Source organism: Argiope bruennichi, chromosome 6 (assembly GCF_947563725.1).
Source record: "Argiope bruennichi chromosome 6, qqArgBrue1.1, whole genome shotgun sequence".
Classification (NCBI taxonomy): Eukaryota; Metazoa; Arthropoda; class Arachnida; order Araneae; family Araneidae; genus Argiope; species Argiope bruennichi.
Genome location: NC_079156.1, coordinates 69,067,237 through 69,355,594, shown reverse-complemented (window position 1 = coordinate 69,355,594; position 288,358 = coordinate 69,067,237). Strand labels below are relative to the sequence as shown.

Below are 288,358 nucleotides of genomic sequence, written 5' to 3'. Positions count from 1 at the left end.
GCAACGGCACAGCTGGCTGTAAATGCCTTATCAGTACTGGGAAACGGGGAATGTTACACTATTGTCATTAAATGTGAGTTAAAAGTTAGATACCTTTTTATATAAATGGCTGGCTTTAAAAAAATTGAAAAACTAAATTAAGTAACGTGAAAAATAACTTTAAGGAGGTAAAGACACATTTAAATGCACCCAATAAATAAATATTTTTTTAATAATTTAGTTTTAAAGTCGATTTTAAATTTATAAGTAAAACTATACAAAACAATTAGCAAAGAAAAATAATTGAAATACATCATCAGCAATTAAAATTATATAATCAAATGTTTCAACACTACATTTTCAGCGCTTAAATAAAGTACATTTACACCCTTGTGAAATCTTTTAAATGGCAGGTTAAGAGAGTGAAATTGCCCCGTTCTAGGTATTGTTGAGGAAATCTCCAACTCTCCAATTTCATCATCAGGTTTAACAGAAATCGAGGCTTTATTCTACAAGAAGATACGGAGCAAGAATAGAAACCAGAAACTTATTCAACAAACAGCATTTGTACAGATTTAAAACACAAGCAGACAAAGCGCGGCTAAAGAATTTGCTCAATAATCAATACTCCATGGAGAGAACCCTTCTTGGGAACTAATTTTACTTTCTATTGACTCCCAACAATGTAAAAAAATTCTAGAAGGTTTCTGATCTAAGCTTCTAATAAAAATATCGCTATATTTTTTGAAATTTTCGTAATATTCAATTCTTCGCCAAAGTCTCTTAATTAGTTTGCCAAGTCGCCAAATGATCGCCAAGTTTGGCATCAAGGTTGTGGATCATTGACCTAGCATCCACTCTGTATTCATTATGAATATTGTAAAAAATAGCGCTATATTTTTTGAAATTTTTGGAATATTCAATTCTTTGCCAAAGTCGCTTAATCCGTCTGCCAAGTCGCCAAATGAGCGCCAAGTTTGGCATCAAGGTTGCGGATCATTGACCTAGCATCCACTCAGCATTTATTATGAATATTATAAATCTCTATCGCATTTCATTACGTTACAGTATTATTAAGGCTTCGTAAATACGTCATGATTTATATTCATTATTTTATTTTAAACTAACACAATCTTACCTAATAGAATGAATAATCCAATATCAAAAGCAGTTTAATTAATCATGTATTCCTCTTGCAGACCAACTGAAATTTTTCATCCTTCAACAAAATTATATTCCTAACTTAAATTTATAATGCTATATTCAGCAACTAAATGATGAATGTTGATTAGTGCAGCACAAAATATATTCTCTCATCTTTAAATGAATAAAAAAAAATTTATTATAAATAAATTTAATTTTTTTTAATGAACTATGTTACACTACGATTTGCTTTAATTCCGTGCGATACTAAACTGATACAATAAGATAAAGAACAAGTCAAATGAGGTTACTATGGCAACTAAAGGCTTACTACTTCATTATCAATCTCAGCTGAGTAAGCTGTGTCTCAAGACAGTTTATAGCAGTATTCTTGTTGTCTTGTAAGTGGTTTGCGAATGTCTTAAAAATGCATCTGCATTCGGTTTATGAGATTCGGTATCGAAGACAGATCTGAAAATCCCTTATACAGCACAAGTTATTTTGATAAGTTGTATCTGAGGTATAAATATGACAGTAAACAAAATATTCTCATTGGTTTGTTTCTATAACTTCATTCAATTTCATTATTCTTTCACAAACTGCTATGGTACAATTATGAAGGCAAATTGTTAAGATTAAAAGTATCTAAAATGGAAGAATTCTCTGAATAAATGTAATAGGAATAAAAGTTTCTTCCATAATAAAATAGGATAAAGATTTATTTCGCTTTCATTCCATTTTTAATAGATAAAAGTAAGATAGGAGTGAAGTCAAATATACACCGAGTTCGAAATATTTTTTTTTTATCTTTATAACTTTATCATTCGTAGTTGAATGAAATAACATTAAAATGCAACAGATACATTTTATATTTTAAACTAAATAAAATTATTTATTGCTGCAGACATCTGTTAACAGATGCTTGCTCAGAAAAAAAATTTAAATCGTGCTCTTTTGTTTGGCGATCCATCTGTTGCCTAAAAAATACTTTAAATCTACATAGAAATATACACAGTTTCATTCGAAAATGTTACTCTTTATTTAAGAAAATTAAAATCCATATCGTAAATCTAGAGTTTAAAAAAATTAAACTCTAGGCTTGAATTCCATATTTAAGTTGATGAAAGAATTCAAAGAGGAGAATTAAAGAATATAAATTAATTTCTGTATAAGTATTTTTAATGAAACTGCAGTAATTCGCAAAAATAAATTTCCAGCCAAATATATAATAAGTTTTCTGATCTAAAGCACGGTTAGTTCAACCACTGGAAATAATGTTTTTCGATCGGCTCTGATGGGTTTTGATCGGGTACCACTTCAGTGATCTCAGAACTTGGCGACAAACTTGACTATTTGGTGATTAATTTGGGAACAAAATAGATATTACTGGAAACTTCCAGAATTTTAGCAACTGGACCAATGGGAACTGAGATACTCCTGATTGGTCTAGAATCTTCTCTGCCCGCCTCCCGGGAACTATAAAAGCCGGCAGTCTCAAGCTGCAGTTAGTCGGAGTCGTAGACAAGTATCGAGTCGTCGAGAGGATAAAGAAGAACAAGCGTTGTGTGAAGCTCAAGCGATTGCTGAGCTGTGTGCCGAGTCCTGGCGTTTATTGTGGAATCAGCATCGTGAAAGCGCATAACTAAAGCGAGGAGACAGTGGAGAATTGCAGCCGTTTAGAGAGACCGTAAAGTGAAGCTACGAAGATTTCCTCTCCTGCTGAATTCTGTCTGACCGCTTTGTGTGCTGTGGCTGTTATTGCTACCAATTACTACTTGTTGCCTACTGTGTGTTTTAATGTGCTGTTGCCTTTGTTCCTCTCGCCTGTGCACATGTGTCGTCTCTGTGTTGTCCTTGTCTTCTTGTTTAATTAAAGTCGTCGTTGTTTGTTATTGAGGCCTGTTGATTGTTTTCACACCATACACCCACTATAAAGGAACCCAGTGAATTTACGACCTTAGTAGTAGTGGTATTGAAGTGAAGTAATCCGTAACAATATATTCTAAGACAATGATTATAAATGAAAAAGATATTTCAAGTAAGAAAGAATTTACTGAACTCTGCAAATTGAGACTTGTTCTGTTATCTTAGATTTATTGATTTATTATTAAATTATTACTTCTCCTTAATTACATTAATACCTAATCAGTCGTTTATGTATAAAATATTTAGTTTTTAATTAAATTAAGGCTTGGAAACAAAACATAAAGATACTGTTTGCTTTTTTTATGCGAAACTCGCAATTTTTTCTTCAGTTTCTCAAGCCAAAAATATATCTATAAAATATCTCTAACGTAAAGAGGAGCAACAGGATTCACTCCCTATCGTATTACGTATATCCCTTCAATCAGTTACGTGCAGAAAAAAAAATACCCAGAAGTACTTTGCCATATATCGCTAATTAGGCTCTGTAGCAACTTTTTCCTCCTCTTCATTTTTTCGCAAAAAATCACTCAATACTTTCATTTAGAAAGAAAAAATATATCCTCGCACTTTCTCTCGTTTTTCTGATGGCGATAACTCATTGTTTTTCCAATACATTAGATGATTTTCCCTGGGTCAAAGAAAATATATCTGGAAATGAAGGGTATGACTTTGTAAAGAATTTTATACTTTCTGCAATTTCAATATCTGAAATTCGTCTATTTAAGATACTTGTATCTTCAAAAGATATTTTTTTTTAATTCTAGAATAATCGAAATTGTAATTTTGATGGATTCCAAGTTTTTTGATAAAATTTCCGAGTTTTGATTTAATCCAATTAAAATGTTATAGACATTTCGAAATTAAATGACTAGGCCAATTTTTCAGCTCTTAACTACATTCATTTTGAAATTATTGATATATAATATACTTATAAGCATAAATATTCATCAATATGAGTAATGTTTGGGAATCTACGAATTTGAACCTCACCAATGAAACAGGATTTAAATCTTAATGATTATCCCTCGGTTATATACCTGTGGTGGTAACATTATAAGCCAGTTAACTTCCGGAGAAGAGTGTACACTTTTGTCTAGTGGCTATGTTACTCGGCTATGAACCCTAACGTTGCGAGTTCGAACCTCAACCCGCACATTGGTGACCCTGGTTCTGAACAACCGCATCCTTCATTCTGCTGTCGTGGCTCCATCTACCGGCAGCAACCACACACACTCACCGTCGCTCGCCATAACGCCTGGCGCGATAATCACGTTCGTCGCTCGCCATAACTGGCGCGATAAACTCTACCGACTCACTGGTGGGGGACTGTTGTGGTGGTAACATTATAAGCCAGTTAACAACTTCCGGAGAAGAGTGTACACTTTTGTCTAGTGGCTATGTTACTCGGTTATGAACCCTAACGTTGTGAGTTCGAACCTCAACACCCGCACATACCAACAAACTTTTCCACGCCCATATATTAGCTGTAACCGTCATTTGTATTTGTGCATATGTAAAAGACTACATTGACAATATCCTAGAGTATAATTTCTTAAATCGACATGAAATAAAAGTCTTTGTTTTAACTTTAAAGTGGCCCGCGCTATTCATCTTATCCACCACAAACACAATGATATAGTAATACATTATAACAGGTTACATTATAAATTCCAAAACAATCATAAGTAAAATAAGTCGAATTGGTCTCTGTAACAAAAAAAAAATTATCAGTTATAGTAAAAAGAACGTATGTGGAAAATGTTCCTAAAAATAGAATAAGTTTGCAGGAAATTGAGTTTCTTAAAATCTAAAATTATGCTTAAAAAACGATGTAAAATAAATTCTTGTAAATGAATATTTTTTTTTATTATTCAGTCCCTTAAATATCTTAAATATTAATGAAAAATAGTAAAAAGTATTTTTTTTTTTTAATATTCTTCAAAATAATAAATGTGGAATAAGCAGTCGACTCTTTAATTGAATATAATTATAACTAAGTAAAATAATTTCATTAAAAATTATTAAGTTACATAAGAAATTAATGGTTGTTAAGACAAGCGATTCAAATAACGCTAAGTCCATGAAAAATATTTCTACTTTTAGATGACAAACAGAAAACAATAATTTGCTTTGTTCTTACATTATACAATATTGCTTTTTTTTTATAATCCATCATCATTCCAAAAGCAAATTAACAGGATACATTTGACGCATATCACGTGAGTATGAATTGATTCTACTGCGCAATCATTTATTTCAAATAATATTTGCGGCCAAATGAACTCGAAAATTGTTTATTCTGCAACATTTTCCCCAATATTCGATACATTTCAAATGGTTAAGTTAGTAGTAACCCAATCGTATTCTGATGATTAGGTGTGTGCCAAAAGTGGCGTTACACCTGTAAAAGCTCATAAATAAAATAAAAAATAGAATTTAAATAGCTATCAAAGGATTGGCTATTCAAAAAAAATTTCATAATCTGGTGTATTAGAAGCTAAAAAAAAAATTTTAAAAAAGAGCAAGCATAAAAAGAAAAAGTGGAGAAGTCTAAATGACCCAAGCAGAAGAGCCTACATAATATTCCAACAGCATCATTTGAAACATAATTTGTAAATAATAAAATTTACCGATATATGTCTTACAATCTTCCCAATCCTATGTAATCCAAATCGTAAACCCAATCGTATGTCTTACAAATCTTCACCATCGAAACAAAAAGATTCCCGATACTTAAATACCGAATCCTTTACGGAATTACATTCCAACCCACCCTCCCATTGGCCGTCACGCATCTATCATTCATACGGTAAGAGTGCGAGTAGGCCATCATCGAATTCTCCTTCAACTTCTGAATACTCCAAGACTCGTGCAGGTGCAACGTGCCTCTGTTGCCATTTTCTATCCAAATATAAAGACGCCGAACTACGGAGTAATCCTCCTTCACATGCGCTTCCTCGTAACCGTGGGAGAATATCGGAATACGTGCAATGCAGAATATTCTTTTCCGTTATTTCGTGGGCTACCTTTCAGAAAACAAAATATCGAAGATATGAAAGTATTCGTATCCTAATAGTAGTAGTAGATATGAAAAGTTTCTCGAACTTGCTCTGTATTAAGTCGTTTCGCTTGAGTATTGACGAAATTTTGGGCCTTCTTTTAAGAATATATATTTTATAAATGAACGTTTTGAAAAGTTTTTTAAGTTTGTAAAAGTCAATGGAATGAAATCGGCAACTTATACATGGCCATGATAGCGGAGATTGACACACCAGAAGTAGATCTTTTATAGGATTTTGAATAAAATATTACCTTTTTGAAATTTGGTTATTTCAAAATGCCTTCAGAGTCTACACACAAATCATGAATCTGCATAATTTGCTCTCAATTTACTTTTTATCCATCTAAATACTCTATGGATACTTGCGTAAACTTATTTATTTATAGCAATAATTAAAAGAGAATGAAACGATGCTGTCAATTCTTTTCCGATTAATCACTGATTTTAAACTAAAAAATTGTCATTTTTTAAAAAAATAACTATGCATAGTGTCTCGAATTTGTAATATTGTTTTTCGGAGCATTATCTCTGAAAAGAGAAATTTACAGATATTCTTAATGAACACTTAGTCAATGACCCATGACTATGGAGACTTCGCGACGAGATGAAAATTTTGAAAAATATAAGCAGTATCGTGATATTTGCATTAGGAACCAAGACCAATAAATCTTTTTAGAGCATCACAAAACCTATTGGGAGACTACACAAGGACGATGCGCTCACACGAGGTCTAGTCGATTCTCTGTTTGAGTATAATCGTATTACAATTGAGTGTGCCGAGCACTATTGTGTTATTTCTCTTGTTTAATTAACGATTTATTATTGTATGTGCGTTACCGAATTCGGCAAATGCTGCCTTGTGTTTTCTTTAGCTGTATTTTGCTACCAATGTTTCATGGTGTCTCTTAGATTAAGGCGTCGTTATCCGTTATTATATTTTGCAATGTCTTCTTTCTGTCATCAACATTTTTCTACTTAAATATTTCATAATTCATTTTTTTTTATCGTTGTGTATTCTAAGGTTCATTTCTTACAACAAAATGATGTGAGAATAAATTTTATATTTATGATTTTTTCATCGTTATTACTGAAACAAAATTAATAGACAGTAGAAGATACTTGCATCACGACAGTTTTTTTTTAAAAGAATTATATCATATTATATATATATATGTATATATAATGAAATTGCACAGTTATTCAAATTCTATTATAGCTAATAGTTTTTAAAAAAATGCTTCAATTTTAAAATAGATTATACCCCATTTAAAAAGAGCATAATAATGTTTATCTCATCCTCCTGCAAAAATTCCAAGATGAAGCAATTTTACAAGTTCCTTTTAACTTTTGGGAGGGGAACAAAAAGTAAACTCGGAAATTTATTATTCGCGGACCTATGTCTCTTCGGACAATAAATTTCAAATAATGTATGAAATTTTCAAAAGCAAACAGCAAATGAATATTTATTATAAAAGAAGTATAACAAGATTTAAAAAAACTGACTATTTTTGTATTTAACTTTAACATTCGTTTCACCCGTTAAGAAGTAACTAACCGAAAAAGTATTGTAAAAATATTTGCTTAAAGTTTTGAATCGTGACTCGGAGTATATTTAACACATCTCAAATTCCAAAAGAATAAACATAACATCCTGAAATGTCCTAACATATGCCACACCACATCTTACAATGTTGGTGAAAAAGAATATCGTCCTATCATTATTTGCTGTCTCTCTTGCATAAATAAAGTTCTTATATAAAAAAAGGTCATAAGTTTTTGTTGTTGTTTTTTCTCGTGTATTGAAAAAATTTTGGACAACTATTTTCCCTCTTTCTATTTATTTGTATATGCTGGCCGAAGTCAAAAAAAAAAATGTAGGCTACCCCGAATAAAATACAATTTAAGGAAATGATTCTGATTATTACTTTCTCGCATATGTAGTATAGAGAAATATAGAAATCGTCGAAAAATTCGAACTCGTGATTTTGACGAATCTCCACGTTTTAGATCTTCCTGAATTCGGAAAAGACCTTTTTAGAAAATGTCTGTCTGATTATCTGTATTTTCGACAAAGAATTCATAAGCGCATTAAGCTAGTCAGTTGAAATTTCGTATAAGACCTTTACTCTAAATTTGCATATTTCTATCAGAATTTGAGTAAAATCTGTTCAGAGGAAATCCGTCTGCCCGGCTGTTCGAATATAAGTTAACACGATAATTAAAAAGAATATAAATTAACATAATTAAAAATTAGAAGAGAGTTAGATAAAATTTGGTACAAGATTTAATATCTATAGTATAGACACTTTACAAATTCCCATCCAAAACCAACTACGGGTTGACTGTCGGTCTGTATTTTCAGAAACATGTAACCGCCATCATTCAAAAACACGATGATTTAAAAATATTAAATTTTGTATGTGATTTTGTGACTGCAAGTGGAATTTTTTGTTTCAATCTATTGTGAAAAATATGTCTAAAACAAATTCGATTTTCAAATACCATTAACGCATGCCAGGGATTAACCGCCAAATAACTCCCCAAGAATAATATGATAGATTCAGTAAAATTGCTAAATACACACCAGAAGTTAATATTTCGTAACTATAGTACACCAGTGCCATGTAAGATATTCTCCGACATGGCAAGTTTATTAGTTTTGGGAAAAATACTCCAACTGGGTTTTTTTTAATGGTAAAAGAGAGGCGGGGCAAAAAAAAAGAACGCTCACAATGACGTTTTTATTATAAATTTTAAATATACAAATCAAATGAAGTAAAGTACGTTCAACTTCTGGAATTTCCTTATTATGAATTTTTACATTAGTATTGCCAATAAATTTCTCTTCCTAAAATTTTATTTGACTGCTTCTCGTCAGGCTATTAAATTTTTGTCCACGTGCATTTAATTACTTTTGCAATATGAAGTTATATTATTTATTTCATAGAAGTTATTTATTTATTTATTTTGAAATACTAATATTAGTGCTTTAGAAAACAGAATTATTTTTCTTTTGATATTTATTTCGACCTTAAGTTCAGAATTGATCTTGAAATTGCAATTCTAGGAAAGAAGATTTTGATCTTCAACAATATCAAAGATTCCTGTTCTTTTCTTATCTTTTTTATTCGAATATTCTCAATTAATTTATAAAATGTTTCTTTTGTCAAACTCTCAAAGGCACAAACCCCCCAAAACTTCATTTTCTTTTTGAGCAGCAGATGGAATCTTTTTTTCACCAAATTGCTCAATATTGTTAGAAAGTAACAATAACGGCTTAGGTTTAGTCTTACGAAACTAAACGAATAATATTGAAATTATTGTTTTTGAACATTCCACGTTAAAAATGAATACAAATTTCCACTAAATCTGCGTGATTCATATACAATTTTTTTTTCTTCTCTACAAGTAACATTTACTTTTAGAGGATTTTGTTGCATTCATTATTAGGTAATTAGACATTTTAATAGAGTAATAATAAAAAAATGGATAAATTTTAGTTATTTTTCGTATAAATGCAATAATTTGATTCTTAAAGTTTTAGAAGTTTAAAATAATGGGAATAATATTTTTTTTATCAATTCTGATATTTTTCTTCCTTCTTTATTATAGCATAAAATTTAAGGAAGTGAAATTTTTCCAGGCGTGTCCAGGTACCAAGATTTAAAAGATTCATTATTTTATATTTTTATTTTATTTGCAACAATTCATATTATTCCATTTTCCAATGGAAGATGGTGTTTTTGGAGGAAATTGTTTATAAATTGTTATATATTGTTATTATATTATAATTGTTATAAATTGTTATTATTATATAATTGTTATAAATTGTTTATTATATTATAATTGTTATAAATTGTTTATTATATTATAATTGTTATAAATTGTTTATTATATTATAATTGTTATAAATTGTTTATTATATTATAATTGTTATAAATTGTTTATTATATTATAATTGTTATAAATTGTTTATTATATTATAATTGTTATAAATTGTTTATTATATTATAATTGTTTATTATCGTTATTATAAATTTAATCAGACAAAAATTTGAATAATTCAAAAATAAACATTTTATTTCAAAAGCCTGAAAGCATTTCGCTACGCATGCAAATATTAAAAGATAAAAAGGTCTTCATCGAAATTATTCTTGATTTCTGATTTTGATTCTTTCCGTAGTAAGACAGAATCCACTGACTGCATGTGTTGGCCTTTAAATACTGAATTATAATTTATATCATTGAATTTAATAATTATAAAATTAAAAGAAGAAATTCATAGATATAAAATAGGTAATTGAAAAATATTATCCATTCATATTCCACATCCATATTCCATCATCATCTGTTCTTAAGTTTTACTATATTTTTAATTACATATTTAAAATTACAGTCTAAAGTAATAAATTACACTTTCGCTACACAACTTCAAATATAATGATTAGTAAAACTTAACATATTCTATAATAATTCTTTTCATTTGCCTATGCTCAAAATTGCAACAAAAATTCATATAGTACACCTATGAATTGATCTGTAATAACAGCGAATTTTTTTTAAAAATCATTTAACACTGAAACAGTTATTTCAAAGAAAAAAAAGCAAGCTAGTATTTTATCCAATAAAAAGAAAGAGGTGACATTTAAAGTATAGCTCTAGTCTTCTGACCTCTGTTCAAATGTACGTTTATGAAATAGCCTTAATATTATAAAATAGGACATTAATATAAATGAAATAAATTATTAAAAATCATTAAAAAAATTTATGCTTAGTTAATAGGTTTAATTAAATAATTTTATCAAAAAATTTTTAAGATTTGATCTTTGATTTCTCAATAAAATCAAAAAGGTAAAACAAGGAAGGAATCCGCTATAAAGAAGTTAATGACAAAAAATGTTATGTCATCTTTTATGTATTTGTTTTACTTCAACAATTCAATATTTAAGAAAATAATTACCCCAATACTTTCTGTTCAAATATTCCCTTGGTATTATATCGAATTGAGACTCAAAATTTCCGAAATTCAGATTCCAAAGAAATACAAAGTGTTCCCTAGAAATGTTTCTGACATAAACCACACACCGCGTCTCGCAATCCTAGAGAAGAGTACCATTCAAACCGCATTTCCCGTCTCACTTTCATGGATAAAGTTCTTTCGTAGAAAAAGTTCTCACGTACTGCGAAAACTTCAGACAGCTGTTCTCTCACTCTTTTTAATCCGTTTGAGCATGTTCAAAATTGAAAAGATGTTTTATATTAACGATTTAGATAGTGGAAACCGGTGGAGAAGGCTCGAAATTCTTAGCTCAGAGTAGATTTTGAAATGATGATCTCGAGGTAATAGAATTTGATCTACAACTTCCTTTTTGTTCGAATTTCCTCATGTGTAATGAGAAGCTTGCTTTATCTAGCCTTCAGAATTCTTTTTAGTAACGGAGTTGAGTTTGTGTTTTATGGCACAAAAGTCATCTTTGACTAAGCTGCGACCCACTCATGGAATTAAAATATTTGTATCAATTTAAAATAAAATCGGAACATGGAATGTCTACAAAATCCAAATGTCTAAAAGCGTAAAATGTGACCATGAAAAAGAGCAACAATCATGCAAGGTATGGTACTTTTAGTAATAGAGAAAAATTCTGTATTTGTCACAAGATTACTTAATACAGATAGAAAACGGGTTCGAATTTATAACTTATCCTAATTGCTATAGAAATTTATCTAAACTTATACTTTTAAACAGTCCACACGGTAGAATTTTCAACTTATGTAGTATGTAATTAAAATATATTCTTTCAAGGAAGTTTATTATACAGGCTTAATCGTATCTACTTTAATCTTATACAAGAAATTAATTTTTATTAGAGATGGAAATTTCTCTTATTTCCAGTTAGAAAGATTATTTAAAGTGTGTCCCAAAATTAATGCAAGATTTGAATTTGCCACCATTCGTGCATTAAAGTTTTGGCAACCGTATTTTAAAAATCCATTTGATTTGATAGTTTTGGATTTGTAAAAATTTGGCGTTGCACGACAGAACGTGTTTTCATTGTTCAACAATATTTCAAAAATAATGAAAGTTCGGAGGCCACAGTTCGAACAGTTGAAAATCGGCCCTTAGAACGTTGATTTAATACCATTGGATTTCTTTTTATGGAGTTATTTGAAGTCAAAGGTTTATGCCAAAAAGCCCACAAACACGCGTGCATTGTAGGAGGAAATTCAACGCTGCATCAACGAAACTCAGCCATATTTATGCAAAATGGTCATGGAAAATTTAGATAAAAGATTGATTATGTTCCAGCAAAGTCGTAGAAGCCATTTTTCTTATGTGTTATTCTATACATGACCTTTCTGTGTTCTTTACGATTCAAAAAATATAACAATTTAAAGGGAAAAATGTGTATTTCATTCAAATCTTGCGTTAACACTTTGTTTTATCACGTAACGCTCCATTTTTACTAACTTTAAACTATCAGCTGTCAAATGGTTTTTTTTTATTAGGGTCGCCAACACTTTACTGAATGGCGGCAAATTCAAATACTGCAATTATTTTGGGACACGCTTCACTTCCAAATTGGAAGACGTAACGAATTATATTTAACTCAAAGATGTGTCCGTCTAGACATTTTGTTATCATGTCAACTATATTTCAGACCTGATTAAATGTCATTTGCTTTTACTGGCCATCCATCGTGTGCTCTCTCTCCTGCTCACTTTTTTTCCTTTGTAGTTGGTATCTTTTATAATATATATATAATGATCATGAACATACAAATCAACAACTTACTACAAAAGTCGAGTTCAAACGAATAGTGATCTACAAACAGAAAAAGAGGCAATACCAAATACGAATAAAAACCAGTGGGCGTGGTCGCCCCAAAACTTTCTCGCATACACTCTAATAAAGGTGTTATCCCAGAGAACGCCTTGCATGGCATTGGTTTACAATAGTTACGAAACATTAACTTTTGCATTTTTACTGAATCAATCGTGTCATCCTTGGCAAGTTTATTGGCGAGTGATCCCAGGCATGCGGTTAATAATCGAAAATCGAATTTGTGATTTAAATGCGTTTTTCCCAACCGATTGAATCCAAGATTTGACAACAAAAAACTAAACTTGTAATTACAAAATCCCACACCAAATTTAATATATTAACTCATTCCATTTTTGAGTTATTGCGTTTATATGTTTCTACAAATACAGACCGACAGAGAGTCAACCCTCTTTGGATTTAGTCCAAAATTTAATGGGTTTTTACACTATGAATATTAAAGCGGTGTACCAAATCTTATCTACCTAGCTCACTTCGTTTTGTAGTTATCTTGTTAAATTAGGGACAGACAGGCTCCCTCTGAACGTATTTTGCTCAAAATTTGAAAGTCTCTAAATTAGGGGTAAAGATCGCATACCAAATTTCATCCTTCTAGCTTAAAGCTGTTTTGAGGTATTGTCACAGACAGGCAGACGGACGGCATTTTATAGAAATGTGTTTTTCGAACTCGGGGGGGGGGGATCCAAAACGTGGAGATTCGTCAAAATCTCGAGTTCGAATTTTTTTGTTGATTACTATATTTTTCTATACTACGTATGCAAGAAAATAAAATATGCTGATAGAAAATATTAATAACTTCTAACTGACCTTAAAGTGAGAATGAATCAATATAAAATCACAAACTTCGACTAAATGACCCGCGCTAAAATCTGCCATAAAAATACAAACAGAATGGGAATTTTATAATACAATAACTAACTTTTATCCGTGCTTAAATTTATTCGCTCATAGATAAATCAGTCAATTTTCACATTAAATAAACCTGACAGATTCTCTTATCAAGGAAGTTGGGATTTGCACTTTCGATTATGATGCAGATCATGTGGATAGGGGTATTTCTAGTCCAATGTTACAGACGGCGGTGGACAATTATGTATATTGAGTAGGTAAATGTATAGTTGAAATACATTAATGCCTTAATATAATGCATTAAATGCCTTAATCTAAATTTTTATATATTTCCTAACTTTGTTTATCATATTTTGAAAAATATTCTTAAATTAATTATTTGTCAGCGTTAACATTTTAGGGAGGGAGGGCAATCTTTCCGTTATCAAAACTTATCGAAATGAGCATTTTTGAATTTCATTACTTTTGACCTCTTCGATGGAACACTGAGATAAATAGTAGATTTTTCTTGAGGTGGCCATTAAAATGGCCTAAAATCGAATTAAATAGAGATATTCAAAGTTACATAACTCGACTTGTTTTAGTAGCAGAAGAGAACTTATTTTAAATTATTATTATTATATCAAAAATATTTTATAACAAATTTTTTTCATTTCATTCGAAGCATTTTTCTAAATGGAAATGTGCATATCTCTAATGAATTAATTATACAGGGTTTTCTAAAAAAGTCGAATAAGCTTTTATTTCCCCTAAACATTATATTTAAACGTGCGACTCCAATTCCAAAATTTCATTAAAAAATGTGAGCAATTATAACTAAGAAAACACTTGGCTCTTATTCTGTGGAGGCTATTAATAAAAAGTTTTAAAAAATTATACATCAGCCTTAATTTAAAAATATAGATTGATAACATGTTTCTCGTAAATTTATCAATGCGCACGCAAGATTTCTCATTCATATCTAGAAAATTTTCAGAGATATGCTTATCTTTAGAGAGATTAATCACAAATTTAGATGGAAATATTTATTTCAATACTATATTATACTATGTTCTAATAACCTTCAAGAAGATTAGACAGTATAGGCAGCTGTGTAGAGCAGTTAGTCTGAGAAGGGACAGTAAGCAAATCGAATAAAAAGCTTTTATTTACCTAGTTTGCCAAGTAAACTAGTTCGTAAAAAGTATGAATTCTATGAATGACAAAATATTAGAATAATATTAAAAGTTTATTAAGTATAAGTAGTTAGGTTATTACTTATTAATTATTTCATTTAATTATTAGAATATTTATAAAACCGAATGTTTACTTCAATAATATAATATCCAAGCGTGGATAGCGGTTGATCCAAAATTATAATGAATAAAAACAAATACAAATACTATAATAAATATATTAACTTAAAATAAATCAACATGTTATAAATATGCTCAAATGAGAAACTAAATTGACCATCTTATTAAAAGAATTCCCTCATAATGTACATTGTTCAATGCCGCAAAATACCACTGAAAATCCGTCACTGACTTCAATCACAGAAGAAAGAAAAACATTAGGAAAATCCATTTATTGATCAATGATTACTATTCTGAGTTTCCTCAGAATGGTAATAGAAGTAAAGCAAACATCAAGCTATCAAAATACATTTGAATGTCTGAAGTGCTGTTGATATAGTATTCATATTCCATATATTACTTGAAAGAACAGACTAATAAATCATATTTTGTTGCATTGAGCGAATCGATCTTCAGATACGATTCACCAAAGATTCTGCTTTACCAAAGTTGAATATCATTCATTTTCTTTTTCTTGTTTTCTCTTACAATAAGTACTTTAGTTGAAGAATAAACAAAAATTCCTATATCGAAATATTGATGATTTTGATCTTTGAAAGACGATAATTGGAAGCAGAGATAGAAAAAGAGAGTTTGGAATTATATCTCCATGTCCAGATGCACATGTAAAGAATAATTCAAAAAAATTTTTGACTAGACCAGACGAAATTTCTATAGGTGATCATTGCAGCAAACTTGCAGATCTACAATAAACTTGGAGAAATATCCAGTAACGAGAAAAATTAAATTTTTTCACTACACAATCAAATTTTAAAATTGTATAATAAATAAAATTTCGAATACATCGCATGCCATAATTATTGAATAAAAAGATTATAGACGTTTTTATTAATTAGCAGAATACCACTCTAATTTAAGAAAAATACTGTGTTATAACGCATTACTGCATATAACTGAGTTTCCATTTTGTAATAAATGCATATTAACGGGTGTTTACTTTAACAAATGTAATTTAAAACACTTATCTTTCAACGTGGAGAAAACAGAAAAAAAAAGAACACGATGGAGATAAAATTGGTATTGCTGAAATTTAGATGACATAAAATTCTTTTAATTTGACTCTATATTCCGGAATTAGGATAGGAAAACAAAATTGATCAATTAAAAAATATATTGGCCAACCATTGGTGAAAATAGAAATATTTTTTTATTTGTTTAGAAGTTTTTATTGATATTATTTGGCAGCATTTAATTGTTCAACACATATACAAAACCATGTTTGGGCTAAATGCTATATATAACACCCTATGTAGGAAAATACGAAATCCAGAATAAATGTCACGTTTTTAACTTGAAAATATTTAGAAACTGAAAACCGAATACTATTTGTAATTTGCATCAAGAAGAGTTTAAAACACTCCACAGAATATATTGTTGGACTCGGAGCAAGAAAATATTTCTTAGGTGCAAAGAAATTCGTCTTCAAAACGTTTGCTGGGAAAGAATTAAAAATGTTAATTAGAATTACGCACAAAAATTAATCAGTGTTATCCAATTAATTAATGTTTTTCCCGATAATTTCGGAGTATATCATAGAAGGAAATCCATATTTAAACCAATTTAAAAATCAAAAAATGTAGCTGTCACATGATATAGGACTGTTTCAGAGCAACTTTTCAGCTCATTTTAATAATTTATTAAATAATTCTGTAAAATTTTAATATTTTTCATTATTTTAATTACTATATTTATACATATGCAAGCAGCAAACGATGTTAATTGTGTGCGTGTATTAAAATCATCGTCAGTACATACTTAATACAGTGAATGTTCAAAAATAATCGAAAAACAATCGAATGAAACTCACAATATTGTCATGCTATTATACTTCAAAATGAACATTTGAATCCCCTTTAAATTTCTTTTATTATGATGCAGATAATAAACCTTTTTTCGCCATTTCCTGAATCTAAAAATACTTTTTTACACTCTATTCTTTTTTTTAGCTTAAAAAATTGTTGTTTACCTTGACCTTGATTTATTTAATCATTGTTAACCTTATTACCTTTTTTTATTTTTCTCTTGAAATACGAAGAGCAAATATTTCAAACATCGAAAAATTCCTCCAGAAGATTTCATTGCATCTTTACGTTTCAGACCTCTCGAACCCACCAAAAAAATTATTTGTGTATCTGTATATCTGGGAACATTGGAAATTTAAAATAAACGAACTTTGGGGATGGGATTTTCAATGTGGTCTTTGTCAAATTCTTTATTAAATTTTGGACGAATTCCAAGGGTAAATTCATGATTATTTAATTAGGTAGAATAGCCATAAAAGAGCTGGCTACCTGCCCCCTTCCAGAACTACAGTGGTATATCTATATATCTTTAAAATTTTATCATATAATGTCAAGAGCCTCTAAGACCATGGACACGAAATATTTTGTCACATATTTCATTAGAGTTATTAGTTCAGCAGTAATGATTTGAGATTTGTCTTAGAAATTCAGAGATAACTGAGTGCTACTGTTCCTAAGCTCCCTAGGTTCTAGTGCCCAGACTAGGTATTCCTTTACAGGCTTTTAATTCTAAACAACAACAATAAAAAAAATACTTGGAATCACATAGAAGTTGAGCTATTTATTGTAATCTTTAAATTTATCTAATTATGTTTACAATAAATATAAAAATAGCACTCACCTGACAAGCTTGAAATGAGTAGCATATCAAGTTGTAAATATCTACATTTCTTCCTTTTAAAAATCATCTCTGGACTCATCTACCGTAGCGGGACTAGTGACCTTTTCTTGAACATAAAAGCATGGAACACTCAGCAATGAAAACTGTTATGTCCGACTAATGATCTGATCGGCATTTGGAATGTGAAAATATCGAGTGTTGCCAGCACATGGTTAGAAGTTTACTTCAATTCATATTTTAAAAGTAATAAAGGACGGAATGCTCAGGTTTCTTCTGTACCCAGTTAAAACTCTTTAATATATTATTCCTTAATATATTACTTCCACCTTAGAGATATTCTTTTTTTTTTCTTCCTTTTTTTGATCTCTACATTCAAATTTATTTTTATAAATGTCTTCTTGCTGTTACTTTCCACTTGGACTACAATCAATTCGTCGTTGGCTCTTATCCAATTAAAATTCAACATTCTTAAATTTTCTATTCTTTGCTTAAAACAAGTCGCACAACAAATTCTACTTTTCCAGAATCTGGTAATGTGTTTGGTGTGACAAGATCTCATTAGCGCTCTTACTATTTGGATAAAACCGAATAAAATTTACGTGTCGGATTCTTTAATTAGTAAAAGTTTATTCAAGCGAACCAAACACAACAGATTTAGCCAGCTGTAACATCAAATAATAGCAGTGTAATTAAAGCAAGAGCTGAACTAGAAATCGGCGTTGTATCTCTGGAGAACATTCTTTCTCAAAGCCCATTCCATGTTGTTACAATCAGCAGTGCAGGTGAAAGGGTCTACATTAAACAGAATGGTAATGGTAACAGATGGAATATATCCCTTAAACTAACATTTATTCGCACGCGAAATTACTGCTACCTTTTTATAGCACCTGCCTCTGAAATCTAAGTGACGCTGTTATTGAACAAGAAGAATGAAATAATTATTGATAATATTAAGCATTTACTAACAGTATTATGAAAAGTAAAGAATAATACAATCTTAAATTTATAATTCTCAAATAAAGCACAAGATTTGAAAAGTTTTTCGACCTAAACTCAGAACTGAAATGAAATTGTTGTTGTATGTATTCGTATATAAAGTGATGGGTTTGGGGAAAAGGAATTAAATAGTAAAAAAGAAAAAATATAATGAAAAATAGATAGATAAAATGAACCATTTTTACCCTAAGGAGAAAAAATTGACCTGCTGTTTTCTAGAATTCCTCTTCTTTTTATTCTTTTACCAGTTCATATCCTATTCTTTACGAAACATATAATCTATTACATTAATATAATTATTATAATTATAATTACATATCTATTTTTTAACCCTTTGTACTCGGAAAAGTAATTTGATGCATAATAATTCACCTAATACAGGGATATTTATTACTCCGAAATATAAATATATAAAATTGTTAAAGTTGAATTTCGCCGAAAATTAAAGTGCATCTTCTTATCACTCTGTCGGTATTTTAAACGATCAATATTTTTAAAAAATAAATAAATAAAATGTCAAATTGATGCAACGTGTTGAATGGTGCCTGAAAGTAACTACCCGAGTGCAAAGAGTTAACTTATTTATATAATGAATTACTTTTAAATTGAAATCAATACTTCAGTTTTTATTTCTGATATTTCAAATTCAAAAATTAATCCTGTTTCGAAACTGAAGTTTCAAATTTTAAAAGAAAATGTCTAAAATTTCTGATGAAATAAACATTTTGTCATAAAATGAATTGATTTTTTTATTTAATTCTCTTTACATTTATACATAATTTTATATTACTCATAAAAGAAAGTAGTTTCATGGACTATCAAATATCAAATACATTTTTATTTAAAGAATACCACATTTCTGGAAGTTAGAGAACATAGTTAAACCAAATACTATTCGAATTTCACAATTCATTTGCTTCTTATTCGAATTTCCACTAATTCTTTTTTTTTTCCTCGTTTTGTTGAATTTCTTATTTACATAGTGCTACAAAATCATCCATAATTCGAATTTATTTTGTAAAATTCAAATTATGGATGATTTTGTAAAATTTTTATTTTGTAATAATTATTTCGTAATATTTTTATTTTGTAATAATTATTTTGTAATATTTTTATTTTGTAATATTTTTATTTTGTAATATTTTTATTTTGTAATAATTTTTATTTTGTAAAATTCGAAGTCAACTACTGAAGATAGTCTTTGTTTCTTAACTAACGTCGTTAGTTAAATACATAGATATTTTGTGGTTTCAGTGATCTAAATGAATTTTTCAATGCTCTTAATTTTCACCCGAGAACTGTGCAACAGATTCAATCAGAAATGTACTAAAAATTTCTCACTTGAAAAAAAATTGGACATGTTATACATGATCCATATAATTTTTGTTTTATTGTTCATTTGTTTTATTTAAGTCTTGTTCTAATATATTTATTTAAAATGCTTATTTATTTACTGAAATCTTGTATAACATTAACAAATTTTTAAATATAATTATTACTTTGTTGATTATTTATTATTATTATTAAAAAATATATTTATTAAAAAATATTAAAGTAATTATTAAAAATTACTTTACAATTATTATTATTACAATTATTTATTAAAAAATACTAAAGTAAAAAATAATTAAATCTGTACTTTGTCATTTTTCCCTTGTTGTACTCATTTTTTAAACATTAAAAATGTGGGATAAATCACATTTTTATTACGGTCATATCAGCTATCAATTGCAAATTTCACTGTACAGTTCTTTTTATAAATAGAAACGAAGCCATGCATTTTTTCATGTTAAGACTTCAGTTCTTTACTATCAAAAGAATTCCCAACATTTCAAGTGACCAAGTTTTTTTTATTATTATTATTTATTTATTTATTTTATTTTACTTTTTCTGAAAGCGACATTTTCAATCAGTCTCATAAGATTCGAAATAAACAGATAGATAACCGCTTTTACACCAACCACCGGATCTCTTTCAATCACAAGAAGAAAAAAAAGAAATTTCTAGTCCACAGACGCATGCATCTTACCCATCTGTCTTTTGATAAATATTAATGTTTCCCAAGAGACAGAAAACATTTCGTACAAGTTTTGTGTTTCTCCTTTTTTGAAAGACAAGCTGAGTATCGGTATGAAAATGTTATTGGATTCATATCAGCTGGGAGTTGGAGAGATATATTCGTCCGTGTAACTCTTTTTATTTTTTTATTCCGTGATTAATTTGTTACAAGAAACTCTTTATTAACCTAAAAACTTAGGAACCTACAGATACATGCAGGGACAACTGGTAATAAAAGGAATAAATTTTCAAATGCAGTTCATGGTCGTTCTTTTAATAATGTTTCTCTGTATGAAATATACGTGAAGGAAAATCATAAGAAAACTTTGCAAAACTTAGGCAATAATTTGTCAAAGCTTCGCACCTCATTATTGAATGAATCACATCTTATTGTTAAATAAAACTGTCAACAACAAAATTCTTTTAGCGGGTTAAATATTTTTAGCTGCTTCGGAAATAGTCAGGTGAATGCAGGATGCAAGGTTCAACACGCTGGATAATTGAAAATGATGCTTTATTTCACGAAAAGTACGAAGCACAGATAGCAAAAACACAACCGAAGCGTACTCAAAGAATAGTATTTTAAGAGATTCACAAAACAAGCGAGCTGCAAATTTCTAAATTGAAGCGATAACGCATTCAAATTGCACAGCTAAAGAGTTCGCTTCCCAATCAACACTCCAGAAAAACTTATTTTCGCCCGTGTAAGTATCTCTTATATAGTCACCCAATAGGATGTTGAATTTTCTCGAAGGATCTACAAATCTCGGTTCCTACTGAAAAGAGTGCAAAAATTTATTTCATTTTTGTCGCCAAATAAAACCGCACCGATAATATCAACCCAGCATTCATTCAATATTTGTTAAGAATATTTGTTAATCTCTGTCTTTCAGCGGTTGGGCTAATGGAAAACAATATTACAGATTCACAAGATAAATACTTTTAGGTTAGCATAGTATAAGTAAACTGTGCAATGGGAAAATCGGTAAGCATAGAATGCAACGCTCCATTGGACATAAGAGTTATCAAATTTGGCACATTGTGACATCTAGGGTGCTGACTAATAAAGTATTTTTAAAAAAAATCCAGATTCGAAAAAATTATTATTTAATATAATTTAAAGGTTGGTTTATAAAGGGTTATTCATTTAGCTCACGCTGAACGACTGACTCGATGGGGTTTCGTGTTTCAAAGTTCAACAGGAAAAAAATAAAGACGTTTGAATTTTTCCATCAAAATTGAGTAATAAGCCACGGTTATTTTATGCCATGCTATAATTTTTGTCCTAAATGTTCAATTTTGATGGAAATTATTTTAAATATAAATATCAACTATTTCTTAATAACCTTGTGGTGGTAATATTATAAGCCAGATAACAACTTCCGGAGAAGAGAGTACTCTTTTGTCTAGTGGTTATCTTACTCGGCTGTGAACCCTAACGTTGCGAGTTCGAACCTCAACCCGCACATTGGTGACCCTGGTTCTGAACAACCGCATCCTTCATTCTGCTGTCGTGGCTCCATCTACCGGCAGCAACCACTCACACACACTCGCCGTCGCCTGCCATAACACTTGGCGCGATATCAACGTTCGTAGCTCGCCATAACTGGCGCGATAAACTCTACCGACTCACTGGTGGGGGAATTGTTGTGGTGGTAATATTATAAGCCAGATAACAAGTTCCGGAGAAGAGAGTACTCTTTTGTCTAGTGGTTATGTTACTCGGCTATGAACCCTAACGTTGCGAGTTCGAACCTCAACCTGCACAACCTTAAAACAATTTTAAATACATGTAAACAAATATTTTCGCGATTTCTCTTGACTAATGATCATTTGTAACATCACGCTTCATTAAAATATTTGCTCCTTTTGATGTCTATCCTAAACCTTTGATCCATCACAAAAGTATCTTAAATATCCGATAATGGCAACTGGAAATAGCTATTAATGCTTAAATGAATAGGAATGATATGATTGGAAAAGCATGTCTAAAAGATGAAATATGAAAGGGGAATGTTGCCAAGTCTCAAATCAGTGCACTATTGAGATGCTTAACATGCTGCTTACTACATCAGTAAACACTTTGCATTTGTAAACTATTGGGACGTAGATCAACATTTAACTATGTAAGAATATAACATTAGCCAGAAGAAAAAAAAATCGGTAATCTCGTCATTTTGGTGTTCTAAAGTAAAATAAATGCACTATTATTTTGCATTTATTTTACATCTTCACTAGATATATAGAGGGATAAATTCACCTTCTTTCTTGATGTTACATCATAAGTAAAAGAAATGATAAGACCAGATGATAATTAAAGAATAAATTAGAGAGCCAGATTTGATGGAATTTATAAAGTTCCCTAGGCATTTCGGATAATCTGAAGGATGGTGGTCACCGAAGCTAATATCCGAGTCCTAAGGCCATTACTGACAATCAGACTTCAGAAGCAGAATGTACAATTCCAAATCATTATTATACCTCGCCAGGAGAAAAAGAATGTTTATTTACCAGCGAAATCATATCTTAGAGTAATTTGAATGACAGCTGTAATGACAACTAAGGTTTGTGTCCTAAAGACCCGACACACGAGGTACCTCTTGTCAGCGGAATATCTTCGAAATCATTACTGTCATCGAAATATCATCGTAAATATTGCCACCCTCAGCAGAAACAAAAACCTGCTTTGCTTACCCCACGATTTCTCGCTAATGTATTCATGGTATTCCCCTGATGAATTTCCTGGTAACCTAAGTAATCCCAGTAAAGTTTGAAGTTTAGAGTAGAAAGGTATGCAAATATTTCATTTTATTTTATTAGTATGCAATTCAAATTTTGAAAACAAAGCATATTTTGCGCGCGGGGGGGGGGGGGATTTAGTAACAACATTGTGAAGACACCATGATATTAGATCATATGAACAATGACGTTCGTAATGAACGTTCACTATTAGCAACGCTCTATTGTTCCTAATAGTGAATCATGTATAATGGATGCAAATTTTTTTCGCTATTTTTAACTTTCTATAATACATAAATAAAATAAAATGGTTTTTGTCATTAAAAACACACAAAAAAAACACCCAGAATAAGAATAAATGACTTTTTATAAATATATATATAAAAAAAAAGGTACAGATAAAAACAAGTGTAATCTTAACAGTTTCAGTTAAATGCCTTGCATTTCACCAAAGCAAGAAAAATTAAGTAAAAGAATACAATTTTAAAAAATAGTAACTGAGGTCTTCAATTTCAAAGAAAATAAACAGAATACATTCATTCAAAACACAGAACAACATAAAATACTCAAAAAAACATAACTCGTGAAGCAAAAACTTTTAAGGAATGTCGACATTGTTTTGAAGCTCATCTATAACAAAACCATACACACAAAACTAAATGGCACAATAAAGGTATGTGATACATAGAATGCAATGGTACAAGAATAATACTTAGATTCTTTCTATTAGTAAGATACCTGCATATACATATAACTCCTCTAATATAGAGTAAACAGTACAATGAAAAACACACATTGAGATTACATTTCCTATACGGAAGAATACTTTTGTACAAAGTATATCTTAAATAATAATACTTGAGATATAAAAATAGAAAAAAAAATTAAAGCAAAGCCAATTTTTAAACAGCAAAATCAAATTCACTAAGCCTCTATTCATATCAGAAAATGCATGGTATTCCATCAAAGCCCCATGAACTTAGCTGAATGATAATGATAACCTTCATTAAAGTTCAGAAAAATTGCAAAGGTGCATTTTCAAAAAAAAAAAAAAAAAAAAAATCCATAGCCACAGCCCTAAACATAATTTTTAATAGAATTGTATAAAAATCCTATTAAAAATTAGTAATCCTATGTTTACAATACCAGTTCATGCTCACATTACATTATCAAATATATAAAAATGAGAAATAAATAGATGAAAAGGCAAAAAGGTTTTTAAAAATTTAAATTATATCTGGATTTTCAAAGTATGCCTATAATTCTGGAATATTCAAGTCATTAGAATGAAAATGGTGGTCCATTTACATGGCCACCACAATTATAGGCTCAAATTCCTGTGAAATTTTAACACATACAAAATGACAAGAAATCGGCTGAAGTTATTGGTATATAGAAACTCAGTTTCAAGTATACAAATTTTCAAGTATTCACAAGTTTCAAGTATACAAGTCATAGCATCAGTAAACAAGTTGCTAACTTGTATACTGATTTCAAATTTGTGGACAATACTGCACTGAATACAAGAAACCATAACTATATATATGCTTTAATATGCAGAATAATCATGGCACTTTCCTATGCATATCCATAGTTCTTATTTTCAAAAAAGATAATTTTCCCTGTACTAGATGTGCTTTTTAATTTTATTTATTTATTTATTTGTATTTCCCAAAAAAAAATATATGTATTATAGGTAATATAATACATTTTTATTGATTCCAATCACTCTTTATCATTCTGCAGTTTTTTTACATGATAGAATACCCTGCATTAGCTATATGGCATTGATTTTACCAGTTTCTTCAGATAGATAATGTACTTACAATTTAAAGAATTACAAAAATTAACAACCACCTGAGAAAAATACTGGCTAAATAGAATATTATCAGTCTAATCTATTTCAGTCAGTCAGAAATAGGTTGATACTAAACTTTTTTTGATCAATTAAAACAATCACTAAAAAGTATAATCTTTTCATAGAGTATAAAACATTCTATAACCAGAAAGATAGGTCTTACCAAAACTTTCTCGCATATTCTCCAATAAAAATGTTATTGTCCTCCCTTTGCATAAAATTGTGAATTATGGGTAAAGTTGTGAATTTTTTGCATAACACTGATGAATAATATTGAACTCAGCGGCACAACAGCCCATGTGGACTACGGCCTACAATACCCATATCTGCTTTCTTGACAGAAGGCCCTGGGGTGCAAGACATATGTCCTGTTAGATGGTCAGTCTAACGCAGAATCTCCAATGTTTAGTTCTCAAGCATGTTTGGTCCTCAGTTTATAGACCCACTGAAGGGAAGAAAGGCTGAGTCAACTTTGAACGGGCCAAGGATCGAATATCGAACTTGTGCGTCTGATGAATAATAGTTAGGAAATATTGACCTTTGACATACATTTAGCATTTTTACTGAATCTATCATGCGGTCATTGGTGATTGATTCTTGGTATTTAACAATAGATATCTGAAAACCGAATTTGTGTTTTAAATTTAAAATTTGACACAGAACTACAACAGTAGACACAAAATCACAAATCAAATTTCATACAATTAAATCATTGTGAAAAAGAAACTAATAATATTATAGAATCTAAATAAGAGTGACATCAAGAATTGTTCTCACCACAAAGAGCAAAGAAAAGACCCTAAACCTGTTACAAACATACTTTCTTTCTCAACTCGTACAAAATAATTAATGCAGTATCAATGGATTAGATTTTTTACTACTTTTGTTGAAATACATTGCATTAATATTAATTGTTTATTGCAAAATTTAAGTTGGAAGAAAATTAGATCGAAGTTTATTAAAATATACCAACATTATCAATGATTTTAATACATATTATTACCATATCAACATCATTTAGTCTCAATTAATGCATTACTTACAGCAATGAACAAAATATCAGAGGTAGGATTATTTTTTTAACAGGTTATTTATATGTCCTTAGTTTAAATCTTAATTTTAAACTAATTTGCAGAAACAGATTCCAGTTTCACAATTTATTGGAACTGAGATACTAATGGCACATGGACTAAATGGTATCAAGATTTTTTTTTTCTAGTCCTTTTCGACTCTCTATACTATATGTGATGTGATTTAGAAAATTCTATGAAAAACGAAATCATTTTTTCAGAATAAAAAAGGACTGAATGTACAGAATTTTTATACCAGTTTATTGGTATGTATAACTGCATAAAAATAAACTTGAACAGAAATTATTTTCAGTCTACAAATTAATTAAATTCTCATAAAAATGTATAGCAAACTGAAGATTGGTTAAGGACCAATTCTGGATTCAAACACTGTCAGCAAACGAGTAATATTTGTTAAGCAACTACCCACTGCATTGCCAGCTTCATCAATATAATTTTTAATTGAATAATCAGAATAAACAAGCAGAATCTGATATGACATCCATATAGGCATAAGTGCAATCTTTTAAATTGTGCGTTTTGATCTGATAAAATTATTTCTAAAACAAAACATTTTCTTTTTTAACTTCTCATTAGCTAGGAAGCTAATGAGAAGCTAAACTCATATACATTTAATTAACATCCATAAATTTGCACACTTCAGTAATTACTTCCCTTTGATGCAATTGCATATCTACTAATTTCATATACCTAAAGATATATTTTAATTAAAACCTTTTATTTATGATTTATTGTAAATTATTATTAGTAGTATTAATATTATTATTATTAAAAGAACTTCATATCAGTATCAAAAATCAAAATTATCAATAATATGAAAAAGCAAAATTTAAAAAATTTTGTACAAAAAAAATGCCAATAAAAAATATACAATAATTAAAAATACTAAAAATTAAAAAAAGCAACCTAAAAAATAAAATTTCTTTTTAATACTATTATTTAAAACACCTCTACTTTACAGCAGATTTTGAAGAATAGAATTAAATTTTATTTGTCTACTACCAAATTTTGATAATGCATGATAATTTATCTTAACTGTGCTAAGAGCAAAAAAATAACAAATTTACTAAACTGAAGTAATTGCATAAAATTTTAGTTGCATTTTACTTATGTAAGCAATTAAATATATATTTAATTATATTTACTTCTAGTAAAATATATACTATGCTTGAGGTTTTAAAAAACATCACAAATAATAGTAAATTTCAGCATTAAGTTCACTGGGCCATCAACTATCATACCTATATATTCAGAAAATAATAGTAACAATCTGAACAAGTTTTAAAGACATTGTAAGGGGCTATTTGATGATATAAACTCGGATACAAAATGCATCACTATATGTATCAGAATAAAAATAATAAATTATAATGCAATATGATTCAGACATTATCACTAAACAAATAATAAACAATTTTAAATAATTTCATATGAAAAACACTAAACAAGTCAAAATTCATAACAGACAGTATATTTAAAAACTTAAATAGTTTTTTGAGAATTTCAAACATTAAGAAATGTAGAAAATATAAATATCCATTTATGAATATTCTGTAACATATTCATAAGAAAGCAACAAATACAAAACATTTTTGCAAAAAAAAAAAAAAAAAAAAAAAAAAGATATTTACATTAAACTAATTAGCTAGTAATTTTGCTAAAAAAGAGTGATTTTTTTAATGAATTGTCATCATTTTTCATCATTCAGGAAAGGAAAGTAAACAAAAAAAATTTAAAACAATTTCCAAAATTAATTTTAAAATACAAAATCTTATTTTTTAAATGCATTCGTTTTCTTCATTAAGGGCAATAAAATACCTTTTTACTTTACTTTAAAAAAAATTTATGTTTCAATTAAAATTTTAAAAAATAGTTAAAATTTTAATACAATGATAAATGATGATTTTAAAATAAAATTCTACACACATAAAATACATAAAGTAATATGTAAAGATGGATATTAATAAGAATAAAAATGGAAAATACAAAATAACAGGAGAGTGATTTCTCAAAGTGATGTACTTTCTTGTTATTTACTATTAAATATATATTTTTGCAAAAATATTAATATTCTATTAATAATAATTGGCAAATGAGCAGAAATACAGAAATCTTACCCAGCTGAAGTATATCAGATCTTAATTTCACTATATAAGGCTAGTGTATAAGAGAATTGTTGTGTTGCTTTTGTTGCTTAATTTGCTATTTCATACAAAAGAAATTATAAATAAAAATAATTTATCATAAAAATGTTTAGGGAAGATAATAATGTGCATAACAATTGAATTTTCATTGTATCTTAAGGCATCATAAGATGTTATTCTACTGCATTTAATAGCCAATAGCTTTAAAATGAGAAAAAATTAAAAGTATATATATATGTACTAGCATAAAGTTCATGATTAGAAATAGTTGAATAAATAGAATGATTTTTTAGTTTTCTCAAAGCCAATATAAAGGGGGAAAAGTAACATACTTTTAATAAAACAGTTTGATTCATAGGCATGATTGAAAAAATTTATCCACCACAAAAAATTTACTTACAAAAAATAATTTTTTGATAAAAATTTCCTATTTTAATATTTATACTAATATTAATAACCAATAAATTATAAAATTTATTTCATAAAAAGACTATCTCTTCCATTAAATATTGAATGTTCCACATTTTTATCAATTAATTCACAAATTAGGGATCATCATTCCTAGAAAGTGTAAAATATTAAGTAGATTCCATTTGCTTACAAGTACTGAATATTGGCTTATAATCAAGCATTAAATAAGAAAAAGTATGCAATCAAAAACTCAAAGAAATAGCGATTGAAAAACTAGAAAAATGTATCAGTTTTAAAAATAATATTCCATGCAATTCATTGCATATTTTCAGTAATTCTTGTAAAAAAATGCTTTATCTATATATGCATAATAAATTCAGTAGGCAGTATAGAACATTTAATATCTGTTTTCATATTACATTCTAAATGTAAAGAGTGATTTAAAAGTTCTTGACATATTTTAACATGAAATATAAAATCAATTAACTGACATAGAAGAGTACAATTGCTAATAAAATAACTTGGTTCCTTATTTTGCTCATAAATGCCTCTGTAACTCAAAAATAAAAGAGGAAAGGGGGGGGGGGAATAAGAAGAAAATATCATACATTATTCTCCTTATTTATAGGATATATTTACATATAATCTTTCAGAACTTTGAAATTAAAGACAAATTACATGAATTTTACTAATAATTCTACGTCTTCTACAAGCAATGATAACACACGAGTGTTTTTACATGCAGAAAACTAGATTAAATTGGAATCCTATTTTGATGTTGTCCAAATTACATAAGGTATGCACTTCAAAATATGGTGTTAAATCATACAAGATAAATGTTTAGTAACCTCTTGAAACAGATTAATTTCTTTGTAACTGGTCTTCTTCAGTTTTTATTTTATATTTTAGATATAAACCATCCACAAGAAAAATTCAGAAACATTTTTTTAAAAAGAAAATGGCTCCAAATGGTAAAAATTTTAATACAAATCACACTTTCCTATATTGTTTAATTGATTTTATATTTTATTTTAAAATGTGTCCAGGTAATTTGATGTAGCCCTACATATCATTAGCTAATACAATAGTAGGTTATTGAACAGAATTATTAAATGCATTAATAGATATACTTCTTTATATAAAATAGCTCCACTATGTATTTTAATAGTGAAATCAAATATTTATGCAACAATTTAAATCAAAAACAATAAAATAATTTTAAAATGCAGTTATTTTTATGAATGATATTATATTAGATTACTTGAACACATTCAAGGTACAACAAATCTAATTACGAGTATGGCTTAAGTAATGGCTTCTCAAAGCACCCCACTGCTCAAAATTTGCATTACAAATCCTGCACATGTTTGGCCTCTCTAAGATATGCTTCAAATAATGCTTCTTCAGTTCTTTTCTTATTGTAAAAGTCTCAAAACAAACTTTACACTGATGCACAATAACATCATGAGTTGCCCGATGAGCTTTGAAATCTGCCTTATCTTCAAATGTCTCATTGCATACGCTACAAATATAAGCAATTTCTCCTTCGTGGCTCACTTTATGCTCTTTCAGAGCTTCTTTCTGCATAAAAATCTGATCACAAATATTGCAGGGATAGGTGGGAACTGTATTGTGAATTTTTTTGTGCTCATCCAAGGCATCCTTTTCCCTGAAACCTTCATTGCAAACTTTACAAATGAATGGCTGTCGTCGGCTGTGAACTTTCTTGTGTTCCAAGAGTTCAGCTTTTGTTTTGAATCGCTGATTACAATTTTTACACAGATGCGGTCTTTTTTTCGAACAAGAAGCTATATGATCAGAAAGCTCCGAAGTGGAATAAAAATTTTCATTGCAAAATTTACATGGAAAAGTTTCCTGTTCAACCACCATTTCATGTTCTTGTTTATGTTCATTCAGCTTTACTTTTGATGAAAACTCATCACTACAAATCTTGCAGGAATAGGATTTTTTCTTACAAGGAGATTTATTATGAAGAGTAAGCTCAGATTTTAAACTGAAAATGTCACCACAAGTCTTGCAAGTATAGGCGGTTTTCTTTTGATTATTCTTTTGATTGTGAATTTGTTTGTGTTCCCGAAGATCACTTTTAAATTTGAAACCTTCATTACATATGTTACATTCGAAAGGAAAATCCTCAGCATGTTTGATTCGTGTATGTGCGGTTAAATCATCTTTGAACATAAAACTTTCAGAGCAAATTCGGCAGGTGTGCATTTTACCTTCATTGTGCATTAACAAGTGATCTTCATATTCATCTTGTGTAAGATTCTCATCACACACTTCACACATAATTGATTTCTTATTGTGGTTTTTCTTATGTACTTCATATTCTTGTTTGTCTCTGAAGGCATTACCACAGATATTACAAACAAAGAGCTTTTTCTTGGTAGGATTTTGTTTATCATCTGAGTCTAACTTGTGCTTACTTTTTTTATTAGTATCTTTAGAAGATAAAGGCATCTTTTTATTGCCATGGTGAACTAATGCTTTGTGTCTCTGTAAATCACTCTTTCTAGAAAAGGTTCTTTCACAGATTTTACATATAATGCCAAAATCATCTTCTTCATGACATAGTCTATGTTCTCGAAAGACACTTTCCATGGAAAAACTTTCATTGCAAACATCACACACATATGGTCTTTCTTCTGGATGACTCAAGTAATGCATCTTTAGGGCAGTTTTCTTAAAAAAGTCAGCACCACATATCTCACACACATACCGAGAATTTTGGCTTTTCTTTGATTTCAATTTATGCATAAGAACTTTGTGCGAGTTCAAATCAACCTTTGTAAAGAATTTTTCATCACATATCTTACAAGCTAAAGTTTCTTCACCTTTGTGAACCCGATAATGATTTTTTAAAGAAATCTTTCTGACAAACCCAGCATTACAGACAACACAAACAAACTGGCACACTTCTGGCTGCTGATCTTCACCATTATGAATTAACATGTGACGCTTAAGACTACTGGCAGCTGAAAAGCAATTACCACATACAGTACAACCATGTCTTTCTTTTTCATTTGAAGGCAAATTTATAGGAAAAGAATCAGGAGCAAGAGGTTGAGGTTCAAGATGTTCAACTACAATGCTATTGGGATCTAAATTTTGAACCATAACATTGCTAGTATCCATATTAGTAATAATTATATCATTGGAATCAAGATTTTGTATAACACTGTGGTCACCATTTTGTTCAGGAGCTTCAAGAGGAGGATATACTTCTAGTACTGGATCACAGTATGTACCATCCAAATTCAAGATCTGATTTTGATACTTTTTGGCAGGTGGAATATTAATATTTTGATTATTAAGAACACCATTGTTTTGATTACTTAAAACTCCATTGTTTATAGCATCAGGATTAGTAACTTGATTAGGATACTTTTTGGCTAAATATTTGGCTTTCTCTTCTTCAAATCTCTCTAAATTCTCGCCAAGCTCCTTAGTATGTTCTCGGTAATGTTTCAGAAGTGTATTTTTTCTCACAAATGCTTTGCTGCATATAAAACAGGAATGAGGAAGAACTTTTATCTTATTTTCTAACACAGGAAAAGATGGAGATTCAGTAAAAGACATTTTGATTCTTTTCAGTAAAAAAAAAAAAAAAAAAAAAATAGATTTGAACAGTTAATACCTGTAACAAAAGAAAAAATGAATGAAAAATAATGAAAAAAAAATTTAAGGTTAAATGGTTAAATTGAAAATCTAAATATGTATTATGAATATCTGATATCATTAAAACCTTATACTGATTTATACTACAAATCATAACTAAATTAGTTTTAGTTGTTCTTCATAAATAAAATAAAATTTTACTGCATTAAAACAAGCAACTGTTTTACAAAAGACTTTTTTAAATTCCACTCCATTTTATTAAATCATTTAGTACAAACAGAAATTTGCAAATTATTTAATAATTTACATACAAATGTAAATATTATTACAAATATTGTTAAATATTTTACATATTTAATGTACGTTTCAAATTTCTGTTCTCATTTAAAGGTTTTATTCTATCTAAATTTATTACCAGATAACGTTTACATTTAAACTATTTATTTATCAAAAAATAAATAAAGTAATCTCTCATATATCTCATTTTCAAACACGCTATTTTACTGCAAATTCTTTATGGAAAAGAACAGTCAGTAATAGTTTCTCAAACCTAGCCATTCTAACCAATTTCAAAAATTTTCATTTCACATGAAAACTCATGATCCTCTAAATGTACCATCCTTATTAGTCTCCTTATGACCATCTTAAATGCTTTTAGAGAAATCTCAAACAACTACTACGCTTCATATTGCTTATGAGGAAAAATTAATGCCCTAGTCCTCAAATCCAAATCATTATAGAGAATTTACCAATTTTTATTTCAATTGAAGTTTATGATATTTAGACAGAATAAAGGTTATCTGTCCACTTTCATTTTTTTAAAGTATACTAAAATAAAATTTTGATGCAGCATCAGGAACTGGGCCAATCTCATCACTTTGTATGGGAAATTTCTATATTTATTGTGCAAGTACAATTTAAAATACTTTTATTTGGCATAATAAGTCAAAGTTGGTTAGCATTACTTACTGAATACTAATAATATTGTGGTGAGTGACTACGCACTGAAAGGTGTGATTTTAATATTAAGAAAATAGTAGCTAAAACCAAATATGTAACTAACACTATACTTATAGGCTATAAAAAAAGATGCAATAAAAATCTTCATATCACAATTTCATTTAACTAGCGATTATAAAATAAAAGTTTGATACAAATCCAGAAGTAGATTACATACACAATTCAGAATTCACTTCACTAAACTGTTAGATTTTAGTTATATTAAAAATCAGTTACATTAAATGCGAAAGGAAGATAACATACAACACATATCAAAACTTAGTATTCTTCTAACAAATAATTTTATGAAAACATAATTATTCTCTAGTAAAAGTATAAAGTTTATAAAAAGTATATTACCTAATACAATAATTATTGTTAACTTATCAAAGAACAGGAATAAAGAAGAAATATTCATAAATACAAGGTTGTTGTTGTTTTAAGAATATAAAAAATATTATTTACTCTTATTATTAATTTATTAGTCTTATTATTTCATTTATTTACACATAATTGTTTATTTTTCATAAAAAATAAAAAGATATATTTCTATTTTATTAATATAGGTAACAATTGTGGCATATATAGGATGTTCAAAAAATCATAAAATATAAAAAGACAAAATAATAAGAATTGGTGTATTATTGCTGAATTCACTCAGAATAAAAAAACAAATGTCAACAAATTTTTTAAACTATGAGAAAAATTATAACAGGAGCTGTATAGTTAAACGCAATTTCAAGGTGCAACATTTCTTAATCTGAAGAATTAAAATGTTACTAAGGGTGTACTTGAGGTAGCACTACATAAGAAAAGAAATAATTTTTTTAAACTTATGGTATGTATTTTACAAAAAAATAGCTTTGTACAAATTTATGAAAATAGAAAATATCCAATTCAATTTAAAAATTAGGAAAATTTTTATAGTAAAACAAAAAAAAATAATTGCTACGGCCACTAATTGCAATCACTATTAAGAAGTAAAAACCCTTTCAAAAAATCCAAACTAGCATAAAGATATAAATACTATTCAATAAAACATTTTGTAAAATTTCTCAAGCTTGATAAATTTATCAAGTTATCAAGCTTAGGATAACTATTTAATCAATACAGTTTAATAGATTTACATACCCATAAAAAAATTGTTGTAATTATGAAAATAGAGAATATATATTTACTAATATGCAAAAAAAAAAAATTATAGCAATTCCAAATATTACAGAATGTTAATAATTTCAGATATTTCAAATCATGGAAAAGCAATTTCACTTGACTTAAATTGGACATAATTTATGATTGAATATTACAATACAAAAGTAAATCCACAATTCTTGCGCACATATGTGTATGTGTGTGTGTTACAGTCGCAGTGTTAAATTCAGTTATTTCATAAAATAACTACATATTTCATGAAATAACTAGACAAATCAGTTAAAATGCATAGATGAAAGATGTCATACTTTACCTAGTTATTATATGAAATAACTAATGATCATTAAAGTGAAAAATAAACAATTTCAAAGTGATTTTATAAATTTATTGATCATAAATAGCTAAAATCCCTCAAAAATACATTTTATTCCTATTATGGATGATTAATTGATAAATAATAAGGAAAAGCAGATAATACTAACATAAATTGACTTGAGCAATAAAATATCACATCAGGTTTTGCATCTGTTATTGGCACAATTAACTTTTCTATTCCTTGAACTTCAAGGATATCATAATGATTATATAATCAATAGTTGTATGGTATTTTTTCTGTGCTGTTTTAGCACTTTTTACTTCTGCTATCAAAGTTAATAATTTTTCACGAGTAAATGTAACACTGTTTTCCTTTGCCCCTTGCTTATTTAATAAAGATTCAAATTTCTCTTGCATTAAATCTTTCTTATTTACAGGTTGGTCTCCCATTCCTAAAGAACTCATTGCTTGAAAACAGGTTACAAAAATATTTCTTATTAATCCAAAATATAAAACGTTAAGATAAATACACCGTCTAAATTCTATATCTAAAAGCAACAGAATGAAGCCTACACACATACATATCATTGCAAAGCAGCTGTAAGCGGTTCAAAGAACTTTCGAGTGCCATATTTCATACTTTAAGGATTAAGTAATCGTTATTCTATAGAATACCAAGTTAAATCATAGGATTCAATAATTTTATATATTTTAACTGACTTGTCTATTTATTTTATGAAATACCTAGATATTCTATGAAATAATGGATTTCACACTTTAACGGTACCATATATATATGTTTCATTTTACTAATCAATTTTACAGGCTTTTTACAGAGCAGTTTTTTCCCCTTCTTAATTTATGGTTATTGACATTCAAAAGTATATCTAATTTAGATAATAATCTAAAGGACAATTAAATAAATTAATTCTAATTTCTAGTAAGAATTAAATTGCTCCAAATATTCAAATTTAGAAAAAGAGGGACAATCAAAACTAATACCAGCTTTCTTTTTCTTTCTTATTTTGACATTTGTGTCTTATAGTGCAGCCCCTTTCCCAATTTCAGATGCTGATAATCAGGTAACACTAAGACTGCCAAGATAGATGGTTATCTACTGCTGTTGCACCACTTTTTCCCCTCGTGGCGTTTTGCAGAAGACAATCAGTTGAACGGCAGACCTGCACCCTGAGGTTGACTTTTTTCCCCATGTACAACCCATGCGCAAAGCAGAATGCTTTCGGCTGGAAACCGTGGAATCCTCCACCATACTGTTCTTTAACCTAATATTCTATATGTGTCTGTTGTAATAAGTGTTTGTGAATTTTGTAGTGTAGCTGTGTTTGTCACAATTAAAAATAGTGTATTTAAAATTAGCCAGTTCCTAAGAAAACCACAACACACCACTATACTACATATATTTCAGTTGCTTTCGATAAAATCTAGGAATCATTATAAGAGATAATAATAGCCCCTAAATTTTTTCGTTTCCCTCAAATCAAAAAAATAGAGATCATATAATAAAAATCTATACCATAAAAAGAATTAAATGTACATAAATATCAATTAAAAGTATCTCTTACCACTTCATTTCTTTAAAACATGATTATAAAAAAATCAGCAGTTTCATTTTCAGATCTTGGGCTTCACTTTTTTCTTTCAAAATACTCAGATCTAGAAATTTAAGGGAAATTAAATTATACCAAAATAGATCAGAAATTAGTCTGTCAAAAAGAACAAAAGTCCAGCATTTTATACATAAAATATACATTATTTGAAGAATATTGTTTAATGTTCTCCATTGACTTCATAGTATTTTGTTGGAGTTGCACAAGATTGATATTCATTCTCTCTGAATTTATATTTTTTAACACAATAAAGTTGCTATGATTTATCCACACATATGATAAATTGTTTTTATAATTATTATAATTCAAACTTTATTCCTAATATATTTACCTCCAACAATTTCATTTTTAATCCTTTTCTTATGGATTCATCATGTAAGCATAAGTAGAATTATAAACAAAATATTTTCTTATTTTGAAATTTCATAAATTACTGTTACTGGATCTTTAGATAAACTATTAGATTAATTTTTGGTTTGCTTTCTCTTTCTCTTTTTTCTTTTTTTATGCTCAACTTCCATGAAATCATTTTCAAGTGATCAAGATAAATTTATTTTGAAATTTGGATAACAAATTGGTAAAAAAAAATAAACAAAATAAAAGAATTATAGACAACTGAAACTCTGAATGTCTTTTCTTTCATTTATACAGGAATTATAGAAAAAATTTTATTTGTTTAAAAGTGATGTTGAGTATTGAAATGATACACCAACTTGGAATCTATATATCAATACAGGTATTTGTGAAAAATTTAAATATTTTTAACTTTACAACTTAAATGCCAATAGATTAGTGCATATTTCTCATTAACTGTCACAATGTAACAATTATTGAAAGCAAGATTGAAATCTCCTAAATACTCCAAATGTGTCAATAGGATGCAGTATACTTAATGTCTCATAATTATGTTTAGAACAAAAAATATTTTTAAATTAATAAATTTGCCAATAAGCTATAATATATATTTCATTAACTGCCATATATTATACATTTGTAGAACAGCAAAACAAGAGTAAATGACACTTGAATTATATATGACTATAAAAAGTAAAATAAAAACCTTCTTCATCTCACAACTTAAGATAACACAAAGAGAAAGTTGCATGATATTATATTATCCTGTATTCAACAATTTTAAATATGATTTAAATATATTTAATATCAATTGATATATTTGCATAGACATTTGAAACATTTATTGAGTTATAATCTTTTAAAACATAATATTTCATGCCACTGATGGGTGACATAATTTTTAAAAGCGTTTTGCACTTATCTATTTCAGTTGACAATAATCCTATAAAAAACATGATCATGTATTTATCAAAGGGAAGGAAGGAATGAGGTTTGTTTTCCGGCGTATGCTCCTGAACGGATTCTTAGCTTGTGCCGAGTTAACAAAAATCAAAACTCGAATATCACAAAAATATTTATCAAAAGTTATCTTAAAAAGTATTTACAAAATTATTCCATATTCTAAGTGAAAAAAAAAACTACTTTAAATTTCTAATCAAAAACAAGGAAATTAGGTTTGGAAATTTTAGTTCACAATCTATATTTAATTCTTTAACATTTATCAAAAAAAAAATCACTGTAGAAGCTCATATCAAACACACATACAAAAAAAGAAAATTACTGCCTTAGTAATGTTAAAGATATAGCATGAAGAACATGAATCAAAATGAAAAAATAGAGACAGCTAATATCAAATCTAACAGTATTTAAAATCTTTATTTATAAAGTTAGAAAAGGAATAAAAATTGTGTAATTATAGTAAGAATTGTTATTTATTGATGACATTTGGAATAGACCGCATCATTTTAACATAACATGGCAAGACCCAAACTGGAAAGCTTCATTCAAATTTACACACCGTACTAACAATAAAATGCTGGACTTTTGAACAGATTTAATGTACACTAAGCTCTTATGCACAGCTGATGTTGAATGAAATCAAGTCTTGCAACCCACTGAACATGAAGACAAGATAGCCACAAGGGAAATTACCCCCAACAAGAACAGGTTATGTACTTTTTAAAGGCGAAGGAAAATGATATTTTCACTTAATAAATTAAAAATAATTCTTATATATTTATGAAATAAATAAGCATTACATATGCACATATATAATTTATCTATGCAGAATGAAATTATACAATCACCTATTGGAATCTAGGTAGTAGTTTCTAAGGCAACAGGTAAGTATATTCTTATCAGAGCAAATGTGCTGGCATAAATACAAAATATAAAGTTGTCTTTCTTCAGCTCTTCAAATTACTTGTAAATTTCTAAATGGCTACAGCTGAAAAGAGAAATATGATAGTATAATGTCTTAAATTATTTCAAGCAAAGACAAAACTATAAAAGCATGTTTTTTTTTTTTTTTTTTTTACTTTTCTTTAATTATACTTTATAAAATTAGAAAACTAATGATGTTTGTACAAAATAACTTTTACATTAATCAAATAATTCATTAATTACAAAAATGTGGCATTAAAAAATCAACAATTGATTTTTATTTAAAATTAATCTCTAAAGTGAAATATAAAAAGTTGCAATAATGGGAAATAATATTTAACAAATATATGATAAATTTTAATCTATGTACATTGCATATGATAAATTTATTAAAACAAATCAAAATTTAATTTTTACAAAATATTTTATAAATTAATATAAAAAAACTTAAAATAATGAGCAGTGACAAACTTACATATGTATGAAATTTAACAAGTAATTATTTTATGTAATAGAAAAGTAATAATGTTATTTTCAATTCTAAAAATAATATATTCTAATGTATGCATGATATGTAATTCTTAATATGAATTATTTTTTTTAATAATGGCTACTTCTCTTTCATGATCATAAACATTTTTCAATTTCATTTTTTTAATCTTAAATGTTTATTTATATGCTTTGAAAAACGTGTGTAAATGTCATAATAGTAAGCAGTGCCGATTTGATAAAAAATAAAAATTCAAGGTCATTTTTTGTCTCCTTTCCATAGAAGGTTAGCATTTATATTTTTAAATAGGCATTTAAAATGAAAAGAAAAATTTCGGAAGTTGTTTAAATCACTTTCGTCAGCTATTGTCTGTAAATGAAATGCAAATATGATGCTTTTTCTTGCAAAAGGAAAATGAACAATTAAGCGTAAAATTTTGGTTTAAAAGATTCAGTGTGTAATAAAATCCTTTAATTATTTTTAAAAACTGCTTGTTTCTTAATATAAAAATGTAATAATAACAATATGACATTTTATAAAAATTTTTATTCACTAAAAAAATTCCCAGGATTCATATTAAGCATACCTTACAACAACTGTTATCAAATTAAAAACAATAAAAAAAAACTCCTAAATTATTTTTTTAAATACATTTTTATTATTCACTTATGTTTCAAAAAATTAATTTGAAAATCCTATCACTACGAATTGTTAAGGAACATATTATTTTTGTTTCCATAATTGTCTCTTTAAATTTTGTTTATCCTTCAACACAAAGAACGGCGTCTTCCAGCAAACTCGCGGTTTCATTTATTTTATTTTTATAAGCTCTGTTTTCATCTTTATAAACAGCGAGAGAAATATAAATAGGTATCAATGAATAACGAATGAAATAAGAGTTCAACCCCCACATAATGGTAACATATTTAACAAATACACCCTCCCGTTCTAAAACATAACGGCTTTAACCCAAAATAACAACAATTATACGGGAGCCTACACAAACAAATGAAGATGCGGAGCCATTTCTCATATGAAACACAAAGTTTCAATTTTCGAAATTAAATTGAATCGAGTAACAAGAATCAAGTTTCATATCTTACCAGAAAAATATTTCTTTTTATCAACTTACATTTATCGATAATAGATTATTGCTTGAGATCACTTTTCTAAAATAGTAAATTTTCAGATTAGCCCATCAAAGATGATATACACCATATTTCGCATTTTGTAGACGGTACCGCTTGAAGAGGAGGGAATCAACTTTAAAGAGAATCCTTCGCTACATTAGAAGTCAGAAGACGCCATCTTAGTACTGTCAAAAGGTTGAGAACGACACCTGAATGGCGGAGAAAGGGAATCTAGGGTACTGACTCCTTCCTCATTTATAATTAAATTGATAATTCCTTGCAAGATACAAAAACTCCGCAATTTTCAAATTTAAAATAAAATAATTCGATATCTAATAACTTATTCAAGAAAAAGTGGGGGATATTCGTTTAAATTGAAGCACCATATTCTTTTATTTTACAATAGCGATCATTTCTTTTCGGCATGATGAAAGAGATTCACTGCACTCGTAAAATAAACAATGAAATGAGGTATAAATTTCTAAAAAATAAAATGAAATTAACCATTAAAAAGTTTTTTACCAAATTAAACTAAAAATTTTTTTAAAAAATGCTTCATTATAATATACACAAATGGATACAATTTGTGAACATTAATTCAACATATTTTGTAAATTACATATTGTATTAGAATTACTTTAAATCGATTCAATAATTAATTATATCATTCAAAATTATTTATGTTTAAATTTGCCTTATATTTTAGATTTTAAAGAAATAATTATTTACTTTAGAATTTTACAGAAACCAAATGATGAGGAAGTGTTATACCGACACCATATTATCTTTTGTTATTTAGGGCATTTTGTAAGATAGTTACAGATTTTTTTTATTATTAATCCTTTGTTATGTTACGCTGATCTTTCAGATCTCTTGTATATATTAAACAGCCACTCTCAAAATCATTTGGCAATAGTTTCAAACTCTTTAGGTTATCTCATTAGACTTTCGAAACCTGAAGATTAACGGTATTTCCGTACCATTCTTTGAAAAAGGACGGTAAATAATAATTCCAATTTCTTTGTTCAGAATGCTGAAAGTCATACCCTATAAGCACAAGATATATTGTACGATAGCTCCTGGATTTTCGATATTCTGAATCCCAGAAACTGACACAAAAAATATCAGAATAATGTTGTTGAGCATTTTGTGCTGATTGGACAGTTTTTTTCATTTATAATAGTGTAGTAAAATAAATTGTTTGAAATAGTGCGATACATCTATGCAATGACAATGATTTTCAATAAAAAATGACGGTTGGAATGTTTTCTCAAGATTATGTTAAAATAATATATGCAGCCATAAATACGTATGTGCGAGATACTTAATTAATTTAAATTAAAGCCAGAAATGTTTCTGGATTTAAAAAAATTATCTAGAGATCGTTACGATTAACATGAAGCAGATAACAGTAGTCGTGACTGGAAGTTGGCTCACCAAAGAAAATCAAGAAGTTGTATGAATTAAATGCGAAATTCTCAATATTTTTGCTAAACTAAAAGCTTGTAAAATTTATTTTTATAAATATTAATTTGTAATAAACTAATTAATAATCTGCTTTTTTTTTTCTTTACAGTTCTGTAAATATTTATTCTATGTTTAAAAAATATAAGCCGTGCAGATTTTAAAGAAAAATGCTTAAAAATACATTTTATAGACTTCCTAGAACTAGCTCTCAAAGAAAATTTTCGTCTAAGACTTCAAAATTCAAAATTAAAATTAAAGGAGATTCGATGCTCTACAATATATCTCAGCCTCCTTAAGTCGTCGTCACTCTTGGTTTCCCTGGGTCTGATTATACTTTTCGGTACTCACGTGCTAGAAGATTTTTACATCATGAAGAGAAGAAAGAAAGAATGCTACTTAAAAACTTTATCACGTTAAAAGAAAATACAATATTTTAGTCTATATTAGAGCATTAATTAGCTAGTAATAATTTTTAAAATTTAGTGTTCATTTTTATTTCATCGCACGGGTTATTAAAATATTAATTGGCATTCTTGCTTTTGCTGCATGCAGTTATATACATTGTTATAAAATTCTGTTTAAAACTAATTTGAATAATTTTTTAAAATTAAAGAACAGTATACATGAAAATAAAATTTGTATTACTGGAAAGTTTTTTTTTTATTTTATTTATTTTTTTATTATTATTTTACAGTGGTATAAAAGTAGTGTTCATACAATAAACTTTTGAATTATTGGAGAAAAACTTTGAAATTCCGATTAATGTTTAATTAATTAAAAAATCCTATAAAAATTCAGAAAAATCTTTCATATCGAGTACTTCTTCTCAAGAAGTATCTATGCCAATATTTAAAAAATTTCTTTGCAGAAATCCACATTCCTTCACCTGGAGTAACCCCGATAACGTAAGTGAGTAAGTAAATAAGTAAAACTAAGAAGTAAGTAAGTGAATAAAATAAAAGGAGATTCGAAGCTTTAATCCCTAGTATCGCAGTCTTTTTATGTTCACGATTTAATTCGTCGTTCTTATTATTACTTGATTTGACTACATCTGTTATTATATACAAGGAATGCTTATTATATAATAACAGATTGTACGTATTGCTAGAAAGCAGGCTTTCGCTACTCTGGAAGATAAAATAATGTTTTGAGGTCAAACTACTTCCACTCCAATGACAGAATGTACTTTCTAAGATAGGTGTTGAGTCGTTTCCTAATTGTGGTCTTTAGGACTCCAATCTTAGTTTGTCTCCTCCTGTTGTCACGATGATCATGAAATGATAGGTTACAGTGATAAATTCACATGATAAATTACATCTTTACTATAGTAGAAGTAGAGTTGCTGATTTAGAGTTGCTTCCTATAGTTCGGAGCTTGGTCTTCTGGGCCCTGTAAAGGAAATATCATATCAAAAAGCTACATAGACATTCTAGACAATTTTATGTTGTCCTCTTTATGGCAAATTCTTTGATGTAGACTAATTTTTCTTTCAACACTGCTCCTGTTTATAAAACACAAGCTGTGCAGAGTTGGTTTATTATCATTGAAGAGTTATACTGGTCTACTCTAAAGTCCAAATGCCAAACGCATACAACATTTATGAGATTGACTGGAATATCTACTTCGAGCTAAACACAAAATCAAAACACACACACACAAAAAAAAACACTCTTAGAGTTTACCAGCTTTATTTAAATGAATGACATGCAATTCCAGTAGAAAAGTTCCAAAAACTTATGAATATCCTACTTCATAGTGGCGTACTTCGTAGCAGCTGTCATTGCAACAAATGGCAGTATATTAGTAACTAACACATTCGAATGTTCCCAATTATGTTGCAAATAAAATTACATAGTGTATTAATTACATGTTGTTAATGTTAATCTAATGTTTGAGAAAATAATAATAAATAACAAAATTATCTTTGTTAGTTATGATGCCTATTTTACTGCAATTTATACAGTGTACTTCATTTATAAATTTGAAGAGGCATTTATTCTGACTATTCAAAAATTTGAGATTAAAGGACGCCAATCTGTGAATAACCCCTTATAATTTTACTTCTCTTCAAGAGCAACAGAAATTCAGCTGACTACGACGTCGATATTTTTCTGAATTTTAATTATATTCTACTAGTTTTTAGTTAGTTTTAATTGTATTCAACAACAAAGTTAGTTACCATATGTATCTGGTTTTAAAATTGTAAAAGGAAAAATATGTTATATATATATATATATATATATATAATATTGTTACAAAATTTTTCTTCTACAAATACCGCTAATCAATCGCTAGTTCAGCAGCTTGCTTGCTGTCTAATCCTCCAGTTTCTTGACTTGTCGGCGACTCCGACTCCTCTCACACACAGCTTCTGACGATCCACACAACTTCACTGCAGCATCAGAGTGCCCGTCTTTTATAGTTCCGGGAGGCGGGGCTAGAATCTTCAGACCAATCAGAGCGTATCTGAGTGTATCTTGGTTCCTACTTGATGGATCGTGAAACTTCTCGAACTTTCTAGTATGATCCATTTAGTCGCCAGATGGTCGCCAGGCTCTCAGGTCATTGACGCGGCAGCCGCTCAGCACAGATCTTACAACGGTCTTTCTCACGATGACACTATTCGTGCCGGATAGAAAAATTACAGATTTGTAGCATTGCTTCCCTCTTTAAAGACTGACGTCCCGGCAGTCCCACTTCAATCCAAAAGCTGGCGTAGGTTTCCGAACGATGTTATGATGTTGATGAGTTTGGCGACTTCCACACTTTCGAAGATGACATCATTCACTAATTTGGCGGCGACTAAACATCCATCCAAACCTCCTCAATGCTTTTCACCCGGACCTCTTCGTCATTTGGAATTGTACATCCAGACTTGATTCCGCTCCTTAAAATGCAGGATGTCCCATGGAGCCGAACATGGTATCGCAGCAGAGTTCACTGGAACGAATTCTATCCAGGCTGGTCCATTGGTCGTTTTGAATTTCCTCCATCGAGCCAACCAAATATCAGGATGGTCCAACAATGCCTTTCGGAATCACTTGAAAGCAGGGATTCACCTTTGTCGTTAAGTCTTTCACGGGAATATTTCCATCTATTCCTGGCTTATTCTCGGCACTCGAGAACTGTCCGCAGCTCTCAACACAGGATCTTCTATAGAGCTCATCAGCCTTTGCTGGAAGGGTTCTTTTAGGTGACATAGCTTGACCAGGTGGTTCTTCGTCTTTTATAGTTCCGGGAGGTGGGGCTAGAATCTTTAGACCAATCAGGGCGTATCTGAGTGTATCTTGGTTCCTACTGGATGGATTGTCTAACTTCTCGAACTTTCCAGTATAATCCATTTAGTCGCCAAACTCGCCAAATGGTCGCCAAGCTCTCATGTCATTGACGCGGCAGCCGCTCAGCACAGATCTTACAATGATCTTTCTCACGATGACACTATTCGTGCCGGGTAGCAAAATTACAGATTTGTAACAACATACATACATACATATATATATATATATATATATATATATACAAGGTTTGTAAGAAATAAGTTAGCCACTTCAAAGGGCTCTAAAATGCGTTCTATCGGTCCAAATAAGAGAAAATTTGAACTACAAATTATTTAGATGATGCGCTTTACATTTATCAATTTTAAAAAGTTAGCACAAAATTTCACCAATAGATGGCGCTGTAACACAAATGGCACTTATTTGCATATATTGAAAATGTGAAACATAATTTGCATTTCAGCGCATGTCTATTACCATTTTTCTTTGAATAAAAAGAAGGCGGATTCTACACGAACATTAATTTATTCTCAGTTTGTCATGCCTGTGTTGCGTTAAAACACGTTGCTGGTGAAATTGTTCGACCAGAACCAACAAAACTCCGTTGCAGCCTGAAAGGAATTTCATCGTATGAAGCAGATACGAAGAGGTTAAATATCTCCAGGGGCCCTACGTAAAATGATGCAGAAATTTGAAAAAACTGGGCAACTTGGCATTCTTCCAGTTAGAGGACCACCATCTTCCAGCGTCGAAAATATGGCGACCGCGGTCGTTGACCAGCCACCGCCAGCATTCAGTCGCCGCATAATAGTGTGAGTTTACCAGTTGTTTCCCGTATTCTGGATATGCCGTATTCAACTGTACGAAAACTCGTACGGCAGATTTTGCATTTTTATCCATACAAAATCAAGTCTGTGCAACTGTTGCAGGACGAGAACTTAGATGTTCGTAAAACTTTTGCACTTCAGTTCCTTGCTCGAATGGTGGTTGACACAACTTGGCCAGAGAATATTCTGTGGAGTGATGAGGCCCACTTTCGCCTCAATGGCCAAGTTAATGCCCACTACTGTTGAAATTGGGCAGAGGAAAACCCTCATGTTATCCAGGAACAACCCTTGCATCCTGAAAAGTGAGAGTATGATGTGGATTTACAGCTACCTTTATCATTGAGCCATATTTCTTTGAAAAGATAACTTCAAATGGAATCCAAACCTGTTGCGTCACAGGACAATGGTACCGTGATATGCTGAGAGATTTTGTAATGCCAACTCTTCTACAGCGTGGATGCCTTCAAGACATCATTTTCATACAGGATGGTGCACCACCTCATATTAATCGTCGTGTAAAGCGATTGTTGATACAGCATTTCACAGAAGCACGAGTTATCTGACGTCATTTTCCAATAGCCCCCTCGCTCACCGGACATCACCCCTTGCAACTTTTGGTTGTGATGCTATTTGAAGGACAATATCTACCGTCAAGGTCATCATCTCTACCAGATCTGAAGGACAACATTCGGAACCATATTCTTAAAATTCCGGCAGACTCACTTCGGTCATCTATAGAAAATACGGTTCTCCGATTAGAGCATATTGTTGAAAATGAAGGAGAACATATTGAGCAGCTTTAATTTTACTTTATTTAACAATTATAAACCATATTAAACGGTTTTATATTATAACGCCACCTAACGGTGAATTTTTGCACTATTTTTTTATTCAATAAATATAAAGCGCATCATCTCAATAATCTGTAATTCAAATTTTATCTCATTTGGATCAACAGAACGCATTTTAGAGCTCTCTGAAATGGGTAACTTATTTCTTGCTAACCCTGTGTGTGTGTGTGTGTGTGTGTGTGTGTGTGTGTGTGTGTGTGTGTGTGTGTGTGTGTGTGTGTGTGTGTGTGTGTGTGTGTGTGTGTGTGTGTGTGTGTGTGTGTGTGTGTGTGTGTGTGTGTTACGAAATCAGCAATGCATTTTATTAGCATACTTAGCATACTGATTATAAAAGAAATAACTAACAATTATTTTTCGTCAATTAATTTCAAATATTCCAAATAATATATTGGAAAGAAATGATGAAAGGGGATTGATACTATATATCCTTTCTCAATTACTTAAATTTCAAAAGAACTCACTAGATCAAATTATGAAGAAATATATGTTTGACATAACTGTAATTTGCGAAACATCAATTCTTCTCTACAAAGATTGAGAAAAAAATTTTGAAATAAGCATCGTGAATTCGATTTTTGTTGCTATTGTAGTTGTAATATTATATACCATGTGCATCCGGAAGAAGTCCATAACTATATGAATATTTTTTAATGAAAATGAATTTCGCTCCTGAACAATCGAAATGTATCATGTCATCAACTAAACACAGCAGATTTCACCCAGTTAAAATATATATAGTGCATGAATGACAGCCATACTCGTTGTACACAATATTACTGAAATATATGCTTGAAATTTATAAATGCTATAATAAAGAAATGAATGTAGTTAAACATGTTGGAATGTGACATATTATCCTTTACAAAATGTTAATATTAACTTTATGTTTTATTATCCATGGTAATATTATCCATTTATGTGTATTTTATTATCCATTTATATGTAAATTCCTTTATTTGGCAACAGATTGATATCATTTTTAACAGACTTGCTTGCGGATCCCTCTCAGTCCATTGGGCTTATGTAGCTGCTTAGTCTGTAATCCGCCAATGCAATAGCGTAGCTGTTTTATATAGGCATTCAAAACTTCTCATAAAAGTGCGGGTGCTCCGTTACAATAAAGTATGTGTTTTCAATCTTTCCTAGTGTCAAATTACTTGTCACAAGATCACAAAAAGGTTACTGCCTTGATCTTTACCTAAGTGATGTGCCTGAATCTTTCCTTAAGTTCCAAAGAAGTGCAGTGACAAAAACACTGTAGAAGGTGAAAAAAAGATAATTATAATTTGCTCTTTAACTTTATCATTTATATTTATATAACACTAAGCGCAATAGCACTTATATTTATTCTCTGTAGCGGCTCTCACGCTGCATGTTTTTTATACTGTCTTGTAGAAACACCCGAAAATGATACTTCTTTCCAACAACTAGGTTCTTTTTCCATTATTTTTATTTTCCTATTTTCGAATGATGATACTTAGATGCTTTCTGATATAATAAACCAACTCAACATTTACAAACAAAATTTCCTCAATGGAATATCTTCCTTATCACCGAAATATAGATAGAGTAAAAATGTAAATATATGTATTTACCATTGTTTTACAAAGTGCGACACACTTCGCTGGCGCCCGCCACGAACAATAAAGTCACCATCCGTAAATCGAAAACTCGAAGAAAAAAATATAAAGTAAATCCCCGCCTTTTCCGAGGTTTTTCCAAAATCCATTGTTCTTACACAATGCTTCTCTTTTGACATTCAGAGCTTGTTCATATTTTTTCTTCGTCCAGACGAGCAGCTTGATTAAATTAGTGCCTTATAAGGATGTGATGAAACTCAAATAAAGAGTACATACACATGTCACTCGATTGAATTTTATTAATATTCCAGAATTTTGATGAAGGAGGTGTCTACTATATTCGAGATATATGTAGAAAGGTAAAGACATAAATTTAATATGCCATCTCACATATATAAAGGCTGTTTCTGCATGATATTAGCAATAATCAAGTTTCAAACCAGTCTGCACCACTAAAACACTTGAAAAACTTTTCTTTTACGTATAAAAAATTATAGCCGGTACTAGATTTGGGCATTTTGCGGCTTTAATGTACATTATGTAATATTTCTTTAAAAAAAAAATAACGAAATTTAATTTCATATTTCAACGCATTTTTAATTTAATCAACATGACAATTATTTATTTTTCTTTCATATGACTGCACCGTATCCACTTGGCACTTGGTGTATATAAATAAAGCTATAATTAAGTGAACGTAAAGAAATACATAAGGTCCCTTCCAACAACCCTTGATAAATTGTTCATATCTATCTAATATTTAATAATTCATAGAATTAATTTTTTTATGCAAATTTATTCATTTAACAACTAGATTGATGGAATTTCTAATCGATCTTTTTGCGTCTCTATTGCAGTCCAGCAGTCTTAGGCATCTACTTAGCTGACCTAATCTAAAATCCGCCAATGACTACAGTAGAAGAAAAAGTTTTAATGATCAAAAATTTGAGATAAAAGTATAAATAAAAATATAATCTTGTTACTATAACTGTGTGAATCTGCCCGATATACACGAATACCATGGTACATCAAGTGAAAACGGTCTCCCTTAAACTTTCTTGCATACTCTGCAATAAACTTGTCATGCCAGAGAACGCATTGCATGGCACTGTCGTACAATAATTACGAAATATTAGCTTTTGGCATGAGCTTAGCATTTTTATTGAATCTATACTCGCAAGTTTTTTTGGCGATTAATGAACCAGGCATGTAGTTAATGGTATCTGAAAATCGAATTTGTGCTTTAGACACGCTTTTCTCAGTCGATTGAAACAAAGATTTGGCACAAAACTGCAATTGTAGTCACAAAATCCCATGCTAGATTTGATATGTTTTAGTCATTGCGTTTTTTGAATTCTCGTGTTTGCCTGTTTCTGAAAATACAGACTGACAGATAATCAATTCGTTGTTGGAGTTGATCACAATTTGGCACCAGTCTACACTATAGTTGTTAAATCTGTATACCGAATCTTATTCATCTAGCTCTCTTCATTTTGCAGTTATTGTATTAACATATATTCGAACAACCAGACAGACAGACTTCCTCTGAATGGATTTTGCTCAACATTTGATAAAAAATCTATAGGTATGGTGAAAAGACCGCATCCAAATTTCAACCAGCCAGCTCAAAGCACTCTTGAATTATCTTTGTCACAGACTGACATTTTCCAAAACAGTTACCTGTCAGCGGTTTAAGCCAAATGAGCGTCTCCTGTTTTTTCAGTAGCGCCAATTAGGGCTAAGAGTACGACTTAGCTACTTCATTCGTCACATTCGCTAGCACTACCCCTTTTTACAGGAGGGCACATTCACACACCTTCCAATAGAACACAGAAGAACAATCATGCCCTACCGGGACTCGAACCCGGGACCCCAGATCACGGAGAAGACGTGCTACCCCTACGCCATGACGCCGGCAACGATTATTATACTTTCTCTATACTACGTATATGAGAAACTAAAAATGCATTGCTAAAATTTATCATGTTTGATTTTGCATCAAAATGCTAAATCAAATGTCACATTTCGGACTAACTCTTTGAAGAGGAAGCTCTATTCTATTTACAAACAATTTTATTTTCTTCATACAGAGTTAATTTTAAAAACATTAAAATAATGAGCGTTAAAAATTGAAAAAAATTATATTCAGAAAATAAAACTTCAAAAATGACAGCATCTGTTCATAATAATAGGAACTTCTGTTATCGCTATTAATTTAAAGTAATTTTTTTATATATTTCATCACTAGTGTAGCTTTAAAATTTCGATGGATAGGATCTCGTCTCAATTTATTTTATCTGACAATGGTTAAAATTAAAAAGGCCTCGACGAAATGAAAAGTGATACATGTGGCTTGACCGAAAAAAACTTACATTAAATCTCATGAAGATGTAGAAAAGAATATTAATTTTATCGTAAGCACTTAGGGTCAAAAGAAGCAGAAATTGACTGCATTCATTGAAGAATTTAAGTATTTTGTGTCTGTGCCAAAATAAAATGGCAAATTTAATTTCATACTGCAATATATTTTTAACTGAATTAACATATTAATGATTTATTTTAAGTTCGCTAATTGGTTAATATTTTTGGCAATTTTAGTAACTTTGTGAAAATGTGTATGTTTTTTTTTTTTTTTTTTTTTTTTTATCATGACTCTTTTCTGCCTAGCATCTATTTTTGTACACAATATTATTTAAGTAGACATTCGGTATTTAACTAGAATCAGTAATAATTACGACAATTCATGCTTGACAAAGTATAAATATGTTCCAAATCTCTTTAATTCACAGGATTTTTACCTACTAAGTTATTAGAAAAATAGATTTATGTTGAATTTGTTTATGGCCCCCTTCAATCTCGTATGCCTTTTCAGAAAATTGTCACTGACTACATCTGCGACCACATTATTGGTGAGTGATATAATAAATGTTTACGAAAGAATTCCATAAAAATTAATATATTTCGTCTTAAAAAATCCATGAAATTAGGTATATTTTGTCTTAAATATAAATTTCTTTTATTTAGAATATTAATTAGCGGAGTTAAAAACTAGTTCCAAAGCAATAATATAAATCATTTTTACATATATTGAAAGGACCTTAACGAAATACAGAAGGTGTATACACATTTTTAGAACAATTTTGGAACTCTTTAATTAATGTTAAAATGGGGAAAATATTATTTTAAATATTCGATCTGGCAACCTTTATTATTATTAATATTATTATTTTGCTCTTTTACGCCTGCATTATTGACTGACTATTGAGAGACTTTTCATAAAATTTCCAGGGGTATTACTTTCCACTCCTCTTCTACAGCTTTTCTGAGTCCATCAATCGTAAAGGGTTTGCGTTTCAAAAAACTCTTTTCATCGAATAAAAGGTCCGATAGTCCGTGGGTGCAACATTAAGAAATTTCGAAGGAGTAAGCTGAAAAAGTATACAGGCTTTGCTTTTTTCAAGGGATGAAGTTGCATATTTTGAAGTATGGCGTGCAGCTTCTTCTTGCCGAAATTTCGCTCTTTGAAAATCATTGGGATAAAGAAATGGAATTTCTTCTGTCAATGTAGGACGTAGCCTTTTCTCTTGATAATACATTGAGTTGATTTTAACCTTCTTCCCACTCTTCTTGTAATTAATTTTCCGTTGTAGGATAACTATGTAAAAATCATAAATCCCTTACGGAAACTTCTTTTTGACGGAAATATATTTGAACATTTTTTTTTATTGTCTCATATATGTAATGCAGAGAAAATATAATAATCGTCAAAAAATTCAAACTCGAGATTTTTATGAATCTCCACATTTCAGATCTCCAAGAGTTCGAAATACACATTTCTGGAAAATGCCCATCCATTTGTCTGTTTGAAACAAAGATAACTCAAAAACGATTCGAGTTATAGAGTTGAAATTTGGTATACGGTCTTTACACCAAATTTGCAGATTTTACTAAATTTTGAGCAAAATATGCTCAAAAGAAGTCTGTCTGTCTTTCCGGTTGTTTGAATATAAGTTAAAGCTATAATTACAAAACGAAGGGGGTTAAATAAATAAAATTCGGTATTTAGTTTTAACATATATGGTGTAGATACCTGTCAAATTTTGAGCCAAATTTAAAGAAGAGTTGATTGTCTGTCGGTCTGTACTTTTAGAAATAAGCAAACGTGATAATTCAAAAACACATTGACTTAAATATATCAAATTTGTTATTGAAAATTGTGACTACAAGTGCAGCTGTGTGTCAAATTTTTATTTTAATCGTTTAAGAAAAATATTTGTAAAACATAAATTCGATTTTCTCATACTTTTAACCCCATTCCAGGGATTAATCATCAAATAACTCGCCAAGAATGACACAATAGATTCAGTAAATTTCTAAATACAAGCCAAAAGTTAATATTTCTTAACTATTGTACACCAGTGCCATGTAACACGTTCTCTGACATAACACGTATATTTGAGCGTATGAGAGAAAGTTTCGGGGAGACCATTTCTCTTCTTCGTTACTATATATACGTATTTTTATTGCAATCGTTAAGGTAAATCATGCATCATGTAGGGCCAAATGGTATTTCCATTTGTCTTCTGTTAAATAGTTTTCCTGCAGAGTTCTACAAACTGTTTTGAGAACTCAGGCACATCCCCTGAGCCAAGGGATGTGCCTGACTGCGTTGAGGCACATCCCTTGGCAAAAGCTAATGGACGTTACGTTTTTTTTTTTTTTTTTTTTTTTTTTTAGCTTTTTTTAAATTGTAAATCTTGACTTTTAAGTCGTAAAGTTTGGTTAATTATTTTATTTATCATTATTACTTATGGACTTAAAGGCTTTACAATTGGTTTCTGCATCAAAGTATTTTCTGTTGTTACTAGAGATTTCATTTTACAAATATTTGAAATAGTACATACCTTTTTCGGGCACTTATTTTGGATCTCCTTTTTGTGTAAAAGTAATGATTAGTGTTGCTTATTTTGCACTTAAAAATTTTGATACGTGCATTTTACAATGCCTTTTTTTTTTTACTAAATGGGAATATTTCTCTTTGGAAAACAAAGATATAACCTTCAAACCACAACTTTTATATATGTGTCATTTTCATAGAAGAATAAATGTAAAAGTAGCTGACGATATTTCTCATTTCAAACAATAAACTGTTGCCAGAAATTTTTATTCCAAATCATTTGCCTTTTTTAAGAGTCCTTTATTGAAATCCTTTTAAAAATTTTAAAATGCCTTCTATAGTCACTTTAGTAGTCACGAAGATCTGAAATTCTGTTTTTATATTTTCTTATTATCAGTTTTTCCTACTATCGGTTTCAGTTTTCAGTTTACCAGTAGTATAGTTCAGTTATCAGTTTTACCTACTTTTCGGATATTTTTAAACCAGTATTCGCCATAAATTATCAGACTGAATTGACTAGTACAACGATCAAATTTTCTGAAATTTATCGTACTAATATTCAAGCTTTGATAATTATTCATACTGTCTTTAGAATATTTTTTGAACATTTATGATTTCATAGTTATGTTAGAATCAGTAATAAACGCAAATATTACAATTGCGAAACTGAGATTTGACTTTCTCAAGAAAATCAATAATAAATAAATTTTAAAATAAGAAAGAATATATTGACAAAAGGTTACAATGAATAGTTTTGAATAGTTTTTTAATAGAAGGAATGTACAAAAGTTGATTTATTAAATCACTTCAAGAAATTATCTTTGCAATTGAAGAATATATATTCTTCCTCTGTCTAAAATTTCGAATACTGTCTATCTTCCGTACAGTTGTCAATCTCCGTATTGTTGATCGCCTCCTATTCCCCCGAGCCTGTTGCATGATTGTCCACCATTTCTGTTTCCTCATGGTCTGGCATTGCTGCTACCACCTCCGAAACCACCAGGAGGGCTGCCTCCATTACCTCCAGGTCTACCATTTCTAAACTCTTGTTCACCTCCAAAACCTCCTTGCTCTTGCCTTTCTATTCCAAAGCCTTCTTGACCTGGACCACCTCCTCCATACCCACCTTGACCTTGACCATCACGTCCAAAGTTTCCTTGTCCTTGACCACCACGTCCAAAGTTTCCTTGTCCTTGACCTCCACGGCCGGAGTTTCCTTGTCCTTGACCACCACGTCCAAAGTTTCCTTGTCCTTGACCTCCACGGCCGGAGTTTCCTTTCCCTTGCCCTCCACGCCCAAAGTTTCCTTGCCCTTGGCCACCACGTCCAAAGCCTCCTTGTCCTTGGCCACCACGTCCAAAGTTTCCTTGCCCTTGGCCGCCACGTCCAAAGCCTCCTTGTCCTTGGCCACCACGTCCAAAGCTTCCTTGACCTGGGCCACCACGTCCAAAACCTCCTTGTCTTTCACCTCCGAATCCTGCAGCTCCCGCTCCCCCGAAGCCTCCTGGTGGTGGTGGTGGAGGTCCTACTCCCCCAAAATCTTCTGGTGGTGGTGGTGGAGGTCCTCCACCTTCTTCCATACCATATTCTTGACCATCAGAAACTTTCGTGGACAGCAGGCAGATTACAACAGAAATAAGTATCGGGACCTGAAAGAAATATTTTTTTATAAAACGTTGAATTTGGAATAATCTTCTGATTATAACATATCACAAAATTAAGTTAATAATTAAAAAGTATTCATTAATCAAACTAAATTTTAAATAGTAAAGAAATTATTGTTCAATACTAAAAAAATGAAAATGCGTAGTTTAAAAAAGTTTAGTGTCATCTGCAAAAAAGAAGCTATTTGGTTTTCGTGTTAAAAATATGGAAATCGAAACAAAATAGTGAAGGCATAAGACGCTGGCAGAAATATTTGAATAAACTGAAATTTTCATTACATTTATAGCATGGTTTTAATTTTTCATATCAAAAAATCTTCTTTAATGTCAATTGTGTGCTTATTATCTTTAATTTTATTGTTGTTTTCCAGATTACTTTTTAGCATTTTTGCTCTGATCCCGATATTTTTATTAAAATTTATTTTCTACAATATAAATAAATACTAATAAATAAATGAAACTAATAAATGATAAATGTTTTAATTTTTTTTTTATTCTTTTCTTTCATATTAATATTTTACATATTTTATTATTCGAAAAATTTTGCTATCTTTTAATCTGTGTTTTTTCAGGTTCACTTCCATGCGTAGAGACAAAATTTAATTAAAACTAATCAATTAACTGATAATTAAGACCTGAAAATACTAAAACATTTGTTGTCACTAATATTATATTAAAATATTGAACCATATCGCCGGCGTCCTTGCATAAGGTTAGCGCATCTTCCCCGAGATCTGGGCGTCCCGGGTTCGAATCCCGGTTCGGGTAGGGTTGTTCTTCATCTGTGTTCTATCTATGAGGTGTGTGAATGTGCCCCCCTGTGAAAAGGGGTTGTGCAAGCGAATGTGTGAGTTTCACTTTCATATGAGCTAGAAGTCAGACTTCTGCCCTCGGGTGCTCAGGGTCTTTACTCTCAAAAGCTAATGCACCCCCTTTCCGTGGTAATGCGGACACGACATCATCATCATTGAGTCGCATCAAATATTAAAATGTTGCATAGTAGCACAAGACTATACTAAATATCATATTCTTAGTGTATACTGATGAAGGATTCAACTAACGAATACAAAATTTCACATTTACACACTTGAAAGATACCAAATAGAATAAAGGGGTTAAAAAAAAGAAAACATTCGAAAATCGTGCATTTTTTTATTAATTGTACACTATTTACTTCGGATTCTTTAACACATTAAGAGCTTCAAAAGGAAGAGCAGTAGTAGATGTATAATTAGAAATACTAGGTATTTGATTTTCTAGGTCGCTAGTTTTAGTGGGGGTCGTAGGTAGGCCGATAAAGAATTAGGAGCTACCAAATATATAAATTTCTAAGAAATGCATATTAATGAATTGAAAGATATTAAAACTACGTTGAGTATTCACATTTAATTATTAAAATCCTTGCCAAATAAAATTAAAGTATAATTAATTATTTATTTATAACGTAATGGTATAATTATTCGTTTAACTAGTTATGCCATATTCCATTTGATAGCTCTAGTAACGGAATAATTTTAAATGTTACATTTACTTATATTTTATTATTTTTTATATCCAATATAATAAATACTTTTATTTAAAAATAAGAAAATCTTTAATTAATAGTTACAGTTAATACTTCATAATCTCTATTAATAATTTATTCTCCAAAATAGCAACAAAAAAAATTGATACAAATTTATATACTTCCAAAAAGTGACCAAAATAAACTAAAATAAAACATTAATACGTTATGTACGTTAAAAATTCTTCGACATATGAAATTGAACGGATTAGCGCACAACGCCGAGATATGAAAAATTCCTACATCAGCCACCGGAGGCGGAGTTTTTGATCGATAACATGATATTTGATTTGCAGATCGTGAAAAAGATTTTCAACTACAGTAACTCACGAGTATCCGGCCTGATGTGGCGGATACAGGCCGGATAACAAAAAAGCCGGATAGGCCGGAGTTCTATGAACTTATTTATTTATCCATCACAACCAGAAGACAAAATTTTTATATCACAACTCACTGTTATATACGTATTTTCTCACCTCTTATTGAGTAGTAAGCTTTTCATTTATCTCAAGCCAAGTTGAATGTGAACGCGGCCGCGGGCCGTTGAATCGCAGAAACAGTTGCCGGTAACGTATAGAGTTAAAATAGAAGGCTCTGTACTGGTAGTTTATATCTGTTACTATACTGCTCTGCACGTTTTAGGAATTTATTAGAGAACAAGTAACTTGAAAGATATAAACTGTTCATATTTTAACATAAATTCTGTAATGCTTAACTTAAACGCAGGAAATATAAACAAAACGTTAAAGTAAATCATAGGCCTATTCTTAAGTAAGTTAACTGGTCTCATTTTTCACTAATAAATGATTATACAGGTATGAAAAGATAACCCTAAGATAAACGTCAAAACTTACAGTTTTTAGTTTTTGAAAAAGTCTTTAATAGATAACAATGAACAACGAGCAGTACTCTACTCTTTTCCTGTCACAACTTGTATTTTGCACACGACATGTAGGAGGAGAGGGAGGCGCCTGCTTCCAAAGCCTTGACAGTGTTGCCAATGCAACGCCTTGCTTTCCTCAGCTAATTACGTAAAAGAAAACTTGGCCGGATAGTCGCGAAACGGATATTCGGGAGTATACTGTATATAATCTTTACAAGTCAAATAAATATTATAATATAGAAACCAGTTAACCATGTTAGCAAGAGTTTAATAATTAAATATTTCTGCAGAAATATATGATGTTTCTGTTTCTAGTTAAAAATGTATTCTGATTATTTATTCGACATGGAATAAATATTTCATCAAGTGTGAAAAATATTCAACACAGAAGCAAAGCAAATTCTAAATTTCTCGCATTGGAACCAACCTAAGTAATTTCAGATTCACATGAAAAGCGTATTCAGCGTGTCATTTAACACCGAAATCCCTCTTGAGGAAGTGGGTCTGTGGGTCTATCAGAGTGCAAGTGAACACGATAATTATAAAATTTAGAGAGCTGGATGGATAAAATTTGGTACACAGATTTATAATCTAAAGTGTAGATGTATATTAAATTTTGATGGATAAAAATGTGCATCTCGTATCGAATTTTTTAAAAATTATTTTGATTTTGATTAAGTGAGAATTTGCAGCTTTTCACAAAACTTTCTGAAAATATTCTAACTTAAAAAACGTTTTATAATAAATTTTAAAAAAATTTAATTTAAATTTTAAGTCAATTTAGTTGCACAATTTTTTTCATAACTTTTACGATCTGTAGGAAAAAAGTCTTTTACATAGTTTTCAACAATAGATTTGCTTGTTACAATAAAATTGAAACCATTTTTTTTAAATTTTATATTTGATTGCGTGATTTTCTTCCATTGTTAAAAGGTAAGCGGAAAAGATTCAGCCTGACTCAGTTTACACAAGGAATCAAAAATAGAAATTACATTACCACAAAATAGAACGTACAATTTGAAATTGAGTACTAGATTTGAGTTTTTAAAACACACCATGATTTCCATTTTAATGGCTCAATAAACAAATGACGATATTTTAATGGCTCAGTAAACAGAACAGGTGTAAGGCTTTAAAAATCAGATTTCTTTGATATCTGCTCAATTTGATACTTAAACAATGCTTTGTTGAGGGAAAAATAAATAAAGCGATACGGTCAAAGGCTACTAATTGGTATTTTAAAATAATCCAATCCGATGCAATACACCAATACGATTGTCGCTGTTGGGTTTCAATCCTAGAAATAAGTCACTGTTTTAACTTTTTTTAAAAAAATTTTCATTAAAAAATTTTTTTAAAGCAGATTTAGATATAAATACGGTGATCAAAAGAAGGAATCGTAAGCTCAAAATCAGAAAAGTAACATGGTGACATTTAGTTTGTTTTACCAAATTTCAGAACTATTTTTATAAGGCTCATATAGTTTCGAACCGCGGTAAGTTAACAGAATTTCATTTTAAAAGTAAAATTAAATCAATAATTTTGAGAGATAATGACAAAATAAATATTCTTAAAGAATTTAATATTATTATATTCATTTACTTGTGACAAAAAGAAAACATTTTTGTCAAAATTTGCCAAAGTATGAAAAGTTCGGAAACATTTTGCAAACGATTCTTTCCTCGTTTGTATTTTGAATGAAATATTCTACTTTTTTGGCCTTTCTTAATTGATTAAAATTTTCACAGAAAAAAACTATTTAAAATTAAATAAACAAACTAGGCAATGCAGAAATCACATAAATAATTTTTACGGAAAATTACTTTCATAATAAAAATTCATGATTTTAAAATAGCAAGCACAAAATAATTGACAGTTATTGACTGAGTAAATTTAAAATTATTTCTGTTAATTTTTTTCAGGAGCTGCCATTTGTTGAAATGTTAGTTATTTTAAAATTGAAGTGCAATTTCATGTTTCATCGTACCGTTGTATAATTTAAGAAATATGTATAATATAAACACTTATCAAAAGCATCATAGCTTGAACATGGAAATCATCAGATTAAGATATTAGTTTGAAAGTAGTTAGAAAATAAATTTAAACAAAGGAATTAAATCTCACAATATGAATGCTGTTATATCTTTAGTTCATAATGTTGAAAAATAGAGTAAAAAATAACCGATATGAAAATATATAAACCAATCTGAGTATTATATAAATGTTTTAATTTATTGATTATCAATAATGTATTTTTGGTAAGTTATTAACAAAACATTTCTCTAATCAAAATTCATAAAAATAAAAATAAAAACATTATGCTTGAACAAGATGGAAAATAATACATATTTTTACATGTAATATGAAAATTTTTAAAGACATTTTCGAAACTAGATCGAATTATATTCAGATAATTAATAAAAACAATTAAGTATTCAGTTTTAAAAACGTCTTCATTATAAATTAAAAAAGCAAAATATTTTGAGAATCTAAGACAACCTTTAACACAAATACAGACTGATATTTTAGAAACTAATATATATAAAGAATACTCCATATTTGATAATATTATCTTATTATACCTTTTTATTCTTCGCCTGGCATTTTACTGACATTTTTTATTTTTATTCTTAATTAGTTAAAAATGCACTTAAGAAAAATCTGCAAGCACTTTTTCGCTTGATAATTCTTTTTTTTAATTCTCTTTTTAATGTAAAATATCCACACAAAGAATTCGATTGATTTCCCAAAAATAAACTTACCGCTAACTTCCCCATGATGGCCAGCTGTAATCTTCTTTGTACTCTTTATCAATCTGCAGACAAAACTAACACTAAGAACCACCTGTCGCGTTCTTATATACAGAAATTCCACGCCTACTTTTTTATGTTTTAATTATTATTGTCACGGAATATTCACACGAGGCGTACATTTTTTTCAACAATGGTTTTATATCCTCTATAACCATCTTTCGAATATCCGCCATATTGAGGAAAACAACTGCCAAAATCTGGCAAATCTTGATATAAATTTCAACACACAAACGAAAGAGTCAATGCATTATACAGATGTCGTGGATGATCAATTATGATTTAATTGTTACGTAAAAGGGATAGAAAATCGTGAGTTCCGTTTTATGTTTAGACAACACTTTATCGTCATAAGGTATCGCATAAGAAGTCCTTGACAATCACAACATTGTTGTTGTCGTCGTCTTGAAAATGCACGCTCGTGAAATATACAGGCGGTAGAGTTTCAGGTTGGATTGAAATAGTATAGAAATTTTAAAATACATTTGCATTGTATTCAAAACTAACAATACTAAATAACAGATAGCCTTTTATTATCTCGTATACAAGAATCACAATCATCACAATATTTTATCAAAATTTTCTGACTAATTTTCACGTTTTAAACCCCCGAGTTGAAATTCAAGCATTTTTAGATTAGCGTCTGTATATGTCTTTGCACTTCGGTATATGAACATGGAAACTCAGAAACGAACATAAAATTTTTCGAGTGATCCATGTGCCGAAATGGTGAGTCTCTTCTATGTAAGTCTTTTAAATGCATATTCGACTTTTTCTAATATGATATTGCGTGTTCCATAAAATCTTGGTAAGAACACAGGTGTGTTTTTTTGGTGAGTTTTTAAAAATACTAAGAATATGGCTTTAAAACCGAAGAGGTTTGTTAATTTTTTTCTCTTAATACTTTCATGCATTTATAAAATTGTTGATACTTCCTTAATAATATCTAAAGTATTTTCTCTTTTAATATTTATAACATATTTTCTTTGATTATTGCGAATGAAGTGCCTAATTAACACTTTAAAATCTATGAATTCTTGATATTTTTTGTATTCTGAACTCTGTTTTTCTTATAACAATAATTATGTCCTCTTGTCTTATCATGTATTAAGTCCTTATCTTGTCCTCTGTCAATAATTATGTACCTTTGTCTTATAAAAAAGAGCGTGTCCTACCTTTAACATCCTCGTATTACCGCCGTGTTACGCTGTAGGCTAATTGGGCTACAACCAAAAGGTACTGTTGATCCAAAGGCATCTAATAATATTAATACCTATAATTAATATATCTAATAATATTATTAATATCTAATATATATATTAAAATATACTAATTTTATTTAAATACTGTAAGAAAAGATAAATTTAATTATAAATTTTAAAATGGTAAAAGTAAATATATATTTAGTCAATTACCAGTCAACCATTAATTTTGTAAAGTTTCAGAAACATTGCAGCTCATGAGAATTCAAACAGAAACAGTTAGAGAGGCAATCTTAAACTATGTAAATAATAGAAGTTACCGCTGATAAAGTACAGTTACTGAATATTAACTGTAAGCTGTCTCATAATAGTGAACCAGACTGATCTCTTTAATTACCCTATAAAGCGCAATATTAAAGAAAATTACGTTAGGGGTTATAATTAGGTGTTTTCATTGATTCAAATTCATTAGTTACGCTTCCAGTGGAGCACAAAACTGTTTGCCCAAATTTGCTAAGACTGTTTTTTACGTACACTTCCATATTGAAAGGTCATTTAAAAATTGTGATTAAAAAAAACCCATGCGTCAGGCAATTTGTCATCCTCGACTGAGATTAATAGAAATTCTCTAAAATAACCAGCATTATATTTTACAATGATGTTTTATCACTTTTGTTATTTATTTCGAAATTTCTAAGTTTCCTAAAAGTAATTTCGGAAATTACTATTAAAGGAAATAATTTTTGCATCATTTTAAGATTTAAAAAATTATTTATTTATACAATGACACGCAATTAAATATTATTACTCTAAGAAATGACAACATCAAAAATAAATAAAAGCACGTAATATTTTTTCTTGGAAATGAACGGCAAAATTCAGGTAAATTAATGCAATAAATAAAATGCAACATTTTTTTTATTCAACTTAAACGGCATCTATAATAGAGTAATTTAAAAATATACTTATTTTTAGTAGGAAAAAATATTTCTTCTTATTTGCGGATTTGTCATAAATCTGAGTTTTAATCTGAAAAATCCTCTAGCATGCTAACAAATCTATCTAACTTATTGCATTTTTGAACTGTCGCCAAACTATGCCAAACATTGACACATAATTCTTTAAGGAGGGAGGATTTAGTCTGGTTGAATTCTCGATATCGAGTTTCATTCTTGAATTGTCGCCAAACTGTGCCAAATATTGACACATAATTTTTTAAGGAGGGAAGATTTAGTCCGGTTGAATTCTCGATATCGAGTTTGCACTTTTGAACTGTCGCCAAACTATGCCAAACATTGACACATAATTCTTTAAGGAGGGAGGATATAGTCCGGTTGAATTCTCGATGTCGACGGATTTTATGAATACCAATGTAAATATTTTTTTATGAATACCAATGTAAATATTCCGCGTTCGATGAACTTTTAAAAAAAATTCTTTTTGAAAATTCATATGTTTTATATAAGTCCTTTAGTGATGTTTTAAATAAATTAAATGATATCCAGTTGCATGCACATCGATTTAGTTCTATATATTTAATTTCAATGGTTGTAAAATCCAAACAACGCTATTAAATTTTCTTGGAAAGTATAATTTTTTGCCGAAGAGTATAAAAAACTATTAAAAGGAAGTAACGATTTCTGTTCTGATACAATATTTTCTCTGATATAGAAATTATTCAATATCATAATTTAAATTAATTATATAAATAGGTCATTTTTGGAATGCAAAATACATCAGTGTCTACTAATAGTATATTCATTCCATTTCCATAATTTACTTAAAATTTCTGGAAGTGAATCGAAAATGTATTAGTTAGTGAAATATTTTTGAATAAATGTGACGCTTTTAATAATTTCTTGCTCTTTAATTACTATCTGAATTTTTCATTCACAAACTCCCTTATTATTGGATTCATATAACGTTTGACAAGATGAAAATTTTATTCTTCGTGCATAGATATGTTCCCTTACCTTATTTTTAAAATTTTTTAATTTTTTAATTAATATAAAAATTTTGAAAAGAGTGAATCACACAGATGTTGTCATAAGATATTTAACTGAATTGCTGATTCAGAATGTACAAAGTTTGTGACTGAATGCGCTAATGCATTGCAAGGTACTTTTCTTTTTCTAATTGAGATGCGAATCTACAAAGGTGATTTTATTGGAAAGTAAAATTATAGAAAGAATTTGTTGTCTACAAAATTGATTTGTCCTAAAAAAACAATTACTTAATTGTATTGACCCAAAATAGATTGAAACCCTTTTTATTTTCTTGTATACGAAATATGGTGAAAGTATTGCAATCAACAAAAAATTCAAACTCAAACTTTTGATGAATCTCCACGTTTTAGGCCACCCTGAGTTCAAAAATACATATTTGGCATTATATTTGTCTGGGTATAAAATTAAATAGTATTATTAATTAATAATAATAAATGTTTTTTTATTAATTTTAAACCTTTTAAATATTTTTAACGTATCTCTCTTGTTTATATAAAATTAAAGATTAATAATAGAGAATTAGATTTGAATTGTTTAAAAAAACTGATGAATTATTATCGTATATATATATATATATATATATATATATATATATATATATATATATATATATATATATATATATATATATATAAGAAAATAAGTAATCCTAAGTGAAAAAATTTTAAGATTTATTTTTTTTATAGCTGAAAAGTTGTCTCCTAACAATAAAAACGAAACTTTGATACTGGAAATCTAACTTTCTAACTCTTTGATCAGCCGTCTGTAACATTATCTAAAAACTTTTTTTATTGTCAAGGGCAAAATGACAAAAGATCATAAAATGCTCTCGAAATAATAAAAACCTGAATTGTGACCCCAATAACACTTCCTGATTGTTTTGTTGTCCTTTATACCAAACTGTGCCGACAATGTTCGAATTTGTCGTCCGTAAAGTCGGGACGGTCAAAATTTTACTTTTTTTTCTTTTCTTCCAGTACATTGTCGTCTTCAGTATAAATTTAAGCATAAAGTTAACAGCCAAATGTTTCAGTTTAATATTTTAAAGCAATTTCCTCTTTATTTCTTTTTTTTTTAATTTTATAATTCTCTTTGCTGTTTTAGTCATAATTTATTTGATTCGCTTAAGTAAATTTTATTTTCATAATAATCATATGAAGAAAATTTCTTAACTATATTTACATATGGTTCATTCTAGCTCAAATTAAGTTATCAACTTGTTAATTATTGACAGTAAACAAGCTGAAAATAATGTAATTATTTTTAAAAAAATCAAGATTGAGATTTTAAAGAAAGTTTGTGTTGTAGGCTTTCCCGAGTCTGAAAAAGTCATTTTCAGAAATATAGCTGTCTGTCTGTCTAGGAACACGAAAATTCAAAACCACAACAAGAGAGAAGATTATAACTTTATATGCAATCTACCAAAATTGAATAAATGTTTAAAATTTTAGTTCAAATCTGTCAGAAGCAAACATCTAAAATATATATGAGTTGCCCAAAAAGGGCTACCAAAGGTGAGTATTTCGTAGCTATTGTAAGCCAGAATCATACAAGGCGTTCTCTGGGTTAGTTAGTTAGTTATATTAAAGCCCCTTTCAAAGCAACACTAGGGCTATTTTGGGACGGGCCTCGTAATTTTGAACCTCGGTCAGATGACGAAGGCGACACCTGAGCTGGTATCGCCCCCCCTCCTCCCCACACCACACCACAGGGAGGATGTTTTGCCCTGACGTATTTATCGTGCAACAGACCCCCTTACACGTCGGTTCTTCGGTGGAATGGAGTCTCGAACCTGAAACCCTTCAGCTCACAAGTCGAGACCTTACCACCAGTCCACCACGGCCAGGCGTTCTCTGGGACACCTTTATTAGACAGTATACAAGAAGCTTTGGGAAGAACACTCCCGCTGGTTTCTAAACTAAAATTGAATCGAATCTAGAATCGCAAATATAGATAAATGCACTAGCATAGATAAATTTAGTATATTTTGTGCAATAACTACCCTATAAACGACACAGGATACCTTACATTATTCCGCATTTGATTTGAACATCTGTAAAACACTGTGAAAGTTGCAGAGAATTCAGCAGCAGCTGTCGGAATGACAGGATCACAAGAAATAAAATAGTTGGTAGTTAGTAGTATGTAAAGGCATTTTTAACAGATGGAGTTTGTCCCAACATGTCATTAGAAAAAAAAGGACTTCCGTAACAGGAAGTTTTGTGTGTGACAATAAAAGATCTTGATTCTGAGAAACCAGCATTTTTCTCGGTTCATAATGCAGTTATGAGACTATTGTTTGATCGTTTGGCATTGGTGTTAAAAGGTATCGTTGGCCTTTTTAATTCAGTTTTATTAAGAATTTAAATGAAATTATACATTTTCAGTTTATACCCAGGTAAAATTAAATTAAATTTTATTCAGGATTAACATTTTAAAATGTTCATGATGGGCGGGAGGTATATATGGTAATAAATCCACTATGTCCTTGCATTTTTCAGATGTAATAGATCTTTTTTTCATACATAAAAGATAATTTTATATTTCTGAAATTACTTGGTCTTCCTCGTTGTATTGACAAATCGATAATTTTAAATTCAAAATCTCGTTCTATCGAAGTTTTGTTGAACATTTTGTGTGGTGCATCCATTTTAAATCTGATCCAGCATATATTTAATCAATTCACGGTTTCTCTATCGGTAGTTTTCTTTCTTTTTAAAACCACTTTTTCCAGAGGTTGGGTTGGAAATAAATTTCCACGTTTAATTTCATGTACTAAAAATTTATTATGTTTTGGACAATTTTGTATTACTTTATAGTAATCCTGGGGTATACGCAAGCAACTGGTTTCTGGATTAAATAGTTACTGGATAGTTCCACTCCAAAATCACGATCGTTCGGTAGAAATGAATGTCCTGACAATAAAATTTTTTATCAATGTTATTTATTTCATTGTCATGGACTGAATAATCGGTGATGGAAGTAAACATATTATTATCGACACACAAAATTAAGGTATACATTTTAATATTTATGAAATACTCTACAACCACCGATTTTCAATATCAAAAATAGATAAATAGAGAACACCCTAGATTTCAGATATGATGTCAAACGGCCACATTTACCTCACCATACAGCAACCGGGGCTAAATTTTGCCGTTATATTTTTGGTGAAATATAATTTCAATCTAAGATGGACTTGCACTACTTTCAAAATAAAAAAAAATTTCAATACTGTTAAGAGCTAAAACTTCCATCCCCCAAATTCTAGAATCTGTATTTTTTTTTACTATACATTTTTACGCATAAAAAGATTATAACAAGTTTTATCTATAATTGCCATTATTCCCCATTTTTTTCAAAAATGGACTTGCCCCACTTTCAAAATAAACGGCTCATATAATGATAAAGCAAGACACCATTTTATTTCCAGTCTTGATAAAAGGAAAGATAACTCGTTATTTGTTTATGAGATAATTAAACAATTTTGTTTCACAGCAACGGTAAATCATAAGAGAAACGTCAATGGCATTGAATCATTAGAATTAAAAGACGACCTTACAGATTTAAGCGTTTACATAGTAATGTTTAGTTGTCAAGAAATTGTCAAAATTAGAATTAAATATACTGCACAAATGTGTATATATATATATATATATGCAGAAATTTTGAATTTTTACTTGATAGCTGACAATATTTTTGTGTAATTTGATCACGAAATCATTAAACTTCTAGAGATTTTTGGAGGAGACAGTTTTCTCAACTGGAAAGATGTAGGACTTTATGAAATACTCTACAACCACCGATTTTCAATATCAAAACACATGAGGCAATTTCACAAACACAAAGGCACATGAGGCACTAGCCTCATGTGCCTATACTGAAATAGGCGCACGCCGCATATAGGCTTATATCTTCATTAATAACGATTTCTCGTTTAATAATAATAACCGTATTGAAATGACAGTACCAAAGTTGCATTTTGTAGATCTCTCGATAAAAAACAATAACAGAATCGCTGTCGAAAATTATATTATACTGTATTGTATTGTATTGATTCAATAATGTTATGTAATATTGTTTAGTATTGTTCATTATTGTTCAATATATGTGAGCTCCTAGGGTAGCTGAAAATCAGTGGTGTTTTATCAGTTATGTTTGAATTAGTTAGATGTGCTTAAATATCTCAACTAAAATTCTTCTTCTTATATGGATTCAAATAATAATGAACGTTCCAACCGAATATATAAGAAGCATGAATAAATAGGTAGGTAAAAGGGTTAACATTTATTAAGGTGTATGTACACACTTGAAACTTCGAAAATCGTTCAAAATATAGAATATTTTTTATTGCTTAATAATGTTCTCTGATCCATTAGCTTTCACACGATACCAAGATGTTGTCAATATTCGAAACATTTCTCTAGTTATAATTATTTTTCTTGAGGTGCTTTCATTAAAAACTCTAGCTACGGTTTTTTTAAAACTCATTTTATGAAGAATGATATTTTTCCACTATGTTGCTTCATTCAAACAATCATAACTCAACAAAAAATGAACCAAATACAGTTATTTATATATCAAAATAATCTGTACGAAATAGCGGATGTTTTGTGCCTCAATCAAAGTTATATTTATAGAAATAATTTTTTAATAGCTGTTTAAAATTTAAAATGACAGAAAAAATCTCGTTTTTTCTATTCCTCGTTGATGAAAAAATTGTTTAAAAAAAATATACATTTTTATAACTTGTTTGAGGCAGACAACATGAAGACTAATATTAGTCATAATTTCAAACTAGAATTGTGTGTCTGTACAAATTAGAATTTAAGATATCATGTTTCAAAAAATTTGCTAATTAGCTCATTAAATATTTAATTAATTAATAATTAGTGTAATATAGTTTTTTCTCACTGAAATGAGTTTAAACATATATTAATGACGTACTGTGAAAAAACTGGATTTTTAAAGTTAAAATTTTTAAAAAAATCATCTAGTATGGACGTACGCCTTAAAACTCTTTCCAGAGAAAAGTGATTGCTTTAAATGTGACTTGTTTTTCTTTTAAATTTTTAATCAAAGTCATCAGATACAGTCAATAAGTTATAATAACCATCGGGAATAAAGTTGATTATCATTCAAATATGATACAACGCCCAAACATGGTATTGAATTGAGGTTGACGGCATATTCAGAGGTGAAAGATCGGAGCAGTCTTCCCGAAACTTTCTCGCATACTCTCCAATAAAAGTCGTATCCTCTTTCCACTCGCGTAACATTGTGGGCCTTAGATAAGGCCGCGAATTCCTTTTATGGCACTACGAACAACAGTCAAGAAATGAATCGAACGTTTTTTACTGAATCTATTACGATAATATGTATTTTGGCACACCTTTTTGCCAGCCGATTGACATCAAAATTTGACGCAAAACTACAGTTGCATTTATAAATGCCATACCGGCATCCTGGCATAGTGGTAGCGCGTCTTCACCGTGAACTGGGAGTCCCGGTTCGGGCATGGTTGTTCTTCATCTGTTCTATCTGGGAGATGTGTGAATGTGCCTCCGTTGTAAATAGGGGTTGTGCCAGCGAATGTGATGCGTGAATAGCAAAATCATACTTTTGGCCCTAGTTGGCGCTACTTAAAAAAACAAAAGACCCTTTTTTTCGGCTTAGAATCGCTGCCTTCGATCAGCGGGGCTTGTCCATGGCAAGTGCCATCAGAAACAGAAACAACACAAGATGCCATACAAAATTTCATTGATATAAGTCATTAAAAAACTCCTCAAGACACTTTATTGATTTTACATGCATGTGAAAGTATAGACTGACAGAATTTGACTGACCGTTTGTACGAATTTAATTCTAAATTTGATGGATATCTGTATTTTAGATCCTAAGCTGAGCTCTAAATTTTATATATCTAGCTCTTTGAGTTTTATAGTTATCAAGCTCACTTGTACTAGAACAGTCACATATCTAGGCTTTTTGCAAAAAAAAATTCTTTCAAATTTGATAGATATTTACATATTTTATCGTAATTCAACGTACCAAATTTTAGCTCTTAGCATTTTTGTTTATTCATATTCACACAGATGGACAAGTTTAGTTTAGTTCTATTAACGTCGCATTGTAAGGCAACACTAGGACTATTTTGAGACGGACCTCGTCATTTTGAACCACGGTCAGATGACGAGGACGACACCTGAGCTGGCATCCCCCTCTCCACACCAGCGGGAGGACGTTTGGCATGACGGATTTAACGTGCAACAGACACCCTTACACGACGGTTCTTCAGTGGAATCGGGTCTCGAACCTGAAACCCTACGGCTCACAAGCCGAGACCTTACCACCAGGTCACCGCGGCCTAGGACAAATAAACGGAAATAATTCCAAAAATGTAGTTTATGTACTCAGGAAGATTTGAAATGTAAAGATTCATCAAAATTATAGGTTATAATTTTTTTGACGATCACATTACTTTCTTTATACGATTTTTTGTCTTTTATAATACTATATACTTCCTCTATACTACAATATTTTTTTCTAATGTAAATTCTAACCATTTATCAAGTAAATTTATTCTGGTAAGCCTTTACTTTTTCTTTATGAGCTTTCACTTACTGAGAGCATTTTTTTATCCTGATTCTTAAGCAAAATGCATTCTCTCTTATGATTTATTAACACCGGATGAACATTTTTTCCCATTGTCTGCAGACAGATTCTTTTTCTCGTTATAATACATCTTATCCTTGAAGATGAATACTATTTCATAAACGTAAGGTGACAACCAGACAAATGGATCACTTTTTATTTTACCATGCGTCTTTCATGACCAGAAAGGAAACAATTTATTTCGTTTTTAGAAATAGAATTAAAAGAAAAGAATAATTTATATATCCTCGTTTTCTCATTATCTTAAAAATCTTTTTCTTAATTATTTCAACATATTTTAAGAATGAAAAATAATTACTTTACTACTTTTTACTTTCAAGTATATACAGGGTGTCCCAAAAAAATGTATACACACTTTAAATAATTGTAAATTTGGGGTTTATTATAATTCGAATAATTTTCAACATGTAAAAGATTCTAAAAATATCATTCTATTGTCTTGTTATCGCATGTTCTCAAACTGATGTCCGTTCTGCTCCAGACTCTGCTGACAACGCGAAGCGATAGAATAGCACACATGATGGAACAATTCCCTTGGGATATTCGTACATTCATGTTCAGTGGTTGCCCTCAATTGAACAACTGTTGCAGGTTTATGGACGTCCTGAACAGTTCCATCTGCTTCAAACTTATCTCTAATTCGAGTGATGGTAACTCGTGTAGGGAGTTTGTTCTTTGTTAAACTCCCTCTTAAATTGTCTTTGCACTTCTAATGCATTTTCTTACTTCCGGTAGCATTTTAGAATAAATTTCCTTTCTTTAAATTCAAGTCTGTCTGCCATCACTCGGTTCAATGGGTTCAGTCCGTAAAGAAAGAAGAAATAACTTAGTTATCAGCTGCTAAAATGTGTATACATTTTTTTGGGACACCCTGTATATTATAGAGAAAAAATAGTAATCGTCAAAGAATTCAAACTCGAGATTTTGACAAACCTCGACGTTTCAGACCTCCCTATGTTCGAAAAACACATCTTTGGGAAATGTCCGTCTATCTGTCTGTGACAATGTCAACTCAATAAGGCTTTGAGCTAGAAGGTAGAAAATTGGTGTACGGTCTTTACACCAAATTTGCAGATTTGTAACTAATTTTGAGTAAATGTTATCTGAGACTGTCTGCCCTGCTGTTCGAATATAAATTAACACGATAATTACAAAATGAAGAGAGCTAGATAGATGAAATTCGGTATTCAGATTTAACTTCTATAATGTAGACACCTGTCAAATTTTGAGTCAAATACAACTATGATTTGATTATTCAGCCTGTACTTTCAGGGGGGAGGGGGGGGGGGTAAACACGACCATTCAATAACGCAATGGCTTGAATATATCAAATGTGGCATGGGATTTCTTGGCTACAAGCGCATTTTGGGGTCAAATTTTTGTTTCAATCGGTTGAGAAAAACGTGTCTAACACACATATTCGATTTTTTGGATATTATTAAAGCATGCCAAGAATTAATCGCCAAATAACTCGCCAAGGATTACACTACAGATACAGTAAAAATGCTAAGTTAATTCCAAAAATTATTTCGTAACTGTTGCACGCCAATCCCATATAAGGCATTCTCTGGCTTGACAAATCTATTAGAGTATGCGAGAAAGTTTTAGAGAGACCACTCCAACTGTTTACATTTTATTAATAGATAAATACATTAGAAAAATAGTTAACTTTCATTAGTGGAAAAAATTAATTAATATGAAGAATTAATTTTAATACTAATTAATTAAAATTAATTTCTTTTTTTAAGTTCTTTTAGAATGTTCAGATTCATACTTTATTATGAATATCTATTGAACAAAATTTGTGATCTCCAAAATAAAGCAACTGATTTTTTATAATACTTATTAGTATAACAATACTTGATTAAAATTATTGACAAAAATCACAATAATTCTTTAAATTAATTGAAATAATATTTATAACTACAAGCTATTATAATAGAATTATTTTCTTCTCTTTCAATTTAATGCATAATTTATCTTTAGAATACATAATTTATCTTCTCTTTCAATTTAATACATAATTTATCTTTAGAATACATAAAAAAAATCCAATACAATCTTTTCAATGTAGTTCAGTCATAATGGTCCTCTCTGCAAAATATTTTTAAATTTCAAATTTTTATAGGCATTTACTCAAATTGTTTTAAAAGACTTACACCTGTTCTTTTCGTTATGCTATGAACCTGCCAAACTCTCCCCTTATCTAACTTCACCTAAAATATGAAATGTAAAATTATTTAATTTAATAAATCCAATAAATTTTGCTGATTTGAAGCAAGTACGTAAAATTTATGGTGATATAAAATGAAATCATTCAGCAACAGAATTTTTTGCGTAATATCATCGCAGTTTTTCCTTGTATGTAGTTTTAGAATTTTAATAATATCTTATAGAATTTTTGTTTAATTCAATATAAATTTGTAGTTTAATAAAAATAATATATTTTTCGTATATATTAAAATACGAAAAAATATTTAACTCATAAAGAGCGATAAGCAACAGTATTTGGATATTTTAATAATATTTTTTTAAATTCTTCATTTTTATTTACTTTTGAAATTAAACCTTGTTTGTAACTACTACAAAGTTGGAAATCTGTTTCAAAATTTTTATTAAAACCATATTTTAACCCTCTCTAAGGCCATGGGAATTATGCTTTCCACCAAATTTATCAATCTTTGTATGAAATTATGTAGGTTGGCATCAGTTCTGACACATTTTTTTAGAAAAACAGAAACTAAGATGCTTCAGTTCTTTATCTCACACAAAAGGATGTGTCTTGATTTGTTACTTAATTATTAATTGACCAAATTACTTAATGAATCAAATTAAATTTATCTAATAAGCTAAATGAATCCCTTTTCTTATTCTAATTTCAAGCCTAAAAATATTTAAACATAATATGACTAGAAAAAAATGGTGCTTTAAAAGGTTAATAAAGAAACCTATTCAGTCAATATGAAAAAAGAATTGACCGGATATTCATACTTTGACTATTAATAAGACGGAAACTATTAATGGCAACAACTAATTAATAGCAACAATGAAGATTTCATTACAATAAGGAAATATATTATTATAAAATATATCTAAAATTCTTTTTAAAAAACCATCAAAACTATAAAAAATTGTTCGGCAACTAATTTGACATTATAGAAACTATATATTTTTAATTTTTAGATGGTGTAAAAATCATTTTTCTGCTAATTAAATTCTACAAAATTAACAAAAGAAAAATTTCAAATTTAAATTTGATTTTTAATTCATTAAAATTCTGATCATAATTCCAAATACACATCCCATTTGAAGTACACATTCCAAAATATATTTGACCCAAATTTCATGGCTCTGAGTTCAGCTATTTGTTCTTTAGAATATTAACATTCTTACAGACATTTTTCTTAACTATAAGAAGAGATAGAGACAGAAGATAAAGAAATTTAGGGTCTCTGTTTTTGTGACTTTTATTTGCATTTTACTGGCATATTTTATATGAAGGTAAATGGTGATATATAAATTGAGTTGTTTGAGTGAAAAGCATGCATGAATAGTATGTTAAATGTTTGACATAAAGGAACATGTCATTCTTTTCATCGAGAAAAATGTGCTTTACTGGTGAATGAACAGGTAGTTTAGTTAATATTCCGCGGTTTTGATCATTTCCTTTACGGCTTTTATAGTTGTTTACGAAGCATGAAGTACTTTCCGTAACTTTCACATATGTTAAGTTATGTGTACATTGTATGGGAGATTTTTTGAGATTTATATAGCAGTAAATATAAAACATCGACTTTTGAAAATTTCAAATGTACAAAAAAAATTGAGTATAGTTTAAAGCTCAGCAGCCATCTAAAAATAGTAAAGGAAAAAAGGTCGATGATTTCTTTATAAAATTTTATCAAAATATAATAAACAGTGCTTGTTTATTTTTATGCCCTTCACAATAAAAAAAAAAAATATGCAAATAGACCATCGTCAATTGAAATCACCAACCATCTTGACGAAATCATGGCATCTTATGATAGCGAAATTTGGCGATCTTGGCGAAGAATCGCGGAGTAAACTCGGAAATGCAGCCATCCTGTCAAATAGTATGCAAAAGGAAACTTAACATAACCTAAAAATTGCCAAGTAAAAAATAAAATGAAGGTATTGTAAAAGGTTAGGCCTTTTGGGTAATCTCAAAAATCGGAGGGAATGTTCATTGCTTGGCTTTCTCGTAAACCAATTAATACCTTTTTGGTTCTCTTTCTATGCTTTTCGGCATTCTCTGAACCTATAATATTGTGGGTGAGGTGATATACGGAGAGAGATGGCAAACCCTCGAAAGTAAAGGCTCTACAAGTGCAAGTGCATTACGCTTTCTCCTATACATACATTCATAGCTATTTCCAAATGTAATGCTTGTCGTTTTGCGCTTCGTAATATATGAATGCGCAGCTTCGAAGCCTTCCTTTCTGCAAATTGGATTCAAATCTAAAGTTTTAATTACAAAACTGTAAATTAAATTTCATTTATCCGGATCCTTCACTTATCAGTTCATAACCACACAGGAACAACAGACCAACCAATGATCTTCTCTTTTGACAGATTTGATCCAAAAATTAACACATATTTTAAATTCTGATGATATATTTGTAAACCAAATTTCATTTTTATATTTCTTTGCGTTTTTGATTTATCGCGTTCGCTTACGCACGAGTAGATTGACAAACCTTCCATCAATGAATTTCGCCCAATTTTTAATAAAATTCTTCAAATTTGGTGCTGAGATTAACTACCCTATTTTATTTTTCTGGGTCAATGTATTTTCAAGATATCGAATTTACAAACAGATTTAATGATAAAGGAGATTCCAAAAATGTATTTTTAAGACGCTGAGAGGTCTGAAATGTGAAAGCTCGTCCGAAACTTAATGTCGAATTACAATACTTTCTTTTTTTATTCGTTGTGTCCATGATTCCATCAATTTAACAGACATTAAAGATATGTTATTTTAATAGTCTTACATATTTTGTAATGAAGATCATCTATACAACATAGCTTAATTAAAAATGTAAATGTGCTATTTATTTATTTTTTCTTATTATATTTCTGAACATTGAATAATATGTGTAATCTCTTTATAGTAAATTTCTTTCTAATTTAAAATTTTATTTAATTTTATTTTTATTACTAAAATAAATAAGTTGGGTTTTGTGAACACATTTAAATATTGAAATAGTTTTTGCATATATGACCAGTCGCTTATGGCGACCTGTATTTTATCGGGAATATTGGTTATATTCAATTTCAGCAAAATATTTTAGATATCACTTCATGTCAATGATTCCGTCGGACAATGAAGCCATTTTAATTTATTTGTCTCACATACATTCTGTTCACTATGTACACGAGCCTTTCTAATGGAGACAAATCCCATGACATCATAGTGCTATTAAATACATAAATGTCCGGTTCGTCTATCTTCTGAATTTCGCGGCATTGTAAAATTCATTTTTTTCTCCGTCTTACAGGTATTAAACATAACACAAATAATAAACAGGATTTATCGTCTTTCACTTTCAACAATATAAGAAAATCACATGATTAAATATTTGATGACGCAAAGAGAGCGATTTGAATTTCAGAGCAATAATGTAGTCTGTTGTTGGAAATTAAGCAAAAAAAAAATTTTTTTTCTATAAAAAAATTGTCAAAATTCAGGAAAAATTTGGGCATTATTAAAAAGATATTTTTGTTAATTCTAAAACAGCATAAAACTCATTTTTCTATAATAATGATATTGGAAGTTATCTCGGGAAACCCCCAAAATTTAGATAATTTTTAAGTTTATAAAGATTTAAATTAAAATTTCAAATAAAATTGCTCCGGGGTGCACATTTCCATTCTCCAAGATATACGAGCCAAAATTTGGTGGCTGCAAGTCAAACAGTCTGGCTTGTAGAGTGCTAACACATACATATAAAGGTACACACCTACACACTTCCATATTTGTTATTAGTAGAGATTATCTGTATAAATTGTAGGCCTGTATAAATATATCTGGATTTATAGTTCATCTATTTGTAAATATATGTATACAATAACTCAAAAATACACCAAGTTAGATGGATGGATTTTAATATATCTCTACATAAAAGCAGTAATTTTGTGTTTAACTTGGATATTGTTACGAAATTTCCGGGGTTCGTTTGGATAGTGGGGGTTATATGGTGTGAAGAACGCTCAATCACCAGGCGGCAGTACAAAATAAAACAACGACGTTTATGTAAACGAAGACACACAGCACAGCACAAAGACGACAACTATATACAGCACAGAAGACGATTATCTTCAGCCGAGACGTGCAGCATACAACAGACTCTACTGCAGACAGTAGCGCACAGCTTAGTTTAGCACTAGCTTCACTCCGTCGCTGCTCAGCTTTTCTCTGGAAGGCCAGTTCTTTAGCGTCGGTTCCGTCTACGACGACCACTACTCTTCCGCTTCCGACTCCTCTTCGACTCCACTGGTTCGCAACTACTCGGCAGCTGCGGCTGCTTCCTTTTATAGGTCTCAGGAGGCGGGGCTAGAAGCCTCTCAACCAATCAGGAACGTTCGAGGCGTAACTCGGTTCCTACTGGACGGATCGGGTATAATCTATAGTTGTCGCCAAATTCGTCGCCAAATGGTCGCCAAGTTTGTCGCCAAGCTCTGGGACCTCCTATGGAACAAACTATGCTGGGAAGCAGCATCACAGGTTCGTAGCAATATAATAGGACTAAATTAACGGATAGACAGTCTATTATTTAGTCTACCCATGCGTTTGCGAAAACAAAAATTCAACAATACAATAAGGGAGATAAATGAAATTCGGTAATTAATCTCGATTCTAGATTCTTAGATCTGTATAAACCTTTGGATTCATTGCGTAAAATGTTATACTACGGGAAAAAGTCTCAAATATGTACTTGATTTCTTTACTATACAGGGTCTCTTAATAACAACTCACTATAGTGACTACTATGATAACAGTGAGTTAGGATAAGGACTTAATCACCATTTTAGGCAACTAGACGTAGCAATCGAGAATCGTTTCAATTAATTGTGGGTCTCTTTTCTAATCCCCAAACTTGTTCGTAAAGTTTATTCACTTCAGTTATATTTTTTGGACTTCTTTAAGATCTTCATTCTTTTGCTAAATCGTATTTAATGTCGGAACATTACTGATAATTTATATGTCTAACCATTTCTCATACCTAAATGCAGGTATGAAAGCAAATTCATGCATAATTTCACAGACTGTAAAGATGAAACATTTTTGTGTTTTTTTTCACGTGGCATTCTATAATACCTTTAGTAAGTTAATAATCTCGTTATTCTTTTTTTTCTTTAAAGGATTGTTTTCTGTTGCTCATGTGTTTCGAATATTTTTTTTCTGGATTATAAAACTCAACTCGAGAATCTATATTGTTTGACATTTCCAGCGCAGGTGCATTTGAAAGATGGTGCAATATAAAATGTAGTGCGAGCAGAGACGAAAATAAATAAAAATTTTGCTAAGCGTAGGGTGGTTGTAAAAATTCTTTTCCAGTTTTTATGGGCTTTAAATAAGTGCATTCGTACGATAAGAAACAAAATATGAAATTTATTTATTTATTTGCCGTTTCGTTTCAGACGTTTTTATTCTTTCGTATACGAATGTATATAATGATGAAATATCGTATTCATTAAAAAATTCGATTTTGATGAATTGCTACTTCAAGGCATTGTTACTAAGACATTATTTTTAATTATACTAATTAAGCTATTTTGTAAAAAAAAAAAATTGAATTTTGTTCGTTTTTACAACTATTTTTTGCATAATTTTCAAAAATAGATTTCATTGTTTAAATAAAATTCAAACCATTTCCATTATTCTTAAAACATTTTTTCTTTCATATACGAATTTATATAATGAGGAAATAATGCAATCATCAAAAAATTCGATGTTGATGAGTTTCTACTTCAAGATATGGTTAATAACACATAATTTTTAATTATACTAACTAGGCTATTTTGTTAAAAAAATCGAATGTGTCGTTTTGAAAACTTTTTTTTGACATAATTTTCAAAAACAAATTTAATTGTTGAAATAAAATTCAAACCATTTTCATCATGCTTAAAACATTTTTTTCTTTCATATACGAACGTACATAATGAGGAAATAATGCAATTTTCAAAAATTTCGATGTTTACATATTTTTCAAAAATCGATTTCATTGTTGAAATAAAATTCAAACAATTCCATTTAATCTTCAAACATATTTTTCTTTCATATACGAATGTATATAAAGATGAAAAATCGTAATCATTAAAAAATTCGATTTTGATGAATTGCTACTTCAAGATATAAGATAATAAGATATAATTTTTAATTATACTAATTAAACTATTTTGTAAAAAAAAAATCGAATTTTGTCGTTCTTAAAACTATTTTTTTACATAATTTACAAAAATAGATTTCATTGTTGAAATAAAATTCAAACCATTTCCAACATGCTTAAAACATTTTTTTTCTTTCATATACGAATTTATATAATGAGGAAATAATGCAATCATCAAAAAATTCAATTTTGATGAGTTCCTACTTCAAGGCAATGTTACTAAGACATTTTTTTTCAATTATACTAATTAGGCTATTATGAAAAAAAAAAAGAAATTTTGTTCGTTTTTAAGACTATTTTTTACAAAATTTTCAAAAATAGATTTCATCATTGAAATAAAATTCAAGCCATTTCCATTATTTCATTAAATATATAACATAATTGTCTTTCATTTTTGAAAATTTGGAAGTGAATATGAGGATCCAGAAAATGGGACTGCGTTTCTTCAAAAGACGACGTACAATTTTAATTAAATTATCCAGATACATAACTTTTTAATGACACTGACATGAATTAATTATGCAAGCTCCTTTGTTCAAACAATTATGAATGTCAAATTTTTTACGACATTTAATTTAAATTAAATAAATTAATATTTACGGCGAACCAAAAGTGGCTAACCTTTTAAATAATTTACCAACATTTCAATATTAATTTACCATACATTGACCTCTATTCTAAACACCTATTTACCAGTAATAAATTTTGGTTTCTTTCTAAAAAATTTGAAAACATATTTAAATGTCAGTTCGATTACAAGATAAAAAGCATTAAGTACATTTGCATTTTTAATTCTGGTAAATTAATTTATTTTTAAATTTTAAATATTTTTTTAAAAACGAGAAAAAATTTTCTACCCATATCCAGTTTTGATATAAAAAGTACAGTTTTGAATATCTTCAAATAATAAGTTTATGAAAATATATTTACAGTCATTAAATGTAATCATACCTAAGACACTCTTAATTTTTAACATAATCTTTAATAATAAAATCTGTCGGAAAACCTAATATATCTAGAAAATCTAAAGGTAAAGCCATATTCTTTTACACTGTTAAGTTGTTAGAGACAAGAATTCGGAGATTATTGTTATCCTCCGATTTTCATAGTTATAGCCCTAATCTTTTGATTCAAAGAGGCTAAAGAAATTAACATAATTGAAATATTAAAAGCCTCCAAGATTATCAGAGTCATCTTCATCTCTTCTTGAGAAATAAAGATTACAGAGATTTAAACAAAATATTAAAATGTATTTTAGCTGTAATAGAGTGAATTTGATTTCTTTAAATTTGAATTTATAACTGGTATTAAATAATTTTGTTGCGATATTACTCGTCAGTGACTCACACTTACTCTCTAATTAGATTACTCCGTCTCTATTATATTTGAAAGATAACAATAAAGGGGTTATCTAATTAGAAGGATTATTGGAATCACAGTTGTGTATCATAGCAACGAAAGCGTTAAGATATACAAAATTATTTTCTTGTCTCCAGATACAAAGATTTTAGATACAAAATTTGCTTTTAATTATTCCGCATTAAGGATATAGGTTCTTGGACTGTTCAGAAGCGTAGTTTTAATCTTTTTCTCTGATTCAAATGCTTTATAGTGCCAGAGTGGCTATCAACGATTGGCATGCTTTTTAATTTGTTGGTCGTAATCAATTTTACTCATTACCCATTAAGAGTTTCCCTACCTTTAAAAGAGCTTATGTTTTCTTTCCAAACAGGAAGAATTTATTCTAAAATTAGTTCCATCATTGTTGTTAAATATAGTACCCAGTAACTTTGATCGATATCTTTCAAAGACCTGCATTTTTCCTATCGAGGAGGATCGTTTTTTCCTTCCCAATATTTAGTCATGCAACGAATACGAAAATGCATGTATTGCTTGACATAAATAATTCTGTGAATCTTAAATTCTTCCATTAGAAATGAAAGCCATTCTTCTCCATAAACGTATTTATATCTGGGGTCCATCATCAATCTCCAGTAACTGAAATTCTTCGTTAGTTGAAATTATAAAATTTGATTTTTATCATGGCTTTATTATTTCTATATACCAAAAAGTCATTTTTAACCAGAAAGCTATTAACGAGTATCTTCTAATTGAATCTCTCTATAGCCCTTACATATATGTGGGAACTTCTGACAGATCTCCTCTCCTGTATGGCGCCATGTTGATCATGTTGCGTCACGCCATTAATCACGTGATGCTTTCCGGCCATAATTGGCAGACGAGAGCTCGGTAGTGAGACTGTAAGACGTACAGCTTGTTGAGAATTCAGTTAACCACGTGATCTCCCTGTTGTTGTTTAGTATATTTTTTTTATAGCAGAAGCGAACTGGACTCCTGTACTAGAGGGAGTGTTCTCTCGGATCCCGGCTCTTTCCGAGAGAGTTTTATATGTAGTTCTCTGGGCTTTCTACACTAAGGCGTATTCATGTGCCCTTTGTTGTTATTGTTACCAATAAACCCCAGAAATGACAACATGTGTCTTCAAGTCATTTCGCTCCAGAACACAATCTTCACTATCGAACAAATTATTGTTCAATCAAGAAACGCGACGATAGTTTTACATGGTGCCGAAACCCGGGAGTTAGTATACTGGGTGAAGATTGTGTTTATGCTCTTGAATTGGTGAATAATCGTGGTGCTCCTGAAATTCTGCATTTATCAAAGATTATAACTCATCGTTGGACATTTTAAAAGGTACTGTAAACTTTATTTTATGCATGAAAATGGAAACTCTTGATAAGTTAAAGGCGAAACGCAAGATAATTCGTACTGCTTGTACAAAATTGATTAACAAGGCTTATTTGTTATTAGAAAGTTGTAATATTGAAAGCGAAAGTGATCAAGAACAACTTTCGGAACATTTATCTAGTTTAGAAGCAAAACAATTAGACCTCAAAAGCCTTAATAGTGAAATTGAGGATTTAATTTCTGATAGTGCATAGTTTGATATAGAAATTCAAAGCTCTTTTGAATATGAAGAGCAAATAAATGAAGCTAAGTTCAAAATCAAAAGTAAGATCAATAAGTTTAAAACTGATCTACAACCTATCGCACCACTTGCTGCTAATGGTCCTAATGTAAGATTTAACTATCCTGCAACAAGCATTAATTTGCCAAAGCTAAGAATTCCCACATTTAGTGGAGATGCTAGTACTTTTCTAGAATTCATCAATAGCTTCAATAATGCGATTGACTCTAATGATTCTTTAAGTAATGTTGATAAATTCATATATTTAAAGTCCTTTTTATCCGGCGAAGCTTACAAAATTGTTTCTGGTTTTTCTCTTACTGAAGAAAATTACAAATCGTGTTTATCTCTATTAAAGGACAGATATGGGAGGCAAGACCATTTGATTAGTCATTTCATGAATCGCCTATTAGAAACTGAACCCGTAAAATCCTCTTTCAATCTCAAGGGATTACGAAAACTGCATGACGAGAGTGAAATAAGCATAAGAAATTTAAACTCAATGGGAATTGCATCCGGAAATTATGGCCATTTACTTATACCTATTTTATTAAAGCAATTACCCCAAGATTTAGTCATAGAGCTCCATCGTAGAAGAGATTCTTCTAAGATTGGTGACGTCAATGAATTAATAAAATTTATAAAATTCGAAATTGAATCTCGCGAATCTGCGAATATTGCTACTGGACAGTCTCAAAAAGTTCCCGAAATTCCCCGATATCCTTCACGAAATTCTGTTTATCATGGACATACTAAATTTAAAAATAATTTGCCTTCATCTGCCACGTTAAATACTGTAGCTAAAAATGTATGTACTTTTTATAACTCCGATACGCACACTGCATTAAAATGCAAAAATTTATCGGATGGGCAAAAACGTTACAAATTAAAGAAAGAGGGTAGATGCTATCGGTGCATGGCTCATAGACATATAATTTCACAATGCAAGGCAAAAATTCCACCCTGTGAGACATGCCAGAGTTTTCAGCAAACTTCCTTGTTTTGCCCAAAAAATAAAATTGAAAGCAGCTCGTCTGAAGCCGAAACCCACGGACAGGAAGTCGTAATTTCTTCCGTTTTAAAGGCAGAAGAGAACCCTGGCAGTTACGCGACCTTACTTCAAACGGCTAACGTCCAGGCAGAAAATGGTGCCAACAAGATCATGGCTAGACTTTTATTTGATTCAGGATCACAAAAGTCCTTCTTGCGCAGTGATCTGAAACAAGCTTTAAAATTAAAATCAATACGCCAAGAGAAGCTTTTGATTTATACTTTCTCGAAACGAGAACCCATCGAGAAAATATTCGATGTTGTACGATTCAGAATAAGGAGCAAATTTCCCCCTTATCAATTCTTAAACATTGAGGCTTTGGCGTCAGAAGAAATAACTGGCGCGGACGTATACTCGAACGTTGACCTCAAACATGTAAACAGAGTCATTCCAGCCACCTGCAACATTTCTGACTCCCTCGAAAATTCCACCCCTATCCAGATCCTGTTGGGGGCGGACTTCCTGTGTGATGTTCTAAGGGGAGAAGCAAGAAAAATAAATAAAAACTTGTTCTTGCAGCCGACACTTTTCGGTGATACTTTGATTGGTCAAATCCCAGACTTGCAGAAAAGAAAACATTCTTCCGTATTTACTGTATCTTGTGCTGTAGTGGAAACTAATCTGAAGCGCTTGTGGGAGTTAGATTCTTTCTTGCTCGATGGGACTTCGGAAAATAAATCCAGGGATAATTTAGGTGATTTCGGAAAAGAGCTTAAAATAAAAAACGGACGATATGAAGCACCGTTGCAATGTAAAACAAAACGAAATTAAAGAAAAATTAAGTAATAATTTTGACGTTGCGGAAAAGAGATTCATTGCTTTAGAGAAAGAATTTAATAAGGATCAAGCGTTGTTTGAGATGTATAATTCTGTTATGCAAGAGCAAGTTAACGAAGGCATAATTAAGATGCGTCATGACGAATGTTTTACTGGATATGTAATGTCGCATAGAGAGGTTTTCAGGGAGACTTCTTCCAGTACAAAAACTAGGATAGTATATGATGCCAGCAGTAAGCAAGGTAATAATATTAGTTTAAATGAATGCCTTCTTTCAGATGAAAATTTAAATCCTAACCTTATTGATGTTATATTAAAATTTAGAGAGCATAAAATTGGATTTTGTGGAGATATTGCTCGGGCCTTTTTACAAATAGAAGTTGCGGAATTGGATAGGAACTATTTAAGTTTCTTGTATTATAAAAACTGTGATAGATCTCAACCAGTAACAATGTATCATTTTAATAGACATTGTTTTGGTGTAACTTGCTCACCTTTCGTTTTGGCTGCAACTATTAAAACACATATCAAAGAATACAGGGATTAATATCCCCTTGCATATGAAATGTTAAATGAATCGTTATATGTTGACGATCTCTTTTGTGGAAGTTCCACTGTACAAGATGCGTTAAAATTGTCTTCCGATGCTGTATCGATCTTGAAAGATGCGAAAATGAACATGAGAAAATTCGACACTAATTCTAAAGAATTAAAAAATTTGTGGCGTAACTCTGATTCCATGATTGAAATTAATGAACAGGCTGATTCGCATCTGAAAGGGTTAGGACTTGTTTGGAACAATATCGATGATACTTTGGGACTAGATTTAAGATCTTTGTTGTCAAACTTGAATGACAACGAATGCACAAAAAGAAATGTGCTTCATACTGCTGCAAAATTGTTTGATCCTTCTGGATTTATATCTCCATTCCTGATTCGAATAAAATGTCACTTACAAGAATTATGGCAAGCTGGTGTTGGATGGGATGAAGTGTTTTCCGGACAATTAAAAGAAAATTGGCATGCATGGTGTAAAGAAATTAAAGATTTGCAAAATTTTAAAATCCCACGTTACTATTTTCCGGGCACAAACTTTATAAATAAGGAAGATTTACAGTTACACGTATTTTCTGATGCTTCCTTAAGATCTTTTGGAGCTGTTGGTTACTTAAGGTATAAAACTTCCAAGAACTCTTTTCAGACAAGTTTTGTAATTTCAAAAACTAGGGTAGCACCAATTAAAAAATTGACTCTTCCTCGACTTGAGTTAAGGGGTGCTATAATTGCTTCAAGAATAGCAAAACATCTTAAGGAAATTTTCAAAAACCTTGAAAGAATTATTTTGTGGAGTGACTCGACGATTGTACTCCACTGGATAAAGGGTTCAGCATCTAAATATAAACAATTTGTTTCAAATCGAGTCATATAAATTCAAGAAATTACAGACCCCAGTAATTGGAGGCATTGTAGTGGTAAGCAGAACCCAGCCGATATGTTAACTAGAGGGATTAGTAGCAAGGATTTAATCACCTCTGAGAGCTGGTGGCATGGTCCTGAATGGTTGAGGAACGCGGAAAACCTTTGGCCCAAAGCAAAGAGATTTCAGTATGATTCTAAAGAGCCAGAAATTGCATTTGAATTTAAATCCGGCGTTATAATTAACACAGCTATTGTTCAAGAAAAAATAATAGATCCAGAAAAATTTAGCTGCTTGCTTAAATTGCTAAGAGTGACTTCTTGGATATTGCGTTTTGTAAATACTCTTAAAAGGAAAAATGTTAAAAAGGGTCCTCTTACTTCAGAAGAACTTTCCGACGCAGAAATGTTTTGGGTGCGAATAGTCCAAAACGACTGTTACGCTAGCGAAATTAAATGCTAAGAAAATAATAAACCTCTCCCAAGAGACTCTAAATTATTATGTTTAAACCCTTTTCTTGATAATAATGGTGTCCTTAGAGTCACAGGAAGACTAGAGAAACAACCCATTTATCGACCTATGAAAAGCATCCAATCATACTCCCTCCCAAGGCTAAATTAACAGAGTTATTAATTTGGGAATCTCACAAAAGAGTCTTTCATTCTGGTGTATCCCATACGTTGGTGCAAATAAGAGAGAAGTTCTGGATTTTAAAAGCCAGACAAACCATCAAATCTCTTCTTGGAAGATGCACAATATGTAAACGATTCAACTCTTCTCCCGGAAATCAAGTGATCGCGCCACTTCCAGACATTCGTGTAGAACAGTCATCTCCATTTACGATCATCGGTGTTGATTTTGCTGGCCCTCTTTTCGTTAAAGATAGTATTAACAAGCAATATATCTTGTTGATAACTTGTGCAGTGACAAGAAGTGTTCATCTAGAACTGGTCGGTGATTTGACTACCGATACATTTCTTCTAACTTTCCGACGCTTCATTTCTCGACGTGGCTTGTGCTCTGTGGTGGTCTCTGATAATGCACGCACCTTTAAACGTGCAGAATTAGAGATAAAACTCATTTGGAATGTTCTGAATCATGCAGATGTAAAAAACTTTTACTCTGCTAACGGAATTAAGTGGAAATATATTGTTGAAAGAGCCGCCTGGTGGGGTGGTTTTTACGAACGAATGGTACGTACTGTGAAAACTGCTCTGCGAAAAACACTTGGAAAATCATGTCTCACTGTTGAGCAGTTGCTGACTGTCCTTACCGAGATTGAAGGCATGATTAACTCTCGGCCAATCACATATGTTGGTAGTGACACTGAAGAACCGATTGCTCTGACTCCAGCACATTTTCTTCTAGGGAAACGTGTTACCTCCTTGCCCTCTGTAAGACTTCACCTTGATTCGAATCTCTCTTCCAGGAAATTCTTGATAAAAGCATTTAATTACCGAGAAAAATTAATGAGATCATTTTGGTCTAGTTGGAAAAATGAGTATTTGCTGAATTTGAGATCGGCCCATTCAAGTTTTGTTAAAAACATCTCGCCATTTAAAGTTAACGATGTAGTCTTGATTAAAGATGATCATCTACCTCGAAATTTCTGGAAATTAGGAAAAATTCTTGAATTATTTCCCCGAAGAGATGGCAAGGTGAGGCTTGTCAAGTTAAAACTGAGTCATCAATTATTAAACGTCCTGTGCAATTGTTGTATAATTTAGAAATCCAGGACTAAGAAGTAAAATTGTGATAATAATTTTATTATATGTATCATGTACTTAATTTCTAGAATATTAATTATTTAGCTAGTAATATTATTGAATATTGTTTAATGTATATGTTTTATTATTTGAAATGCGTATTTATTATTTGAAAAGTATATCTGTTATTTGTATTTGTTATTTGAATTTTTTTTCTCATATATTTTTTCCTTGCAGTATGTTTTTGTTTTTTCTCATATTTTCTTGGAGTATGTTTTTATCATATTTTTTCTTGCTGTATATTTTTATCATATTTTTTCTTGCTGTATATTTTTATCATACGTATTCTTGAATGTAATTGTTATTTAATATTTTTTTTAATTACCAGGTAACTTTCTTGAAGTTAAGTTTACAATTCATGAAATATAAATACAATTATTTTCTGTAGGAAATTTTGATGAATCCCCTGGTTCATCCGGGGGCAGGATGTTGAGAATTCAGTTAACCACGTGATCTCCCTGTTGTTGTTTAGTATATTTTTTTTTATAGCAGAAGCGAACTGGACACCTGCACTAGAGGGAGTGTTATCTCGGATCCCGGCTCTCTCCGAGAGAGTTTTATGTGTAGTTCTCTAGGCTTTCTACACTAAGGCGTATTCATGTGCCCTTTGTTGTTATTGTTACCAATAAACCCCAGAAAAGACAACATGTGACTTCAAGTCATTTCACTCCAGAGCACAATCTTCACTATCGAACAAATTATTGTTCAATCAAGAAACGCGACGATAATTTACACAGCTCACGTTCATGTATCTTTATATGTTTTATGTTAGTATAGTAATGTTTTGTCCTTTAATTATAATAAATATATTTTCATATTAATGCTGGTCGTTGCCTTTCCCCACATATATATATTTTTTTTTTCATCCTTCCTCGAGTAAAGACGTTAGTGCTCTAGTTTCTTCATCATTTGTTATCACTGTTCTAAATCCTCTTCCGAATATTTTGGACATTCTTCTTTTTCAATAACTCTGATAATTATATTTCTTTCTGAATGATTCAAATTATCTTTTAACATTGGAGATAACAATAAAAAAAAACTATCTGTATCTATCGTTTTCTTAATCTGGTACTAAGCACCACTTGTGGCCACTCGTAATAAACCAATCATTATTTATATATGTCGCCTTTCGGATGAAATATTCTAACCTTGTTATATTAATTTTAAACTCTAAATAATCCCTCAACATCTGGTTCCTCAAAGCATTGCCTTATTTATTTTTCAATTATTAAATCCAGTATTTACCCAGTATTAAAATGGTTGGGTATTCTTCAAATTATGTTTATCCAAAACTTCATCCCCATCATTAAAACTTTTCTTTAAACATGAACGCACTGGGGCTCTATTGGTGTTATTCTTCGGAGGGCTTTTATTTGGCAACCATTGCACCCTAAAATCGTAAAAGAACACCCCATGCCAAACAGAATCTTAAAATTTTTAATAATCATATTTTTTTATCTTTAAAATAGTTTTGAAACAAGTTAATCAGGAAGAACTCTAAATCTAAATCTATCAGATATAGAAATAAACAAAACATCCTCTAAAACACAATAGAAATTCAAACAGTAGATATGCATCAAAAATTAAAATCTTCGAATCTAAAATATCGAAAATCATACCAAATCATAAATATCATACGAAATATTAAAAACCTCTATAAATCAATACGTTAAAATATTCGAGGAATCTTCAAAAATGCACAAATAATCATAAATATATAAAACCTCTCAGACTCACCACTTCGATGCACAAACATCAAAATTTTGAAAGTCCAAAGGTAATAAATGACATAATAATTCTAAATCAAGTTCTTGAAATCAAAGTTTTGCATCGAAACAGTTAGCCGCATTGAATAGTAAACATTAGTTCTGCTAACCTGATGTCTTGGATTCTGGAGCCACCTCAATAGAATAGTGGTTGGAGAAATGAAAACTAGTAGAAAGATGGGTGCCACAGCAGCAGGCATGTTATCAAGATTGAAACTCACAGCATTTGATATTGACGATGGAAGAGAGGAAAGTGCATGTCAAAATGGATTGATGGAGTTCCTAGCTCGAATGAGGCTTATCTCCGATAATGATAAATATTTGAAGACCTGACAAGGATTATTTTACTTGAAATGGGTGCTTTCATTTTGTAAAATAAGGTAGAGAATCAGGTGGTGGCACAACCACCGATAGACAAGACCAGAATATTTACGTCACAGAAAGTCATGTCGTCGCAGCTAGAAGTTACACGACTGCTTTTGAATTGTGGGCCCGTGGGAAGAATTTCACCCTCATTAAGTTTACTGATAAGAAATAAACTCTCCCCTTCCCACGCCATTTTCTAGTCAGTGATCCTTCTGTGTTTGAGTAGACAGGAAGCGTCTTTTCTTGTATGCAAGAAAAGTCATTTGGATTTACTAAAAATAAGGAATATAAATGACTTTGATCTGTTGTGTTCCAAACTGTAATGGAAATTACAGGAATGGCCCAAGAGTAAATGATTTTTTTTTCTTTTCCTAAAGAGGAAGAACTTAAAAAGAAATGGTTAAGTGCCATACATCGTAAAGGATTTTATCCAACGCAGTTTAGTAGGGTAAGTTCATTTAGTTGTTTTAAAGTAATGCCAAATGTTTCAAAATAAAAAATCATTTATTCTCACTTTAGAAGTTTAACTGCTTGATAATATCCATTATTCGCGATTTTAATCGAGTGCATTAGAAGAAGAATATTTCATAAAATGCTGTAATGTAGGCAGTATTATTGTCAATAATAATTAGAATATTTGCCATAATTATGTTTACATGTTTTGTTTATTATTATGTAGCCATTCTATAATTACGTTTATATTGTTAAATTTTATTATATATCATAACGATAAATACCTCAGAGTAAACAAAATAAAAACTCTCCATACCTATGATTATATATTGTTTCATGTTGCATATTTGCTAAAGTATTTAAATTTAACATGAAAGAAAGTCGATATTTACGAATAATTTCCTTTACTGTAGATCTGTGAATTATATTTTAGAACAAATTATATTGAAAGAGAAACTAGTCTATTTGATTCGAAGTCAGGAAAATTATTAAATGCCCCTTTTAAATACCCCAGACTAGTCGCTGGAACAATTCCATCTCAGATGCCAAATTGTGCCTCTTACATGTCATCTTCAACATTTCTGAGAGAAAATCCAGAAATAAAAAAGATGAAATTAGAGCAACAATATATAGAAAACGCTCTCTAGGCAAGCATAATAGAAAAAAAGAAATACGTTAAAACAAAAGAATTTAAAAATCGTGAAGAACTGAAGCAGTGCATTTCGTTAGTAAATTTCAGGAATATCATTCATAAAAAAATTATTTTTGAATATTGAATTAAGCTCTGGTCCTAAAATTGCATTATCTGTCGTAATAAATTATTTATTAGTGGTGTCAGCTTTTGCTGGAAAAACAAGCCTGTCAAATATTCCAAATATTTCTTTACTAATAAAAGTCAATAACATCAACAATTTAAATGAAATATTAGAACATCTGCCAGAAAGGAAAACAAATGATTCATTGCTGAGCTCAGATTTTTTTTCCAGGTTCATGGTTTTATGGATAATTTAAATATAACCCAAGAAAATTTAATCAATGTTTTATTAAAGAGCAATCTGCCTTGATTATTAAAAACTAGCCGCCTTTGGCGACCAGCCGGTTCACCAATCTTAATGTTCGTTAAAATTTTAATAATTAAATATTTTATGCAATTTTTACTTTAATAGCTTCTTCATCAAAATATTTTAAAACTTCAAATTTTGATTATCATATAATTCATTCATAATATTATAAAGGCCTTCAGTCATAACGTAATATGTATCTCTCTCATTTTCTGTTAGCACCCGTAGAATTTATGCTTTAAATTAAAGTGGAAAGAATTTATCTTCAATTAATATAATAATATTTTTTACTGAAACAAAGCATTTTTTTATAATCTGATTATTGAAAATAGAGTCACTCAGCGTTTAAACTTTATGGGCACTAAAGAATATCTTTTTAAATTTATGTAATATCTCAAGAGTTGGTCAACAAAATTTTCTTAGATTCATTATGAGCAGATCGATTAATTAACAATGTTTAAATTTAAATGCATCAAACACTAAGAAAATAAAACGAATCGTTTAAAATAAACGGTTGAAAACAGGTTTTAAAAAAACTACTTAAAAAACGATGCACTTAAAACTATAAGCATATACAAAAAATATATAACTAACATAAATACAATTTACTTACAAAAGCATGCAACTAACCCAAAAATAATTTAAATCATCCATTGATAACGGTTGTCATGGCAACAATCGGAACAGAATGCGCATGCGTGAATTTTCTTCGCCGGTTACGTAACGCAAATACGTGATTTTTTCTACGCCAGTTGGAGTAACGCTATGCGGATTAGAAATTTTTAATTTCCTTTATTCTGTTTTATTTTAATTCAAAAGTACTTCGGAATGAATCTGAAATATGGATTCATTAACAATGTTTAATTTTATATGCATCAAACATTAAGAAAATAAACAGAATCGATTGAAATAATCCGCCGAAAAATTTTAACCCTAGCCTCATTACTGTTGGGAGAAAAAAAAATACTGAAGCCTTTCTTGTTTGGCGGTGGGGAAAATGGAAGATTTTTTTTTGGCGGAAAAGTTGGCGGTGGGGAAAATGGAAGATTTTTTTGGCGGGAAAGTTAGTTTTTAATTAATAATTAAAATTCTAATTAAAAATTCGAAAAAAGGAACCCCAGGTGCACATTCCCAACCTCCAAGGTATACATGTACCAAATTTGGTAGCTGTATGTCAAATGGTCTGTCCTGTAGAGCGCCAACACACACACACACACACATTGAGCTTTATTATAAGTATAGATGAACATAGTAAAAGGTACTCCACTGACATAAGGATATTCTGCTCATTATCTTATTCAATGGCTCCGCTTGCATATAAATTTGTCAGAAAGTCTGGCTATATTTTGTTACCTCATCTTGTGACTTTGAGAAATATATACATACCTATCAACACTTGCCCTCAGTCAGAGCAGAGCGAATTGCATTTTTTTAAAGTACATTAAGCATAAATTACAATTCATAGTATCTGCAGATAAAAGTGTGATTCTTCAAATAAATGAAATGCACATTAAACCCTACTTTGTTTACAAAGTGATAAATATATCTGGTTTCAGTTAAAATCCACAAAATCCACAAATCTACAATTCAGAAAATGCCGCCACAAGTGTTATGACTTTCATGATAAATATCATTTCATCGTCATATAAAGATGGTATTCACATTCTTCCCGTAAATAAAATAGAAGCAGACGCTTTACATACATTCATTAAGAAAATTATTATTGGATTGGGAAACATTGGTTTTAAAGTGATATTTGTAGTAACAGACAACAATTCAATCAATCAAAAAACAATGTCTCAGCTCGCTTCTCCATCATGGTCATATTCAATTGTTTATCCTCATCCGGTAAATAACGAACCTCTTTTTTTCATGATCGATACCGTCCATTTATTGAAGAATATTCGCAATATTTGGATCAATCAGAAGAGTGCTGATAAGTGTATGTTTTACCTCAATTTTAAAGAAACCATCTCAGAAAAAAATTCACAAGATTGTATCAAAAATGGTGTAGGAAAAATGCTGTTATGATAATGTCATTCATTTTGATGATGAAATAATTCAGGGTTCTAGTAGTAAATCTGACAATAAAGTTGATTTTAATACAGCATCCTTCAAAATATTAAAATTATTGTATGAAACTGAAAAAAATAGCATCGTTAAATATGCATACACTTTATCATTAAAAGCATTGGAGCCCAATAATTTAGAAAAACAAAATGTCAAATTAGTACTTAAAATTTTCAATAAATTTATACCTGAAAGTCTGTGGTGAATTGCATATAAGCCAGTAACAGCGCTTCTACCCGAACAGCTGTTTTGGCAAACTCGGTTAGTTACTGGACTGCTTTACTGGACTGCTGGCCTTTATTATTAAAAGAAAAATTATGATACTTCTCAGCAAAATATTGTGGTGAATCGCATATAAGCCAGTAACAACTCTTCTACTCGAACGATCATTTTGGTATAATTGTTAAGTTACTGGACTGCTAACCAAAAGGTCGCAGGTTCTATCCTTAGCGCGTCCCATACCGCTAAATTGGTGACTCGGACGTGATACCTTCAACCTTCGTACAGCTGTTGTGGCGCCATCTACCCGCAATCAAAGTCGTCAGACTCACGTGACGCAGCAACTCCAAAGTCGCCAGACACACTTGGCGCATCAGCACCCACATAACGCTCGCCATAACGCTTGGCGCTATTCAAAAGCTGGGTACAGGCCCATTAAGACAACGGCTACTACTCAATATATCACCACTCAACGACGCATCGTTCGTCTCCCCTTCGACTCACTGGAGGGAGAGTACTGTGGTGAATTGCATATAAGCCAGTAACAGCGCTTCTGCCCGAACAGCTGTTTTGGCAAAATCGGTTAGTTACTGGACTGCTAACCAAAAGGTCCCAGGTTCTATCCTTAGCGCGTCCCATACCACTAAATTAATTTAGCGGTATGGTAACCAGTAACCAGTCCAGTAACTAACCGATTTTGCCAAAACAGCTGTTCGGACAGAAGCGCTGTTACTGGCTTATATGCAATTCACCACAAGTCTAATGAATTTGAGAGACAAATATGAGTTTCCACACTACAAAGAAACAGCAGAATATATAAGAATACTAAATAAATATTTGGATATTGTTAAAGTAAAAACTCCCTTTACAGGAATCCGTGAAAATAACGTATATAAAAAACCACCAACATCATCTGAAACCGACAAAAGATGCAAGTTTTTAGATGGATTTTTGAACTGGTTGGAAGACTGGAAAAATATGAATGTGATGCAGGCATGCTAACAAAAGAAACATATTCTGCTCTTTTCATGACTGCAATTGCTTTAAAAGGAATAACTAAATATTGTGAAGAGGCATTCGGAATGAAGTACGTTCTCCCAGAAAAATTTCAGACCGACAATTTAGAGGCACGATTTGGCTTATATAGACAAATGGCAGGAGCACATTATCATGTTTCACTCCGACAGGTATTTGAAAGTGAAAACAAATTAAGAATGCATAGTATTTTAAAAATTTGTTTAACATCAAACAAACATGGAAATCTCGAACTTTTTCAGGAAGCAGTTGGAGAAAATTGGGAAGAATTTGAAAATTCTATTTATGAAAAATTGCTTGTATTTAGCATTTTGCTTACAGAAGAAGATTTTAAAAAATCAGAAGATGTTTTACCAGTATTAATTTATTTAAGTGGTCATTGTGTCCACGCAATCCTTAAAAAATTGAAATGCAGCATTTGCAAAAATATTTTAAAAGATGAAAAATAACTGGACTGCTTAATTTCTTTAATTCAAAATTTAAGTCTAGGAAAGCTTTTATACCCCCCAAAATTGCATTGTAAATGTAATTTTATATTCTTACATTATAATTCAGAAATTATGTACCATACATGAAGAAGAATTTTTGAAATTTTCCAATAAAACGTATTTAGCAACAGAGATAATTTTTAATGATTTAATGAATGAAGAACAAGTGCATAATTATGGCGAATGTATTTCAGGACATAAACCAGAAAATGTTTATAGATTGGTAATTTGGTTTGCAATCAATGCATTATTGAATAATTAAATGACAGTTTGAAAAGCTCTTCTAAAGCTGGAAAGAAAAGAAAACTTGATAAATTTAGTAAAGATATATCTAATAAAATAATGATAAAATATATAGTTAAATAAGAAAGCTCTTCTAATGTTTCAAAGATTTATTTGATATTTTTTTAAGTGTCAATAGAGTTGAATACTGTTTCGGGGATTGTTTTTATTGCTTTCTTGGAATTGACGCCACAGCAAATATTCATAAAACCATTTTTATATGGAGTTGTTTTGAAATTCATCAATTTTTTTTTCATTAATTTTTTCACTAAATAAATAGTTTTAAATCTAGGGGTGATACACCTACTGGGAAACCTGTCTTGCACATAATGCAAAAAAGGTAATTTATACCAAGCGCCGTACCTCCAGGGTGATGTGGAAAGTGGCTGCATTTTAATTATTAATGATCTATATGAAATGATTTTAAAGTCAAGTGAAAAGTAATTTCATCTGACTCTCTAGCGCGCAGAGACTTAATGTTAAAGGAATGAAGTTTCACGTCTCGTTGTGACGTCACGGAAGACAGTAGAGGCCTTGTCTATCAGTGATTGTGGTAGTGGGGCGGCCCACGCCTACTTAAAGATGGCGATGCAAACGATTAAAGTTAGGCTGTTAGTTGGCCTTTATTATTAAAAGAAAAATTATGATACTTCTCAGCAAAATATTGTGGTGAATCGCATATAAGCCAGTAACAACTCTTCTACCCGAACGATCATTTTAGTATAATTGTTAAGTTACTGGACTGCTAACCAAAAGGTCCCAGGTTCTATCCTAGCGCGTCTCATACCGCTAAATTGGTGACCTCGGACGCTGAACCTACAACCTTCATACAGCTGTTTTGGCGCCATCTACCTGCAACTAAAAGTCGCCAGACTCACTTGGCGCAGCAAAGTCGTCAGACTCACGTGACGCAGCAACCCTAAGTCGCCAGACACACTTGGCGCAGCGGCACCCACAAACTCTCGCCATAACGCTTGGCGCTACTCAAATAACGGTACGGCCCATTAAGACAACAGCTACTACTCAATACATCACCACTCAACGCAATATCGTTCGTCTCCCCTTCGCCTCACTGGAGGGAGAGTACTGTGGTGAATCGCATATAAGCCAGTAACAACTCTTCTACCCGCACGATCGTTTTGGTATAATTGTTAAGTTACTGGACTGCTAACCTAAAGGTCCCAGGTTCTATCCTCACGCGTCTCATCCTGCACAATATCATCGAAAATTCACAAAAGAGTTACACAAAGTCCCCAGATATCCTAAAGAATAAGATACTATAAAATAAATTAATGTAATTATTCTCTTCTTAGGAAATTTCTGGAGTTTACTCCATAATTACCAGCATAATTCTTTCAAAATTCCTTATACTTAAAGTATATAAAATTTATTCAAATCATAGCCACTGTAGATGAACTCGATATTTGTACTCATTATCAATCAAATAAAGCACTACAGACGCATATTTACGATAAAATAGACTATGGCTTGGGAAGAAATGAACACTGGTTACAGATGTCTGAGATATGTGATATTATTCAAAGGAATATCAGTATTAAACAGTTCTTTTTTTTTCTTGGGGTCAAATTATGTCAAAATCTTGGCAATGATAACCACATATAGGGAGACATTGCCGCATATCAATGCTTTTCCTTGAAAGAAAATAAAAATATAGAATAGTTTTCCATGAAGGTTCTCAGAAAGGCAATTTATCCTTATATAGAGAAGCTAAAATCACGTCAATGTCACATCAATAGAGTAATTCCCTATACGTTATTCTATTTTTCCCCTTTCCACTTACATCGTCATTCTTAATCATCCCCCCCCCCCCGTGAATACCATACGAAGATACACCACAAGTCTTTGCTTTCCTATCCTCATTCAGTAGGAGCCATATTCAAATAACTGTCATTGATAGGATTATATAAATTAACACGTATTGATAGGGTATTATCACGAGTTGGATATAAAAGCCTTTTAGTCCACACTACTGGTTTTTCGAATTGACGATTCAGGATCCAATAGTGAAGGATGGATTGATTCTGAATGTCTGAATTGCGGTGCTCCAGGTCGCTTTGGCCATCCTTTTTAGTCCATACATATCTATTCTAAATACAATTTTTGCATTGATGATAGATTTTAGAATGCCATCACTCCATTGGAATGGCATGGAGGGATCGTGAATGGTGCCCCGAGTAGCTTTGACCAATTGAAAAAGCCACACTTATTCCTTATCATGTGTTCTTGAACAGATGCAAGAAATACAAAGTGGAGAACTAGTAGAATCAGCATTTATTCTTTTCATGCGTCGCAATAGACGCATGAAAAGGGGAAGCCTGTCTTAATTTAAAGAAAGCCACACCTTTGCCAAAAAAAAGGTATTTTTAATTAATTAAGCAGTCATCCCATTTCATTCAAACATCAGATAGGTATATTTACCTACGTTATTAAAAAATCTCCATTATTTAATCAGGCATTTAATATTTCTGTTAAGCTCTGTCTTAGTAATTTTTTTAAATGATTATTCAAATCAATTATATGTCCCTTTCAGATATTTGTAGGAAGCTGTTAATTTATATAATAATAATTTATTTTCATCTTTATTAAAATAAAAGCAAAATTCACTATAAATATAAAATATATTGCATACAAAACGAATTTATATATGTTATTCACAAGTCCTCTGCATGACAAAAGATGTTGTTTTCAAATCAGATCGCGATTGTGCAGTGCAACGTGGACATTGGTAAAGAACGCAATAAATAAACGCAAACCTTGAAACAACTCCGATGCAATAATGTATTGTCATAAATGCATAATAATAAATCATATAAATTACCCATGAAAAACATATTCTGGTCCTTCTAAGAGAAGCTGCTATTGTGTTTCAAAAATACGTAAATACAGCAGCTGACGCTTAATGTAATATTATCAAAACTCTTCGCAACTTAAGAGTTTTGATAACATTACCCGATTGACAGCAATAACCGAATTGGAAAAAATCAACTGTACTTATATTAAAAGAATAAAAACACTTACATCTGGTTTTTCCATAGTTTATTTCAAAAAACAATTAAAAGGAATTCATTAATTGTTGCTTTTCGACAATTATTTCTTAACAGTTTACTTATATATTGTTTATATTTGTATTGTTTTTAATTTATTGTACGATGCTTACGTCGGGTTTCAAAACATCAAGAGCTTCACTCATTTCGGCTTTCGGAGGAATATTTTAAAGAGTTTCTTCAAAATATTCCTTCCCATCCGAATCATCAACATTCGTTTCTTGCTGTCCAAATGCTTACGATTTTTTAAAATTTTACAAAGCAGTGGTTTTCAGTGTGGTTTATGTTTCACATTTTAGGTAAACTTTCACACCTCTTAAGAATTTCGATTTTGTCTTTAATACTCAAACCAAATGTCTTTTTTTTTCATCCATTTTGATTTCCTAAATCAGTCGCAAGTAATAGTGGTTTAAAGTGTTCAGATTTCAGTCCACAACTGGTAGCATATTGATCCTTTTAAACCAATCCAGATCACTCTAATCAGATAAAAGAATTTGAACCCTATCCCATGGGAGAAATGTCAGGCTTCTCCTTACAAGTGGAGATAGAAATTCAAACTGTCAAGCGCTGCGCTGGTTGAAAATGAAGGATCACTTGATTCTTTACTTTAAAAACTAATAACATAAAACGATACAGTGACCACACTAAACGAATATTATCGTGATCGTTTAAATACATCGGTTCATGATGAGAAGATATTGATAATATAAAGCGAATGATGACATTAATCTCGGTCAAATTAAGAGTCGTTCACTATATCTTAATCTAATTCAAGTTTCCTTAAACAGTAGTCGCAAAAAAAGTGCTTTCCTTGAAAAGTGAAAGTATTCATTGTTAGCATCTACATTTCCAGCTATTATAACAATTAAAAATTGAATTTCTTCAAATTGGATGTAATAAACTTTTCTGTATATCATAATCATCGAGCAAACACCAGCGGGAGAGGTCACCTCGACATTTTCTAACATATTCTCACATAAAGAAGTTAATAACCGTCTTCCTCAACACGAAGCCATGAATCTCTAGCAAGAATCTAAACGCCGTGAGAGTTCAGTTGTTTATTTTCAAAGCTCTGCACATGAGCGTTTTGTACCTCATATCATAGCAAAGAAAGCTGAGTCTGCATTTTGGACGCTTTCTTATAGACCAATTAAAACCAACATTTGATACAGAATTAGAATTTTAGTTACAAGATAACAAAAAAATTTCATTTATTTAAGTCATAGCATTTTTGAATCATCGAATTAGAATGTATAAGTGGTACATTTTCGTTAGCCGAGCGCAAGCAAAAAATAGCCAAATGATAATATAATAACATTAACAATCCATTAGCCGGGCGCAAGCGAAAAATCGCCAAATAATGTAGAATTCCACCAAATTTCTTACGCCAAATTCACGTTTGATTCACAATTGGCGACATTTTACGCCCGGCTAACGGAAAAGTACCATATAAACCAACAGCCAATCATATCTTTGACAGATTTGGTTCAAAAATTGATACGGATCCATACTTTTAAAACTAAAATCGTGCAGTAATTATATTCTACTAGATCTTTAAGTTTTGAAATTAACGTGTTCACTTGTTCTCAAGCAGACAAATTTCTTGTGAATGAGTTTCGCTCAAAATTTGATAGAAATCTACAATCAAATTGGTATAATAACCCATGCCAAGTTTCGTTCACTTTACTTACAGCAATTTTGAATGCTTGCTTCCAGAGACAGGCAGGAATAATTCCAAAAATGTGTTTTGGGGACACGAGGAGATTTAAAACGTGAAGGTTGCTCAAATTCTTGCTTTCAAATCTTTTAACAACTGATATACTCTTTCTGTATTACTTTGTAGACAAGAAAGCAAAAACAATTTATACAGATAAAACGCTTTACAGTTTGAATTCGTAAGCTGAAATCGCGCATCCATATGAGAAAGGAAACAACAAAAACTGAAAACGAAAATTTGAGAAAATAAATTTCAATTTAAAAATTCTAAAAGACTAGCTTTTGAATATTATAAGTTCAGAATAAAATTGAAAAAAAACATTTCTGTCATTTAAAATTTTTTATTTAAATCCAAACCAACACTTTATTTTAAGTCGGTTTTAAATATCGGATGTCTCAGACTTGTACACTCCGTTCAGATTTTTCCATCTCGGTGCCAATGTTCAACTCAAACTCGCGGCCCAAAAATTACAACTGTATGTCACAAAATTAATTATAAAAATACTGTAACTTTTTCAAATTTTTAATTATAAATTGAAAATCCTAGGTTTGATTCAAGCTATGGCAACTAACCACTTGTGGTAGCACGAAATTCACAGGAAATTCAAATTCACCAAAGCAGTCGACAGTAACTCGCAGCGAGACCACAAAAAGTATCTGAACCTTATAGAAATCGTAAAAAGATTTATATCATCTAAATGAATTAATTTTCAACCTAAGATTGTGTTCCTGTAAATTGTAATCCGGCAAACAACCTCAGTCGACGGGTCGCAAACAGTGACAATTTTTACTTCAGTGACAATTGCCAGCTGACGTGTGTAGCACGTCGTTGGAGATTCTGTGGTAAAAGCACTTCGACGTGCGTGGCGCGTCTTTCCACCGCAAATGGTTAATAAACTTAAACTTTATGGAATTTGCTGAAACAACTATGCCTACATCTAATAATGATTTAGGCTTGCCCTCTACTTAATGAAACCTGTTGAAGCAAACTCTGTTGACGTATCTCTGATCAAAACTTGACATTTTCTTAGTGGAAAGTCAAGCGTTGACCTTTAGTTATAACGAAACAAGATAATTATTTATTAATTAGGACTTAATAAATAATTATCTTGAAACGAAAACGAAATTCACACTTGAGATTGCGTACGTTTAATGATCCTTACTATCCTTTCCCTAATGAAACTTACTGAAGACGCGTTGGCATAAATCTCGAATCAAAAGGTTACCACAAACTTAATGAAATGTATTGACAAAAACCGTGTTGACTTACATCGAGATCTGCATCTGTTAACCCTTTAAAGAGGCATTTTTTTCTAGTCAAATTATGTTAATATATATTTTAGGCTTGAAATTAGAATAAGAAAAGGGATTCATTTAACTTATTAGATAAATTTAATTTGATTAATTAATTAATTTGGTTAATTAATAATTAAGTATCAAATCAAGACACATCATTTTGTGTAAAATAAAGAACTAAAGCATCTAAGTTTCTGTCTTTCTAAAAAAATTTGTCAGAATTTATGCCAACCTACATAAATTCATACAAAGATTGATAAATTTGGTGGGAAGCATACTTCCCACGGCCCTAGAAAGGGTTAACCAAATCGATGCATTAATGAAATCTTTTGAAGTAAGCTATGTTAGTGTTTTCAGTTACTCTTAAATCCAGTGGTTTTAAATGTCATAATTTGTCCTTTAATTTTCTTCATGAAGAAAATTAAAGGACTTCTTCATGTTGTTAAAATCATTAAATTTCGTAATATCATTTCCTTTTTTTCTTCTTGAAGAAGATTTAGAGATGATTTTTTTAAAAAAATCAAAAGTAACAAAAAAATTAGACATGCATTCCTACGGGAACTGAGCAAAGAAACTCTTAATATAAAATGAAGGAGCAGAAAATAGCTTCTGTACAAAATAAAATAATTTACAGTTATTCCGAAATTTATTTATATATGTATTTTCCTACCAAAATTATTAGTTAATGAAAATTCCGCTTATTCAAGAATTCCGTTATACAATCACTGTAGAAAGATTTGTTTGAATGTTTATTATGTATAACAAGTAATAAAACAAACAACATTTAAATAGATGAATGTTTATTTTATACTAAATAATTCTCTTTTTCATGTTATTATTAAAATATATGCAAAAATCTATTACAAAATGCAAAAAAAAAACCATATAAAATAATTCCAAAGTAAATACAATTTATTCCATATACATGGAATAAATATTTTAGTCATAATGTCCTCGCAGGTAAAGAAAAAAAATATCGAAAAATTTAAATAGATATTTTTAAGATAATTTTTTTATGTTTTAATACAAGGAAATATCATACAAAAAAACAGACAAAGTTAAAATCATTTTTAAGGAACTTTAAAGAAATATTAGTCATCAGAGGTTTCAAAATACATAAACAATAATATATTTATATCAGTTTCAGATATAGAAATTTGAACAAGACAAAAATTATAATTTGATAAATAAAGCGAATAAATAAATATATAAACATATGTCCCATTAATTCTTTTCAACCATTCATATTCTTATGAAGTAAAAAAAAAATTAATCAAAAAATCAATATAAAATAGCAGGTGGATACTAAAATTCGGTCATCTTTTGAAATTCATCGTAGGTTACTCATATAAAGGACTTAACACAACGATTTTCCCTTCATTTTCAGCTAACTTTAAAATAAAGCCAACCTTCTTGAAATAAAACAAATTGAAATTTGTTTCTTAGAAAAATCTTTTAAAAGACCTGGTTTTAAAGAGAATGACTAAAAGTGAATAAATTTTCAACACCAATTTACTACAAAGCAAGAGGTATCATTATTAACGTTTAAATTTTAAACGTTTGTTTTTGTTTTATTGACTGTTAAATTATACGTAATATTTTTAAAAAAGAACAAAACTAGCAATAAAATATATTCAATAAAGCACTTTGAGTATCGGCAGTGTTTCCCAAAAGCACAAAATTGGTAACAATTACAAATTTCTTTGATAAAGAATTTTAGCTGTCGGCAGTGTTTCCCAAAGGAATGAAAGTAGCAATAAATACTGACAATAATATTCAATAAAGGACTTTGATTATAGGCAGTGTTCTCGCAGTGAATTCAAATTTCTTCAACAAAAGATTTTGATTATAGGCAATGTTCCCAAAGAGAGCAAAACAAATAAGAAGGACTAAACTCTTTAACAAACGGTTTAGAAAAATGTTTATGGAATTTGGATTTGTTCCGTCGTTAAAATAGTTTGTTTTTTGTTGAAGATTGTTTAAAATTTAATTCATTTCCATTTTAAAATATGCAAAGAAATGGACTTAAGTAGGAAACGAAGAAACATATCAGCAACGGCAACAAACATATAAAATTCTTCTCAGATTTTTCAGGCCTTGTAGTATGCTACGTTATTACCAAAGTAAGAGGGTAGGCCAAGAACTCCAGAAGCTGGACTTAAATATGTAGAGTAAGTAGAATAGGACTTAGCAGCTGGAACTGCTGCTGGAACAGACACGATTCTGGCAGCTGGTGCAGTGGAGATGATTTTGGTCACTGGAGATGTAAAGCCTTTGGAAACTGCAGGAGCTGCAGCGTAAGGTGCAGCCACATAGGCACTCTTGAGTGGGTAGCTAACTGGAGCTGACTGAATGACAGAATAGGTCTTGTATGATGGTACATATGAGTAAGTTGGCTGAGCGTAAACCACTTGTTGGACAGGGGGGAATGAATAGGCTCGAGGTGGGAAGAGAGATTTCTCTTCTTTTCCCTTCTTTTTCTCTATAATAAAACAGAAAATGCAAAGATTAAATGCTCATCTGGTATCCGAATGATAAAGAAAAGTAATTTGAGCTCTGTTCGTGTAAAAAAAGAGTCAAATAGCTGCAGTTGAAAGTCTTTACTTCACTAAAATTTTTAAGAACCTTAGAAAATGAATAAGAAATGGGATATTCTCTTTATATTTTTAATAGAATGAAAATTTATTATATTCTATTTATGACTGAAATTAAATATATAATGATTACTTAAAAATAAAGCCGGTTAAAAGGATGAAATTCAGTATATAATCTTAAACTCACAGACAGAATCCATTCAATGGAAGTCTGCTTGTAAACAAGATAGCTCAAAAACGTAGATGACGGTTTGATTCTATGGCACAAAGATTATTTTTGGCCATTCTGCACCAAACATATGATATTTGATAGATGGATAATATTTGGCACATGATTGAATAATTTTTGTAGATATGCATTAAAATTTACACTAAATCACTATCAGATTCACTATTAGTATGTGAAAATTATAACTCAAAATTCAGAAATAAATTAGATGTACAAATTTTAAGTATTTTTAACCCTACACTAAAACTTAGATCAGAGTCAAATTCTGAGAACAAGCTGCTGCTGAGGATTCTGATCTACCAGAGCTACAGATGAGGGCCAATTGTTAGAGGTACTTTTCCAAAATACATATTCGATTCTCTTCTATATACGAAGAAGTTAAATTCAAAATGATCCACATATATTGTGGGAGTCGATGGGAGAAGAATCCCACCACTCTCACACACGCAGTTTTCAATGTACAGCTTAATGAGATTCTTACCTTCTTTCTTTTCTCCTTCGCCTTCTTTGCTTTCTTCACTGCTGCTGCTACTACTGCTTCCCTCCTCTTTTTCTTCACCTTCTTTCTTTTCTTCGCCTCCTTCTTTCTCTTCTCCTCCTTCTTTGCTTTCTTCGCCTCCTTCTTTCTCTGCAAAGAAACATACTTTCGTTAAACCAACTTTTAGAAATTTATGAATAAGAATTAAATTGCTGTATCTTGATTATTATGGCCTAATTTTGTATTAATGTCTTTTGCCAAGAAAGAAACAGCTTACAATTTTGCTTTCATTTTGAATTAGTACTAATCGGTTTTAAATTAATTGTGATGATTGTGAAATTGAAATAATTGTTAGTGGGAATTTTCAGTGGCTGATTTTTCGATGGCGTCTGAGTTAAGGAGAACTACCGGTACAGACTGTTTGCGCAGTCTCGTAAAACCAATTACGAATAGGAATGAACAAGTAGCATTTACCACTCTCGATATGTATTTTTACCTATTCATTAATGACAGCGGAAACGAAAAATTACATTCATGCCTTAGATATCATGTTCCCTAGATATGCCAGTGGGTTTTTATGTATTCTTAAATTAACCAGGCTGCTATATTTAGAGAAAGATTAACTCAAAACCATCAGATGACAAATTCTAAATATTTTATATCAATTTTAAATTGACGTATAATATTTCGTGTAAGAGGTTTGTTTGACCATGAATAGAACAGTTACATTAATGGAATTGGAAGGAATCATATTGTTGACCATTCTGTAAATAATCAGATATTTGCTTGGTTATTATCTGTGCCCTTAAGAGAAATGATGATTAAAAATTTTAACATAACTAAAACTAAACTTTCTCAGAAGAATCTGTATAAGAAAATTGAATTATACAATGATTCTCACGATATTATTTAGAAGAAGTTAAACTGATTTTTAACACTAAACCTGCAGCGAGTGGTCAAATGATCGTTTTTCAATGGCAATTCCAATGTATTGATAAAATACCAGTATGTTGCTAAGAGAGGGAAAATCTCAGCCGAATTTGTAAATACGCTATCCAATTGAAAGGTGGTGGAAATGACGAGGGTAACCATAATCAACAACTCCGACCTGCTTTGAAGCCCATGGATAAATTTGAAAGACCCGACGTCTTCACAGCATTGTCGGGAACTATTATTAAGTCTTAATGACCATTACAAATACGGTACAACCTCTTCCGTAGGAAGCACGTTCCGTTATCTACAGGCGATAGCCACCCACATGATTTTTGTGTCCACCAGGGTGGCGCGAGAACCAACAACGTACCAAAAGTTTCTCATCCCTATATCAGAGGTAACCCAAAGGTATTAAATGGCAAGAGTAGATATTCTCATTTCTTCACAACTTGCTTACTATTGAAGATAAAAATGCGTTTCAAATTTAGTGAATTATTGCCTTATCATAACGAACCTCATTTTCTGTATCTGCCATCACTTGAAAATTAAAAGTCGATAATCCTCCAACCTTCTCTTATTGATTTTTTTTTATCAATAAACAAGAGATAAACATTTTATTGGTCTCATTAATTAAATTCCAATTCATCTTCTCTCAGGCCAACATTGGCAGCGATCCAGGCAATAATTAGAGATTTGTCTTAATTTGGGTGAATTATTGCTACATAATAGCCAACTGCTTTTACATTAAAACTTTTTAATAGCTGTCAAATTTTAGAAATTAAGATTCAATTAGATTCTTATGCAGTCCAAGATTCTATTATATTATTATTATATAATAGAACCCTTATTTTAATAATACAATCATTGATATAGAAAATACATACTTGATATAGACAAAAAAGATTTTACCTATGAATTCAAGTTTGGCGGAAGGAAATTTATAAATGCCAATTATTGCCTTAAATTACCATAAAACATTTTTAGTAAAGAAACCAAACTGATACTGAATGTTGCAGTAGTAACAGTGGGGCCATTAAGGAAGCATGTAAACGGCTAACATTCGATCACAATGCTAAAATATCGAGTGATAGTGAGTCCAGTTAAAAAGCGATCTGCTGATTTTCCACCCCAGGCCCAGTTGTATAAGACATCCAAACCATTCTACTCCACCAACCTTCTATTCAGTTAGGATGGGTTAAAGCACATGTGGGCTATAATGGTAACGAGGCTGTAGATTTCTTAGCCAAGCAGGCCATTTCTACAGGTAAGCCCGCTCAATATCCAGCTCCTAGAAGCCATCTTAAAAATACATTAAATAAACTGAGACTATAATGATAAGAAGAAGAATGGGAAAATGGCTCAATTGCCAGAAACATTTTTCAACTTATCCCCAAAGTCACCTTTTACTCATCATCTTGGAACAGACTAAATATAATCTTTGCAACTGGTTGTGGCCCTTTCCCTTCGTATTTCAAGCGATTCCATAATAAAGAATCGGATCACTGCTGCGGTGAAGTAAGCGATCCACTTCATTGTGCCACTAGCTGCCCTCCCACTACATCTTTTCATCTTAACAAGCCCATCCACGACCTAGAAATAATCTGGTGGATCAACGTTATAGTAAACAAGATGTCCAAAATCTAAATTAGAAATCTTGTGCGGTTTCTGCAAGATAACGAAGAATCCCCAGACCCAAGCCCTGAATAAATGTTTGCCTCATTCCTCAATCAAGCCCTTCTCCAAGAAATATTAACTTCATCAAAATTCCTCAACTCATACTCCTCACCGAACATTCCCTTTTTCATTATTGTATTTTATATAGTTATTATTTTGTGTACCGTATGTAAACTTTAATTTTTTTTTCTTTTTAATACATCTTTTCACGTATATCCACTCAACCGACAGGGAATCCTAGAGATTCCAAGTTCCAGAATATTCCGTGATGAAAAGAATAGTAGTAACAGTGGAACTTGTGAAACTCACCTTCCTTCTTTTCACCTTCTTCGCTACTTTCACTAGAGCTGCTTTCTTCAGAACTGCTGGAGCTGCCCTCACCACCTTTTTCTTTCTTGTCACAATCTGGTTGTTGAGCAGCTACCACGGCATAAGGAGAAGCATATCCATAGCCAGCATATGTTGGAAAGTAACTCAGGGCACCTGCCGAGGCACTTGGATAGTAATAGTAGTTGCCTAATACCATGCTGAGGGAGCAGAGGAGGAAAAATATCGACTGAAATAAAAAGATGTTGTCAAATTCTTGATGTGTTAACCCATAAACCATTCAATAATAAATCATAAAACTTTAAAATCATGAGCTGTGATTCTTTAACTTCTACAGTTCGAAGAATCTCTACGTTTCATAGCCCAAAATCCATTTTTGCAATTATGTTGGTCTGTCTATCAGATCTGAACCAGAATTGTAGATCTATGAATCAGAATTATAGTTTTGGTTCAACTGCAAATCTAATTTGCCGAATAGTTGATAGGTCGTTCCGTATGATGATAACTTAAAACCAGAAAAAGCTATGCAGATTAAGTTTTGTAAATGATTTTTACTTCATTACTATTGATTAATTATTACTGATGGCTTAATTAAAATCAATTGAATTGATCGTAATTACTATTAATGGCTGAATATTATAGCGAAATGTTCGTTTTTAAGGTATCACCAATGAATCTCAGAATTTGCTGGCTAATGAGTAACCCAAAGTAAAGTTTTCTAAAGAGATTATTGGGAGGATTATATTGATGATATGGGAGACCTTAAAATGAAGGAGTGGATTGATTGTCTAGTTAATCTTCTTGATTACCTACGGAATATTGTTGTACCCTAGTACTGGATGGAAGTGCTCTGCTTTGGTTAGGACGAAATAAGACTCTGCATATATATGTAGTTTTTAAACCAAAAATTGTAGATCTATACAAAATTAAGAAATTCATAAGCAAGAATTTGTCTATTTGACCATCCATGTACATATGAGCAGGATAGCTGAAAAATTCAATAACCTGGATAAAATTAAGCAAATGGCTTTATCAGAATCTGGATTAACTACTGGATTAATTCGGCGAATGATTGAATGTCTGTGGTTTGTGTATATATTTGTATGAGAACGAAAAAAAATCAAGATGTGACCAGCTATATAAATGAGATTCGCTATTTAATTTTGACATCAATATTTTAGATGTGAGCCGGTGGTTTGATTTAGTCAATCAAAGAGAAGTTCAAAATGCACACTCGATCATCTTCACTGCATTATACAAAATACCCTATTCACAACATTACACAAAATGAGGCATACTGCGATCGTGAATACATGCGAGAATATCGAGGGAAGTTTCTTGTTTATGAAGCTCTCGAATTTATGTTTGACAATCTATAGGTTAAAGAATCTCATTTCATGTTTAACTGTCATTATTACTCACTATTTTGAAACCATATTTTGGAACGAAGATCGTAAATATTTACTTTAGAATAAATGACACAATCAGAAAAATTGCTTTGATGCAGCATATTGATCTGCTTCTTTTCATGCTCCAGTGTAAAAAGGACAACAACTTAAAGTTAATAAAAATCAATTTTTATAATATCAACATGTCTCTTCCAGTGTTAATTAAAATTTCCATTCCACTCATTAATAACTTAGATTGATGTAATATATGTTTATGTATGCAAAGAAGAGTGTTATGAAATAAATAACTTTCGATGTAAACGCGAAATTTTAGTAATAGAATTGTCGTTTTGGATTATTTGAAATTAAATTTTATCAAACATTTTAATTACCATACTTGCAGTTATTTCATTAGATGCAATTATACAATGCAAAGTTTCATTGTTAGAAACTTGTTAAATATATAGAATATAGCAAAAACGTAGCGGGACAGGATGATTTAAAAGGGTTGCGACAAACTTTAAAGTTAGGCCTGACATATAGCAAAGCTAAATTTACTTAATCACTTATAGGCGGAAATGTCAAAACAAGGAGCAATAAAAACAAAATGAATGTACGTAAGGCTTGTGGAAATACTTGTTAAAATTACGCCCATAATTTTAGAGAAGCTGATTGAAACATATAAATGCCCAACCACACTAAAAGTGAAATATCCAACTTCACATAACTTTTGGAAATATTGTACAGATGATTTAGGATGAAATATAAATATTTTCGAAAATCTTTTGTGATATAAATGTATTGATACTTACCCACTTCAACTAGTTATAAGTCTATTATAGGTTAAATATTACCACTAACCAGTAGATATGACGTTCCAGCAATATATTCCTTTGTTTTATAATAACATATCGTACGCGTTCGTTGGAACTGTTTATAAACACTCTGCATATATAATTTATGAAGCATAATTATCTAATTCCTGTCAAATATATAAACATTAATAGCATATAGGAAGTGCCCCATTTCGTGCAAGTTATTAACGCGATTTTCAATCTTCCCAAAATTTAAGTAGAAAAACTGTAGAACGTTTTAAGAACTTTTACTCCAAAAAGATGAAAGACTGGAACAAAAGCACATTATTATAGTCCCCTCGCTATTGCTAAAATTTAAAAAAAAAATGGTTATTGAAGAAATGGAAAATGTAGGCTATTAAACTAAAGAAAAGTATATATAGATGAAGAATTAATAAAAGTGTGTTTTATTAGTTGTTTTTTTTCTCGTCAAACTTCCACATTAGTTATACTGTGATGATAATTAATAGCTAAGGTAGAAAATTCTTCTATTTAAAAATTAAAAGGCATTATATATTTTTAATATCCGTTATTCGCTTATAAGGCATTCTAAGACATTTTATTCAAAACTAGGACGAAGCTAGGAGAAACATTCGGATATGGAGATTGTCTGGCTGCTTCTGGACATCTGAGTATTTTACGCAATACAGATTGTTATAAAAGAATGCTTTAGACATATTGCAGATGCCAAGCATTTAAATTTATAATTCCGGTTAGCAGTTTTTCAATTATAGTACTTGTTATTTAATGCTGTTCTAAGTATTTCTATAAAAAAAAAAAGAATAGGTGACAAAAAATACCCAATAATTTGCCATAAAGTCAATACATTCATATTTTCTATAATTTTAGGCAGAATTTTCATTGAAGTTTCATATTACAGTTTTAAGTAATCTGTTATAATAGCAATAATTTCCAAGAGATCATCTGTTTTAGAGTCTACAAACTGCTTACAAGAAGTATAGTTAAAATCTAATGTTTCAAATAATGTCCATAAAATGAAAGCTGATTAGATACATAGAAAAAATGGAATATTTTTCAATTATATCTAATAAATTTTTTTCAATATAAGGTTAGATTTGGAATGAATGTAAAAAGTGGAGAAGTTGATAGAAACATTCCTCTTTTATGCTTATAAATTAGAAAATGTCTTTAGATAATTTTTAAATAATTTATGGCAATACCTTAATACACTTAAAGGGTGAATTTTCAAATTATTAAATTTATATTTAAAGCTCTATTATTTCTTAGTACAGCATATAAATTTTAAAAAATATAAAATACTTTTAGTGGAAATGATAATTTATAAAACACTTTTAGTAGAAATGATTTTTACTTTTATAATAAATACCGAAATTATTCAGAGAAAGAAGAAATATCGTAAAAAAGGTACTTTCTACATACAATAACTAAAATATATAAAAAAAACTACAAGCGGTCTTATTCCTATAATGACATAATAATGTTTTAAATCTGCAAAAGAATATAGAAAATGAATTAGAAATGCTTAAAATTTTCGGAAAAAAGTAGAAATGTTTTATTGAAAATGCACATTTTTTTTACTTAAATCATTAATAGTTGGCATTATGTTCAAATACATAAAAAAAATTCTTAAATAAATTAGAATCATATTCAGAACTATTTCATTGGGCACATTAATACGCCGTGGGGCTTTTCTTGTGGTAGAGTTAGTTGTTCTTTGAATGAAAAAAAAATCTTTACTTCATAAATATTTTGGCAGCTGAAAATTTGAAGAAATTAAACCAAACAATATTTATCCAAGCAAAATTTTAAACCCATTTTATGAATGGATGCTTGCATATTTCGAGATAAAATATTATTTAAATAAACTCATTAATAAAATTTATTACGTTATTTTTCTAGCCGTTGAAAACCTCAAATAACTCAATTAACATATTTTTTTCCAGTATAATTTGAAGTATAAAAGCTATGAAGTGAGATAAAAAGGCATTCAAAACAATACTTATATACCAAATATACCAAGTCGTCAAATATGTCAAGTCAAAGAATAAAAAATCCATAAAGAAAAAAAAATTCAAGAATGAACTTCGCGGGGCATAAAATAGCAATAAGTTAAAACGCAACAATGGCCCGTGAGAAAAACAAAAATATAGTTATTTTAATACATTTACTATAAATCTGTGAACAAAATTGCTGAAGGGCCTCTAGTCGACATGATACTAAATAATATTTCAAACTGGTGCGAATAAAAATATTTTATAACCTGTAAAATTTATAGAAGTTGCAATAAAACTTGTTTCATTGTCAACTCACTTAAAAGGTTACTATGTTTGTGGATATTTTGAGAAAAATAAATCATCAATAGCTCAAAGTGGATTTTCAGTAAAATGCTTATGTAAAAATAAAGGTTTTTCTTTCAGGAAGGTTCTCTTTCTTTTTCTAAATTAAATTAAGGACTTATTTAAATAACAGCATTAAATTTGTTGAAAGACTTAAACAAGTTAGCAATTTTTAATATAAATTGTTCCATAAGAATGATTAATAAATGAATTTTACCTGAAAAAAAATGATCAACATATAATCATAAAAACATCAAATAATGCAAAAAACAGTTATAAAAATAAATAATACATTTTCCATCTTTCATTTAAACGTCATGAATTAAATGTTGTTGACTGCCTTATCAAAGTTCCTTTTAATTCAAAATTAATTTGCTAATTTACTTATATCAACCATAATTGTTTTTAAAGCATTAGAATTAGGACATGTATCTATTTATTTTAATATCATAAATAGCATTATCATTCACTTCAGTCCTTATCAGAAGATAATTTACTAATTATGAGTGGAAAGCCCCAAAATTTAGGAAAATAAATATGTAAGGAAAATTAGTCTTTTATTTCTAAGAATTCCTATTAGTTTGTAATAAATTTTAATATGAAGTCTCCATTTAATACAAGCTATTTAAAAATATTTAAAAACGGCTGTTTTTATTTAATTTTCTAATAATTTTGAATGTTACTATGGAAAATTTTCTTCATCAATTTTTAACCAGTTATCCAAAACAATTAATTATCTGATCATATGTAAAAATGTATATACTGAAGAAGTAAAAACGATTAAAACATTCACCTGTAAGATTCGGCTATAGATTGGGAGAATTCAAATGGAAAAGATCTTGGGGGGAAAGAGGGGGATATCAAAAAGAATATTAAGGTTCACCAGAGAATCCTAAAGGAATTAGACACTGAGATATACATTTATTTGACTAAATGCTTCTTGATATGAATAGTAAATATAAATTATTAAAACTGACATTTTAAAAATTTAAAATTTAGTGAATAAAATGCTATTTTTATTTAAGTAGCTTTCTAATGATAACCCACATCATATATCTGCATATCTTGCTGTAATGAGCGAATCAGGCAAGTTAATTCATCTCTTAAATATAACTGAAGAAACTAAATGTTAATCTTCCCTGACAAGTCTACTCGCACTGTATTTATTCTTCGCTGGTACTGATCAATTATTGCATCATAAGTATGTTTAGAAACAGTCTGATATGTATCAGTTATTTCAAATATGCTTCGGAAAAATTGATTAATCCTAATAAAAATGAAAACTTTTCTTTGCTTTTAATTTGTACATTAAATAATATATACATTAAATACATTACATTAAATAATATAATTTAAAATTTAGTAAATAAAATGCTGTCTCTATTTAAGCAGCTTCCTAATAATATCCCACATCATATATCTTCATATCTTGATATAATGAGTGAATCAGGCAAGTTAATTCATCTCTTAAATATAACTGAAGAAACTAAATGATAATCTTCCCTCTCAAGTCCACTCGCATTGTATTTATTCTTTGCTGGTACAGACCAATCGTTATATTAAATTTATGTTTAGGAACAATCAGATATTTATCAATTATTTCGAGTATGCCTTAGAAAATTTGATTAATCCTGATAAAAATGAAGGCTATTTGCTTTTAATTTTCAAGATATTAAAGAGTATACAGAATACAAAGTACCAAATTATTTTTTCTAGATGATTAACTAGTAAAATGCTATCCCACATCATATATTTGCAAATCTTGCTATAAGCGAATCAGGCATGTTAATTCATCTCTTAAATATAACTGAAGAAACTAAATGATAATCTTCCCTGTCAAGTGTACTCGCACTGTATTTATTCTTCGCTGGTACAGACCAATCATTATATCAAAAGAATGTTGAGGAACAATCAGATATTTATCAATTATTTCAAATATGCCTAAGAAAATTTGATTACTCCTGATAAAAATGAAAGTTCTTTGCTTTTAATTTTCAAGGTATTAAATAATATACAAAATATTAAAATATTTTTTCTAAATGATTAACTAGTAAAATTATTTAAACTGACTATAAGATACTGACTGTAAGACTTGAGTATAAGGATTCTGAACCTAAGAAAATTTCACAAAAGATCATTTCTTGATTGTATTGTTACTTTACTCACCAGTTTAGCCATTCTGTTTATTAAATGTCGGAACAAATCCAAGCTATACCTTCACTCTGAGCGAACTAGTAACTTTTGCAGTAAGATTCACCTTATATATGTGTATAAATATATGAGCGCCTCCCCTAAATCTTAAGTTTCATTTTCATACTCATCTGACAGCAGTTCGGAATTCCTTTGACCTGTTTTGTGATGTTTTATTGCACTTTCGCGCGTAAAAAAGAGAGCTGTCTTATTAAAGTATTGTTTTCGGGACGAAACCTACCCGTAAACGGCCTTGATGCCACCTATGTCTCCCTAAACTTCAGCGTATTGTCATCGAAAGTCCCGCAGAACAGTCAGATTACACAAGGTTATCAATTTATTTTCGAAGATTCTATTCGGATGAAGAAGTGAATAATATACCGCTTCGCTGGTCTTTACACTCGGAGGCAAAGAAAGACAACATTTTGTTGTAAATTATTTTGTAATTCCGCTGAGGATGCTGATTTCATTCAAGGTTAACCGTCGCGTAGTTGACTTCGATTTCAGTTATTTAGGTCCAGATGAATGGAGGCACTGAAAGATGTGTATAAAAAATTAGGAGAATATCTGCATTGCATAATGGCGGCGGATGAAAAAAAATCGTCTGCGTTTTCAATGGCTCCTGTTCACGCTGTAGAATATGCCAAGCAGTTCTTTATCTGTCATTCTTTTACAAAATTAGTAGCGGGCCATGATGACAAGAGCATTTAGTTAAAATGACGTGAAAAACTCCTCAATCGTTAAATCTCATACTCGAAAAGGCTTCTAATTTATAACTTTTTTTTTCTGAAATACCTAGACTTCATAAATGTTCACACGGGAATGGCAACTGTAACGCAACTGAAAATTATTATCTTGCTAACAAAGGCATGATTTAGTGAGCAATAAAAATTCACTGTTTCATCCACGTGGAATTAACATCAAGCTATTAGCATAAAAGTTACTTCATTAAAGGAAGTGAATAACCTCTGAATTGACTGCACACTTGAATTTCTTAAGAATTTGGAAATTCACCATTTTTTGAATGTTTCAATGCAAGTCATTGCAACAGAACTGTTAATAATTTTAGAATATTAATACTATTTTTTCTATTTCGGATAAAATCTCCAAAAAGTTATACGGCTACTATAACTTGTCGTTTTAATAAGGCTTTTATATAAGCAAAGAAATTTTGCAAAGATATATTCAAGTGAATATTAATCTATTAATAACCTGTTTACATAAACTTGCATTTAGAACTTCTTATTTTTCGTAAATTATTTAATCAGAGGTCTTGAAGGGAACCAATTTTGTCAAACATTTAATCAAACAATAAAAAGCACAATGAGATAAAACAAAACTAAAAAATATAAACAAAGTATCTTTCAATTCAAGTAATATTGAGATTTTCAACAATTTAATATTAAATTTAATCAAAACAATTGTGATTCCCGTTTAAAAATCTTAAATACTTCATCAAAACAAAATTGCCTCGTAATTTTTATATGGAATTTTAAAATTATCATAATTCCAATGATGATAGAAAATTAATATGATACACATTGATATTCTGTTATTAATTACAGTACATATATATAAAACAGTATATTATTAAAATTTATTTATTTATTATTAACAGCATATTAATATTCTATTATTATTAACAGTATATTCTATACGGCAAGCACGCATAACTTCAAACAATTTCTTTAATGGAGCTTAAATATTACTGTTAATTTATTATTTTTTTAATTTAAGTTTCAGTATATGATATTTACTCCTTTGTTTCTCAATATTTTTTAATTGCGATATGCAACTTATGTCCTGAGGGTTGCCTCGTTTCCATGAAACTGAAAGATCAGTAAGAAATTTGGTTACAGAAAGTAGCTTCTCACTTAACCCTTCAAGTTTCAAATTAGAGTCTGATATGTAAAATAGACCACTAAGAACAAACCATAAAGCAATCAATAAGATATTGCTACCAGGAAAGGAAAGTTACTAAATATTTAATAAAATATCTCTAAAAACTTAACCAATGGAAAATGAAGAGAGACACCCCAAAGCGAAACAGTTTTTTCCATAGGAATCTAAGTCAAACAGTCCAAACAGCTTTATTCCGAAAAGAATATTCAAATAAATTTATAATATTGTTGCTTATAATGAATGCATTTCTTATAAGAAAGTTGTCTAAAGAAAATTGTTGTCTATAGCAACGCCTCAAAATTTGGCGAAAGTGAGACACAGCATTATCGTTAAAAAATTTGTATCGCAATTTTTACGAGGCTACTGCCTTTCTCGCAATACAATGCACTAATTTCCCTACGGTTTCATCATCTTCCTTATTTCACTGTAAGATTGTTGCATTTATTATTTCTTTATCTTCTGACAAAATCCCCTCCAAAGCTTTTTATTGTGATACAGAATGTAGTTTTTTTTTAATTCTTCCGTAGTTCTGATAGTGTTCTTTCACCAGTTTATCATTGTTCATTACTATCTTTTCTCATACTCTTGGCTAGAATAAAATCTCATCGATTAAGACTCCACAGGTATTTGCATAAACCCTCGGATCACGTTTGAGAATGCTATCCAGCCAAAACTAATTCCATATAGATATGAGAGGTTTCATCAAACAAGCACTCAACGTATACTGAAACAGACCAATCCAGGATGTCACGTCATGGTATCTCCTCGAAACTCGTTCTGCGAAACATCGCTCGTTAAACTAGTCACTTTTTACAATTTTGTTTTGAGAGTTACTAATTCAGCAAATTTGACTATATTTTTGCTTAACGGATGCAGGTTAATATAAACATGGCTCAAAAACCTATTTAATCATTCTTGTTTAATGAACATAAATATTTTTTCGCAATTTATTCAACATCTAATGTGCAAATAATTTTCCATGTTCTATCATCATATCACCCACATAAACTAATTTCTAACTGGTGCATTTGTTATAAATTGAATTTGAAATTGATAATGAGTTCACATTTAACAATACGAAAATTCCAAACCAGAGAAATTAAAGCGTCTTGCATTTGGGCTATATAAGCACCACAATCGCTCTATTATGAAATAGTAAATCTTTCCAAACGTAGATTTCTCCAAAACGCTATTTTGCGCATTACGAATTAACTTAGTTGTTTTTGCTTATTTTGTTAAATGCTAGAATTTTGCTCGTACATATACATTACAAACACTAATGCATTGAAAATGAAGTCAAAGAAATCATACATATTGCAAAAGCAACTGATGGCGAAAAATTTTTAGAAATTAGAAAAAGAAGAATTAATTCTCCGTTTGGTGATCAAGAAATAATGAATAACGAATTGATGATCTTCTTGAACACCAATTAATAGTGCCAGGAGCGATTCTGAAGACGAAACGCTTTTAACTTACAAGAATTAAACAAATTGTTGAAAACAATGTGAGAAATATCTGATTTTACAATGAAAATTGATTCATTAATTCTTCGAAATTACTTTCATCAGTCACTGACCTTAGTATGTATCATTATGTTCAAAACAAATTATGTATCATTATCTACATATAAAGCAGCAATACAAATCCTTTCGAATTAACATTTGTTCTTTTTTTCTTTCTTTTATTCAAAATAATATGCTGGTTGCCAGTTTTTTTTTAAATCTAAACATATTTTTTTTAATTTTAAGTACGTATAATACACTTTTTTCCCCGCAGGAAGTTTGCTTTGTTCGGACGCGTTTTTGCCGTGCGCAAAGTGTAATAATGACGTAATCACCACGTTCGGCAGGGTTATTGTATTTTCTATTCTGTTATGACGCCATTGTCCTCAATACGTATCTTTTTTTTTTTTTCTTGGATGGTTGGGGTCTCCTTCGAGGTTTAAATACAACACAGATTTCTACTTTTTTCGAGTAAGCATGTAGCAATGAAATTTGTTTAAATTAAATTAAACAATTACGCATAAATTATTGCTATAAAAATAAAATAATTATTCAACTTAAATTAATGGATATATTATTTTAGATATTGCTCTCTCTCTCTCTCTCTCTCTATTTGTGTGTGTGTGCGCGCGCGCGCGCACGTGTACACATTCAGCTAGAAAGCCAATCTCGAAACGATTTTGTTCTTGTTGTTGTTGTTGTTGTTATATTGTGATTAATTAAAAATTAAACGAAATTTTAACATTCTTCCGCCACATCTTTCGAAGATACAACAGTAAAAATTTAATTTTTACAACCTTATTTAATTTAATTAAAAATATTTTTTTTATATTTTATTAAATTTTTATATTTTTATTATAATTTTATTTAAAATATTTTTATGTACATTTTTTGTTGTTTTATAATTAAGAGTAAATTTTTGAAAAATTAAAGGAAAGATATATGAACTAAGTCCAAAATATATGTTGCTGTGTTATCTTGGATTAAAGATTCAAATGTTCTTTAAATTTTTCAAATACAGAAAGATTATTTTTTTTTTCTTCGCTAATAAATTTGTTTTTAATTATATGTATTGTTCTATCATTCGGATTTAGTTGATATTCTGTCGCATTGTAACTATACTGTGGATTTCAGTGTATTTTTTAGACGAGGTCGCAATCACCTCATTACATGATATCTTACAGAGCTCAAGTTCCAAATATATATTTTTTTTTTCATTTCAGGGTTGTATTGTTTGTTTCATTCGGATTTTATTGAGTTTTTATAAAATTAATTTTTTTAGATAAGATTCTTTATTAAGGATTAGCCATCTTTGAAGACTAGCTTGTTCATCTGAAACATTGATTTTGTCTAATTTTTTAAATCTCTGTTGCATAATTTGATACCCATGAATGCCTCAAAAAAGCATTCGTATGTATCAAATAGTAATAGACATTAAAGCAGTGCTATATTAATAATTTTATGTCTGTTTTGCTTATTATGTGCTTGAACTCGGAAAGAATAACATATGTAATTCTAAAAAAAAATTGTCTTCTATCTCCAAAGCAATTTAACGGATTTTTAAAAAAAATTATCATTTCTTCCGAAAGCTTTTAAGAATTAAAGCTAAAATTCTTGCATCTGACATTCTAATTTCAATATCTTTTTAAAAATATTTTGAGATGATTATAATACATTTTTTCTGATTTAAAACAAGAAATATAAAGATATTTTATTCGTTGGTTTTAATTAATTGCTTTCTTGATGAGTTCAAAGATTTTCTTGATTCCCTAATTTGGGAAAAAGTAACTCAAGAATTTTGAATATTATTTTCACCTTAATTTAAATTCCAATGGCATCGTTTGCAGAAATTTTTTTTTATTTCATTATTTTTCCCCTTTTCGAGCTTTTTTATTTTTATTTGAATGTTCCAAATTTTATCGTCTGCAGTTTAGCAGACGATATTATTACCACAAAGGAAAATAAACATGTAAAATCAATATTATTTTTCTATTCAGCTTTCATTTTTTTTTTCATATTATTTTGGTTTTTGTTTTGCTGATGATTATTATGTCACGGATAAACCATGACATAATAATAAATTTCTTCAGTTTCTGTATTATTTAATATTTATAAAAATTTGTTTGACAACTTTTACGCAACCAAAAATATGCTTCATTTATATTATAATTAAAATATATAAAAAATTATACCTAAATTATACAAAAAAAAAACTGTCGAATATTTAGCAAAAAATATTTGAAATTTTACATAAACAACAATGAGAAAAATCTTAATTCATCAAAAGCCTCAACAATCGAAAACATCTGAGAATAGCTTAAGTAATATTTTTCGAAATTTGGATAGTGTCTGTATACAATCTGATTTTATATTGACCTTAGAAGCCATCTCTTAGAATTATAGGTTGAATTATAGATTTACAATCAGAGAATTGTCTAGAATTAAACGTATATTCAATGGAAACAACAATTACACTTGTAATAGTATAAGAATAGTAGTTGCTTTTAAGAAAGTACGTTGTTCGATTGTATTTTCATCTCAGCTGAATAATTTATTTATTATATAAGATACGAGTTATTTCTGAAAGATATTGATTTTTCTTACGGTTGAATACATGAATAAATGGTCCTTCAATTCTTGTAGGGCACGTTCTCATTCAATATGGAAAAAAAATTTGGAGGACTCCAACCTTCCATAAGATTTACGTATTAAAAAAGGATTTTTGGCATTGTAAAGGGCATTCAAATAAATCTTTGTATATTTGAGGAAGGAGTATGTGTAGAATTATTTATTTTTTGAAGTAGAAAACATCATTATGGGAACATTAACGAAATCAATTTCAAAATCAATCTGAAGTTGTTTTTCCATCCAATTAAGTTAAATCGGAGATAATTTTTATTGTCACTCTTAATTGAAATTTAGTACGTCGTTATAGTTCAGTATTTATTTGAAGAAAGCACACTACATAGATTGTCGCCAATCTCTAAAATAGTGTAATATCCAATCCAATCTCAATTATAATAATTAAATCATTTTATTTGTTGGCAAAAATGTCATTAACTAATAATTAAGTATTAAATTTGCAAGAGTTTTTAAATATAAGTCTTTTATATAATATATATTTTTAAAAAACAAAGAAAAATCACATACATTTTTAAAAAGTTCCTGAAGTAAAAAGTTAAATTTAAGTAAATCATTAGTTAAGTTAATATTTAAATTCATTGAGCAGCGTAATTAATTTGTATAATCATTAGAAGAGTAACTCTGCAAAAGACAATTCTTAGGACTTCAAAAAGCATAAATAAGTGACTAGGCTAATGAACAAAAATGCTGATTTACATATTTACAAAAGTATGTAAATCAGATTTCAGGATGAAAATCGAAATACTTCTGTCGTGGCTGGTTCGTGAGTGCTTTGAATAAATAGGCAAATAGAAAACTTAACAACAAATTTATTGCAGATCCATCCGTTCGAGTTACTCTGCTCAGTAACCCCGTCTTCTCCAAGAGCAAACATTCGAATGACATCATTCTTTTTAATTACACTCGCGCTAGTTGTCTAGCGCCATCTATGAACGTTTATTTCCTAACGCTTCAAAATCCAATCACTACAACTTCCATGGACACAATTATGATTAAATTAAAAAATAAAATAAAATAATGACAAAAATAAAAAATGTATATAATATAATGGAGATCTGAACCTCTAATTCGGAACATCGCAACCTGATAAAGTTTTAATTTTGATTCGTTTATCTTTATTTTATTTTTTAAATACATTTTTAATTATATAAGCAGCAATAACGTGCACACAAAAAATGTTTTTAATATAATCGTAATATGCATGAGTATAAATTTAATACATAAAACAATGGAAAGTAATTCTGAAAACTATATACAAAAGTATTTTTTAAAAATCACGAATAAAAATTTTGAAAATGAATTTTTAAAGTAATATTTTTCAAAATTATTGGGAAAAAACTCTAAAATTTGTATTTATTTCTTACTTAAAATCTAATCAAAAGGAAAAAAATTTTACAGCGAGCATCTATTGCCCAAAAAGTAATTACTTGTTAACTTTGGTAGCCAATAGTTGCCCCTTAGAGTTTGGTCAACTTTCGTCATATAAGTCATATTATACATGATGCAATTTACAAATAATACGCCAACCTACAAACTTATAATGTAGCATATGTTATTCGCTATCTCTAGAATATAGTATGTCATGTCGTATTTCCAGAGGAATACCATTAAGAGTTGGCAAGTTGCCAAACAGAAATATTGGAAGAATCGCCTATGTAAGATGGCTGAATATAGCAAATCGAATTTTATATTTTTACTCTGAACTACTTGATTCAATCTCGCAGTTGAAAAAATATTACCTAAATTTGTAATAAAAATTTATTTATATTAAAATGTTATTCAAGAATTATTATGCATTATGCAAGTAGTTAGAAGATGAACTTGAGGCTCAAATAGCTCGACAGAAAAAAGTTTTATGGTATACTCCCCCTAAAATATTTTTCTTTTTTGTGTGTGTTTGTGCATGTTGTTTTATTCATGAAAAACTATTAAATGTCTGGTAAGCCAAATATACAAAAATTTAAACAAACATATTAAAGAACAAAGAGCTTTTCCAAAGCACTATAAAATGACTTTTAGGTAGACAACTGTATGGGTCTTGGTAGTCTTCAACAATAACAAAACAATTTCTGTGTAAATAGTAATTGATCGTTAAAACAGGGACTAGCGATATAAAGGAATAATTTCTCTCCGCAATCACTATCAGCGGAAATAATTATAAAATGGATTATTGAAGCCCATGTAAAGTCTCGATCCAAAAACAGGTAGCGATATGATCAAATTTTTTTATTTACAGCTTTATTACATAAAAACAACTCTTTCTAATCTAGGTTAAATGAATGATGCTATTTACAACAAGAAAATTACACAAGAATAGTTCCTCGAACTATTTCGAAGGAAACAACTTTACAAGAACAGCGAACAGGCTGTTGGCGTCTTAGGCTACTCCGGGGGTAGCTCTCGGAATCCACCGAATTTTCTTCGGGTGGAATTCTACGCAGAAGTCCGATTCACACGAAGCTTCTCCTCCTTGGTTCACACGAAGCTCCTCTCCTTGGTTCACACGAAGCTTCTCTCCTTGGTTCACACGAAGCTTCTCCCGTCTTCTTCCGAAAAATCTCACCTTTTATTTTCCTCTCAGACTCCCTGTTACCCAATCACCGTTCAGAACAACCTGAATCGTCTCTGGTCGCCCGTGGGAAAATGTCCATTGATGATTCACCCTCCACCATGGGAAAAATGCAGGACATCTGGAGTGTTTGACACTGTCGCCTTTCGAAGACACGATTTATTTGCCTGGGAAACGCACGTGTGGTTCCTTATCTGGATTAGCACTAAATGGCCAGATGACCGTACTTAAAAGGAGGGTCTTCCATTTGGCAATCTGGAGGCACTTAACACTGTGGGAGTTTCGTTGATGAAGAATGGCCCGGAATGTACATTATCGAGTGTGGGAAAAAGGAATGTCACAGTGGTCACCCAGGAAGAAGCTGATTCATTATACCCATTTGGAATTTCAAACAGAGTGATGGGTTCTTAGATTAAAATTACTACTCAAAAAAAGAGAGAGAGAGAGAAAGAAAAAAAAGCTTTCAAAGAACGTTGTTTTCCATCTACAATTACAACAGTCTAGGAATTAATATATATCATATTACTTTCTGTAAGAATAAATATATATTTTTGAGCATAGAATAACGTTTGGAATCACTTTTTTTATTTAAATTATTTTTAAATTTTATTTATATATTTTTAAACTTTTATTTGAATTTATTTCTGTTATGCAAAAGCTAAGTTTATTTTCATAAAATAAAAAGTAAGGCAAATCTAGTGAACGTATTTAAATACTGAAAACAATTTTTAAATGTATGATTACAAAATATTTGTAAGGAAACCAATAAAACCAATAAAAAGGAAACCAATGTAACAATCTACAATAGACCTTTACTTTATGAAAAGTTGATCATTTTGGAGTTAATCCGGAATATCTAAGTTTAACGAGATGCAGATATAAATATTTTGTGTTAATTATCTTTATAACCTTTATATTTTGCCACTTGAAAACAAAAATTTGCATTCTATTAATATTTTTTGTAAAAAAATTAAAAATCTATGTTTTTGGCAAAAAAATTAACTGTCGACCATCAACTAGTTTCTACTTTAACATGCATCTGAACGCGATAGTTCAAAAGCAAAATGAATTAAATAAATGAAATTTTGTATGTTATCTTATAAGTAAAACTGCTATTCTGCATTAAATTTTGGTTTCAATTAGTCAAAAAAAGGCGTTTTTGGCAAAAAAATTAACTGTCGACCATCAACTAGTTTCTACTTTAACATGCATCTGAACGCGATAGTTCAAAAGCAAAATGAATTAAATAAATGAAATTTTGTATGTTATCTTATAAGTAAAACTGCTATTCTGCATTAAATTTTGGTTTCAATTAGTCAAAAAAAGGCGTTTTTTGGCAAAAAAATTAACTGTCGACCATCAACTAGTTTCTACTTTAAGATGCATCTGAACGCGATAGTTCAAAAGCAAAATGAATTAAATAAATGAAATTTTGTATTTTATCTTATAAGTAAAACTGCTATTCTGCATTAAATTTTGGTTTCAATTAGTCAAAAAAAGGCGTTTTTGGCAAAAAAATTAACTGTCGACCATCAACTAGTTTCTACTTTAACATGCATCTGAACGCGATAGTTCAAAAGCAAAATGAATTAAATAAATGAAATTTTGTATGTTATCTTATAAGTAAAACTGCTATTCTGCATTAAATTTTGGTTTCAATTAGTCAAAAAAAGGCGTTTTTTGGCAAAAAAATTAACTGTCGACCATCAACTAGTTTCTACTTTAACATGCATCTGAACGCGATAGTTCAAAAGCAAAATGAATTAAATAAATGAAATTTTGTATTTTATCTTATAAGTAAAACTGCTATTCTGCATTAAATTTTGGTTTCAATTAGTCAAAAAAAGGCGTTTTTGGCAAAAAAATTAACTGTCGACCATCAACTAGTTTCTACTTTAACATGCATCTGAACGCGATAGTTCAAAAGCAAAATGAATTAAATAAATGAAATTTTGTATGTTATCTTATAAGTAAAACTGCTATTCTGCATTAAATTTTGGTTTCAATTAGTCAAAAAAAGGCGTTTTTGGCAAAAAAATTAACTGTCGACTACAACTAGTTTCTACTTTAACATGCATCTGAACGCGATAGTTCAAAAGCAAAATGAATTAAATAAATGAAATTTTGTATGTTATCTTATAAGTAAAACTGCTATTCTGCATTAAATTTTGGTTTCAATTAGTCAAAAAAAGGCTTTTTTGGCAAAAAAATTAACTGTCGACCATCAACTAGTTTCTACTTTAACATGCATCTGAACGCGATAGTTCAAAAGCAAAATGAATTAAATAAATGAAATTTTGTATTTTATCTTATAAGTAAAACTGCTATTCTGCATTAAATTTTGGTTTCAATTAGTCAAAAAAAGGCGTTTTTGGCAAAAAAATTAACTGTCGACTACAACTAGTTTCTACTTTAACATGCATCTGAACGCGATAGTTCAAAAGCAAAATGAATTAAATAAATGAAATTTTGTATGTTATCTTATAAGTAAAACTGCTATTCTGCATTAAATTTTGGTTTCAATTAGTCAAAAAAAGGCTTTTTTGGCAAAAAAATTAACTGTCGACCATCAACTAGTTTCTACTTTAACGTGCATCTGAACGCGATAGTTCAAAAGCAAATTGAATTAAATAAATGAAATTTTGTATTTTATCTTATAAGTAAAACTGCTATTCTGCATTAAATTTTGGTTTCAATTAGTCAAAAAAAGGCGTTTTTGGCAAAAAAATTAACTGTCGACCATCAACTAGTTTCTACTTTAACATGCATCTGAACGCGATAGTTCAAAAGCAAAATGAATTAAATAAATGAAATTTTGTATGTTATCTTATAAGTAAAACTGCTATTCTGCATTAAATTTTGGTTTCAATTAGTCAAAAAAAGGCGTTTTTGGCAAAAAAATTAACTGTCGACCATCAACTATTTTCTACTTTAACATGCATCTGAACGCGATAGTTCAAAAGCAAAATGAATTAAATAAATGAAATTTTGTATGTTATCTTATAAGTAAAACTGCTATTCTGCATTAAATTTTGGTTTCAATTAGTCAAAAAAAGGCTTTTTTGGCAAAAAAATTAACTGTCGACCATCAACTAGTTTCTACTTTAACATGCATCTGAACGCGATAGTTCAAAAGCAAAATGAATTAAATAAATGAAATTTTGTATGTTATCTTATAAGTAAAACTGCTATTCTGCATTAAATTTTGGTTTCAATTAGTCAAAAAAAGGCGTTTTTGGCAAAAAAATTAACTGTCGACCATCAACTAGTTTCTACTTTAACATGCATCTGAACGCGATAGTTCGAAAGCAAAATGAATTAAATAAATGAAATTTTGTATGTTATCTTATAAGTAAAACTGCTATTCTGCATTAAATTTTGGTTTCAATTAGTCAAAAAAAGGCTTTTTTGGCAAAAAAATTAACTGTCGACCATCAACTAGTTTCTACTTTAACATGCATCTGAACGCGATAGTTCAAAAGCAAAATGAATTAAATAAATGAAATTTTGTATGTTATCTTATAAGTAAAACTGCTATTCTGCATTAAATTTTGGTTTCAATTAGTCAAAAAAAGGCGTTTTTGGCAAAAAAATTAACTGTCGACCATCAACTAGTTTCTACTTTAACATGCATCTGAACGCGATAGTTCGAAAGCAAAATGAATTAAATAAATGAAATTTTGTATGTTATCTTATAAGTAAAACTGCTATTCTGCATTAAATTTTGGTTTCAATTAGTCAAAAAAAGGCTTTTTTGGCAAAAAAATTAACTGTCGACCATCAACTAGTTTCTACTTTAACATGCATCTGAACGCGATAGTTCAAAAGCAAAATGAATTAAATAAATGAAATTTTGTATGTTATCTTATAAGTAAAACTGCTATTCTGCATTAAATTTTGGTTTCAATTAGTCAAAAAAAGGCTTTTTTTGGCAAAAAAATTAACTGTCGACCATCAACTAGTTTCTACTTTAATATGCATCTGAACGCGATAGTTCAAAAGCAAAATGAATTAAATAAATGAAATTTTGTATGTTATCTTATAAGTAAAACTGCTATTCTGCATTAAATTTTGGTTTCAATTAGTCAAAAAAAGGCGTTTTTGGCAAAAAAATTAACTGTCGACCATCAACTAGTTTCTACTTTAACATGCATCTGAACGCGATAGTTCGAAAGCAAAATGAATTAAATAAATGAAATTTTGTATGTTATCTTATAAGTAAAACTGCTATTCTGCATTAAATTTTGGTTTCAATTAGTCAAAAAAAGGCTTTTTTGGCAAAAAAATTAACTGTCGACCATCAACTAGTTTCTACTTTAACATGCATCTGAACGCGATAGTTCAAAAGCAAAATGAATTAAATAAATGAAATTTTGTATGTTATCTTATAAGTAAAACTGCTATTCTGCATTAAATTTTGGTTTCAATTAGTCAAAAAAAGGCTTTTTTTGGCAAAAAAATTAACTGTCGTCCATCAACTAGTTTCTACTTTAATATGCATCTGAACGCGATAGTTCAAAAGCAAAATGAATTAAATAAATGAAATTTTGTATGTTATCTTATAAGTAAAACTGCTATTCTGCATTAAATTTTGGTTTCAATTAGTCAAAAAAAGGCGTTTTTTGGCAAGAAAATTAACTGTCGACCATCAACTAGTTTCTACTTTAACATGCATCTGAACGCGATAGTTCAAAAGCAAAATGAATTAAATAAATGAAATTTTGTATGTTATCTTATAAGTAAAACTGCTATTCTGCATTAAATTTTGGTTTCAATTAGTCAAAAAAAGGCGTTTTTTGGCAAAAAAATTAACTGTCGACCATCAACTAATTTCTACTTTAACATGCATCTGAACGCGATAGTTCAAAAGCAAAATGAATTAAATAAATGAAATTTTGTATTTTATCTTATAAGTAAAACTGCTATTCTGCATTAAATTTTGGTTTCAATTAGTCAAAAAAAGGCGTTTTTGGCAAAAAAATTAACTGTCGACTACAACTAGTTTCTACTTTAACATGCATCTGAACGCGATAGTTCAAAAGCAAAATGAATTAAATAAATGAAATTTTGTATGTTATCTTATAAGTAAAACTGCTATTCTGCATTAAATTTTGGTTTCAATTAGTCAAAAAAAGGCTTTTTTGGCAAAAAAATTAACTGTCGACCATCAACTAGTTTCTACTTTAACATGCATCTGAACGCGATAGTTCAAAAGCAAATTGAATTAAATAAATGAAATTTTGTATTTTATCTTATAAGTAAAACTGCTATTCTGCATTAAATTTTGGTTTCAATTAGTCAAAAAAAGGCGTTTTTGGCAAAAAAATTAACTGTCGACCATCAACTAGTTTCTACTTTAACATGCATCTGAACGCGATAGTTCAAAAGCAAAATGAATTAAATAAATGAAATTTTGTATGTTATCTTATAAGTAAAACTGCTATTCTGCATTAAATTTTGGTTTCAATTAGTCAAAAAAAGGCGTTTTTGGCAAAAAAATTAACTGTCGACCATCAACTATTTTCTACTTTAACATGCATCTGAACGCGATAGTTCAAAAGCAAAATGAATTAAATAAATGAAATTTTGTATGTTATCTTATAAGTAAAACTGCTATTCTGCATTAAATTTTGGTTTCAATTAGTCAAAAAAAGGCTTTTTTGGCAAAAAAATTAACTGTCGACCATCAACTAGTTTCTACTTTAACATGCATCTGAACGCGATAGTTCAAAAGCAAAATGAATTAAATAAATGAAATTTTGTATGTTATCTTATAAGTAAAACTGCTATTCTGCATTAAATTTTGGTTTCAATTAGTCAAAAAAAGGCGTTTTTGGCAAAAAAATTAACTGTCGACCATCAACTAGTTTCTACTTTAACATGCATCTGAACGCGATAGTTCGAAAGCAAAATGAATTAAATAAATGAAATTTTGTATGTTATCTTATAAGTAAAACTGCTATTCTGCATTAAATTTTGGTTTCAATTAGTCAAAAAAAGGCTTTTTTGGCAAAAAAATTAACTGTCGACCATCAACTAGTTTCTACTTTAACATGCATCTGAACGCGATAGTTCAAAAGCAAAATGAATTAAATAAATGAAATTTTGTATGTTATCTTATAAGTAAAACTGCTATTCTGCATTAAATTTTGGTTTCAATTAGTCAAAAAAAGGCTTTTTTTGGCAAAAAAATTAACTGTCGACCATCAACTAGTTTCTACTTTAATATGCATCTGAACGCGATAGTTCAAAAGCAAAATGAATTAAATAAATGAAATTTTGTATGTTATCTTATAAGTAAAACTGCTATTCTGCATTAAATTTTGGTTTCAATTAGTCAAAAAAAGGCGTCCAAAATATATATTTTCTTTTCTGTTTTTATGCTACGAAGCATAAAACTCTTATGCCTTATGTGTGCTAATCTGAAAATAAAATTTGAGTCCTCGCAGCATTCATTCGCGGCCTGGCTAATGATCAATTATTTTATGCAAAGGGGGAAAGATACTTTTTTAGAACATATTTTTTGCATACTTTTTTAGAACAGCTTTCTTAAAAAGTATGTGAGAAAATTTCGGAGAGATCACTTCTCCTGGTTTTAAAAAGTAAGTATTTTTTTTAAGAAAGAAAAGAAAGTACAGTCGCACAGTAATGTGTACATACAGCATCCGTAACTGATTTCTGCAATTAAAAACTAAAGTTTTTTGAAAAGTTGGTAACTTTTTTATTAAAAAAATTATAACATTCCGTAGTTATTAAAAATTATAATGCAATTTAATTTCTAAAATATTTTCTTTCAGTATGATTTCCAATATTTTATTATTGTAATATTACAACAAGAATGTTTTCTTACATTTTTTTTTCTCAGACATCGAAAAGATAACAGATAAACATGCCATTAAATATCGTGAGATTATGTGTGCCTCTATTTTCATATCGAAAAGTTATGCCTATTTCCAGAAAATTATTGTATTGTATGATGAAATGAAGAAACACACACATTTTTTTTATCTGGAAGAAAAGACTCTGACATCACTGAAGTTGAATACGCCACAATGGCACAATGTAAATCGTGTGCAATAATTTACAAACACGAGTTCTCAAGGAACGATGAATTCATCGAAAAATTAATTTATATGGGTAAATTTCAAGATACTTCTGAAATGGTGAAAACAACAATATTTATGAAGTTGAAATTCATTTCGTATTTTTTTATGCTGCTCTGATAGAAAATATGAAATAGAAGCAAAACAGACATTAAATGATTTTATTATTTTCAGCAATCTGTTTACCATATAGTATTTTGATTGGATAATATACTTAAATTAATTTCTGATATGATTCAAAATCTGTTAAAAACAGTTTAATGTGCTTTTATTATTACTTATATACTTTAAAATAAAATATGTTAATATCAAAGTCAATTGTTTTAAATTTAAAATAATTCGCTAATTCATATTTAAAATTGATTAAAAATTGTCGTACTATTGCATTCAAAAAATTATATCATTAAATACTATAAATTTCATCTGAATTATTAAAAAAAATCAAAATTTTGATCTATTTATTTTCTCGTACACTTCATAAAATTGCTCCTTGCAATGTTCGTTTTAAAGCTAAACGTCTTAGATTGATATAAAAGTGTGCTTTAAAAATATATTGTTTGGATAAAAAGAAAAAATATATTTATATATTCATAATTCAATATATATCCTTTATATATTTATGTATTCAAAATCTGCCTAATATTTTCACTGACACAACAGATAGCAAATATATACATATTACATTTTCAATAAGCATATACTCATAACACTTTCAAAAGACATGTTATATGTATATGTTTGTTGTTATTTAAACATTTTCTTTCAATGTAAATGGCAACATGCATGTTAATCAAAATATCCTATTAAATAATACAGTTCAAATTTAGATTTAAAATTAAGAACAAAAGAGGTGGGCATATACATTGGAAAAATACTTCTTTTCGCAATCAAATTTTGTCCAATATTTGAGGAGATCGACAATTTTAGTATAAAGATTCAAATCAAAATTCATTTGCCTTACTTCCTGAGTTTTAGAGTTTTCATGTTCATATACACATAGACGGACAGTTATAATTATAAAAAATAATTTTGTAAGAAAAATATTCCTTCTCAAAGAGGTCTGAAACGAAAAAATTTAACAAACTCTCGAAGATGAATGACGATATTTTCTTTCAGTATATATTGTGTACAGAAGAAAATAAAGATAAATTTTCAAACAGTACAGTTTAAATAGCGTGTTATACAAATAATATTTCACTGCAAGATAATTGCCAAGGTAATGAGAAAAAAAAATTTCTTACAGAAAAAAACGTTATAGAAATTTGTATATTTCTAACTATACATGTAAGGTGAATGTTTGCTTGTATGTTCTTTTATATAAATTTGCAATTTTTTTGTCCGATCATGATGAATTTTAAAACTTTTCAAAATAAGCAGAACACTGTCAACATTTCAATATCTAAAATCTAATAAGAATACCTCTTAATTAATAACCAAGCAGCTTTGGTGTTTTTTCAGCAAAATGTGCTGAAAATTTCTCACAAAAACTCTTTTTATATCTTTTATTGTACGTATTTACATTTTACATCTTTCTTAAAAAATTTTTAAAAAGTTATCCTTTTAACGATTTTAATATCATTTCCATACAGATTTTCTCAAATTCAATAATTTTTTTTTAAAATCTCATTTTGTACAAAATTTGTAACAATGTTTTTATTGTTCTGATGAAATTTAAATAAATTTCATTGACATTTCATTAAAAAATTCAATAACGTGTACGATCATCATACATATCACGTCACGTCACGTCACGTCACGTCATCATATATATCACGTCATGTCATCATACGATCATCAATCATCATGTGTGTGTGTGTGTGAAACTAAATGAATTGTTTTGATTTTAGAGATTTATTTTAAAGAATGTATGATTCAGAGTGCTAAATTTTTTATTCTAGTTGATGAATAATTAATTTCAGCTCAATATTAATTAAATCTTTAATAGAATTAATAATTGTAAGATGGAAATACTGATAAAATCTGAAATCTATTATTGCAACGTTAAAAGAATATAGTGCAGATACTAATTTTAAAAAATTCCCACGAATTTAGAAAAAGATTTGAAAAGCATTTCAGCTTCTTCGGCGTGTTAATATTTTATAATAAAATTAATTTATAAACATTTCTTTTCTGGTATACGCTGGATTAAAAATTCTGTGTAGAAAACTTTCCAGTATATAAAATAAGTCTCAACATCCCATAGTTTAACTGAAAGTATAATTTATTCACTTTTTTTATGGAAATATAATAGATTCATGAATACAGAATAAAAGGCTAAATAGGGGAAATCGAAGAAAAAAAATTGTTTAAAAATCTCACGTCCTTGCATCCGACAAAACTCACAATAATGCACAGTCTAGAGAGCATGTTTCTTGTACATTGACAGTAACCTGACAACTATAAATCAGCAGAAACATTCGATAGAATAGGTTGTAAAGGGCATTTGAATAGTAAATCAATGAATTCGCATTTCTCAAATATATGGAAATGGAATTGTAAAATAAATTTCAGACTGTTTTAGGTGCAAAAATAATCGAAGGTTAGCACGAAAAGAGGTGTTACCGGAAGTAAAGAATTTTTCTCACTTGTTTTTGTGAGAAAAAGGAAAAAATGAATAAAATAATAATTTTTTTAGATAAATCCTACCGTTTTAGTTCAACGGAATTCAGCATTTTAAGTTCAACTTTTTATGCCCTTTTAAAAGCGCCTTCGATCCAGCTGCGAATTCATAAATAGATGGCTGCAGACAAACAAATAAACTTTAAAAAAATACAAATTCTACGAAGTATAAATATTAAAACTGCAATACATATTTGTAATGAATTATAAAAGTCATTAAATAAATAAAAATATAACTGATTAGTTTTATAACATATTGGTATATTAATTAATTACTTAATTAGTTATATCGTATTCCACTTTATTGGTCCCATAAAATTGTTTTTAATATTACATTTGTTTCAGTTTATTATTTTTCAATAATCTAGTATAATGATTTATTCAGTTTATTCATAAGAAAGTAAATCGTTAACTAATAATTATGGCTACTTTTCCTGGAATTTTATTACTTATGTCATTTTTTTCCATGATAAACCCTTTTGCCACTGAACCGGCCCAGCCGGCCTTAAAAATTTTACCCTTACGTCCCGGTTTCTGTTTCAAACGAGGTATGCAAGATGTACAGCAAGGGCATCTTTGGATGATAACTCATTTTCTTCCTGCACCCCTCTTTGAAACAGAAAATGGCAAGTCAAAATAGAATTTGCACGGCCGACAAGGCTGATTCAGTAATGAAAGGGTTAAAAGAATAAATAAATACCGTATAATAATGTTCATACAAAATTTCTAAAATAATCCATCTAAAATAAATCATTAACGTGTTGATTAACTACAGAATATGCTAAAATATGGGGAAAATTTATCAGCTATTAAACGAAAGATCTCATAATGTGCTTTGCCTGGAGCTGCAAACTGCCTAAAACTCCCACTGGTTCAATCCAATAATTTCCGTTGAGTTCTATCTACTTGCAATTAATTTTGGAATTTTAAGTAATTTATATAAAATTATATCTATATTTAAAATTATCTGAAACATACAAAGAGAGATTTTGTAACTGTCGAAATAAAATTCGACCTCGATATTGTGATAAATCATCATATTTTAGACTTCTTTGAGTTTGAAAATCCATTTTTGGAATTGTTTGTCTGTCGTTCAACACGATAGCTGTATTAATTTTAGATGTTTATTTGCCTGTCTGTCCGTATATATGTTACCGTAAAAGACCAACATCTGGCAAATGTAGATATTCACCGATCAATGTCAGCATTCAAGCAGTCGTCATTCCGGTGAATTCTGACATTCACCGAATGAGAGTGTCGACATTCATCGGACACACACACTTTCGAATTTTAAACCTCGTTTTATTCCATCCCTGGAGGCATGATATATGTACAAGCAGTTTAGGGTATCAACACACCTCTAAAATGACACAAAAAAATTTTGATTCCTGAATTTCTTCTAATATCTTTTGCGTAATGTATATTTCTGAAAAATAAAGAAAATACATCAAATTTTGGATCGCATACATATATAGATTGACAGATAGACTTTCGTTTGGGGTATATATCTATAACTTGGATATAGCAATTACATAACAAAATTCATTTGTTTGATCATTTTTTAAAAATAATTGTACTTATAGACAAGTTTCAAACAAAAAAGTTTCTTTTTTAAAAAAATACATAATTTGAAATTCTTTTTTGTCAGTAAAATGTCTTACTCATTATGGAATAAGGGTAACAGTTTAATTTTTTATTACCACAATGAATATGTGATTTTTTCCACAATGAATGTGTGTTTCGGAACACCCTTCGTTTTAGGCTTTTCAACAATCTGCAATGGATTTAAATTATTTGTCGTTAAAGTCACATGACAAACGTAACTCTGTGCATCATCTTACATTTTGAAGTGACATACATTTTCCTTTTGTATAATCAGTCGCCAATTCCAAAATTAAATATGCGAACTTTTTTCCATGCAAATTTAGTTAGTATCAAAACCAAAGAATGGTCTTTGCAAAATTTTCTCCCAAATTTTCTAATAAACCTGTCAGGCCAGAGAACGCTTTACCTGGCATTGGCCTACGATAGTTACAATATATTAACTTTTGGCGAGAAATTAGCATTTTTACTGAATCTATCGTTTCATCCTTGGCCAGTTATTTGGCGATAAATCCCTCGCATACGGTTAATAGTATCCGAAAATCGAATTTGTGCTTAAGACACTTTTTTCTCAATCAATTGAAACAAAGATTTGACACAAAACTGCCGTTGTAGTCACAAAATCCCGTAACAAATTTGATAAATTAAAGTCACTGCGGTTTTGAATTATCGCGTTTACATGTGTTACGAAATTTTCCGGGGTTCGTTTGGATAGTGAGAGTTATTTGGTGTGGAGAACGCTCAATCAGCAGGCGGCAGTAGAAAATAAAACAACGACGTTTATATACACGAAGACACACAGGACAGCACAAAGACGACAACTATATACAGCACAAAAGACGATTATCTTCAGCCGAGACGTGCAGCATACAAAACAGCATAAACAGCAGCATACAACAGTCTCTACTGCAGACAGTAGCGCACAGCTTAGTTCAGCACTAGCTTCACTCCGTCGCTGCTCCGCTTATCTCTGGAAGGCCAGTTCTTTAGCGTCGATCCCGACTACTCTTCGACTCCACTGGTCCACGACGACGAATCTGGTTCACTACTACGACTACTCTTTCGCTTCCGACTACTCTTCGACTCCACTGGTTCGCGACTGCCCGGGAGCTGCGGCTGCTTTTTTATAGGTCTCAGGAGGCAGGGCTAGAAGCCTCTCAACCAATCAGGAACGTTCGAGGCGTAACTCAGTTGCTACTGGACGGATCGGGAAAATTCTCGATGTTTCGGGTATAATCTATTATGGCGCCAAATTCGCCAAGCTCTGGGACCTCCTATGGAACCAACTATGCTGGGAAGCCGCATCACAGATTCGTAACACATGTTTCTCAAATTACAGATCGACAAATAGTCAACCCGTAGTGGACTTGGCTTAAAATTTGGCAGGTATCTGTACTATAGATGTTAAATCTGTGTACCATATCTTATTTATCTAGCCCTCATCGTTTTGTAATTATCGTGTTAACATATAATCGGACAGCCAGGCAGACTTCCTCTAAACAAATTTTACTAGAATTTGATAGAAATTTAAAAATTTAATGTAAAAACCGTATATCAAATTTCAACTGTCTAGCTCAAAGCATTTTTGAGTTACCTTTGTTGCAGACAGACAGATGGACATTCCCAAAAATGTGTTTTTCGAACTGAAGGAGATTTAAAACATAGAGATTTGTCAAAATCTCGAGTTATTATTTTTTGACGATTACTCTACTTTCTGTATACTAAGTATGCAAGAAAGTAAAAACTAACTGCATTTTCTTTAGATTTAATTAGTCAGAATTAAATATTTTATTTTTATTTGATTTAAAAATTTAATTCAAACTAATTACGCTCAGGATATGCATCATTTAAACGCTGCAGTCTTAACAATTTTAAGTGGCCTCAGGTAGAGTTTAGTCAGTACCATGACAAGAAAAATAAAACTTAACAGAATAATAATCCTTTATCCTGAACAGAATGAAACGCTTTTGTTTTATGGTTAACATCTTATAATAATTTTTGTACTGATTAGCAAGTTTATATGACATAACAAAATTTATGGCTATTTAGTATTCAAACTCATATATTTATTTTTGATATACTTATAATAATTTGTTAAAAATTAATAAAAAAATTTTTAGATGCCCCTAGATTGAAGCTCAATTAACTTAATGGTTAAAACGGCCCTGTGTTTGTTTAATCATATTAACAACTCGTTTAGAATCAACATTGAACAGATATCGTAATTCTGAATATCGGTAAATGGCAAGGATGACACCTCAGCAGGAGTCCCCCCCCCCTCCAAACTTCCACATGCATGTGTCTCTGACGAATATATTAATCATCAATCCCACTTAAGCCGCGTTCCAATGGCCCATTCGCGTCTTGAGACAGGCACATTTTGCCCTCTTTCCCCTCTCTTGTGGTTTTCCGGGGTTCTTTGATATCTGTTCATTTTACCAATAATTTGCGGAAAGCTTCCTACCGATGTCCATGGGGGTGGTCCTACAATGGATCAGTTGGCAGATTTACAACCATATTCGTGAACTCAACAGGCCGTCAAAACGAGTTTTAACCAGTGTTTTCTTTAGGTGGAATCGCGTTTCGAGTTTGGAACTACCCTCTTCCCCAGTTCCGACGACGACACCATACCATTAGGGCCAATGCCGTCAATGTAATTTGTACGCAATAAATGATTTGCTAGATTTTAAAAATAACCGAAAATGCTAATTCCATTTTTGAAATGAAAGGAAATTTGATAACAAAATTTTCTCGTTGTGGATCTTTTTTATTTTAAGAATATTGACAAAATGTTGCCACAAAATATAGAAAATTGTACAGCCACTTTAATGTATATATTAACGATGATTCCAACAAAAGAGGCAGCAATCAAAGTAAGAATTTGTACATGAAAATAACATTAAATTACCCTGGAAATACAAAAGTCTTTTAGTTCGAAGCTACATTTAAATTTATCGTGAATCATAAATCATGAACAAGAAAAAAATTTCCAGAGATTTAGAAGTCGTTTTCTCGTTATTAAAATTGGATTCAATTAGAATTTAGGCATCAAGAACAATGAGAAGTAATTTTAGAACCAGATTTAAAATCATATAAAACTTGGAATTCTGCATAAATAGAAGCATGTCTATTGTCTTATTATATGTTCAGCAAGTATCCTTATAACATTCGCCGTCTTTATTCGAAGTCGTTAAAAAAGTAAATGCTCTTTTATTGCATTTTATTACGACATAAAATTAAATAGCTGAATAGTTTAAAGAAAACAAAAGTAAGAAAGAATTTTCACTAGGTTTCTGTAAAATAGAAGTCTTATGAATTCATTAAATATATTTAATTTTTTCTATTTTTAGAATTAAAAATGCACCTAAAAATTATCGTTTGCATATTCCAATGGATATAATTTTTAAACCTTTTTCCTGAGATAATTAATATTTATTTACTATAATTAAATAATTCCGTTTTTCATTTACTGTTTCGTTTTTTTAATTTAAAAATAAAAATTTAATGAAGTATTTTCCAGCGAATTACATTCCAGAAAAAGATAAGCTTAAGAAAGTAGAAGAAAAATTTGCACTTTATTAATTAAGCTTTTAAGGTCTAAAAATTGTCAAAGATAAATAAAAAGGAATCCAGAAAAATAATTTCATATAATTAATTGCAACTGAAATTAATTGCAACATTCTATGAAATAATCTTTAACATTTGAAGTTCTATGATTCCATCTCACAAGTATTACTGGACTACAAATGGAATGGTGTAAAAGAATTTGGACATCACAGGAATTTATAGAGATTTTTTTGAGTTGAAAGCCATTTTAAACAGATGATATTGTAACCTGGTGATGGAACATTTTGTATTTGACGGAACACAAACAGCTTATAAGCTTCAAGTAAGAACTGTAACTGTTTTAAAATATTCAGCAAATATTATTGAAAAGTATTAAAAAAATCCTATCAAATTCGACAATAGCATTTTTTTAATTTAATAACTATATGAAATAACGGTTAACTCAATCAAAATAAGAAAGACTGTTTTGTAAAGCAAGGCAATGCAGATTTCTTTATCTACAAAAAAAAAAAAAATTATTTTATCAATTGAGCTGAGAAATTTATAGTAGAATCTTATTAGCTCCCTTTTCAAAATAACAAATTTTTCTGAAAAAAAATTAAGTAAAAAAGTGGAAATAACAACTAAAATCCTCAAATGACCGTATTAAATTAAATTTGAAAAATTAAAATCTGCTTTCCTAAATTTCAAGTAATCATGTAGAATATTATTTTTTTTAATCAGTCATATCAACCAGCCAGAAAAACAACATCATACTCTCACATGACTCATATTTCGCAATCATTAAGATCTAGAAAAGAGATGGTTTTTGACCATCTCAAAATCAATCGAGTTTTAAAAATTTTTCTCTGGGTCAGAATTTTTTTTCTTAAAAAACCAGTTTAAACCGGTTTGAAACAATCACGTGACTCTCACATTACGCATGCGTCGATATTTAGAAAAATGATGGTTCCTTTCATCTCAAAATCATTCGAGCTCCAAAAATTTTCTAGATTTTTTTTTTTTTTTAAATGAAAACCCGGTTAAAACTGGTTTGAAAGGATAACGTGACTATTGCATTGAAAAATGTCAACTTTTAGAAAAGCAATTTTTTTTTTCAAATTTCAAAATTTTTCGAGTTATAAAATTTTTTTTTGCCAGCTAGAAAAATTAAAAATGAAATTTTTTCAAAAAACTTATATACATATACCTAATTCCTTTATTTTCCGCCTACGCATTTTGAAGCTTAAAAAAAAACACAAATCAAAAGAACACTATGATCTCACATGATAATAAGAAATCATAATGTATCGTTTCATGTCATAATAAACCAAAAGAAAAATTAAATCTTTTTCTCGCAAAACATGAAGAATAAAATCTTGCAGTTGTGACACTTCAAAACTATGAAATTAGTTCGATTTTTATTCATTTCCAATTGTTGTAAATAAAAAAATTAAAAATCTATTAACATTAAAAAAATGGTTCCAAAATTAAAATAATATGGCTAAAAAAGTATTTTTTTTTTTTTTTTTCAAATTTTAAAATGGCGTGAAAGCCAATTTTTAAACCCCGTTATCGGGAAATATTATGTAAAAACACTAGAATGTTACTTAATATTTAGTTAACTGAAAGAAAATTAATTACTGAACTTGAAGAATACGTGTGCAAAATTTCATCAAGATTATATAAAGACTATATTCTATTCATTAAATATAGGCATGCAGTGCGGACTCGTCAGCGAGTTATCATTTTTCTTTCTTTAACCTTTAGATCTTAGCTATATTAAGTCTAGAATCAATTTTGGGGTGTTACGGGTTCAAAAAACGGAAATTTGGAGACCGTACTATGTTTTTACGTCTCATCCAAAATTTCTCTTTAATATAAATGTAAAATTCTCTTGTAAGATATTTTTGTAAATATTATAATTATGCTTAATTTTACAGCATAAAATAAAGTATATATTATTAAAAATGTGTTTCTTTTCATTTAAAAAAAATGTGACAAATTTATAATTGGTCACTGCTGATCACGGATCTACAACGTTGATGTTAAGACCGCTGGCAAATTCTTTCTTCTAAGTTTGTTAAGTTTTAGACTTGTGTTTTCAAGCAAGGTGAGTGAAATATAATTTATACCAATTTGATTTACCAACCATCTTTTTCCATTATGGTGCTTTTGAAGTGAAGGGAATAAAATGTGCATTTTGAAATAGTAGCACTTTTCACTGTTATATTTACTTCAAAACACGATACTGATCTATAGTTATGGCTAAATATCAAGTACAAAACGTCATTTCTCTAGTTTAATGTATTTTGATAATGTTTAGAAGCATACAGAGACAGACAGACCTCCTTCAGACAACTTTCGTCCAATATAATTTTTGTATAATAATTACATTCTAAAATTCATTCAACTGCCTGTTTTTTTTCTGTTTGTTTGTTTATTTTTTGTCTGTCTGTCTGTTTCTAATTAATTTAATTAATTCATTTATACATGAAACTGAAAACCATTAACAATGTGCCAGTTGATGAAATTGTTCTAAAAGTTGACAACACATCAATAATTTTGATCATAAAACAAAAGTCAAATTTTATAAATTTAGATAATTTTGCTTTTGAATTATCGTTTGTTTTTTTTTAAGAAAAAAGCAGGCACTAGCATATCACAAATAGAGAGACATATCACTGCATAATTCCAAATTCGAACCCAGGAATATCTAAAATGCAGAAATATATCTAAACGTTGACATCGAATTTTCCTCGCATACGGAAAGGTAAAAAATATGACATAAAATATTTATTCTTTTTCTGCCTTTTACAAGCTGAATTATACATAAAATTATACAAAGATGATGTCAGAATTATGTGGCAGATGGAACATTTGGAGATATTTCCGAATCCATAATACTGATTTATTCAGCACTTATTCAACTAATTCTTTTACATTTTATGATAACTCAGTTTTTACTGTAGATCCATAAAATTATCACGTACTTCATTTTAATTCCCAAGGTACTGTTTCTGTAACAATGACACGGCACATTTGTGAATTGAAGATGGTCAACTTAATGGGCATCAGTAAAACTTTTATGGGCACTTCACGTTTATTTCGACGGCTGGCATCGTAAAAAGCAGCTGTTTGACATAAGCCTATTAAAAAAAAGAAAGATATACAGAAATAAATAAATTAGTTGGGCAAAATAATGGTTGATTATGCATAGTTATATAGTCGAATAAGAGAGTAAGAGATGCTATGTGAAACACACACAGATTGTCATTTTCGCAAATATTCCATGTGCCTGCCCTTCGCTCATCTAAAAATTTCACATCAATAAATAAGTTGTTGCCGTATGTTTGTGAGGAAATTCACATCAGTCGAAATTCAGTGCATTTCAAGAAGTGTATTTTCAGGGAGTATATGCCTAGCATAGTTTATGCGTAGTTATGCAGTCGAATATGAGAGCACGAGATAATACGTGAAACACACATAGATTACCATTTTCGTAAATATTCCATGTGCCTACCCTTCGGTCATCTAAAAATTTCACATCAATAAATAAGTTGTTTCCGTATGTTTGTGAGGAAATTCACATCAGTCGAAATTCAGTGCATATCAAGAAGTGTCTCATTTCGGGAAGCTTTTCTGATACTCAAGTCAGAAGCTTCATCGTGCTAGCATACAAGAGCAAATTTCACTGAAGAAAGGAGCAAAATAAGGCTTGCAATCCTCACTTTCATCATTATAAAAGCAAATTTCATGAAACCACAGATAGCAATTTTGCTTTTTCGTCAATGTTATATGTCTTCATCTTTACGAAAATACAGAATAAAATGATGAATAATCGAAAATTCCATTTGATTCAAATATGAAATTGAAACTGATAGATTATTTATCAGCAAACTTAGGATAGATCTTACAGATGTGATTCTACTATTCTGGAAGAACTACTAAAGCCGCTCCCCAACGTTACGTTACCCCAACGAACGCTCCCTCTATCTTCAACGTTAAGAAAGTTATAGCTAAATGAAAATTTCAACTCCCACCACCACCATCTCGACTCCCTTTAAGCTAGATGGGCCATTTACGAACTCCTCCGAGATTTTTACATTTCTAACAACATATTCCCAGCCTATTAAAATCCAAACAATGGTTAACTTGTTCACAAAATAACATGGGCCAAGCCTAATTAATTTCCATTTTTTTTATTTTAATTCAGCCCAAATTAACTTCATTCTAAAATATTCTCTTATTTCCCGATCCCATTCCACTTTTTCTATTTAATTAATCCAACAGAAGCTCTGTTAAGAAGAATTGCTGAGATCGACAAGTTCCCATACTCCGAGTGAAGGGATAAAAATTTCTCGATCTAAGACACTCTTTTAAAAGATCTCTATTCCCTTACCTACAGGTGCAAAGAAATCCGGTCAGAATCTCATAGTATATAAACACTGGGGAAAATATTTTCTCCTTTTTAACTTTTTCTCTTTTCGCTCTTGTGTCGTTCTGTATGATGTATCTCGTCGCTTCTGCTTGTACACAAATTATGCCTCCCGGTATAGAATAAAGCAAGTTTAAAAATTCAATTAAGTGCCTTCTCTCTCTTCGGCCACGGAACTGCTTCCGAAAATTATGTGTTTACATACATACATATATATATGTGTGGGTGTGTGTTTATATATATATATATATACAGGGTGTTTCATAAATGATGGGAGTAACTTTAAGGAGTGATAGTACCCATCAAGACGAGTAATAGTAAATAGGAAACCAAGAGTCCCAAACGTCTTCCGAAGGAGATAGGCGCCATCAAAGTTTAGGGCCCTAAATTTCAAATGATGATAAAAAACGGAAAAATTGATCGATTCATTTGCGGTTTTCACTAAAATCATTCTTTAAATTAGTATTTTCTTACAAAAAATTTTTAAAGACGAAGTTTAAAAAATGCCTATAGAGGGCGCTCTAGACTATATATATATATATATATATATATATATATATATATATATATATATATATATATAGTCTTGTCATGAGAACTATTGCAATAGGTAGCTTTCCTACAGGAATCTACCAAAAATATCGCACACTAAAAATTAAATATAACACTACCTAACATAAATAACAATTTGCATATATTTTCTAAAAGACTTTTGATTCACCAAATATAGCAGCGCATTCTTTCCTTTCTAGCAGCGAATTCCTTTATAAGATAACATCCATCCAAGTCCCAAAAAATTTTTATTAAGATGTTATCTGCGCCTACCTCTTCTCGGTGCTGCTCTGGATACAATACTAAATCTTCTGATAACGAACAATTAATATTTCAAAAATCATTCTGTTTTGAAATCTTTTTTATTTGAATCTGTCATATACATTAAATACAAAAAGTTTGCCTAAAGATGAGAGACATCATTTAAAATGAATATCTCACAACCAAATTTTAATACATGAAAAAAATTAAGTGTTAAATTAATTACATTCTTCATATAATGTATTTTTACAAATAAAGTTATTGGAATTGAAATAAATACGGGTAAACATATAACTAACCAAAGAAAAGTTTCAGTACGGTAAGAATACAGTAGATCAAATTAATGGTGTTTATTTTTATCTTGTTTATTACAGAGCGAGAGATGGTCAATTCCTTGATAGATTTGGTCTAAATATCATACAGATCTACATTTTAGATCTATCTATGTACTAAATTTTATCTATCTAGTTATTTAAATTTTTGTCTTCACTTGTACTGGAACAGCCAACAGACAAACTTTCTCCTGGAGGATTTCGTTCAAAATCTGATGGAAATTTATTAAATTTCAGATTCCATCTATTAAATTTCATCTGTCCATCTATTAAGATGTTTTTGAGTTATTGTAATAACAAACAGAAAAACAGAGTGACAGACAGACATAATTACAAAAATATATTTTACGAACTCGGTGAGGTCTAAAATGTAGATTCGTTAAATCCCGAATTCAAATTTTTTGACGATTATATTTTTTCTATATTTCGTATACGAGAGAGTAAATATGCTACAGATTATGTGCTGTATTAATCTTAACAAACGAATGAATGAACTTTTCCAAGGAAAATGCTTTCCTCATAATATACTTGTATTGCAGAATTTTTTAAAAATTCAGAATACATGTTAAAATAAATAAAGTGGAAGTAAATATTACAGAATTTTTTAAAAATCCAGAATGCATGTTAAAATAAATAAAGTGGAAGTAAACTTTCAGACTTTTCTTAGAACTTAATTTATTAATTTTCTGCTGATGAATTTTCTGAATCATTAAATTTTTAAGTGATACGATTAAAACTTCATTAAAGAAATTCGGCTTATTTTATACAAATCAACCAACCAGCAATAAATGCCAAAAGATCTGTTTGTTGCTCTACAAGTAGGTTCTTCTAACGTAGAGCTACCTACCACAATCATACAGGATGGTCAAAAAATAATTTGCTCTGTTTGAAGGCATTGCCAACTAAAGCCAATTAAAGGAATAAAACCAAATTTCTTATGCATTCTAATGAAAGCAAAGAGATAAATTCAGCAAAAAAGAAAAAAAAAATCTACGAAAAGTTGCTTATGCAGTTAGTGACTTACATGGCTCTAGACATTGCACATTATGAGGAATATTTAAAAAAAATTTGTCAATTTAATTCATATTACGATAAAATTTAATGAACTTAATCAACATTTTAAAGATTTGTATTTTAATTGTATGTATGTATGTATTGAAATGTATTATTTATTTGTTTTAATGCAGGACTTTGTGGTCTCCATGTTCCCACATAATAATATTTAAGTATTTATAAATATTTTATAAAGTAGATGAATATTGTCGCGCTCATTATTTAATTTAAACAACTCAACTTAACAATTTCTTGAAAAAACGCAAACGATAACTTAAAGAAATTATTTCAGGCCTCATTTTTTTTTTTTTTGTAAACATTAGTTTCATTAAAATTCTTTTCTTTCAACTGTGAGCGTTATTTTGTCACACAAGCAAATTTGCCTAGTTCCATATTAATTTTACAGATTAAAAGATACTGATGTCCCAGCATTTTGGTAATTAGAGAAGTCATTTATAGTATTTTATTGATACTAAATGCTGATGCAACAAATATAATATTGGAACCTGACCAATTATATTTGACAAAATGTTAATGTTATTGTAAAATGATTTAATAATTCATAGAGTTTGCATTTTTCATAAATTTATTCATTTGATAACTAGTCTAATAGTTATCAAATGAATCAATCTGTTTACGATATCCGCAATTATTTTTAATCAATCTATTTACGATATCAGCAATCTAGTAGACATAGGATGCTTAGTAGGAAATCCGCCAATCGATGCAAAATGTTCACTCTAGAAAGATCAACATACTTAAAATGTTGCAAGTAGGCCGGAATCTTATGTTGAGTAATAAAAGATTATTTACTATGCATTTCACATTGCACATCATTCATTTATGTATGTGCATACCTTATCACTTGAAATTTAACATAATTCATTTTCTATGCATTCATCATAATTACTGATCCGTTTTCTTTCCAGTAGCAATTTAATCTGTCTTAGCGATTTTTTTTTTTTTTTTCTCCCGTTATTCAATTCTCTATGTCTGTTTATGAAATCTGGAGCTGAACCGGAATTTAACCCCCTTCTTCGCCAAAGCTGGCATCCTTCGTTTTCTCTAGACTGGCAAAGCTATTATCTTTCGCCTTTATTATGCGCTATTATTGGACATCTGCTCCCTCGCTTTTGACCCTTGTTGGCGATTTTTGAAACTGCGCCAAGCAGGGGGTTAAACTCCAGTCGTACCAAATCTGGTTTCGTCCCATGAAATAATTTGAGTTTCAAACGCATTCCACTTATTAATTAGGTGTTTCGTGACAAATGCATAGAAATAATTATTTTTATGGTTATCACTATGGAAGGTGTAAATGTACAATGCGGAAAGACTTTTCGTAATTTGAATTATAATGTTAATAAATTAAAAATTTAGCAAAATGTCATTTTTTACCGATAAATTTTGGAAATAGTGCCACATTAAATATTACTTTTAATTTTTTCATTAAGAAATTTTTCAGTGATACTATTTTAACTACCCTTATTATTATTTATTTTTTTTTACAAACGGACTTATTTATTCATCTTACTGCTACAAAGTTGTGTACTGCCATTGCATGATGGGGGGGGGGGGGAACGCTCTACAGGCTCTCTATATTAAAAATTAATTTTAAAAAAACTCAACATTTTTCCTTAATAACTTCGGGGCATATTACTGCGTGCACAAACGTCTACACCTCTTTAAAATTTAGAAAAACTTTTCAATAATACCAATTTTATTACTTGACAAATTTTTCCTTCAATTTCAATAACTTTTTTAAAAATCCTAAATATATTTTACAGTGATATTTTTTAGTTACTGAATTTATAAACACGAACGCTGCGATGATATTTAATATATATTTAAGGACTTAAGTGCTACATAAATAAATTTAAAAAAAATTAAATATACAAAACAAATTTAACTTTGTCACTCTGCAATGTTTCAGGTTTCAGTCTGAATCACTATTCTTTTTTTTTTTATATAAATGCCTCCTTATATGATTAACTCTATTAAGAAGTTTATGCACAATTTTAAGAAATATATATACAATTCAACTAACAGGAAAAGTGCTTGTCTACCCATTAAAATTTGATATTTAATATTTTGTTAAGATAAGAACCAAGAATATGGCTTTAAATAAAAGATTTATGTGATAAATATTCCTGATGATTTAGTTAGTTGGCAAAGTTAGCTAATATCAAATTAAAGCGTTCCACTAAATGGATTATATCAATGTTACGTCTCGCAACATTTAAAAATCATCTGATAACTCCATGACTTTTCCTTCTTTCATCTAAAATTCCTTATTATTTTTTTTAATTTCTTAGATCTTATAACTAAAACACATTCCTCATTGAATTGTTCCCAAAATTCATAATGCTTTAAAAAAAAAAACATTTGCCAAAATTATCATAATTTACTGGGGGGGGGGGAGGTCTTTCTCCAACGCATTGACTTATGTAGTGTAAAAAAAATCATTGGCATATAAGTTGAAAGACTAAAAACTTGTTGCATTCTAAGCCAAGAAAATGGAAAATATTTAACGAGCAAGGCATAAATTACAAAATGCATAATTTTCATCTAAATTGTATGTGTGTGTGTATGTTCTTTTAACTTAAACAATGTTTTGTTTGTCTTTTTTTTTAAATAAAGATTTTTTTTTTTTTCATGGATAGTCTACTTTGCAATTTTGCCGTGTAATGAAATAATGACCGTATTTAGTACGGCTTACTGTATTTTCTATTCTGTTATGATGCCATTGTCCTCAATCTGCACCTTTTTGTTCTTTGATGGAGTCTCCTTCGAGATTAAGGTACAACATAAATTCCTTATTTGTCTGGCTAGACACACAGCAATGAAATTTATTTAAATTAAATTGAGCAATTATGTATAAAAATTGCTGCAAAAATAAAATAATTATCCATTCTAAATTAATAAATATATTCTTTGGGATATCCCTTCAAAAATGAATCTCTTCCTTTCTCTGCATGTGTGTGCGTCTGTGTAATGTTTTTGCTTTGGCTTTATGCCGATTTACTACTTGCAGGCGATATTTGGAACTCTGCTCTGCTTTCCTCTATGATTCTGATACCTATTGATGTTTTCTACTTCCCCACCAAGTTGGCACATGGAACTCAGGAACCTCCTGTATACCTCATCAATTTAAATTACAATCAATAGATAAAAGTCATATTTTCGTCGCAAAGCATAGTGTGGCCAAACAAATTACTTACATAGGCTGATTAGTCACAGAAGTCATAATTAGCAAAGGAGGAGAAGAGATAACCAAGGCCAAATTTTTAAGTCACAATAGATAGAGATATCACCCTACTTACAAATTACTCAGTTATTTCAACAAAAAATGACCAGATTAGATGAAAGGGGGAGAGTTAGCATGACAGCACTTTGCCATTTAGCTTAGCTCAGGCCTTCCTTATACATTATTTCGTTTATTTTAATAAAACAAATCTGATCAGTTAATGAGAGTATATTTCGAATATATATATATATATATATATATATATATATATATATATATATATATATATATATATATATATAAATAATTAAGATAAAACATTTTATTGAATACTAAAAATAAAATTCAAGATGTGCACTGTACACAAAAATGATTAATTCTTTTCCACTAAAAGAAATACTATTAAAAAAAAACCCACATGGAATGAATTTATAAATAGTTCCATCTAAATTAGGAAGATTCTCCTTTTCTTCCTAGAACAAATAGATTTTAATTTATGTTGAAGATTTCAAATGTTAAAGCTAAAATTAATTTCCTTTATAAATAACTGGGAACTAAAATACTCAATGTGTATTTCCCAATGTTTTTTTATAATGAAATTGAAATAAGAATGGAGTAATCTCAAATGGTATAAAATTATTTGTTGAAGTTATTTTGAGTGGTGAAATAAAATTTTAAAATTTTCTAATGCACAAAATTTACATAGTTACATATGAAGTTAGTAAGGCAATGAGATCCCAATCCAGTATTTTACATAATTTAAGATACAGTTATTTTAAAAAGAAAGAAACTCCATAATAACCAATGATTAATCTTTATTATAAATCCCAATAACATGCATTGCACAAAAAAACATAAGCATGAATATGTAATTCATGCTTATGTTTATTTTATCAAACAACAAATTGCCACCAAATAAATCACAATATATTCATATAATAAAATCTGGATTATATATTTCATACATAGCATATAACAAGCGTAAAATTAAACATATGTAACATTTAAAGACATTTATATATTGCATATAAAATTGGATTCACCAAGACAATGAGGACATAAATTTAAAAAAAAAAAAGGGGGGGATAACACTTTATATAAGTAAAAAGATATTTAAAAAAATTAATACAAAAAAAATACTGAAAGGCTCAGCAAGGTTAATCCACGAAATTCATCATCATTTTATCAAAAAAAAAAAAAAAAAAAAAAAAAATTCTGGCATCCTTTATGTATCTAAAATTAATCAAGGGAAACCAAAAAAAAGCAACTGATATAATTGAAATTATCTTAATATAAAAAATTAACACTAATTAATAAACAGATTTAATCATTAAAACACCACCACTGTAGACATAGTATCAAAATGGATGAGATACATTGCTCCATGAATCTGATAGGCCAGTATATGTGGCAATTCTATATAAGCAGCAGCCTCACTAACCATCATCACTTGACAATAAATATTCGAATGTATAAAAATCCTGCAACCAAAGAGAGTGCATTATCAATCCTGATAAATGTGTAAATCATAAAAACATCAATCTTTTTTTTTACTCAACAAGAGACAAATTTTAAGTGAACAAGAAAAATGAAAATTATATTCATGTCCTCATCATCACCACCATATATTTACGAAGGACTAAAAAAATATTTATCAATTAGTTTTAACAAATATTTCAAAATGCATAAAGATCATTATAAACTCAATAAATTAAATAGGAGTTTATTTTATAATAAATACTGATAATGAAAAAATGCCTAGTTCATCAAGGTGCATGCAGATTCGACAAATAATAAAATTTAGAACCGGATTAACAACATCTGCCCTTCTAAGAGAAAGTATTGCTCAATCATATATTTAAGATTTCAGTACTTTAGTTCATATAGTCTATACCAGAAGACTGATTTTACACAAATTTAAATTGGGAATGCAAATACACTTAATACTTTGTTCTTATTAGATTTTAGCAAATTTTTTTTTTTTAAAAGTTATAATAGTAAATTTAACTATGAATGTGAAAAAAAAAAAACTATAATGGAGGATTTCTAGTAAAATAAATTTCACATGCTTGATACTATTTAATCTACTGCAAAAATACTTTCATTGTATATTTTAAGCTGTGTAGTATTGTGTTGAAGTATGAAACAATTTCCTTCAGTGGTAAAATTCTACATTTGGTGGTCTTGATAGTGAATGTTATAAAGCCCATTTCTAAACAAAAAGTAGTAATTTTAACACAGAATTTTTAATTTAATAAATATTTACAGATTTATTTCACTTAAATTTTTATTTTAGTAACCTTAAAATTTTTGTTTCTATTTACTTATTTACAATGACTATTGACTGTGTAGCATCTATATTTGTGCACAATATTATTGAAGTAGATGTTCAGTGTTTGTGAATACAATAATAACATAATTGGACAGATAGAAACCTGGTCAATTATACTCGACAATTTGCAAACAACATTACATTTATTTGGCAAGTATACAAACAGCACTTTTTAATCAACAGGTTTTTGCCCCTAGGTAATTGCATTATTAGAGATATGCCAGTATTTATGTTCAAATAGCAGTTAAAATTTGTTTCTATAAATGGCAAACTAGAAATCTGCAAAAAAAATTTTTAAAAAACCCTAGTGTAACCTTGCATTAGTTTTTTTAATTAATAATTACCAATTTAAATTACTTCAATTTAACTGCAATCAACAGAAAAATAGCAAAGTTATAAAATTTCATGTTCTTCCTTTTCAGGCAGCTTAATTCAGTAAGATGGATTTGTTAAAAATCAATACAACTTCAATTTTTTTTTTTACTTAGCACCAAGAGGATTTCATATTCAAATAAAAACAAAAAAAAAAATTATTGAAACAATTCTGCAGAATGTTACTAAAATCATGAGACAAATTTTACAAGTAGGTTATGCACCTAAAAATAATTTAACATTAAAACATGGTGTCGCAACTGAATTTGCTGGTTTCATCATGTTAGGAATTTGTAATGTTGCTTCCCAGCACAGTTAATCCCCTGGTAAAAAAGACAGTTTTACAGATAGCTCTGATGGATGCTGAATGGAAGACATGCCAATGATCCTCGACTTGGGCAACAAAATCAAAAGTTCCCGAAATTGATTCAATTTATAACAAAGTGAAGATGCAATTGTTCTCTAAAACATACGCAGACCAGTCATAGAAACTACGAAAAGCAGAGAGACATTACTGAATCAATAAACTGAACTAATACAGAGTCAGTCAGTTATTATTTCAGTTTATTTCAAATGAATTATCGGGTGAAAGTAGCAGGAGATTTAAGAAGCAATAGCACTAGAACTTGCTTGTGTATTACTGTTTAATGAAAGTGCTGTTTTTGTATACACTTCGGCTGTGTTTTATTACATGTGTATTCGCATTTTCATGTAGAATAGAATACTGAGTCCTTTATCCGTTATTGAGCCTGCCCTACTCTATTCATCAAACAATGATTTTTGGAAAATCTCTAACAACATTGAATGTAATATTACTAGTTGTTGTGGCAAACCTCATGACATCTAAATTCCACTTAAACAGAAATGATCGATTGAACCAAGGAGCTACTAAATGCATTATGCTTTTTATCCTCCTTGATACCTCAAATGAGGGGGGAGGGGCACCTTAGAAATGAGAATAAGAAATTTTTGGTATGGTGGTTGATTCTTACTACCATGGCGGGTACAGAAATGGTAGTGGTCGGCTACCTCCTATTGATGACAGGACATGTTTCCCATGGGAAGGATTATATAGTGGCCGGTGATGGCCTTTAGGACTAAACCTTCGTTCCGTCAATGCTGTTGCGGTGATTTGGTCATTCAAATTCAACAAATGCCTTTAATGAGGCAGGGTGAAGTAACCTGTGTGGTTATCCTCCTTGGTACCATTTCATTTAAAATTTAATTTTTATTCACTGCTAACGTTTAAGAATTAGTTACGGCCTCTGTTTGACAATTTAAAAGAGTTAAAAATGAGGCAATGGAATTACCTATTCTATCTTCCACTTTTATCTTTAACATTCTTCTGTGCTATTATTTTTTAATCAGGGAACGATTTTGTGAATATTCTGTATCAAAAAATCATTCCTCCCAGTCCCACCCTTTAAATAAAAATGAGACTAAAACACATAACAATATTACTTCTGACACCATATACATATCAAAATTAGTTTGATTTCTTTCCTGCTTATTTTCAATGCTCTAGCCTGAGGTAATAATCCTAACTTAGGATACCCCAAGCAAACAGAGGAGAATGATGAAATAACTACCACAAAGAAATACTTAGAAAAATGAGCATCCCAAGATTCAAAATTTTATAGTAAATCAGTCTTCTGAGAAAGACATATGAACTCTCAGGAAAATATAATTTTAGTTTATGTTTAAAAGATTTCATTGCAGGAAGAACTTTTACATGCGATATCCAGTATAAGTTATTAAGACAATAGCATATAAATTTTCTTTTATATCTGAAATAACATTTTGTTGTAATTTATTGTAAATGTCCCAAAATACATTTTTTAAATCACCAAATCTTCTTTCAAAATGTACATTTTGTGCAAAACTTTTTCTCTAAATACTTCGTAATAAATATTTCTAAATACTTCGTAATAAATATTTCTAAAGACTTTGTAATAAATATTTCTAAAGACTTCAAATTCAAATAAGAATAGGGATTTTATAGGTATAAAAGTCTAAAAAATACATTCATTTTTCCAACTCCTACATTTTATAGGCATATTCAGAATGCCATACGAATAATATGAATCAATAATAAAATAATAAATATCATAAAAAAATAGATCATTTGATTAATTTTTGGAAACTTTGTCGCCATAAGATTGAAGGAACTTTAATTCGATTTCTTAGTATAAAAGTGACATAAAATGTCTTGCCTTAAAATCTAAATAGGAATTTTCTTCATTGCCTTCAAGCCAACTATCAGACATTGTACTAGATAAATAAGGATCATTTTGTTGCAATGTCTTTTCAACATCAAATTCATCAACCTCGTTCCCTTCAAATAGATCCTAAAAAAATGTAAGCCAAATAAGTAATTTCTCTGAAAAGAAAACAAATAATTTTTAAAAACATAAATAGCTTATGCTATCACTATTAGTCCAAGTGAAGTTTTTAGTTCTCTACTTACATAAATGTGCCTAGTTACAATTCATGAAGGATAAAATTATTAAACTCCACACATATGCTGAATCTTCATAATTAGATAAGATCACAGGCTTAGACTAATATTGAAAAGTTGAAATATTTCATTACAATTATAATAATTAAAAAATTTAACAATTTTCATGCTCGACAACCTCATTTATTATTGCAACTTACATTAAAATATGATAAATTCTGCAAGACAAAAACATTTTTTGGATAAGAGAGATATTTAAAATGCAGCAAAAAACAATATATCAACTCTAAATATGAAAAGATAAATTTTTATTTTAAAAAATTAACTTAATATTAACATTTATATTTTTCTTGTGTCCACAGTAACAAAGAATTGTTTAATTTGCAACTGTATTCAATCCTTACAAAAATATTAATTTAGAGTTATATTTAGATTTTAGAGCCAATACATTAAAACAAATGAGAAATTCAGATCTAATTATTAAAATGGTTAGTTTTTTTCCTACAAATTTCAAACATTAATAACTGAATTTGAATATTTAATAATATTTAAAATTAAAAACTTTATGAATTTGTTTTCTATTCTGTATTAGAAAAATTGGAAAATTTATACTTACATTAAAATCCATACAACTCAAAGGAGAGCAAGGTACCATTTGAGTTTCAGTCTTAGTTTCATCACTGTAAGTTTCAGTTTTAATCTGTAAGTAATGAAAATTTATTATATCTTTAAATCAAGACCTGGGCAAAAAATACATTTAATTATTTGATAAGCTACAAAAAAATTTAACAAATATTATATTTATCTATTAGATATTTAATAATTCAATATTAATGACAAATGAAATCAAATAAAAAAAATAACTAAAACTGCAGTAACCCTTACAAAAAAACATCAATACAGAAACGGTTATCTAAAGCAGAATTAACCATAAAAACCATATTAGAACAAAAAAGTACAGAATTAGACAAATCTTATTATTCAAAACTAGTCACCTTCAACAATCAACAGCTTCATTAAGAATATTAGTTATATTTGATTTCAGATAAATCATCTAGATACAACTTCATATCAGCAAGTAGACCAAACTGACAGATATTAAAACTGTATTATTATAACTGTCTTATGTTCTACTTATTACACATATGAACCTTTCTAATTAAGACAGTCCCATATCATCATAGTGTTATTAACCCTTTGGGTAGATTTGACATAGCAGAATGTTAAGTTCCAATTTATGTTTCAGTTGCTGTTTTTTTTTTTTTTTTTTTTTTTTGTAATGCTATAAATTAGTTTAAATTATTACAATATCATGTAATAATAAATTTGTAGTCAAAGGCTTAAAACCATAAATATTCAATTCATCTGCCTTTGAAATTATACAATAATTTAACTTCATTTTTTTTATTTGTCTTGAAATTGAACAGATAGTAAACCAATTCCTTCTTTTTAGCTTTCAACTATTGAAAAATATCATGCAATTAAGTTTTTGATGATACAATAAAAACAATTTGAATTTCAAGGCAACAATTTGATCAATTGTTGGAAATTAGGCAAAAATTTTTTAAATATTGCTAAAATTCACAAGACTATTAAATTGGGGTCGTCAAAAAGATGATTTTTTAAAACTTGAAATGGTGCAAAATTCAATTTTGTACTTCCAAATATATTATATGTTCAAAAATTGTCGTGAAAAAAAGTCAAAATTCTGCTTAACGTTTAATTAAAATTCTAATTTTAAAAATTTTAAATCACTCTCAGGTGCATATTTTCAACCTCCAAAGTATATATGTGCCAAATTTGACAGTTGCAAGAAAAATGGTCTGCCTGTAAAGTGCCAACACAGACACACACTTTCAATTTTATTAGTGGAGACTAGTCACTTTTGGCAACCAGCTGGTTCACTGGGAATATTGATTACTAGCCGCCTTTGGCGACCAGCCAGTTCGCTAATCTTAATGCTCCGTTAAAATTTTAATAATTAAATATTTTATGTAATTCCTATTTTAAAACTTCAAATTTTGATAGTCATATAATTCACTCATAATATTATCAAGGCCTTCAGTCATAACGTAATATGTATCTCTTTCCAGCTTTCAACGATAAAAGAAAATCACACAATTAAACATTTGATGAAACAATGAAAATTGTTTACATTTCAGGACAGTAATATTGATGGAAATCAGGCGAAAAAAATATTTTTAAAATATTGCAAAACTTAGTCAAATTTGCACAACTATTAAACTACTTTCATTGAAAAGAAAATATTTTTAAGTTTTGAAAAAAGGAGTAAAATTTATTTTCGTACAATATTTTGAGAAGTTATCGCAGAAAAATACCAAAATTCCACTTAATTTTGAAATAATTCTAATTGAAATTTCAAAAATTTTCTCAGGGGTGCCCATTTTTGTTTCCAAAATATACATTGAAAAATTTGGAAGCTGCAGCTCAGATAGTCTAACATGTAGAAAAGCAGCATCATGCAGAAACATATGTATAAATTAATGATTTAACACTTTTTTTTGTTCAAATATTACTCAGAATTAAAATTATATAGGAATTAAAATCTGAGGTATCAAGATGTATTTCAGTATTCATATATTCATAATAATGAGAAAAATATGAGTTAATTTACTACGATAAACAGTTTACAATTTCTAGGTTAATCTATATAAATAATATTATTATAAATATACTTAAATAATAAAAGTTATAATAGAATTTTTTATTAAAAAAATTTAAATGCTCTAATTATATCAAGGATTTAAGATAAACTGAATATTTATATTACATATTTATATTATTATATAACATATTTATATTATTATATAACATATTTATATTATTATATAACATATTTATATTACCACCTTATATAAACTTTTAGAGACCATTTGTCTAAGGTGATAAAAAATTTCAGTTTTAAGGTGAGATTATTAGCTCCTTGTTTCTTTATCTGAGACTACAAATTTTTTCAACTTTTTGAAATTAAAATTTCTTTCAAAGAAACTTTAAAGAATAAGTATTAGCATTTGAATTTGAATGCAACGAAAATAAAACAATTTTAACAATATATATAGCAATCTTAAATATTAGGAATTTGCAATCATTATATATTAGGAATTGCAAATTAGAAAGCAAGAAATGTTATTTCCAAAATAAAAGTAAACAAGTATAAGTCTGTCTACTGGTGCTCTAAAAGAAAACTATTTGAATTACAACCATTAAAGTGGAAATAAATATAATTTTGTAAATAGTAAAGTTCATCTAAGGAATCAAATTTCAATTACAAACTATGCAAAATTTTAAAGTTTTTTATCTGCTGTGATATCTGAAAATATTATAACATAAAAAATGATTTTTATATTATATTAAAACTTAAAAAAACAACTTTTCAATCATATTTAATTAATGCACAATTTTTAATAAATTCTTTATAAATATTCTGTATAACTTACAAAAATCTTTTTTTTTTTTTTTCATTAATACAAAATATCATTCATTTAAGCATTTTCATCATTGTCCAAATATTTTACACATTTCTTCTATTGTTCAAATCTGAGGAATGATTATATATATTTGTAATGAAGATATGAATTTTCTGATTTAATTTCTAGAAATATTAAATGAAAATGTCCAACTTAAAATTCAAAAAATTCTCTTTTAATGGTATCAATTTAATACTCATGCAATTTTTCCCTAATTTTGATGAATTTTTATTTTTATTTTTTATTTACAACTTACAATAATACATTTAACTATTGAACTGAAACTCAAACTGATTTCATAGTTTCACGAAATCTTTTCGTTTATGAAATTTTTTTTTTCCATTGTTAAGCCTACACAATAAACGATCCCCCCCCCCCGTTTTAAATTCAAAATTTTAATTTCCTGAAGTTGAATATTTTATATTTTTTTTAATCTGTTTCACAAATTAAGCTCATTAAATGAAGAGATTTTCATTTTATTTAAGTATATTTTTTTCAAAAAGAAACTTTTTATATCATAACAAATATTTAACAATTACCTCACTTCGTAATGACATTTTCCCCCCAATTTAAATTTTACAGTTATTATGATTTTATTTAAGTACAATTTTTTTTAAATATAAAATTTTACTCTTAATAAAATTTAATTTTTAGATAATTATCATATTCAACTCTTATGATTATTTTTAAATACTTTTCTTTATAGTGTTTTCAGAAATTTAATTTCATTTTTAGATTATAACATTTTCTATTTCAAAGCATCATATTCTTCCTTTATATATATATGATGGCAACGATAATTTATTACTTTTCTAACCAGTTATTTTTTGTTGTTTTTGCCTATGTGAAATCATTTAACAATGAAGTTAATATTAAAATTCTTTAATTTAAGAATATGCCTAGAAATGGCAAAACATTTTTACAATAATTTCAACTTTCATTCCATTCATATTTTTTTTAATCTTAAATGATAATGGAGAGGTTTTAAATATTTATGACTTTCTTATTATTAGTATAATAACTAGCAAAATAATATTTTGAGAAAATAAACTAATAATGAGCAAATAATCAATATTGAGTCATGAGTTTTAGATAGAATCAGTAAGGAATTTTAAATAAGGTAGTTACAAATATCAAAATTAAAAGCCTAAATTAATTCTCTAAATGGTGTCCGTTAGTCCACAATGTATAAAATTTTCTAGAAACCTCACAAGCACACACACACATACAAAGAAACATATCTTCCCAAAAAAAAAAGAATTGAATCATTAATAGGCTATTGAATAAATCTTGCAGTTAAAGACCCATTCCAGAGACTTGTTAAAAGTACTGAAAAGAAAAAAACTACTCACTTGTTCAACTTCCATATTCTCTGGCTTTATCTGAAAAAATTCATTATATTCCATCGATTTCCATTTATTATTATCTTCAATAGGAAAACAATTTGCAGAACTAACAGCAAGGTTTTGTTTAGTAAAGCACTGAAGCACCATATTCTGTAAAAGAGATAATAAATAGTTATTTGAGATTTAAAATACTATACTACACTCTCTATTATAATAGTGATAATTCAATTTGATAATACCTCTATATTGATAGAAAAGGCCAATTTTGGCTAACTTTATTAAATTAAAAACTATTTAGATTTACTACAAAACATTCATAAATAGCACTCGGAATTAATTTCACATTCCAGTAATAATATACTGATTACTCTTAAATAACTTATAAACAACTACCAACAGTAATGTCAACTTGAGTACCAACTATAATTGATATAACTAACATTAAGGTAATTTAGTTGAAATTCTAAAATACATAAAAGTTGTATATTTTATTTTCATTGAATTTTTAAAAAATAACACTTAGATCTGCAGATTGCAAATCTACAGAAGATTCCTTTTCCTCTTATAGTATTTAAAAACAATGAAAGATGTACAGAATAAATATTCCTACTCTTTATAAAAAAAATTTAGTAGCCCTATCAAACTATACTTCTTTTTAAAGTATACAATGCAAAGAAACTGTTAAATTGCATTTAGTTATCTGTTTAAACAGCTACTGAATAAAATTTCAAGATAAGATATCTCAGTAAAAATCTGGCATTTATAACAATAAAATAATGCAAGTAAATTACGTTACAGTAAAGTGTTCAAAACATTTTTTTTTTTTTTCAAATATAAAATGTTTTACAAAGATTTTTTTTTTTTAAATGCAAATGAATATTAGAATGGTTCTAATTAGAGCTCAGTGAAAGCAGATGAAGTTAAGATTTCCAAATTCTATTAAGTTACAAAATAAAAACTTTAACACAAATTAAATTCCTAAGAATATTTTAAGCTGAGTATTAATACCATTGCTGCTTAATAACACAGATAATAAATTAAGAATTTCCTCACATTTACATGCATGCTTAAATGAACATGGTTAATATTCTCCATGTTGAAACATGGAGAATGTAAATCTTTTTGAAAAAATAAATATTAACCTAAAAATACATTCAAAGATAAATTAATGTCAAAAATTGTTATATTATTTATTATTATAACAAACTAGAACTGCAACTTTAGTGAATGGTTGTCATATTACCATTTTACATAACAGGATAATATTCCACATGTGCAATGCCAAGATTCTAGCATTTACATTAATATTTCAAGCCATAAAGCATACCAATACATATTATAATTTTACATTATATATTTATTGTAAATAATTATTTTTCAATTTAGATTATAAGTTAAATATGTAATAAAGGAAAAAGCAAATTTTTAATCATAAATGAAGGAATTAATTCTTGCATTTTAAATTCGTTTTTTGAATATACTTACAGAAAAGTAAAGAGAATTAGTTTCTAAAAATTTAATTTTTAGAAGAAGGAATACATGCAGAAAATTTACTAAAATAATCTTCATAGGAATTATATTCTAATCATAATGACAATCAAGATAATTTGTTTTATGAACATAAATTATTATATAACATTTCTTTTGCAACGTAATGTTTAAGCCATAACAATAAATATCAGGATAAAAATAAAAAAGCATTAATTGAATAAATAAGATACAGCCTAAAAGTATACAGATTTCTGCACAGTTCTACTTCAGGATTAGAATTATTTTAATGCATTTCTTAGTTTCATCAAGAATTTTACTGTATAAAAACTGCAAAAGTCAGTAAAAAAAAAAAAAAAAATAATTTGAACAATTGTTAATATTAGTGTATATACACATATTGTAAAATCAATTTTTATGCTATTATATTTAAAATGTTTCATGCAAAATCAATATTTATGAAAAAAAAATACTTTCAAAAAAAGAAAGAAAAATATTTATTATTTAGACTTTAAGAAAAATTTCTTACAATTCCATCCATTTGCTTTTCATGCTTATACACAGTCAAAGGCTGTATTTTTAACAGCACATTTCTAGTATCTCCATTCCTATTTTCTGTACTACAGCTAGTATTAAATAATGTAGAGGCAGTTGAACTTGCCTAGATAAGGAAATAATTTATCAAAATGGCTTAAAAACTAGAAAATAAAATGAACTAAGACAAACATTTGGCATGAATATGTATGGTAATAAAAGACTGACTAATTTTGCAGTTGATATGTAACTTTTTAAAAATTTTAAATCATTTTTTTTTATATAAGGTAGACAAATTAAAATATGCATATATTTTAAGCTACAAAATTTTAGCATTTCCTAAAGAACATCAATATTACAAAAGATATTGATATACTTATTACTCACAACAATACATTAATATAATTTATTAATCAAAAAAGATCAAGGAAAATTACTTTGTTATTATGTTCCTGGATAACAGTTATGATATAAAAATACAGCATAAAGTCATTTTATATTAGATACAGTCTTTCATAATATGAAATTCCTTAGAACAAATATTTTAATATTAATCCTAAGTACATATTGGAATATGTTTAAAAAAAAAAAGAAGAAGAAAAATCTCAACTAAAGTTGTTAAGAACCTTAAAAATTTTTATTTCTATATTCCTATTGCATTATAAAACTACAATTCCATTAATTTTTTTTAAAAATCAATAAATTTTAAAAAAATTAATGAAAGAATTCATATTAAACTGTCAAATTCCAAGTTATTTTAAACTATTCAAAAATATACAGCAATATGGTTTACCACACAGAATTTAAAAAAAAAAAAATGTCTAGAAATCATGAATATAAAAAAACATGAATTATTTGACCTATAATATAGTGATGAACATCTATTTAGATTTTAAAAGTTTATAACACAACATCTTGCCAAATTTTTTTGCCATATAATGTTTCTCTTTATTTTTGATTCTTCTTAATCGTATTTTACAACAATATATTTCATAGCTGAAGTGAATCTCACAACTTGCGTTGTTGGAACTAATATTTCATCTTGCCTTTTTTTTTTTCCCTATTGTTGTAATCAACAATGAAGACCAGGTTTATTTTTCCCAAGTTGAGAAGGTTTTAATGTCTTTCATAAGCATTTTATGACTTAAAATTTTTTTTTTTTTTAATTCATCTGACTAGATGTTTGTTTTTCATTGAGTTGTTTCTATTTTATGTAAATTTCATAGCTGTGATGCCATCGCCAATAAGAATTGACTATGACATCATGGCCAATCAAGCTTAGTCACATGTTCTTAACAAATGTATAAAAGCAGACTGTAAACTTTTATGTACAGCGGCAGTAGAGGAAGAATAAATGGGGAAAATAATGTCATTTTTACTATATTATATTTATTTATTTCAAGTTGAAATAAACTGTTTACAGAGGAAATGAAATAGTCATTTTTACAGCAATGGTGAACAATCATTTAATCCTACTTTTCAACAGGTTTTAATATAATGCATGCTTTTAATAAATTTTTGATATTTTGTTGTGCTTAAAAATTGAAATTGTGAATCAAGCAATGGAAGAACACTCTTAAAGTGCCAACAGCTTAAAATACTGCCTTTTCCAGTATACAGAAAATTACGGAAATATGAAGCACAATGAACAGAAATGTGTAAAGCTTTTGAAATAATGTAAGTTATATGTCTATAAAAAGTTAAAGTATAAAACATTTTTGCTTAAGAAACAATTGAGATATTTAGCAATTATTAATCCCAGTGAACTAATAATAAAGATAAAAATGGCTAATTTAAAATATATTTAAAACATCAATACACTAAATAAGCCATTAAAAAATTTTTAACAACATTCTTGTTTAACCTTCCAGCATTCTCAGATTTAAAATTTAAAAAAAAAAGTGCCAACTTTCAACACATTAATTATGTTAAATGAATAATTGAAAATAAAACTTATGATTATGTATAAAGTTTTATTCCAATTAAATATGAATCAAAAGTCAAACATTTTCCTACATTCATACAAAAAATAGTTTTAACCTATCAGATGAAAAAAAAAAAATCGAATGCAAAATTCTTGAACTCATGGATATCCAAATCTAAACAAAACTGTCGATTTACTTAAAATTTATGAATTAGACATTGTATAATTTTAATTTAGAAAAATAAATATTCAAATGCCATTTTAAAGCAGTATATACGATAATCCTCTAACTATAAAAGGAATTTCAAAACTTTTAGTGCAAACATAAATGTTTTATTTATTATGGTTTTCATTAGCTCTTTGGAGAAATCTATAATTCCAAATACTTTATATGGGCATTGTAAGCATGCTCTTACACTTTACAGGTTAATAATTAAAATTAATTAAAATATCTTTTAGGAATTAACTAGTTAATTTAAAAATTCTAAGAAAAAATAAATATAACATACATATCCAAATTACGTAATGAATTCAGTATGCCAAAATAACATCAGTAATTCAGTATGTTCATAATGAATCTAGTATAAGACTTACTGAATTTATATTGAACTAAATTCAGTAAAAATTCAGCTATCCAGTAAAAATTCATTTCACAGCTTTTATAGCAATGTTCATTCAATTTTCTTAGTAATAAACTGTTCATATAGCATTTTCAGATATAATAAATCTCCTTTTTTTCTTACATAAAAGATAATTTTATACTTCTGAAATTACTTGGAATTATTTACCTTCCTTGTTGTGTTGACAAATTAATAATTTTAAATTCAAAATCTCGTTCTATCGAAGTTTTGTTGAATATTTTGTATGGTGCATCCCTTGTAAATCTGATCCAGTGTATAGTTAATGAATTCACGGTTTCTCCATCAATATTTTTCTTTCTTTTTAAAACCGCTTTTTCCAGAGATTGAGTTGAAAATAAATTTCCATGTTTAATTTCATGTACTAAAAAATTTGTCATGTTTTCGACAATTTTGTATTACTTTATAGTAATCCTGGGGAATATGCAAGGAATTGGTTTCTGGATTGAATAGTTACTGGATAGTTCCACTCCAAAATCACAATCTTTCAGTAGAAATGAATGTCCTGACAATAAAAATTTGTGATCAATGATATTTATTTCATTGTCACTGAACTGAATAATCGGTGACGGAAGTAAACATTATTATAAGCACACAAAATTAAGACATACTTTTTATTATTTATAAAATACTGTACAACCACCGATTTTCAATATCAAAAATAGATAAATAGAAACACCTTAGATTTCAGACATGATATCAAACAGCCACATTTCCTTCACCATAGAGCAACCGGAGCTAAATTTTACCGCAATATATTCGATGAAATATAATTTCAATCCAAGATTGACTTGCCCCACTTTCAAAATAAACAGATTTTCAATACTGTTAAGAGTTAAAACTTCCATCGCCAAAATACTAGAATCTAAATATTTTTTTATTATAAATTATTTACACATAAAAAGATCATAACAAGTTTTATCTATAACTGCCAAAAATAACTTCAAAATGGACTTGCCCCACTTTCAAAATAAACGGCTCATATATATATAGATAGATATATAGAGAGAGAGAAACTAGCAAAAACCTAAGACACTTTTATATTAACTATCAAAATCCTGACAATTAGTGCTTCATCAAAATAATTACAGATGAAGCTCTACCAGGAGCATCCTTTTTTATACGAGTACCTCCTATCAATATATACTAAAGGAAAACTTTAAGCATGAAAATCCAAGTCACATTAATCATTAAATGTAGTATTCATATTAGAGAAATGCCATTTAATACTTAAGTTATGATCATGCATCGTTGGAGGCTCTTATTTAGCTGCATCTTATCAACTCTAAGTTTTTTTACCAAAATTTTTGAAACACCCTGTATAATATATGCATTATTTAAATTATCAAAGAAAGTAAGCAGAAGAAACCAAGAAAGCTTGGAATTTAAAGATTTAGCAGTTAAGATAAAGTATGTGCAAGAGTTCCAGAAAAAAACTTACTGAATTAGTATTTGAAAGACATAGGTAGTGAGACTGTTCATTTGGTTGAGTTTCAGTTTTAAATTTGCCTTTATAATATTGTATTTGCCTGTTATTGTGCGTAACTGTCTCGCAGTGACTTAATCCCTTCTGTAGAAATGAAAAAATAATTATTAAGTATTTGTTTAAACATATTTTATAAACAGTACAATATTAAAAGACTGGATTAAATTAGTTGCAAATTAGGAATAATTAAATGCAATAAACAATAGAAAAACAAGCGGGAATGGAAAAAATTAAACAGATTTATTAGAGGGCATTAGAGAAAGGAAAGTTAATAAATTATCCTTAATGACATTTTAGAAGGGAATTACATCAACAAAGCATTATTTAAAAGCACACAAACAAAGGATTTTGCAAGTTCTTTTCCCTACACCATCAAACAGATAGATTCCCAGAACAGATCTTTTAAGAGTTAGATTAAATCAAAAAACAGTATAAAAAATAAGTATTAGGAAAATCACTTCAAATTCAAATTTTAAGCTTTTATTTTCAAAAAAGTAATTCCAATACTTAATTTTCTAAATAATACTTGACTGTCTTAAATAATAAATGGAAACTTAAAAATACTTTTAATGGTTTGAAGCTTCACAAGATAGAGACAAGATGGTTTTTATTTATTAAAAAGACATTATAATAATTTTAAGTGCTATTACATCAGAGATATGAAAAAAATTGATATACTAAATATTCTTTTCTAGATGATAAATTTAATTAATGCATCACAAATAATGACATTTAAAAGTATCAAGTTTTTATTTTTCTAATTGCCATTTATAACGACCAAATAATTTTAACGAAATAGCACAAATTTTTAAATGACACATTTTGCTAAGCCAGCTAGTTATTTAATAACTTATGTATAAAATCATTAAATGGTCTTCAAAAGAATTTTATAAAACAAAATGTGCATGTCCTTGTTTAATGTAAATATAATGAAGACAATATAAAAATTTAGCCTTCTTTTATAAATTTCAAACCATGTTCAATGTTAAACTAATAGAAAATCCTAAATGATAGATTTCTTTTTAAATGAAAAATGAATAAATTTCACAAGTCTGGTAATTTAGATTAGTGAAAATAAAAAGAAATCTAGAACATAATCACCCCTCTGTTAAATCACATGTATATGTATGAATAATCTTAGTCATAACTATCATAACATCATACCAAAAAAGGAAGAAATTAGACGCTGTAATCTGAAAATTTACAAGACAGGACTTGGCGTGCAATATTCTTAGATGAAGTGACATACATGAAGAAATATGGTATACATTAATATCTAATTATTGGAAATTAACTTACATCATTGCTTCCTTTTGTTATTTTTGCATCTTTTGAAACATTCTTCACACTTGACATAACTAAAAATAAATTTAAGATTAATTAAACAAGAGAACAATTTTAATAAAAAATTACTAAATATATCTAAAGATCAACTGATTCCTAACAGTAATTTTTAACTAGTTAACTGCAGAGTATATTTTTTAAAGTCCCTCAAGTCTCCCTCTTCAAAGTCAAGCAAGTGATGATGCACATAATGAATATAACAGTAATGCAATGAATGCAATACAAATGGCTTGCATAGTAAATTTTGGGAAAAAATTATAAAGCGAGTAAGACTTCATTTTTATTAGATAAAACATTACATATCCACTGTGCCAAAATGATGACTTGGATTGATGTGCATGTACACTGAATGCACTTAACTGGTTAAGTGACTTGCATTGTAAAACTGAGAAGTATATCCAAAACAAATTTTCACAAACATACAAAATAGTGAAAATATCTGTATTTAAAGTAAGAAAGAATTATACAATTGATTTATCACAAGCAAAATTTTTCTTAATTTAAAACATTTCATTTTTAATTTCATTTTTTTTTTATTTAACACAAACTTAATAAAGGTCAAACCAAAAACTTATTTGAACAGAAAGAAATTGAAACGAAAACAGTGAAAATTAAAACTGATATGAAATAACATATGCAAAAATATTCCTATGTGAAAAAGAAATTTAAATTTTGTTTATATTAACAGTAGCAATTATGTTTTAGAACTTTACAAAAGAATTCATACAAGATTGCAAATAAATAAAAATTTTAAAAAGTAAATAGATTTATCAATAATTCTATATTATCTGTTAGAAAAAAATTTCATGAATTACTATTTATTTGAAGTTTTTGAAATTAAATCATATTATGAATGTAATATTCATATTTTTGAATTTAATTTAGATTCTAAAAATATTATAACAGAAATAACAAGAATGGAAGTGTCATTATCAAGCTCAATACAAGTTATTTTGCTTAAATAAATTATTCATGTAATTATAAAGCATAATTTATCATAAAAACAAAAAATTTAAAAGAACTTTTTTAATAAGTAACTTTTATAAACAAATACTCATCATGAATAAACAAACTTGTTAAATGCAAGATTTTAAGTAACCAACTATATAACCAAACTTATATGAAATGCTTATCTATGTTGGCATATGATATGAAACTTCACTCATGTACGAGACAATCTTATAAGCAAGTTAAGAATTTATATTTGCATGCCATCACATCAAGGAATACATAACATTCATGTAATATCAGTGGCAAATATTTTTTCCCTTAAATATAAAACTATGAACAAAGCTATATAAAGCTTATTTTAAGATTAATCTCTGAATTTTTTAAACACATCAAACAAGCTGATATTTTCTACTTTAGAAACTTTCTAGCCATATATCGATAAAATAACAAACTTATCAATCTATATGTAGCAGTGGAATCATACCTAAAGCAAGAGATCCAGACAACTGAAGGCAAAACTATTAGCAGGACATTGCAATTCCCAAAGATTTTTTTTTAAATTTCCGAGTAAAAATTTCACGACATAAAACTTCACAGTTGCTAACAATGATTTCAAGAACAGTCAAAACAAACTTATTTAAAATACTTTTATTAAATACAGAATAATAAGCATTTTATTGGTTATTTTAACTAAAATATTTAAAATCTTGAAATAAAATCGTACCATCAACATTCAGCTTGTATTTCCTTAATTGTATAGATTTCCATTGTTTTGTTCTTCCCATGTAGGTTATAGCTCCACTTTCATCCAGTTTTCTTAAATTTGATTTGCATCGTACTTTACACTTGTGCTCATACTTCTCATCTAGCAAGTACTTTTCATAATTACTTGATAATTCATCTAATCCCTATGTGAAAACACAACAAAGTTTGAGTAGATTTTTATATAAAAACTACAGTTCATTAAAATATCAACTATATATAGTAATATCATGTATATATAGTAATATAAATTAAAATTAAAATTTTATATGCACCAAGTTTTTATGGCATCAATACTTGTCAAATCTTCAGTTTAATTTCATTATAGATTCCTAAAAACTACTAAAATTTTTGCATTTTAATTTATATTACAAAAAAAAATAAAGGAAACCAGATATGTTGTTTCAATGTTAAGATATATTTTGATACTTTAATTTAAAATAATGTTTAGTACATGTAAGCAAAACAATCATTTACTTAATATCAAGAATAAAAAGATTTTATATTAGTGCTTACAAAATCTATAATATTTAAAACTAGCAATAAGATTTAAAGTAAAAAAATTAAGATAGAAAAAAATCTCTGGTTTTTAGAATTAAAAAATCAATCAATTTCCTTTTGGTTTTAACATTATCTATACCCATTAATTTAAAATTCATTCCTGTAACTATAGTTATTATAGAAAAAATTTGAAACATATCCCAAATTTCATCACCCTTTTTAATACTAAACTTAGTTCCTTTTCTTTTACCTTTTTCTCCTTTAATTCCTTTAAAAAACATATATACATATTTTAATGCTCACGTGTTAAAAGATTTAAATCTTATGATTTTTGTTTGAGATATTTTACACGTCTTTTTGGAAAATAATTATACAAATCATTCGCAATAAGAAAAATGGACAGCCACAAAAATATTAAAGAACAAAATTCAAAATAACTACAAAAATCTGAAAAATAAAAGTTGCAAGTTTATTCACCATTTGATGAATACATTTGACTTCTGATCAAACTTTTTATGCAGATATAAATTTCATAAATATCATCTCTGCCATTTGAGGATTATCTAAATTTTAATGCTTATCAATCATGATCAAGCATTTCATGCTGACCAAACTTTCAACACTTATTGTATTAACATTATATCGAACTTTTGGTACTTGCCAAACTTTTAATATTGATTGAATACTTAAAAATTTTTGAACTTTTGACTTGAATTGAAAATTTATGCCATTGAGAATAAATTAAATAATACCAATCAATTAGAATGGGTCGCATCACTCTGGAAGCACTTTGGGAAGAGACCTATATGTTGTTCTACAGAGAGACTATTATTCAGATTTAGCTGAGATTGTATACGAGTGGAATGTGTTCATGCTTTCATCTTCACTTATTAATTCCCATGCTTTTTTTTTTATAATACAGCCATAAAAGTTAAAAAATATGTAGTTTTTCAAACTTTCTTTCAGTTTTACTAGTCATTTGTTCACTGTATAAATTTTGAGGCTAATCAGTTGCAATTGAGCATTCAATTCTGATCGAACTTTTGATATATAGAATTTTCAATAGTTATTGAACTTTCAAAACATACAATTTTCAATACTTATTGAGCTTTTGAAACATCAAATTTTTAGTGGTAATCGAACATTCAAGCCATTGAAATTATGAATGGTAATATCTACCAACTGGATTTGAAGGAAATGCTTTGGAAGCACATTGGGTAATGGCTTTTTTTTTTTTCTTTTCCATTTATGTTCATGGATTGACAGACCTTCATTATTCAAATTTATGTATTTAATAAGAGTTGAATAAGGAATAAGTGTTGAGATGTTTATATTTATCTTTCAAGAAAATTAGTAATTAGTTATATAAAACAAAAGATCAAAAATGCTTAGACATCTCAATATTTAATGACAGAATAACAGAAATGCAAACTATAGCACTTTCCCATTTAGCTTTATAGCATTTGTTAAATATCAATTTTCTATAAAATTAGTAAAAAAATTCTAAGTTTCATCATGTAAAATTACTGCATAAAAAAATATTTGGATTTATCACATTAGAAAAAATACTCCAATTTATTGCATATAATGCAAATATTGTTTTTAAAGTTCTTACTTTAAACAATCCCAAATAATCAGCAGTTTTCGAAATAGGATTATGCATGTGCACAAATTTTACTATAAACTCATTCTTTTCTCTGTCAGCCCAGTATAGCATATGCGAATACAGTTCCATTTCTAGACATGATACAATGAACTTCAATACATTTGATCTAGAAATCTGAAAAAAATATACAAGTCTTAGATGCTTAAAATCTATTTAGATGTGTTGCAGTAAAAAAAATCATTTAGTTTAGCTGTTTTGCATTTCATGTTAGTTTATCTCTTGCATCCTATACTCTTGTTTTATTTTATTATAATATTAATATTATAATTATTAATTATCTTTATTGGAATATTTGAAGTACATTCCTTTAATTTCTTAGAAAAGCATATTGTAGATAATTAAAAAGCTTTCTTACTTAAGCAAAATATATCTAAGCAATTCCAAAATATATTCGCACCTAATAGAAAATTATTAACAGCTAAAAAATTGCATGACAACTTTATTTCTAAGAAAATTAGAAGCAATTAATAAAAAATAAAATTATCTTTAATATTTATAATAGATAAAACCACAAAAACCATTTAAAATTAGCTCAAGCTATTAGGTAGCCTTACATAAAAGTCTAAATTAAAATGCAAAATTAGAAAAAAATTAAAATAAGACTTCTAGGAAAATAATTCCTGGTCATCCAATTAAATATTAAGTAATAATAATAATAATAAACTAGGAAAATAATTCCTGGTCATCCAATTAAATATTAAATAATAATAATAATAATAAACTAACACTCATCAAACCAATTTAAAATGCATGGATATCTTAACTTAAATAAATTAGAATTACTGATATTATCATTTTAAAAACTTATCCATTCAGGTTTATTTGGTTCGAATACATCAATTAATTGGATCAAATACAAGAGACAGATTATGCAAGAAAATTTTAAAAGTTACAAAAATATTTTTACATTCCTTTAATATGCAAAAATTAATAAATGAGTGATATTATAAAATTAAAAAGCATATTTTCAGTTATCTGTAGAGAGCAAGAACAAAAATATTGCAAGAGCCATTAATTAATTGATTTACTGCAAGATTTAAACATAATAATTCTTAAAATACAATAATTTTTGGAATACCTGCCACATTAATAAAGTCTAATCAATTTCAATGTTTTGCCTACTTTAATGAATATTGACAGAAGAATTTAAATAATGCAATGAATATGCTTTAATAAAAAAGGTATCGTACAATTATGAAATAAAATTTATATGGATATTTTAATGATTGATTAATAAATACACCAAGATCGAATTCACTTTAATAATTTTAAAAAAATGAAAAAAATAATTACAGAACTTACCGTACTTTTCCTCCGAGTAACCTGAAAAAAGAAAAATGAAATAGTTTATTAGCACAGCGATTAAATATCATGTTTTAATGCTTTTCTACCCAAGTGTCATTTAGTTTAAAAACTTAAATTATCTACTTAACAATAAAAAAAAAATATTTTTTCTATTTCTATCTCAATTACAAGGAAATGATATGAAAATCACTCATAGTGACATTGAATTTTTTTTAACTGTGTATTTGTCATTTTTTTTAAGTTAAATAATAATATTATGTAACAGAAAAAGCTCTGCTAACAAAAATTAAAAACATGCAGAATGAATTTCAGTGATAACTAATATTTACAAATTATGTAATTTATTCTTTTTAGTATAATATTTTCTATATTCTAATAATACAGATATTCCTAAACATGTTATTTTCTATACTATTGCTATTTATATCTGGAATAATCAATACAGTGCTTTAACTGTGCACAACTTATTTTCATTTAAAAAAAAACTAATTCATAATTAAAAGGTACATAAAAAAAACTTTCAAAGATAGGATTTTACTATTAAAATTATTCTTATTTTTGATTTTTATTATTTTTATTTTTAATTCTAAAAAACTCAATTTAAAAATGAAAAAGCAACTAGATTTCTATAAAGTAACCCACATTACAAAACTTTTTTTTTAAGAAATTCAAATATCTTTATCATTTAACAGCTATGTTTAATACTTTTCTAATACATCATGTTTTTAAACTTTAACCTAAAACTCAGTCATTTATGGATATTATAATTAAATATAAAAGTCAAGAAGAATAAATAAGCATATTGAAAATTCCATGATCTCTATCCAATTTTTATATCAATGACGATATAACAAATATAATGATCAAAAAATCATTTACCAAAAAGATCAAAGTGTGTTAATTTTTTTTCTTTTTTAATTTTGTTAAGACAAATTTTGCAGCATTTAAGAAGTTGTTTCCGTAATTTTTAAAGAGTGGAATCTTCCAACCTCAATCTTAAATAAAAATTTTAAAGTTTTGAAATATTTTATCTTAAGAGATGTTTATATGATGTGGTTTGAATTTTAAAATTACAACTACAAGGAAAGTTCTTAAGATTAAGTATTTTTCTTATGGATTTTGTGGTGAATAGCATATAAGCCAGTTAACAGCTCTGCTATTCCCTAAAATTTCTTTTTCTTCCATTTAATTTAAAACTTATTCAAGTTTTATAATAAACAATTTTTAGAAGCATCTAAAGCAGTGCCTAGAAATTTAATAATTCTCAGTTTTATAGTAAAGTTCTATTTTTATATGAATACTTTAAACTAATTTTATATCTGATACAAAATATAGTACATGACAATTTTGATTAATAATATCTTAGGAATGCAACAAAAAATTTTTTTAACTGCAATCAATCTTCAACTAAGCAAAAATTCCAACGGAATTACTTATTGCAGTTTTATAAATATACAATTAATGTGTAAAATTATTTCATTAATAAAAAATATGCATACTTACTTTCCTTGGTCTTTGTTTCTTCAATACCTGTTATAAAAAAAATATAAATGCATAAATATAATAAAATAAAAAAATAAATATGCATACCAATTAGGATTTTACATTTCACTTTTTATAAAATTAAAAAAAAATGCCCTTATATGTAATAATTTTCTGTATATTCACTAAGATTTATGAAAAAATCATGAACAAAAGCTAATTCAATTAATTTTTTTTTTTTAAATTCCCAGTTTATTTTGTATGTTTCAATGTAAATCTTTAAAAAAAAATGATAATGAATATTAGAAAATTTCAATATTCCCAAAAGAATAAAACAGTACTGCATCTAAAAGTCATGGGGAAAATAAAATTCTACCTACATAAGAATATGGACAGGATAAACTTATAGAAAAAGATCACAATTCAACATAAAAATTAATTTAATATATCAATCAATTTATAAATAAATGCCATTTTGGATATTCTAAATAACAATTCATTATGATTTTGTTAAATTATGCTTATAATAACAATTGTCTCTACAATTAACACTTCAAATATACAGTTCTTAAAAATATACACTTCTAGATATTTAATAAATTCTTTAGAAATAATATCTAGAAATCCAGATGGAAAATGTAATCAAATTAATAGCCACTTGAAAAAGGAAGTATAAAAAAACATTAAAAATCTATAAGGTTTTTTTTTTTTTTTTTTTTGTAAACATGTTAGAGCATTAGACACAAATTCCAAATGTCAAAATGGATAAAATTCATCCTGAAACTAAGACATAACAGGTAATAATCTGCACAAGAAGAATAATCTCATGCATAGATATGATTGTAAAGATTCATTTCAGTGCCTTAAGGATGTCGAAAAATACTGTCATTAATCTTAACTTTACTTACACCTTAAACTTTACTTTTACCTTTGCTTTTATTCCTAAAAATCAATGAGTTTTTGAGATTATATAGCTTTTACAATTATCATTATCTAATAAGAATATGAATGTGAAGCAAAATTCAGAAAAACAAGAATTGACATATCAGATTAAAATTAAATCTAACTTGTGTCTAAATAGGGGGGAAAAATTCATAAACAATAATTAACTGCTTTGAAAATAAAAATATACTTTAATTGTTTTCTTTCTTTAAAATTCGGATACAAGGATAGCTGATTTTTATCCCAACATCAGATATTCAAAAATAAACTACAGTATTTTTCTCGTGATATTCTATTAACTGAAAGCCATAATCTTGATAGTTCAAGACTAAAATTTTGAATAGAATTCTAAATCACAATTATAACAAAATATAACTTAAAACCAAACAAAAACAATGAAATTTTAAAATATATTGAAACAAATATTTCAAGGAAACATTAAGAAAAAAAAACAGTATTTCCTCTATCAATTATAAAAAGAAAAACATCATATATATAGAAAACCTAAGCAAACATATAATATTTTATAGAATATTAATCTTGAATCTTCAGCGGTGAGAAATTTTGTTTTATCCTCTAAGAAAATGATGAAATATTCAGATTACTTGAAAAATAAAACTAAGCTAAACACCTTTAACAAATATTACATTTTAATTATAATCATATAATTTCATATTTTTAATAATTCTGCAAACAAAAAAAAATCCTTACTTCGGGACCATCCATTTTAGAAAACGAGCATACAATTCTACGAAAGTACACTACACAACACACCGCCGTCAAAAAACAACAAACTGTCCCGGTCAAAATCTGGACTTGTTGCGTAATCTCTAAATCCAACCAATCACAACCAATACAGCATCAGAAAAAGTTTCAGTTCCACAAAATCTCAACACACAAGTGTTATTGCCATCCAACAGGATAATCAACAAAAAAAATTAATATCGCTCACTTTTTTTTAGTTTAAAACAGTAAAATTTACAGAGATATTCAGAATAACATTAAATGTTTAAAACGAAGTCCAAATTGTAATTCACTCAATTCATTCATTTTTTTTTTTTACTACATTTACTTTCAAAAATCTAATACGGTAACAAATAAGGTTAAAAAAAAAAGAGTGAATTTTAAATCACTTCTAATTATTTAATGAATTATCATTTTGTCATTAAATATAATCTTTTCTCTCCGTAACAAATGCCTTCTTTTCGTCTAATTATTGGCGCTCTAGAACAGATCAACGCATCATCAACAAGTCCAACGATAGTAACTTCGCTTGCATTCCTGTGTAGGTCACAGATATTGTATATTCAAGGCATTGCGCAGGAAATTATGCAATATAAAACAATATTGCGCTAAAAATTGTTTGATAAAAAATATGTAAATGTTCCAAACGACTCGTTTGCCCACGTTTAATTTCCGTTTGTTATATTATCATCTGGCTTCGAAATACTAGAAAGATTTCGGGACAGATTTCGTGATTTTGAACCCCAATCAGATGACTCCTGAGTCAGCACTCTTTTCTAAACTTCTACATTACAACAACAGGATTCAATTCCAAAACATAAACTTTTGTGGTAATTCCAAAATTTTCTGGCTCATTGGAACCAAGATTTTAATACTCATTACATTATATGGAAGAAATGATTCTTCCTACACTGATGCACCGAATTTTTTCGTCACTAAAGCATTTGATTTCTAAAAGCTCCACCATTTGCTTTCGCAAATAGCATACGATATTGCATAATTTTGTAACATTTGGGAAAACAATATTGTTTAATATTATTGTTTTATAACACTAAAACAGTATAAAATGTAAAGATTGTTATATTGATCCATATTAGGTACTGATAATATATAATATAGCTTTGCTTCTATTTACCAAATTAGTTCTCAGTGATAAAAATATCCTTAAAACTAAACTAATATTTTGTGCCAGAATGTTGTATCAATGTTTTTAAAAATTCCACAGCATTTTTAATACTGTTGCGTATTGTACAATATCGTATTTGTTCATATCGCATTCGGTATTCACAATAATATTCAATATTTCCCAAATGTTATACAATATTGTTGTGCTACAGGGGCTAATTTTTAGATCAACCTTAGTAAAAAACTCTGATAATATTAAGCCCAAATTAAAATACTTGCATCTATGGTTAAATTTTCTATTGAATTATTCTGCGAAAAGAGCAGCTCGAATATAAACATAGAATAATCACTATTTTGATTACTTTTGAAGAGAACATCTACGAATCAGGATTACGTTATTTTGTCACACAAGCAAATTTGCCTAGTTCCATATGAGTTTTACGGATTAAACGAATCTGATGTTCTAGCATTTTGGTGATTATAGAGATTTTATTTGTAGTATTTTGTAGATACTAAATGCTGATGCAACAACATTCATTTTCATTACTATGCAGAACGTCATCTATTCTATAACAGACAAATTTAAAGCCAACATTGTCATGCGTCAAATTAAAGTGAACATTATCACCTATCAGAGTATGCAAGCAATTTGTAAAATTATAGCACACTTTAAAATGATCATGAAATGAACTAATTATGATCATGAAATGAACTAATACCATGCCATCATGAAATGAACTAATTATTCATTAGTTCATTTCATGATGGAATGGTGTTTTCTAAACAAGAATTTGATGCCAAATTTAATCGTCAACTCAAAAACAAGAAAAAAAAATGTGTCGCAAAAACAATAAAAAAACATTCCATTAAATATTACATTGTGAAAATTATAAGTGACGCAATGACATATACTGTTCATTCTCGGATTCAGAACTTCATGCACTTTTCCGCATACTTATTTCATCAAAAATGCGGAGAGGGAAGATATCACGAGGAGATGTTTACATATATTAACAGTATGAATCAGATCTTTCACTTGAAAAATCTGAGTGAAGTTCAATAGATGTGTAAGATTTAAATGTTTTCTTTAGACATTGTTGATGGTATATAACTTGTATGACACTTTAAAATTTGATTGTTACCTCAGGCATAACAAAATATTTACAGTGAAAATTTCTGGCAGAAGTTCCCTTCTTTTTCCCATAAATATATTCAGGAGCGTTGAAAGATTTGTTTAAATTGTAGACTGGTGTGAAAAATTTAAGCAACAATGTAAATTTGAAGTAGGTAGCCATGAAATTGCAGAAAAGGAGTTATTACGGTCACTACAATAAACACACAATTCAGTAGAAAGGTGATGCGTATGCAAATGTCAGGAACATTACGTCATAGGCGACGTGAGTGTACGCAAAACGCGTACAGTTGGGATGCTCAGCTCAAGATTACAAGGAAAAGAATGACGGAGGCGCAATTAAAGACATTCGCTGCAAGTGCGAGTTTTTTTGGTGAAATATGGCTAGAAGAAATCATCTCGATGACTTCACGCGTAGAAGAATTATCGGAAAGCTGAAGGAGGGGCGCAGTTTGACCAGTATAGCTGAAGAGTTCGGAATCAACAAAAGTGTTGTATCGCGCTCTTGGAAAGCCTTCCAAAAAATAAGTATAGTTGTTAGAGAGGTTAGTGGTGACCGCCCTAGGTAAACAACTGCTGTAGATGACCGATATAACGCCCTGCAGACGAAAAGAGACCGATGTCAGTCAGCAAACGCTACTACTCAGCAACACGGCTACAAGTGTCGCGGTTTACTGTGGCCAGACGCCTTCACAAAGGTGGCCTATTCGCCCAACGTCCTGAACGCTGCATCTCTTTGAAAGTTGGCCATCGATGAATCGTTCAGAATGGTGCAAGGAGCACAAAAACTAGACATCTCATCAATGGAGTCGTGTCTTCTCTACGGATGACGGCTGTTTCAGTGCCACAAGGTATTCTCAATGCCACTTGATTTAGAAAAATATCGGAACACGGGTTCAACCCAGTAACATCATAGAAAGAGACGGCTAGAGTGGTTCTGGAGTTGTCATCGGGGAGGCATTATGCTGAACGGGCGGACTGAGCTCCACGTTTTCGACAGAGACTCTGTAACTGGAGACCGCTATTGTGAGGAGGTGATCCTTCCCCATTTGCGTCTGTTCCGAGGTGATTGCTATTAGGACCAGACTTCGTTTTTATCCTCTTCAGACCTGACTTTTTTAAAACTGCTTAAAAATTAGATATCTAGATCTTTCACCTTTAGATGAATTGATTATTGAGATGATTAGATATCATCTCAATAGTTTGTGGAAAAAAATATTTGCTGATCAAACAATTGTAAGTCCCATAATTTTAAGGTACACATATGTGTACCTCTGGTCTTAAGCAAGTTAAAGGATCCTGAACAAAAAAAAATGATTTAATTTCCATGGTTATTAAATAGCTATACTTTTCCTATTCTAAGGCCAAAATTTATTATATTAATAATCTATTAAACCTTATTTTGAATGAAATTTCATTTTTTTTAAATATTAAATAAGTAGATACTGCATTTTGAGCACTTGACTGTTCTAGATTTACATCCTGGATACTTGCATTTTGATTCATATCGTCCATGTAATGTTGTAGATGGCTTAACGCACGGTCAAAGTGCACGATCACACCTGATTGCTGATATTCAGCAGCTACTGGAAAGTAAAGATATCACATCGAATGGATTGGCCAGTATTCTCCCCTGATTTAAATCCCATAGAACATGTGTGGGATGATTTAAGGAGACGCCTTGCGGAACGATTACATCTGAAACCACTGATGATTGAGAAATGGGTACTCTCACCCATTCCTCAAGAGTATGGACAGACGATGCGAAGCAATCATTGTTATAAGGGGAGGGCATATTCCATACTAAGGAACATTTCCTTGTTGCTCTTCCTCTTGGACAGACAACGGTACTATAAGTTCAATAAAGCTTTTTTTTTAATTCCATACTATATGCATTGTATTCATTTATGCGTTATTATGCTTCCGCATCGTTTAAGTACAAAATGCTGTCTCTCATTTCTAAATTTCATGTCTCTCAGATGATTTCTCGTGGAATTATGGCAATAAAAGCATTTGTTGCATAAGTTTTGCACACTAGTGTATTTAAACTTGAATCGCTATTATGCTGAAAGCCCCAAAATGGATTTTAGAGTATGAGCGAAAAAAATAAAATTCAATATATTTTTATTACTTAAATTTTTTTTTTTTTATTTTAATGCTAAAATTAATGTTACTGATAGAGAGAAAACAAATTAACTGATATTTCATTTTTTTTCTTTTTGCTTTATTATTACTCTATTTCTGTTTAAATATATACTATTACCATTATCATTACTTATCATAAATAATAGTATTCCCCTTTATTTTATGAGAATATAAAAATAGCGCATTTCATTTATTAATTAATGAAAATACCAGCAACTTAGTGTTTCATATAAATATTAAAAAAGATCTCATTATATAAATACACATATGCAAACTATATGCTTGTGTCAGACAAGGAATGCAAATCGAAGAACATCATTCTAAATGTTCATTTATTCTACATTCATTTCCACAATTTTTGCACTTTTTTTTTTGTCACATATTATACTGCATCTGATATGAACAAAAATTTGAAAGTATAATTATAGGAATAAATATATAATGATGAGATTAAATATTCTATAGGATGTCATCGAGAAGTATCCAATTTAATAAGCGAAAAATTACATTAGTGCTTTTTTAGTTAAACAAAATTAATTAAACTAGCATAAAAAATTTAACATTTATCAAACAAATAAAGTAAATGGAATTATAAAATGAATAAAAAAAAAGAGTTATAAATCGTAATAATGCATTTAAATCTAATTAATAAAAATAGCATAATTATGCTAGAAATTTTAACAATATTTACATGTTTGATTTTTCCATTCGTTCTTAAAAGAGCAAGAAATTTGTAAATTTGATTAGGGAAATGGGTGTTGCCATTATAAATTTTGTTCTTATTTCAATATGTAATATATAGACAGCTCCTTATGAAAACTTTAATTTAAAAAGTTTAAGAGTATGTTAATACCGTTCGAATGATACTTTATGATTGTATGGTGAACGATGCTGGAGTAAAGTTGAGTGATTCTTCTTTTATTTTCCTTCACTGTACATTCCATAAAATACATTTTACAAAATGGTGAATAATTTGTGAACATGTTAGATAAAAATAATTAAACATTTTAGGTCACAAATAAGTCTTACAAATTTTAATAAACATAAGAAGTACATTTTTAATAACATTTTGTAATTCCATTAATTAAATAAACAAAACGATCGATTCAACGAAGCTGTAAACGTCTGTGGTCCAATGAAGCAATCTGAAATGATAGTTCCCACGATTATTTGTTACATTTGACAGTTGCCATTTGGTAACAAGTAATAAGAGCGATTTCTGTGCATGGACGTTAACGTTTTATATATAGAGATAGTTTCTGATGATCATGGGGAGAACATTAGTGAACTATTGAAGAGAGCAATACTTCTAAAAAAATTTGTTTTGTATTTCTAAAATAATTTTTTGTCTTTAGAATTTAAAAAAAAATAGCCAGTTTTCCAAAAAATATTTAAACTCCAACTTAAATTTTGAATTTGACTCTAATTTCGTTACCTTTATGGGGAATTTGAGATGCACGAGTATAGAACCTGGGACCTTGTGGTTCGCAGTCCAGTAACATAACCAGGATACAAAAGCATATGTTGTTAACTGGCTTGCATGCTATTCACCATAGACTCTCCGTCCACTGAGTCGGAGGTGAGGCGAACGATATGACTGTTGAGTGATGATGTATTTAGCTGTTGTCTAATGGGCCTGTACCCAGTTGAGTAGCACCAAGCGTTATGGCGAGCGTATGTGGGTGAGTGGTTGCTGATGCTGTAGCGCCAAATGAGTCTGGCGACTTTGGTTGCTGCGTCAAGTGTGTCTGACGATTTTGGTTGTGGGTAGATGGCGCCACAACAGCTTTACGAAGATTGAGGGTTCATCGTCCGAGGTCACCAATTTGGTGAATTGAGATGAGCGAGGATAGAACCTGGGACCTTGTGGTTCGCAGTCCAGTAACATAACCAGAATACAAAAGCATATGCTCGTGTAGCATAGTTGTTAACTGGTTTATATGCTATTCACCACACCTTGCTTTCAATTAATTATGTATAAATTTGGTTTTATTACTCCAAAAGCGATAGTAAATCGATTTTGCTCATTTATTTAAAAAAACTATTTATTTAGAACTTCACACATCCTCATAAAATTGACCTGCATAAGTACAGCGAAATATTATACTTACAAGTCTTGTTGATTCATCTTGTAGTCTTTGGCTACCTCGTTTTGGCTTAGGAGTCCATCTTTTCCGAGAATCTCCTAGATGTATGAGAATAAAATAAACATAACGAACTAAAAGCATATTTACTAAGTAATAGTTACAAAACGCATTTAGCAGCTTAATACCTATCATTACTTTATCGTATACATAGTACAGAGAATACAGGGTAACCGTCAAAAAATTTCAACTCGAGACTTTGACGAATTTCCGCCTTTTAGATATCCCTGCATTCAAAAAACACATTTTTCGAAAATATCCGTTTGCCTGAGACAAAGATAAAAACGCTTTGAGCTAAGAGGTTGGAAATTGGTATATGGTCTTTACATCAAATGTGTAGATTTCTTTCCAATATTGAGTCAAATCTGTTAAGAGGAAATCCGTCTATTCAGCTGTTCAAATATAAGTTAATATGATAATTACAAAGCGAAGAAAGTTAGATGGTTAAAATTCAGTATTCAGAATTAACATTGACAAAGGTTTGACCATCTGTCGATCTATGTTTTTAAAAACATGTAAACGTGATTACTCAAAAATGCAGTGACTTGAATATATGAAATCTGATATAGGATTTTATTACTATTCGTTTTGTGTCAAATTTTTGTTTCATTCAGTTGGAAAAATTGCGTCTAAAACACAAATTCGATTCTTGGATATGTGGGTATCAATGTATCATTACCCACTATGCAATCTGGCCGGCAAGAACTAAATATTTCTTTCCTAACTCGAGAGTGAGATACTTCAACTTCTTCTGTTAATTTTTTTATTTCTTGTTTTTGTTGTATGAATAAATATACTCTTGTTCCTTGTTAAAAATGCCGTTGCGTCGTTTCTTGAAGCTCTGAACATTTTAAGTGGAGGAATCATTCCATACCCCCACAAGTGGTGACCCGGACGTGATTGCATAGTGGGTAATGATACATTGATACCCACAGATACTACCAACCACATGTCAGGGATTATTCACCAAATAATTGGCCAAGAATGACATGATAGATTCAGTAAAGATGTTAACTTCACGATGAAAGTTAATATTTCCTAACTATTGTACGTTCAGTGCCATGTGATCCGATTTTAAATTAATACCTAATTGATCATTTAGTTTTGAAAATACTAAAATAATGCACTGTTATAGCAAATATACAAAAAGATATTTCAAAAATCTAGTGCATTAAGAAGTGAGTAAAGCCCTTTAAAAAATTATGTCTTTACAAGTATAAAAATGAAGAATATAAATACATAAAAAGAAAAGCTTTACTTACTTTGGGAAGAATCGTTATTGAAGTTTGACATCTGAAAGACAAAAGGATTCTTTGGTTAAAAAAGCTGATATTTGTTTTAAAGTCAATTTAAATTGTTTCCAAAATGTATCACCTCTAATAATACGAGAGAATGTGTGCGATTACCGAGAACTGAGAAATATTAGCTCCATTGTCATATCGTTGTCAGCGACAATTACTCAAATCTAATTCTTCTCTAATATGCTTTCGATATTAGTTGGTAACATTTGAATTGTTTCAAAACAAATTGTTCTTTTATGATTATATCACTTCCAGAATCGGTTCTTATACGCTTAGATCAATTTCAATATTGGTTCTTGCAAGCTACCATGGCTTGAAATAATAAATACAAGCTCTTCACAGCTCATGTCTCGAATACAATCTAGTAAATTTACGGAACACTTGACTGTCTTAACTACATTTATTATTTTTTTCTAATAAATTGGCGCATAATTAATTTATAAATCGGTTCATTTTATATTCTGTAAGATGCAAGATAAGAGCGATGCTGATTCTAAGCAATATTCCAAATTGTATTTCATATTGCTTCATTTACTTGCAAATAATTTCTAAGACTAAACAACGATAAAATATATCATTCATTTAAGTTCAATTATATACTGTATTACACTTGTCCTTCTTTTAAATACGATCTTGAAAGTATAATGAGTTCGGTATTTATAGCAATAATGACTATTTTCCTCTGTTTCCAAATGTAGAGAACAAGAAAATTCATCAACATACACACACATAATAAAACGGAGTTTCAGTCAATTTGAAGTATAGTTACAGAACAGTATCATGCGATTCAGTTCATATTAATGTTTCTAAAGTTAGCTAAAAGAAGAACCGCAAGGCTGAGAGGTCAAGCAATAAGAAAAAAAGATCTGACAAAACAGGTCCATAGAGGCCTCTGCAGAATGAGAAGATATTAAAATACTTTACTGTTTATAAAGAAACTTGGAGATTGGTTTTGTTTGCAATTATTTTTCCCCAAAAATGTTTGAAGGGAATATTATCTTGTTTATCAGATTGAAGTTTAGTCCATAGTTTGTCCCCATATAAGAGTATATTTGTCTGGAAAGCATTATATGCTGACTTCTATTAACATTGTTAAAGTGATCATTTTGATAAAGTGATACTCATGATCAAGTGCTCATTTTGGAGGTTAAAATGATTCCAAACTCTTGAAGTTATAATTGTTTTGGTGATTAGTCTGGTCAAAATGACACTTTCCCACCGATATGTTGAACCAATGAGAGAGCGCTTCAATGATTGGAATACTTCCTAAGAAGATGAAGTGGTTGCTGTTTCGATCATTTATAATTGTGATCTGAGGCGTCATATTTTTTTTCCGGCTTCAAATAATATCTTCAGGCGATATCCATTCACTGCAAGGTGCAGTTTCTGTAAATTCTTTGTTAAACGATCTGATAGCTCACTCCAGATTACATTCGAGTGACTCACAGGAAGGATATTCTTTGGTTTTGTTTGGTCAAAGTGTGTACAATGGGGGCTATACGTTGCATGAGCGATTTGGCGATTGGATGGAGATATTTTTCAAGGAAGTAAGAGAATACTGTCTGTAAGATTATTGGATAATCTTCTCCAGGGACGACAAGAACATCCAGTGCTTCGACAATGGGTAAACTTACTGTTGTAAAAATGGAGTTGTCTGGGTGGATTCGAAACGTGAAATTTCGAATAGAGGAAACACCAACAATTAGGTGTGTTGGAGAATTATGGATACATCAATAGCAATAATAAAGTAACCAGAAAAGAAATTCCGAATGAATTCTGTAAAATAAGTATTAATCTCAATGATAAGGGAAATTTTTATCTTGAAATTTAAAATCCGCGAGTAAAATTTCGCAGTGATTGGAGTTTATCAAAGAGATATCAAGCAAGGTGATAATTTGGCTGGATGATACGTTTAAATTTTTGAGAATAAACGAAATGGATATTTTTGTCTTCGGTACTTAACTGATTAACCGATTATTGCGAGAGTGCTCTGTTAGAAATCGGGAATCATTAAGATTGTGCTTAATGAAGAATTGGGACGTCAATCGCTTGATTCTTTTATAGAGAATTTCCTCTGAGGTCATTTTTAAGAGAACAATATTGTCCATTTTAGGAGAGCTAGAGCAGTTCTCAAGGCTATTATTTGAATAGTGTTGCATGCTTTAAACTTATTACAGTTGCACCATAATCAGAAAGTTTATTGATTATGGTGCAACTGTAATAAAGTATGCTGAAAATGATTTTAATTTGTAATGTTGATAATATCTTTAGTCTCGGCCATAGCTTTTTTATGCAAATATCTTATGTATATTTATCTTTTTAAATGCATAATTTTTCAGGTTTTATTTTTCTTTTGAAAAAAAAAAAAGGAAATATTTGAAGAAACAAATTTAAAGCATTTTTATTTTGTAAAATCAGCTAGCAGCGCGAAGATTTTAGCATTCTTAACTCGCTTTTTAAAGCATGTGCTCATTTCTTATTAAAAAATTTAAAGGAAATTCGAACATCTGGTCTAAAACACCTTAGCATAAGGTTTTAGGGTTGAATCATTTACATTTATTCTATTTTTTTTTTTAGTTTTCTATTAATTATATAGCAGTAATAACCTGCACATAAAAATGGATTTAATAATGTCTCAACACGCGACTATAAATACGGTAATTAAAGCATCGCAATATTGACCACAAGTAGGTAAATTAAAAAGGTTTATTTCCCCATTTGGAAAAAAAAAATAGTATGTAAATATTACATATTCTATCAATAATAAAATATTAGGATATTATTAACATTTTATCAAATGTGATTGGCAGGTGTCTTTATATTTTATTATCCTCACTTATAAATTAAACTTATGCTCACTGATATATTATTAATCACTTAGTATTGTAATGAATCAGCTTCTTCCTGGGTGACCACTGTGACATTCCTTTTTCCCACACTCGATAATGTACATTCCGAGCCATTCTTCATCAACGAAACTCCCACAGTGTTAAGTGCCTCCAGATTGCCAAATGGAAGACCCTCCTTTGAAGTACGGTCATCTGGCCATTTAGTGCTAATCCAGATAAGGAACCACACGTGCGTTTCCCAGGCAAATAAATCGTGTCTTCGAAAGGCGACAGTGTCAAACACTCCAGATGTCCTGCATTTTTCCCATGGTGGAGGGTGAATCATCAATGGACATTTTCCCACGGGCGACCAGAGACGATTCAGGTTGTTCTGAACGGTGATTGGGTAACAGGGAGTCTGAGAGGAAAATAAAAGGTGAGATTTTTCGGAAGAAGGGGAGAGAAGCTTCGTGTGAACCAAGGAGAGGAGCTTCGTGTGAACCAAGGAGGAGAAGCTTCGTGTGAATCGGACTTCTGCGTAGAATTCCACCCGAAGAAAATTCGGTGGATTCCGAGAGCTACCCCCGGAGTAGCCTAAGACGCCAACAGCCTGTTCGCTGTTCTTGTAAAGTTGTTTCCTTCGAAATAATTCGAGGAACTATTCTTGTGTAATTTTCTTGTTGTAAATAGCATCATTCATTTAACCTAGATTAGAAAGAGTTGTTTTTATGTAATAAAGCTGTAAATAAAAAAATTTGATCATATCGCTACCTGTTTTTGGATCGAGACTTTACAGTATCCTTATAAACACCGTATATCTGATTCAGAAATATTGTGTGCAGGCGTGGGTGCTGAGCAGTCTGGAATCTTGATGGATGAATAAAAACAAATACATATACACAAAATAATAATAATAATAAATATTAATCTAAAATAAATCATTAGCAAGTTGAAATAAGCTAAACTGGCCATCTTATTAAAAGAGAAGCTTCATAATATGCACTGCCTAGAAACACAAAATATCTAAATCGGCCGCTATTAAACAACGAAAAATTTTGTTAAATACATTATTTTAAAATTATTTTTAACAGTTTGTGAAAAGTAGAGAAGAGCTGAACAGAAATAAAATTGAGATTACTGGAAAAGTAATGTTTTGAGATAAAAGTAGTGTAATAGTATGCGCCGAAGTTATTGAGGAAAAATTTTAGCAATTTGATTAATTTTTGATTAATAAATCTTATTATTCTTAGTGAGATCTTAGTGATTAAATCTTATATTTCTCATTGAGACCTGTATCTAAAAAGAATTTACGTGCCGAATTTGGTTCTCTAGATTTAAAGGTCTGTAATTCAAGTGTTTTGAACCATTTTTCTACAATGTATATTGCAATTTGCCGATTCTATCCTAAATATAAAAATGACCATCAGAAAAAATACTTTATGTAACTTTGTAACGTCTAATCTAGAAACATTTTTTAATAAAATATATTGTAAAACTATATATCAAAATTGATATGATATCCAGACAATTAATCAATATTATTTTAAAATTACTAATTTTTCCGATTTGATACACATATTTATGACATAAATGTACAATTTACCTGTCTTATTTTTTTTAATTATGAAAATTTTCAAAATCAACTAATTAAAAAAATTAATGTGAAATCGTTTTTGAAATTAATTATCAACTAACTAATAAGTTAATATTCAGAAGTATTTATGATTCAAACGAGAGCAGAAAAAAAAAAGAAATTTCACTGCAGCTGCAATTTTTTCCCACAAGACTCGATTTGTAGAATGTTTCGAAACATACTTGAATCAACATCATTGTTTCAGCTTGAGAAAAAAGAAACAAAGTCGATTGAATGAAAATCAAATCAGTTAACAGTGATGATTCATCTGTTATGACTTCTAATGAAAAAATGCAAACATGAAAGACTACTGTTCAAACTTCCTTGTAAAGCTAATATTGGTATTAGCGGTATTTCAGCTGTTGATTTTTTGACTAAAATTTACCGCTAATAAATTCTGATAAAAATAAGTCTTGCAAAAAGCTGATTAAATAAAGTAGGAAGTATAAATTTAACTGTACGAAACAAATTTATTCGTGGATTTTCTATTATTCGTGTTCTATTAAATACAATTACTACAGATTTATTTTATTTCTATAGTTTATTGCAGTTTCTCAAATTATTATACAAGTACCACTTATGGAACATTACATTATTTTAATGGTACAATTTTTATACAGAACATTTAAAAGAATGTTCAAAATGAATATAAAATTTTATCTCTTCCGTGAGGATTTAATTTTTTACGTGCAAATGATGTATATATTTTATTTATATGATACAAAAAAAGTTTGAGAATTCCTAGATTAAAATGATATTTTGCTTGATATAAATATTGGTATGTCACAGTTTTCCATACCAAATAGACATTAATTTAGTTGTTTAACTGTAAATGTTGTAAAACAGGAGATAAAAATAGGAAAAAAAAAAACATTTTTCATAATTTTCAAGGGATTAAAATCATTCTTTATTATACATATGTAATGATAATTTAAACTCTAATTTCAATTCTAATTAATTTCCATATTTTATCTTAATTCAACCCATATTAACTTCATTCTAAAATAATCTCTTATTTCCTGATCCCATTCCACTTTTTCTATTTAATCAATTCGACTGAATCTTTGTAAAAACGCTTAGGTCGGCGGTTCCCACACTCCGTGTGAAGGGATAAAAAAAAAACTGTTCAGCCAAGCACATTCATTTGAAAGATCCCTATAATTCCATTACCTAATCCGACATGTGTAAAGAAATTTATGTATGCTTCTTTGAAAGCAGATGCGTTTTTAAAAGATTGACCTGCGTTTACCAGTATTGCTTTTTTATTACGTATGCTTCTTTGACAGCAGATGCGTTTTTAAAAGGGTGACGTAGAACTATGCCATAATAGCTGTTATTTTATCTCAAAGTCAGTCGAGCTCCAAAACTTTGTTTGCCAGCTAGAAAAATTAAAAATGAAAGTTTAAAAAAATTATCATTATATATATGTGTGTGTGTGTGTGTGTGTGTGTGTGTGTGTGTGTGTGTGTGTGTGTGTGTGTGTGTGTGTGTGTGTGTGTGTGTGTGTGTGCGTAATGATATTTTAAACTTTTAATTTCAATTTAATTAATTTCCAAGATTTTATCTTAATTTAGGCCATATTAACTCACTCTAAAAATATTCTCTTATTTTGTGATCCAATTCCACTTTCTCTACTTAATTAATTCAAGAGAAGCTTTATAAAATTGCTTAGTCAGCTAAACGCCGATACTTTCACACGCTCAGCGTGAAGGGGTAAAAAATGTCCAGTAAGCACATTCTTTCTTAAAAGATCCCTGTGTTTCCCTTACATGTGATTGACATGCTTCAGAAATCCCTATCAGAATCTTATTAATATATTAGCACTGTGGAGAAATATTTTCCCTATCAAAATCTAAGGTTATATAAGACGAGGGATAATTTATTTCGCCCTTCTTCCCTACTTCTGCTTTTGCAATGCGCTGTGGCGGACGCGAAATGTCCGCGTCTTTGCTTGTGAATAATTATGCTTTCCCGATGGATTAAAAATATAAAAAGTCTCTTCACTGTCTTCAAACTGCATCCTGCTTCACAACAAATAATGTTACATATTAAAAAGCCGACAGGATTCCGAAAAATGTTACATATATATATATATATATATATATATATATATATATATATATATATATATATATATATATATATATATATATATATATATATATATATATATATATATATATATATATAATATAGAGATAGAGGGATAGAGACCGATAGAGAAGTCTCATGATTGTTTCAAACCGATTTAAACTGATTAATGACTTAAATTAATTAAGACAAATAATGACTTAAAATTAATAATGTTCTCACGTGATAATTTAAAATTTGCGATCGTAGATTTTTTTTTTTTTTTTTTTTTTAGTTTTACACTTACTGCTTTGGTGACTTGCCATTTTTATCATCTTGGCGATGTGATGGGACACATGAACCCTTCATCCCATAGGTAGTCAGTAGTACGTTTCAGTAGGCCAATCGGTATGTTTTGTTAAGCCAAATAAACACCGGTGAAAGTAGAAATCTCACTACGTCTCTAACATCTATTTAGAATTCACCTAATTAGTTCGATTAGTTTTCATTGAACTTGAAGCAATTAGTTTGGCATGGTCCTACATACGCGTGCTTGGGATGCTTTGAGGGGCATTCCGTACAGCAACCGGATTGTATGAAATGTTGGAAAATTATCCCTCCAGAGCAATGCGTTGTTGTTGTTTTGGAAAGAACTGTATAAAAGGCCATTTTTTTAAACGGTACGCTAAAACTTTTTGGGGATTGAAACTGGTGTCAGGAAAGTGATCCATTGCGCTTATTAGGTTATTAATATCTTACATGATTCATATAATCGCATATATTTTGATTCACAATTTTGTTATTTTATAATTCACAAATTCCTATATTTTACCTCATGATTTTTAGTAGCTCATTTGATGTCATATATTTATTTATTTGGTTTTATTTTTTGCAATATTTTATATTTAATTTACAGAAATATGAGTAATTGTAACAGTAATGTAATGTAGAACCTACAGCAATGTAAATATTTTGAGATACAACTATTTTCATAAAAGAAAAATTTTATTGGTATATTTTATCCAGTATCATTTGTTGCATTATACGAAGTCTGTTTTACAGCTTACGAAGTGAGTTCGGTTTCGAATAATAAATTGCGCAAAGGAATGAAATAGAGATCCAAAAAATGGTAGTTATTTTAAAATTGCATAATGCTAATTTAAGGTATGCGGCTGCGTTAGGAATGACATTTTTGAACACCCACTCTAAAATAGTCATATATATTTTTTTATAAAAAAGATTGAAAAAAAAAACATTTTGGAACTAAAATATACAAATTAAATAATAATTTTTTTAATTGGAAAAAAATAACCTTTTGGAAGAGCTAACAAAACGTATAAAACAAAAATCTTTTATCAAATGATTTGCTTAAAATTTTGAAAATAGTTTATATTATATAGTTCCTGATATAAAAAATAAGCTGTATTTATACTCTTTAAATATTGTTCGACTGATAAATAACAAGACATTTTCAATTTTTTCACATTAAAAAAAGCTATAGAATATTTATAAATGAATAGATAACGCATTTTCTAATTCAGGAACTGTAGAATATCTTCAGAAATTATTTTACCAAATTTGGACAAAAAAATATTCATTAGATTTTAATTTTAGAGATTTTTTCATAAGAAAATTTTATCAAGGATTAGAATTAGAGAAAATAGCATTTAATAATGCAAAATAGCATTAAAACCAAATTCAAATATAAATACGAATTCAAATCTAAAAATGAATGTAACTTCCACAAAATTTTTGACTTCGAAACAAAGTTTAAACGGTTAGTTAAAAGTTATTGTTCAAACACTGAAAATATTAAATAAAAAAAAATTTCATATTTTCGCAAAAATTTGGCTTTTCCACGTAATTATCTAACTTTATGGAAGCAGAAGTTTTTTTTTAAATCGAAACCATTTAAATGTTAAAAAGATTATGTTAACAAGTTTATGAAATTTTATTGACTTCATAATATTTATAAGCTGGTATACTATCTATTAATTGCTTCATGTATCATTTATGATAAAAAATCTTGCAAAATATTCTACAATACAAATTGTTAATCATAGAGGCACCAAACTGGACAAATATTCATTTTTAAAATAGTAAATGTTTAGTAATTTTTTTAAAAAATTAACTAGAATGTTCAATTAAAAATTAATACAAACATGAATATCTTTCATCAATAACTTAAAGGCACAAAAGTCATTTTTATATTACTTAAAAACTTCTAAAAAAAACGTTTTTATAATGATATAAGCACTGTTTCAGAATAGTTTTTCTACTCATTTTAGTAATTTGTTTTAACATTTTCCTTAATTTCAAGTATTCTATAGCACAAAAACCATTTCCATATCATTAATAATAAAAAAATAATCTTATTTGTAATACTAATTTTTTTCTCTTATTTTAATAAAGTTTTAAAGACATTTTTAGGTATACTCTTGTTGCGATATAAATCGTAAGTATTTTATTTAAAAGTAGCTAACGATTATTTAAATAATTATAAATTTTATTTTGTAAATAGTTGAGAAATTCAGATTGGCAACAGTGATATTTTTGGAACTTTTAATTTGTTGTATTAAAAAACGATGCTAGAATTTTCAAAGAAAATAAGTTGATGTAAATTTGATAATATTATCTATAATGTAATAAGATTTAGTTTTATAGTAAGTTTGTCTGCATTTTATTTTTGTTGACACACTAACACAACACTCTACAACAACTTTTCTCGTTCTTTTAGTTACTGCATCTATGTTAACACACGTTGTGACGAAATTAAATACATTTTTTTTTTGTTTTTGTATACGCGTTGTTTTTAAATATCATAAAGAGTTAATTATAAAAATAAAATAAAAATAAAAGAAGAAATCTTAAACTATTTTCAAACTACAAGTTGCAGTCTAGAGACTTGAATTTTCTCTAACTTTTTTTTTCCTACTAACCATCTAAGTTTTCAGAGAAGCATCCGGTTGGAAAAACAGAAGACGACAAATAGTCGCTTGCTTCTAGGACAGAAATTCTCAACATGCTCCTTATAATGTAAAAATACAAGCAATGCCAATTGATTCATATTACCGATTTTTGAGCATGTAATTAGTTGTAAATTTAATATTAAATTTTAAAAATAAAATAATTATAAACGAATCGATCCTAAAACAGTAATATGCTATGATATTTTGGACTAGAGTTTCGAATCGCCTTTAAAAGAAATTATGTTTATTTGTTAGAGTATGCGTATCTGGCTTTCTCTGTCCTTTCTTGTATACGAAGTATAGAGAAAGTAAAAAAATTCGAAATCTAGATATTGAAGATTCTCCATGTTTTATACATACCCGATTTCGTAAACCACATTATTGGAAAATATCCGTCTGTCTGTCTGTGATAAAGATAACTCAAAAACGATTTGAGCTAGAAAGTTGTAATTTGGTATACTGTCTTTATACCAAATTTGTAGATTTCTATCAAATTTTGTATAAAACCTGTTCAGAGGAAGTCCATCTGCCTGGCTGTTCGAATTTAAGTTAATATGATGATTATAAAACGGAGAAAGCTAGATGGTTAAAATTTGGTACATAGATTTAACATCTCTATTGAAGACATTTGTCAAATTTTGAGGCAGATATAAAAAAGGGTCGACTGTCTGTCGGAGTGAACTTCAAGAAAGATGTTAACTCGATATTTCAAAAAAACAGCAACGTAAATATAACTAATTGGAATGGGATTTTGTGACTACAAGTGCCGTTTTGTTCGAATCAGTTGTGAAAAACGGGTCTAAAACACAAATTCGATTTTTGGATACTATTAACGTATGCCTGGGATTCATCGCCAAATAACTCGCCAAGGATTACATGATAGATTCAGTAAAAATGCTAAGTTCAGGCCAAAGCTTAATATTTCGTAACTATTGTACGCCAGTGCCAAGGAAGGCACTCTCTGGTATGACAAGTTTATTAGAGTGTGTGCGAGAAAGTTTTGAGAGGACCATTATCACTGGTTTCCTTTGGAGAACATACTTCAAGATTCAAAACGGCCATGACTCCCTGATGACCTTTATAGGCTTATCACACATCCTGACTTCAGCAGGATGCAAGGTTAGATAATAATAATAAAAAAAAAGAAAGAAAGAAAAAAGAAATAGGTTATTGCCAGGACTTTCGTAAGAATGGTAGTCCCGAAACGGGAAATTTCTTAAAAATATTTACCATTCCTGATTTATTAGATTTCATTATATAGATTCCAATTAATTATTTTTCTGATATCGATGATTAAAAAAAAACTGCCGAAAAAAAAACCAGCGGAAGTGGTCTTCCCAAAACTTTCTCGCATACTGTCTAGTAAACTTGTCATACCAGAGAATGTCTTACATATCATTTGCTTGCAATAGCTACAAAATATTAACTTTTGGCTTGAATTTAGCACTTTTACTGAATTTATCGTGTCATCTTTGGCAACTTATTTGGCTTTTAATCCCTGGCATGCGTTAATAGTATCCAAAAATCTAATTTGTGTTTCAGACATGTTTTTTTTTACAGCCGATTGAAACAAAAATTTGACATAATACTGCAATTGTAGTCCAAAATACCGTACCAAATTTGATACATTTGAGTAATTGTGTTTTTGAATTATCGAGTTAACATGTTTCTGGAAGTACAGATTGACAGACAGTCAAACCGTGATTAAGTTGGGCTCAAACGTTGACAGTTGTCTACATTACATAAGTTAAATCTTTGTATCGAATTTTATGCATCTAGTTCTCATCGTTTTGTAATTGCCGTGTTAACATATTTAGTGATATGTGATGCGCGAGGATAGAACCTGGGACCTTGTGGTTCACAGTCCGGTAACATGACCAGGATACAAAAGCATATGCTCGTGTAGCGTAGTTGTTAACTGGCTTATATGCTATTCACCACATATAATCGGATTGCTGGGTAGACAAGACTTCCTCTGAACAGATTTTACTGAAAATTTGATAGAAATTTGTAAATTTGATGTAAAGACCGTATAGCAAATTTCAACCATCTAGCTCAAAGCATTATTGAGTTGTCATTGTCACAGACAGACGGACATTTCCCAAACATGTGTTTTTCGAACTCAAGGAGATCTGAAATGTGGAGATCCGTCAAAATCTCGAGTTCGAATTTTTTGACGATTACTATACTTTCCCTATACTTCATAAACGAGAAAGTAATAAGTTATTTATTCATTAACAAAGCATAAAATTATTTTGCTGAAAAGCAGCCAAATAATATCTATCGTGTAACGATGCTTTCTTATTTAAATAACACTTACGCCTGCGTAGTTAAAATATAAAAATAAAATTGTTGAATTTAAAGCGCCCTGGTTAACAAGGAACATTAAATTAATAATTGAAATTAAATCATGTGGTAGTTATATTATTAGAATAAATGCAATTTTAATTATTGAAAGTGTTCTAAATTATATACGTAAACACCTTAACCATTTTGCTTTTTTTTTAATTATTAAATTAGATTACATCATCCGTTTTAGAACTGTGCAGTCATTGGTTCAATTAAGAATCCATAGAATACTTAAGGTATTAGTGAATTATGGGTAATTTTAATATCGAATTATAGTATATGTGAATGAATTTAATTTTAGGCTATTAATTCATGTTTCAACAATTGGATGTATTTATGACGGATGGTCACGACGATTAAGAGGTTAAAACTAATCATTAACAATTCAAAATGAATAAGGTCATATTTGTGAGGTTTTTAGAAGCCCCTGACAAGTTTCAGACCCTCCTTGAAATCCGAAAAACACATTTTTGCATTATGTCTATCTGTCTGTGAGTACACAATAACTCAAAAAAAAATTTTTGAACTCCGTAGATAAAATTTGGTATATGAACTTTACATCAAATTTATAGATTTCTCCCACATTTTCAAAGAAATCCATTCGGAGAAAGTTTGCTATCTAGCTGTGTGAAAATAAGTTAATATTGTAACATTCCCCGTTTCCCAGTACTGATAAGACATTGTGTTGTACTGATTCATTGATCAAAAATTTCATTGTAGTCGCTGTTACTTACTAAACTCCTCGAGATAGCCAGATGGTGGATCTTTTCACCTAGGTGATCTCACATCTGTTCATTAGCGACTACAATGAAAGACCACATATGGAATTCCTCACCCCAGAGGTATTGACAGTACCTTCAAAGAGAAAGCGGTGACCGAACATCTGGATGCTAGATGTTTCTCTTTGTGAAAGGACCTTCCCACGACCCACTGGTGCCGCTGAGAAAGCATATGGCTGAACTCCGATTGGCTGTTTTGACTGTTGTATCTTCTACTACAGGTGGAAATAGCTATTTATTTAACCCAGATTAGAACAAGTTGTTCTTTTGTATATATAGGGCTGTAAAATAAAGAATTGTCTGGAAATTCTGCTTCGTTATTTGATCAGTCTAGATCAGGACATTACAATATGATAATACAAAACGAAGAGAGCTAGATAAATATAATTTGGTATACATATTTAACATCCAAGATTTAGTTATGTATCAAATTTTGAATTAAGTCTGTCCAGTTAGTGAATCATCTGTTCGTTCGCACACATTAGGTTTGATTCATACAGCAACAACTTGAAAACACAGCAGTTTAGATAAATAGAATTCGGTATGGGATCTTTTTCTTAAAACTATAGGGTTTTTTTTTTTTTTTTTTTTTTTTGTCAAATTGTCGTTATCAAGCGGTCGAAAAATAGCATCCACAACACAATCTCACTTTTCTTCATTATATTATGAAACAAGAAGCTTATATGCTGGATTCTGAAAATACAAATCTGTTCAATCTTGGCTGTTACGACTTTACCAACTTTCTTTAATTTTTATGTATAAAAGAAGAGACATAACATCTTTATTAAGGAGAGAGCAGAAAGTTTCGGAGAGACCACTTCCGCCGGTTATGAAGAAAAATGTTGAAATAAAATATTTGATTCGCCGCAGCTTCAAATTGTTTTTGCTACAATGGCAGAATCACAATGTAATTGTTATACACATTCCGTGACCTTCCGTCTGGGCATAGCAACAGCTGCACTTTTTCCCGGAAATGGAATGGAATCTGTGGGTGCTGTTATTTGAAATGAGACTTTCAACATTGGAAAATTTATTTATATTGTTTCCATTCATCGTGATAGATTTCGAAATCATAGAACTGTTTTCATTTTATGCCCCTAATTAATCGTAATTCCCCTTCCATAAAAAAAAGCAACTGTCTTCAAATCTTTTTCATTTCAAATCTGACGACAAGTATATATACCTTTTGAATAGTTCATCAGAAATCTTTCATTTGCAGAGCTGATTAATATTTATTTCCTATAATGATTCTTAGTATAGCGCTTTTCCTTAAAATATTTTCGCATTTAGAAGCTATATAACAAAAATATAAAATATAACTATTATATATATATATATATATATATATATATATATATATATATTGTTTGCCAACAAATCTAAACCCCTCCGCGCTTTTACGCATGCGTTATGATGGGTTTCATACGTCAAAATAGCGGTGAGAGGAAAGATGAAAGTAGGAAATGCTTACATTTAACAATAAATGAATTCAGATTAATCGCAGACTAAATTAAAATAAAATAATACGATCAGAAACGACACTATACTCACAAACACGTGGGAAAAAAATGAACGAAAAAGTGTCTAATAGGGCGAGAATCAAGGTCAAAGAATGACGGAGAATTTAGAAACGTCAAAAAGTGGTCGTCTCAGGATACTGAAACGAAGGGTAAAACGCATTTTTATAACTGTTGATCTTTCTTTAGCTATTTTGATGAGGCCGCGGTGGCCTGGTGGTAAAGTCTCGGCTTCGGAACCGGAGGGTTTTAGGTTCGTGACCCGATTCCACCTAATGAACCGTCGTGTAAGGAGGTCTGTTGCACTTTAAATCCTTCATGCCGAACGTCTTCTAGCTAGTGTGGCGTGGAGAGGGGGATTCCAGCTCAGGTGTCGTCCTCGTCGTCTGACCGCGGTTCAAAATTACGAGGTCCGTCCCAAAATAGTCCTAGTGTTGCTTTACAATGGGACGTTAATATAACTAAACTTTTATTTTGATTAATGCATCAGTTTAACGATTTTTTTAGATATTATTACTGCAGTAAAACCAAATAATTAAATTTAATATGGGAAAGAATCTTTAATACGGACATTACACCAAATTTGCAAATTTCTGTCAAATTTTAAGTAAAATCTATTCAATGTAAATCCACCTGTCCGATTAAAAGTTAGCTGAATAATTACAAAACGAAAAGAGCTAGATATATAAAATTCGGTACACAGATTTAATATCTATAGTGTAGACATCTATCAAATTTTGAGTCAAAACCACAAATGGGTTGACTGTCTGTCAGTTTCAGAAACATGTTAACGCGATAATTCAAAAACACAATGACTCAAATATATCAATTTTGGTATTTGATTTTATGATTACAAAAGCAGTTTTTGTGTCAAATTTTGATTTCAATCGGTTGAGAAAAACGTATCTAAAACACGAATTCGATTTTTGGACACTATTAACGCATATCAGGGATTAATCGCCAAATAACTCGCCAAAGATGACACTATAGATTCAGTAAAAATGCTTAATTCACTCCAAAAGTTAATATTTTGTACATATTGTAATTAGTGCCATGTATGGTATTATCTGACAGGATAAGTTTGTTAGAGAGTATACGAGAAAGTTTTAAGGAGACTACTCCCGTTAGTTTTACTAAATTTTGAGCAGACTGCTTCGATTAAGTTGTGAATCAAAACGTCGCAACAACAACAAAGAAAGCTGTGTAAAGATAAACAAATAGTACGATAAAATAAGTCAGAGCGGAAGGAAATCGAAGAGGAGGAGAAAAATTACGATTAAAAAAAGGAAATAAATTGCGTCAGCCATTGAGAAGTTTCTAGAAAGATCTCCGTCTGCTCTTAAGGACGGGCGATTGTACGTGTTTTTATCAAAGTGTTATAATTCTACTTTTCATAATAGTTCTGGGTGATTTTTTTTTTCATTTTAAATGATTATCAGCAACATAACTACATGCGATTAGTCAACATGAAAAGAGAAAATGAACCACGAAATTGTTTTTCCACATGTGGTGCAGTTGTGTATTATTAACAAAAATCGTTTGGGAAATTTGCCATCAGTCAGTCCATCACCTGTTAAAAATTCTGTTTAAAGTTTTGGATACTTTCTTTATACATTTGTAGAGCAGAACGTTCGACTTCTGTTTAATTACAGAGGTTGGACATTCTAGCAACATGGTTTTGCTCAGCTTTTAATGAAATATCTCAGATTGTCGTTCTTTTTACCTATAAATAATTCCACATGTTTAATTTTTTTAAATTTAATCCATTATTAAAATATGATCCTCTGAATATTGTTTATCTGTCTGATTTTCTAAAATATAATAATTCTATTTAATTGGCATAATTTTTTTAATATCTCAAAGCTAAAAAAGTAAGAAAACTATATTTAATGTTAAAAAAATTGTCATTTGAAGAATTTTCTTCTAACACACATAAAAAAATTGTCTCTTATTTTTTGTGAATAATGATATATCAGTTTGTACAATAATCCAAATAAACATTATTAATTTTTATCAAGATTTAAAGAATAAAATGAGCCTAAAATTAATATTAAAAAAACGAAATTAACATCTACATCTATATCTATATCTATACTTATAATAAAGCTCAATGTGTGTGTGTGTGTGTGTGTGTGTGTTGGCGCTCTACAGGCCAGGTCATTTGACATACAGCTATCAAATTTGGTACATGTATACCTTAGAGGTCGGGAATGTGCACCTGGGGTCCCTTTTTTGAAATTTTAATTAGAATTTTAATTATTAATTAAAAACTAACTTTCCCGCCAAAAAAATATTCCATTTTCCCCACCGCCAACTTTTCCGCCAAAAAAATCTTCCATTTTCGCCACCGCCAAATGAGTAAGGCTTCCGTTTTCTTTTTCTCCCAACAGTAATGAGGCTAGGGTTAGTATTTTTCGGCGGATTATTTCAAACGATTCTGTTTATTTTCGTAATGTTTGAAGCATTTAAAATTAAACATTGTTAATGAATCGATCCTTCAGATTCATTCTGAAGTACTTTTGAATTAAAATAACACAGAATAAAGGAAATTAAAAATGTCTAATCTGCATAGCATTACCCCAAATGGCGTAGAAAAATTCACGCATTTGCGTTATCGTAATTGGCGAAGAAAATTCATGCATGCGCATTGTGTTCTGATTGTTGCCATGACAACCATTATCAACGGATGATTTAAATTATTTTTAGATTAGTTGCATGCTTTTGTAAGTAAATTGTATTTATGTTAGTTATATATTTTTTTGTATATGCTTATAGTTTTAAGTACATCGTTTTTTAAGTAGTTTTTTTAAAACCTGTTTTCAACCGTTTATTTTAAACGATTCGTTTTATTTTCTTAGTGTTTGATGCATTTAAAAGTAAACATTGTTAATTAATCGATCTGCTCATGATGAATCTAAGAAAATTTTGTTGACAAATTCTTGAGATAATACGTAAATTGAAAAAGATATTCTTTAGTGCCCATAAAGTTTAAACGCTGATTGTCTCTATTTTCATTAATCAGATTATAAAAAAATTCTTTGTTTCAGTAAAAAATATTATTATATTAATTGCAGATTAATTCTTTCCATTTTAATTTAAAGCATAAATTCTACGGGTGCTAACAGAAAATGAGAGAGATACATATTACGTTATGACTGAAGGCCTTTATAATATTATGAGTGAATTATATGACTATCAAAATTTGAAGTTTTAAAATATTTTGATGAAGAAGCTATTAAAGTAGGAATTGCATAAAATATTTAAATATAAAAATTTTAACGAATATTAAGTTTGGCGAACCGGCTGGTCGACAAATTCTTGAGATATTACATAAATTAAGAAAGATATTTTTTAGTTCCCATAAGGTTTAAATTGCTCAGTGACTCTGTTTTCGTTAATCATGTTATTAACATTTATTGACGAACACGAACACACTGATATTCACCGTTACTCTGATTAGATGTTATAAAATCTGAATAGATAAACATAAACGTGTAAACAGCTGTGCGCCTGTTTCTATGGCAACACAGCTGGAAAGTGAAAAGATATTTCTAAGATAGAACATCTGCTTTACACAATTTTATAGAATAACTTTTCCCCTTTTTCGTTTCATTTTTTAAAAAAATTACTTATTTAATAAGAACACCTGCTTTACCCAATTTTTTAGAATAGTTTTTTCCCCCTCTTCGCTTGCTTTAAAAAAATATCTATACTTATATATAAAGTTCAATGCGTGTGTGTGTGTGTGTGTGTGTGTGTGTGTGTGTTGGCGCTCCACAGAAAAGACCATTTGACCTACAGCTACCAAATTTGGTACATGTATACCTTAGAGGTTGGGAATGTGCACCTGGGGTCCCTTTTTTTGAATTTTTAATTAGAATTTTAATTATTAATTAAAAGCTAACTTTCTCGACAAAAAATTATTCATTTTCCCTACCACCAAATGAGTAAGAGTTCAGTTTTTTTTCCCAACAGTAATGAGGCTAGGCTTAAGATTTTTCGGCTGATTATTTCAAAGGATTCTGTTTATTTTCGTAATGTTTGATGCATTTAAAATTAAACATTGTTAATTAATCGATTTTTCAGATTAATTCTGAAATACTTTTGAATTAAAATAAAACATAATAAAGGAAATAAAAATTTCTAATCTGCATAGCGTTACCCCAACTGGCTTAGAAAAACTCACGCATTTACGTTACCATAACTAGCGTTGTAAATTCACGCATGCGCATTGTTGTCTGATTGTTGACATGACAACCAATATCAACGGACGATTTAAATTATTTTTAGATTATAGCTTAATTTATAGATTATAGCTATAGTTAGTTATATGCTTTTGTAATTAAAGTGTATTTATGTTAGTTATATATTTTTTGTGTATGCTTATAGTTTTAAGACCATCGTCTTTTAAGTAGTTTTTTTTAACCTGTTTTCAACCGGTTATTTTAAACGATTCGTTTTTTTTTTTTTTTTTTAGTGTTTGATGCCTTTAAAATTAAACATTGTTAATTAATCAATCTGGTCATGATGAATCTGAGAAAATTTTGTTGACAAATTTTTGAAATATGACATAAATTAAGAAAGATATTCTTTAGTGCCCATAAAGTTTAAACACTCAGTGACTGTTTTCAATAATCATATTACAAAAAAAAATACTTTGTTTCAGTAAAAAATATTATTATATTAATTGCAGATTAATCCTTTCCACTTTAATTTATAGTATAAATTCTATGGGAGCCAACAGAAAATGAGAGAGATACATATTACGTTATGACTGAAGGCGTTTATAATATTATTAGTGAATTATATACCTATCAAAATTTGAAGTTTTAAAATATTTTGATGAAGAAGCTATTAAAGTAGGAATTGCATAAAATATTTAATTATGAAAATTTTAACGAACATTAAGATTGGCGAACCGGCTGGTCGCCAAAGGCGGCTAGTAATTTAATAATTTGAACTCTGGTTAGTTTTTCATTCATTACATACTATTTCAAAAGACAAAAATTTCCAATTGTAATATTTTTAATTATTGTCAACCTTTCATAGTAATCAATGACACAACATAATGTTGTATGTGTGCCTCGAGGGGGTTAATGTATCTTTGGTCTACGCTCATTATAGAAACAAACATAAATGAGAAAATGAATTTTATTCACATAAAATTATAATATCATGATTTTTTTATTGATTCTCACATTTTTATTCAAAAAGAAAAATTATTTACAAGAGTTCATAGTTTTTAAAAAGTTCGTTCTGCTTAAAATATTCTCATTATGTTGCCATTTAATAAATGAGGAAAATCTTGACTGAAATTTATAAATGGGAAAAATATTTATCCTTGCTTTCAAAATTAATCTTTTATTTATAAACTTTTTTTTGTTAAAGCTACATTTCCTTTTGAGTTTTTTTCTATGCTATTTTTTGTTTGGGTCTATAGTTTGATTTCAGTGCCTATAAGACTCAAAAATGTCTGTAATAATTTTTGATTTTTTTGGTCTTTCTTTACTCAATCTTATACTTCACTCAGCCTCAGGGAAAAATCTCACATTTCGGGAAAATAGAACTGAGGATACTAATGGCATATTTAGACTGACAGAACTTTCGGTCAGAATCTGTGATGACATACTGAATCATGCAAGAATTGCTGAAGCGTGAAAGAGATCTAGATGAATCATCAGCCTGTCATTTACAGACGAAGGTTGACACTCATAATAAGTAAAATATTAAAGAGAACAAAATCTATAACGTAGAACCTTTCCATGATATAATTTGTAATCATAGATTTAGATAGCCAGCTTTACCACTTAATATATGGGATCATAGATTTAGTGAGCCAATTTAGCCACATTATATATGATAACAGGTTTACCACTATTACTTGGCGTTAACGTCCAGTTATTTGTTCATTGCTTGGTTATAATGAGTTTCGAATGAGTCGAACATTTCCCCGCCAAACGATTCATTCGGTGATTATTGAAAGCATAATAATCGCAGCATAATTTTTTTTTTTTTTTTGTCATTTCAAAATCAGGAATAGTTACTTAAATTTCATGGTTATTAAGAAGTAACACTGCTGGTAAAACAGGACTTGGTGGGATATAGTTGATAAAAGGCTTAAGTAATTGGAAAAAAGTCTTTTAAAGTAATCTAAAGATAAAAAGTAATCCTGTAACAAAAAATCGTAAACTAGAAGTAATCTAAAGATTAAACAATTTAAAATTAAGATATTACACATTATTATATATCATATTATTAATCGAAATATGCTTAAAACACAGAAATATTTAATTAATCTTTTTTTAGAAGTAAACTTCAAATCCACAGAGAAATGAAAAAAGAAAATTTACTCCAGTTTCCAAAATATATCTAACTTCCATAAACACGATGGTTTTTAAAATCGAATGGAAATCGCTTGCAATTGGGAATACGGCTATGGATCAAATAGGGATGGTATACATGAAATTCCATCATATTCACAATCTGAGAAAATAATTTTGGATGAAGTATCCCTAGTTTCCTCTAAATAAGAAATTTGTCCCTGACCTAGCCAAAGCAATAATACATCAACATGATCAAAGATACAACATGGTGCAACTTCACATTTAAATCTCAATAACTCATTTTTAGTGAGAAATAGAAAAATCAGAGTCTACACAAAATAAGATTATTAATATGTCTGTAGTATGCATATACTAATACAATTCCTTAATTGTAACACAAAAAATACTTTGAGGCAAACGATAATATTTGCAATACTTTTTACTAGTGAAAACTCATAAATATTTTTATTAATTAAAATAAATATTTCTTTAAAATAGTAACTAATTAAATTAAGTAATTGTTGTTTAATCTTTGTACTAAACTGAACTCCTGTTGCCAGAATAGATAGAAGCGGTCAAAGGAACGAACTCTCTTCTCTCTCTCTATTACATGTAAACAAAATTCTGAAGATGCGTGGAAGAGAAGAAACTTTTGAAATGTTAACTTTGTTTTATTTCACCACGGAAGTCATAAAAGTGAAGTGATAGAAATTTTTCATTTCAGTGATTTTATTATGCGATTTTGATAGGGGTTTCTTTGACACATGCAGATTTAGGAAAGGGAATTTTAAGTACCTTTAAAAGAATGTTGTAGACATTAGGGATTTTTGTTCCTTCGTTTCTGGTGTGGGAATGAGGGGAATAGCAATTTTGTTAAGCGCTTGTTAAAAATAATGAAATAAAAAAAGTGGGAATTGGATCAGGAAATACGAGAACATTTTAGAATGAAGTTAACATGGGGTAATTTAAGATAAAAATTTAGATATCAATTAGGATTTAAATATCATTACATGCATATATATAGCCATTTAAGAATTACTTTTTTTACTTACCATCATACTTTTCATCATTTGCTTTTCATGCTTATATACAGTCAACTAATCAAGAAAATTCTTAATAATCATCTTTCTATCAAGATGCCAAAGATCTGATAGTGCTTGTATTGGTAATTTTAAAAAATAGAAAAGGATATTGTAGTCCCCAAAGGAGCACCTAATGCAATAAAAATGTATATAAATATTTGATATTAGGTAAAATAAATTAATGTTGTATCAAATTTGATTTTTTTTTAAGTAAAAATTTTATATACTTCTGAGCAACAAAATAGCAATTAAAAGAAATGAACGGAGTAAGTTTGATCTTACGAAGATTTGTGTATATTTCACTTCAAGGGTGTTATTTACTATTTTCAATTATTTCACAATATATTAATAATTGATGAATAAAATTGTTTATTTAGATTTTGACTGAAGAAAATCTTCTTTTTCTTCAATGAGGAAGAAGAATAAAGTTTGAATTAATTTTTTAAAGGCACATTCTTTTTTAGTAATGATATATTAAAATATTTTTGTAATCCATATCGATTTAAGAAAAAAAATTATTTAGCTAAAAATTAATTTAATTTACTATTTCATGAGATTTATTAGTAAGTATTTAATAAATTACTTATTACGATATAGTTTGAGATTAAAAAAAACTTAAATATTTAAGTTTTTTAAATTAGAAATTTGGCGAGAACTTAAGTAATTTTCATTTCAGCATTTGGTATCGCCAAATTATTATCTTAAAGTAATAATACATAATAATTTGTTGATAACTGTTTGATTATTAATTTTTATTTGTTTCTTATTATCTCTTCAGGTTGAATTAAAAAACTTTTATATTAAAACAATCTTAACAAGTGATTTTTTTATTGAAAAAGGTGTGGATAGGCTCTTAATTGAATGTTTTAATTGTCAGTTCTGTTTTCAAAAAAAGTTTTCAACAGAGAAATTTCTCTTACATTTTTATGTGTGACTATTTGTAAATTTTTGCACTTGTTTTTGAAGGTTTTTAAAGTGTCTTATTTTGCTTCAGACAATGTTAAAAAAAAAGTGCATATTGCACATTCTTAGAGGTATTTTGATTAATTATTAACTCCCTATTTTTCATTGGAATACATTTAGTTAAATATTATTATTCTATCTCTCTGTCTATCTGTCTCTCTCTCTATATATATCTATACTTATATATAAAGCTCAATGTGCGTGTGTGTGTGTGTATGTGTGTGTTGGCGCTCTACAGAAAAGACCATTTGACCTACAGCTACCAAATTTGGTACGTGTATACCTTGGAGGTGGGGAATGTGCACCTGGGGTCCCTTTTTTTTGAAATTTTAATTAGAATTTTAATTATTAATTAAAAACTAACTTTCCCGCCAAAAAAAATCTTTCATTTTCCCCACCGCCAAATAAGTAAGGCTTTATTTTTTTATTTTTTTCCAACAGCAATGAGGCTAGGGCTAACATTTTTCGGCTGATTATTTCAAAAGATTCTGTTTATTTTCTTAATGTTTTATGCATTTAAAATGAAACATTGTTAATGAATCGATCTTTCTGATTCATTCTGAAGTACTTTTGAATTAAAATAAAACAGAATAAAGGAAATTAAAAATTTCTAATCTACATAGCGTTACCCCAACCGACGTAGAAAAATACACGCATTCGCTTTACCGTAACTGGCGTTGAAAATTCACGTATGCGCATTGTATTCTGATTGTTTACATTTCAACGGAAGCGGACTGGATTTAAATTATTTTTAGGTTAGTTGTATGCTTTTGTAATTAAATTGTATTTATGTTAGTTTAAGTTGATCGTTTTTTAAGTAATTTTTTAACCTGTTTTCGACCGATTATTTTAAACCATTCTGTTTATTTTCTTAGTGTTTGATACCTTTAAAATTAAACATTGTTAATTAATATACCTGCTCAAGATGAATCTGAAAAAATTTTGTTAACAAATTCTTGAGATATTACATAAATTAAGAAAGATATTCTTTAATACCCATAAGGTGTAAATGCTCAGTGACTCTGTTTTCAGTAATCATATTACAAAAAAATGCTTTGTTTCAGTAAAAAATATTATTATATTAATTGCAGATTAATCCTTTCCACTTTAATTTAAAGCATAAATTATACGGGAGATAACAGAAAATTGAAGAGATACAGATTACGTTATGACTGAAGGCCTTTATAATATTCTGAGTGAATTGAAATTTGAAGTTTTAAAATATTTTAATGAAGAAGCTATTAAAGTAGGAATTACATAAAATAATTAATTATTAAAATTTTAACGAGCATTAAGATTGGCGAACCGGCTGATCGCCAAACGCGTTTAGTATATATATATAAAGCTGAATTTTTTTTTCTTTTTTTGTATGTGTTTTACACAAATTTTCAGCTTTTGTCCAATCTTGATGAAATTTGGTGTACATGCTTTTCACGGTAAGAAGCAGATCATGTCACTTTTTTAAAGTCCGAAAACTGATTAAAATATTTTAATAAAAGTTAAGCAAATATGTGTTGTTTTATATCTATATCTTCCGAAAATATTTTCTCACAAAATTAATTTGTACACTATCTTAAAAGAAATTTTTAATTCCTTTTTAAGTGATAACAATTTTATTTCCATGCATTTTTTTCACTAATTTTAATAATTTTTAAATTTTAACTTCTTGTACAAAATGTACAATTTTTTATTGTAATGATAACATTTAGACTAATTTTATTGTTCCATCAATCGACTCAATCATGTTTTTTGGTAAATATTAAAACTGAGATAAAAACTAGCTTGTTTCGATTACCAGCGGTTCGCTGAACGTCTATTCATTTAAAATAATTGGCAGAACCAAAATATCTGTCCTCCAGCCACAACCACTTCACTTATTTCATAAAATTTTGTTTCAAATGAGTGACACCTAGTGACCTTTCAAATTAGTGAAACCTAGATAAGTGATCAAAAATTGCCTATCCATCACCAATTTTATTTTTGCGAGAAATCCCAAGAATATTAATTTTCTGTACATTTTCCATGGGAAAAGACAATGACATAACCTCTCAAACTCAGCGCGGGGCTGGTTTATTTTATACGAAAGCTCATCAACCTTAAATGCATTATCAAATGAAAATTATTGACACATAAATAAGTCAATAGAAATTGCCTGTCATCCACCAGTCGTCTCTACTTTTGGGCACTATTTCAAAATATAAAACAGCAAGGAACCAATTTCGCTAATTTTCATCATCAATTAATTTCGTTATTTTGCAAACATGATTGACTAATCAGTAAGCTCTATCATTACTACATATTTGCAATTTAAAATAAGGTTTTTTTTTCTTTTGATAAGGTGTATTTCATTAAAATTAGTCAACATGGCAATGCTAAGTCTCATGGCAATGTAGGTCAAAAAACTACTTCTTACCACAAAAAAAGAAAATATTCTTTTTAGTCATACCTGATCAATTATGACAGAATATTCTAAATGGTTAGCTATACTATTTTAAAATAGCAAAATTAATTGATAACAAAAACTGGCGAAGAAAGTTCAGTTCTGGAAGTTACAGATTCTGTCATGTTTTATTTTGCAGCATTTTTAGCCAATTGAGAGGAACATAATCAATGACATTAAACAAAAATTTTCTAAATCGTTTCTTTAAAATTTTCTAAATTCTTAGATAATTTCAACGAAAGTATCTCAGTGGAGTTTTTCTTCGTAAAGAATGTGTGATGAAATAGATTTTTTAAAAATTATTATTATCTGGGAAATGATGAGCAGTGAAGAACAAACGACTGTTGATGACTCAACTAGATGTCATCATAAGTTGATAAGTCATTCATAAGAAATTAACATTTTCGAAAATCGATCCAGTGGTTAAGGCTGGCGAATTCTGTCGCAGATTTTCCTCATGAGAAATGTACAGTGGAGTAATGCTTTTAATAGCTATCAAAAACACATTGTTGTGGAGGGCAGAGGACGGCTATATACGTAGAAGTCATGACCTTTGATATAATGTTAAAGTTTTTCGTAATCGGTCCATCAATTAGATCTTGTTAACAGTTTTCCCCACAAATTATGTATATTTAATCAGTATTTTTCAAAAATTTATCTTCAAAAATAAAGAATTCCGGCAATCTATCATTTATATATCTAAAGATCATAAGCGTTTATTAGTAAAAAAATGTGGCAAAATCGAGTCAGAACCTGAGACTGCGCAGCTGGATCATTGATTTTTCTTATTATTTTCAGGATGTAGATAAACGGCATTTTCGTGTCCATTTTTATTTCATACTATGTACACATTTTAATTTTCACGCACAGTATTTTGCAGTTGACTGATTCCATTAAATTCTTACTTTTCTTTTCAAATAATGAGGTGAAATTTTATATAAATGCATTCTATATAAAGACAGTGGACTAGGAAAGTTCCTAGATTAATAAGCTGCTCATTAGATTCGGATGGTAGTTTATATTTATCTTTAAATTTGCACTTTATTTATTATTATGAATCAGTATAAATATAAAATAATAAAAATTGCAGACTTCGCCTTAGTAAATTTCGTTACAATGCAACAAAATAAATGTAAATTAAATGTGAAATTTCCAATCCTATAACTTATTTTTATTAATGCTTATTCGCGTACTGATAAATCAATAAAACAAAGATTCACTAACATAAGAAAAAACTTGTCTCAATTGCTAGATACATGCCAAAACAGAAGTTGGACTTTCGCGCCCAACAATGGAAGAACTTGGAATTTTCTAGATAACCTATACCTAAAGGGTGGGAATATTTTTAACTCCGCCCAACGTTACTGACGGCAGTGGACGATTATATTACAAATGAATCTCATCTGGTGACAACTGAAGATGAAAATATTATATTATGCCTCTGGCTTTACTACCCACTTTAGCTCCATTGGGTATTTGATGTTATTAAGCGATAGAAACTCGAAACAAAGATTGTAAAATAACTTACTGGGAACATTTAAAAACTGATGTAAGTGCACTTTCCATGGGATCAGAAAGAATTAAACTATTAATGGTTATATATTGAATAGTTATATATTGATGAAATAATGAGTCTGTAGCGCTATTCATCAAGTCAAATAATAATTTCAGAACGTTATTAATATTTAATGTATTTTTTTTATTTCCGTTACTATTTTATAACACCAGCCTTTCTTTCTTTTTACATTCTATTTCTTCTAGTGTGAATTCTCAAAAAGTCAACTTTAGGAATTGCCAGAATTAACATACGTATCGCTGAATTATCAGGTTTAATATAACAAAATCTTAACAAAAAATCAAGCAAAAAAAGAAAATACCTAAAAAAAATTTCCAAAATTCAGGAAAAAAATTGCACGCAATTAAATTGATATAATTAAAAAGACATTTTTGAAATTTTAAAATAGCGTAAAAATCAAATCTGTGCTGCAATATTTTTCAAAATTATGGAGGGAAAGCGTCAAAATTTCGTTTAATTTGAAATTAATTAAAAATCGCTTTTGAGATTAGCTTTCCGACCTTCTTAAGTATATCTGTACCGAAGTTGGTGGCTTTGGCTCTAAGGTTCTGCCCGCATTGCGCCAATCTGCGCACTCGCAAACACTTCTTTTTATAAACATGGATTCTTTATTGCAATAGAATATAACAAGATAAAAAAAAATTGTAAACGATAAACAGGGACAAAAAAAAAAAACGCCCAACGTGGGGCTCGAACCCACGACCCCGAGATTAAGAGTCTCGTGGTCTACCGACTGAGCTAGCCGGGCTTGCGAAATTCTTAAAATGTATGTGATAACATGTCATTTAAAAAAACAAATGCAAATGATAAATAGGGACCAAAAGAAACGCCCAACGTGGGGCTCGAACCCACGACCCCGAGATTAAGAGTCTCGTGCTCTACCGACTGAGCTAGCCGGGCTTATGAAACCCTGAAAATGTGTGTGAAAACATCTCATTTAAAAAAAAAAAAAAATTGCAAATGATAAATAACATTAAGCGTGATCATGTTAAGTAGCGCCCTTTGTAATACACATGATAATCAAGAGTAAAAAAAAACGCCCAACGTGGGGCTCGAACCCATGACCCCGAGATTAAGAGTCTCGTGCTCTACCGACTGAGCTAGCCGGGCTTGCGAAATTCTTAAAATGTATGTGATAACATGTCATTTAAAAAAACAAATGCAAACGATAAATAGGGACCAAAAGAAACGCCCAACGTGGGGCTCGAACCCACGACCCCGAGATTAAGAGTCTCGTGCTCTACCGACTGAGCTAGCCGGGCTTATGAAACCCTGAAAATGTGTGTGAAAACATCTCATTTAAAAAAAAAAAAAAATTGCAAATGATAAATAACATTAAGCGTGATCATGTTAAGTAGCGCCCTTTGTAATACACATGATAATCAAGAGTAAAAATAAACGCCCAACGTGGGGCTCGAACCCACGACCCCGAGATTAAGAGTCTCGTGCTCCACCGACTGAACTAGCCGGGCTTAGTAAATACCATAAAATGTAGATGATAATAAATTATTTTACAAGTTTTTATCGACACTGCATCTGCAGTTTCCCACGGTTCCATGTTCTCCAGATAGTACACAAACGGAGTACTTGAGATCCATTTCCTATCGTGCATTTATAAAAGGTAAACCTAAATGATCATGAAGTCTTTTATTATCATAACTCATTAATAGTTTTTAATTAAATTCGTTTTGAAATTAATCTTTTTATTTCATTTTAATTTATTTTTTTTATAATATCCCATGTATTAACAAAATAAAATAAAATATGTAAATATTCGCGGATGATATAAAAAAAATTATTTAAACAGGATTAGTAGTTTCTGTGTATTAATGAATATAAAAATTTATTTAAGAAGGTATTTGTTTTGTATCAAATTGAAAAATAATATTCGGTTTTCAAAAATATATTGTTTTCAAATTTAAAGGAAATGATTAATTAGAAGCTTTTGGTAATTTAACAAATAGATGGTTAGGATATTCGATCATTTAATCCTGGTACTATTATGATTTTGTTGTTGTTGTTGCCGATTAGTCATCTACAATGCCTTCAAAAATATGAAAAATTGTATCATTTCTATTTTACACAAACAAGAAATGAAACAGATATTAATGAAAATCTATAAATAAATATTTGGCCTTTATTTTAAACATTTGGCAGCCAGCTGGTTTAATAAAAAGAATGAATGTGTTTGATTTCAATTGAATCTCTGGCGCATAGATTAATATTCTTGGTTTCACTACAATGTTGTTGTTGTTGTTTATAATGGCACTTGCCATGGACAAGCTCGCTGACGAAGTCAGTGTCACTACAATGTATCTTTAAACATCTTATTGGGAAAGACGTTTAAGCTGTGCTATTTATCTATTTTGTTTGTTAAGAGCATGGACCTTCCTGATGAAAGAAATTCACATTTGCATGTAAATTAATGCGGTATATCAATGCTTTCTTTAATGCGTTAACTTATTGGAGGGAATTCTATAATAATATTTTTTTTTTTTTTTGCTTTGTTTTTTTTTTGCTTTGTTTTTAGGACAAAATTATACCACAATAGAATATATTGAATTCTTCTAAAAGACTGGATTGAAAATCTAGATAGATTGTTAATAATCTTTGTTTTATTTAACATTTTAGAGTTGGCAACATAATGCTATTGTTGTAGAATTCTTTCAGACGATCAAATACGGCGATGTACAACTATGTGTAATGTATATGTGTAAATATCGATTGCGTATTAATCACAGATAATACGTAAAATCTCTGGAAAACTCCAAAAATTTACACTTAAATACTCGAGAACAATATATATTTAGAGTAATCAAATATAAATCTGTAAGTGGACAAAAAATAGAATAATTATTTAATAAACAATAAATTTCCAACATTTATTTATTTATTTTTTGCAACAAAGCATTTTTATATTAACACGTTTTCTTTTTCAAAATAAGAAATAATTTAATTAAATCCCTTAAGCTAAAAATCACTCCCATCGGGGGGGGGGAACCTCAGGTGTGAGGATGAGAAGCTTCTGATATGGTGGTTGGTTCTCGCCAACTGGGTGGGTACAGTAATGGTGATGGTCAGCTATCTCCTATCGATGACGGGGTGTGCTTCCCATGGGAAGGGTTGTACCGTGACCGGTGATGGCCCTTAGAACTCAACCTTAATTCCCACCGGTAATGCTGCGTGACGATCCGGTCAGTCAGATAAATCCATGTGCCTTAGTAACGGGTCTGAGTGGCCAATTACTGTTAATCTAAAATATCATGGATATTTCATCTGAAAATGCTATAGTCAAATTCTTCAATAGATGCTTTTTCAAAAATATCCTCTTTTATTTCTTTTTAAGTAAGAGAAAATTTATATTAAGTTCATCTCCTGCTTGTCACTAAATGTTTAAAATTGCGTTATTAGAATAGTTGGCACTTTGAGTGGCCCGCTTGGTTGTAGGTACAATTGGAATAATTAATTCACCGCTTTCTGCTTCTCTGATTTAATATTTAATAACATTTACATAAAACATTCTTAGTACAACTCCTATGAGCTTCATTGCTACTTGAACTAGCCAAATCAATACACAATTTCGAATTAAAATGAAATAGTACGATTCAAAACGACAAGCGAAAAGAACAACTGCCAGAAAAGGCATCTAATATTACGGAAATCAAGGTCTAATAAAACCAAATAAAGAATTCCGGAAATGCTATTATCTCTTTCTGAGTTCAGTAGTTCAAAAGTATTATTCCAGGATCCTAAAACGAACAGTAAAAACAACTTTTGTGCAATAATATGCTCCGAAATATTGAGAAAAACGACCAACATTTTAATTTTTAATGCAAAATCTAATTATAATTATAGAAACCCTTTCTTTGAGAGTACCTGTTATGCGAGAAGTTACTAGGAACTAAATTTGATACCCAATAGTTTGTTCTATAGAACTTTTTGGATGATCTTTTTCATCCTGCATGTCGCAATTTGTAGATAATGGATTACTTTAGTACGCACTTTATAGAATTAAAAAAAGTAACTGTAAAATAATGAACCAAATAATACTCGCTCTATTGCACAATAAACTTATTTTTGCTATCTTAAAATATGTAAAGGAGTGAGAAATCTTTAGAAACAATTGTTCTCTATCTAAATTTATTATTTTAATTTTTTTTATTTCACTATTGTTTTCTATTTCAACAGAATTTTTTTATCTTTAAAATAGCGTGGAGGCATTTTTATCAGTACAAAATTGCATTTCCCTCGATTAATTTCATAAGCCACTAAAATTCATGTGATTATATGATAACAAAAACATGTAAAGTAGTGAAAGCAAATGATATCAATAGATTTTATCATAAATATTTATTTCATTTCAGCAAATAAAATAGTATGATTCAAAATGACACTGATGTCATCATGGCTTTCGCTATGATGTAATAAATGCACCAATTCGTAAAAATTTTTAACAATAATGTGAACGACAAATGCAATAAATTGGTGATTATGTGAGTATGTATTTATAGTCACTGGATTAACCACATTTATCGTAACATATATATAAATTTGTGTTTAGTTATTTTTATATAAAACCAAATTGAACACTTTAAAGAGATGGCAAAACGAAACGAATTTTATTAGAGTGTAAGAAATATTGCATGCATTCCAAAAAAAAAAAAAAAAAAAAAAAAAAAAATTTAAATTATTCACTGTTAAATCTATTATAAGTTTTATCATTCGGTTTTAAAACTAATTTTTGTCAGAAATAGTTTTTTGTTAACCTTCAGTAGGAGTAATATTTGAAGTTAATGTAATAATAATAATAACACTTTTTTGCTTTGTTTTATTTGATTTCAGTTATATTTGGAAGCTACACTAGGAGCATTTGCAATAAACCGGAAATATCCCAATAAAAATAAATTCACGGGATGAAAGTTAACCCTTTAAAAGGCCATTTTTTCTAGTCATATTATGTTAAAATATTTTTAGGCTTGAAATTAAAATAAGAAAAGAGATTCATTTAGCTTATTAGATAGATTTAATTTGATTCATTAATTAATTTGGTTCATTAATAATTAAGTAACAAATCAAGACACATCATTTTGTGTGAGATAAAGAACGGAAGCATCTAAGTTTCTGTCTTTCTAAAAAAGTTTGTCAGAACTTATTCCAACCTACATAATTTCGTACAAATATTGATAAATTTGGTGGGAAGCATACTTCCCACGGCTCTAGAAAAGGATTACGTTCAGTGGTGGCGGGGTGGTCGGCTGTACGCAAGAAGAAGAAGAAGGCTCTAGAAAGGGTTAAATAAATAAATTTCAATGAAAACAAATTACTATTTTGGGAAACAGTTTGTATACAGTTAGTAGTCTGTTGTACTCAGAAATATTTAGAAAAGGATTCTGTTTTCCATTTTTATATTCTCATTTTTAAACAAAAGGTACTATAACCCTCAAAAAGGAAAAAAAAAAAAAAAAAAAAAATCGAACTCAAAATGTTGACATTTGATATCCAATGAAAAAGGCATTTTTGGAATTATGTCTGTCTGTGAACACAATAATTCAAAAACGCTTTGAGTTAGATGGATAAAGTTCGTTTATGTGATCTTTACACCACGTTTGTTTATATATACAAAATTTTGAATTAAATTCAACCTTAGGAAATTTGTGTATCAATCCGAATTCAAATGAATACTATACACAGAGATAAATCGCTAAATTTGGTACACAGTTTCAGCATCTAAAATAAAAAATAAAAAGTTTCAAATTTTGTACCAAATTTGTCAAAAGGTTGCCCAGCTATCGGTCTATATATTGAATGCATGTAGACTCCTACACAAAGACGCACTTAGATAAATGAAATTTGGTATATGATTTTGTTATTAAAATAGAAATTTTGAATAAAATTTTGATTTCAATCTATTAAAAGTGAACTTTCGAAAATGCATATTCCGTTCCCTTCATTATACGACAAAATACTATTCGCACATATGCACAACTCAAAATAATAATTTGAGTACTCGTGGCATTCACGACTTTGGTCAAGGTTAGCAATTTTTATGCGGAATACTAATTACAGAGTATTCGGGGCAACTAACTAAATAAAACTTAAAATCAAACCATTTGACCTACAATACCAAATTTGGCACAAATATATCTTGGAGAGTGGGAATGTGTATCTCGAAGCAATTTTTTTTTTTGAAATTTTAGTGAATTAAAATTAAGCTGAATTTTGTCGTTTCCCGCGGTAACTTCTAAAAATATTATCGTAAAAAAATTTGCACCGTTCCAAAATTTTAAAAATTGTCATTTTATTCATACCAATTTAACGGTCGTGTGAATTTGTGCTGAATTTTGATAATTTTTGAAATATTTATATGTAATGATATTTTATATTTTAAATTCAATTTAATTAATTTCCAATGTTTTATCTTAATTTAGCCCATAGTAACTTCATTCTAAAATATTCTCTTATTTCGTGATCCAATTCCACTTTCTCTACTTAATTAATTCAAGAGAGATTTGTAAAATTGCTGAATTGGCTAAAAGCTTAACTTTTCCACACTCCGAGTGAAGGGACAAAATACCGCTGACGTGACAAATTCTTTTTTAAAAGATCCCTCTGTTTCCCTTACCTCGTCAATGCGTGTAGCAAAAATCCCTATCGAAATCTTAATAATATATTAGCACTATTAAGAAATATTTTCCTTGTCAGAATCACAGGTTATATAATACGAGGGATAATTTATTTCTTTCTTCTACCCATTACTGCTTTTGTGCGGCGCTGTGGCGGACGTGCCTTGTCCGCTTCTATGTTTGTAAATAATTATGCTTTCCCGATGGATTAAAATGAATTTAAAAATGTAAAATGGCTCATCTATGTCTTCAAACCAGCCTTCTGCTTCAAACAAAAAAATACTTATATATATATATATATATATATATATATATATATATATATATATATATATATATATATATATATATATATATATATATATATATATAAAAGTAATATTTTAAAATCTGATTTAAATTTAATTAATTTCCTAATTTTTAGCTCAATTCAGCACATATTAACTTCATTCTAAAATATTCTGTTATTTCCTGACCCCATCCCACTTTTTCTATTTAATTAATGCAACAAAATCTCTGTTAAAATGCTTTAGTCAGGGGTTCCCACACTCCAAGTGAAGGGATAAAAATTGTTGATCTAAACAAATTCTTCTAAAAAAATCTCTATAATTCCCTTACCTAATTCGACGCGTGTAGAGAAAACCCTATCAAAATCTCATGGTATATAAGACCAAGGATAATTAATTTCCCCCTTTTTTACGCTAATCTGCTTTTGTGCCGCGCTGTGAGGGGACTTGTAATAAATCATTGTCCGCGCCTCTTGTAAATAATTCATGCCTCCCGCTATGAAATAAAACGAAGTTAAAAATTCCAAAGTGTCTTTTCAGTTTTCGGCCACGAGTCTGCTTGATTTGATGATGATATATAACTTTGAAAATGATATATAACTTTAAACAAAGAATAAGGATTTTATTTAACATCTATGTAATTTATCCGACGTATAAAAATAGTGAAGTTACAATACCGAGAAATTTATAAGATAGATGAACAGACTATTTACATTTTTAACAGCATTATGGAGTTACGGGATCGTCTCCATTAAAAAGGTTCATGCGCACTACAAACAAAGTAAGCAAGACAATTAAACTAGCACTACTTTAATGAAAACAATTACAATTATTTGAAAACAAATACAACCAATATTCCTAGCGAACCAGCTGGTGACCTGAGGCGGCTGGTTGGTAATAAAAGACAATTAAAGTGTGTAAAAGTGTGCCAAATTGTATTTTAAACCGTAATGTCTGATTAACTGAAATGTATTTCATTTAAAAATATAACTATGCATAATGTTACTATGTTTAAAATATGACTATATAACAATGTGTAAAGATTCCATAAGGCCCCTATGTACATCATCATCAGACGTTCCCAATAAGCTTAGTCCATCTATGTATTTCATAATTTATTTTCCGAACAGTGTTATATTGAAAGTATGAAAATTTATATTTTAGAATTAAATATAGCATTTCTTTTTTTTTTCCATATGTGCAAATGATTTAGGTGGTTAAAATAATTAATTTTTATAAAATTTTCTAAATACATTTAGTTGTGCATTTCATAAGATAATAATTTTTAAAAAATAGGCCTTATCATATCTTGATCATCAACATTGGAAAAGAAGACAGAATGAAATAATAAGAGCAGGAATGAAAGCAATTTGAATTTCATTTCAACTAAGAAACATGGTGCTGTTAAATATACCTAAAATGCCTTTTAAAAACTAATTAAAAATAATTTTAAAAGTTATACTGCACGATTATTGGTATCATTAAAAAGATAATTTTTAGAATTTTAAGATGATATAAATATTCTTTTTCTGCTATGATATTTTAAAAAATTTAGAATGGAATAACAACAAGAACAAAAATTCGATTCACTCTAATTAATTAAAATTCTAACAAAAATTGCTAAAAAAAAATTTCCTCGATTTGTGCATTCCCACACTCCAGACTACAAATGTGCCAAGTTTCGTAGCTCTGAGTTAGACAGTGTTTCACCCATACAGCTCCAACACACACACGCTCATCTTTTTTATTAATGTAATACAATGGTTCATGCAATTTTAATTAACTATTTATTCAACAATATAAAGAATATTAATATAATTACATTTACTCAGTTAACAGTTTAATGGACATCAACAACAACAAAAAGAAAAAGAAAAACAACTTACCACAATTAACCAAGTCCTTTTTTTCTATTTGTGCAAATAAAAAGCACAAAACTTTCAGATTATAAAGAATATTAATATAATTACATTTACTCAGTTAACAGTTTAATGGACATCAACAACAACAAAAAGAAAAAGAAAAACAACTTACCACAATTAACCAAGTCCTTTTTTTCTATTTGTGCAAATAAAAAGCACAAAACTTTCAGATTAGAAATAAAAATATTAAATATATTTTGAAACTTTTCAGCAACAAAATTAATATAGAGCTTTACGACAACAAATGAATGAAAAATGCAATTGTGTGCCTTTTATGGAATTGCGTGTGCAGGGGCCAGTATCTTATCGCTGAAACATTTCCTGAAAACAGACCAATTGCTGAACCTTTCTTTTATTTTTAGAGGTTATGGAAGTGGAGGGAAACGAGAGGAATTCTCTGTTATCTTGACGAGTCAGCTTCGAAAATAGTGGATTCGAGAAAACAAGGGAACAGAAATAACTATGGCCTTTCCTATCATGTAGCCAACACTTTATTTGATCTGCAAAGCTTATCGGACTTGGAAAACACATACCGTTAGATTATATAATGAGATTGAAATATATGTGGAACCTAATATTCTGTGAAGGGACAAAATGATATAAAATGATTTAGGTAATTTCTAAGTTTTTCACAATCCAGATCTAGGGTTGGTAACTCTTGAGAAGCAATGGACAAACCTGTTATCAATAACAGTAAGAATAATATACGAAAAGATAAATGTTTTTTGTTTTGTTTTTTAATTTTTTCTTTACCTTTTTTTCCATATTTTCTCATTGAGAAAATACAGCAATCGTAACAAAAATTCGACCTCGATATTTTAACGTATCTCCAAGTTTTAAACCTCTCCGAGTTAAAAAAAACAACAACACATTTTGGAAAATGTCCGTTCATCTTTTATGATAAAGACAAATCAGAAACGCTTTGAGCTGAACGGTTGAAATTTGGTTTACTGTTTTTATACCAAATTCGTAGATTTCTATGAAATTCTGAGCAAAATCCGTTCAGAGAAAGTCCGTCTGTCCGGCTGTTCGAATAAAATTTAACGCGAGAATTACAAAACGAAGAGAGCTACATGTATAAAATACTGTACACAGATTTAACATCTATATTTTAGACACCTATCGAATTTCGAACCAAATCCAATTAGTTCACTGTCTATGGATCTGTGCTTTCTGAACATGTAAACGCTATAATGCAAAAACTCAATGACTTAAATATATCAAATTTGGTATGGGATTTTGTGACTACAAGTGCCGTTTTGCGTCAAATTTTTATTTCTATCGGTTGAAAAAAATGAGTCTAAAGTACAAATTAGATTTTCAGATACTATTAAGAGTATGCCAAGGATTAATCGCCAAGAATGATACGATAGATTCTGCGAAAATGCTAAATTCATACCAAAGGTTAAAATTTCGTATCTATTGTATGCCATTGCCATGTGAGGCATTCTTTAGCATGACCAGTTTATTAGAAAGCATGAGAAAAAGTTTTGTGAAGACCACTTCCGCTGATTTATTTTCCAGTAAATGAGATATATAAACACGAAATGGTTTGTCATCGGTAAAAACATTTTCCCTCGAGGGTTTGATGAATCTCGGCATTTCAGACATCTCTGTACTGAAGTCGGTCTGTACTCTCAGTCGGAAAAAACACATTTGTGGAATTATATATGTTTCTTCCTCTGTCTATGAACACGACAACTACAAAAACGATTTCAGTTAGACAAGTAAAACCAGGTATTTGATCTGTATACCAAATTTGTAGATATCTATGTAGGACTCAGAAATCACTACTATTTTAGAACGCACATTTAATTACATTTAGAACGATTAGGACATTTAGGATATATATACATTAACATAAAAGAATTGAACATTCAGTAGATTTCGTCGAATACGTCGCGTCTCGTCTTTACTTTCGTCCAGATCCGTCTGATCTGAAACGTCTTTACTCTCGTCCAGATCCGTCTGATCTGACACGTCTTTACTCTCGTCCAGATCCGTCTGATCTGCTCTCCGTCTAACCAGCGTCAACTCCGTCTAACCAGCAGATGGCGCTCGCCAACAGGCGCTCGTCACTACATCTATGCATTTTTTAGCAAAATCCAATCACAGTAGGTTTGTCTGTCTGTCCTACCGCAAGTAAGCACGGAAACTACAAAATTTAAACAAGAAGCATAAAATTTGATGCATTATAATAGGATCTAATATATGGATTCATATTAAATTATTTTAAATCAAATCCATCTAAGGATTAATCGTCTGTCGATCTTTACATTTGCATATATGTAAAAGCATTGACTTAAAAACGCAGCAACTTAGATAAATGAAATCTGGTATGTGATCTTGTTACTAAAATTGGAATTTTTTTGTCAAATTAGAGTTAGTTCCAATTATTCGCAAATTTTTTTTTTTAAATCCAAAGTGAATTCTTTTTTTATAATACAATACTCAAAATACAAAGCTCAAAACGCTCATGAATGGGACTCAAAAAGATAAAAATCTAAGTACTCATGGCTTTGCTCAAGGTCCACAGTTTTTCTGGAAAAAAAAAAGGGGGGGGTATTTAGTTTAATTTAGTTATATTAATGTCCCGTTTTAAGACAACAAACAGCTATTTTGGGAAGGACCTCGTAATTTTGAATCGAGGTCAGATGACGAGGACGACACCTGAGCTAGCACCCCCCTCTCCACACCACACCGCACCGCACCAGCGGGAGGACGTTTGATCATGACGGATTTAACGTGCGCCAGACCAGCTTACACGACGGTTCTTCGGTGGAATCGAGTCTCGCATCTGAAGCCCTCCGGTTCCGAAGTCGAGACCTTGTACCAGGCCACCGCGGCCACGGAAGAGGGAAGGGGATAATATCTTTATCAGGAAATATACGATAAAGTTTTGAGAAGACCGATTCCGCTTAATAACTGAGGTTATAACTGAAAAAAAAATTAATTTATAACATATGATTAAATGCTATTTTAATTAATTATAATATTACTAATTAAGTAGTATTGTTGTATAAAATAAAGCCCATACAGTTATTGGTCTCACTCATTCAAGGCAGAGAAATTGCATTTTCGATTTAAGTTTCGTGCATGTTTAAGAAAGTCATTCTCATAAGAAAAAGTTTGAGAATCTTATTTTTCCTTGAAGGAATAACTTTCATAATTTTGCAAGTTGTATGAAATAAGTATTAAATGTGTATCATTTCTATTAATTTCTCGGAAGACATGTAAATGTTATTTAATTGTATGCATGCGGAAATCTTGACATGTGATAATCAAGATAATTAATAAAAACAATCAATCAAAAACTTTTATATATCACGTCTTTTTTTTTTTTTTTTTTTTGAGAAAGAAAAAAAAATCTAAGAGGTAAAAAAAATCCAAATATCTTTTTAATGTTTATTTATTTATTTAGAGGCAATAAATCAGTCATCATTGCTCAATTATCAATAAATCATCGATCAGTGTTTTATAGGTCTTCTATTCAATAAAGCAACCATTTGTGTTATTAACAAAACAATCTTCGAAATTTGCCTCCCTAACAACATGTATTCTTCTTACTTTCTCTCATGCGAAAATATACAAAGAGAAAATATTATTTATATAAAAAAAAAGTCGATTTTGAAAAGCCTCTATTTTTTTAATATGAACCTTAGCCATCTTCGGCGACTAGCTATTCGCCCACGATATTAATGTTATTTATTTAGTCACTATAAACAACTTAGTCACCTATATACTTTCAAAACAAATGAATGTAATATTATAAATCACACTTGAAAAATAAATATAGAGCATTTTGATAGTTAATTACTTATGCAAAGTGACGATATTAATGGCGAAATCGGTCCAGTTACTCAGACTGGGGTTTTTGACAAAGCTCTTTACATGATTTTGTCAAAAAAGAAGAATTATGGGATAGGTTTGTATTAGTACCTGGTTAAACATTATTAGGTACAAGCTGATACTGATACTTTTGAATTTGATAAAGCTGGTTCTTTTTCTGTTTGAATGAAACCGGCTACTTAGCATTTGCATCGAGATGAGATGCTGATACTCGGTTTTGCAGTATCAGGAGCAGATTGATGCTGATACTCGATTCTGTCTGACACTTTTACCCCATAGCTTTTTAAATTCAAACACTCGGCAACCAGTCCCTTGCAGATCAACAGGCATTAAAACACTACTTGTTAATATATATATCAGCTTTAAAAGACTATTATCTCTAGCTAAAATGTTAATTAATTTAACTTAATACATTATTTTTAAAAGAATTATTAAAAAGTAAGGACTTTTTATAAAGTTTAAAATACTGATAGCAAGAGTTTGATTTCTTTTTTTAAGCATTTCGTCACACATTTATTTAAAAAAAAATATTAAATTTTTAGTTTTAAAAATTATAAATATTTTCTTTTTAAGTTTTGTTTTTAAAATCGCCGTTATATTCAGAAAATTCTATTTGTGTTCAGCGCTTAGGTTTTATTTAATTTTCTTACAATAATTCTGTTCTTTGAATACCTATTTGTTTCAATTAAAAAATCGTTTCAAGCGAAATACATTTAATTATTCTTCAAAAATTTTCTCAATCTTTTATGCTTAATGAACATTGCCTTTTAAAATAATGCGTTAGAAATACTAGTATTCCAGGTAACGAACGGAATAGGTAACAGAAAAAATAGCTGAGGCAGAATAGGCTATGATTGGGTGATACGATAACGACCCGATACTTTATTTCAGGTTGATACAAGTATCACTCAATCAGAGCCGTGACTTGTAGTTGATATTGATACGAATATGATCCGAAATTGGGAATTCGCCTCGCACCAAGTAAAGGTGTTTCACTTAACAATGTGGCGGTGATTTTGATGTGGCAGTGATTGTCGGATCGTTGAGAAGAGGAAAGGAAAGGCTTCGCTGATGTAGTTAGTATAGGGAAAAAGTAAGAAGGGTAATATTCTTCAGTGATATGCGTCCCGTTACATGAGGTAAACATTAATCACTAACTGACTACTCCGACCCGGCCGAAGGCACATAAATAAAACTGAATGTCCGGACCACCGCGACAGCAACACTGGTGGGAACTGTGATTGAGTTATAAAGCCGCGTTCCGATGATCTGTGTGTCTGCAGACATGGTACACTTTCCCCTCTCTCTTGTGGTTTTCCAGGTCTATGGACGCGATCCGGAGTTTCCTTTAAATTGTTGGTAAACTGGACAGACATTAAAAAACCCCAGAAAAAGGCAAGAGAAGAAAATGTGCCATGTATGCAGGCGCACAGATCGTCGGGACGCGGCTTAAGGGTGATCACCGGTCAAGTTACAACCTTTCCTTAAGGAAATACGTCCTATCATCGATGGAGATAGACAATCCCACCTCTTTCTGCACTCAAATAGGTGGAGAGAACCAACCACCACACCGGAAGCTTCTCATCTCATTTCTGAGGTACCCACCTCCCATTGAGAGCGTTACATGAGGTAAAGGACAATTATGGTTAATGATGAAATACTTAAAAAAAAACAGACATGCTAATAACGACGATGAGGCAGGATATCAAACTTGACTACATCGACCTCGTCTCAAATTATTGTAGGATAAATTAATCACTTGTTCTCAAATTAAACACTTTGTCTCACATTAATATAGCATAACCTGGCTAAAAACGAATGAAAGCGAGGAGCTTATCGATCAAATCCAAAAAATGATACCAAGTACCTAATACTGTTAGTCTGTATCAGTTTACCAGATACAAAATATTAAGCTGGTAGTGATCCAAACATTATTATGAAGGGCAAGAGATCATTGATGACGAATCTAGAGGTCATGAGCATTCATATGAAAAAAAAAAAAAAAAAAAAGTACTAGAATCAGTATTGTGGTAGTGGCGATAGATTCAGCCATCTGCTTTTAATCTAAAAACTTTTTTAACTGATAAATGATGTTTGTAATTCTGTTTCTTTTAATAATGTTTTAAGTAAGATTTGTTTTGAATGTTGTTGCAGTCAACGTAAGAGAGTATTAAAAAATTTTGATATACATAAAAATAGACCTATACGAAGGTTGCCTTAAAAGTATCTGACTTTTGGTAATGAAAAATATATTACGCACGTGGTGAAAGTGGGATCCTAATCCCCTTCAAATTAGGCCCCTTGCGCCTTCACACATTTATCCCACCGATCCTTCCGCTGCCGAAAACACTCCCGAAAGGCTTCTTTTGGAATGGTGTTCATTTCCATTATCGCGTTCTGCACTATCTCTTCTCTACTCTCAAAACGGGGATCCAGTCAGATGTCGCAAGGAGCCATATCTGGAGAGTAGGGAGACGACTGGAATTCCGTGTTTCGTCAAGAAAGTCTGAATCAGGTTTGACGAATGAGCAGGAGCATTGTCATGATACAACTGCCAGTTTTTCGTCGTCTGGAGGTTTGGTCTTTTGTGCCGAACTGCATCTCTGAGTCGGCGTAGAACTTGAAGTCACTGTTTGCCCTTCCTGTGCGTATTCGGGATCGTCTGAACCAATGTGCGGTCAATTTTGAATCGCTTAAGCCACTCTCACTTATGTTACTCCCATAGCATCGTCTCCAGACATTTGTTGAATCTTACGAATTGATTCGCTTTGAGAATCACCGAGTTTTTGACAAAATTTGATGCAGTCTCTTTGCTCAACTCGTTCAGTTATCTTGACAGATAAATTCGACGAATACCAATGACAGCATCTTTCTTGCAGGCCAGTAAGCAGCTGTCCTGCAAGAAAGATGCAAGCGACTAACACATTCGTATACGGAGGAAAAATCCAAGCAAGCACTTCCCTTATGCACAGTGGCGCCACTCTAACATCATTACCGTACCCAGGAATATTCGAAGTTGATACTTTTTCGACAGCTCTCGTATTCTTCATTATCAAGATATTGCAAATAAGACCCCTAGAAAGATTTTTGAGTTTGAGAACAGATTCCACTGAGAATTTATGCATATGTGATTTGCACATTAAAATTAACATTGATTAATGCCCTTGCATTTATGGTAAAGAAATTTTACGATTAGATTGTCATTAACAAGATATTCGTAAAATGAACGAATCTTAAAATAGTTTATATATAGCTTCAGATTCATTAATGCAATAACATTGAAGATACTTGAGTTTTGGCGTTTACTCAAATGAGGAATCCATATTTAATGAAATAAATATTAAATCATATTTCTCAATTTATATGCCCATCCATATTTAAAATTTTGCGTACATGTTCATTTAATCAGTTATTCTTGTTGAGCATCTAAATTTTTTAAATGCTGTTATAAATTTTTTATATGTATTTTACTATTAACAACTTTGAATATGGTATTTATAATCCTATCTATGAAGATCAAAAGAAGTTTGGCATTCAAATCAAACCTTTCATAACTAAAATTAGTATCCCCTCCCCTCAAGATTATATGTAACATTTTACATAGTTTATAAGTCATTCACTAATGATTCTTATTCAGCTTTGATGTTTATAATGCAATTCAAAGTTAAACTTTTTTTAAACTTTATTTATTTGAAATAAACCTGTCTAAACTATTTTTATGTCAAATGCAGATCTGAAATTTTTTTTAAAGAATTTGCTTAAGGGCATGATGTGTAAATTTTAAATGACTTGAAATTAGCATACTTCAAAACAAAAGTGAAAAGTTTTCGAATTGTGCTTTCGAATATTGCTATTAACTTGCAGTTTAATAGCAATAATGAATTCTTAAGGGCAATTCTTATGCAAATTTGATTAAAATTGGAATTTTAATCCTTTTATTCTTAATTTGTATAATATTTTGAATTCTTACACAAAATTAAATCCTTAGGACACAATTATTGATAACTATCAGAAAATAACTTTTTTTTTGTAAATAATGTTTCTAAATTTATTTCAGTTCATTCCATCTTTAGATTTAATGTTGAGTTTATATTCTGTATCAGCCTCTTTAAGATTAGAAGATTAATAATAAAGGCTAAATTTAGAGTATAAATATCTTTGGTTTATTTTGGTTACAATGGTTTATTTATATCTTTGTTTATTTTGGTTTTTTATATCTTTGGTTATCAATTTAGGAAGCAATGAATTTTAATATAAGCTTCAATTTATTTTTGCTTGAGTCTATAAATTATTAAAGCAAATTCAAAGATAGAGTTGAAAGTGATAGTCTACGAAACATTTATGGATTTGGAGTATTTATGATCTTCATATTAAATGTAGACAATAGCTTCTTAAATCTAGTTCATAATGAAGAAACCTTGCTTAAGAAAATTGAATTTCCATTGTTTTAATTGAAACAAAATAGATTTTAATCTATTGCCAAAAACACCGAGCTTATCAAAATACAAGCGAAGCTGAAGAAAGTGACATCCTGTATTAGTCTCGGTTAAGCTGATGTTTAAGTAGAAATTAATAGTTAACAATACACATTAATATACCAAATGCACATTGTAATCTAAATTCATAATTTTTATTACACTGAAATAATCCTTTGTGATGAACTTTAGTAAATTAAAAGAATATATAAATAGTTGCAACTAAAAAGAAAAGTAATTAGCAAGTTGAGCTTTCTCAAAAGTAGCAAATTAAAAAAAAAAAAAAAATGTTTAAGGTTGAAAAGCTAGAATTCTAACAGAAATGCATAGGGAACTAGAGCTTATTTTAAGCATATCTTAATGGAATTTATAACATTGAAATATTGAGTTGAAGTGCAGTTGCATCTAATTGTATCTATAAAGTTACATTTTATTTAGAATACAAAATATATTCACAATTTGAAAAGCAATCCAATTTAACTATTATTTTATGCAATCTTCAATTGAATGTCTTATTTTTAGAAGAAATAAATCACAGAAGTCAATAATAAATATTTATTATAAAATATTACAATAAAACATAATTTTTATCAGAACATTTAATTTAAAAAAAAAATCACCAGCTAAAGATTAGAACATGCATAAACTTGCATTATGCAGTTGATAAATATTGCACAACATCAGGAAGAGCTACATACAATAAATATAATAGGCAATTTATCTTTTGATAAAGTGATAACAATAACTCATAAAATGGTTAATTCACCGAGATAAGGGCACGAATAATAAATTGAGTTAAAGGCTTCTAAAAATAGATTCTTATCAGTATACTAAATAGCAGTATTCTTTAATATTCATCTTAAAGTCTACTGCTTCTCTAATTTACTTCATAGCCTTCTATTTCTTGGTGGCATGTGCCAGGTAAGGAAAATTTAATTTAAGTAATGATTAATATATTAAGAGTTTAATTTTCAATTAAAATAAAGCAGTGTTACTGAGAAAATATATAAAATTCACATTAACATATTAGGAAACCAATGAAAAATTACAAAAATTTGTTTTTGTAAATACATCAAATTAAAGTTAATTATTTTAACATGTATTTGAAAGTAAAACAAGAGCTGTTTAGGAATTTGAATTTAATTTTGAACCCCTGAGAAATAATGAGTAAGACACTTGCACTGGCAACCACCTCTCCCAATTTCTGCGCCACAAGAAAAGAACATTTGGTTTAAGACATCAGATTTAATATATGCCAACTCGCATATCAGCAGATCTTTAATAAAAGCAAGTCTTAAATGTGGAAAGGTCCCGAAATAGAGACCTTTCTTTGGGGTTGCTGCAGTCTAAATGTCAAGTTAAAATTAACAAGTTAGGAATAAAAAGTTTTTTTGTAATATATTTCATAAAAAGGCTATAAAATCAATAATAAGGAAACAAAATTAAAATTAGAAGCCTTCAACTTATTGACATTAAAAAATGACAGTTAGGAATGTCATATGTATGTTTAATTATCGACATCAATTCCATTCTATCAGAAAATCCTAAGCAGTCGCATATTTAAAAAAATGAATTCTCATAGTATTCTCAATGCTAAAATAAGAAGCCAAAGTATTCATTTAATAATACAATTCAATTACCTTGATATAAAAGAAATTACAACAATTAACAAATAGATATAACAAAAATATCACTGGAACAATATCACAATAAAGAGGCAAGTCACTCTATCAATCTAACCAACCAAATAATGTGACAATTCATATAAAATGCAGCTTCATTAACCAGCATCCACTTGAAAATTTATTGAACTGAAAACAAATCCTGCAACCAAAGAGAGTGCATTATCAACTTTGATAAATGCATAAATAAAATAATTTTTTTTTTAACTTTCAAATGTTAAAAAATTGAAAATAACATGCATGTCCATCATCAATAATACATTTAAAATTTTTTATTCGGCAATAAAAAAACAATGTAAAATAATTCGGAAGTGCATTATAAATTAACAAAACAATTTTTAGCAATTAGTTAATATTCAAAAAGCACAGAAAAAATTTCAAATAGTTTTGGTTATTTAAGGATTTTCTGCATACAAATATTGATAGTGAAAAAATAATCAATTCCATATAATTTTAACCAATTTTGAAATCTAAAGCAATATGTGTTGTAAATGCATCTAAATAAAATGAAATATTCAATTACCGATTTAAAATTTTGATAACTTAATTCGTATAATCCGTACTAGAAGACTGATTTGTCTCATTGTTTTTAAACTATTGTGTTCACATGTTTCTGAAAGTACAGACCAAGAAACAGTCAACCAATTGATTTGTCTCAAAATTTGACAATATAGATGTCAAATTTATGTACCGAATTTTAACGAGTTCTCTTTATTTTGTAACTATGTTAATTTATATTCATGGACTTCCTCTGATCAAATTTTACTCAAAATTAGACAAAAATCTATAATTTTGGTTTAAAGACTGTATACAAAATTTCATCCAACTCAAAGTGTTGGAGATTTGTCACAGATAAGCAGACATTTTCCAAAAATGTGTTTTTAGAACTCAGGTCTAAAATTGGAGATTCAACAAAATCTAGAGTTTGAATTTGATGATTATGCAAGCTTAACCTAGCCCTACCTAACAATGCAGGAAACTTGATGTGGCAGCCAAAGAACAAACTAGCACGAAAGAACAAACGACACTTAATATTGGACACTTGCAAACAAAAAACCCCTCTAGAGAATACGTATTTATATTAGAAGTGAAAGAACTCAAGACAAAAGCTTTGACAAGATGTCCTTTAATAGAAGACTTAATGACTGAAATTTAAAGTTCCCTGATAATATTTAATTTTTTTGTAGATCTGAGTGTGTTCTTGCCACAATGCAGACTGGTCACACGATTTACAGAGCCTTCTTCAGTGCCACACCAATAAGTTGAACTTTTGTCAAAGAAATGACTTTGATGTACAGAAACTACACCATGTCCAGTATGTACTTAAGATAAAAAACATCCTCAATTTAGTTAATAGAAACCTTTTTAAAATTTAGATAAGTAGTCCTTCCCTTCATGGAATAATTCAATCTCCTGCTAATCCTTAATTATCAGTTTTTTTTAGTCTCATTTCCAAGTTGAATTTTAGACTCGTGGAAAGATATTTCTTGGGTTTTTTCTAAATTTAAAGCCTTCTTGACCAGTGTATCTGCTTTTTCATTTTCAATATACCCTGATGTGCTCCAATTCAGATAATTTCAACATCAAGTTCAGTGACTTTCCTTTATATCGAATATTTTTGTTTCACCAATGGAATCAAGGGGCATTAAAGCTGATCAAAATTACTACATTTTCTCTATACTATTTTTACAAGGAAGTAAAAATTGGGGAAAAGATGAAAATAACAGGCAATACTTATTAGTTTGAAAAGCAATTTCCCTTTAATTATCAAAAGAACTACCTAAGCTACAAAAATTCGGTTTTCCTCCCATTTACAGTTTGCCTCGAAATTAACTTCAGATTTTCATGATGTTTAGCTACCATCTTCACTTGGACAGAGATTTCCTAAAGAAGAATTCCTGTTCAATAAAATGTACAAATTTTATGTAAATACCACATCTCAAATTTCAGCGAACATTTTCATCATTTTATTTATCTAACTCCAAACATTTTTGAGTAATTGTTCACATACGATTCCAAAAGCTTTTTTTTGAACTCAGGGTGGTCTAAAATTTGGAGATTCATCAAAATCTTAAGGTTGAATTTTTTGACAAATACAATGCCATATCTTTGTATACTTCGTATATAAAATAGGTTTAGATTAGAGTTTTGCAATGAAAGAATTATTGCAATATTTTTACAACAGTTCTCGCTTACTAATGTTTTATAATCAAAGATTTTCTGCTCAACCTACATAAAGCTTGCTTATTCAGGTTAAGCAGAGTGTAGGCAAACTTTGATTTCATTAATAAAATTTGATTTCTTTCCAGCCAAGCTTCAATTTTCCAATGTAAGAAAACGATTTTAACTTTGAATACCCAATGAAAGGCAGAGGACTATGACAAAAAAGGCATCGTAATGAAGAATTCTTATAAAAAGGGTTGTTTTTTCCTTTTCTTTTGGACAAATCAGTCTTCTGGTAAAGATATACGAATCTGAATATTAAAAACTTCTTAAATATACGAATTCCAACTATATAATAGAAAGAATTCCATTTTTATATCTGTTATCTAATTTAAATTTTCAATGCTGAAGAATATTCTATACAAATATTTAATACTCAAATGACAAAAGATCTTGCCTCATCTGATAGCAAACAACCACTCTCTTCAAACAGATGGTTACTTGAAAAATTTACATTACAGGAGAAGAGACTATCTTGTTGAAATGGATTAACAATATCCTTATCAAAATCACTGTACCAATCAGATGATAGATTCTGAAAATACAAAGAATTTTCAGAGAAGGATGAAAAAAAAAGTATTAAACAGAAAGATTCCATCATAATATTCATAGCAATAAAGAATCAGACATGCAAAAACATATTTATAAAGAATACTGATATTAAGTTTGAGAAACAATGAACCAGGATTAGTAGATTAAATGAATAATTTTTTTAATACTGGAAATCTAATTACATAAAAACAAATGAATAAACTTGTAAGCATAAAATTGTAATATTAAATCTTAATAATTTTCATGTTTAAAAAATGGATATACAAATTTTATAAAAGTGAAGATGAAACAATACATTGCCTTGCTATTTTGAATATTCAGTTACCAAAAAAAGCCAAGTTAATATTATAAAGCATTAGTTTCTTATGTACACTGAGAATTTATTACACTGAGAATTGCTTAATTTGTAAATTCAATCCCTAAAATATACAGATAATTAAAATTTGAAGTTTAAATCAGTACCCAATGCATAAAAACAGATCAGAAATTTAAAACTTGTTACTAAATTAAATATTCTTTCAAACATCTGATCCTATACAAATATAACTATTTGGCCCTTGAACTAGTAATGTCAACTGTGTAAAGCTCATTTTAAGAGATTAATTTAGTTATGAAAATATTCAACTACAAAAAAAATGACTAAATCATAGTATTAAATCTGAAATTTAAAAACTTAATTCTTTTTTTCAACAGAAAAAAAAAAAAAAAAAAAATCAAAGATTCATGCTTACATTCAAAATATCCATCGCATTCATGGGTGAACTTGGTACAGCAATGTCATTTATGTTACAGCCTTCATTCTGCAAGTACATTTTTAAAAAATGCATCTAATATTCAAGAATTTAACGGTACACACATTTACATTTATTTAATGAGGAGAAAAACTGATATTCTATTTCTCCTTTAAATCTTAAATTATCACATATAATGTAATCACATCACAAATGAAAAATATAAAACAAATAAGGTTTAGATAACATGTCATGAAAAAAAAATGTGTCAAGCAAAGAGGTTTATATAATAACATCAGAAGCATAAATTTGAAGAATAGAACTAGAAGTCTTTATTATATACAAAATTAATGACTAAAAGGGTTTGTGAAATATATTATTCTGAAGTTAAAATTCATTTTAAATTCGAAACTTTTAAGTTAATATGGGGAAAAAAAGATTTAGGAAGAATATCAATACGTATTAACAAATAATTTCATCTCAAAAGCTTAATGGAAATAGAGAAAAAGAATGAATAAAGTACCTTTCCTTTTCTTGGAATTTTTTCCCACAATAGAAAATAACATAAGAAATGTAAATGAATTATTTTTATTGGAAATGCTAGCTAAAAAAGTTAAAAGTTCAAATTTTCAACGATAACATTTAAAATTGAAAAAAAAATCCCGAGAATTTATAAAAATTCTAAAAATTATGAATTGTATTTAACAGTATTAAAAATATAGATATCTTATTTGCAAGATAAAAAAAGGGGTCATTTTTGTTATGCAACTAATATTTCCTTTGGACTTTTGCTTAAAGTATTTTTTTTTTTTTTTAAGTTATCAGACATTTAAATATTCTTACTATACCAAAATCAAAGTAAAGAGCCTTAATTAACAAAGTAGTCAATTTAAAATGTTAACAAAAAAGCCAATTAAATTTTAATCTGCTTTAGAAATATCTAAAATTTCATAAACACTTGCATATTGTAGCTCATTTTAATGAAATCGTAACTTCAATTTTTAAATATAAAAGATGTGAAATTCGGGGGCCTATAATGAATTTTCTTAGCCTTGTATTCATAACTGTATCCTGATTTCTAGTAAAAATTTCACAATTCCTAATATTTCTAATTACATATAATTAACATTTGTCAATGCCTAATTAGTACTCTTATACTTTAACACCATTTCCAATCAGCTATACCTGCCAATATTTTAGGAACTTCAATGAAATATTTACCATATATTTAATATTCTAACACTGCTGTGAAATTTAATAAAGTGAAGTGCATCAAAGTATGATCGAAGTAGAAATACTTCAGTTTCGCTTGCATTACAAGTTGTAATGAAAGTGAAAGTTGCATGCATTGAAAAAAAGCTTTTTGGCCCATTCTCTCAGTGCATAGGACTTGTCTATGGTATTTTTCGTTAATTCAAATTGCTTAAAAATCTTTACATTTTCCAATTTTACATTTCCAATTTAAATTCCAATTACATTTTCCAATTTAAATAGCATTTTTTGTCAAATTTAGGCTCTTTAGATGTGTTATATCCTTTTAATGATGGACATAGTATTGCCAGAAAATTAATAAAATGGACAGAATGATATTTTATCTGACCATTGGAGGAGGGGGGGGGGACCTTATAGTTATTTTAGATTCTAGACAATTTTCTTGTTGTATATCTATAATGAGGTGAAAATTTTAAATACCTCCATAAAGTTTGGTTCTTCATTACTGAAGTAGTGAAGCAGAAGGAAAAGGGGGGGGGGCTCAAAGAAGTTTTTGCCCAGGGCCCAAATTAGGCCCCGATTACAATAATTTGTCAAATCCAAAATCGATATTTATTTTAAAATAAATTACTACAGACAAGATATCTTTTGAAGCAAGGAAGATGGTCCAGAGAAGATAAAAAAATCTGACATTTGAGTTAACTTTACCATTGTCTTTTTATATAGCGAGTTTATAAATCTACGCTTCTATAATTTCTCTTATAGCCCTCATAAATTTAGATCTCGCACCCAAACTGTTCAATACTCAGGATCCATAAGATGCCGATATTTCAAAGGAGAAATCAATTGTATGAAACAGAAAATTAGAATTAAAAAAATCCCTCCCAAAAAAATTAAGGCAATTCTTCCAAAATCTTGAATGAGGAAGTTTCTAGGTTTTATTCAAATATAGTCAAGAAACAATTATACAAATTAGACATTTCTACACCAATGATAATCTAATTGGTTTCCTGGAGGAAGATTTCCTTAAAATGGCAGCCAACAAACACTATGATAAAAGTCAAGATAAAATTTTCTGCAGTCTTTTTTTTAAACTAGATAACAGAACGGTTCAACTGCTATATTATTTTAAATAAAAGGAAAATAAATACTAGGAGAACTTCATATGATTTCTGCATTATTAACAATTGCCCAATTAGGAATCAAATATAAAGTGCTACAAATTCAGATACGTCCAGAAATTCCACACTATTCGATTTGCTACTTTCGCGATTTTCAAGCTATTGGTGTTAAAGAATTGAATATAAAACCAAATTCAATATGCTTGAACAAACATTCTAATTACTATGCCAGAATTATAGAAATTTTAGTTCATTTCATAGCTTAAAATAGACTGAATAGAAAAAGCAATTCAGTGATGTCTCAAATAATTCTAACTTTGAAATTTTCAGTTAAAGAAAAATGTGATAGCCATGTATAATAATTTTCCCCTGAATTTCTTTTTTGTCAAAAATGATCAAATTACTTATGTATTCCTATCCTCCTCCTTTCTATTATAAAAATATATTTAGTTTCAAAGTAGAAAAACAATCTTTCAATGTATGTAGTTCTCTAAACATTTATAAATATGCTTGAAGTTTATTTAAGCAATATTTAAGGAAAAACACGATGCAGTATAGTAAATGTAGCACACACATTTATTATTAAGATACAATGAATTGCATATTAAACCAGTTAGTAGAGTTTAAATTAATAGATCATAAATATATCAAATTAAATTATATACAACAATAATACATGGCTTTAAGAAGAATTATAATGGCAAAGATTACAGTTCTAATAATACAAAATCCTTTAAGTAAATTTAGCATTCCATTATATGTTGAAGATACATTGACTTTTAAAGTATGCATATCAGAAGATTATTCAATTAAAATCAATTAAGTTTCCTCAGAAATATTTTTTTTTATCAATCATTTAAACATTCAATAAGAAATATCACTACACTAAAATAAAAATCTTTATAATTTAGCAAATAACAAATCCTAACTGGTATTTCAATTGTTACCCATATACTAGAAATTAAAATGCAAAATTTCTAAAGTAGTTTACTAATTAAATACAATTTAAAATAAATATAAATAGTTTGAAATACAAAAACTAAAAAAATATCTAGAATAAGAAATATTTTAACTGAAAACCAAACAACAGCTTATTTACCTGATATGCATTATGCACATTTATATTATTCTGCAATCCACTATACTCTGAAATTGAATAACATGTGTCAGCTTCATTCACATCCATACTTTCAAGATCCTCATTTGGATTGACCAATTTTCCATCAGTATCGGAATTGTTTCTTTTATCAATCAATAGACTTGCTGTAGAATTAGTAGATATACCAAGCTAAAATAAAAAATATATATACTATTTAACAAATAAATTATTGACATTTTAATTAACAATTGCACATTCCTTAAAAAATAAAGTGCAAAATTATTCCAACAGTAGTTTATTGATCAAATAAAGTTTAGAATACATATCCCAGCATAAAAACCATACAACAATATAAAAAAATTATATTCAGCATAAAAAAATATCTTGTAACTGAAAACCAAACAGTTTAATTTACCTGATATCCATTATGAACTTTCACATTACTCTGCAACCCATTATACACATTCATATTCTGCAATCCATTATATTTTGAAATTGAATAACATGCATCAGCTCCATTCACATTCATACTTTCAATATTCTCATTGCCTTTTCGATTGATTGCTTTTCCATCAACATCGGAATTATTTCTTGTATCAATCATTGGACTTTCTGTTGAATTAGTAGATATAATACCAATCTAAAATTAAAAAAAAATTGTTATTTAACAAATAAAAATTACGATTAATTTTAATTAAAGTGCAAAATCATTAATTATAGTGTTATTCATTAATTATAATTTAGTATACATATTCTAGAATTGAAACTATAACAATTTGAAAAATTTATCTGGAATAAAAAAGCTTGTAACAGGAAACCAAGCAGCAGTTCAATTTACCTGATATTCACTATACATATTTATATTATTCTGCAATCCATTATATTCTGAAATTGGATAACATGCATCAGCTCTATTCACATTCATACTTTCAATATTCCCATTTTGATTGACTGTTTTTCCGTCAGTATCCGAATTATTATTGCTCATATCAAACATTGGACTTTCTGTAGAATTAGTCGATATACCAAACTAAAAAAGAAAAAAGAAAAAAAAAATTAACAAAAAATTACAGCAAATATTTTAATAATTGCACATGCCTAAAAAAGTTGCATGCAAAATCATTCAAACAGTAGTTCCTTAAATATAGTTTAATATACATATCTTGGCACATAAATTCCACAACAGTACAAAAAAAAATTATATCTAGAATAAAAAATATTTTATAAATGAAAAAGAAACAATAGCTCAATTTACCTCATATCCGTCATGCACATTCATATTATTCTGCAATCCATCATGCACATTCATATTATTCTGCAATCCATCATGCACATTCATATTATTCTGCAATCCATCATGCACATTCATATTATTCTGCAATCCATCATGCACATTCATATTATTCTGCAATCCATCATGCACATTCATATTATTCTGCAATCCATCATGCACATTCATATTATTCTGTAATCCATCATGCACATTCATATTATTCTGCAATCCATTATATTCTGAAATTGCATAACATGTATCAGCTCCATTCACATTCATACTTTCAATATTCCCATTTGGATTGACCAATTTTGCATCAGTATCCGAATTGCTGTTGCTCATTTCAATCATTGGACTTCCTGTAGAATTAGTAGATATACCAAACTAAAAAAATAAATAAAAAATTACAACTAACATTAACTAACAACTGCACATGTCCTAAAAAATGCAAAATTATTCCAACAGTTCCTTAATCAAGTACAGTTTAGTATGCATATCCTAGCATAAAAACTATATGTATATATATTTTTATCCAGAATAAAAGATATTTTATAACTGAAAACCAAACAATAGTTCAATTTACCTGATATCCATTAAGCACATTCGTATTATTCTGCAATCCACTATATTCAGAAGTTGCATAACATGGATTAGTTCCACTCACATTCATACTTTCAATATTCCCATTTTGATTGACTGATTTTCCATCAGTATCAGAATTAGTGGACATCATACCAAACTAAAATGAATTTTTTTTATTTACTAAATAATAACAATATCTTGACTAAGTTTTGCAAATGTTACATTAAATTTGTATAAAAATTAAAATGCCATTAAAATTTCAGCAATAATTGATGGAAGATTTGCAAAAATTTAGTATATTTACTTACCAAAATTAAACATCAGTGAGATAAAAAGAAAAATAAACATGTCCATTAAAAAAAATACTTTTATTTATAACATATGGATTTTAATAGTATTCAACTGAATAATTTCTCTTAAGTTAGATAAATTATAATTTGTAAACATCCAAATAATCAATTTTCATACATACTAATTGCATCTAATTTGAACTCACATTTGATATGGGTGCATCTCCAAGTAATAGGTTAACATACACAATTATCTAAAATAAAAAATTTAAAATAGTCAATATATGAAAATACAGTACAAACCTATTTTGAATTAGGCATATTCTAAAAAATTTTTCTAAATTGATACATTAGTTCTAAATCTAAAGCAATACAAATTAATACAATAAGAGTATTAAAAAGCTTTATTTTAAGACAAAGTGTTAATGAAAGAATTCAAGTTAAAATTTTCTCTTTCAAGCCAAGATGTTAAGTAAATTTCTATAATGTTATACAAAAACCCAGAGATCTAATAGAACCCTACATTGTATTTTAAAGTAACATGCTCATCAAAGTTCAATGTGATTAGCAAAAAGATATAACACCGATAAATCTCTAGGAAACAAAATTATGAAATTTGAAAAATTTTAATTCATTTTCTCTGAAAAACGTATCCAATTCCAAATAAAGAAATTATAAAATATGGCATACAACAAAATTCAGATATAGAACAAAAAATTAGCTTAATTATTCACGATAACAATAAAATTGCTTTCATACCAAGTAAGCTTGAGATATATATTATGTTGATTATATATGCTTTTGTATATAAGCAATTAAGAAGTTTAATTATTCAATACACAAAATCAAAAAGTTAATCAAGGGATCTATATGTACAATTACTAAAGCATGAAAAACTGACATTCTAGTACTATCTGATCTTTATTATTTTGTAAAATCAATACAAATATATAATCTTCATAATCTGGAGTTTTGACTTTTCATATTTTCCATAATTGATTTTTTTTTAATGTTGTAATGGGTTGGCTTATAGAAAATAAAAGTTAATAGAATTAGCATACAAGAATGCTTATTATAACATTAATTATTTTATAAAATCATTTCAGAAATAGAGTGAATGAAATACAACAGTCCAAAGCTAGGATATTTAAAAATTTTAAAGCTTCAATTTTCTATGATTTGTCCTTATAGTCTAAAACATTAGACAAATTACATATTTTATATCTAGTTTAATTAAAGCAAAAGTTATATGCTCAACCATTTAAATGCAATGGAGCTTCAACAAACAAACTCATTTGTATAGGCACAATTGAAATTTTTAAGATTCATTGTGGCCTAATACTTCCCAATAGATTCAACACACTACAGAGTAAGAAATTTTATTCTTCGTATAATTCAATATCTTGTACTGAATTCTTTTAAGATATCCAGCAATAATAAATGTGTAGCAAAAATAACAGAAGCATTGAATAATGAAATATTGTATTCATGCTTAAATTACACAAGAATGTAATTCAGTGATAATAAATTTGTTAACATCTTAATCTAAATTCAATAAAAATTAAAAATCTAATTACTTGCTGAATTAATTTTCTAAATTTGAAATATAGATAGAGCAAAATTTTAATTTTATAAAATAAAAATAGGGAATAAATATCCAGAGCATTTTTAAAAGTGGCATATTTGCTGATAAACCAAAAATATTTCAAAATTCTTGGTTGAAGTTTCAAGGAATGAAAATATATTTCGAATGATTGCAGCTTATTTTATAATATAAGGCTATAATTCGAAGTACTATATGCCATTCACAATAGCCTACATTTCTAAAAATTGTACTTCGTGAGAATACATGAAATGAGAGAAAATGGAAATTTAAGGATCATGTTTCATATAATAGAAAAAAATTAAAATTGCAGCCTTTGATATAACAATTATCATAAACTAGTAAAAGAACCAAGAAAATCTATACACAGAAGTTATAAAAACTGAAGACTGATAATTTAAGAAGTACTTCATTACAGATTTAAGCTTTATATATGCACTTCATAGAAAATTTCAGCTTGGGAAGCCAGTTTATCACTTGAGCCTTTCATTGAAACTTTGATGAAGAAATCCAAGATAATTGAAGCAGTAGATAACAAATGATAGTACTTATTTAAAATCTAAACACTTCAAGTTTGTACTAAAAATTTTGAACGATACTATAATATGAACATATATTATTATAAGAAATAAAAGTAAAAGAAATCTAAAAATTCATAGTACTGGAAATTCAGATAAGATCAAGAGTTCAGAAAATCTAAATTTACCGGTTGAAATTTCGGAAGACATAGGCAGTGAGACTGTTCATTTGGTTGAGTTTCAGTTTTAAATTTGACTTCATTGTCAGCAATTCCATCAATAGATTTATATCTACATAATGCATTCTGCAGGAGAAAAAAAATAAGAATTTTTTGAAACAATATTTTTAAATAGTGAACAGAGTTTGATTTAAATTGATAACAAATTATAAATACAGAAAATAAATAAAGTTTAGAACACTGAACAGATAAATATATTTGTGAATTTAAAAAGATATGGCATATATAAATTATGTCAATTTAACCTTTTAAATGGCCATTTTTTTCTAGTCATTATGTTAAAATATTTTTAGGCTTGAAATAAGAATAAGAAAAAAGATTCATTTAGTTTATTAGATAAATTTAATTTGATTAATAATTAAGTATTACGTCAAAGCACATCATTTTGTGTAAAATAAAGAACTAAAGCCTCTGTCTTTCTAAAAAAATTGTCAGAACTTATGCCAACCTACATAAATTCATACGAAGATTGATAAAAAACAAAACAAACAAAAATTTGGATTAAAACAGAATACAATAGGCATTTGTAAAAACATTTCTAGTTCATATTTAAATACATATTTATAATTATGGATTACAATAAGCAATATTAAACTCAGAAAAAATATTCAGAAGCAATATGAAATTACTTTTTAAAACATTATTATATCTCCCAATAGGCTTATTAGAGCAATGTTTAAATTCTCTCACAGTAGAGAGGTAAAAAATCTACACATTAATGGATGGATTCAACTACAAGTCAGAAATAAAGCAACTAATTACATTTAAATGCATATAATCAACAAAACTAATCAGAGCAATATGTATTTGGCTTCCAAACAACTATCATAACCAAATCAATAAAAACAAATATTGCTTAATCAAAAAGATTAAGTTTGGTTCTCAATAATAGGAAAAGCTGAAATATTCTTTCAAAATAATAATTCAACAAATTCAGAATGAAATTTCAATAACCCTTATAATCTAAAGTTTTCCTATACGTTTTTTCAATGCAAAAATTTATATATGAATAATAAAATAAAAAATCTGGTCTCTTTCTTATAACTTTCAATAAATAACAAATTAGTATATTATCTAAATTTTGCATATTTATTATAATAAAATATATTTCATAAATCAGCAAATCTCAGTAAGTTAAAAAAAAAAAAAAGACTATAATCATCCCCGAGTTATTTCAAACCAAAATTAACAGTGCATGAATTAAAAAAGAAATCAATTGCATGTCCTAAAAGGCAATGAATCCAAGTTTGTCAATATATTGGCTGATCCCATGAATCGCTTGCAATGCATATTTTCTAATTAGACAACTCCTACTCTACTAAAGTTATGATAAAGAAAAGGTAATCTAATTAGGTGGTTAGAATCCAAGTCATGAGTCATGGTAGCAAGATTTTGAAGCAACAAGCAACAAGATCCAATTTTGAAGCAACAAGATCCAATTTTGAAGCAACAAGATCCAATTTTGAAGCAACACAGAAGCTATTTTGAGATGAACTTTGCAACTTAAAACTATAGTCAAGATCCCCTTCTCCAAGATTTCTATCTTGCACTAACACAAGGCCATACTACTTTGGAATACAATTAAAATCAAAGGGCCACTTTAAAGGTGTATATTAGATAGAATCGGGAAACCTGAAATCCTTTAGTCTCAAAGGCAACCTTATCACCAAGTTACTGAAGCCATATAATATAATGAAAAGTCCCAAATATTAAGTTGCATATATAATACAAAGATAGACTTCTGTCATTATGTGTACATAAACATAAATCAAGTTTCTGGAATTAAGTAATTAGTAATATTTAAAATTAATTAGCATTCATAATTTAAAAAATAAACTTACATCATTGCTTCCTTTACTCCGTTTACTATCATTTGAGTTCTTAATACTAGGTATAACTGAAAATAAAGTTGAGATATTACAACTGAAACAAGGAAAAATGCTTGGTTTACATCACAATACAGTTATTCTCAAACAGCAATTTTTAAGCAACTTTCATTGTGAAAAATAGTAACTCTGCTACCAACCATATAGCATTCATGTTCGGAGTTCAAATCTCGTTCTGGTGGGTCATGATCCATGCAGTTACAAATGAGAGCAACCCTAGAATGGGAGCTCACCAACTTAGCGCATTTGTAGCAAAATATTTAACAGATACAAGACTATCCATATAAAATTAATAAAATATGATTACATTCATGATAATTGTGTTTTCTAAGGGGAAAAATGTTAAGTCATTCTTCATTATCTATAACCTTTGAAATTATATGACATGAAAGTAATACTTAGAATGATTGGCAAAAAAATAATTTATATTTCAAAATTAAATAATGACTATCAAACTTATATTCAAATAAAAAATATATACACATTTAAAATTCCAATGCACTTTCAATAATTCCAAAATATTTAATAAAATAGATATACTAGTCTAAATAGCTAATATAAAACTGCAGACTTGTATTAAATTTCAATAACTTACTACAAACATGGAAATATAACTATTTTGCATTTGTCTTGATTATCCTCCAAGTTAGTTAAGCAAAGTTAATTTTAAAGTTTGTTAAGGGTGAAGCAAATTATTGAAGATGGTGACCAACAGTATTTAATGATAAAAAGAACATGAATTTAAACATGTTACTGAAAAAAGTGTTGCTTTGAACTAGGAAATATCTTACTATTTCAAGAACTTAATTCAAAAATAATTTATAATTCAGGAACTTAATTTACAGTTAATGAAGTCACAAAATTCAATAAAAATATAGATCATGTTCTCAGAATATGGCTTTTTTATATAAATTGCATAAAATTGTATATAAATTATTGGAAAAACTTTTTTAAAGAATGCTTTAACTTTTCATAAAAAAAATTTTTTTTTAACTCGACACAAGACAGTTTTCAGTCTTGTCTTGTAAAATTACCCAATGGTGCAATGCAGAAGTTTGAAAAAAAAAGAGGTACCAAGTCGGGTGTCATCTGACCATCTTCAAAATTACAAAACTCTCATACCCTAAAATAGTGCTATGTTGCTTTAAATTGGAAAATTAAAAGTAAATTTGTCTCTTTTTAAATCACTGGTAACAAACATTACATCTTTTATGGGATTTTTTTTCAGCAATTAATTACTGGTAGGCAGTCAATAGGCAAGCACTTATTTTCCCAATTGATTCTAATATTTCTGGTTAGTCCTTTATTTAGTTTAAATCAAAATGACAGTAGTTCCTATTTAACATTTTCTGCTAATTTACATTACTATATCTGGTCATGTAAAAGCATAAGTTGATTGAATTATTGAGAATTGATTGAGCTATTGATTTCAATTAAATTTAAAAAACATTTTTAGTTACACAATTCAACATCAATAGTTTTGTCACCTAAAATATCAATTAGATCGACAAAATTTCATACCCTTAACATTGATCTTATATTTCTTCAGAGTTGTAGATCCATTTGGAATGTCTTCAATAAAGGTTATATATCCTTTATTAACCAATTTTAATAAATTGGCTCTGCACCGTCCTTTGCACTTTGTATCATAATCTTTATCTTGCTTGTATTCTTCATATTTTTTTGATAACTTATCCAATTCCTATAAAAAAAAATTTAATTCTAAAGAAAATTTTTTTATTAAACCATCAACTGAGAATGCAAAATCTAAACTAATTTTTTTTATATATATCTAAGCTAGTCTTTATAAAAAATCATTTGCTAACTAAAAATCATCTGAAGGTTTGATTTGACTGCAAATAAGTAAATTTTAATGTGTTCTGTCTGAAATTTAAAAAATCTGATTAACTCATGATTGGAATTTTAAATTTTTAAATGATACCAAGACTTAATTTTAACTCTATTTTTAAGTGCTTTGAATAAAACATAAATAATGTAAATGAAGTTAGAATTGTTTAATATTCAGAATAAAAAATAAGTTAACAAATTACTACTAATAAAACTTACAATATTTAAAATAAAATTAAAAAATTAAGTTTAAAAAAATGTTCATTTTTTAGAATTAAGAAAGTATAAAATACCAAGTGGCCTGTTAAACATTTAAAAGCAATTTTTTCTTCACTTATGTTTTGCAACATTCACAAAAGTTAATAAAGATGCCAAAATAAATCAGGCAAATTATTTTAACTATATATAATTTAGATAAAAATAAAATTTACTTTGGGCAAGGTAAATCAACTTTCTAAAAAGTCAAAATATTCAGAGAATTTCTAATATGGAGTTGAAGGATCTATTAAATTTCTAAAGAAATTTTAACAGCTTGTATTAGTATTCTTGAATAATATGATCAAGATTAATACTTTTTTTATATAAAAAGATTGAAAAATTCAGACTTTTAGATATTTTATACCCTATTTTTAATGAATGTGCTTTATTTATATCAAACAAATCTAATGTTAACATTTTCTTGTGTAAAATATTTTAACCTAATTTAAAAGCATCAATCAATATTACTTTAAGAAAATGCACTTATTTTGCTTTTTAGGTTCAACTGCCTCCTAATTACAAGAGTTTGTTCATAAAGAGATTAGAATAATAGCCGAGAAATAAGTGAAAGATTTAGTATGTGGGAAATTTTGTTTACAAGTATAAAATCCATTAATGGCAATAAGAAATTCCAAGCTAAAAGACTGATAATTTTTTTTTTGTATCAAATTGAATAACAGGAATAAAAAGCAAAGCTTAACAATTGACCATCTATAAAAATTAATCATGGATCTTATTGGTCCATGGTTATTATAAGATACACCTTAAAGAAATTTATTGAAAGCATTGGCTTTGTCATATTCAAATCTATGCTATACTGCATAGTAATTTGAACAATGCATTTAACTTCAAATTATGATAGAAATTTAAACTCAACACATTTTAAAACCCTTATTTCTGTTCTGTTCAATATGTTCATACATGTATTTAATAAGTTTAACTAAAATTTAAATTTAATAATACATATTTGAATTTAAATCCTAACAAATTAAAATAGATTAAAGCAAGTCGGATTCAAACAATTTGGCACAAAAAAAAAAGCAAATTAGTAATTTAAGAGATTTAATATACATCTTAACTGGAAATGAAAACTAAGTTATTTTCTTTTTATCAACAATTATAAAAAAAAAAAAAAAAAAAAAACATTTTTTAGAAGCATAGAAGTTGTAAATATAAATATATATAGCAATACCATGAAGTTGGAAGAAAAAATCTAAATTTGGATATGCAACATTACTAGACATAGCATATTTGCATTCAGGATGAAAAAATACATTAATTTACTCTAAAGGCAAGGAGCAGAGCAGTGGGAAATAAAATTAGAAAATCTTACTATAAATAGTTCCAAGTCATCCACCTTCCACTCAGAATTATTTTTATGCACAAATCTTATTATGAATTCTTGTCTTATTTCATTAAACCAATATAGCACATGTGGATATTTTCTATTTTTTAGACAGCATACAATCGTCTGCAATACTTTTGACTGTGGAAGCTGAAAAATAAAACATGTCTTAGCATCTTAAATATATTCAAATACTTTATTAATAAAAAAACTGTTTAATAAGACTATTATATTTGCAGTTTATAAAATATCTTGAAGTTAAACTTTTATTTCATCTATTATTTTTTATTATAATTAAATACCTACAATAAACTTAACTTTTTTTTTTTATGTAAGCATATTGATTGAACATCTTTGAAAATAAATGAGCAACCTAGGATCAACCATAAAAAATGTACAATTAAAAATAATTAAGTTTATGACAACTTATTTCTAGATAAATTAGGAGTACTTATTGAAAAACATGATCAACCTTAATGTAAAGATTCATTAATAAAGAAAATCCTCGATTTTTAAACCATCATGTTTTGTTCAATTTGAAATGCTAGCATTAGCACTAGACCTACTAAAATTTATTATTTGTAACATCTTAAGTATTTTAATACAATATTTTTTACATGAAATTTTGTGAAAAAATATATGAACTAGTTAATCTTCATTTCTAAATATCAAGACATACAATATACAGGTTCATTATACTATCCATTAAGCAAAGACAAAGTGATATTTTACAATTTAAAAAAGTACACATGCAAGTTCATGGGCAACACTACTAGTCATTATAGAGTTGATAGGAGGTACATTAATACTATTATCTGAAAATCTGTTTCCTTTTTAAGCTGATCTCTATTATTCACCTAACCTATAACTATCTTAATTTAAATATACTAGAATAGTTAAAGTTAGGATATTAATCAAATCCAATATAATATCCAATTTTATAAACTAATGATTTCAGCTTTATTAAAATCAAATTGTATATTTTTTAATATTTTGATTTATCAATAAATTAACAAGATTAAACAAAAGAATTCTATATTATCTATGTTAAACTAAACTTTTTTTTTTCCTTTTTTCTTTTTGCAAGATTCAGATAAAATGATTTAAAATAAAATTCACAATGCCTGCAAAAAAAAAATCATTAATTGAAAAATTTTCAAATTCATTAAAATTATTTTTGTGATTGAAAGTCACTACATTATATAAATTATCAGTTGAATGTGCTTTCAAAATATATATTATTAATACATTTTAAAACTACAGCAGTTGCCTTTTCTTTGCAATTTGTTACCATCATACAAATGTCTACTATAAAAGAATAGAATATACTTGTCTGTATAATTAATATTTTCAAACAAAGAAATAATTTCATAGGCCAATTATCAAACTTCAAATATAAAATTCAGACTTCTGCATCAACAGATGAATACTAATGATGTAATGGTTATTATAATAGGTCCCAAAAGCATTTTAAATGAGGAAAATGACACATTAATATAACTATGGTAAATCAATATTAAGAAATGTAATTTGTTATTAATAGATATATGTAATAAGAAATTTCAGAAATAAAAACTTAAAAATAATTTTTTGGCTTGCAAAGATATTCCAAATTTGCTAGATGCATTCTTTAGGTTACAAATTTGATAAAAATATAATCAGATATATACATATAAATTTAGAAGATTAATGAACCATTACAGCAATATAATTTATTGCTTAGATATAACGTAAAACTTCACTTTTTCAAAACTATGTAAAAACATTTTTAAATACTCAAGTAATTAAACTTAGCTCATAATGTAAAAAATATATATTTACATTTCTAATCATTAAAAGTTTTAAATAAGTCAATATGTTTTCTAAATAAATTTTACCTATCAGGGCATTAATTTAATGATATCTATAATTTTTAAATTTGTAAACCTTATATAAATGATAAAATTTTAAAAAATACTAAAAAGTTGTTATTTTTTTCAAAGATATTTAAATGTACTTTTAAAATCAAGTTTAATTTTTACAATATTGCAAAAGTTTTTAAAATATTGAAAAAAGAAAATAATTTCCGTTTGAATGTTAATTTTTTTGAATTTTAATGTTCTAAGAAAAGCTACAAAGGATTTTTAAAAATCAAAAACCATCTTTTCTCAATTACTTTCATTTACATAGCTATCACAAATATAAGTTTTTAATTTAAAGCATTCAACTTTAAAAAGTTAAGTTTTAGAAGACTCTTTAAAAATGTCTAATAAATCCATTTTTATATCTTGTACATAAATGTTTGAGATTAATCTCATTTTAGATATTTTCTGTATTCGAAAGAAAAAAAATATTCATAAAACACTAAAAATATATTATCTAATCTTGTATTTTGTTAATTTTCAAATTTAAACTGAATTTTAAAAGTAAATTAAGATTAATCTTAATTATAATTTAGTATACTTATTATAAAGGGCAAAATTAATACATTAAGCTATTTCATAACTAAAAAATAGCTAAGCTTGCCTTCTTTTTCTTTAATTTCCCTGGCACCTGTAAAAAAAACATAAATCTAGTTTAATAAATGAGAATAGTAATAAAATTCATATTATAAATATCAAAGGTTAAAAAGAATATTATACCAAATACTACTTTAAATATTTAAAAAGGAGAATAAGGAAAAAATTTCAGGATGTAATGAAAATTTTTAATTTCATACTTAATAATAAAAAGACATCCTTGTTTATGTTACCTAATCTAGTACCAATACTAAAAAACTTGATAATAAATGGAAAAAAGTATCTATGTACTAAAAAAAATATTACCTCAATTTTTTTTTTTTTTTGTAGTCTATATAATAAAATTAATTTTTAAAGTCAGTATTATCAGATTTTTTTGGAATTCTACAATAAGATAAAAAAATTTTTATATCAAAGTGACTGAAATTGATAAAATTTTAAAAAGTCAATAAATAAAAATATATAGACTTTTACATAAGTAATCAATAGTTTTTAAATTAGCTTTTAAAATAAATATTTTCACATTAATAATGCACATTTTCAGTTTTAAATTGCTTTATACCATAATGTATCATTTTAAGTTATAAACACAGCTGATTTCATATTATTAAAACAGCAGTTAGCTCATAAGTGAACCATAAGAAAATATTTCAAATCTGTGTAGGAAAAAAGAAAACTGCAATATTAGAATGTCTGGCAGAAATAAGTAAATTTGCTTCAAATGAACATAGAAAAAATTATAGCATAATCAAGCATTCATTTAATTGTACAATAGCATACACAAAATTAAGTTAGCAAATCAGTTTACAACAAAAAAAAAAGCTTTGCTAATTTTTCTTTATTAAAATGTGATAAAATATATTTAATTTCAACATCAAAATTCCTATATGCTGCATTTTAATATTACAAAGAAAAACATTTCACTAATAGAAAATAACCTTTATCATAACTAACAAAAGGAATGGAACAAATTACAACTAAAAATAAAGAACTACAAAATTTAAAGGAATTTCAAAATTTATTAAAATATTTCATGGTACATTTAAAATTTAATTTTTAAGATTTAATCAATCATGATTTATTCATTAATTAAAAAACAGACACATAACAGGGAAAACTAAAATGCATTTTAATTGTTTAATAGAAGCATTTCCAATGATGGTTTGATACTAAAAATTTTCATTTGCTACTGAAGATGTAAAAAGTCAATAGAAAGAACTAGAATAAAATTAAATATACTACTTTTCACTAATATTAATTTTAAAGTATATAATTATCCTTATTTTAATTTTATTTTAATTATTTAAAAAGTTTTTAAACTTACTTCACAACTATCCATTTCGGAAAAGATGCACAAGATACTCTAATATCATAAACGTAAGGAGATTAAAAAATTCTAAACAAACATTCCCGGTATATGTAGGTATGCAATCAAAAATTAGGTAATATTACATCACCAAAATCCAACCAATCGCAAGATAATAGAATCATGACGTAAAAAAAGTTTCAGTTCACAAAAGTCAGGATGCAGAAGAGTTTCACAGTAAGATAACTGCAGACGAAAAAGATTAAATTAAATTCCGCGCAATTATTTTTTAATGGGTTGGGGGATAAAGGTTGAGAAGTTGGGGTACAAAATTCATAAAAACAGTTGAGCAAGAATAAGTTTTGATTCAATTTTTCTGCCCATTGCCTGCGAAAATCTGATCATTTTATACTTTAAAAAGTTATGAATTGCTTTTAATTGTATTACAAGTCGTCATTTTATTTTTAAGTTTCATCCACCGTCACTACACATTTTTTCTATTTGTTTGTATAATGGTTCTCTAGAGCTACTCAAAGGATCATTAGCATATGCACCTTCGGTATTTTTTAAGAGATCACTCATATTTCTTGTACATAGACATTCTATAATATTCAAAGTATTGCAAAATGCTGTACAATATCGATAGCACAGCCTGTTCTATTTGGGTTCAACTGAACCGTTTTCTCAATTTGCAAACCTTTGTGACATACCAAATGTTTCAAGTTTTTGAATCGCAAATGTTAATTTTTATTGCACTTTGTACTGTACTTTCACAATTGGTAGATGGTACTTCTTCAATAAACATTTCTTTTGTGGAAAGTTTGTTTACAAGCTTCATCTAGTTTCTCAGGCTTATGTTAGTATAAAGCAAGTATTACGTTAGTATAAAGATATAGCCCATAAATGTCTTATCTTGATAAATTGTCTATGTAATCATACAGGGAAAAGAAAGTGTTCTAATGTAGTCGAGGAATCGAAAAGGCGGATTTAGACATCTTGCGACCCTAGACAGTGTACATTATGAAACTCCCATCTTGATGAATCAATTTACAAGTTTCACACTGCAGAATACTTTTCATGGAATAAGCTAATTGCTTATTTTATGTTCAACGTTTGTTTTAATGACTTAGTAAAAATGCATATATTATTTATTATGAATGACATCCAAGTATTTTAACAGTAAGATATTTGTATACATTGACATATACGTAAATGTTTAAAAATGCTGTATAAACAAAATCAATGTAATGAAAGAGAAAAACTGTTCTGCACTAAATATTGATTTCATATTTCATAGTTTTATAAGTTTTATAAATTGATTTAATTGGTAAAGTGTCAATAACATTTTTAATCGACTTACTTGCATCTCCTTTCAGACAAATTTTCTCGGGTAGCTTCCTAATCAGCTTAGTCGAAATCTGACATTAAGAGTAACCAATACCATCTCGAAAAATCCTCAATGTTGATAAGGTGTAACACTCCAGGATTAAAGTACACTATGATAAAGCATGCAGAGCAGATTCCCTGGCTTGACTGCGGAATTCAAAAGTCGAATGGATTCGGCATAAATATCTTCATTAACTGCACGAGATACATTTTTGAATAATACACTAAGATTATACAAGAATCTCATAACATATGAAAAGTCATTTCTCGGCTACTAATCAATTGATGGAATCCGGATCATAAAAGTACTGGCAATAGGACTTACCAATGATCACTTGGTTATGACGATAAGAAAATAGAAAATGCCCATTACCCAGAGTAATATATTAACCATATCCAGACCATATTAAGACTAACTTTAATCATGTCAATTCGGATGAACTGCATTTTATCACAACAAAGAGATTTAAAGTATACTTGCATAATAAATCATTCCGATTAGTTGTTTATGCAAAAGAGGGAATTCAAATGCCGACGAAAACTGGCGAAATCATCCATTTGTTGTTTAAGTTTTATTTTACATTACCTCTCAAAAGGCAGATAAACATGTAAGCTAGCACTGGAGACCAATCTAAGAATTACGAGGAAAAGTTTCCGAAATCAGTAGCGTTGCTTTCGTGATTTTTCTCCAAACAGAGAGCAGTGTAGTTATTATTTCTCAAAATTGGTCATCATTTGGGGCAGGCGACAATTTACGATATTATTAAATATCATGAACTTTCGCTTGAAATTTATCGAAATCGAAGCAAAGGCCGGGTTCTTTTTCTTATTTTAAATATATAGAAAGTTGACTACAACATAACTGAATTTTTAAAAAATTAGGTAAAAATCATCGTTCTTTTGTGTTTGTTAAAAGTAATGTAACAATGCCTCATGCTAAAAAGAAAGTTGGCCGACGAACCATTAAATTTCTAGATGATATCAATATTTTAGTTATTTTCAAATCCTTTTTTTTCGGTCAAATTAATGGGCCAAATCCATGCAACTTAGTTTGATAAAAGCTTTATTTTCCTTAATTTCAAATTCTCAAAAAATGTAAGCATATTCAGAGGTGGCGGTAGAGATTTGACGACAAGGAGGCAAGCTCCATATCTCTAATTTGGCTTCAAAATAACTCGTAATTAATTTTACATTCAATTAAAGAAAATCTAGTATTATTCAATTCTTTTTTATTCAGATGCTGATCCTTTTTTTCATTGTTAAAACTTTATAAAGTTATTTGTGAAAAAAAAAAACAGGTTCTCAGTTTCTTTTACTAACCATCAAAAAATTGTCAATATTTGAGTATTTTTTATGAGACGTGAGATTTAATTTCTCTGCGCTCTAATTTTAGAAAAAATAGAGATTGTAGATTGATAGACTAGACTGTAGTATATAGATAGAAACAAAGATTGTACCAAAATGACGTATCATGCTAAATGGTCAAATGCGTACTCTTACTATTTTATATCAAAAGCTATATAAAATGAATGTTGAAACAAAGTTTTATAAAAGTAACTGTTTTAGAAATCCAGAATAATAAATATTCGATGTTTTCTTCAAAAACCAATTTTTCTGTTTAGTCCCCTACCTAAAATATTTGTTAAGTAAGAATTGCAACAACGAGCAAGAATTAAGATGTGTTTCGAATCTGAAGAGAATAAGCGCTCGTACTCAACAAAACTTTACTATAGTTCGGACACGAACAATACAGAATGCTGAAAAAATACAATGTTTTTTAAGAAAGCCGGAGAAAATATTTTGTAAATATATGTACAAACTTACTATTTTATGTAAGATATGAAAAATGGACTGCTTAAACGTTAGATCCCCTTGTATTTATTTTTCTATATATATTTAGGCTTAAAAAAACCAATGCTTTTTATTTAAAAAAATAGATCTTGAACATGAATTCACCTACTTCATTTTTATTTATGCTCTTTCTGACTATTCTATGTACTAAAGTACTTTCTTAATTCGAAGTTATTACAAGCTAATATTCCTATCAAAAGGTGAGTTTATCCCCTCAGTTGCATGCATAGGCTTTTTTAACCCCTTCATATACAATGGCGAGTCTAACTAGGATATGGAATTATTTAATTTTTAATTTTAAATCTGCAATTAAGTAAAAGTATTAAGTAAATTAAAACGCTAAAATCACTTGAAAACTCATTACCTCAAATGCCCTTATATTTTTCTGGTGATTAAGATAACGATAACTTTCCCAAATAAGATATGCCATCTAATTTGGAAATTAAGTAAATTCGTATATCAAGGGATTAAAGTGTTATTTATGAATATTCTAAAAATAACTATTTTAATCATCTTTTTATCAAGACATTTTTATTCAAAGTCTATTAAAAATTTAGAAGCATCGGAAATTACATACTTTTTGCCGATAATAGTAATTGAAAGTATATATAAATGATACGTTCTCCGATTACATAGTCATAATATTGAATGCAGATTCTTAAGCATTTAAGTAATAATTTATTTAAAAAAATTAGCGCATACTTGGATAAACTCTTTTAGTGGAGCTAAAAAGCTACCATACCAAAAATGTTTTTTTTTTTTTGTTGCCAACTGCAGTCGGTAATATTTCTGTAGTGTAATAATTGTAGCCTGATAAATTAGATTGCAAAAGAAAACAGATATTTTATTGTTGAATGGATTTAATTTACAATTATACAATTTACTTACTCCAGTGATTTACAATGAATTCACATAATTTGGTTATAACAAAATAACTCTTCTTAGCATGCATACTCACAAGAGTGTCAAAAGAAAACGGTGCTTTTTTTTAAATTTTAACCATTAACTAGATTTTAATAAATTCTCATAGTGAAACGAATAAAAAACTTCTCAATTCGTTACCGAGGAAATAACAATTATATGTATAAGATGATGATTAATTTTAGAACTTGGATTTCAATTATGAATTATGGAAAACAACTCTATCGTCCTATTCATGAATATAAAAGTTTCAATTTCTTTAATAATTCCATTGGCAGGTAATCGAAGTGCCAGATGATTTTTTTTTTTTTCTTTCCATAATCTATGATAAAATTTTAGCTGAAGGATTAGTCGGAAAAAATGCGACGTCGTATTCATTTGCCAGATTATTGACTATTCAGCTAAACATAGTATCAATTATATGCTGAATGAACATTATGACATTTAAATAAAATGACTGAGAATTTGGACTCGTCGACATCCCTTCGCATTGAATTCTTAGTCAACCGATCAAAATTTCTTGACAAAATGCGACACGTCTTATGTTTTATACACATGCCGTCTTGTCGGTTGTATTGCCAAAAGTAGTGCAAATTAAAAGATTGATGAATGACATTTGAATCAAATGTCTGAAAATCTGTGGATATATTCTTCGGCATTCATCATATTTAGTTCATAGTCGGCCGCCCAAAGTTATCGGCAGAATGCGGTATCTTATTCACTTGTCGGATATATTGCCAAATCTAATGCAAATTATAAGCTAAGTGAACGCATTTCAATCAAATATCTGAAAATCTGCAGATTTAACATCTTCGGCACTCACCGCATTGAGTTTAGTCGACCGACCAAAAATTGCTGGCAAAAGGAGAATATCACCTTTTCAATATCTTATTCACTTTTAACCTTGCCGATTCTATTGCCAAAAGTAGTACAAATTATAAGCTTAATGTCTTAATGGTTGAAAATCTGCGAACTAATTCTCAAAAATTGTCCGTAAAACGGCGTATTATTGACGTACCACTATCGATTATTGACCTACCCTGAATCGATTTTGCCAAATACAGCCAAAACACTTTAACCATTACTTGGATATTTCGATTGTTACAATATATTAACTTTAAGGTGGATTTTAAATAATCATATTCGATAATGCTCTTCGATTCGACATTGCCGACGAAACTCTGAATTTCTCGCCGACGGGGGGGGGGGGCAAGAGGTTGCCAACAGAGGGGGGGCAATAGCCCCCTTCCCCCCTACTACCGCCGCCTCTGAGCATATTACTAGGAAAAGAATACTGTTTAATAGATTGAATGCTACTTTTGCGTTATGCATTCGGATATGCTTCCAATTTTCTCACCGTGTAACGAGTTAGATTATGCTATTTTAAAATTTGTATACATTTTTTCTCTCTGCCTTATTAAAATCGCTAAGATTTCGGAAACATATCATTGATTTTAAAAAATGGGTCTTAAAATTTGCAAAAACATCAATAAAAAATTAGAATTTCTATTGCCCTTCAAAAATTGTAAAAATGTTTCGGAGGTATTTTTAAAAATTGATACCAAGTTCATCTTATTAAAATCTTTTAATAAGAACTTTCTATCGTATATAAAGTTTGGCCCCCAGGGGGGGCACCTCGAAATGAGGATATGCTTCTGGTATGGGGGTTGGATCTCGCCATCTTGGTGGGTACATAAATAGGTGGGGGATCTGGCTCCTCCCATAGATGACGGGACGCACTTTCTTCGGGAAGGGTTGTACCGTGGCCGGTGATGGCCCTTAGGACTCAACCACAGTTCCCGCCAATGTTGCTGTTGCGGCGGTCCGGTTATTCAGTATTCTTTATTCGTGTGCCTTCGGGCGGGTCGGAGAATCAGTGATATAACTATCGTATATAAAGTTACACATTTGCTGGTTGCAAATAGTAACCAGCTAATTTAATTTTTACCATCTCATATGCAACCCATGCAAAGAAAGTATTGTAATCGTCAAGAAATTTAGACCAAGATCTTGATGAATATCCCACATTTAATACTACTTTGAATCTAAAAAATACATTTTTAGAATTATATTTGGCTATCTGTCTACGAACTTGAATTTAAAAACGCTTTGAGCTAAGCAAATTAAATGTGTTATCTAATACTACCAAATTTGTAAAAATTCAAATTTTGAGAAATTTATTCATTGGAAGTCTGTCTGGCTATTCAAATACAAGCGAACACAATAACTACAAAATGTAAAGAGTTAAATTACAGAATTTGAATTTGTATTTAATGTCTAAAATTTAGATATTTAACAATTTTGAATGAAAAAAAAATGTCGATCGTCTGTCCGTCTGTACATTCGTATCCATGTAAACATGATACCTCAAAAACAAAAAGACTTCAACGAATTTTTGCATGTGATTTCGATACTACAAGCGCAGTCCTGTAATAAATTTTGTATTCAGTCTGATAAAAATAGACGTCTAAAATGCATACCCAGTTTCATTTCACTATACTACGAACAAACGCTCATTTGCGAGATATTGAAATTAGAAATATGAACACTCATGGCGTTCAAGACTTTGTCAAAATTTTATGTGGAGGAGACGACACTTCTATTATGCAAAAAGTGAACAAGTTTCGGCTAAGCCTAAACTTGCTCCTGCAGGTTCTAGTTATTAGAAAGCAAAAGATGTGAAAAATAGGAATAAAAAGTATTAACTGACTCAATGGCCAATACTTAAGATAACTTCGCGATGTTATATGGTATTATGTCGTGCACAATCTTGTGCAATTAGGGAAAAAATTTGTTTAGTTATAGAATAAAAATTATTTGCTTCCTGTAATAAATTTTAAATTTGGAGACGACGGAATTAAGGCATTGTGTCTCTCGGTCCAAGCAAGGGGGTCCACCCCAAGGGAAGAGACAAAATTGGTGAAGAATGGAAAAAAGCAGACTACTGTTATTATCGGGATCCAACTATCTGATTACGGCATTAGGAAATAACGAAATTAAACAGCATTACCGATTGGTTGTTCACAGAGAAAGTAATCTTGGGAAATTTTGGAATTGCTTTTATTGATGCTGAGAAATTTTGAGTAATACGAAAGTAAAATCAGTATGAAGCTGCATGCTTTCTTGAACGGGCACAAAGCGTAGTGCAAAGTTGAGAAAAAATTCCGTATAAGAAATAACATGCATAAATTGACTAAAAGTGTTTAAAAATATGAAGATATTTTTTTTGTAGTTCATATTCGAATTAAAAATATTGTTTACTAAATAAAAAATTACTTCTTAAACTTAGGAAATGCAACTTATGCAAATTAATAGAATAAGTAAAATTAGATCTTTGTTTCATTTTTTACATATTTTATAACAAATTTGGCTGTCAGATATGGCTAATAAATCGTTCTTAACTAATGCTAAGCTATAAATTTTCAATTGAGAAAATTTTTGGAGTTTGCGATTGATAATTGATAGGACCAGCATCATTTTCAAAATAGAAAAAAATCTGACGCAAATCAAATTACTTTCTCAATATTTTATTACGATCCTGGAAGGCAAAAGTCGATAATAGACTGACTGACGCCTGGATATTCCTCTTCAAAAAACAAACAAACATTTTGAATTTTATCGGTTGGAACCTATTTGTCTATCTGCCGAAGGCTTAGGGCGACGACATGCCAATTCATTAACAAGAAAAGGTATATTTCAATTTTTGTTAAATGAACTAAAAAAAATTTAAATATTGAAATAAATATGAAATTATTATATGCTTTAGAAGAATGAATTCAAGAAAGACGACAAGTAGAATTAGCAACTCTTTCTGTATTTGTAAAATCCACAAATCATTTCTAGCTCAGCAAAGAAATCTGGTGTAGCTCTAGTGCTCAACTTCAAAAACCGAAATTATCAAGTTACCTGGAAAGATATTGTCTAGAATATTTCCAAATTCTTATGCTATGTCTGATGAAGAGCAAATCGAAGAAACTACTCAGAATAATGCTTTTTTAAAAGAAGCTATGTAAAAATCAACTTCTAAGTTTCTTAAAGACCGTGAAGAAAAACTTACAAATCCAAAGACACGGAAAGCTGAATTTTCATTATTTGAGACAACGAATAAAAAACAAAACTTAGATTTGTTATTTGATGTCATGAAAACTATAAAATCAAGCTCAGTAGCAAGTGAACGAGTATTTTCAATTTCAGGCAATATTATACCCAAAATATGAACAGGACTTGGCCACCATTCAGTGGATGTTTTATGTTTTTTTAAAATTCTATTTTCTTAGGAGAAATTAAAATTAGTGAAACTAATATAAATTTTAATTGAAATTTCTTTGAGTTTTTTTTTTTTTTTTTGGTAAGTAATATGTATATGTAATCCCTAATTTTTTAAAAATATATTTTGACTTTGGTATTGATTTTGTTTTTTATTTTATATAAATTAAATGAAATATTTGTCCCTATTCTATTTCTTTGGACAAAAATTTAAAAACCGGCATAAACCGGTTTTTCGAAAAAAATTGAATTCGAAAACCTTTTTTTCAAAAAACCCTATTTCCGATTAAGATCGGAATTCAGTCTATGCACCTGCAAGTGTAGTGAGACTCCAACTTAGAGGTGAAATCTCCGACTCAGAGTGACACAAGTTCACATTACGCGTTGTTATTCAACAGTAGATTTATACGAATTAAAAAAAGATTAAAAGAAAATTGTGATATTTTCGTTTTGCAAAATCAATCAGCATCAAACGAAGATACGCATTCGCACTATTCGCAATTCTTTCTGATCGATTTTCATTAAATGCAAATTTAATTTATTTCAGATGAACTGATTTGAAAATTTTCGAAATGTAGAAAAAAAAAATACAAAGCAACTATTCATTTTAATTATTGAGTTAGCTACCCAAATTAGCCCAAGTTTTTACACAGATAAGTTACTGAAGTAGGAGGGGAGGCTAGTTTTTCGTGTTTGAAGTAAAACATTAATTTGAAAGGAAGCAAAAAGTTATACGTATTAAAAAGACCTAGGAAATGAACTCAAAATTGTGGTAGCTTAATTAAGTCACAAGATTTAAAATAAAATTTTCCAAGCGTTTATAAAAATTTGAACGAAAATTTTGTAATTACATTTAGGTAGTATTACATCGAATGAAATAACAAGTAAAAATTTCAGTTTGATATTCCCATTATTTTGTACAAAATTTAATTTTGTTGCAAAAAAAAAAAAATGCCGAAAAATGCATGTATTTTTCTAACTTTCAGAATTTGCAGATATATCCAGGAAAAATCTATTTTAAATATATTATTCTATGATTCCAAATGGTGTCATAATGGTCGATTTTCAAAGGAGAAGTGTGAAAATTTCATTTAAAAAAGAAAAAAATTCTTTATGGCCACTGATTTTCGAAGAGTACGAAATAGCCATGACCTCAAACATAAAAGTCAAAAAATAAATTCAAGCTTAAAATTTTAAAAAATGTTAATTTTACATTAAATTTTACCACTTTTAGTTGGAAATCATTGCGATATCATTTGAAATCGTAGGACAGCATATGTAAATTAAGGAATTTATATATTTGTCCTCGAATTAAGATTGATGAAAAGTAGGTAGGTACAGGCATTTTTCAAAGATCCGGTTTTTTTTTTTTTTTTTTTCTTCTCCCCCGAAAATTTCTCACTTAAAATTTAAAAAAAAATGCAGATATTTGCAGATATAAAGTTATTTCCTTCCTCTGTAATATGTACTTAACTGTAATTACAAAATTTCCCATACAATTTAAAAAATTAAATAGAGAATTAAAAAATATTTAAATTTTCATGATCTAATACACGGATTCTTTTATATAGGCTTTTATTATTCGTTTTCCTTTCAGATTACTATATACGTGTTTATGTGGGAGGATTAAACACGAAAAACCAACGTTCAGTGTTGCAGCGAGGTCCTTAAGACTGAGGTGAAGCCTGGTAACAATTTGCCCTCAATGGCTTAGCTGTAAAAAATGGTGCCCAAGATTATTTTTAAACCCCTTCGTGATATTTCTCTTTAATAGTGAAATAAACGTACTATGTTTTATCGCCTTGAATGTCTTAAGACTAAAGCCGAGCATTTTTATCTATTCTCCCACCTGTTACACCACTGCCAACATTAACCCCGCCCCCTCCTCTTATTCTTTAACATATCTGGATGCAAACCTAGAGATCTATTTTATTGGTTTTGTTTGGTTTAGTTATATTAACGTCCCGTTTGTAGCAACACTAGATCTAAGTAATTAAATATAAATTTCATCAACCTTAACCTTCCTAAATTTTCTCTGAAAATATTGCCTGCAAAGATGAGTTTGGTTTAGTTTGGTTAAATTAACGTCCCGTTTGAAGCAACACTAGGGCTATTTTGGGACGGACCTCGTCATTTTGAACCACGGTCAGATGACGAGGACGACACCTAAGCTGGCAACCCCCTCACCACACCACATCAGCGGGAGGACGTTTCGTCATGACGGATTTAACGTGCAACAGACCCCCTTACACGACGGTTCTTCGGTGGAATGGGGTCACGAACCTAAAACCCTCCGGATCCGAAGCCGAGACCTTACCACCAGGCCACCGGGGCCCGAGATCCATTTTATATAAAAGTATACATGAACCAATAAAAATGTTGCTATGTATTTTTCCTCCATATAAAAATACAATTCGATTGGCTATTTGTAAATTAGATAAAACGTTTCGAGTAGGGGGGGGGGAAAGAAATTTTTTGGATAAAGTCTGAAGGGAATCAAGATAAAAAATTTATTGTATATACATGATATATTTGTCAAAACTTTTTATTCAACTTTCAGCTTGATAAACTGATTTTTATATGCAAGCCTATCTCTCAATTTTATCGGGAATTTTATCAGTTCAGGAATACAATAGAATTGATGAACTAAAAACACTTCAGTTAATTGCTTGTTTTGATAAATGCTTGCAGCCATTTTTTTTTTCAATTTAACTAGTGAACAAAAAAAAAAAAGCCCCTAAATATTTTATGCTTTTCGACCACTTTATAGAAAATCAGCGAGCTTTATTGCATATTTTATAATAAATATGTAATTCTGTCAATTTTTTTTTTATCGTGTTTAAAGCGGAAAGTGCAATAATGCACATATTCTTGTTTTCATAATTTTCCCAGAAAACTAACTTATGCTTCTAGTATAGAAAACCGTGTATGAATTTTGAGTGCTTTTTTATTCCCAATTGCTACAATTATAGCAACATCACATAAAACTTCATTTATTTCAGTCGTTGCGTCGAAGTTTCCTCGTTTATTTCCCTGAAAATCTACAGATATGTAGGTGATCAACCCTTTGATGGAATGGATGTAAAATTTTATATTCTACACTTCATGTGCCGAATGTGTACCAAATTTTAACTATCTAGCTTTGTAATTATAGTATACTTGGACAGGCAGACAGATTTCCTGTCGATAGATTTCATTCAAAATTCCATAAAAATCTACAAAAATGATCACACCAAATTTCATCCTTCTAGCTTAATGTTTGAGTTCGTGTTCACAGATATAATTCCAAAATTGTCTTTTTTGAATTCAGGGAGCTCTAAAACTTGGAGATCCATCAAAATCTCTTGGTCCAATTTCTTAACAATTACAATAGTTTTTCTTTATGAATTTCGTATCTCAGCAAGAAATAAAATATTTTTTCCCATTAACAAGCGAGTAAATAGGAAATTTTAATTGGAAAAGAAACTCCTTGTTACCATTCTCGGTTCCTTAAGCGATACGGCGCGTTTTATACTTCGTAGAATAATAAACATCAATTTTCGGGAATACGGCGAGCCGATATATTAGCAAGTATGAATTTGAACATCTTCCTCTTGTACAATTGAATCCAAAACTGATCCAAGATTTCAGAAACAAGTCCACATACTACATTTAATTTATTTAAATCTTAATTGTCCAATATTTTAGGTTCTAAGATGTTCAGCGTTTAATCACATTCGATTACTCCACCCTGCCCGTAGTTACAAGGAAAAAAATCTGAATGCCTAGATCGCGGCGACAGCATTAATGGGAACTAAAGTTGAAATCTAAGAGACATCACCGGTTACGATACAACTCTTCCCATAGGAGGCATATCCCGTAATCGATAGGTGGGTAACCACGTCACACAATTTTTGTAACTACCAGTATGGCAAAAATCAACTATTCCGGGATCTACTCATCCCATATGTAACTTTATCCCTTGGAAACTAGTTTTGAAGTTATATTTACATGCATAAGAATTTTCAATCAAATAAATGGTCAACTCAATGTGGGATGTGATCAAGTCGTACTGACTTGAGATTTTAGAGATAACGAAATTAGTACATAGTTTTAACTATTTCCTCCTTGAATTTCTAGTTTACGCACACATTGAATGGAAGTTTACACCACAAATTTCGATTTGATAATTTTACTTCCAAAATTTGATACAAATGTGCAATATTAATTGCATAATATCCTGAAAGGCATTGAAATTTATCAAAAATTTCGTCCAAGTTTTTGACGGGTTTTTCGTGCTCATATGTCCGATATTTTCAAAAAGGAAGGAAGAATAGTAAAATAAGTTTTTTGACTAAAATTAGCATTTTTCAATTCTCGGTTTTAAATTATGTTTATAGAAATTTATTACATAACAAATTTTACGCACATCAAAAAATATATTTAAGATAGATGACTGTTTTTAAAGTTCTTGGTGAATATAAAAAAATATTCGATTAAAAAATTCGATAATTTTGAACCACTTTCTTTATAAAATCGTCTTAGTTTTGTATCGTAATTCATTCTTTGAGAAGTTAAATTATACAAATATGAAGATAACTAAGTTTTAATGCTAATTTTTCCAAATTAAATTTTGGTAAAGTTTTTTACGAAAATTCTTATAAATTGTGATTTAATGCATATTTTTTTCTATTCATATTTAGTATAATAATTTCTCAACATATTCTGAAGTTTCTTAAATACGAAACAAGTAATTTGATCATTAAAAAAAAAATTCGGTTGTTTTAATTCAACATACTGCAAATAAAAAAAGATTAAATAGGGTTTGATAAATAAAGAACAAATCGAAATACAGTTTATTTCTTAGTTAAGGAACTAGTACAAACACTTGTTATCTACAAAATTTTAAAAAAGCTATATTTCTTCTAATTTTCAAAATAACTTTGGCTTTTATTATTATACTTTATTTTATTTTATAAAGTATTTTTTTAACCAATTTATCTTACGCAGAAATTCGGAAACTAAGAATTTATATCATTTCTCAAAAAATTCACCCCAAACTTAGCACACACACATTCATAAGATAAATGAATTATTCTATTTTTCCATAATTATTTCAGAAATTTAAATTATTAAAATAACTGAACATTGGGTCGTCTAATTGTAAAGAGAAAAAACGCTTCGAGAATTCATTCAATGGCGATTCTCCATCTTTTTTCGACGTGGAAACATTCAAATAATTGATTTAAATTGTTCCAGAGCATTCCGATCGTATGTTGACAGTTATACGCATGCTCTAGGTTTGCCTACCGTTGCCATAGCAACATTTGCGCATTTTCCTCAGAGTGCCGCAGTTCACTCCAAGGAGAGGAGAATCTATTTATAGCTGAACATCGGCACGTGCGGAGGTCACGCTCGTGCAGGGATAAAGATCTTCGAAAGGTAACTGAATTCCGAGAAGAGATCGATCGATGCAGTGACCGTTTTTCATTTATGAAAACTTCAACTAACTGCAGATTCAATTACAAGTTTTTCTTTCTCAGCGAGTAGAAAGTCATGGCACCGGATAATTCATACGTTTTATGTTTATTCCGATAGTAAATCAATGGAAATTAAAAATTTCTTTAATAATTTAAGAATATATTGTCAAATAATTTTAAAACAATTTTAAGTTTAAAAAAAACGAACATTGGGAGTGTTCTCTTTAAAACTATCTCGATTATTCTTTCATAAAGGTCTTTTCCCCCACCTTACCATAAAATTGTGAACTATGGGGAAGGTCATAAGTACTCAAATATTATCGAAGACTTACACATCAGAATTTTGAGTTTCGTAATAAAGAAAGCCGATATTTGAATATTGTTAACTTAACCTTTGAAGATTTGCTATTAACAGTTAAAAAACTGCTTAATAGCAAACGATCTTTGTCACTATTTTTTCGGAGGAAAAATGCGATTAATTGCTGACATGCGGTTATTACCCAAGTATTAGAAAAATCCGAATGTATATTTTGAAAGCATTTTTTCCGAACCGATTAAAACCGAAATGAGACAAAGCTACAATTATAGTCTCAAGATGGCATATCAAATTTCATCTAACTTACTGCATTTATATGCATGCGAAAGTACAGAGATGTTCAATCCTTTGGTAAATGTGGTTTAACAATAGATAAGGATACACATTTTAAATGCTAAAACTGAAAACCAAATTTTATTTACTTAAATTTTGATAGTTTTGAATTATTAGACCGACAGATGATCAATTTGGGTGGATTTGATTACAAATTTGATGCACTTCAGATAAAATCTGCGAATCAGATTTTATTCCTCCTACTCTTTATTTTATAGTTATTGTGCTCACTTGGCCAGACAGACTTCCTCTGAATGGATTTCGTTCAAACTGTAACAGAAATTTACAAATTTATTATGATGTGTCCGCGGTACTACGGAAAGGGGGTGCAGTAGCTTCTGAGGGTAAAGACGCCTGAGCATCCGAGGGCAGAAGTCTGACTTCTAGCTCATATGAAAATGAAACTCACACATTCGCTTGCACAACCCCTTTTTAAAGGGGGGGGGCACATTCACACACATCACAGATAGAACACAGATGAAGAACAACCATGCCGGAACCGGGATTCGAACCCGGGAACCACGGGGAAGATGCGCTACCCCTATGCAAGGACGCTGGCACAAATTTATTATAAAGACCATATATCGAATTTCATTCGTCTAGCTCAAAGCATTTGAGATATCGTGTTCACAGACATACCACAAATGTGTTCTTTAAACTTGGATGTCGAAAACATGGAGATGTGTCGAAATTTCGAGTTTAAGTTTTTGACTATTAATAATACTTTCTCTCAGTATAGTTTGTATAAATTAAAGAATCAGTGATGCAACTTTTATTTCCGTGTAATTTCTCCGATTTTGATTATATTCAGAAATATTTTGAAAAAAAAAAAGAAATCTTACAACAATACTTTTTATTGTTTTAATATTTGTATTTATATACACATTAATTGCAGCGACACTGAATAGTTTGTTGTCAGTTATATAAGTAAGAATACATTTTTAAACATAATATCAAGGGAGATTAATTAATCGTAAAACAAATTTTCAGGACTTGACGTTCATATCTGAGGGAGGGGCATTGTGAATGTCAAAATTTGATAGAGCTACTTATTCGGCGCGTATATACTTTGAGGGCCATAATGTGCACTTCCAAGTCATTTTTTAAAATTTTCAATAATTAAAATTATGCTAGATTAGCTTTTTTCTGAATATCGGAACTTAATTATATTAATGTCCCGTTTTTAAAGCAACATTAGGGTTTTTGGAAAGGATCTCAATTTTTAACCACGGTCAGATGACGAGGGTAACACCTGAGTTGCGCACACACAGAGCTTGAGGAATAAGAAAGTGAAGTTGAAGCATGAAGACAGACAATATGCAAGTGGAAAATAAATTATTCGCGTAGTTATGCTTTTAAAAGCACTCATGGAATTCATAAGAGGCAGAACAAATATGCGATTAAAAGCACGACTTTACCACAATTTGATACTTAAAATATTCATCTCTGCAAGCTGGAAGGGAAAGACAGATTCCTTTGCTTCCAAGTTACAATCAAAAAAACTTAAACTGATGTTAGAAACGATCAAAATTTAGGTGTGAAAATCACTTTTCAGCTCTAGACTTCTAAAATATTATAGTTATCGAAAAACTTTAAATACAAAAGCTGTTCGTCTTAATTTGGCGCTCATTTGGCTAATTGCATTTATTTTTATATCTCCAATATTAAGAAAGCCATAGCGAAATGAAAATTTCAGTCCTTTTACTAACTAGTCCGAGATTTTTACATTTCTAACATATTCCAAGCCAATTAAAATGAAAAAAAAAATTATTCTAGTTATGTTCATAAGATAACAGAGCAAAGCTTTATGTGGATTATATATATATATGCGCGCATATGTTTTGAACGAAGTACGATTTTCGATTCTTGGAACCATGATCGTTGAAGAACCGAAGAAATTTTCCTGAAGTCTTGTTATGAGAAGCAGTGCAATAGGTAGTCTTCCTATAGGAATCAACCTAAAATGATTGTCTAGGGAATCAAATAAGCTACGCATAGAAAATTATTGGAATTAAACATTATCAACATTCTAGATGAATAAACAGGTCGCCAAAGATGGTTAGTATTTAGAAGTATACCAGAACAATGCATTAATACAAAATATTAAATATACAGCAGATGAATACACTACATTTTAACGTAAATCTAAGTGAATGGCTAAATTTAGGTCATGATGCAAAATGTCGAAATAAAAACCTGAAAAAAGCGTAAAAAAATAAACAGATGTAAATAAATAATTCTTCAAATTCTATCAACTATCTAGATCAAATCTAGATTATATCAAAAATCTAGAAAATTCTTCACGACTCAATTTGTTCATAAAAGCAGCAAAATAACTTTTTCAAAGAGATACGATTTTAAGATTAATATCTTTATTCATTGGCTCTGAATTTTTATTATCTTATACGATTATTAACGCCATATGCTTGATGGGGTTGGTTAACATGATAAGAAAAAAGACGACGGTTGAAAATATGTCTACACACCTGTTAAAATAGTAACGAAATCGATTAAAGATTGTCTGGAGTTGTTTACTAGCAATCAAATCCATGTCAGCCATTGAAACTTTTGTTCAACATTTCGGATCTTTTTCTCGTTAGTTCTTACTAAATAGTCTAGGCGATTTTCTGATGTAAATGTTGGCTGGAAAAAATATGCACATAATACATTCTTAACACATAATACATTTCTTTATAAATTTTTAATGTTAGAAATGATCTGAAAAATTCTCCATTTTTTTAAACAAAATTTTATTCTATTTTATTGAATACTACAATAGAGCATAGCCGTGATTCCAATTTTCATTCTGACTTATTTAATATCGATTCATTTGTGATATTTAGTTAAACTCAAAGAAATCAGAAACATGGATATTTGGCAAAATTTTGAGTTACGATATTTCAACGATTATTATACTTTCTCTTTACGTACATCATATAAAGGAAAAGGAGAAAGTAAATCACTTTAATGAAAATGCTTTGTCTCTTTAAAAATTTTATTACCTTCCTGTATATAAAATAAAGACTATTGTAATTTCAAAACGAACCATTAAACCATTGATGACCTCTAGGTTCCAGAAGAAAAAAAATGATGGCTCCTTAAGGGCAGTTTTTCTTTTGTCCTAGAAGCTTTGAAAAGATTACTATGAGTAATTAGAAAAAGTATAAGTAGCATGGAAAAAGTATAGAAATCCACAAAAAATTTGAAATCGAGTTTTTGACGCATATCCATGTTTTAGATCTTCCAGAGTTCGAAAACCACATATATTCAGCATATGTCTACTTGTCCATCTGTGACAAAAGTAAATCGAAAAAATTTTGATTAGATGTAAAGATCATGTCCCAAATGTCATCCATCACTTGGTAGATTTCTATTAAATTGTGAGCGAAATTCAGAGAGTCTGGCTGTCCGAATACAAGTTAACATAATTACAAAGCGAAGGGAGCTAGATGGATAAAATTTGGTGCATTGATTTAATATCTAAAGTATAGAAACGAAAGAGGTTAATTTTACATGCTAATGACACAAACTCGATAAAAACGTGACTTAAATATACCAAACTGTGTGTGCGATTTTGTGACTGCAATTGGAGATGTTTTAAATTTGAGTTTAAATTAGCAACGAAAAACCGCATCTAAAGCAAATTTGATTTTCAGGTACTATTAACCACATACCAGGGACTAATCGCCAAAAAAAATCGCCAAGGATAATATCAGATTCAGTAAAACTGCTAAATTCATACCATCTTCATAACGATTGTCTGCTAATACCGAGTTATTTGCTAAGGCCTTCGTGTCCTTATTTATAATCTACAATTTTATAGGGAAGGAATGGCGCAACAGTTTCAATAGAAAATATGCGAGAAAGTTCTAAGCAGACCACTCTCGCTGGTTAACATTATAATGGTTATAGGATGCCTGATTATCTCTAAATTGCGTTACGTGGCATTAATGATAAATTATTCCTCAAAACGTTCTATTGGGCAGACCGCTGAACCTGGTCCTATCAAATTTGGCACCTCGTTGCTTTGAGTATTAGGCACTCACTAATGAAGGGTTTCTCAAAATTGTAATTACCTTTTTATTTAAAATTAAACGAAAAGTTAAAGCTTTTGAAAATAATTTCTAAACACTCTTACATATCAGTCACTTTTATACCAATTCAAGATTCAAAATCGTAATTTTTCGCGATATCAATTTTATTTCTTCTAATTATAAATCTCTAAAAAATAAGCAAGCATATTTTGCAGTAACACTTTATCATACTGTGATCTTTCGGATTAAAAAATAAATTCGTCTTTCTCATACTTCCAAGTCGTTAGAGCAAGTTATTAAAATTGCTAATCGCTTGACTTTACTTTCTAATGTACGTAATATAGAGAAAGCTAATCGTCAAAAAATTCGAGATTTTGTCGAATCCCCACATTTTAGAAATCCTTGCGCTCGAGAAAATGTCCGTCTATCTGTGACAAAGATAAGTCAAACGCTTTGAGCTTGACGACAGAAATTCGGTACAGGTCTTTACACCAAATTTGCAGATTTTTTTTTATCAAATGTTCAGCATTATCCGTTCAGAGGAATCCGGCTGTTCAAATATAACACGATAACTACAAAAGGAAGAGAGCTAGATAGATAAGATTCGATACACAGATTTAACATCTATAGTGTAGACACCTGTCAAAATTTGTGACAAAACCAAAAAAATGTTGACTGTCGGTCAGTATTTACTTCAAAAATATGTAAATGCGGTAACTCAAAATTTCAATGATTTTAATGTATCAAATTTTGGATGGATTTTGTGACTACAAGTATAGTTTGGCGACAAATTTTTGTTTAAATCGGTGGATAAAAACTTGTATCCAAAAACTGAATTTGTATTTTAGACTATTAACCACACACCAGGGATTAATCTACAAAAAAACTCGCCAAGGACAAGACGAAAGATAAAGTCAAAAAGCTAAATTCGCGCCAAAAGTTATTTCTTAACTATTGTACGCCATTGCCATGCATTCTCAGGAATGACAAGAGTATACGAGAAAGTTTTGGGAAGACAACCACTGGTTTATTGTTACGAACAATTTAAGAAAAAAGCGTTCGAGATGATTCAGCTTTTCCATGAGGTTTTTATCTTTTTAATTGCTATTATGGCTTACAAATTTAATATCAAAAATTCTAAAGTTCAGTCCTTGAATCAAGAACGCCAAAGCTCATGAAGGGGTTAAAATGGAAGCTATCAGTTCTTTAAAAGTTAATAAAGCATATATTTCGGAGCTTTATGATTATAATGAGTTATTTGAACAATGGCATAGCGATCGATGGGATTAACATGTTCGCTGCCACCGTTTATACTTATAATTCGGATAAGCTATCTAATTAGATGACTCATTTGTTAGTTTTAGAATAAAGGTCATTTAATCCTTTGATTACACTTATTTGAAAATACTTTTGTATTTGAAGCGCATTTCATTTTTTGAACATGTGTAGGATTTTACGTAAGAATTCATTTGTTATTCAGAATATATACTACATGACATGGAGATAACTTAAGCTATTTAGAATTACAAAAAAAAAAAAAAAAAAAAACATGTAAAGAAATTTAAACAAATACAGAACGTTCCGATACGTCAAATCTATCCAAAGGGTTAAGCAGTAAAGAGGTATCGGCCTTGCAAAGCAAAACGGAAGTAAATTGCAATAATGCACATAATACAAATGCAATAATGCACATAATACAAATGCAATAATGCACATAATACAAATGCAATAATGCACATAATACAAATGCAATAATGCACATAATACAAATGCAATAATGCACATAATACAAATGCAATAATGAATGTACTTTATTTCAGATGACATTTAACCTTCAAACATAATCGATTTTGAATAGTTTATACTTCGATTAACGTCAATAGAACTGAGAAATAAATCGCACTTTTAAAAGAAAAATTTCAAATTTATAAAAAAGCACTTGACAATTTTATCATACTCTTCAATTTATTATTTGTAAAGAAACTCACGTTTTCTATTTAAACTTTTAAGTGCAAAAATTGTCTTCACGATGTACGCCAATTTCAATACATAGGTACTTCTCTTACAAATATAAGATAAGAAACAAAAAATGGCAAATTCAAATCTAGAGGCAAAATGAATAACAGTTTAGGAAAATTATACAGCATAGTAGATATATAAAGTACAGCTGTACATATAGAGCTGAAACAACAATAAATAAAGTGAAAAAAGATGAATATAAGAACAGAATGAATATAGTAGAAGCATTCTGTTCTTTTATTCTGCATTTCTCTCGTTAAAAGTTTGAGAAATACGTTTTCAGAAACATCTGGAAAGGACGGTATCATAATGAAAAAAATTAAGCGGCGAACTAAAATTACTTACACTTTTCCAGAACTCATCCTTCGAAAAGAGCACGGGCATTATTAGCACATTTATCTTGTTTATTTCCCGATATTGACCTATCTTACCCAAACAGTATACATTTTAAATCTTTAGAATTCGAAAAAGTGAAACAGTCGCAGAAAATTTTGTCTTTGCTAAGCTTGCCAATTTTCAGTACAATTCTTTCTTTACCCATTCTTTCCTTTAACACTAATCTACAATGGTTGATAAACTAATGTAGACAATCGGAAAAGTTTATAAATTAATATATAAATAATAATAACTGTAAAAAACTTACCGATTCCGCATAATTCCTCTTAATTAAGTTGTATTTACTAAGTTGAATGCATCTTATAATATACAAGATGCATTCAGCTTAGTAAATACAACTTAACTAAAGAAAGAATAAAAAATGTAAGGCACCTCAATGCAGGATTAATACTGTAATAGATTAATATTTGAACATATTTCTTTTAGTCGCTGACAAAATTTTAATGCGCATGGGCATGCTTTCTATATGCTGTTTTGCGCATTCTTTTTACTGAGGATTGTGATGCCATACATTTATTAAATTTCCTACTAGTTTTAATTTAGTTATTGTTATTTCTTAGCCACTTTCAGGTATTGGGATCTGAAAATTTTCAATCGAATTCATATCCAAATAATTGCCTGATCAAGACAAAACTGGGTTCTTGTTGTCAACTAAGAAGAAGGTTGTAATATTTCTTACTTTATGACAATGTTGCGCTGAATCATGCTCAATTATTTTTCAGGGAATTATTTTCGAAGTTAGGACACAAGACAAGTTCGCTATACTTCTTTGTATTGTACTTGCCTCGAGGCTCATTGAATTACCTGAAGACATCGAGATCCCTTGGAATTGATTATAGAATATACCGTAAATTTTGGGGGATTTACCTCTTAACGAGCCAATTAGGGAGAAGGTTTTTGCCTGAAGTCTTGTCTGACAAAGGTAATTTCATTTACCAGTATTAGAAACATAGGCTCGTTCTGAGGAGTACACTTGAAGATTATGAAAAAAATTGTTTATTCATATAGACAAAGTCGAAAACATAAAAATATCAATAATTTCAATATCTTACTTTATTCCAGTCATCAACCATCATATGGCAATACTCACAGGTCTATGTAAGATGTTTTTCTTAAATTGTCTTAGCATTTTTTAAAATTTTATTTCAGGGCAGTATTCTGACCATTTTTTTTTTTTTTTCTGTAGCCGTCTTAGGATGCTTTTTTCTTTTTTTTTTTTTTTTTTGGAATAACTATCCAAACTTCTTGAACCAATTGGGTTAATGTTTTTCCTATTTTTCTAAACAAATATTCAGCCCACGGTGGCCTGGCTTCGGAACAAGAGGGTTCAGATTAAAGAGCCGATTCAACTGAAGAACCGCCGTGTAAGCAGGTCTGGTGTACGCTAAATCCGTCGGAGCAAAATGTCCTCCCGCTGGGGTGTTGTGGAAGTTTGGTGAGGGGGTGCCAGCTACGGTGTTTTCCTCGTCATCTGACCGTGGCTCAAAATTACGAGGCGCGTTCCAAAATAGCCCTAGTGTTGCTTTACAAAACGGGACATTAATATAACTAAACTAAACTAAACAAATATTTCTAATTATTTTATAAACGTACAATGTTCTTGCCACAATTTATCACTTCATTTTGAAAAAAAAAATCTCATTTTTTAAAATTTTAAATTAATCTTTATTTTGTTAACAAACGATTTAAAACACGTGAAATATCTGCTATCTTCCTTTGGAAGTAATCTATCTGCAAGAGATGCGCTTTTATACCTGATTTTTTCCATGGAGAAAGATATGCACCTTATTTCAAAATTGCAGATCTATAAAATGAGAATATTCTAGAAAAAGTAAGATTATTCGTGAAGAAAGGCTGTTATTAGCAAAGTGCTTAAGTGGTACCCTAATTAGACTTAACATATAGAATATATAGTATGTGAACTCGATAATTCAAAAGCGTAAAAAGCTATATAGATATCATTTGGAACATAGTTTTATCATTAGAAGTGCAGAAGTGTATTAAATTTTGGACTAATCCGTTATTGACATAATCATCGATCTATCTGTATATTCTCATGTATATGAATGCGATAACTCAAAAATGCAGTGACTGAAAATTGTTTCCGAATGCTAGTGAAATTTAGTATATCGTCTTGTGGCTAAAAGTTTAGATAAGGATTAAAATTGGCATCTAATTAGTCGGAAGAAAAACTTCTAAAATTCATAATCGGTTTTCTTTGTTATAGTTGGAAATAAAAAACTCGATACAGATTTTGATTCAGTATTGGTCCTTTGCCGATTGAACTAATTGCTTCAAATTGGCTCCCGCACCTAAGGTGCTCAACTCAGTGCTATTATTAGATTTAAATTAAACAGGACAAATGCCTTAGACTCATTTTCAGAAGATTCAAAATTGAGTTAAAGAATTTAAGATAGGTAAAACGTATCATTTTTTACTTTGACAGATACAGTTTTTCACTTGGTAGCGTATCAAATATAGAAAAGAAAAAAAGAAAAAAACTAGTGGGAGTGATATCCCCAAAATATTATCTTATATTCTCTAATGAATGTATTATCCCAAGAGAATTCCTTGCATGGCATTGGTGTACAATAGATACGAAATATTAACCAGTGGGAATAAACCAGTGGGAGTGATCTCCCCAAAATATTACCGTATATTCTCTAATGAATGTATTATCCCAAGAGAATTCCTTGCATGGCATTGGTGTACAATAGATAGGAAATATTAACCAGTGGGAATAAACCAGTGGGAGTGATCTCCCCAAAATATTATCGTATATTCTCTAATGAATGTATTATCCCAAGAGAATTCCTTGCATGGCATTGGGGTACAATAGATACGAAATATTAACCAGTGGGAATAAACCAGTGGGAGTGATCTCCCCAAAATATTACCATATATTCTCTAATGAATGTATTATCCCAAGAGAATTCCTTGCATGGCATTGGTGTACAATAGATACGAAATATTAACCAGTGGGAATAAACCAGTGGGAGTGATCTCCCCAAAATATTATCGTATATTCTCTAATGAATGTATTATCCCAAGAGAATTCCTTGCATGGCATTGGTGTACAATAGATACGAAATATTAACCAGTGGGAATAAACCAGTGGGAGTGATCTCCCCAAAATATTATCGTATATTCTCTAATGAATGTATTATCCCAAGAGAATTCCTTGCATGGCATTGGGGTACAATAGATAGGAAATATTAACCAGTGGGAATAAACCAGTGGGAGTGATCTCCCCAAAATATTACCGTATATTCTCTAATGAATGTATTATCCCAAGAGAATTCCTTGCATGGCATTGGTGTACAATAGATACGAAATATTAACCAGTGGGAATAAACCAGTGGGAGTGATCTCCCCAAAATATTACCGTATATTCTCTAATGAATGTATTATCCCAAGAGAATTCCTTGCATGGCATTGGTGTACAATAGATAGGAAATATTAACCAGAGGGAATAAACCAGTGGGAGTGATCTCCCCAAAATATTATCGTATATTCTCTAATGAATGTATTATCCCAAGAGAATTCCTTGCATGGCATTGGGGTACAATAGATACGAAATATTAACCAGTGGGAATAAACCAGTGGGAGTGATCTCCCCAAAATATTACCATATATTCTCTAATGAATGTATTATCCCAAGAGAATTCCTTGCATGGCATTGGTGTACAATAGATACGAAATATTAACCAGTGGGAATAAACCAGTGGGAGTGATCTCCCCAAAATATTATCGTATATTCTCTAATGAATGTATTATCCCAAGAGAATTCCTTGCATGGCATTGGTGTACAATAGATAGGAAATATTACCTTCGGCTTGAATTTGACATTTTTTACTAAATCTATCATGTCATCCTTGGTGAGGTATTTTTTTTTATTTTTTTGCTGGTGATTAATCTCTGGTATGTGGTTAATAGTGTCCGAAAATCGGATTTGCGTTTTAGACGCGTGTTTCCAAACCGATTGAAAGGGCCGCGGTGGCCTGGTGGTAAGGTCTTGGCTCGTGAGCCGTTAGGTTTCAGGTTCGAGATCCGATTCCACCGAAGAACGGTCGTGTAAGGGGGTCTGTTGCATGCTAAATCCGTCAGGCTAAACGTCCTCCCGCTGGTGTGGAGAGGGGGGTGCCAGCTCAGGTGTCGTCCTCGTCATCTGACCGCGGTTCAAAATTACGAGGACCGTCCCTAAATAGCCCTAGTGTTGCTATACAACGGGACGTTAATATAACCAAACAAATAAACCAAACCGATTGAAACAAAAATTTGACACAAAATTGCACTTACAGTCACAAAATCCCATAATAAATGGGGATATAAAAGCGTTGTGTTTTTGAGTTACTGTATTATAGGTTTCTGAAAGTACAGACTGATAGACAGTTAACCCGTTGTTGGTTTTGTCTTAAACTTTGACATGTGTCTACACTAAAGATGTTAAATCTGTGTATCGAATTTTTATCTACCTCAATTCATTTTGTAGTTATCGTGTTAACTTATATACGGGCAATCGGACAGACAGTCTTTCTCTGAACGAATTTTGCTCAAAATTTGATATATAAAGCAATATAATATAAAGTACAAATACGTATTTACACAAATGACACTTTTTAGTCTCACTTTTCATAAATGTTCTGTAACAGTAAAGAATACTTTATTTCGATGTATCTATGAAGTTAAGATGCAGAAATGTTTTAGTTGTTTTAAAAAAAATTTTTTTTTTCGTACTTTACTGAAGGCTATGATATTAGCATGTTTTTTTGTTTTTTTTTTAATATTGAAAGAAAATTATTTTCTTCAACCATTGTTAACCGTTTTATGCATCTATGCTATATCCTTTTAATGATGGACATAGAATCGTCAGAAAATCAATAAAATGGACAGAACGATGTTTCGTCTGATCATTGGAAGGAGGGGGGACTTCATAGCTATTTTAGGTTCTAATCAATTTTCTTGTTATATATCTATAATGAGGTGAAAATTTTAAATACGTCCATAAAGTTCGGTTATTCATCACTGAAGTAGTGAAGCAGAGGGGGGGCTCCAAAGAAACTTTTTGCCCCGGGCCCCAAGTAAGCTACGTCGGGCCCTGTTGGTCTGTATGATATTTTGAAGGCTATTTTTCGGTCTGTTTGCTCATGGATATGTGAAACTATAATTGAAAAATATAATACCTATATAAATGAAATATCTGTTGTTTTATTGTCACCGAAATTCTGGTTTAGCTTAAAATTTTGTTTCCTATTAGGATGGGAGAAAAGGTCTTATATGGGTGCCTTCACTATATTATGAAGTGTATAACATCTCGTTTTATGCGAGTATACTGAAAGACGAACGAACAACGCTGAGTCCCTCACCTTTTCTTAATTACAAATCTTTAGATTCTTAAAACATAAAAAAAAAGTTGACTAAATTTTCGTTTTATCGGACTCCAGAGTATAGCTTTGTTGCCTGGCTAAGTTTGTAAAAGTAGTTAAATTACACGGTTAACAGCAAACTAAAAATAGTATATAGTAACAAGCATGTTTACTCTTGATATATCTTTACTATTGTTTTTTATTGTACTGTAAAATTACAACATTAAATATTTTTTTCATATGACATAAATGTAGATTCTTATTATCAAAATTGCAAGCTACTTAAATTTGATTCAAATATAAAAAAATAAATCCTAATATAATTATATACTGATAAATATATAAAAATAAATATACATATTTTCATAAATACACACACAAAAGAAAATCTTTTTCAAAAATGTTCCTTACTTTTTTTCATAAATTTATTTAAGTTATACCAAATATCGACAAAAAAAATTATATAAATATGGAGAAATAAAAAAAAAAATCACAATTTTTAAAGAATGAATTATATAATGCAATATATCTTGCATGCAATTTTCTATTTTCAATGAAATTTAAATCTTTTCTTTGCATTGAGGATTTCAGAAAAATATGCGAAACAATTTTTTAAAAATATAATTTTCTGATTATTGATATTCTCTTATACTATTTCTGTATTTTCTATATATTTTTTATATTTTGCATCTGTATTTTGTCTTGGTGTCGTTCGTTACACTATTTATTACTGCATATATATAAATGGGTATTTTATACCTTAAAGGGATTTAAGGGGTGTGCAACTTACCCGTGTCCTATTTCAGCCTCCCCCTGCAATTTACCGGTTTTGAACAGATGTGGATTTGAGGGCATAACTTACATTGTGTTCTCTCCCCAAGCCTCCTAAGGCCGGAAATGTATTATCTCGGTCGCCACGTGGAAAGGAGCGTACCCACCTGTGGAATGTGCTATGACCTTCATGGGTTTTTCGCCGCTCTGGGCCCCCCATAGCGAACACTTCTACTTCTTTCGACATCGTATTCACAAATAGACAGACGCATGTCATTCAAAATTGGCCGCGTGAAGGGACTCTTATTTAGAAGTTTATTAAATCGAAGAACTATCGAATTTTTGGACAATTGTACTTTCGCTCAGTATGCTTCATGTACGAGGAAATAAAAAATTCTTGCATTAACCATTTATGGAAAAAAAACAAAAATCTAATGATTTCTTCCGTTTTATTTAAAACTAGTTCTCTTTGGTGACAAACAGTACTCAGCCCAGAATATTTGTTTTATAACTGTTAATGCATTAAAGCGGGATGAATAACTATCTGATAGTACACCTTTGTTATTTGGTACGATTCAAACAATAGAAATTTAATAGAAATTGAAATTTCTATTTTTTTTTTTTTTTTTTTTGCTTGCTTTTGAAATAAAATGTAGATAACTGAGCTAATAATTTTATTTTTACTATGCTGAATCTAATGTTAAATTTTGACTGAAAAAAATGGGGAGGGAGGGGGCGCTTTTTGTGTTTTTAAGCCTAACCAATATATCTTTCAAAAAGAGCTAATTGACAAAAATTTTCTATTAATGAATTATGTGAATAATAAAAATTACCTTTTATTTATTCTCCTTGAAATGTTTAAAAGAATAATAACACGAAATATAATAAGGCTAAAAATCTATAATCAGAAAGCAAACACCAATTATCATACTAAAAGCGATATAAATTTGTATCTTAAGCGAGAAAATATTTTGTAATTCTATATTTATAAAATAAAAATTAAATTAATTTTATACAATGCGATACGAATTGGGAAACGAATTTTAAAAAGTGTATAGTATTAAATTGCGGGTAAGTGAAAAATGTACTTCAGAACTAATGAAATGAACATATCGAAATTTTCTTTTTATTTACCTTGTTATCTTTTTAAACACTTTGTTATCGTTTCTACAATTTTTACGAATAACAAAAATGGCACCAAAATATTTACAAAATAAAATAACGAAGGAAAATTAAATAAATAAATGCAAAATAAATTAAAAATTGCACAAATAATAAATCAAAATACAAAATCATAATATATTATCTCATGCAGTATTAATTATTAAGAAAAATAATATTTAACCTCGGGCGACTTAATTAGTCTGAAGAATAAAATATTGCAGATATGCCTCTATAAAACTATGAAATCAGTTTGATTTTCATTAGAATGGTATTGTTGCAAATCATTAAAAGTGTTTTATTTTAAATTTGTTAAAATTGGAGACAAACTTATGCCTCAACAAAACTAAGTTGGTTGAAAAAGAGAATTTTTTTGAATTTCAAAAGTGACAAAAAAGCTTATTTTTTGTTAGAAAATGTTTTGGGAAAATATCACGGAAAGCATCAAAATATAAATAATGCCTATAATATAAATGAAGAAATTTTAATTAACTTTTGGATTTATTTTACTACTTATTTTCCAAAAGTTTTCTTAATTTTTATTTACTTGTTTTAATTACTTTTGACCGCGATTTCTCTCTCGTTTTGAAAAGTTCATGAGCCACATTTCATTAAATTTGGACAAAATCTATAAATTTTTAAATGAACATATACACTGAATGACACACTACTTTACGTATTTAATGCGATATTTTAGGGACTTAAGAATTTTGATAACATTAATCGATTAATAACAATAATCGAATTGCTATATTAATCGAACAACTATATTTTAATTCTTCAGCACTGCATCCATTTTTTGAACATTAGCACACTCGCGGGGTCAATTAACTCGAAATTATCAGATACTTACTCCTTATCTTATTGGTTATTTGTATAGAAATAAAATATGGTCCGAGTTTATAAATGCTTTTCCATGTAATTATGTTCTTATTCTAGATATAAATGAGGATTTTAATAAGCAAAATCGAAGATGAACTTAGCCGCTTTTTTCATACCTTTTCTGTATTTATTTACTTTTTCCCTGTTCTATTCCGATAAAACTTATTGTTTTTAATGCAAGTATTTTCTTCCTGGATACAAATAGTGAAGGAGTAAGAAAAAAATCTATATTTTACATATAGTTTACATTTTTGTAATTTTTGAAAAAAAAAAAAAAAAAAAGAAGCTTATACATACAACTTTGAAAATTTATAATTTTCGTCTTTCATTTTTATATACATAATCAAAAAATATTTTTGTCATTACTCATTCAGAATGAAATTAATTGTTATCATAAATTGAAGACAATTTATTCATATCATAAAAGAATGCACCTTATGAAAAAATTTTCTATTTTTTTCACGAGTAGGAAGGAACTCGATCAGATTTTCTAGAGAATTCAGAAATTGCGTTTTGTTCTGATTCTGTATCATGATTACTTTCCAAAATTTCAAGACTATATCACGAATCTGAGCTATTATCATTTTGTCTATCAATAGGAAGACTTAAAAGATGTCTGAATTTGTGATTCTCACTGTCATAGCCATAACATTAAAAGAATCTGTTGTTCTAATCTTCTTCTAACTTTTCCATGAAGGCATAGGAAGTAACAGGTGTAAAATTTTATAAATTCCTAGACTGTCTAAACAAAAATGAAATGGTGGAGTTAAAAAGACCCCGTGCGTGTGCAGACATGTTAATCGTACCAAGAGGAATTGGTGGAAAAACATTTATCTCAAGGCTATTTATAATTTATTTTAAAAATAACAATTATTTCTTTATTTGTTGTTTATCAATAATTATTCTTTAATAGTTTTATTATATAACATTCATGTATTATTTTTGAAAACCTATGTTACATGCTCGGTTTTAAATTGCTACATGCTTGACTCAATCAAGTTTTTTTTTTTTTTTTTTTTTTTGTGTGTGTGTGTGTGTGTGTGTGTGTGTTTTGCTCAACACATTCTTCCATGTTGGAATCAACAATGTTTATTACTTATTCTTAGTCAAAGTTCACAATTTTTCAAAATTTTACAAAAAAGAGGCAGTGAAATTTTTAATGCGCAACTTTTGTGAGGACTCATTTTCAAAAACTTTCATACTTCTTAAGAATTTCAATTTCTTCTTTACCACTCAAATCAGTTCTCTTTCTTTTCATACCAATTGTTTCCATAATTTGCCAGCGATAATTTAATCGCTGGCAACATTGATTTATGGCTGTTCAACAAATTTGAAGCGAAATGTGGCAGTGTAGCTGTCATTTAAGCCGATCCAAGTCGCTCTAATCCAGACTAAAGAATCTGAATCCTATACCATTGTGGAAAATGATTCAAACCTGTTTCTTTACAAAAATTCCCTATAAGTCAGTCCTTACCGCTGGTTGAAGACCAACGATCAGTTAATTCTCTATTTTAAATTTGATAAGATTAAATGACGTATAACCACACTAAACGAAAATTTCTTTGTACATTTAAATACGGCGGTTTACGATCAGAAGATTTTGATATCATGAAGACGAATGGTAACATTAAGCGTGATCATGTTAAGTAGGGCCCTTTGTAATACACATGATAATCAAGCGCAAAATTAAACGCCCAACGTGGGGCTCGAACCCACGACCCCGAGATTAAGAGTCTCGTGCTCTACCGACTGAGCTAGCCGGGCTTGAACAGAAAGCATCCATTTAATAAATAGAAGTTTCTGTAGTATTTTTTTATCAACGCCAACATCTGTAGTTTCCCACGGTTCAATTTTTTTCTTCTCATAATTCTTTCCAAATTAAGCATTTCAACACCAGTTCTTATGCACTTAAAAAGATCCATGAAAATTTATATGATAGTTCTTTAATTACCATAATTCATTAATCCTCTTTAAATTAAAATTTATTTGAAAGGAATTGTTTGAAGATTTTATTCGAAAATTTTACGAGATAATTTGAGTTGTCTGCTTCCGAAAGCACACTCTTAACTTTCACTTTCTAAAATACAAAATACAAAAATACAAAATACAAAATAAATACAAAAATATGAAAGAATTGTAAGAAAAAATCGACCATTAAATCTTAAGGTATCTCCATATCTTAGCCAATCATGAGCTTAAAAAAAATTATATCTGTGAATATGATAACATGAAAACAGAGCCAGCTAGAGAAATGACATTTGGTACGCTGTCTTTCAACTAAAATTATGACCTCTTTTGTATTTTGGACTTATTTTAACAATAGGGAATCTGTTAATTCCTGCAACTATGTATATGATAACACAACGATGCATCAAGTTATGTAAAAGTGAATTTTCGAATATTGGAGCTTGTTGGTCAATGAGAAGAATGCCTAACACCAGAAGCTTAGCTACGGGGGTGACATTGACGGGAACATATAAATGACGAGGCGCCATTCTTGGGTTCACCATGGGGACAAACTATTATGCGTTTATGCTTTTTCATTTTTGAAATCAAATTTAATTAAGGGGTGGAAAAATCATCGCATGCCCAAACGCCATTTAGCCAGCTAAGTCACAAATGAAAACTCTAAGCGAGAAATACCATATTTTGTGCTAGGCAACACTTATTCTTACTACACCACTGAAAAAGCATATCCGATTCTCTTAACTACATACAGAAATTAAATATTATAATATATAAATAATAATATATAAACCGAAATAGCGAAATATAAATCGCGATTTAGTGTTGAAGCGTTAAAAAAACGTCGTGGGGGTATTGATTAGTTTTTACTTTCTCGTATTCGAATTGTAAAGGAAATATCACCATCTTCCTGAATACGAAAAACACATTTTTGGCATTATGCATATCTGTTTGTCTGTGACAAAGGTAATGCAGCTAAATAGCTGAAATTTGGAATATTGGATTACGACCAAATTTATAGATATCTGTCAAAATTTGAACGTAATGCCTTCACAGAAGTCTGTCTGTATGTCCGATTACAAGTGTACCAAAACTAGGAATATAAAATTACTTGTGTATCAAAGAACTAGGTATATAAAATTTGGTACATAAATTTAGCATTAAAATATAGATTCTTAAAAAATTTTGAACCAAATCTTTCAAAGAACCGTTGATCAAGAGATTTAAAAGGATCTCTTGACCATTAATCGCTTTGTACTTTCATATGCATGTGAATGTTATAACTCATATGAGGGATGATTCAAATATGTTATGTTATCTTGTGTGTTATATGATATGTTATCTTGTGTTACAACTGTAATTCCATGTCAGACTTTCATTTCATTCGGTCGGCAAAAAGGCATTTAAGACACATATTCGTAAGAATAGAAAAATGTTAGATTCATGCCAAGGATCTGTATTTAGTAACCATGTTCATGGTTCATTCGGTAAGGAATTCGTGATCTTATCCGAAGTCCCCAATATTTTGCAAAGGAAAGGGGGATAATGCGGCAGAATGTTATGAGCGAGGATAGAACCTGGGACCTTGTGGTTCGCAACCCAGTGACATGACCACAACACAAAAGCAATTGCTCGGGTAGCGTTGCTGTTAACTGGCTTATAAGGTTTTCACTACAATACTAACATCATTGTACAGTATACAAGAAAGCTCCAGGAAATCCATTGCTGCTGATTCTCCTTGAATTCATAAAATAAAACTTTACTAGCTTCTTGTGGCAACCCTGTTCATTCACCATAATAATAGCATTATTTAATCATGTTAACAACCTCTGGTGAACTACATCTTACCTCAAAACGCACAAAAGAAAGATTCAATTTTAATGTATATCATTTGAGAATAAATATAGAATATTGTCATTGATTAGCTATGAGTACAAACTGATACTTTTTATATATTAATCATTTAGATAGCTTTCGAATATAACAATGAAGTGTTCTCTCACAAATAGAAGAAGAAAAAGAGAAAGTACTGAATACAGATGCCATTATTTCCCTTCCTTTTGAAAAATATAAACGGGCCTTTCATTGAAAAGTAGTTATTCCTTTAAAAAATTGCACCTGCTTCTCTCCCATTTGCTTCTTAAAAAGTATTTGCAATGCTGTTTACTTTAGAGTGATTCATGTCTTCGAAGTTTTGACTATCTCTTTAATTGATAAACATTCGATACTGCTAAGGAGCAGCTGCCGCTTTGTTTTGTAATTTATACTACACACAAAAAATTATCACTTCGGAAATTGATTAGATATCCCATAACAAATAATATAACACAAGCAGAAACACGCACACATTTTTTTATTTATCTATTCTACCCTCTCACACTCATAAAAAAAATTGCTTTTTTGCGGTAATGATTACAGTTTGAATAGCATTCTACAATGTCATTAAATGATGAAATTGATAGTAAGCCATTATTAATTAAATACTGTATCATGTTTTCGACAACAGATAATTATATGCTGCTGAAGTCAGAATTTTTAAAACAATAATAATTAAATCCATCTTCTAATGAAATCATTTTCGGTCTCTTTAAAAATGTTCATATCATTGATATAATTCAATCAGTACTATTATATTTTAATAAATATTATTAAAAAAAACCCTGATTAAAAACAACTTATCCACAACTGCGGTCGTCTAGTCTGAATTGAGTCACTAAATTTTTTTCAATTAAGCTCTATAATAATAATAATAATAATAAAAATCTAAATATTATGTTATAGAAATCCAAAACCACTGAATCGGTTCAATTCAAATTTTGCTTACAATTACTATAGCGAGTAAGGAATTTTTTAGTGAATGTTTTGTAATAGTTTCTATTTGTTTAAAGCTGTTTCCATTTTTAAAAAATGCCATTTTATATTTTTGTTGGTATTCTTTTTGAATAAAAATATTATTGGCATTTTAAATCATTTTATTTATTTCACCCGAGTTTGCACTTGCAATGCTTAGTTAAACTTTAAATCATTCTTTAAAAATTATTAAAAACCTTGTCATTTAGGACAACTGATATTCTTTATCAAAATTTTTGCAACAATTGATATTTTTATTTCAATTTTAAAAAATATTGAAGAAGATAAGAGAATTTTGCATGTAATATATATCATTATTGTAATATTGTATATAATTTTTTTTCAAAGCAAATATTAGATATGTAGGTATTTTTAAATCCGAGTAATGTCAGTTTTATCAGCTAATAGGTATCTTTGTTATTATAGAAATTTTTTTTTAAAAAAAAAAGCTGCACTTTTTATGACAATCAAAAGAATAGTCAATCCTGAATTTCAAACGAAAAAAAAAAAAAAAAGGTAATAAAATTATTTAAAATATTGAAATTTCTAAGCTATACTATACTGAAATTTCTAAGCTGCATTTATGGTTATAACATCTCTAAGAAAATCATATTTTCTTCATTAATTCGACCCGTAAGAGGATTTTCTATGCTTTGCATTTTATACACACTGGTGCTATTACCCCTATTTTTTTCAAAAATGGACTTGTCCCATTTTTAAAATAAACGGCTCTTACGACAACTGTCTTGAATATAAACTCGCTATTGAGCCGCAGATGTTACTCATTCAATCCAGAGAAAACTAAACAACATACTGTTAGTAAAAACTATGCTTTGTTCGAAAATATTTATAGAAAAAAAAAACAGGATTAACCTTTATGTTTCTATTAATATATATATATATTCAGTTTCAAAGTTGCCATCAAAAATCATTTGTGTCAATCGATAAAAATTATAACTAAATGTTGTAGATTATTTATTTATACTTCATAAAAAGTGTTTTGTCGAAAACCTTTGTGGTAATGAAATTAACACAAATTCATTGCTTAATCGTCCAGATTTAATTTCTTATTCGAAATTCATTTTTTACTAATTTGCAGCTCCAAGACATTTCTAAAAATTCACATGTATTCTTGTTGATAAAGTCTAAATCCGTGATGAAATGGTTAAGAATTTAAGAATTAATTCCATCGGAAATCATTCGTAAATGTGGACTTACTCCATGAAACTTTTTATTTAATGTAAAACACCTTCAATTAGTTTTTATATGGAATTTCAAAGAATCAGAGACACAAGACAGATTTCGAGTTCAGTATCCGATCACAGTTAAAAAATCACAGCATCAATCTCTAGAGATTCTTGAGTATTTTCAAAATGAAACATTAATTCAGCATAATGGCTCGCGATTTTTTCCCCTTCTCTTTTTTTTAGATTAGTCATTTTATTTTTGAGTACCCTCTATTGCCATACTCCTTCCCTTACCTTAACTATACAATATGGTCATAACAGTTTTTCCTAATTGTAAATAATTTTTCCTAATTATAAAATTTTTACTTTGTAATAGCAATATCCTTAACTTTGTTTAAGTCTATGAGATAGCACAACTAATGCAAATATAATGATTTTACATTTTATTGTTAACAAATTAAGTGAATGAAGAAAAAAGTGCGCATGTGTTTGTTCCATGAATTCAGATTGGACATAACTGTTCAGCGTCAAACATGGGTCACATAAGGAACAAATTGTTTGCAACATCAATTGAAGATATTGATACATTAAAGTTAAGAGTTATGAATGCTGTGTTTAGTGTTACAGCCGAAATGTTGACAAGAATGGGAATACTGCCTTGACATTCTTCGAACTGGGATGCTGACATTGAAGTTCACTCATGTAAATGGTTTCATTAAAAACTTTATAAATGTCTTTACAATCAATCACAAACAACCAAATCGCTAATTTTTAGAATTTTTTTAAATATAATCAGGGAAAGATTTTACGACCACACTATATTTCGGAACAAAAAAAGTTTTGCTAATAATTAAATTAGTTCAAAAATCGAACTAGTGGAATTAAATAAATATAATTCAATAGGATTTATTTATGATTTTATTCTTTTCCTAGTTATTTTCTCATATATAAAATATACAAAGAGAAAATTTTGTAATCGATGAAAAAAAAAACTTGACTATGAGATTTTGATGAATCTCAACAATGCAGATCACCTCGAGTACGAAAAACATATTTTTGGGTTTACGTTTGGTCAATACGATAATTCAAAACCGCATTGAGCTAGAGGAATGAAATTTGGTATGGAGCCTTAATACCAAATTCGTAGATTTTTTTTCAAATTTTGGACTAAATCCGTTGAAGGAAAGTCTGCCCATCTATCCATGGGCACATGAATATGATAGATTATAAACATAAAGAACTAGAGGGTGATATATAATTTTATTATCAATAAAGCAAATGTATCCCAAATTTTGAACCATATCCATCAAAGGGATGACCATTTATCCTTCCGTTTACATATACATATGTAAGCGCGTAATTCAAAAACGGAATGATTTAGAAGTTTGGTACGATATCATTTTGTGACCCAAATTGTGGATATGTTTAAAGAGTTGGATCTAAACGGTGGAAAGGTAGACGTCCAAAAGGAGGAGGTGAAAAGGAGGTGAGGAGAGAAAATTCTTTTTTTGGGAACTCTCCTCCTTCGATATCCCTGCAATACTTCAAGGGATACAGACTCTTCTATAGGGAGTCGAAACAGAAAGTGTTATATAAAAATTACTGTTGCTTTTCATGATTACACAATAATTTAGTGAAGATTGTTGCATGGGTGAAATGACGTGAAGACGCAGGTTGTCTTTTATGTGGTTTATTGGTAACATCAACAACAAAGGCACATGATTACGCCATAGTGTAGTAATCTTAGAGAACTATACATAAAATTTCTCGGGAGAAAGAGAGTCGAGATCACACTCTCCCTAGTACAGAAGTCAAGTTCGCTTTTACTGGAAAAAAAATACACTAAATCAAGAGGGAGACCATGTGATATTTACATGATTGGCAGCTAGCTCCGCCCAGGAAGACCACGTGGTGAACTGAATTCTTAACATTATATTCCAACAAGATAATATTCCTGTTGATTACTATACAAACGGTTACTATTTTGCCCATCACTTGTTTTGCTAAGTCGAACGAAAACAGTTTTGAAATATGGTCGCATTATCCTACAACTAAAACTGATAAAAAATGTTTATGATAATTAGTTATTCAAATGAAATCAAATTTTTAATGGAATTCTCCGAGTTTGCTTGACGAAGGATAAAGTTTACTGGTAGCTTAAGACGAGTATGGGTTGTTTATTTTTTCACAAGCTCTGTCTTTTCTAGAAAGTTATACAATATTTTGTTGATTTTACAATTAGTGTTTGATATTTTTCTTGCACTGCTCCCAGAAAGTTTTCGGAAATAAAATTTTATATATATATATATATTTTTCATTTTGAACCTTTATATTTTATTATTTCTGTTTGTCAAATATCAAAGCCTATCTTCCTTAAATGTCGATAAAAACAAAATTCATGATATTGTCGATATTTCCCACACAATATCTACCAAAATTTTTCCGGACAAATTTATCGATTGGCATTGCTTAAGCCGACAGCTTGATACCACTGATTGTTTATTCTCTATCTCTATTTCTGATAAAAAAAATGTGTATGTATATGTGTTGGAGTTCTACAAATTACATGGTTTGATCTACAGCTACAAAATTTGGCATATATATCTCTTAGAGTGTGGAAATGTAAACCCGAGAGTGATTTTTTAAAAATTTTAATTAATTAAAAATTAGGCTTAATTTTAGAGTTTTTCAACGATATATATTATTGAATAAAAATAAAATTTACATCATTTCAAAATTTAAAAAGATATATCTTTTTAATGACTAATTTAATAGGCACAGAAACTTTTTATTAATTTTGGCAATTTTTAAAAAAATATTATTTTTTTGTCTAATATATTGTATTGTCGCAGTTTAAAGTTTCATCAAATAATTAATTGCGTGATTTTTTTTCCATTGTTAAAAGCTGAAGAAAAAATGAATTATGTTTAGTATTTGTGTTGTTTGCAAGACCAATAAAAAAGTGAAATTACAATATCACACATTGTCGCAGTTTAATGTTTCATCAAATAATTAATTGCGTGATTTTTTTTTCCATTGTTGAAAGCTGAAAAAAATGAATTCTGTTTAATATTTGTATTGTTTACAAGACCAGTAAAAAAGTGAAATTACAATATCACAAAATTTAAAAGACTGATGAACCCGATATTTACATTTTTAGTAACTGTATATTGTCATGGCATTGGGCTTCATTAGGACAACTCATGTAAACAATGAGTAGAAAATAAAAAATTTAAAATAATGCGACTTTAATGTCTAATGATTTGTGGAATCATGGAAACGAAGTTATGTCTAAATGATTTAACTGAAATTAAATATAACCAATATCCATGGCGAACCAGTTGACTGCCGAAAGCGAGAAGTTTTTGAATAAATAACGTCGTCATAATAAATTGACTTGATAAATTTGAATAAATTTTATCGTCATCTCCTCTATATATAATGATTGCAACAAAATTATTTAAATAATTAATTACTTGAAGCATTTTATTAGCTTTAATATTATCTTATATTGCATGAAACATAAGAAAATGCGAACTCAAAAGATTATACTTTTATTATATATGGTGAATAATAAAGTACAATCAATTTATTTATCATGAGACGTTGTAGAATGTGAGACATTGACCCGTATTATAAAATACTTAATAATAAATAAACTGAGGGTGATATGATGATTGGTTTCCGCCACCCTCGTGGGTATAGAAAAGGTGTGGGGTCGACTGTCCCCTACTAATGATGGGATGGGTCCCCTACGGGAAGGGTTATACCTCGACCGATGACCATAGTTCCCATCAATATATGAAGACAATCTTCTGCAAAAATGTTATTGAAGACTAATAATCTGCTTTAACTACCATTTATAAAAGAAATTTTATCATTTTTTTTTTTAGTTCTGAAATTAAACCGTATTTGTAAGTACAAAATTCGGAAAATTTTATTAAAAACGCTCCTTATACTGAAATCTATTTTAATAGAAAAAAATACTGATTGATTTTGAAGTTAAATCTTAACTATAAATGCAACAAACAAAATAAAATTTCTAAATTTTTATTAAAAGCCAAACATTTTATTGAAACCATTCATAAAATGTATGGCTTATCACCACTCGTCATTAAAAAAAACAAGCCGAATCTTCATATCGTGATCATAAAGGGAAAGGAACGCCAAAATGAAATATTAGTAGCAGCATTAGAAATTATTTGAGTTCCAAAAATGAAATACATTTCTATAAAATATGTTACAAATTATTCTTCGGTATTATTATACAGTTTTCTCGAATTAAGTAAGCTCGCAAGAGTAATTTTTCAATACATTACCAATGCATATATATTTTAATTTTAGGAATACATTTTTCCATTTTAAGTCGAGACTTTTTTTCAAGTCACGGAAAATCATAATTTATATATCCGCCAAATTTATAGATTAATTCATGAAACGTTTTCCTATGATTTTATACTGGTACATTTTTCTAATTGGATTTTTTGGGGGGTTGATTCTTTTTATAGTTTCGGAGTTATTTTTTGTCCCTTATTTCGCCTCTAGGGATATCACAACTTCTCTCAATAAATTTAACATAGTCACTTTAATACAAGCACATTTTCCCTGGCTTTACTATTTAAGTAGTAAATATCCTATATACTATTTAAAGAGAAATTTCAAATATCAACTTGAAGGTCAAAATATCTATTTACTTAATCTGAACAGGAAAATAAAATGAGATTACTAGAAATTGTTTACAGGAAATGGTTTCATAGGAAAGTGAGATAAAATAGTTATAGATATATTGAACACAGATAATCATTTCAAATGCTCGGATAATCAGTACTAAATTTCGTATTTATGATAAAAGAGAAAATATACATTTAATTCAGCATTTGACTATTTTTCTAATTTTTTTCATCGGTTTGTTTTGAAATTTAAAACAAGCTTTATTAGTTCGAAATCCTTTTTTATTGTATATTTGATGTAAAGGCGCACTCTGTTTTTTCAGTCAGAGTTCTTATCAATTTTTAGTATGATAATGTTTATACGCTGACATATTATCTGTAAACTGCGACGTGCATGAAGTAAAAACATACATACACCCACACACACTTTCAAAATGATTTACAGAAAATATCGTTGGACCAAAAGATAACCCTTACCTTGCATCTAGTAAATTATAGCTTAGTAGGTGCTAACTGCGAAATTTTTTTTCGAAATACTAATTAGGTTTTTAATTGAAATTTAATTAAATTTTTAATATTTTTCCTCAATAATTTCGGAACATATTATTGCATAAAAATCATTTTTACTTCATTTATAAATCAAATCAGTGGGAGTAGTCTCCTGGAAACTTTCACGCATACTCTCTATTAAAGGTGCCATCTCCCCCCCCCTGAAATTGTGGGCCTTGGATAAGGCCTCCAATGACTTGCATAGCATTGGCGAACAATAGGTACGAAATATAGATTTTTGTAGGTGAATCTAGAATTTTTGCCGAATCTATCGTACGATTAGCTGTTATTCTTGGCATACGGTTGATACACAAGTGCCCGAAAATCGAATATACATTTTGGATTGCTTTTATCCAAACAATTGAAACAAAAATTTATTATAGAATTACAGTTGTAGCCAAAATATCCCATATCACATTGCATGAGAAAGTACAAAAGGAAAGATCAATTCTTTAACCTTTTAACAGATTTGGTTCAAAATTTTATAGAGATTTACATTTTAGATGCAAAACCTGTATACCAAATTTTATCCATCTAACTGTGTATATTTTGTAGTTATCGAGAACACTAGTACTCTAAGAGCCGGACTGACAGACTTCTTAAGAATGGATTTCATTAAAAATGTGATAAAAATCTACAAATATGGTATAAATTTCATTTACCTAATTTCATCCGTCTAGTTCAGAACGTTTCTGAATAAACCACGACGAGGATGGAATGTTCTAGAATGGTATTGCTGGGCTCTCAGCCCACAACCTCCTATACTAGAAACAACTTTTTTTATATTTTACTTAATTTATTATAATCACTAAAAAAATTTATTTTTTCAATTAAATTTCGAGGTTTTTATGCTAAAATGCTTTTACTATTGAGTAAAAGAAAGAAATAAAGGTGAAAATAACTGAAATGGTTAGACTTATTATATTTACTACTAGTATCATTTACTGGGATGACATCGTCGCCATTTCTTTTACAATGACATTTTACTTTGGTGGGCCAAAGTGGGCTCAGTTCCACAACCCCCCTGGTAACTGAGCCCCCTTAATAGTAGCTCCCCTTTTCCCTGGGGCTAGTGGAGCTGTAGTACGAAATTTCTAGACATTTCAAGCGCAGAAATTCGTTAAAATATCAAGGCCGAATTTTTCGATGATTATAATATCTTTTTTTATCCTTTTTGAATGCGCCGTATATGCGAAAATTAAAATTAATTTTTTTTATGGTGCCAATTTTATTCTCGTATATTAAAAAAATTTTTTTTGAATATATTTTAAGTGTATTTTACGATAATATATCACTGCTTGAATCACTGCATTTATATTCATGAGCATTGTAGCAATATTAAAAAAATACATATCTTTTTTTTTATGTTCATCTTATATCTGTTATACATCTATGAGCAAATTTTAAATATAAAATAATTATAAGGATATCAAGTCTAAAACATTAT

General features: G+C 29.3%; 7 protein-coding genes and 6 non-coding genes across 20 annotated transcripts; 2 read left to right on the top strand and 11 right to left on the bottom strand.

Moving 5' to 3' along the window:
- Window positions 1-29,453: 29,453 nt before the first annotated feature.
- On the bottom strand, window positions 29,454-40,792 carry LOC129972188 (zinc finger protein 271-like). The gene is made up of 4 exons (XM_056086218.1): window positions 40,688-40,792; window positions 38,990-39,129; window positions 36,783-36,873; window positions 29,454-32,752 (listed from the first exon to the last, which is right to left on the bottom strand). The coding sequence occupies exon 4, from the start codon at window positions 32,692-32,694 to the stop codon at window positions 30,382-30,384; it is 2,313 nt and encodes a 770-aa protein (XP_055942193.1). The 5' UTR covers window positions 32,695-32,752; window positions 36,783-36,873; window positions 38,990-39,129; window positions 40,688-40,792; the 3' UTR covers window positions 29,454-30,381.
- A 13,539-nt stretch (window positions 40,793-54,331) lies between these two features.
- LOC129972417 (acanthoscurrin-2-like) lies at window positions 54,332-60,575 on the bottom strand. The gene is made up of 2 exons (XM_056086551.1): window positions 60,456-60,575; window positions 54,332-55,231 (listed from the first exon to the last, which is right to left on the bottom strand). Exons 1-2 carry the CDS (start codon window positions 60,468-60,470, stop codon window positions 54,545-54,547), a joined length of 702 nt encoding a protein of 233 aa, XP_055942526.1. The 5' UTR covers window positions 60,471-60,575; the 3' UTR covers window positions 54,332-54,544.
- Window positions 60,576-82,705: 22,130 nt separating this feature from the next.
- LOC129971769 (uncharacterized) lies at window positions 82,706-83,611 on the top strand. The gene has a single exon (XM_056085746.1). It carries the CDS (start codon window positions 82,706-82,708, stop codon window positions 83,609-83,611), a length of 906 nt encoding a protein of 301 aa, XP_055941721.1.
- Window positions 83,612-83,699: 88 nt separating this feature from the next.
- LOC129971768 (uncharacterized) lies at window positions 83,700-87,233 on the top strand. The gene is made up of 4 exons (XM_056085745.1): window positions 83,700-83,859; window positions 85,054-85,448; window positions 85,574-86,428; window positions 87,189-87,233. The coding sequence occupies exons 1-4, from the start codon at window positions 83,700-83,702 to the stop codon at window positions 87,231-87,233; spliced, it is 1,455 nt and encodes a 484-aa protein (XP_055941720.1).
- A 14,337-nt stretch (window positions 87,234-101,570) lies between these two features.
- On the bottom strand, window positions 101,571-113,676 carry LOC129971068 (neurofilament medium polypeptide-like). The gene is made up of 4 exons (XM_056084539.1): window positions 113,579-113,676; window positions 106,835-107,081; window positions 103,922-104,068; window positions 101,571-103,099 (listed from the first exon to the last, which is right to left on the bottom strand). Exons 1-4 carry the CDS (start codon window positions 113,588-113,590, stop codon window positions 102,708-102,710), a joined length of 798 nt encoding a protein of 265 aa, XP_055940514.1. The 5' UTR covers window positions 113,591-113,676; the 3' UTR covers window positions 101,571-102,707.
- A 34,206-nt stretch (window positions 113,677-147,882) lies between these two features.
- LOC129972697 (uncharacterized) lies at window positions 147,883-216,153 on the bottom strand. Of its 2 annotated transcripts, XM_056086922.1 has the most exons (15): window positions 216,052-216,153; window positions 202,099-202,258; window positions 180,540-180,570; window positions 179,245-179,318; window positions 171,067-171,093; window positions 169,561-169,581; window positions 168,208-168,372; window positions 166,054-166,237; window positions 164,334-164,392; window positions 162,990-163,118; window positions 158,982-159,113; window positions 156,971-157,114; window positions 152,747-152,830; window positions 151,886-152,020; window positions 147,883-148,449 (listed from the first exon to the last, which is right to left on the bottom strand). In XM_056086922.1, the coding sequence occupies exons 2-15, from the start codon at window positions 202,114-202,116 to the stop codon at window positions 148,405-148,407; spliced, it is 1,248 nt and encodes a 415-aa protein (XP_055942897.1). In that variant the 5' UTR covers window positions 202,117-202,258; window positions 216,052-216,153; the 3' UTR covers window positions 147,883-148,404. The 2 variants fall into 2 exon arrangements, with proteins under 2 accessions (XP_055942897.1, XP_055942898.1); XM_056086923.1 differs by lacking the exons at window positions 179,245-179,318; window positions 180,540-180,570; window positions 202,099-202,258; window positions 216,052-216,153 and adding an exon at window positions 172,699-172,838.
- Window positions 207,783-207,855, bottom strand: Trnak-cuu (transfer RNA lysine (anticodon CUU)). The gene has a single exon. It is a non-coding gene; the product is annotated as a tRNA-Lys (tRNA).
- On the bottom strand, window positions 207,935-208,007 carry Trnak-cuu (transfer RNA lysine (anticodon CUU)). Its single transcript has one exon. It is a non-coding gene; the product is annotated as a tRNA-Lys (tRNA).
- On the bottom strand, window positions 208,145-208,217 carry Trnak-cuu (transfer RNA lysine (anticodon CUU)). Its single transcript has one exon. It is a non-coding gene; the product is annotated as a tRNA-Lys (tRNA).
- Trnak-cuu (transfer RNA lysine (anticodon CUU)) lies at window positions 208,297-208,369 on the bottom strand. The gene has a single exon. It is a non-coding gene; the product is annotated as a tRNA-Lys (tRNA).
- On the bottom strand, window positions 208,507-208,579 carry Trnak-cuu (transfer RNA lysine (anticodon CUU)). Its single transcript has one exon. It is a non-coding gene; the product is annotated as a tRNA-Lys (tRNA).
- Window positions 216,154-224,804: 8,651 nt separating the features above from the next.
- On the bottom strand, window positions 224,805-268,059 carry LOC129971652 (putative uncharacterized protein DDB_G0286901). Of its 7 annotated transcripts, none has more exons than XM_056085611.1 (16): window positions 267,758-268,059; window positions 263,548-263,704; window positions 247,890-248,110; window positions 245,231-245,257; window positions 242,714-242,875; window positions 240,796-240,976; window positions 239,230-239,285; window positions 237,338-237,454; window positions 235,235-235,282; window positions 234,740-234,895; window positions 234,139-234,540; window positions 233,722-233,913; window positions 233,299-233,523; window positions 232,884-233,072; window positions 229,452-229,520; window positions 224,805-228,703 (listed from the first exon to the last, which is right to left on the bottom strand). In XM_056085611.1, exons 3-16 carry the CDS (start codon window positions 247,893-247,895, stop codon window positions 228,545-228,547), a joined length of 1,989 nt encoding a protein of 662 aa, XP_055941586.1. In that variant the 5' UTR covers window positions 247,896-248,110; window positions 263,548-263,704; window positions 267,758-268,059; the 3' UTR covers window positions 224,805-228,544. The 7 variants fall into 7 exon arrangements, with proteins under 7 accessions (XP_055941586.1, XP_055941588.1, XP_055941585.1 ...); XM_056085613.1 differs by having other exon boundaries at window positions 247,890-248,062; XM_056085610.1 differs by lacking the exon at window positions 263,548-263,704.
- A 9,322-nt stretch (window positions 268,060-277,381) lies between these two features.
- Window positions 277,382-277,454, bottom strand: Trnak-cuu (transfer RNA lysine (anticodon CUU)). The gene has a single exon. It is a non-coding gene; the product is annotated as a tRNA-Lys (tRNA).
- Window positions 277,455-288,358: the final 10,904 nt, after the last annotated feature.

What these genes read in the sequence shown, in the direction of transcription:
- LOC129972188 (XM_056086218.1), bottom strand. Translation starts at nt 32,694, where the DNA reads ATGTCTTTTACTGAATCTCCATCTTTTCCTGTGTTAGAAAATAAGATA.
- LOC129971769 (XM_056085746.1), top strand. Translation starts at nt 82,706, where the DNA reads ATGGCTCATAGACATATAATTTCACAATGCAAGGCAAAAATTCCACCC.
- LOC129971768 (XM_056085745.1), top strand. Translation starts at nt 83,700, where the DNA reads ATGTATAATTCTGTTATGCAAGAGCAAGTTAACGAAGGCATAATTAAG. An exon ending in TGATGCCAGCAGTAAGCAAG is followed by an intron (nt 83,860 to 85,053) that starts GTAATAATATTA and finishes TATAAATTCAAG; the next exon opens with AAATTACAGACCCCAGTAAT. An exon ending in GTGTTACCTCCTTGCCCTCT is followed by an intron (nt 86,429 to 87,188) that starts GTAAGACTTCAC and finishes TATTTTCTGTAG; the next exon opens with GAAATTTTGATGAATCCCCT.
- LOC129971068 (XM_056084539.1), bottom strand. An exon ending in AGAAGGTGAAAAGAAGGAAG is followed by an intron (nt 104,069 to 106,834) that starts GTGAGTTTCACA and finishes GTTTCTTTGCAG; the next exon opens with AGAAAGAAGGAGGCGAAGAA. An exon ending in CGAAGGAGAAAAGAAAGAAG is followed by an intron (nt 103,100 to 103,921) that starts GTAAGAATCTCA and finishes GTTTTATTATAG; the next exon opens with AGAAAAAGAAGGGAAAAGAA.
- LOC129972697 (XM_056086922.1), bottom strand. An exon ending in ATTATTTGGGATTGTTTAAA is followed by an intron (nt 166,238 to 168,207) that starts GTAAGAACTTTA and finishes GTTTTCACATAG; the next exon opens with GGATTAGATGAATTATCAAG. An exon ending in GTCTTTCAAATACTAATTCA is followed by an intron (nt 159,114 to 162,989) that starts GTAAGTTTTTTT and finishes TTCCTTATCTAG; the next exon opens with GCAAGTTCAACTGCCTCTAC.
- LOC129971652 (XM_056085609.1), bottom strand. An exon ending in ATGTGCATGACGGATATGAG is followed by an intron (nt 233,914 to 234,138) that starts GTAAATTGAGCT and finishes TTTCTTTTTTAG; the next exon opens with TTTGGTATATCGACTAATTC. An exon ending in ATATGTATAGTGAATATCAG is followed by an intron (nt 233,524 to 233,721) that starts GTAAATTGAACT and finishes TTTTAATTTTAG; the next exon opens with ATTGGTATTATATCTACTAA.